Source organism: Lepidochelys kempii, chromosome 1 (genome assembly GCF_965140265.1).
Source record: "Lepidochelys kempii isolate rLepKem1 chromosome 1, rLepKem1.hap2, whole genome shotgun sequence".
NCBI lineage: Eukaryota > Metazoa > Chordata > Testudines > Cheloniidae > Lepidochelys > Lepidochelys kempii.
Window position 1 is genome coordinate 216243435 of NC_133256.1, and position 288358 is coordinate 216531792.

The 288358-nt window shown below is 46.7% G+C and overlaps 6 protein-coding genes and 1 pseudogene across 9 annotated transcripts; 2 read left to right on the top strand and 5 right to left on the bottom strand.

Annotated features, from left to right (window-relative positions):
- Nucleotides 1-4262: 4262 nt before the first annotated feature.
- Nucleotides 4263-42385, bottom strand: A2ML1 (alpha-2-macroglobulin like 1). The gene is made up of 36 exons (XM_073313270.1): nt 42317-42385; nt 40626-40809; nt 36568-36730; nt 34989-35041; nt 31345-31365; nt 30282-30441; nt 29916-30000; nt 29340-29463; nt 28851-28965; nt 28182-28291; nt 27688-27855; nt 23824-24054; nt 22884-22947; nt 22559-22704; nt 22138-22287; nt 21750-21935; nt 20306-20402; nt 19958-20102; nt 19274-19502; nt 18696-18822; nt 18125-18246; nt 16965-17016; nt 16330-16413; nt 15609-15785; nt 15291-15372; nt 14947-15103; nt 12847-12921; nt 12456-12618; nt 10883-11097; nt 10351-10566; nt 9936-10063; nt 9701-9791; nt 9205-9273; nt 6753-6855; nt 5491-5532; nt 4263-4821 (listed from the first exon to the last, which is right to left on the bottom strand). Exons 1-35 carry the CDS (start codon nt 42382-42384, stop codon nt 5492-5494), a joined length of 4401 nt encoding a protein of 1466 aa, XP_073169371.1. The 5' UTR covers nt 42385; the 3' UTR covers nt 4263-4821; nt 5491.
- A 50987-nt stretch (nt 42386-93372) lies between these two features.
- On the bottom strand, nt 93373-159827 carry RIMKLB (ribosomal modification protein rimK like family member B). Of its 3 annotated transcripts, XM_073313651.1 has the most exons (8): nt 159687-159827; nt 158925-159047; nt 157463-157980; nt 150858-151080; nt 105323-105553; nt 103259-103345; nt 100423-100626; nt 93373-94035 (listed from the first exon to the last, which is right to left on the bottom strand). In XM_073313651.1, exons 4-8 carry the CDS (start codon nt 151030-151032, stop codon nt 93572-93574), a joined length of 1161 nt encoding a protein of 386 aa, XP_073169752.1. In that variant the 5' UTR covers nt 151033-151080; nt 157463-157980; nt 158925-159047; nt 159687-159827; the 3' UTR covers nt 93373-93571. The 3 variants fall into 3 exon arrangements, with proteins under 3 accessions (XP_073169752.1, XP_073169743.1, XP_073169762.1); XM_073313642.1 differs by lacking the exon at nt 159687-159827 and having other exon boundaries at nt 158925-159664; XM_073313661.1 differs by lacking the exons at nt 158925-159047; nt 159687-159827 and adding an exon at nt 158707-158839.
- A 7466-nt stretch (nt 159828-167293) lies between these two features.
- On the top strand, nt 167294-211681 carry MFAP5 (microfibril associated protein 5). 2 transcript variants are annotated; one of them, XM_073313684.1, is made up of 10 exons: nt 167294-167309; nt 193297-193423; nt 193903-193965; nt 197399-197446; nt 202207-202242; nt 202427-202465; nt 202837-202872; nt 203650-203737; nt 204201-204274; nt 208505-211681. In XM_073313684.1, exons 3-10 carry the CDS (start codon nt 193905-193907, stop codon nt 208624-208626), a joined length of 504 nt encoding a protein of 167 aa, XP_073169785.1. In that variant the 5' UTR covers nt 167294-167309; nt 193297-193423; nt 193903-193904; the 3' UTR covers nt 208627-211681. The 2 variants fall into 2 exon arrangements, with proteins under 2 accessions (XP_073169785.1, XP_073169776.1); XM_073313675.1 differs by lacking the exon at nt 167294-167309 and adding an exon at nt 167771-167819.
- A 13630-nt stretch (nt 211682-225311) lies between these two features.
- Nucleotides 225312-230748, top strand: AICDA (activation induced cytidine deaminase). Its single transcript, XM_073329348.1, has 5 exons — nt 225312-225325; nt 229365-229512; nt 229807-230077; nt 230282-230397; nt 230695-230748. The coding sequence occupies exons 1-5, from the start codon at nt 225312-225314 to the stop codon at nt 230746-230748; spliced, it is 603 nt and encodes a 200-aa protein (XP_073185449.1).
- Nucleotides 230749-237982: 7234 nt separating this feature from the next.
- LOC140905863 (C->U-editing enzyme APOBEC-1-like) lies at nt 237983-244258 on the bottom strand. The gene is made up of 5 exons (XM_073329360.1): nt 244179-244258; nt 240839-240869; nt 239949-240349; nt 238741-238862; nt 237983-238198 (listed from the first exon to the last, which is right to left on the bottom strand). Exons 1-5 carry the CDS (start codon nt 244198-244200, stop codon nt 237983-237985), a joined length of 792 nt encoding a protein of 263 aa, XP_073185461.1. The 5' UTR covers nt 244201-244258.
- Nucleotides 244259-245890: 1632 nt separating this feature from the next.
- LOC140905872 (C->U-editing enzyme APOBEC-1-like) lies at nt 245891-264053 on the bottom strand. Its single transcript, XM_073329369.1, has 5 exons — nt 263983-264053; nt 262642-262669; nt 259134-259534; nt 255632-255753; nt 245891-247303 (listed from the first exon to the last, which is right to left on the bottom strand). The coding sequence occupies exons 1-5, from the start codon at nt 264002-264004 to the stop codon at nt 247265-247267; spliced, it is 612 nt and encodes a 203-aa protein (XP_073185470.1). The 5' UTR covers nt 264005-264053; the 3' UTR covers nt 245891-247264.
- A 13178-nt stretch (nt 264054-277231) lies between these two features.
- LOC140907521 (C->U-editing enzyme APOBEC-1-like) lies at nt 277232-287939 on the bottom strand (annotated as a pseudogene).
- Between the last annotated feature and the right edge of the window lie 419 nt (nt 287940-288358).

The following is a 288358-nucleotide window of genomic DNA, read 5'->3' on the forward strand; positions in this document are numbered from 1 at the left end:
ATCAGGCAACACTCTGAACCCTTCAACTGGAACTGCCCAAATCCCAGACAGGAAGCCCCAAATCTTCTGCCTAACTCAGCTGAAGTTTGGAAACCTTCACCCAAAAACTCAAAGCAAAGTCGAAAACCAGCCACCCAATCCCTGGAATCTTTGTCCCAAGCTTGAATGTGAATACCTAAACTTTAAACCCAAACCTTTGCTACCAACCCCACTTTGTCATACTGTTGTGATCCCAAACCCTGTCCACCACATTACGTTCCCATTTCCACAGCTGCCTCTGCACTGCCCGGAACTGGAAATCCAAAAACATCAGAATGAAAAAGCCTATTCCTCAAGGGCCTCCCCCCTGCAGCTGGAGCATATCTTGTGAGGAAGAATCCTTGTTCCGGTTGAGATTTCCAGAACTTGAACTTGCTGATCTGAGAGATTCTGACCAACACCTCAACAGCTGCAGGCTTCTCTGAACCAAGCCTCCCAGCTGTGAGCCACAAGATTCAGAGCTGGATATTAAACAGCTGAAGGCTCTGCAGAAGTTCAGATCTAGATCCAGCCTGTGAAACTGGTATAACAGGCTAACTCAAAAACACCGGATCTGGACACCCCTGAACTTGGGGATGCTGAAGACCTACATCCAAATCTGAATGTTCTGCCTTGGGACCAACCCTAGTACTAACGAAGAGGAACTGGAACCAGGTCCAGAAATCCATGGGAGAAGCAAAGCTTCTGCCCACATGCAGAGCACGTGGCACAAGGATAGTGGGGGCTCAGCTGTCAGTGGATGCATCGGTGAATTGATCAAGTGCACTGGGCTGTGTCCTATGTGAGATCTGTGGTTCTGGGGAAGCCATGTGTGCAGATCAATCAAATAAGTTACAGCTAGGAGTGGCTTCCACACAGGTGGCACCATTTACCAGGGAAAGCATATATGTGGGGAACAGACTGAGCCTGGCTCTGCTCCCAAGCCTGTTCCTGCTCCTTTGTGTGTCTAGGTGCATTCTCCTCATGCCACTGTTGATCCAGAGGCTGAGATTCTGATAGACGTAGGTCTTAGGAGAACCAGCTGAACTGGGGCAGATGCAACCATTGTGGCTACCCATCAGCACTGGGGAAGAAACCATTCTAGAGGGTGCCAGTTCAACCAGATCTAAGCTGAAGACCTGATCCCAGGCACTAAAACCAATTGGTAGAACCAACACTTGTAAAAAGCCTGGGATGGCTGATGTGTGTGGACACAAGGCGATGTACAGGCTTTACAAAGTCAAGACATTCCTAGCAACAGCTTGTTGCAATGCTTTTTCAGCTGGTATAGACAGTGCCGGGAGATGAGAGAGGAGTCCAGTTCATGGTGCCCATTCCACCATTGGTTTCTTTCCGAAGGACTGCCAACAAAGGGGCCTACTTGAACCACTAGGAATTCGATCAAAACCCACACATTCACAAAGGCAAGAGAACTGTGGTAAGAAAAGGGAAACATTTAGTTACTGCTGTGAGGAGTTTGACTAGACCCTCGCTCCTATAGGTGACCCCTACCCCATTCCCCAGGATCCAGGAGCCATCCAGTCCCTGCACTAAATTGCGTGACATATCTGCCATCTTTATCCCAAGCACTCACAGCAGGGGACACAAGGGGCAATTCATCAGCAGCCAGAACGAAGGGACAAGTCACCACTGGTGGGGACCAGGCCTGGGTCACTGAGCAGCAAAGGGCTAGAAGTTGTTTAAGAAAAGCCAGCTTGGCCATTGTAGCAGGGTGCTGGTGCAGAAGCACCTAATTAGCCCTTGCCCGGTCAGCTCCAGTCAAGGGAAACAGATTGGGGCTGATGGAAAAGGCCTGATGCCGGCCTGAGGATTGGCAACACCTGCTGGCCTGACAAGCCACAGGCAATAAAGGCTGAGAGGGAGCCAGAAAGAGGGAGGGCAGCAAGGGAGAAGTCAGTCAGGGAGGGAGCTGAAGGCTGATACTGCCTGTAAGGGAAGTAACCAAACCTGTAAAGCTTATATATAGATGGACACTGGTGGTGGGACAACCTTAAGTAAATAAAGACTCGGGTTTTGCACAACCCTGAGGCCTCTCTGAGCCTGCTTGTGGAAGACAAATGGGGTGGAACCCTGTTATACCATTTATAGGACTGTTGCAAGTCAATTGGTGGATGGAATCCAGGACAGCTGTCATTGGCTAATTCTGCAGGATATGCCCTCTCCCCCACCCCCCAGCAAACATGAGGAGATGGATGAGGAGAGAGACCAAGGGGATTCTCTCCCAGAAAAGGCAGCACATAGGAGTTACAGGTGTCAAAGGAACTAGAGTGATCACCCCTCCTTTCTCACCCTCCCTTCCTCAGACCCTCCACCAGTAAGCTGCTCCCTCTGCTGAGCTGTAGGGGTAGACATCTGGCCCCAATAAAGCGAACAGGCTCAGGAGAGGGGAATCAAGATTCCCCAGCAGTTGAAGGGGGAGTAACTGTCAGTCAGGGTAGCCTCCGGGCCAGGGCAGGAGCTGAAGAGTAGCACGCTTGACAAGGGCTCTAGCATGTGTTGTTTTTAAAGAAACCCATTTCTCTGAGTTCAACGTTTATCCATTTAAGAGTTTGTTTTTCATTTTGGCTCCTCACTGTATTGAGCTCCGAGGGTGTGCTCCTCAGCTGAGGCACTCGCTAGTCCAGATAGCATTTGAATCTGGGGGGATTGTGCACACGAGCATGCAGCTCCATTAAACAATAGCTCGTCTGTGAGGACATGATCCCAACATTGAGCAGATGGGGTGAGACTCCAATCAAATTGAAATCAACACCCCCAGTTCCCCATCCTAGGCATGTTGTGCCCACCTGGAGCTCTGCCACCTCCTGACACCACTTATGGGATTGAATTAATGTCTCACTCAGGGATATTTATTGGTAGCCCATCTAGCTGTCTTGGTGGGTACCCAGCAATATGTATGACTCCTGGGTATTTATACAGTAAGCTGTGGCATTGCCTAGAATAGGTGAAGCTATGAGAGTTTTACTGAGTAACATGGGTGGTTCTGGCCATTTCCCTAACGGTTTGATATTTGCCGTTCAACCCTACTCCCCACCCTACACCCTCGACGAGCCGAGTTGTGGGCCCGCTCGTCAGGAAGCAGAAGGCAAGTCGATCAGGCTCCTGTGGTACATCATCCCCAGTTGGCACCCTCCTGTCCAGCTCTTTTCCGTTTGCCTACAGGAATCGCAGTGCAGCAGGCAGTCCTCCTCCTCCTCCCCTCTAGTCAAAAGACCCAGGAGAAGATGAAGAACAAGGAGAAGAAAAAGGGAGACCTAGATAGGAGCCTTTAGGGAGAGGAGAAATAGGGAGGAAAACAACATGGGCACAGGGAGAGCTACTTCTTCCCATTCCTACTCCTCCTGAGCCCCAGCAACCCAGAGACAGCAGGCCACTATCTGCCATTGCAGGCCTCGGCTTTCATCCTGGGGACGATGATGGGTATTTGTGCCCCTGCCCTTTCGCTAAGGGGCCTCTCCCACCCCACAGGCAAGACTTAGCCCCTTGTCAAGTCTCCCAACCCTGCCTCAGCAGCAGTAATGTCCAGCCTTCAGGAAGTGTCCAACTCCCAGCTGGAGCTGGCTCAGTTGTCCAGTTCTAGGCCTGCGTGGCAACCAACCTACTCTCCCATCTGAAGACAGCAGGGCCCGTCATTACTCCAACCTTGGGATTGGTGCTTCATTTGCTCCCCCTGGGGATGGGTGCTGGACAGAAGTGAACAATAGCAGTGAGGAAGAGTCTGCCCTCTTGGTATCACTGGTCCAACTGAGAACACCAGAAGTCACACCTCGTTCTCAGCATAGAATTCCCAGCAGACTCCAGAGAAGCACCATCACCACCTGCAGGGATTCCACAGCTGCAGCCCAACCAGCCCAGCCGTGTCCTGCGGGGGACCCCGCTCCGCATCCCTGAACAGGACTGTGGAGCAACCTTAGAAGAGGTTGCCCTGGGCAAACCACCACAGGCTTTACACGGAGGGCAGTGCAGGCTGGACCAGGATTTGGTCAGTCCTGTAGGCATACCCACACTGCGGACATAATCCACAATGCTCACAGCCATATACTTCATTGAGTCTCAGTGCCTTGATTTGAGGAGGCAACAAAGTTGCTGCCAGTTCTGGGGAGACTGCAGACAAGGGGGTAACAAGTGAGCACAGACATATCCCAACCCTGGCTGCCCTCACAGGAACAACAGGATTAGGGTCAGCACCAGACATATATGCCAAAAGACATCCAAAACTGCAATTTATTAACAACTCTCAATATGTAAATCGATTATATGAATATAGTCCCATGATGTGAGATTGACCCCTCCTAGCAAACTAACCCTACATCCATCACACTGTAATTCTCAGTAGGTATTTCCTAGCCCTCCCAGTAGCTCCATCAACCCAGTACCCAAACATTAACTGCCCTGCATTCTCCCTTTGGGTGCATCCCCCAGATTCCTCTTTTTGTAGCTTCCCACCCCTCTCTCTAGGAGAATGTTAAAGGGGGTTACCTAGCTCTCAACTGGCCCAGGCCCCCTGTGTATTCCCTTGAGATTGCCTTCTGTGTGGCACTCAGCCCTTCTCCTTTTCCTTCTATACAGAGAGGAATGAAGGTTTCTTCTATTCACCCTATAACCTCTTCCTTCCCCACCCCCTTACTGGATCGATGAGAGGTTTAATTGATGCATTCTGGAGCTGCATGTGAGCAGTGTAGATAGAGATTCTCTTCCCCCTTGGCTCAGAAGTTAAGTGCAATGGAAGAACCAGGAATTCCTGTTAATTACACCGGGGACAAGGTGTGTCTATCTCATCCCCTGAAAAAGAGGGGGGAAAAGTAAGTTTACACACATTTCCCTAGTGCCTTTCATTCTGAAGGGTCTTAAAGCACTTTACACTCAGGGGCTGGAAGCAGCCACTTCTGGGGTGGAATGTGGCAGCTGTTTAGTAAAACTGCACAACAGTTTAGGAGATGAAAGGAGTTGCCTGTTCTTGTACATAGTACCATGGGATCTTTTATTGACCACAGCCAGTCAGTTTTTCATCTTATCTCACAGACAGCACTTCCATCAGCACAGCTGCCCTTGGCATCATGCTGGGGCACCAGGGTAGGTACAGACTCGGGAGGAGACCACCCTCTACTACATCCCACACACCACTCCCTGTAGCACAGCGCCCTTAGCATCACATCGGGGCATCGGGCTAGGTTCTAACTCAGAGGGGAGAGCGCCCCTCCTGAGCCACCCACAGCACCCCCTGCAGCACTGTGCCCCCTATCACACACTGGAGCCCTCGGGTCAGTAGTGACTCAGATGGGAGAGGACCTCCCTACTGAGACATCCATACCGCTGCCTGCAGCACAGAGCCCCCCGGGATTGGGATCAGCACTGACTCAGAGAGAAGTGCTTCTTTTCTTCACCTTATGCCTGTGCTTGTATTAGGTTGCACAATAATGGTGCATACTACTCCATGAAAGCCATGCTCACCTCACTGGCATGGATCTGCGTATTCCACCGTCGCCTGCTCGTCTGTAACCGAAGAAAAGAGACAATTACTTTCAGCACCAGACACAAGCTGGGGGAAAAGAAGAGAAGCCCGATTCCCAGATGAACTACAACCCTCCCCCAGGTCACCGAAGGTACAGCCATGCTCTGGATGGCTGAACTTTCCAACATCTTCAGACTGTACCATTGGTTGAGCAAAGTAAGGAACAGGGGGAGGAGACTCAATAATAGTTTAAAATTAATCTGAGCAAATAAATGTTCGTGTGGTGGGGAGATTTTACTGGCATGCATTTGGGATGGATGCATCACGCAGGTTGTCTCAAAAGACTGTCAATTATATCTTTATTCCTAACATCACCATGAGGTATTGTCTACGTGCCAGATGTGAGAAAAATCTACTTTTGAAATGGTCCGAGAATTTCTGAAAGTATGACTGGCTGTAAATCAAAGTGTCTTAGATATCTTGAGTCACAATGGGGTGGGGTGGGGGTGGGGGAGAGAGACTGACTAAAAACCAAACAGGACCTAAAAGAGCTTTTCTGTAGGAGATCTCAGGACCTCCTAGAGCCAAGGGTGTACTAGGTTCCACTGAGAAACTGTGAATCTTTGTGAGGCTCCCATTTTTAGTGCTGCTCAGCTGTGACATCCTGGACTTTAAAGTGATGACATTTTTATAGCCAAAAACCTGCCCCTGGGCAAGGACTGAATTTGACTCTCCAAGTTTTCTGCAATTTACTTGTATTTGTATTTTGGAGGGGAATTAATTCCACATGTTGCAGGGGGAGGAGGAGAAGGAAGCAGCATTTTGATGGCAAAGTTATTTTATGTTAAAGGGGGCTCTACAGTGCATATGGAACAAATAAATAATAATCCCTAGAGGTGCATGAAATATTCACAGTAGAGGTGAAACTACTTCGTTTGTGAGACTTTTTGCATTTTGTCACCCATTCAAAACTGGGCCCATTCTGCTGAGAAATACATTGTGATTTTCTGAATACTTTTGCCCTGAAACGGGTCTTTTTCACAATGTAAAAGAGCTCCTTTCAAGCAAAAGGGAATTTACATTTTCCGGTTTTGTTTTTTCATTTTGGGGGGAAATAGTTGTTTTACTGAATTTCACACACACACAAAATCTGAAAATCAAAAGGGTGTGAAATCACCTGAAATGAAATAGCTAAAATCTGCAAGCAACGTTTCCTCGGCAAAATTGCCAGTAATTTGACACAAATCATATCCTAACCCACCTGGCTGGTAGTAATCATAGACTTTGACTGCAGCTGGCTTCAGATCCTTCACTGGAATGTATTGGCTCATGGTGAAGGAGTATGTCTGAGTCTCCTTATTCAGCTGTGAGAGAGAGAAAGAAAATAAGAGACAGAGGGACAAACAAGGTCTGGTTTGAGCATGCACTAAGGAAGCTCCCCCACACCCCAACTCTGCCAATGTCACTCAGTCCTGCACTGTAGCCCCCGGCCCCCCCTGCCATTCCAGTCCTGGGCTCCCCACACAGCTCTGCCAATGCCCCTTTGTCCTGCCCTAGAGCCCCACCCCTGCTGTTCAAATCCTGGGCTCCCCACACAGCTTTTGCAGATGAACTTCCTATTGATGCACCTGGAGGGCCCCCTGCTGTTACATTACCAACAAGACATCAGCAGAGACGTGTGTGCTGAATATCAGGGATGTTCTGGTTTTTTAATGATAGACGGAACTGGCTATTGAGGCAGTGGTAAGATTTTAACTCAGGATTTCAATAATGTTTATCTAGCTATCTATGAATGTTTGTTAGATACCATGGTATTTATCTGAGCCCAGAGTATGGACTGTAGAAAGAGCAGGATCTGTCCTGAAGTGACAGGCACATTCTCTGCCTTGCTCTTTTATCTAAACATTGCTACTATGTTGGAGCCCATTGCTCTTGTTTATTAGCTCTTTCAGGGATGTTTTCCAAGAAAAGTGAGTCTTCTAGCATGATCTGAAAGCAGAGCTTTTCTGATCCCTGTGGGAGGGTGTTCCAAAGCCTGGAGGTTATTCTTGAAAAGGCTCTTTCTGATTCTCGATTATACACATTGATTCAGTTAGCGGTCATGTCGAGGAGCGTAGCTGCCATGGTCATTCCCTGAAGAATGGAAGGATCTTGATGTAACAAAGCTATTAAGGGGACAAGACCAGGTCAAGTCAGCATTAGAAGCTTGAAATGGATCCTGTACCAAACAGACTGCCAGCATAACAGACTTCTCAGTTCATCCTGCTCAGAGACGGGCTTGCTGTGTTACGCACCAGCTCTGGCTTCCTTGAGAAATGTCTGTCTAGATTCACACACGAGTGACCTTTTGAAGATGGGCTGGATTATTGCATGCTTCTGAGTGATAGGTAAAGTGCCTTCTCTGAAGGAGGCTCAGCAGTGGGCCAAGCATTTCCCCACCAGCTTTGACCAGATGAGAGACAAAGGAGGAGATCACAGGTGATAGCATAGTTCTCTCTCAGGTGCCTTCTAGTGTCCTAGACAGAGACACGAACTCAGTTCTGACACAGTGAGAAGGATGCTGTACTTGCTGCTCCAGCATATATAATGCTTGGCCCCCCGCAGGCTGTCATGGCCTCAACTCCATCTTCTCAGCAAAGCAGGAAGAGGATTCTTCAGAGCTAGAGGCACAATCCCCATGCTTGCACCCTGAGGTGTGCGGTTTGAAGCAGTGGTGAAGAGGAGCCAGCCTGTGTTTACGAAGCAGCTCTGAATCAGCACACTTACCTCAGATGGGATCTGATGAAGGTGATGGTTCCGGAGAACAATTTTGTTTACTGCAGTCACCACTGTGGCATCAATACAAGTGTTTTCATTAGACTGCAACTGGTAATTCGGTATGATTTGGAGCAGGTACCCTCCCTCCCCGCACTGGCACTGCAGCCACCAGCCCTTGGTGTCAATTCATCTAAGAACCATGATGGCCAATGTGGGCAGCATGGTAGTGGCAGGGAACATTTGGATGCCAGTGGGTCAACTGTCACAGCTGGTAGGTAGTCATAGTGTTCTGTCAGATCACTGACGGTTGCTGCTGGCGCGCGGGGGTGGTGGGGGGGACAATGCTGTTCCTTGAGGGAGGGGGCGGGGTGTTCGAAATATACAGTGTGTGACCAACTGAATATGTGGAATTGGGGAGTGCTTGGAGAATGAGGTTCTGAACAAAATTATTGAGGAGAAGGGATGAAATCCCAGAGTTTAGGAGACTCCAGCAGCTGGCATGACACTCAGTCTCTCTCATACAGTAGGTAGCTGTCAGGGGGTCTGTAGACCGTACTGGAGTTATCCCAGATTAGCATGCTAAGGGAATGCACACAAAAACTTTTGTTTTAGGGGGTGAACCTTGCTTGAGTCAGAGGCTTGATGCAGTTAGTACAGTCATTCCTCCTGCTCCTCGTTTGCCATCCTGGGAATATAATGAGCTGGGTAGCCAGCTGGGTGAGCTGAGAGAGTAAAGGGTTGGCAGTGTCTCAGAGATGCACAGGAGGATGGGACTCTTGTCGGAGATCAGGTCACATCCTCCAGTTTAAACTCCCATATAAACTGCCTGGGACCCTCAAAACTAACTCAGGTCCACTGGGACCCAACACTCTCACCTGCTGGTATGAGACCTACAATGTAGGTGTTAATTAGTTTGTGTAGACGCAACAAAGCTACTACCTTGTTCCAGCACTGACCTGGTCCAGATAGATGGTGAGATCCTCAGGCCCAGTCTCCACTCTCTTCACAAATGGCTGCTGCTGGAGCTGGGGACGGGGAACTGCAGCATTAGAGTCTCACCCCAAAACACCCCAGCTCATTCTCCCAAGAGTCTCACCCATGGAAGACACGTTCTAGGGATTGGGGTGTGTGAAAAGTGTCCCCTACCTCTTGACCAGCATCTCCTCCAATAGCCCAGCTCATTCCCAGGGAGTCTCACCCACACAGGAGTGAATGGGAAACAACCCATAGAGTCGGGGGGGGGGGGGGGGAGTGTTTAAAGTTTTATGGGGTCAGGGAGCAGTAGAAAGTACCCCCAGGAACCGACTTTCACCCCAGTGACAGAGCCAATGGTAAGTGCCCGCATTGAGACCATCGTCTGCGCTCCCTGGCTGTTGGTTGAGCTGGCTTCCATGCAACACATGTATCTGGTCACCAGGGACAACAGGCCAATGGTTATGGGAAGCGACTTACAAAGTAGTTGGTGCCCCGGACAGGCGTGAATCCAGACAGGTTCTTCACCTTGATAATGACCATGTTGGAGGTGCCACGGCTCCCCACATAACTGGAGGTGAAAGGCAGGAGGTCATGTAGGTTACATCCACCTTAACTTTGCCCTTTCCCCGATCTTGCTGCCTCTTTTCCTTCTGCCCTCCTCCATGTCACCCTGCCCCCTCCATTCCCTTCCTCTCTAGCTCCTCACTCTCACCTGACGCTGATGTTGAGGGACAGGAAGCGAGGGAGTGTTTGCTTCTCACACTTGTTCTCTCCTACTCCCACGCTCAGGGTGAAGGTCTCTGCATTCTTTGAGGGAGGCACATTATACCTCAGAACTGTCTGATGGGAGAGACACAGAAAAGTACTCAACAAATAGAGTCACGCAAGCCTGCAAGAGACTATATCCTTGCCACTGCCTCCAAGAGGATCCTGAGCTAGCCAGTGCTGACCTGATTCCCTAGAGGTGAAAGGATCCATACCCCATTCTGCAATCCCTCCAGCCCTCCGATCTGAGGCTCCATTACAAGTGAAAGGCTGCATATCCCATTCCCTCATGACCCTGAGCCAGGCAGTGCCCCCTTCCATGACATCCTCCTGGCCTCTCTCATAAGAGAGCCACCACTCACCTGCACATACACACAGCCTGTGCCAGCTGCTTGTATGGTGTAATTTCCAGGAATGTCAGGGAGAGGCTGCTGCTGCAGCACCAGTCGGTTGGTGGCCTCCACATGGAAGGACTGCTGGAAGTTCTTTCCTGATTTCACTGTCACAGAGACGTTTCCGGATTTGATGAATGTCACTGCTCCATATCTAGCAAGAGCTTGGAGAGCAACCACAGTGTCCTGGGAAAGGAAAGGCAATCTCATCACTGAGTGCAGATCCACTCCTCAGGGCGCTGGCACATGGATCCCCACCCCCTCCATCAGAGCTCAAGAACCATGGGATCCTTTCCCCGGGATATTAACAGTGGGATTCAAGCTCCCAGCCCCACAGTGCAGTGGGATCTGTTCCTCGGGGCACCAGAAGCTGGATTCTCACAGACAGCCTCTGAGCATAGTAAGAGTCTAGCACAGAGATTCAGGCCTCAGTGGACATCCCAGCCTGTTGCTCTCCCTGACTAGACATGGTGTCTGGCTCTGAGAGAAGCTGGTTTGTTACCTGGGTAGAGGCAAAGCCCCCATAGGCATTCTGCTGCCTGGCCAGCCATGCCACAATGCCAGTGGCAGAAGCAATCTCTTCCTTGGACGCTTTTTCTGTAGCGAGCAGAGCCAGTAACACATAGGCGGTTAACTCCACATCCACAGACTTGGGCTGGGACCAGCTGTACTCAGTGGGAGGCTGGGCTGGTTTCCTGCTCCAGTGTATCTGCCCTCCTGGAGGAGGATAAACAAGAACCTGAGGCTCAGAACAGGACTTGCTTGGGTCCAGGACTGCAATCCAGGCTGAATTTCATGGTTACATCCCACCTCATGTGCGACATTGAAAAAAGCCCATACCCGAAATCTGGGTGGGGAAATCCTCACGGGAATGCTATTGTGTCAGTGTACTGAGTGATTAAGTAGTATTCATGATAGAGATGCCACATCACATCACTGCCATGATCAAAATAGAGGGATCACCCATGCCTTCCAGCAGGGAGTGTGATGCAAACAGGTCCCATCATGATGCAACATCAGTAAAGCCAGTTGATGGATGGGAACGAGCAGAATTTAACACAATAAGACTAAACTGGGATAAATCAACAAGGGGGAATCATCCCAAATACAGATACTCTCTGGGGACAAAACCAGTCTGGCAGGGACAATAGACAGCAAATTAGATACGAGTTTGCAGAGTGACAGGCTTAATAAAGCTAAGGGGGGGAGGGATAGCTCAATGGTTTGAGCATTGGCCTGCTAAGCCCAGGGTTGTGGGTTCAATCCTTGAGGGGGCCATTTAGGGATCTAGGGCAAAAATTGGGGATTGGTCCTGCTTTGAGCAGGGGGTGGGACTAGATGACCTCCTGAGGTCCCTTCCAACCCTGATATTCTATGATTCTATGAAAAAGGCCAGTACAGTGTTGGATAGCACATTCACATTCCGGAGCAGAGCAGAAAAATGATAGTTCCCCTACACAGGGGGGACTGAATCTAGACTATTCCTGCTTTGGGCACCACTTTATAGGAGAACTATATTGACAAACAAACAACAGATTATCAGGGGGCTGGAGGGAGGGATTGATGAGGAAAGAGCCAAGACCTACATTTTCAAGAGCAGCCACTGATTTTGGCTGTCTCAACGTTTTGATGCCTGACTTGAGACACCTGAAACTTAGAGGCCACTTTTGAAAATGTAGGAGTAAGCCTGTATCACTTCGCTAAGAAATGATGAAGGGGATGCAGGGACTTGGTACTAGTTGCAGTGCACTTAGGAGGAGAGGAATTACTTAGTGTGGTGCAAGGGGATATGACTGAGGAGGATGAAATGGAAAGAAGAAAGAAAAACTGTATTGTAACGGAGGCAGGAAAAAGCACATCAGTCGCTCAAGGGAAGGGGCAAAAGCCCCAGGGACAGGACAAAATGCTAGAACATGTGCTGCAAGGACCAATCTTGCCTGAGCTCATAGGGCTTTTCCACCAATAATGTTCTTGGTTCTGTGGAAAGCATCCTGGCCCTAAGCATTGGTGGAATTTTTGTTATAGTCATGGGCGTCCTAGTGCTTTGAGTCAGGCAGCTTCTTGCCCCATGGTACCTGACTTGATGGCCTGCTGGTCCAGCTTAGTGAGCAGTAATTGCCTTGTCACAGTGTCTCCAGCCAGTGAGTAGACATACGCCAGCAGTGCCTGGGTGTAGAGATCAGTGGCTTTGGAGGAAGCATTTCTGAGGCACTGCAAACTGTTCTTCACCATTGGGTCCTGGAACAGGAAGAAACATGGAGTTCACCTAACATAGGAGATGGAGCAGAGAAAAATGGAGACAGCTCCATAGTGACCAAATCCTGACATGGTCATGAAGATTGGGTACGTTTCGGCTATAACTATCCGCTGTGCATGACAGAGGAACAGGTGGGCCCATGGAAGCACTAGAACTAAGACAAGAGGAGAGGAGTGAGCGAGGCCGTGTGTAGGCAGCACTGTACTCACATTGAGTGGCTTTCCTGCCTCCAGCAGTGCACCAGTGATGTAAGCAGCCAGAGAGATGTCGTCATTTATCCCACCCTGCAGATCAGTGAGAGAAAGAGGTTGGTGGGGAAATGAACCTCCCAAATGGTAGCTGCTATGTGGCACCTTGTGATAGAAGGTACCCATGACCACATTCCACACACTATTGTAATAATCTTTGTACGATGTATGCCTTGTGAGGTACCATTTGAAAACTCATAATTCGCAGCTCATTATTGCCCTAGTAAAATACATATGGCAACATTGTATGTGAAGTTAGAAGATTTCCCTAGATGACATTATTAACCCATGTGCCAAACCCACAGCCCTACCGAAGCTGAAGTTGGGCGGGGGGAGGGGGGAGGGAACGGTCTGTCCTAAACAAAGGAATGTGTGATCTGCTTAATTTGCATTTAAGCAGTAAACAGAGTCATCAAGCAGGAAGGGGAGAAAGGAAGCTCAAGCAGGTGACAAAAAAGCAGCATGGAATATCTTTCCTCATAGACTTTTTATCTCCTGGTACCCAGCTGGAAATGTTTTTCAAAAGGTGGGCTGAAACTATAAAAAGGAAGGGCAAACACCCCAAGACACACCCGCTCTTTCTGTCCATTGCGTTCATGGCACCTGAAGCGACAAAGCAAGCATTTGTTGGTTTCTGGGAGAAGGGATTCTGACCTCAGAAGTTTGGTCAGTGAGACTGGTGAGAAAACTTTGCTTTGAATTTAACGTAATTTGTTACGTTAAGCACCAGTTGTGTTTCATCTTTATTTTCTTGTAACCATTTCTGACCTATGCCTCATTACTTGTAACTTACTTAAAATCCGTCTCTATGTAATTAATGAACTTGATTATTGTTTTGTCTAATCCAGTGTGTTTAAATTGAAGTGTTTGGGAATCATAGAATCATAGAATATCAGGGTTGGAAGGGACCCCAGAAGGTCATCTAGTCCAATCCCCTGCTCGAAGCAGGACCAATTCCCAGTTAAATCATCCCAGCCAGGGCTTTGTCAAGCCTGACCTTAAAAACCTCTAAGGAAGGAGATTCTACCACCTCCCTAGGTAATGCATTCCAGTGTTTCACCACTGCCAATTTCACCCCAATGCCATTTGGGGTGGCAAGTTGTGTGCTATTATTTCTATTAAAGAAATAAACGGACTTTATATAAACTTGTATTGTCCAGAAGAGGACTGGGCAGTACAGGACATAGACTTCTGACGGGGGAGGGAGAGGGGGGGAAATCTAGGACGGGGGTGAGCTGGGGTCACCCTGCAATATAACCTAGTGTGGTAAGAGCAAGGTGTGGCTGGCTGAAGCACGCACGCATGCACACACACCTGGGATGCTGGAGGCTGTTGGTGAGCAGTCTAGGCTGGAGGCTACAGCAGCAAGCTTAGGTGCTGGAACTAGGGGTGCAGAAGCACTTCCTGGCAATGAAGTGGTTTCCATCAGACACAGGGTTTACAGTTTGGTTCAATGGCTCTCCGCTCCCCCACTATACAAATTGTTCCAGCCCCCTTGGCAGCAAGGCACTGTAAAGGGCACCCCAAGTTACAGGGCTGGCGGTCACACAGTTACTTATTAGTCTGGATTGTACCTTTGGTATGTCACACAGCTAATGTGGGGTTACCAGAGGGTAAGGTGGGACAGAACATTCTCCTCCATCTGTGAGAGTGAGCCTCAAACATGGGAGAGATCATTAAAGTGCTGGGGGAAGGGGAGTTTATTGGAGAGCCCTAGATGGAATAACCCATTCTCCTCCGTGGTGGGGGAGGAGGTGCTGGGGAAGTGGACTAGGAGAAGGTGGGAACAGTTGTGGGGAGGGGCTTCTGGTTATTTAGGATCACACCGCTAGCACTAAAAAGGGGATTATCTGGACACAACAGCCATATCCTTCCCACCTAACTCTGAAGAGGTGAGAACAAAAGAGGAGTCACGCCAGTAGGCCCTACATTAGAGTCAAGGGTAGGACCATTGGCCTTCCATCAGGGTCCAGGTAGTGTCACCGGGCCACTCCCTTAGAGTTAATGACAGCCCCACTAGGAGGGATTACTGAATGAGGGCCAGGCCTTGCTGGCTGTTACCTTCATTGCCGTGTGGAGGAGTTTCCCCACGTTGGCGTAGCAGCCATTGGCCTGCTGGTTCCCTGCTATCCACTTCAGAGCATCCTCAACGTTCTTGTCATCTAGGAAGATGTGCTGCTTGGCTTGAATGAAGCATTTGGTCACGAATGCGGTCAGCCTGGGGGAGAGGAGGAGTAGAAGTCAGTGAGAGGAGGGAGAGTCAGTGCCAGGGCGGGTGGGTATGCGTAGTGGGATACTGACAGAGTGAGGGCTGCGGTGGGGGGGGGGGGGGTGTCGACAAAGGTAGTACCAGCATTGTGGGAGGCAATTCATTACTGTACTATTGAGAAAGGCTAAGTATTCACCATGTGTTGCCTTCTCCATCGCTCTCTCCAAAGGCACTGTAGGAACCATCTCTGTGTTTGTATTGAAGTTGCCTCTGGTACCCTGAGCAGGAGAGAAAGACAACTGGAGACATCTGAGTCAAAAATCACCCAGGCCTGCCCCTTCCACAGAAACTGACCAGCCATGGAACTGGCTCACTCAGAACCAGGGGAAAGCCACAGAGTTCACAGTACCTCTCCTGCCCCAATCCATCTGCCCACTGTTTGGGGACATCTACTGAGCACAGAGGCTGAGATGGACACCATGCATTAGGGAGAGGAGCAAGAAAACTAACTGACCTGTTTGCAGGAAACCCACAGCTCTTGTCTTCAACTCCTCACTCAGCTGCCCTGTCTTCTCCAAATACTGCAGCACGTAGATGATGGGGGCGAACAGCACCATGTTCTGCTCTCCGCAGCCGCTGGGCATCTGCACCAGCTGGTCCAGGTTCTGCAGCGCCGTCCCCATGATGTCACCTGGATAAACAAACATATGTGCACAATGGTGATCCCCCTGAACTGTGCATCTATGTCTGATTAAATATAGTCCCGTCCCCCCCCCACATATCAGGCTGCTCCACACATTATACCATTACTCAACCCATAACACTGCCGGCCTGACACCTCTCCAACCCCACACTTGCAGCCACCCAACCATTCACACCTCTCCTGCGCCACCCTGTCTGCATCCTCCTACTCCATGCTTCCTTCTGCATCTATCTACACCCACTCACCCCGTACGTCCCTTCCCACTGCTTACACCCATCCCACCATCAGCCTGTCCACTTATGAACCCTCCCATCCAAAGGCACAAATTGTACATACCTACCTGTGTACAAGCCCTCATTCCTCCACACACTCCTGCTACATCATTTGCCCTTCATCAGCACTCTATCCCCCTTTTCCCCCCACACATGCCATCAACCCATGCAGCCACCAAAACACGTCCAGTCTGCTTACACCCTCATACATGCCCCCCACCCTGCTCTACACTAAATCACTCGCCAGACTGATTCCTTACCCAGCACGGACACTTGGGCCCTGGCTGAATCCGGCACCATGTCCTCAGGGAGCTGCAGGGAGACTGAGTCTGAGGCAGAATTCCCTGACAATTATAACAAAGAAAGGAGTGAGCCAACACAGGAGAGGGTGTAAGAGAGACCCCCACAGCTAGAAACACAATAAGCCACTCTCAGCAGTAATGGATCTCCAAGACACTGAGAGCTCCTGGCATATGGACCAACAACTCCAGCAGCAGCAGGAAGAGAGGAAGGAGGGCAAGTCCTTATGGGCACATACTGACTTTCAAGTGTCCATTCCAAGAAGAATGAGGACAAGACACAAGAATCGTTTTTTCACCTCCTCTCAGGGTCTTTGCATCCAGAATCCACTGCAGGAGGCAGCAATTGCAGGGGGTAGACACACATTCAGGAAGTACAGGTCCTCATGCATATATTCCAACGGGAAAAATCCCACCTTTCTATTCCCTGCTGGAATCACAGGGCTCAGTGAGCCAAAGACCTACCCTCTTGGTAAGTGCTGTCCAGCCAGTGCTCTCCCTCCCCATATGTCTATGCATAGGTGACACTCTCTTTCCCCAAACCCAAGAGAACGTGGCCACTGTGATCCCTTCTCATGGTCCAATGCAACCCATACCTTCTGGGCAGAGCAGGGAACTGTGAGACTTCTCCATCAGGACGCCCTCCGGCTGTCAGTAGAAACACAGAGAAACTGATTAAAGACAACACATGTCCAGTCTTCAGATTCATGTGACCTCATGACTTTGGGCTGCATGCTCTGGGGCATCAAGTCACAGAGCAAGAAGTGATACAAGGGTGAAGAGAGAGGGGCAGAGGCCACTCCTGGACTCCTTAAGTCAACTCTGGGCACTTTGGGACCACAGTGGTCACATCTTGGAACAAGGAAGGGATATGCTATATGGTATATGGCTCTGCCTTGGAATAATGGGTTCAGTCCTTGTCCCAGACACCTCAGAGCCAGAAAGAGGCCAATCAACTGGAGGGAATTCAGAAGAGGGCTACAAATGATTAAGGAGCTCTAGATTGACTGATTTAAGAGGGAAGATTAAATGAACTGGATCTATATAACTCAGCCAAATGGCAGCTGAGGATGGATAGCCACTTGTCAATGGTTGTGAGAGATATAAACTCCAACACAGAAGAGGAACTGGGGATGAGAGGACAAATAAGAATATAGAATAACATTGAGCACAAGGTGCATGTTTCTGGCTGGATGCTGAGGAAACATTTCCTAACAGGGAGAGATCTAGTGAGATGTGGAAGGGTCTCCCCAAGGGATGGGGTGGAACAGCCACAGAATTGCTCAGGACATGTAAAACTAGACTGGGCAAAACCCTGGAGAACAGACTGTAGGAAACCATCCTGCACTGGTCCCAGGGGAACGGAAATGGGACCTAGTAGAGCTTTCTCCAACTCTGAGGCTGTGTCTATACTGGATGTACTACAGCGGAGAGCTCTCCCGTCGGCTTAATTACTCCACCTTCTATGAGAGGCAGTAGCTGTGCTGGAGAAAGAAGCTCGCCTGCCGACATAGCGCAGTCTATGCCGGCACTTAGGTGGGTAGAACCTATGTCATTTGGGGGTGTGGATTATTCACACCTTGAGCGACATAAATTACACCAAAGTTCTAGAATTCAGACCTCGTCTACACTAGAAGTCTATGAAATTCAGGACAGCAGATGGATGGAACTGCTGGCAAAAGCATTGGTGATAACAGTGTGGTATCGTCTTGTTCCGCCCCCCCCCCCCCCCCGTTCTCTGGATCGGCAGGCTTACCCGGACGAGGAGAGGCTTGATCAAGGTGTCACTGCGGCCCTTATTTGGCACCGTCACTTTCCTACCACCACAGAGCTCTCTGCTGGGCAGTGCCACTGTGGTGACGGTGAAGTTCACCTCACCTGGCAAAGAAAAAAAAAGAAAAAAATAATAAGCTCTTCAGAGCTTCCATTTTAAACCTGCCCATCCAGGCAAAATGGTTCAGTGCACAGAAAACTGATGACATCTGTAGTTCTGTGCAAGCCAAGACAATTATGTGAGAGGAACGCGCTCTCACACCTAAGGGTTCAAAGTGATCTGTATTTCCCAACTCCAGGCACGGTTTTGCACTAACAGTCCTGTGCACTATGAGAACCGGGGTATTGGACCATCATATTCTGAAATATCAGGGATAACAATGGAGTTCTACAGGTGGGACAGTGGTTTCATCCAGTATGGCAGGAGGATACTGGGTTAATTAGATGTCTGGTCTAGGTACAACAGCAAGGCGGGAATCTGATTATTTGGAGCAATGGTCTGAGCTGGTACAGCAATTCCTGTGTTCTCTCCCCTTCTTCTCTGCTCTCCTTACCCAGTTTGGTGGCTGTTACGTTCCAGTAATAGGTCCTGGCTTCATCAGCACACAGACAGCTGGTGTATTCACAGCCCTTATATGACTTCACCTGGTACTCCTCTGACTTGGCCAGCATAATCTGGATCTGCACAAGAGATAGGGAAAGGGTTGAGCAGTCAGGGACATGAGTGGAAAATTAGACAGAGAAGCAGCACAGGGGCAAGGGAGAAAATGGGGGACAGACTTGAGCTTACTAAAATTCCCTATAAAAGAAACTGAGTAACAGGTGAAAAGTACTGGATCAGCAGAGCAAGCTTCACACACACACACCCACCCACAAACAAACAAACACAGAGCAAGCAATCCAATCCCATGGATGTATCTAAGCATCATTCTGGCTTCCTGGTAATGGAGGTAAAACCTGCTCTGGATCTCATGGGATTAGCTCCCATTCCCTGGGGAATATGTAAGGGTAAAATCCACGTGGCTCTCTTGATACTGATTCGGGATCCATTGTGGGCAGGGGGAAGGATTTACAGGCACGCAGGTAAAGCCTGACCCAGATGAGGCTAACCGGAGTGTGAGTGCTTCCTCACCCTTATGCACTGTTTCAGGTAGTTGAAGACAGTGGCAGTCAGTGTAAATGATTCCCCGCGGATCACAGAGTAGGGTAAGGTCAGGTCCACGAAGAAAGGTTTGAAGGCCATCAGCCCCACTGTAGGTGAGATCCCAAAGCCACTGCTCTCCGAGGTACAGAACATGCTGGCTTTCCATTCCGTGATGGTGTCAGGGAGAGTGACTGGGACCTGCTTGTTACCTGAACTTCTGCAGAGAAATCAGATCATGATATCGGGGAAGGGAGATCCCCAAGGGACAGGAAAAATTCTGACAATAACTAATGATACTATGATTATCTCCAGTATCTCTCATCCCAGAATCTTATAGAGCTTTCCAGGCATTAATCCACCCAACACGCCCTGGGAGGCAGTGTAGGTCATTATCCCCACATTACAAATGCAGAAACTGATGCACAGGGAGGGGAAGCGACTCACCCAAGGTCACCCAGTGAGTCAGTACCAGGAAAAGAACCCACAGATCCCTTCTTCTAACCCCTAGATCCCACAGCCTTTCCTAAAACCCAGCAGATTTGTTCTCTAGAATATGAAACATAGCCCAGTCTCAAAGGCCTGTGAGGTTTGGTTCAGAGAAGCACCTCCAAACACTGCCCGCACAAAGCCTTGCATTTCTCCCCACCATCCCTGGGATTAAACATCACTTACTCAATGGGATACAGCTCCCAGATCCAGGTCTCAGGGAAAAACTCACGGACTTGGGACTCACTGGATTTCTCCACTGATGGCGGCTGAAACTCCGCTGTAGGGACACGTCCTGAATCCTCCATAATAGGGGGTGGCCTGGGTGCCCCTAGAAGTCAGACAATACCTGCTCTTTGGCTGCTTACTCACAGAAAAGGCTGGCACTGGGATAATAGAGTCCAGTAGGGGCAGTGGAGGAACTCAGGTGGAGATTAACCCTTTATTCCCAGACAGTAATTACATGGATTAAGAGAGCAGAAAGGAAATTTAATAGACCAGGACAATCAAATAAAAAGATAAGGAATTCCTTACCCATTATATTATGTTCCGTGTCATACCAGATGGGATAGGGACGACAATCCAGGGGTCTCTTTATTTTGCCATTTGATAAAATTTTCAGTCCCATCTCCTGTGTTAAATCAGAGATGAAAGAAACAAAATGTGAAAAAGGAAGGGTTTAACGTTTGCTTAGTGTCTCTGCCTGTGTGTCAATATAACTAGTCAACTGCATCACATTGTCCCCCCTGCTTGTCTCTGATCCCCATCTCTCCCCTCTTCCCTTGTCTCTCTCTGCACTGCTCTACAATAAGCTAGGACACCTTGGCAGGCATAGGCGCCAACTCTATGGGTGCTCCAGGGATCGAGCACCCACGGGGAAAAATTTGTGGGTGCTCTGCACCCACCGGCAGCCAAGCTCCCCTCAGCCCCCACCCCACTTCCTCCTCCCCCCCGCCCCAAGTGCACCATGTCCCCACTCCTCTGCCTACCTCACAGCGTTTTCCACCCAGTCGCCGCCAAACAGTTGTTTGGCAGCGTTAGCACGCTCCAGGGAGGGAGGGAGGAGCGGGAACGTGGCACGCTCAGGGGAGGATGTGGGGAAGAGGCGGGGCCAGGGCAGGGATTTGGGGAAGGAGTTGGAATAGGGTCAGGGAGGGGGCGGAGACTTTGGGGAAGGGGTTGGAATGGGGCGAGGAAGAGGTGGAATGGGGGCGGGGGGGCGCGTCAAGCACCCACAGGAAAGGGGGGAAGTCGGCGCCTATGTTGGCAGGCACACTGATTTTGTGAGCTCCTCGGTCATCTCGCTCGTCCCTGCCTGGGTCAGCAGCAGCAGCAGAATTGCTGTTAACCAGTTTGGCTGACCAAGACACAGTAGTGCCTTTACCCTAGCACAGCCATGATTGTATTGTGGAACTCATGAGGTAACAATTCTATTCCACCCAGCTATAAATCTGGTGATTTTCAAGAGTTCAGCTTCAACAGCTCTTGTTTAATCTAGCTCTGAGTTCAGGGAGAGTGAAAAACTCCACACACATACTCATCTCTTTTTGCAACTGAATGACTCAAAACTCACCACATACCGATCCCACCTGCTTTTACTCAGAGACTTTTAGATTCAAACACAACCCTAAGTGTCACTCCACTAACTTCAAGAGCAATGTGCCAGGGATTAATTTGACGCATACACCTAGGACAAAATGTGGCCCCTGCAGATCTTTATTACTGCTGATGATGCATGAGAAGGAAAGAACCAGCCTGACTCTGCTTTTATTTCTACATAGAGTAAAACTGTTTTGGAGTCACAGAGATGGAACGACAGGGTGAAATTTTAATAGAGACAACACACAGAGCAGACCTGCACTTCCGGGTACATTGCTGTATCTAATATAGTTCTCTTGAGCCCAGTCTCTCAGAATGGAGGCTATGCATCTTCTCCTCACAGTAAGGAGAGGCTGGTGATGAGCATAAAGGCACGCACCTTTAGGAAGCTAAAGAAGTCAGCCCCTTGGTCAAACCAAGGTCTCGGTATGATGGAACGTCTTCTGCGGTCTACTGGCACAGGGTTGAGGACAGGCACTGGAAATGGCCTTGTTATATAGCAGTCATCGTACTCATCAACTTGATAGGGGTAACCTCCATTTGAGAAATCGAGCATCCCATACACCTGCAGAACCACACATGGGCCCAAGGAAACAAACAAAGGGCTGATAGCAAAGACAGAGACACAGACACCTGCCATTCATCCCTCACCCCAGCTCCTACCGCCAACCCCCTCCCACACACAGATGCCCCCCTTTCACCTCAGAGCCCCAGCTTCCACCATTTCTCCATCATTCTGCCCCATTCCGTCACAGTGAGCCACTCACACTGCTGTTGGAGAGCTCCCTCTCTGGCCTCAGGAGTAGGACGCTCTGGTCCACAGCTCGGATGGCACACAGCGAGTTGGGAGCTGCCCTCAGCTGGAGATTCACAGTTGCCCCTGGCAGGTCCTGCTGCTGCGAGAACTCCAGGTTGACCTGGACAGATGGATCCCAAGATGGGGAGAGCCCGTAACATGGGAGCAAAGAGGCAGGAAAGAGGAAGGGCAAGAAAAGGGCTGAATTAGAGAAAAATGATTCCTCTGTTCAAGGGGAAAGATAAGGGTTTAGTCGTGGCTCCCCTCAGCACCTAAGCTGCATTTTCTGTTGGCGCACATGCCATGCACTGAAATGGCTTAATCTCTATGGTACCCACCACCCCTCTTCCTGCACCTGTGCCAACCCCAGCCTCCTCAAGCCGGAGCCTCACCTCGTTCTTGAAGCACATGGAGACTGTGAACTGGACTTTGTCAGCAACGACTCCCCCATCAGGGAACATGGCATAAACCACCAAAGAGGGGTTAGGAGCAAAGTGGGAGGTGAAGGTGAGAGGGATGGAGAAAGAGCCCATCAGCCCTGGGAGGAGAGAGAAGGAGGAGAGATTCTGTCAGTAGATCTAATATGGTCTCCTCCTGCCCATCTCAGCCCCTCCCACCCCTCTCCATGCTGCCTCCTTCAGGGCTAGATTTGTCACTAGAGCCCATCACTGGAGGGGTTTTACTCCCCCATTTTAGGAGAGGAGGCTGTGGATTTACCACCATTCTTCTTGATGTCGACACGTTTCTGACCATCCCCGATGAGCTTCTGCTTCCCCACCACCTAGGGAAGGAGAAGGAGAGAGATCTTAGAAGGTGTTCAGGTCAGGTACCTTCTCCCATCTCCTCTCATGTCCCCCCCAAACACCACAGATCAAAGGTTACCAGCCATAGGACGGGTGAAGTCACATGGGGGACACTAGACCTGAGAGAGGGAGGGTTTCAGACAGGAAAGGAGGCAGGTTGTCGGAGGGTTTTGACAGCAGGGAAGGGGCTTGCATGTCCAGGGAACAGAGAGAAGAGGCCTGTCCTATGGGGACTGCACATTTTGTAGGGCGAGGGAGACTGGGGATGGTTTCTAGCAGTGGGGAGGTGAGCTGCACTGGGCATGCTGGTTCAGGAACTAACAGGAGGGAAAGACAGATCATGGGGAAGTGTCCTAGGAGATTGGGAAAGGGGGTTCATATGGGAGGGCATGTCCAGACACAGGGAAGGGAATCCAGCACTGCAAGAGGCATATCAGGTAGCAACAGCATATCTGGGGAGATTGGGATGGCTTCTAGAAGGAAGGAAGGTGGGTCCACCAGGAGCAGATGTTTGTGAGGGTGAGGGCAAGATTTGGTGGGGAGCAGGCAAAGAGGAGTGAACGTGAGTAGAGAATTGCAAAGAAGGTATGAGGGGGGTTCGCTGTCCTGTTGCAAGGGAGAGGGAGGGATCAGCAGCTAGGAGGGGCTGGGCTGTCTGGAGGAGCTGTGAGAGGGGAGGGCAGAACAGGAGAAGAGGAGTTGAAGGAAAAGCATGTGCCTCTTGGTGTTTCAAGGGTTAAGTCACAACTGATGAGAGCTACAGCCATGCATATCTTCCCCCTGCTCCCCAAGACCCTTCCTTGGAACGTTCCACAAGATCTGTCCCTCGTCCCCTAGCCTGCCTGGGCACTCACATAGAAGGAGAAGAGGATTTCTCTGGCTTTGCCTCCCAGATCTATTCGATCAATGCTGTAATCCACCCAGACCACCTGCTTCTGGCCGCAGGGCAGCACCCCTGGCAGCCGCTGGATTTTGAGGTAGCTCTTGGTGGTGCTGTAGTATGGCTTCAGGTGGAGGAAAGCATTCAGGTAATACTGACTGATCCTTGTAGAGTCAGATACCAGATCCGGAAGCCTGAACCTTCCCTGGAAGAGAAATAAAGATAATAATTATGACTGCATTTCTCCAGAGTGCTGTAAATGTTCTGGCCAGAACATGTGTATATACACTGCTCTCTGCTGGATGGAATCAGTACAGCTCAATCAGAAGCTGTAATACTTGTACATCTAAACAGGATTTTCCTAGAGGCCAGTGCTTTAAGAGCAGAAGGGCCCCCGTTCTGTTCTGGGGCCTTCACGCATCTGTTACAATCCCACAGTGCTTTACACCAAGTGGACTGGATTCCAAAAGACATGATTGTATTAGACATGAAAAGGGACCATACGCATCTAAAATGGCATGTATTATCATTACACATTATAATATAGCAGGGGTGGCCAACCTGTGGCTCCGGAGCCGCATGCGGCTCTTCAGAGGTTAATATTCGACTCCTTACCTAGGCACCGATTCCAGGGCTGAAGCTATAGATGCTAACTTTCCAGTGTGCTGGGGGGTGCTCACTGCTCAACCCCCTGCTCTGCTCCAAGCCCTGCCCCCACTCCACCCCTTCCCCCAAGGCCCCTGCCCCTTCCCCTGAGCCTGCCATACCCTCGCTCCTCTCCCCTCCCCGCCATAGCCTCCTGCACAGGTGAAACAGCTGACTGTGGTGGGTGGGGGGGAGGGGGCAGTAGGTGCTGATTGGTGGGGGCTGCCAGCAGGCAGGAGGCACTGGGGAGCAGATGGGGGGCTGCTGATGTATTATTGTGGCTCTGGCTCTTAGGCTCAGGTTGGCCACCCCTGTAATATATAATTGTTATCTATGTAAGGGGACTGTTGCCCCCTTACTAACATTCAGTGGGGGTGTTTTAGTTGCTAGCTCCCAGTACTAAAAAGGGGGAAGGGTCGATGGGGAATCAGGACCCTGAGACTGACAGCCCCCAGGAACAATGGGGAGAGGCCAGTGCTCCAGGTCAGCCTGAATGACAGGGCGGGCAGGCTAATCAGGGAGTCAGGAGGCCAGGGAGGTCCTATCCTCCCTGTGAGCTGGATTTGCCTGGGTCAGACAGAGTTGGGCCAAGCTAAGGAGAAAGCAGGGGCCTGAGCTGAGCTGGGGAACGGAACTGTGCCAGACCCAGAGGGACCAGAAAAGCAGGCCAGAGAGAGCAGACCCTGTCCTGGGAGCAGAGCTGCAGCCCCAAAGCCAGAGGCACAGCACAGACAGAGCAGACTTGCCCTGGGAGCAGAGCTGCAGCAACCGGAGCCAGAGGGGCCAGAAAAGCAGCCCACGAAGCACGTCAGTGCTGGGAGCAGAGTCACAGAAGCAGCCTGCAGAGCAGACCTGTCCTGGGAGCAGAGCTGCAGCAACCAGAGCCAGAGGGGCCAGAAAAGCAGCCCACGAAGCAGGTCAGTGCTGGGAGCAGAGTCACAGAAGCAGCCTGCAGAGCAGACCTGTCCTGGGAGCAGAGCTGCAGCAACCAGAGGCAGAGGGGCCAAAGAAGCAGCCCAGGGAGCTGGAGGCAGCAGCAGTGCAGAGACCGAGTGGTGCTGCTGGGGCTGGAGCAGTCCAGAGCTGGGTGCAGTGAGCAGCTGGGGAGAGTGAGGGGGACCCTGGGCAGCAGGCTCAGCACAGGGAGATGCCTCAGCCAAGGGGCTCTGCAGGCCAGGCTTGGATCGTAACCCCGACAGGGCGGGGGCGACACTGGGAAGAAGGGTCCTACCACTTAGAGCCTGAGAGCGTGTGGCCACCACCAGAGCAAGTGTCCAATCCACTGCATCCCTGCAGCACAGCCAGGGCCTGAGAAGAAGGCCTGGGACTTACAAGAAACAGTCTGTGAACTGCCCTGACTTTCCAGAGACACTGTTTGTGATGTTCCCTGCCACAGAGCGGGTTGATGTGTTTCCTTTCACCTTTCCCATTTTTCCATATTCTTTTTAAAATTAATTGTTGATTAAATAACTTGCATTTGCTTTAACTTGTATGTAATGGTCAGTGGGTCAGAGAAGTGCCCAGTACAGAGTACACCGTACAGAGTACACCTAGCCCCTGTCCTAGGTGACTGCAGCAGGGTTGGGGGTTGAGCCCCCCAGGAATCCTGGGCCCAGCCTTGTTGGGGTTACGAGGACTCTGCCAGACAGGAGAGTGGAAGGGGAGTCCTCAAGGGCAGAGAAGCCACTGGGTAAAGGAAGAGGGAGCGAGGACTCAGATCCTTTCACTAGCCCACTTCACCGGGGTAGTGCAGAAGCCAGGAAAGTTCCCCACAAAAGCGGGACTATTCCCCCGCTTACATCTATAACAAATGTATGTAATTTATAGATACAAAATGGCTTATAGCCTGAAGCCAATCAACTGCCTGGAATTATGAAGAAACCTCCACAGTGGACAGTTAGTGCATAGCTGTCTGTTACTGAGTAGCAGCCGTGTTAGTCTGTATTCGCAAAAAGAAAAGGAGGACTTGTGGCACCTTAGAGACTAACCAATTTATTTGAGCATAAGCTTTCATGAGCTACAGCTCACTTCATCGGATGCATAAAGTGGAAAATACAGTGAGGAGATTTATATACGCACAGACCATGAAAAAATGGGTGTTTATCATACACATTGTAAGGAGAGTGATCACTTAAGATGAGCTATTACCAGCAGGAGGGTGGGGTGGGCGCACTCTCCTGCTGGTAATAGCTCATCTTAAGTGATCACTCTCCTTACAATGTGTATGATAAACACCCATTTTTTCATGGTCTGTGCGTATATAAATCTCCTCACTGTATTTTCCACTTTATGCATCCGATGAAGTGAGCTGTAGCTCATGAAAGCTCATGCTCAAATAAATTGGTTAGTCTCTAAGGTGCCACAAGTACTCCTTTTCTGTCTGTTACTGGATTTCTTGCTTCCACTCAAGTGTGTGATGTTAGCCACTGTCGCAAACAGGATACTGGACTAGATGGTGAATCACAGCACTGATCTGGTTTGGAAAGTCCCCTGTCCTCCATGTATCCACTTAGGCACTTATCAGATGTGTGAGATATGCCAATAAGAAAATTTAGCAGGGAGCAGACTAGCTTATTGGATGTCTAAAAACATGGATATCTATCAACAGACAACTGGCTTCAACAGGAGCCATTAATCCTCACTGCTGGCATTTGTTTATCTGTAGATGGGGGGAGAGACCTAACAAGGCCAGTTTTCAGTGCACAGAGGTAGTTCTTATCTGAGGAAAATTCAGCAGTATCTTTGATTACACTTAGAGCAGGTCCTTAGGCTGGATGTTAGATGACCAGACAGGAATCTTTGAAAAACTGGGCTTTTTATATCCTAGAGTCACTCACCCACTATTGAAATGTAGCTGCCTGTGGGAAGGAGGGAGCCATTCTGCACCAGCAGCACTATACAACATGACCACAGGAGGGGAAGGGAATAAAGTCTCCTCCACTTGAAACAGCAGACTTTAGGATGGCAGAATGTACAGAGTTAAGGGATTCACACCTACCTCAGATAAACTCTGTATTATATGGCAACAGCCCTAGTGATGAGAATTACTCTCAGATCAAGGGCCTGAGAGATACAGAGAAGAGAATCTCTAGGGCCTATACAAAGGGGAATTGTGTGGAGCCTTGCTGGTGCCCGATGTCTTTGTCAGCTCCTGGATGCAGCACTGGAATGCACTGTTCTTAATTTGACTCACCTCCAGAGAGACCTCACTTCTATTCCACGTAGCTGTGTCCAAAGTGAAAGTAGCCACCCCGGTGCTATCGGTGGTGAGATTTTGGTGGGACTGGTTGTTCCCAGCATTAATAACCAAGAAAACGGGCTGCTTCTTCAGTATGGAGCCTTCTCGGTCCAGGGCTTTGATCTGCAGGGAGAAGCAGGGAGAGAATCATGCACACATTCAACCAGCAAAATCTGCTCTTGAGGAGAGACTGACCAGAATGGGGAATCTCTATGAGAGACACTCAGTGGGGCCGAGAAAGCTCAGAGCAGGCTGGCCCCTTCTAAAGAGAGGGGTAGGGCTGAGAACTAGACAGAGGTAATCTCTAGGGAAAATTAAAAATGGGAATTTCTCTGAGACGATGCCACAGGCGCCCGTGTTTTTTTCACCTGCTAGAGGCATTATGTAAAGCACTGTACTTCGGCTGCCCTGGAAGACCACTCAGCAGCTCCACCCCATATTGATTTTACCTTCCCGCTGTAGGGGTACCCCGGGTGGTAGTAATTGTCTGAATCCTCAAAGCTCATTGACCCAGCTTTCTCAGACATAAACGCAACATGGGTAGCGTTTGCCTCCACGCCTATGGGAGAAAGACAAGATGCACAGTGAGCCAATGAACACTCGCAGTGGTTTGCCATACTCTGCCACATCAGGTTACAACAGAAACGTTTTGGGACCACCCCTCCCATCTAGCCATAAAGCAAGGGAGGAAGGCCATGACCCCCCCCCACCCCGACCTGTTTGCGATCCCCATGTTGACAACCTGTGAATGAGCACCATGGCTAAAGACTCCACTCTGATTGGCAGAACAGTCTCCTGCCTGCTGGTGACCAACCCACTTGTTACAAAAGACAGTTTCAGGGTCCATTAGTGGCCAGTGGAACAGTACACAATCCGAACAGCGTATACGTAGTGGGAAATGGCCCAAGCTGTAGTGGACAATGGGGCAGGCCAAGCATGTGCCCACACACACCACAAAAACACTAAGTGTTGGGGTCATTCAGTCCATTTCAGAGATCACTCTGGGTCAACATTTCCTTCTTTCAGCCCCACGAGAGCTATATTATAAGGAAGAGAGAAGCAATAAACACCCTCACTCTCACGCGCACACACACTACTTTGCAGATGCTAGGGTTTACCTGTTCCAGCTTCCACCAAAGTGGCTACCACATTTATACTGTGGCTGTACCGAGAGCTGACAATGCTGAAGAATGCCAAGTCCACGGAGGCTGAGAAACAACCGGTTTTATCAGTCTGGAAAAGAGGCAATGAGAATTGCTGACACTTGCTGACCACATACTCAAGGAACAAGAGGAAAGGAACAGCCACCCTGTGATCTCGTCAGAGATCAGAAGCGAAGCAGTGGCAGGCTCTGTCAGAGCACAGAGGGGAGACATGCAAACACCGCAGGGAGTAGAGAAGCGTATGAGTCATCAGGAGGCACTACTGTCCCCAAGTCAGCAGTACTAAGCTAAATGCTCCAGTGCGGTGCGAGGGATACTGTGCAGAAGTGCCCACTGCTCCTGGTTAGAATTTCTCCCTCTCTACCTCGTTCTTTTGCCCTGCCGTTCCTCTTTCCCTAGAGGCTCCTACATCTCCATTAGATCATTTCCCAGTTCCCTCCTCACCTGGCCTGTGACATTCTGGCAGATGTCTGTGGGCTCTGACTCTGTCCTGTCCATGTACCAGGTATATGCTGTCCGACACAAAGAGACTTGGACTGTACCCTGGACAGGCTTTCCGTAAGTGTACCTGGCAGAGAAGGGGAACAGGGGAAAAAAACCATCTGCCACTGATGTTCTTAGTCCACTTCTGCCTTCTTCCTTTGCACCATGGTGTATGTGCCTGCTATTCCAGTCCTTGGTTCCCCACACAGCTCTGCTGATAATACTCCTATTTCACACACACACACAAAAACACCCCCCCTTCCTACTCCATCCCTGCACTTTAACTGGGCGGGACACTTCATGGTTAATTTTTAAAAAAAAAAGTGTTCTGGGGAAGCTGCAGAATGCATAGACTTCCACATGGAAGAAGAGTTGAGAGCCACTGTAAATGCTTTCACCTTTTCCCTGAAAATCCTTACTACAACTCAGACCCCCTGAGAAACCCAAAGCTAATCCCTTACATCCACTGAGCAAGATGAGCCAATACATTTGCCCGTTAACTGTGCCCTCCCATCGCAAGAGCCCTGTGAAACATACTTGCCACAAACTTTCAGTGGAAAAGATGTATCCGATGTGAAGATCCAAGTTGGCTCAGTCACAACCACTTTGAATTTGGGCAGCACTGGGGAGGGAGAAATTGGATGCAAGAAGTTAAGAAAGGAACATGGTTGGCTCACTGTCACCCAGCTCAGGGAGCAGTGTGTATCTGCGTGTTGTGGGGGTGCAGCATGCCCAGAGACAGAATTCCCCTGGAGAGAAGGGCGGGGGGCGTCTTCTCTAAGGCAAGCGTTCACTTGCAGAGTCAGAATCAGGGTTGGATAGGGAGAGGGCTTCCCCTGGGACTGTCAGAGAGTGGAGTGATACTGCTGCCTCCTGGACTGCATGCTGCGCTCCCCTCCGTACCGTACTCCTCCACGCTGAAGGTGCTGTAGGCCTTCCCACTGTCCACAGTGATGGTGTACGTTCCCAGGGGCGGTTCGGCTGCCAGCTGGAAGGACAACTGCACGATGCCTCGCACTGGTTTCACATTAAGCCACTGGCCAATCCGGTTATTCTCAGGATCCTGATGCCATGGGCAGAAACAGGATTAAAATGGAGCCCGTTTTCCCTGTTTTACTCCCCATGCAGCCCAGCCCTTGGGTGGACAGGGGCTCGGAGTGCTACAGAGGCTGGGCCCAGCACCCCCTGTAGCTTGGTGGTGCTCTGCATGACCATGCAGGAGACCAGGGTTCCAGGCCCGGTCTCTTGCTCTTCAGGGGCCAGCACAGGCTGCGAGCGCTCCAGAGGCTGAACTCTGTGCCCTAGGGGTAGTGCCCTGCACTGCTGGGCGGGAGACCTGGCTCCCATTCCCTGGCTTGGGCTCACGCTCCTGGAGCTGGCAGGGGCTAGACTTGCTGCTGACAGTTGGCTCGGGGCGCCCTAGAGTTCGCACTGTTCTTCGCTGTTGGTGACCTGAGGCTCTCCAAGGGCTGGTAGGGACTGAGGACGGTGCGGAGGCTGGGCTAGACAACCCCAGCAGATTAGCGCTCTGCACTGCAGGGTGGGAGAGGGAGGCCGGATTGTCAGCCCCCAGTTTGGGAATTCCCCCTGGGCAGCAGGAGCCGCTGCTGGAGAAGCCAGGATCCCCCAGGAGCCGTTTCCCTAGAGATTAGCAATCTCTGCCACTGTGCGGGAGACCCGGTTTCTAGTCTGTCGGCACTGGTGGGAAGATTGGAATAGAGAGGGGGGTCCAGTCTGGCACCCCCTGCAGGTTGCTACTGTGTATTGCCGCACAGAAAACCACAGTTCCAATGGTTGCTTCTCACAGCCGAGAGCTGCAGGAACAGGGCCAGCTGCCCTCCAGGGGTGGGTGCTTACGGCTGCCATGCAGGAGACCTGAGTGAGTCACAGTCTTGCTTGTGTGTGAGTGTGAAGGGAAAGGAATGGAAAACAGAGGCATCTCAGTATGCATATGGGGGCCACTGACCTTCAGCTCCACCAGCAGATACTGAAAGAGAAAACCAGAGAGAATTTCCATTAGCGATCTCTGTACTATTGCAGGGAACAGAACCTGCTGCATGGGCTGGGCCCTCCTCCACCCTGAGAGCTGAGGCCAGATCCAGCCCTACTCTTAACTCCATCAGATTGTGCCCAGGGGCCTGGGCATTCACAGCAGGAGCATCCGAGTTCTAGCCCTGCTGTTGCCATGAACTTCTGAGTTACCACAGTGTGCAACGGTGTTATAGTAACAATAGGACCCTCCAAGCATAGGCACTAACTATGTGGGTGCTCCGGGGTGGAGCACCCATGGGAAAAAAAACAACAGTGGGTGCTCAGCACCCACCGGCAGCCCCCCGATCAGCTCCTCCCTGCTGGTGGCCCTGCCAATCAGTGCCTCCCCCACCCCTCCCCCCAGCACCTCTCTCACGCCACTGATCAGCTGTTCAGCGGCATGCAGGAGGCACTGGGGCCGGGGAGGAGAAAAGAGCAAGGGCGGGACACGCTCAGTGGAGGGGTGGAACAGGGCAGGAAGAGGCAGGGCTGGGGTGGGAAGAAGCCTGGGGCAGTGTGGGGTGCTGGCACATTAGAAAGCGAGTGGCTGTGCCTCCCAGCAATGTAAGCTCAGATCAACCCTTCTTGTTCCTTACAAGGCTTGAAAATATGCAGCTAATGATCCCCACCCACTTTTCAAAACTTCCAAAGTTGCCTCAACACCTCCCACAGCAGAGGCTGCAGGTGGAAGAGTCCCATTTGGCAGCAGCAGAGGAGCCTCGTGTGCCTTCCTCAGCTTGGTTGGGCGCTTTTCTCTGTTTTAGTTTAATGCTAATAGCTCTTTAACAATTTCCTAGGCAGCTTCAGGGAAAGTGGTTGGGTCACAGCTCAGAGCAGCTTCCCCTGTTCCCCCTCTGTGGTCCAGCAAGGGCACCTACCCTAGGCTTCCGGCTCCCTGGCTGTCACCTCTCTTGGGTGGAGACACTTCTTTCTCTCTTGCTCCTGACCAGGTTGTTTCCAGGATGAACAGTTCCCTTCCTACACTGTGATATCTCCAGCAAAATCAGACTGCCTAACCAGGCCTGTTTTACCTTCTCTTTAGAGCAGAGGTGGGCAAACTATGGCCTGCGGGACCGTCCTGCCCGGCCCCTGAGCTCCCGGCCGGGGAGGCTAGTCCCCAGCCCTCCCCTGCTGTTCCCCCTCCTCCACAGCCTCAGCGTGCTGTGCCACCGGTGCTCAGGCCTGCTGCTCCTGCTGGGCAGTGCGGTGACGTGGCTGGCTCAGGCGTGGTAAGGGGGCAGGGAGTGGGAGGTCCCAGGGGGGCAGTCAGGGGACAGGGAGCAAGGGGAAGTTGGATGGGGCACGGGTTCTGTGGAGGGCGGTCAGGGAACGGGGGGCCTGGATAGGGAGCGGGGGTGTGGATAGGGGTGTTGGAGAAGTCAGGGGACAGAGAGAAGGGGCGGGGTTCCGGGGGGGGCAATTAGGGGTGGGGCTCCGGGAGGGGGCGGTCAGGGGATAAGGAGCAGGGGGGGTTGGATGCGTCGGGAATTCTGAGGGGGGCAGTCAGGGGGCGGGAAGTGGGAGGGGGCAGATAGGGGGTGGGGGTCAGGCTGTTTGGGGGAGCACAGCCTTCCGTACCTGGCCCTCCATATAGTTTTGCAACCCCGATGTGGCCCTCAGGCCAAAGAGTTTGCCCACCCCTGCTTTAGGGTGTAATTACTACAGTTAATCTACTACACAGTTTTTGCTAAGCAAGCACATTTTATACTGAATGCATTACAGAGAAAACATATTGAAAACCACGGAAAACCCTACCTGCATGTTAATAAACTAACCAGAGTTCACCCCCAACTCCAACAAGGGCTCTGGCAGGAGACCAGTAGCTTTTCCTGTCGTTTCAAGTTCCTAACACCCTTTGCTCAGCACAAGAACCCAGTCCTATGGGGGAGTTAGGGGACAAGAGCTGAGGAAGCATTGCTCTAATGCCCCTACTCTACTTGTGCTACAATGATGACATCTTCATCATCTGGATCCATGGGAAGGAGGCCTTTGAGGAATTCCACCAGGATTTCAACGATTTCCACCCCACTACCAATCTCAGCATGGACCAGTCCACACAAGAGATCCACTTCCTGGACACTACAGTGCAAATAAGCGATGGTCACATAACCACCACCCTATACTGGAAACTTACTGATTGCTATACTTACCTACATGCCTCCAGCTTTTATCCAGACCACATCACATGATCCATTGGCTACAGCCAAGCTCTAAGATACAACCGCATTTTCTCCAATCTCTCAGATGGAGGCAAACACCTACAGAATCTCTATCAAGCATTCTTAAAACTACAATACCCACCTGGTGAAGTGAAGAAACAGATTGACAGAGCCAGAAGGGTACCCAAAAGTCACCTACTGCAGGACAGGCCCAACAAAGAAAGTAACAGACCACCACTAGCTGTCACCTACAGCCCCCAACTAAAACCTCTCCAGTGCATCATCAAGGATCTACAACCTATCCTGAAGGACGATCCCTCACTCTCACAGACCTTGGGAGACAGGCCAGTCCTCGCTTACAGACAGCCCCCCAACCTGAAGCAAATACTCACCAGCAACCACACACCACACAACAGAAACACTAACCCAGGAACCAAACCCTGCAACAAACCCCGTTGCCAACTCTGTCCACATATCTATTCAAGGGACACCATCATAGGACCTAACCACATCAGCCACACCATCAGGGGATCATTCACCTGCACATTTACCAATGCGATATATGAGCTCATGTGCCAGCAATGGTCCTCTGCCACGTACACTGGCCAAACCGGACAGTCTCTACGCAAAAGAATAAATGGACACAAATCTGACATCAAGAATTATAACATTTAAAACCAGTAGGAGAACACTTCAATCTCCCTGGACACTCAATAACAGACTTAAAAGTGGCAGTTCTTCAAAAAACTTCAAAAACAGACTCCAACGAGAAACTGCGGAACAGGAATTAATTTGCAAACTGGACACCATCAAATTAGGCCTGAATAAAGACTGGAAGTGGATGGGTCACTACAAAATCTAATTTTCCCCTGCTGATACTCACACCTTCTTGTTAACTGTTTGAAATGGGCCACCTTGATTACATTGGCCTCATTAGCATTACAAAAGTGATTTCTACCCCTTCTTGTCAACTGTTGAGAATAACCCACTTCCACCTTAATTGAATTGGCTCACTAGCACCGACTCCCCACTTGGTAAGGCAACTCCCATCTTTTCATATGCTGTGTATTTATACCTCTCTACTGTATGTCCCACTCCATGCATCTGATGAAGTGGGTTTTAGCCCACGAAAGCTTATGCCCAAATAAATTTGTTAGTCTCTAAGGTGCCACAAGGACTCCTCGTTGTTTTTGCTGATACAGACTAACACAGCTACCACTCTGAAACAGGAAGGGAGTTTGCAGAAGGGAGCTGGGATTTCCCCTTTGGTTAAATTCAAACTCTTGCAGCTGCTGAGAGATCCCAGATTGGTACTCTGGAGGTATAAAGCCCTCTGCCCCCAGGTCAGAAGCAAAGAAAGGCTCTCCCCACGCGCTACCTTCTATCTCTATCTCTCCTCTTCCCCTGCCACATTTCTCACCTTGTCATTCAGTGGGATGAAATTGCTGTTCAGAGTGACAATTCGAAACCTCACTGCAATGGGAAAAAAGAAATAAAATGCCTTTAGACTAACCTTCATGTGACAATCTAAGCCTATTTCCACAATCCCAGCAGTATACACAGGTTCGAGGCATCATTTCAGCATGTTCCCTGAAGCCACATAGTTTCTGAGGCATTAAGTATTTGAGGGCTTGACAGGCTTTGAAGAAAGGATGGGGGGCGGGAATATGTAGCAAGGAGAAAAAGAACTCAGGAGGTATTTTGGGGAAGTGCGGTGTGGAGGTGGGTCTAGCACTGGTTCTCAACCAGGGTCTATGACCAGGTTCCAGTGAGTCCACCAAGGACCAAGCTTCAGCCTCAGGTGTCAGGGCTCAGGGTCAAGCTCCAACTTCACGCGATGGGGCTCGAGGAGGGAGTGCCACCTCCACCCCCCTGACTCACCTCAGTGGGCCACTCAGCCTGTCTGGATGGGGGGTGCAACCCAAAATTGCAGCATCACTGCAGAAGAGAGATCTCCCCCTGCCATCAGAAGGGGTTGCCTCACAACCACTGACTCCATGAGTAGGCAGCAGCTAGCCAAGGAGGCACACCACTCCTCTGCCCTGCTACATCAGCACTGCAGGGAGCACAGCCAATGGAAGGCAGAAATCGGGGGGTGACCCTCTGGGCTCCCCCCACATCACCTCTGGTTGGGGGTCTGCAGGTTTGTCTATTTAAGTTTAGGAGTCCCTGGGTTTAAAAAAAAAAAAAAAAAAAGTTGAGAACCACTGGTCTGGTGTTTCCACTTCATCTGCTTTACATGGTTCTGAAGAGATGAAGCTGAAAGGCAACAAGTGTTTTCTGCGTGAAATGGGACAAGTTTATTTTGGCTGTGTGGGTGGAACCTGTGAAACCTTTTAAGAAAAATAATCTGTTTGTCAGGGGTTGTGAAATGCGAGAGAAAAAAACCCTCTCCTTAAACAGGCCGTATCTCTGCCGATAACTGCTCAGCTTCTCAGGAAGCTCCCTGGAAAGGGAGAATGCTAGACTAGTTGCACACACCAGCAGATACATTGGCACTGGCTTACTCACACCAACATCTGTGAACGAACCCCTCTCCAGACATGTGTACACTTGCAAATTCACATATGCACACTGGTGCAGAAACACACACAGCCCTTCGGCTACCATGCACTCGCACACTTGCAGAGCTCTGCACAAGCCAACCTCTCGGCATGAATAGATCTGCAGACATGTACTCACCTGAGGATAAACACGGCTTATGTACCAGCTTGTAGCCAAATACCTCGCCATATGCACCTGAAGTGTACACATATACATCTGCAAACTCTCATGCACCAAAAACCACTTGCCTATGCACACGCACCGGCGAATATGAGTGCAAACAAACACATGCAAACACAACACAACAGTCTCATCTGCAAGTTGTGCTCATTTTCACTAATGCAAAGAAAAAACACTCACAACTGCACCTCTCTAGGAATATATGCACACACCCAATGACACATCTGCATGCATACACAGAGAAAGGAAATCCCTCAGGGCAGATCCCTTCTTACCCAATTGTCCAGGCATATAGATGGGCTTGTCAGTCTGCACAAAAGTGCTGTTGCTGGCCCTCTCGATCAGGACTTGTTTCTTCTCAACTATCTTGCTCCTGCTCCCACATCCAGACAGCTGAATGGTAGCAACTTCCTCAGTGCCCCCTGAAGGAGGTGGGACCTGGGGTACACAGGAAACAACGTTAGGAGAGTTAGGCACAATCCTTGGAGGAGGAAATTAATGATCACATTGCCCACTAGTGAGTAATCCACAGAGGAGATAAGGAACCTACTTCTGCGGCCAGCTGAGGGACTTCTCCTTTAGCTGAAGAGGTCTGTATTCTTGGAGCCCCTTCAACTCCAAGAACACACACAAGAGTGTGACTTATATGGTAGTTGTGGCTGCTAGGTACTGCAAATGGATTTGTTACTGTGGAAGGGTCAAGAAGCTGGTGAAAGTGGGCTCCAGCGCTCTCCCCCCAAGTTATTGCTGGGCGAAGAGTATTTATCAAATCAAAGATGTGCTGAGTTAGGGCTTCACCAGTGCCATTAGCTGCACAGAATTGGCCTTGGTCATCGTTCAATGGACAGGACAATTACCAGCCTGTGGCTCCTTCACCAAGCATCAAAATGAACACACACCTAGAGCAGTACCAAATACTAGGGCACGTGCTGGGAGCCACCAGGCATGAGGTGGGAAGAGGAGGAAAACACAGAGAGAATCTATGGGCACTAATAATCAACACAATACCTACTTCATTACATGACCCAGGCAGCCCAGCTCCACCCTGCCAATGACATCAACATCACGTGCTGCCTTCCTCCCAGAAACCATTACACTTCAATTACTGTGTGTTAATGAGTGGGGGGGATAAGAGATGGAGAGTAACAGCTCGCTTTTCAGTGATTGGCATAGCACAGAGCACAGTCTTGCACTACTGCAAACCAATACCATTTCTCTCTCTCTCTCTCTCATTGTATTCATGTGTGTGTGGGGGGGAGGGGGTGTTAAAACAGAGCTGGCTCAATGGGTACGTGACCACGAGCCCATTGCCCAGCTTCCTTATTTATCATGTACCACCACCCAGAGTTTGTTTATAATAAAACACTTTGCAGAACATGTGAATTGCAGTGGGAAGCGTCTAAGGGCTGTGACGTGTGTTGACATTGGCACAACACAGCTTGAGGCAGGAAGCGCTTCTTGCTACTGTGCCACAAAAACCTTTCCCAGGGGCCTTATTATTACTGGACTTGCTCATTAACCACACCTGTTAGTGCACGTGTGTGCACAGCCTGTCAGTGCACTACTCTGTGCCACTAGTGAGGATCCTGGTTTCAGGCTTCTAGGACTGAATTCTGGGGCCTGTCTTTGGGCAAAAGGAGAACATATACACACGCATAAGAAAATAATATGTTTTCATTTGCCTTTCTCACTGCCCCGCATACATGAAGTGGGTGTATATCAAGTGGGGTCCACTGGGATCAGTCCTGGGTCCGGTTCTCCTCAATATCTTCATTAATGATTTAGCTAATGGCATAGAGAGTACACTTATAGAGTTTGTGGACTATACCAATCCGGGAGGGGGTTGCAAGCGCTTTGGAGGATAGGATTAAAATTCAAAATGATCTGGACACATTGGAGAAATGGTCTGAAGTACTCCACTTAAGAAGGAACAATCAGTTGCAGACATCCGAAATGGGAAATGACTGCTTAGGAAGGAGTACTGCAGAAAGGGATCTGGTGGCCACACCGGATCACAAGCTAAATATGAGTCAACAGTAACACTGTTGCAAAAAAAAAAAAAAAAAAAAAAGCAAACATCATTCTGGGATGTATTAGCAGGAGTGTTATGAGCAAGACATGAGAAGTAATTCTTCCGCTCTACTCTGCTCTTCTTATTAGGCCTCAACTGGAGTGGCACGGGACACAATACATTTCAGGAAAAATGTGGACAAATTGGAGGAAGTCCCAAGAAGAGCAACAAAAATGATTAAACGTCTAGAAAGCATGACCTATGAGAGAAGATTGAAAATATTGGGTTTGTTCAGTGTGGAGAAAGAAGACTGAGGGGGACATGATAACAGTTTACAAGTACATAAAAGGTTATAACAAGGAGGAAGGAGAAACATTGTCCTCGTTAACCTCTGAGGATAAGACAAGAGGCAATGGACTTAAATTGCATAAAGGGTGGTTTAGGTTGGACATTAGGAAAAACTTCTTAACTGTCAGGGTGGTTAAGCACTGGAACAAATTGCCAAAGGAGATTGTGGAATCTCCGTCACTGGAGATTTTTAAGAGCAGGTTAGACAAACACCTGTCAGGGATGGTCTAGAGAATGCTTGGTCCTACCATGAGTGCAGGGGACTGGACTAGATGACCCCTCGAGTTCTCTTCAAGTCCTATGATTCTATACTTGTTACGTAAATTAAATTACCAACAAGACATGGTGTTTTCAGGATCCCTTATACCATTTTGCAGCCTAACAAACAGCTGCATACTTATGGTGGGCTTTTCAAGTTGCCACATAGCTGTGATCCAGAATCTCAGCCTTCCTTAAAAACATTAAGCCTCCAGCCCTCATGGTTGTGAAGAACACCTTCCAAACACGAACAGAGTTGCAAACAACCTTCTCATTTACCCAGCATCCCACTGCTTTTCCTCCCTCTCCTCCCTGCTTCCCCGTCACTGCAATGGAGTAAGTGAAGAATGACCAGAATTTACCTGCCTGCTCCTTTTTCTCTGGCTCCTACTCCCTCCCAGCAAACTAGACAAAGGCTCAACAGAGATGGCTTGGAGGTCTCAGCATAGGTGACATGAATGTACCCCTGTATTCACACCCTACACACTATTGTAATAATCTTTGTATAAAGTATGCCTTGTAAAGTATTGTTTAAAACCCCAAATTACTGATCAGTATTGTCCTGATAAAATATGCGTGGCAATATTGTATATTAACGCCATACAGTGGAATCTTATAACTTATTAACACATGTTCCAAACTGTGGCTGGCAAACAACTATGTCTCAGACAAAGGAATGTGTGCTCTCCTTAATTTGCATTTAAGCAGTAAACAGAGTCAAGCAGGAAGGGACACAAAGGAAGCTCTAACAGGTGAAAGAAAAAAGCAGGGAACATCCTTCCCCCATAGACTTTTTGTCTCCTGGTAACCAGCTGGAAATGTTTTTCAAGAAAGAAACTGAAATTACAAAAAGGAGGGACAACACCCCAAGGCACCCCCATCTCTTTCCATTGCTTCATTGCACCTGAAGCGATAAACAACATAGCTGTTGGACTAGGGGGAGTGGTCCTGACCTCACAAGTTTGGTCAGTAAGACTGCTGAAAGCATGTGATGAAAAAACTTTGCTTTGATTTTAACGTAATTTGTTAAGTTAGGCACCTGTTGCATTTTATCTTTCTTGTAACCATTTCTGACTTTTATGCCTCACAACTTGTACTCACTTAAAATCTCTCTCTATGTAATTAATTAACTTGTTTTATCTACTCCAGAATGTTTAAATTGAAGTGTTTTGGAAACTCCAGTTGGAGTGGCAAGTTGTGTGCATATTATTCCTTTTAAAGAAATAACAGACCTAATATAGCTTGTATAGTCCAGGAGAGAGCTGGGCAGTACACGACATACATTTCTGGGGGGAAACCTAAGACTGGGGGTGTGTTAGGGTTACCCTGCAGGGTCACCCCTTCCTGGGGATCTACAAGGCTGGTGAGAGCCAAAGTGTAACCCAAGTGTGGCTGGCAGGCTGCATACACACAGACACTCAGGGTGCAGCTTGTATGATGGAAGGCTCTTTCTGAGTGACTCAGGTGGGAGCTACTGCTGCAAAGTATTGCAAAGCACCCAAGGTTGCAGAGGGCAGGGTTACGGAGCTGCACAGAAGTCTGGATTGTACTCTGATACGTCACAACAGGTATTTGAATACCAAGGCATGCCCTTCTATACCAGTCACACCAGTAAACATCTTCACACAGGTGCTTTAGCCAAGCCAAGCAGTGAGGAAGCTCCACAAGCACACCCGCATCCAACCCCCATGATTTGAAAGTCCCGCAGACACTTACAGGGAAGCTGAAGCATTTGAGCTGTCTCCTCTCCCAGATGAACCCATCCACCAGCTTGTAGGTCTTGATCTTTGTCTCCAGGCTGATAGTGAGCAGCATGGAGCTCTTCATGTTACTCAAGTCCATGCAGACCTTCTCCATGGAGGGATAGCTCAGCCGTGCTGGCACCACAACCACGTAATTCCTTGAGCAGGGAGAGAGAAAGAACCAGAGGGAAGGATTTAACCGTGTGTGTTTCTTTTAAAACGTTCCTAGGGAATCAAGTTCTCTGACTGGCTGATAAACTGCACCAACCTAGCTGGCTGCTTGTGAACTTAAAGTTGCTTTATGCAGAAGCTTCCTTCCCTGGCAGGGGAGACAGGCTGAGTTTCTCTCCCCCACCATGCTCCCTCAGTTTTACAGGTGTCACCCCTTCCTGGGGATCTACAGGAGGTGGTGAGGTGCACCACAGCAAACACCTTCTGGCAGCCTCCACAGGGAGACACACCCATCCCTTATTGGGGGAGGCTTGGAAAATCTCTACTATCTCTAAAGGGGCGGGGGGGGTTTGAGGCTGCCTTTATGAGTCTTGGCTTTCCAATCAAAGCAGCCCTTTACCAGATTCTGTTTCCCTCTGTGACATCACAATAGTCTCCCTGACTACTGGTGGTAATGTTGCACTGCATGACAACATGCCTTATAGGGCTGCTGTACCTTGGTCAGCTATCTCTGTGCAACCATCTTCCATTATCACAGTCCTTCTTAGTGAAGAAACACGAGGACTGGACAGAGGGAGCGATATGGGAAACCAAACATGAGGAAAACGATCTCCAGCTGGGACTCACTCCCACCCCCTGCAATTCTTTGCCTAAGAAATTACTGGTCCTTTGTGACTCCCTAACTATCTCCCTAGCAACAGCCAGTGGTATCACAGAGGATATCATCATCTCTTAAAGAGACAGATGGGGAGCGAGAGGGGATGGTGTCAATATGAAAATTTCACCTCCACTTTGGAGGTGTAAAGAACAAGGGAAGGGAGAGAAATGCCAGGAATCAAGGAGAAAGAGACCCCAGACCTGGTCTTATAACTCAACTGATTTCATCAGGGAGTCTCCACCCAGCACTGACACCAGACTTCTGACAGCTTTCTCTGTCCCCCACATGCTGAACCATAAAAAAAGCTCCAGCTTCTGCTTTCTCCTGCCTTGTCCGATCTTACTCCACTTAGGGGTCTTGGAAAACCTGCCTTGATTTCCCCACTCCCTACGGACTCCCTCACAGCATTCACAGCTGCTCATGTGCACCCCCAGCCACTGGTCCCTTCCTCCAACAAGCTGTCCCTCCTCCATCTACCTGTTCCCTCTCTCCAACCAAGTACAATTCCTGGTCCCTCATACCTAACCATGTGCCTGCTTCCCTGACTGTCAATTAATATTCCCTCTTTCCCATCTGCCAACCATTATCATCACACCCACCCCTAACCATCACCCTCAAATATTTGTCCCAACCTCCTTGCTCCCACTTCTCATCCCCTCCCCAACAGTCTGCCCCCTCAATCCAGCCTGGGCATTTGTAATGCCTCTAGCCACCAAAGTGCTCTCCACTCCCCCCAACAGCAACTTGCTTCTCCCTCCCAGCCCCTTGCCCTCTTCCTCCTCCTCCTCTCCACAGTCAAAGAGCTGGAGCCAGTCCCTAACCCCACAGTGACTTACGGGACAGGGTCATCCGTGACAGCAGATTGGAGGAGTCGGGCCAGGGTGCTGAAGAGAAGGAGCCACATCTCTGTGGGGACCTGCCACAAGCGCCGCCCCAAAGTGAGCTACCTGGAAGCCTCTGAGCTAGGATTCAAGTTGGGGAGCAGGAAGAGAGAGAGAGAGAGGAGCAGAAACTAAGCTGCTTTCTCTCTGGCTCTCAGTTTCTGTGGTGCCGGTCTTATATCCTCATTCTGTCAGGGGTGTGACTCTAAAGATTACTCCTTGCCCAGTCACCTATGGGAGACAATCCACAAATCAAGGACTGTAGGAGGGAGGGTGCAGAGTTCAGATTTAACCCATGAAGGGAACTTACTCTGGAATGGAGATGAACAAGTTCTGGAAAGCTGGAAAAGCCACTTAAACTCAGGCCCTTTCTCTCTGAATTTGCCAGGACCAAAGAATATATACATTATGTGTGTAAGTACAGTATGTGTAGTGTGTGTGAGAGAGTGAAAGAGAGCTTATATGTACATAGAGCAACACTGGCTGCAGAGAACTAGCTAAGGTCCCACTCCTAATCAACATACAGAAAAGAATACGCAACTTTGTCAATGCAGCAAACACTCCCTGCACTAGGGGATTAAAAATTAAATGCAAATGAAAACATGAGCCACCCAATATAACATCACTCCCAGATTATAATTTCCTAACCAGTGATGCAAACAACCTCACCTCAAACCAAACAATGCTGAAGGTACTTAACCAACACCTAAAGCACCAATATATGAATCACCTGAAAGAACAAATTAAGAACAGTTAAAAAGCCAGATTGCTACAGAGCCCTGCAGAGAATTATCATACCAAGGCTGCATTTACATTAGCAAACTTCATAGCCAGAATTCACTTCTAGTGCAGCTCAACCAATAGGAGGAACAACAGCTGCCAAAACATGTATCATAGGCAGGACTCAGACATTTTTGCCCCGTCATCTAACACTGTTCTGAGCAGACATACAGTCGAGCTCTGTCTAGATGCCATATATCACAGTTCTGTCTGTATTACAGCTTTCATTCTATCATTGCTATTACTGGTGGAGCTGCACTGGTAGAGAGTTATGGGTATGTTTGCTAGTATAGACAAGACTGAGCAGATTGCATGTAGCTCCTGTAGGCCCCATCCAGCTGACAGCTAGGACCCACTGTTTAGGAAGTACACGGCTGGCAGAAACTAGGCAAAGATACTAGAGTGCCTAAGGGACAACAGACTGTATTAAACCACATTTGGAGTTTCTAGGCCAAACCATTTTTGAGATAAGATGGGACATAAACTCTGGTGGAAAATAGCTATACAGTGAGATCATCCCAATATTAGCAGTCTAGTACTTCCCAAACACCTTAACTGATTTCCCTCAGACTTTCAAGGGAAAAAGATCAATCCCAGCCTAAGCTCATAATTGTGGCAAGCAGATCACAATTCTGGCATGGGTGCAGTTACAAGGTTGTAGGGAGAAAGCCTAATGGAAATCTCTGCTTTATCTCTGTGGAAGCAACTAGTGTCTCTTCATAATACTGTATGGTAAGTGTGAGAAAGTGCTATGTGCCTCTTCTAAAATTAACATGCATACCTTGAGGAATAAGGAAGGGTAATATAATGGAAGACAGGATTATGTACACAGTACATTATGTACAGGATTATGTACACGGTATCTAGTTCTTGAGCAGCTGGACAGGTGACAAATCTAGCCAAGGGAAAGTACCAAGTGGAATGGCTCACGCCAAATGAGAGAAATTGCAAAAGAATTTGCATAGAGATGACATATGTACAGCTGAGAAATCCTTCCTCTGTTCTGAGTGATGTGTTTCTGCAGCTGATCTACAGAATAGAATATACGGCCTTCGTTGTTTATTTAAGTTGAGGAGATAAAAATCAAATTATATTTTTATTGCTGTATTCAGGTTAAATCTCCTGCATCCAGTGCATTGGCATGAAAGTTGGCTGCAATAGTCTGAAAATTGAAAGTTTCAGATTAACATGCTGTTGTTTGCATCCCTTAGTTTGTATACTTTCAATGTGTTTTTATATCCAGTCACACAGCTTCTCATGTTCTTTGGCCCAGGAAGCTTCTCCTTCAATACAGTTTGCTCACATCTAATGAACTCAATGAGATATGTGAATGGCTTCCAAAATTAAAATCCTACCTCTAAGCCTTGGGCATCCTCTGTCAGCAAAATCTTCTTTTCCTCCTCTCATCATGATGTAAAGGTTTTAGAGGAAGGGGAGGGAGGGGTCCTTGTGCTAAATCAAGATGTGGCAGGTTGCCAGTACTCTCACTGCATGTTCCAGCCAAGAGGAAGTCACAGTCCTCAAAGTAAAGCTGAAAATTCATGTGCCACACCTGCTGCTGAATAACACTCAGTTATAGCTGGGTTCCTGCACTCCAGAGAGGTAAAATGTGCAAGGGAGACAAGTGGATTCAGTGCATGTTAGAAAGGGTTCAGTTGTTACTGTTGTAAGGTACAACTTCTTCTGAAAGACACCAATAACTCTCATGAGGTCCTGACACACTAGCCCAGTACTTGCAATGATCTCCCCTCCTTCAGTATCTTGGCTTGTACATTCTTCTTCCTTCAGTATCCCTCTCTGTCCTTTCTTGAGCCAGAAATCAAAGGTTAACTCTCTTGACCCTTACAGCTAAAGTGCTCATCAGAAACTTGGCCTGCCTCAGTGCAACAGCCTCCCTTCTGAACCACTGCTGCAAAATGAAGGGTTTCATTTCCCCCGCTCTGAACAGCCTGAGCAATCCATCCTCCCAATCTGGGCCCCAACTCAAACTGCCTGCACTAGTGGTGAAAATCGTGCCTCTCTATGTACATTGTTTGATTTCCCCTCCCAGATTAATATCTTCTGAAATTCTTAGCACAGTCTGCAAAAATACCGGGAAGGTCTGATTTAAGTGATTTCCTTTATTTCAACTTGTGTGCATGGATTTGGCATTCAGATTCCTAGAAAATGAAAGCTGCTTATGAAGTCACACATCCTTTCTGTCCCAGGAGTCCTATGAAGGATTGTTCCCTGTTCACCAGGGCTATGTTCAGTCCTAGTTTTATAATTTAAGCAATAGTGTTTCCACTATGTCCCTTGCAAAGACTATTCCACAACGTAACAGAGGGCAGGACAGAAGGGCATTGACAGAGCTGTGTGGGGAGCCCAGGGCTGGAATAGCAGGGAGCTGCAGGGCAGGATTGAGGGGCACAGGCAGGGCTGTGTGGGGAGAATATATAAAGCAATATTCTTAGCTCTCAGTTGAGCTATCAGTATCTTACTTTCACAAGAAATGTATGTTTCTCAAGAAGGGGAGATAGGAAAATGATCAAGTATATGAAAACTGCTAGCATTGAGGAGGGAGAGGAAATGTTTAGGGTGGAGGACTAGGTGAAACTGAGGAAAGGGGAGAAATTTCAAGATGGATCTCAGGATATCCTTGCTAATAGGAAGATTGCTTAGCTGTATTAGGCAGTAGAATCCTCTCCCCAAAGGAGAAACTCCATAGTTTGGGACATTTAAAACAAGGACTAGATGAAGCCCTGGAGAACAGTGTGGGGAACAAACCTGCATTGGCCAGGAGGGAAAGAAGTGGAGGGAGGAGAAGTGGTGATCTAATTCATTGTTTCCAGCTCTATAATTACTGCGAGTGTCACTTCTACCTCTAGATAGACAAGGTGGGCGAGGTAACATCTTTTATTAGACTAACTTCTGTTGGTGAAAGAGACAAACTTTCAAGCCACACAGAGCTCCTCTTCAGTGCACAGCCTTGAGGAGGTTACGGAGAAATGGCGGATCATGAGGAGCACTTCGAGGGCCAAATCTAGAAGAGACACAATGGCACCATGGCTGCTTATGGCAGGCCTGATTCACAAAAAACAGTGATAATGGAAGATCTGACAGGTGCAAAACCGTTGGCAGCACAAGATTTGCAAACCTGTTATTTTGAATTCTGAAAGACAGGATCTAGACTGAGTTCTTGAACCATTTTTTGCTTTAACTCCTCGCCTCCTCCCAAGGGAGGTTCCCTTATAAAATATTTTCTTCCTAAATGGAAGTCTCTGCTCTACATGAGCCATCTAGAACCCCCCAAACCTGACAAAAGCTACACTGATGCAAGTGGATGCCTTCGCCATTATTCTGCCATTAGAATTTCTCTTACCCTGCTACATTTTTCACCCTCCTTTTTCCAGTAGAATTTCTCCCTCTCCCACTCTGAAGTATGAAGCAGTCTTGGCTTTCCAGACAGTTTCCCTCTCTGCTCCTTTTCTCACAGTTGCTCCTAAGCAGAACATGAGCCCAATAAAATAACAATTAAAGACAAATTTTAAAACCCAGAAAGCATGTTAGCCAATGCATTTAGGTTATATACACATTCACACAAACCATATTAATAGGTATTATGCAGATGGTACTAATATAATATGTGTGTGTGAGTGTGCTGGCTAATCATGCTGAATTGCACTATGTTTATTCTTGCTCACTTATGCTAAGGCATATCCCCCACAACACCCAGGGACAAGAATAGGTCAGCAGCTTAGCTTAGGCATGGGAATAAGTATACAAGCCCTTAGAAAAATACAGAAGCTGTCAAAGGCTAGATGGATGAGTGTTATGAAACAAAGGTACAAGGTGGTAAGGAAATAATGTAAGGTATATAAATACTTTGTTTTTAGGAGTATCTTCATGCCCTTTAACATTTCGAATTTAATATTCAAAACAAAAGATGGGAAAGTACAGGGAGGCACCAAAGACAAAACTGGCACAGAAACTGGCTAGTTAAACTAAGTCACATGAAAATTGTTCTGTTACTTGTAAATTGCCATTAGATAAAAGATGGCTAATATAATATAAGTGGCTCAAACTGCCATTTGAGAAGCACATCTTCTGTGTAAGGTGAACTAAAAACGTTGCAAAAATTCATTTCCTGGAAAGGATTGTTGACATATTGACTCCTTCTTTCCTAAACTGTATTGCTTTATCCTTCGACATTGCATTTGGCTGAGCTTGGTTATTTGGTCTCTTGAACATTCTTAACAATGAACTGCAACTGTAGTCAATTAGTTAGCTATACCTTTTCATCAATAAGTGGGTTCACAAATAGGCAAAAACTTACTTGACAAAGATACAACCAGACTAAAGATACACAAATTAAAGCTGTGCCATTAACCTTGAGGGCTGAGGTGACAGTTATAGGTAGTTTGTTTTCACACCCCAACTATTTCCTTGCTTGGGTGATGCAATGCTATATCTCTTACCTCTCTCTGGGCTGGATTACATAATAAGGTTATCAGTATCTGGAGGGAAACTCAACCTCTGTGATGAAGGAGCTAGTCAAATTAGAGGAGCCAACTGACTAACAGGTTGGTTTGGTTTTCAGAGATGGCAGCTGGAGCATCATCCTAGTTTAACTGGTTTTACTATCTCCAACAGACGAGAGCTCACACAGCCCGAGATGTTCTGAGCCTCCTAGATCTCCCCAGGAAATGCCAGAGGGAAAATGTTTTCCCTTGAGTTACCCAAAGAAATCTGAAAGTTAACCCAAGGATGGCCTAACACAGATGGGACAGAAGGGAGGTTGGTCTATGCTTCCTGTGAGAATAAATCCTTCCCCTCAGTACTGCCCTGAAGTGCCACTGTGAAGTACCCAGTGGAGATAAGCCAGAAAAGAGCTAGACTGGTGGTATTGGTTTAGGTTGTTATCTTTGACAGTCAGCTTCCTTCAAGCTAGAAGTCATTAGCCATTTGCTCAAGAAATCACATCCGCATGTCGATTATCCCATCACCCTATCACTAACTTTTTCTTTTGGAGAAGGTTATTGAGAAGTTGAGGCAAGACATCTTGAGTACTGTCTGAGGCTTCAGTCAGAATTTCATTGTGGGCATCTGTAAACCAGCAGGCAAACACCAACCTGAAAGGTAGAATAAAGTTCCCAACAACCATCTAATCCAAAGTCCTTTCTCAGGGCTGGCTTTAATTTAAAACAAGAATTCCAAAACCAAAGCAAATAAATTCCAACCAACTACCCAGGGCTTTCCCAACATTTGCCCACTGGGAGGGGTCAGGATACTCCCTTCCTGGCTAGTATAGCCGCACACTTTTCTGACCGTATGTCTCTCCTATTTGCTATCCTTGCCTAAAAGGCAGGAAGCCTTATAACTGGTTTGTTGAAGGTCACATGACTAGAAGCAAGCATTTGACCTGCAACTACAGCCCCCTATTTTAAATTGCTCAAGAGGCACACTGGGATGTGCTCATGTGCCCCAAGGTCCAGTGCTCTTTTATATGATGGCAGAGAGGTTGCAATGGTCTCTGGCTGCTAAGTTACAGATGAACAAGGAAGAACTCTCTTTGCCAATTTGATCTAATGTACCTATCTGGCCTCCACTACTGTATTTATCTGAGTGCCTCACAGTCTTTCATGTATTTATCCTTGTAACATCCCACAAAGACAGGGCAGTGCTATTACCCTTATTGCACAGATGGGGAACAGAGACAGGATCTAGGGGGTTGCAGAAATATAAGTCCTGAAAAAAATAGCCATTTAAAAAAAGAACAGTTACCTATCTTTTTGTAATTGTTGTACTTTGAGATGTGTTGCTCATGTTGATTCCATTCTAGGTGTGTGCGTGCCTACATGTACAGTTGTCTGGGATTTTTGCCTTAGCGGTATCCATAGGGCCGGCTGTGGTGCTCCCTTAAGTGCCATGCTCATGCGCTGGTATATTAGGTACCGCCAACCTTACGCCCTCTCAATTCCTTCTAGCTGGCAACTCTGACAGAGGGGCAGGAGGGCGGGTAATGGATGGGAATGAGCAACACATCTCGAAGAACAACAGTTACGAAAGGGAGGTAACTGGTTTTTCTTCTTCGAGTGCTTGCTCATGTCAATTCAGCCTCTGTCGATCCCCTGAATTGAACAGAAAATGTGGCATTTCCTGTTCTCCCTAGATGCGAACAGGTTCACCCGGGGAGTCCCCCACCTCTGGAAGATGATGCTGACCACTTCCAGATAGAGGGACCACTCGTGGCGAGATGAAAAGGTCCTGCTGAGGCGACCTGCCAAAGCGTTCCTGGCCCTGGGGAGTTGCGCGGCTATGAGATGGAAGTCATATTGCATATAGAAGTCCCAGAGCCTGAGGGCTTCTTGGCAAAGGGCAGACGATCTGACTCCACCATGCTTGTTGATATAGAACATAGCTGCTATATTGTCCGTCAGAACATGGACCACCCTGCTTCTTATGCGAGGTAGGAAGGCTTGTCAGGCCTGGCAAACTGCTCTGAGCTCCCTGACATTGATGTGTAGCGAGCGATCGTGACTTGACCAATGATCGCATGCTGAGATTGCCCAGGTGGGCTCCCCATCCCAGGTCTGAGGCACCGACAGGGATGGAGCCACAAAGGGAACTCCCTCCAACATCACTGCAGGATTCTGCCACCATGTGAGTTACAACAGTATGTGGTGCAGGACCCTGACTACATGGTCCACACTGCGGCTGTTGGAAACATAGGCTGATGCCAGCCACACCTGCATGGGCCTGAGGAGGAGCTGCGCGAGCCAGACTATGAAGTGCAGGTCACCATGTAGCCCAACAATCGCAGGCACGTGTTAGCGGTGGTGAGAGGGTGGGCTTGCGTGCCCGAGATCAGGTCCACCATGGCTTGGAACAGGGCCTTGGGGAGGAAGGCTCTGGACTGACTAGAGTCGAGGATACTCCAGTGAACTGTATGCGTTGCACTGAAATTAAGGTTGACTTTTTCTTGTTTATTACAGCCCCAGGTCGCGACAGGTGGAGCAAACCAGACTGAGATGCCACCACACCTGATCCCAGGATCGGCCCTTTATTAGCCAGTTGTCAAGGTACGAGTAAATTTCAACACCCCAGCACCTCAGGTAGGAAGCCACTGGCACTATGGACTTTGTGAACACTCCCAGGGCTGACGAGAGACCAAAGGGCAGTGCCATGAATTGGAAATGGTGGTGGCCCAGCACAAAATGGAGGAAGCACTTGTGCCCTGGGAAAATGGAAATATGGAAATAGGCGTCTTCCAAGTCGAGGGTGGCGTACCAGTCTCCTGGATCCAGGAAAGGAATGATGGAGGCCAGGGAGACCATGAGAAACTTCAACTTCTTGAGAGACTTGTTGAGGGGACGCAGTTCCAGAATGGGTCTGAGTCCTCCTTTTGCTTTCAGGATTAGGAAGTAGTGGAAGTAGAACCCTTTTTCTTTCATGTCCCAAGGGACCTTTTCCACAACCCCCAGGAGTTCTGGACCTCTTGAACGAGAAGTTGCTGGTGAGAAGGGTCCCTGAAGAGGGACGGGGAATGGGGAAGGAGGTAGGGTCAGCCACGAACTGCAGGGTCGATCCCAAAGATATTACATCGAGCACCCAATGGTCTGAGGTCAGATGTGATTGGACTGACCGGAAGGGGTGCAGGTGGTTGAGGAAAGAATGGGAAGGTAGATCCTGGGAAGTGACTGGGGTGCCACTCTCGGGCGCACCCTCAAAATGCCTGTTTTTGTCCTCCTTGGTTCCTGGAAGGGCCAGGCTGAACAGATAAACAGGAAGACGACAGGTGCCGCTGCTTAGACCACTTAGATCTGTCCTTTTTCCTGTAGGTGCTCAGCCAGGGTGTCCCACAGGACCTAGACCGGGGAGCTGGAGGACGGAAAGGCTTCCTGGCCTGCTGAGGGGTATGAAGGCCCAAGGAACAGAGGGTGGCATGGGAGTCTTTAAGGCCGTGGAGCCCTGCCCCCTCAAACAGGAGGTTCTGAATGGTGGCCTACATCTCCTGGGATAACCGGGCGGACTGTAACCAGGAGCTGCGCCTCATCACCACTGCAGAAGCGACCACTCTGGCCGTCGAGTCCGTAGCATCCCAGGCCATCTGGAGGGCCCCTCTTGCCACCGCTGCACCTTCTTCCGCTAAAGCAGCGAACTCCTGGGCTTGGTCCCATGGGAGCCTCCTTGAATTTGCTAAGGGAGTCCCACTGATTGAATTCCTTGACCAGGGGATGAAAGGCTAATATGGCAACAGTTGTACCTTGATTGAACTGATGGATAACCTGGATGTCTTCAGATCCAGCAGGTAAGCTAGGATGAGGGAGAATGGAACAGATTCCAGTTGGAGGTAACAACGTCCATGCCAGTGGGTGGATCTCTTCCATTGCTGCAGGTAAGTAGTGCAGGTTGATGTTTTTCTACTGTTTAATAATACCTGCCGCAGAGCAGGAAACCTCTTTTCCTTAGAACCCTCCTGAAGCCACGCCCTCAGGTGTTAGAACCACCAGGCTGGAGTGCAGCACATGACCTGCATCTTGAGACAAGACATGAAGAATGGACAGGAGCTTGATTGACACTTGGACACAAAGTTGAAGCAGGTCGGGATACCAAACTTCTCTTGGCCAAGTAGGTACTAAGAGGATAACTCTGGCCTTGTCCCATATGATGTTGTTCAGCACCCCTAGAATTAGGGGCATTGGGGGAAAGGCATAGAACAGAGTCTTATTCCATGGTAGAAGGAAGATGTCCCCCAGGGAGTGGTGAGCCAGACCCCCACCTTGGCCAGAAGAGAGGACACTTCCTGTTCTCAGAGGTGGTGAAAAGATCAGGCCAGTCCCCATTTGTGGGCTATGACTTGGAGAATGAGAGTGTCTGGCTCCCATTTGTAGTCATGAGAGATATGTCTTTTGAGGGCATTGACTGTGCAGTTCCAGATACCTGGAAGATAAACTACTGAAATTCGTATATGGCTGGTTATGCACCAGTTCCAGAGCTTTATAGCTTCAGTGCACAAGGAGGGGGATCTTGCTCCTCCCTGCTTGTTAATGTAAAATGTGCAGGACATGTTTTCTGTCATGAACTTGATTGTTTTGCCCCAATGAGGGGCAGAAAATGGAGGCAAGAGTTCCCGACCACACTGACCTCCAATAAGTTAATGTGGAAATTGGTTCCATAGACTGTCCATGAATCATGAGGGTGCCGAGATGGGCTCTTCATCTTAAGAGGGATGCATCATTTGTTAGAATCACTGATGGGTTTGGGCGACAGAAGGGCTGTCTGTACAGATGTGGAGTTGCTCCATTCACCAGGTTAGGGAGTTCTTTATGTGCACAGGGACCCACCTGTCCATGGTGTCCTTGGTTGGAGAATGAGCAGTTCTTAGACAACGCTGGAAGCAACGAAGGCCCAGCCTTGTACGACTGGTCACAGAGGTGCAGGCTGCCATATGGCCCAGGAGTTGAAGAGAGTTCCTTATTGTGGTCCATGGGCTTCCCTAAATTGTCCCTACCTGTCTTGACAAGGTCACGAATCTATCTAAAGGGAGGTATACTCTGGCTCTCACTGAGTCCAAGTATGTCCCTGTAAACTGTATCCTTTGTACCAGTACTAGCATGGATTTCTTTACACTGAGTTGAAGGCCCAACTCTTGGAACAGATCAAGGGTCTTCTAAGTGGACGATTACACTGCCTCAAAGGAACAGCCTTTGAGTAGCCAGTTGTCAAGGTACGGGAAGACAAGGATTGCTTCTTGTCTAAGATAAGCCACCACTACCTCTAGAACATTTGAAAATATCCTTGATACCGAGGATAGGCTGAAGGGGGCATTCAGTGCTGGAAATGATCTTGACCTACTGTGAATAGCAGATATTTCCTGTGATAGTTATATGTAGCACTCTACTAAATTCACATCCATTTTGGATAATTTCACGGTCATAGGATTTTAAAAATCATAAATTTCATGATTTCAGATATTTAAATCTGAAATTTCATGGTGTTGTAACTGTAGGGGTCCTGGCCCAAAAGGGGATTGTGGGGGTGGAGGGTGGGATTTTGCAAGGTTATTGTAGGGGGAGGGGGGGTCACAGTTTTGCCACCCTTCTTTCTGCACCGCTGCTGGTGGCGGTGCTGCCTTCAGAGCTGGATGGCTGGAGAGCGGCGACTGCTGGCTGGGAGTCCACCTCTGAAGTCAGCGCTGCCAGTGGCAGCGGAGAAGTAAGGATGGCCTGGTATGGTATTGTCATCTGTCCAGCAGCCGCCGCTCTCCGGCCATCCAGCTCTGAAGGCAGGTCAGACGTAAGGGTGGCAATACCATAACCCCCCTACAATAACCTTGCAAAAGACCAGATTTCATGGTCCATGATGCATTTTTCACAGCCGTGAATTTGGTAGGGCCCTAGTTATGTGGAAGTAGGTGACTTGTTGGCCAAGGGATGAAAAAACATTCCCTTCCTCTAGTGAAGGAATTATAGTTGCCAGAGTCTCCACCCTGAACTTTTGAGGCTTCACAAACTTGTTCAGCTGTCTTAGATCTAAGACCAGCTTCAACCTCCATCCTTCTTTGGGACTGGGGAGCATTTTGAGTAGAACTCCCTGCCCCTCGAAGGGGAAGGAACCGGTTCTATTGCTCTTAGCTGAAGGAGAGCCCACCTCTTGCATCAGTAGAAGCTTATGAGGCAGAGAAGGGGGATTGAAGGGAGGGAGTGACAGGAAATGGATATTGTAGCCTGATATTATGCCCTCCCAGACCCACTGGTCCCTGGTGATCCATTCCCACACCTGGTAGAAATGGACAAGAAGGTCCCCAAGGGGAGGGAGGTAAGCTAACAGGTGCAGCTGTAAATCCAGAGGAACAGGAGGATTCAAACCCTCATCCAACCATCAAAACTACTGTTTAGATGACACCTGAGTGAACGTGGAGGGCAGCTGAGTGGCCCTCTTCCTCTGAAACCTGTCTCTTTCTTGGGGGGTTCTGCCCGTCTATGGTACCCTGAGAACTGAGCCAGGTGTAACCTCTGAGCAGTCTGCAACCTCCTAAAATGCTTCTTGCTCATAGATGTGTAAATGTTCAAGGAGCATAGGGTAGCCCTGGAGTCCTTCAACATGTGCAGGGAGTCATTCATGTTCTCCAGGAAAAGCGTATGACCCTCAGTGAGCTGTAGCTCACGAAAGCTTATGCTCAAATAAATTTGTTAGTCTCTAAGGTGCCACAAGTACTCCTTTTCTTTTTATAGTACTTATCATCTGGCCTTTTACATGTTGGTGGAGTAGTAGCTGGCATCTTCCATATTATCTTAGCCAGATCCAGGAACATCTCATTAATAGGTAGCAACACTCTGGAGGGTGTTGCCGACTGCAAAATGTCGAGCAGCTTGTGCTGAAGATCTTTAATCTCCTTCAAAGGAATCCACAGAGTGTCAGTTACCCTTCTCATGAGGTTCTGAAACTGTCTGAAGTCATTGGTCCTGGAAGGTGGTTGAAACATAACTGCCTCAACCAGCAATGACAATGAAATGGGAGTCTCAGGGATGACTTCCTCATCTGCCCTTGCTTCCTGCTTTTGAAACATCTCCTCCTGCCATGGATGGGTAGAGGGAGGGTGTGAAACCCTAGTATCCCTAAGGGACAGTACTGGTGGTCTGTTGAATTGCTGTCAGTAGGCAGCCCATGGGACCCAATATGGCCATAAGGAAGAGGAGGTAGCATACAAGGTTGGTTCCACCATCCTTGGTGATCCACAAGGACCTCCCTGCGTGAAGGCGGATTCCCAAAGAGACACATAGAAAAACCCCTCACAGAAACTGAGCACACTGATTGGGAGTCTCTTCCTCCACATCCTCTCATATGGGGTGGGGGGGGCAGCCAATGAAGACAGAGAAGAGTCCTGTGCCACAGAATGACCACACAGAGACCAAGGTCTCAGTACTGAGAGAGCAATGGGGATTCTGGTTCATCTGACACCGAGAGGTCCCTTGAACATCAGAACTCCTGTGGTACTGGAAAGGACCACGGTACCGTCTCCATAGCTGAGGTTGCTGGAACTGGAGCTGATGGGACCAGCAATGATGGGAGTACTGGAGGCTTTACAGATGTCAGGTGCTGATGCTCGCTCAGTACTGAGGGTACTGCTGGTACTGGGACCCCCAGCTGAACTGCTTGCATTGGGTTAAGGAGCATGGTGGCATCAATGGCTAAGCAGAGTGCTTCGGTGCCGAACTTGATGGTACCCTGTACTTACCCTCCTTACTGGGGAAGGGTATAGATGCCATATTGGAGCCATACTTCCTTTCCTTAGAGCTCTGGGGCTGTCAAGGCTGAATCCCCTCTCTGGCACCGAGTGCAGAAGGTGGGGGCAAGGATGGTAAAAATTAATACTTGCCACTCCAGGCTTGTATTAAACTCCCAAGGTTACAGCTTTTCTCTGACCTTGGCTTGGTAAACGCTGCCACCACCCAGATGCAAAAAAAACCCTTGGATCCAGGAAGGAGCACTTGGGAATTCCTCCCTGTGGGGTACCCTCAAGCCCTTTCACACCCCGCCACCGGTGAAGAGCAGAGAAAGAAAACAAAGGAAATTAGCTATTACCACCAGCTAATCAAACAGCACAGGCATAAAATCTTGGGGCCCAAAAATCCAAATCCTGTTCTTAAAAAAGGTAAATTTTATTTAAAACAAAAGAAAGAAAATACATCTGGAACTTAGCTATTGCTAGATTTTAAAAGAGCAATTCCCAAAATTAAGCACCCAAAATAGCTTTCTTGGGGGTTCACCTTAAAGGTTACAAGCAAACAAAAGCAACTGGGGTTAGCACAGAGGAGATCCACAAGCCAAAATAAATAAACATGATCGTGTTTATCTAAACATTCCCTATCCAAATGATTTCTTCTAGGTATGGAAGATAATTTTTCATACCTGCTTCAAACCTTACATAGCATTCCTGCTTATAGCATTGCTGCTCCGTGTCTCTTTGAAACCCAGGGAGAACAACACACAACAGAGGGAAGTTTTTTCCCCAATTTTAAAAAGTTCTAGCCCTCCCATTGGCTCTTTTGGTCAGGTGCCCACTCCCTTTTTCTTTTTTGTACCAATCCAGGGAGGCTTTTTAACCCTTTACAAGTAAAGCAAGTAGAAAACAGCTACCAAGAGGAATTTTACAGCTAACTGGCTGGCTGGGTGTCCATAAAAGGGAGCTAACCCCCCTTCATTTATCACAGGGGCTTCACAGGCCTGCCAGCACCAGAGGAAGAGTGCTTGACCTCAACAGTACCCTTGGAGACAGAGGACCTTGACAGGGACCTGGTCTTTTTCAGATCTGGCTCCTTACAGAGATAGAATCCATGCTCCTCTTTTGGGAAGTCTTCCCAGCATGCTCCAAAGACTTCCTTTTCTTAGGGGAAGGATGCCCTGATGTTGTCTGGGCTCTGGATCTGTCCAGAGACAGATGTACATGGGAGAGGGTGTCTCCTGACCTGCTCAGAGGGTGATTGCAGGGAGCATTCCATAGCCAACAGTCTGAGCTTTATCTCCCTATTCTTCCTAGCCCTGGACTTATGGACCAAAGAGAAGGAACACTCCTGGACATGTGGCACTCCCCTCGGCAATAGACACACTTGTACTGTCTGTTGCTTACCAGTATAGCCTCCTGGCAAGAGAGGCAACATTTGAAGCCTGGCAAACCGGGTATCCCCTGCCAGGAGAAGACAAGTTTCCCAGGTGAAAAGGGAGGGGAAACAGTCCTCTCACCTATTACTAACCACTGAACAGTAACCTCCAACTACACACTAGCTTGGAAGAAAGAGAAACGGCTGAGTACGCGCTAGGCGGACACGACAGTGTTCCATCTTGGGCCAACGCGGTAGAAAAGGAACTGAGGGTGCTTTGCCTGCACACCCCTATCGAGTCTTGGCATCTGCCACGAGGAGGAAGAGAGAGCACGCAGGGGCCAGACGCTGTTAGCTAGATATCTCTGATCGAGAGTTCAAGAGGCGCATGTGCACCTGACGTGGAGCACCCATAGGGACACTACTCAAAGAAGAGCAAACCATTTGCCAATAGAACTGTAGAGTCATGGGGATAGAGGGCTGGACATCCGCATGACTGGATGCCATTCCAGACTACCACAGGGGAAGGGAGTGAATGCAGCTGGCTTCTAGGAGACACCGGCTGCTTTACCAGGATCATGGATGCATATATGTTGTAAGGATGGAACTTGGCCCATGCAGATTTCCTTATCCCTGCTGTTCCTTTTCTTTGCTTCGCATGCTTCCTGACTCGCCTGGGCTTACCTGGCCCAAACAGCCTTTTTATCCCATTGCTCTGTGGACATGCCCCTCTCATAGAGCAGGTCTTGCTCCGCTTCTTTCCATGTTCGTCTAATACTTTCCTTCTCTCCACATGCACCTATAGACTACCTGTTGTTCACAGAGTCCTCTTTGCAGTTCCCATCATCTCAGCCAGTCATCTCTGTATCTCCAGCTACTCACCTCTCTGCTCATCTAGCACGGCCCTCCTGGCCGTCCCATTGCCTTAACTCTGCCCCCTTAGAATCATAGAATATCAGGGTTGGAAGGGACCTCAGGAGATCATCTTGTCCAACCCCCTGCTCCAAAGCAGGACCAATCCCCAATTTTTGCCCCATATCCCTAAATGGCTCCCGCAAGGATTGAGCTCACAACCCTGGGTTTAGCAGGCCAATGCTCAAACCACTGAGCTATCCCTCCTTGTTCAGGTGCTTTTTGATACAGTCTTTAAATACCAGATCACATTCTATTTCTCAAGTAACACTGTATCCCAATTTTTTTTTTTTTTTTTTTTTTTTTTTACAATTAGAGATATAAATTTCTGCTTTCTACCCCAACTCATTTCAGCTGCAGGACTGTTTGGAGGAGGAGGAGGGAGTCAAAAGAATTTATTTTTTCATACTGTATGCCAGGGCCATCCTTACCCATACGCAAACTATGCAGCTGCATAGGACACCAGGAAACTTGGGGCAAATTTCCCGGTGCCCTACGCAGCTGCATGCTGCTCCAGTGGCCAGCCCGATCCCACGGTCGGCTGAGCTGGCCAGGAAAGCTGCCCCCACTCCCGCCCCACGCCCACTCTATGCCTTCCCCATAGCCCCCACCCCTGCTCTCTCCCAGCCCTGCCCCCACTCCACCCCTTCCCCTGAGCTACATCCAGGGGGACTGTAACAGGGGTCGGGCATGCCCTGCACTCACTGGGAGGCAGGAAGTGGAGCGACTGGGCCTCAGCCCGCTCCGTGCTGCTGGTGAGTGCTGGGGGGCGGTTCCCCCGTGCCTCCCAATTCCCAAGGCTGGGAGCCAGGGGAGCAGAGTAGAGCAGGCTGGGGCCGGGTCACTACACTTCCAGCCGCCCTGTGAGTGTGGGGTCGGGCATGCCCTGCAATTACCAGGCGGCAGAAAGTAGAGCGACCTGGCTCCAGCCCGTTCCACTCTGCCGGCTCGTGCTGAGGGGTGGTTTCCCACCTGCCCCTCCCCCCCAAACCTGCTCCTGCCCCCCAGAAACCTTGGGCACAGCCCCCTCCCCCTGTTGAGGGCTGGGGCTAGCCCCCCCCCTGTTGCAGGGGGGCTGCATAGGGCACCACAATGTCTAGGGGCAGCCATGCTCTATGCTCAAAGATTGCAGACCTTTGCTGTCTTTGCTTCAGTTTTCCAGGGAACAAAAAAATCATCCTTGGGCAGCGATCAAGCCTGGAAAATTTCTGCCCACAAGTAACATTTGTAAAATTCTGAGTGACTGGAAACATTCCCTTCTGTCTAACGTATTTATATGGTCTCTCCATGCCTTACTGTAGTATCTGAGCACATAAATCTTTTAATGTATTTATCCTCACAGCAGCCATGAGAGAAAGGAGAACTATGGGAAGAATTGTGGCATGGAGAGACTAAGTGACTCACCAAAGGTCACATAGGAAGTGTGCGGCAACGCAGGGAATTGAACCTGAATATCCAGTGTCCCAGCCTGGCATAGGTGCCGACTCCATGGGTTTTCCGGGGCTGGAACATCCACGGGGAAAAATTAGTGCGTGCTCTGCACCCACTGGCAGCCAAGCTGCCCTGCCCCACCTCCTCCTCCTCCTCCCCCCCTCCCCTGAGCGTGCCGTGTCCCCGCTTCTCTGCCTACCTCCCAGCATTTCCCGCCCGGCCAGCACCAAACAGCTGTTTGGCAGTGTAGCAAGCTCAGGTTGGGAGGGAGGAGCGGGAAAGTGGCATGCTCAGGGGAGGAGGCGGAGAAGAGGCGGGGGTGGGGCGGGGATTTGGGGAAGGAGTTGGAATAGGGGCAGGGAGGGGGCAGAGTTGGGGTGGGGACTTTGGGGAAGGGGTTGTAATGAGGGGAGGGCAGGGCAGGGTTGGGAGGGGGTGGGACAGGGGCAGAGGGGGGTTGAGCACACACCAGCAGGAGCAGAAGTCGGCACCTATGCAGCCTGGCACTGATTATCCTTCCTCTTGCCCTCATATGTACAAGCCAGGATGGGCTACACTAAGCCCTGAATAAGTAATTGGATTGACCTGCAACATTTTACAAGCCTACAGTGCTACAAATAGCTACTTTATTCCAACAGAAAGGGGAGAGTCCCAATTTTTCAGTGGGACACTAAGGTGAGATCTACATTAGAAACTTTTGCCAGTAAAATAATGTTGCTTAGGGGTAAGATTCTTCATGACATTTTATATTAGCAAAAAGTCTTAGTCTAGCCACAGTTGTACAGGCAAAACAGTCCTTTTGCAACATAGCTTATTTAATTCAGGGAACTGGTATAAGCTATATGGGCAAAGACACTCTTTTGGAAAAATAAGCTGTGTCTGTACTAGGGTAATTCACCAGTATTGCTATATTTTCTAGTGTAGACATACCCTAAGTACTTGCTTCTAGTGCTGGAGTCATAAGATACTGGACCTTAAAACTACAGCATTATTAGGTATATAATAATATACCTTATTTATAATAATAAAAAGAGTTGCCTACAATTTTCAGTTATAATTTTCCTCTTCTGATTGTTGTACAGTTGGATTTGAAATACATGGCTGAAAAGCACGAAATAATAGCTAAGTATTATTACTACTTGAGGGCAAAAATAAAAAAAAAACAGTAGGAGAAAAAATGTTAAACTCCCCACAAACATTTTGAAAACAGATTTTATGTAAAAAGAAAAGGAGGACTTGTGGCACCTTAGAGACTAACCAATTTATCTGAGCATAAGCTTTCGTGAGCTACAGCTCACTTCATCGGATGCATGTAGTGGAATCCACTACATGCATCCGATGAAGTGAGCTGTAGCTCACGAAAGCTTATGCTCAGATAAATTGGTTAGTCTCTAAAGTGCCACAAGTCCTCCTTTTCTTTTTGTAGATACAGACTAACACGGCTGCTCCTCTGAAACTAGATTTTATGTAGCATAACCAGAATATAAGGTCTTCAGTAGAATGCACTGGGCACCTTAACTATAGGCAGTGCTACCTGCCCCTGTAGATAAGCCAGTAAGAGAAAATACTTTAATAAAAAAAAAGTTTTAGCTCATGGTGCACATATCTAATTTTACTCACATGTGTAGTCCCAATAACTGGCTCTGTGGATGAGGGGAAAGCAGTGGACGTGTTTCCTTGACTTTAGCAAAGCTTTTGATATGGTCTCCCACAGAATTCTTGCCAACAAGTTAAAGAAGTATGGATTGGATGAATGGACTATAAGGTGGATAGAAAGCTGGCTAGATCGTTGGGCTGAACGGGTAGTGATCAATGACTCCATGTCTAGTTGGCAGCCAGTATCAAGCGGAGTGCCCCAAGGGTCAGTCCTGGGGTCAGTTTTGTTCTATATCTTCATTAATGATCTGGAGGATGGAGTGGATTGCGCCCTCAGCAAGTTTGCAGATGATACTAAACTGGGAGGAGTGGTAGATATGCTGGAGGGTAGGGATAGGATACAGAGGAACCTGGCCAAATTAGAGGATTGGGCCAAAAGAAATCTGATGCGGTTCAACAAGGACAAGTGCAGAGTCCTGCACTTAGGATGGAAGAATCCCATGCATTGCTACAGACAAGGGACCAAATGGCTAGGCAGCAGTTCTGCAGAAAAGGACCTAGGGGCTACAATGGACGAGAAGTTGGATCTGAGTCAACAGTGTGCCCTTGTTGCCAAGAAGGCTAACGGCATTTTGGGATGTATAAGTAGGGGCATTGCCAGCAGATCGAGGGATGTGATCATTCTCCTCTATTCGACATTGGTGAGGCCTCATCTGGAGTACTGTGTCCAGTTTTGGGCCCCACACTACAAGAAGGATGTGGAAAAATTGGAAAACGTCCAGCGGAGGGCAACACAAATGATTAGGGGGCTGGAGCATATGACTTATGAGGAGAGGCTGAGGGAACTGGGATTGTTTAGTCTGCAGAAGAGAAGAATGAGGGGGGATTTCATAGCTGCTTTCAACTACCTGAAGGGGGATTCCAAAGAGGATGGACCTAGACTGTTCTCAGTGGTGGCAGATGACAGAACAAGGAATAATGGTCTCAAGTTGCAGTCGGGGAGGTTTAGGTTGGATGTTAGGAAAAATGTTTGCACTAGGAGGGTGGTGAAACACTAGAATGTGTTACCTAGGGAGGTGGTTGAATCTCCTTCCTTAGCGGTTTTCAAGGTCAGGCTTGACAAAGCCCTGGCTGGGATGATTTAGTTGGGGATTGGTCCTGCTTTGAGCAGGGGGTGGGACTAGATGACCTCCTGAGGTCCCTTCCAACCCTGATATTCTATGATTCTATGAAGTTACATGTCTGCATAAGTGTTTCAAGGATCAGGACCCATATTTCCAATATATTGTTTTTTTGCATACAGCAGTTTTGTAACATTCAAATCAGACAACCTACCAGTAAGGGTATCTTTTAAAATATCCAACACTTATAATTTAGTTCATTCTACATTTTAACCTAGACTTGCAATGACATACATTTTCAAATTATGCTGAACTTGATTTACACCAATGATTCAAAACAAAATAAACAAACATCACTCCACCTTGCCTGGTTGTGATTATTGGTCACTACTAAAATATACATATTAAATGACTCTTCTTCTTGCCACCTATGTTTGCAGGGACACTGATATCAAAGTCACTTTGGAACTCATAGCATTTTAGATAATTAAAAATAAAGCACTTTACACATCTAGTTTCACTAACCCTCTCTCTCCCCTCCAGCCAACAAAAAAAAACAAAACGGATTCAATGTCACAAACCAACGTCTTTGCCATGTTATTAATATCACTCAGATTATTACAGTGAAATAATTTTAAAAAACAAATATCTTTAATGGCATTTCTCTCAGTTTGGAAAATGAAATTCAATTAAATCAGTTTCAGTTTGGTTTACAGCCAGTTTTACTTAGTGTTTCTCTGTGCTGCAATGTTTAGCTAGTCCATGCTGCTGGGGATTTTTTTTTTTTTTAATCACTAGGAAACTTTCTAATGGATTTGGACTTAGTTTTGGACTTCAAGTTGTGATTGATTTAAAGGCCTTTCTACAAAACAAAACAAAATCTGTGTTCATATGAGATACCAAAGCCGCCCCCCCTCCTTTTTTTTAATTCCATATTTAGGCCTCAAATTACAGTTTTTAAAATGTCTCCTTCACAAGAATAAGGAGGCAACAGCTTCAGAAAATGCCTGAATGAGGAAAAAGAGATTTTATTGGATACCAGCAGGAGGCGACAGAGCCTCAGAAAAACAATCATCCTTTCATTGTGGTGAAGACATTTGGACAAAATCCCCCATCGTGTAACAGCACTAGAATCAGCTGACTTACTCTAGGGATAAATTTAGCCCATTGAGATGTGGCAGTCTGAGTCTTGTTTCTATGCCATATGAAACACAATGACAATAGTACAGATGAAGACACAGGTTTTCAGAATGACCTCTGGTTTGGGGTACCTCCGCTTTTGAATGCCTAACCTGGGGCATCCTTAGGCCTGATTTTCAGAGGTGCTAAGCCTCCTCTGTTCCAACCGATATTAGTGGATACTCGGCATCTCCAACAAAATCAGGTCGTGGGTGTCTCAAGCTGGGGACCCACAATTAGAGACAACAGTCGAAAATGGGTTCACATGTTTCAGCTCTGCAGACATGGTGCAAATACTAGTTAAAGTGACAGCGAGTGCTTTTAATAGATTTTATCTGGGGGAGTAAATATGGTTCTTTCAAGACGGGGAAGATAAATGCATTGCATTACACCTCCATCCTAACCAGCAGCGATCCCTGCCTAAGTGCTGGGGAGGAAAGATTTACACAGCCATAAGGCAGCAGGTAATGGGGGGGCAGGGGAGGAGGAGGGTTTCTTTGTCTGGAAGGCAGGGGCTGGTTTTTGAACAGCAGGGAAGTTGGGTGATAAGGGGACCCCACCCTTGGTGACTAGCTGAGGGAGGTGTGGATGGGGAGAGGATTCTAAAAAGGAGGATGGAAATAATGGAAGAGTGAGACTTACTGTGGGCAGGAATTTCATCTCTTCCTGCTGATCAAAAGCTTCCCTCACTCCATATTAGCACCCTTTGCTTCCAAAACCCTCCTAACTTCACTGAGTCACTGCTTGTGGAATTGCTCTGGCTCCTAAGGGTTACATCTATTCAATGACACTTACAAAAACCTGTAATTAAAAGACAACTAAACTCCTTCAGGCAACTGAAGCAAAACACACACACAGACGCAGGCATGTCAGGGTGAAGGGAAATTACGACCGCCCCAATTCCACATGAACAAAACAATGCACCACAGTATGTTGAGTTCAAAGGGGCACAGAAGAGAGGGAGATTAAACATAAGCCACTCAGGCTAAGGGAAAGAGATGGAAATATAATTAAAAGGAGATGGCTGGGGTGATGTAATTTTGCAGAGTTTGGCTGCTTGTAAAATAGACTCAACTCTTTCTCCAGGCACACTAGAGAATCCAGGGGCATAATCCTATGAAGTGCTGAGCACTTTCTTTTCTCTTTTAAGACAGCAGGCGTTGAGGGCACACAGCATCTTGCAGGATCGACTCCCCCGTCTCGCCCAGGGCAGCATCCAGAAAATCTGTTCCCAACCCAGCTGCAAGCTCCCCTGTCCCAAACTGCTTTCCTGTCCCCACTGGGCAGGAAGAGGCTTCAATCCCTCAGGGGGAGAATAGAGCAGCAGTTCTCAACAAGGGCCCAGGACCCTCTGGGGGCCACAAGCAGGTTTCAGGGGTCCGCCAAAATAAACCAGAGAGGGGCCAGTGTTAGATTCATTGGTCCCAGGGCAGAAAGCCGAAGCATGAGCCCTATGCCTGGGGCTAAAGCCGAAACCTGAGCAATTTAGCTTCACGGGGCCCCGTGGCATGGGCCCCTGGGCAATTGCCCTGCTTGCTACCCCCTAACGCCAGCCCTGGATATGCAGAAAGACAGTTGTTATGGCACAGGTGGGCAGTGGAATTTTATGGCACAGGTGGGCAGTGGAATTTTTGGGGGGCAAGGGGGCACGCCTCAGAAAAAAGTTGAGAACCCCTGGAATAGAGAACATGTACAGAGCTGGTGTGGATGTTTGTGGGGTGAGTTAGGAGAGCAGTAAACAGAAAGTTCCCTCTTAAACAGGAAGGGAATGTGATGTGCCCCAACACACATTGGCATAAAGCAGATGGCTGCATTCCCCAGGGACTCAAGCTATCATCCCCTCAGGCTCCTTATGCTCTTAGACAGACCTGTAAAAAACTTGATCTGTAAAATGAGGATTGTGAACCCTTGGTGCCAACTGGCAGAGAGCACATGGATTTATGGGGATCCCCTAGGTCAGATATACACATAATAGCTCACCAAAGGGTGGCATGTGAGGTCTCTGCTCATCAGGAGGTGACATACCTCTGAAATGTTCCTTTCAGGCAGGAGGTAACAGACAACTATCTCCCTGTCAAGCCATTTGGGTATTGTCTGCCGCACACTGTCTGCCTGTTTGCATACAGAGCCACCAACAAACAGAGATTGCAAAATCTACAAGAAATCTACAAGATGAAACAAACAGCAGGGAGTGTCCTTTCTATGAATAAAGACAAGGGATTGTCTATCTTGGCGTGTAAGGAAATACACGGACTCCTTCACCTGGGAGGCAATCTGACAGCATACTTGCCTCATGAAACAAATATCTCAGCCAACTTGTCTGTAAAACACTGCAAGGATTTTGGGTAAGCAATATTCTACGAGATACGAGAGGATCTTGTTAATTCTAGACTCTACAATGTGCACTAGGATTTTGTTTTGCCTGTAACCATTTGTTTCCAATACTTCTAGTTGCTACTACTTGAATCTCTTTGTTAAATGAGCTCATACTTGATTTCACTGTAAAGGTATCCAAGTGCTGCATGTTAAGGAGAGCGGTGATCTGAGGCGTAATTGGAGAGCTGGGGGGTACTGTTCCTTTGGAAGCAGCAAATCAGTGAATACGGAGCGTCTAGGAGGAGATCGGGGCTGGGCACTACAGGGAAACATTCAAAGGGCTTGTGTGTTGGTGCGTGCCCATCGCTAACCTGTAGAGTAACAGTGGGGCCCATGATAACAAGAGCGGAGTGCTCGTGGCTGGTGGAGTTGGGAGCTGACCCATGGCAGGCACAGACAAGTCTTCCTCCCACTATAGGCAGGTGGTAGTAAGGTGCCTCACAACCCTGGGTGCCACCAGGAACCGTTATAGGGGTAATGCTGACCTACCTTCCAAGGTCAGAGAGTGTGAGTGACTTCATTACTTTAGAGACCCTCAGCTCAAAGGTGCTACTAAAGGTCAAATTAACATGGCTTCTTTGAGGAGGCTGGCAGGGAATAAATTCAAGCCATTTGGAAGAGTGAGATCAGTAATACAGAGCCCAGCTCTGCTCAGGGCTGGATTAAGACCACCAGAGACTAATGACAGTCATTCCCCTTAACCAGCTGTGCACCAGGGGCAGGTGTAGTGGCAGGTCTTCTTCTTGCAGCTATGCCCATTCAGTGCAAACATCAGCAAGGGCAGGGAGTTCAGGAACAGAAAAAGTGATTGATCTCACTGTGTGTGTGGCAGTCAGGGCTCCTCATAGGACTCAGCCCTAACCTGCATTTAAAATACCACTTTGTCTCTCTCCCTTGGTTTCCACTCACAGATAGCAAAGTGCTTCACAAACACTGGGGAGTTTAGGGTCACAGAACCCTAGGAGGGGCACATCCATAGTTTCTCCATCCATAAGACTGGGGCACAGGATGTCATGTGAGTTGCCTCAGCTCACACAGTAAGTCAATGGCAGGGCCAGGAAAAGAACACACTGATCCAAGTCTTGTCGCACTCCCATCTAGCCACTAGACCACCAGGCCTTTCCTAAACACGCATCTGATTTCTTCTCTAGAATATTAACAAGCAAACCCTCCAAAGGGCTGAGAGGTTTGGTTCAAATCTCCCAGGCCTATGCCTTAAACACAGGACCATTGCTTTTTCCTTGCAACAGACCGCCCTGTTAGGGTTGCTATTATAGCAACTAACATCACCGAAGGGAGAGTGGGGAAAAACTGGCAGCAGGCATCTCTCTTGGTCAAAGCTGTTTCAGAGCACTGCAAGAAAACAAACCCAGCAGAAAAATTAGTTGTAAAAAACTGAACTGCATCAAAGAGCAACAGCAGTGGAACAAAGTAGGGAATGGCCATAATTGCTTCTCCTGAAGAAAGTTCTGCTTAGCACCTTTCACAGCCCAATATGATCAACTAGACACCCACAAGGTGGGTATTATCCCCACATTACAGCAGAGGAAAACAAAGGCAGGGTGTTAAGGAACTTGACCAAGATCTCATAAGGCAGCTGCAGATCATGAAAGACAACACCGCTGTTCTGACTCCATAATCCCTGTTCTAACTAACAGACAATACTGCCTCACGGTTGCTATCAAAACAATCCAAAAATAGGGCAGCCAAGGTGTTGGGGGGAGGAGGGGAAATGACCCAGAGAAGCAGGCAAGGTGACAGAGCAAAAGGAGCTGAAGGAAAAGTGATCCAGAGAAACAAAGGGCAGTGGTCAAAGCACAACTGTCTGCTTATCTCATACACAGCTGGGAATGCAGGCCAGCCAAATCAAGAGGTTTTTCCAAAGCTTGTGCTAACAAGATCACCCACTCCACTCCATTACACTAAGAAGTTTTGTTTATAACAAGGGCTCCACTGAAGGGGAATGTGCTGTGCAGATTCAGGAGTGCAGCAGAAAAAACGGTTACTTACTTTCTCGTAACTGTTGTTCTTCGAGATGTGTTGTTCACATCCATTCCACATTAGGTGTGCGCGCACTGCGTGCACGAGCGTCGGAACCTTTTTCCCTTAGCAGCTCCCGTCGGGGCACCCCGCGTGACGCCACCGCACCGTGCATATATACCCCTGCCGGCCCGACCCCCTCCAGTTCCTTCTTGCCAGCGACTCTGACAGAGAGGTAGGAAGGTGGGTGGTGGAATGGACGTCTCGAAGAACAAGTTAGGAGAAAGTAAGTCATCGCTTTTTCTTCGAGTGCTTGTTCACGTCCACTCCATATTAGGTGAATTACAAGCTTACCTCTGGAGGAGGGTAGGAGTCATGGAACAACTGCTTGGAGGACCGCTCTGCCAACTGCCGCGTCCTCTCTGGCCTGCTGGTTGACCGCATAGTGGGTCATGAAGGTGTGCACCAAGGATCAGGTGGCTGCTCTGCAGATCTCCTGGATCGGGACCTGTGCCAGGAATGCCGTGGAAGTCGCTTGCGCCTTGGTCGAATAGGCCATGACCACCAGGGCCGGAACACCTGTGAGCTCATAGCACGCCTGGATGCAGCTTGTAATCCAAGACTAAATCTGCTGCACCGACACCGGGAGGCCTTTCATTCTCTCGGCTACAGCCACAAACACTGTGCGGATTTGCGAAAGGGCTTGGCGCGCTCCAAATAGAACACCAGCGCTCGACACACATCCAGGGTGTGCAAGCTGCGGTGACTCGGGTCAGTATGGGGTTTCGGGAAGAACACCAGCAGACAAATGCCCTGGCCCAAATGGAATTGGGAGACTACCTTAGGGAGGAACTTGGGGTGCGGACGGAGCTGCACTTTGTCCTTGTGAAATACTGTATACGGTGGCTCAGAGGTGAGGGCCCTCAGTTCGGACACCCTTCTGGCTGATGTAATGGCAACCAGAAATGCCACCTTCCAGGAAAGGTGGAGGAGAGAATAGGAAGTGAGGGGCTCAAAAGGGGGCCCCGTGAGTTTAGAGAGAACCAGGTTAAGGTTCCATGGAGGGACTGGGGGACGGGAGTACGGAAACACCCTCTCCAACCCTTTAAGGAACTGTCCCACCATTGGGTGGGAAAACACCGAGCCCTGCTGAGAACCCCAGATGGAAGACGTAGATGGCCACCAGGTGCACTCTGACTGAGGATGGGGCTAGCCCTTGCTGCTTGAGGTGCAGGAGATACTCCAAAATGGCCTGCACCAGGGCCTGGCACGGCCACACCCGATGGGGTTCACAACAACATGAGAAACTTTTCCACTTGGCCATATAGGTTGCTCTGGTAGAGGACTTTCTACTGCCAAGCAGAATCTGCTGCACGGGAAGGAAGCACAGGGCGTTTAGCCACAGAGCCTCCACGCCGTCAGGTGCAATGACTGTAGGTCGGGGTGGAGAAGCCGCCCGTCGTCCTGCGTAATGAGGTCCTTGTGAAGGGGCATGACTACTGGGGCCTCCACCAACAGCTCTAGGAGCGATGTATACCAGTGCTGGTGGGCGCAGGCTGGGGTGATGAGGATCACCGCCGCCCTGTCCCTGCGCACCTTGAGTAGGACCTTGTGTACCAAGAGGAATGGGGGGAAGGCATACATCAAGCGTCCTCTCCACGGGATTGCAAACACGTCCGCGAGAGAGCCTGGGCTGCAGCCCTGGAACGAGCAGAACCGCAGGCACTGGGCGTTGGCCCTGGTGGCAAACAGGTCTACCCGGGGAAACCCCCACCTGCGGAAGAGCGAAAGCACAACGTCTGCCCTGAGCGTCCACTCCTGCATGCGGTACGACCTGCTGAGGGAGTCCACCAGCCCATTTCGTACCCCCTGGAGATAAGACGCCTCGAGACGAATTGCATGGGCTATGCAAAGGTCCCAGAGGAGAGCCTTGTGACAGAGTGGCAAGGAATGGGCCCCACCCTGTTTGTTTATATAAAACATGGGAGTAGTTTTGTTTGTCAGAACTGTCATGCTGTGACCACTCAGAGTGGCGTGAAAGGTCTGGCAGGCAAGACGAACCGCCCTGAGCTCCTTCACACTGACATAGAGCGACCGCTCTGCTCCGGACCACAGCCCCTGTGTCATGAGGTCCCCCAGGTGAGCCACCCCTCCGTGATCTGACGCCTCCGTCACCAGCATCAGGTCCGGCTGTGGGGTGGCGAAGGGGATGCCTTCACAAACCACAGGCTGGGACTGCCACCACAGCAGGGAGTCCAGCATGTCCCTTGGGGCTGTCACTACCAAGTCCAGGGGGTCCCGAGCGAGCCACGCCTGCAGAGTCCTGAGTCTCAGTCTGGCATGCCTGACCACGTGCGTGTATGCCACCATGTGACCCAGCAGCCACAGGCAGCACCTGGCTGTTGTCATTGGAGACTGGTGCAGGGAGGTGACCACTTGCTGGATAGCCTGGAATTGGGATACTGGAAGGCTTGCTCTGGCCTGCACCGTGTCCAGGACTGCCCCTATGAATTCCACTCTCTGTGTGAGTATGAGCGTGGACTTGGGGACGTTGACCAGGAGCCCCAGCTCGCAGAACAATCTCAGGGCCACCTCCACATGGCCCCGCACTTCCGCCTTGGATCGGCCCACCAGGAGCCAGTCGTTGAGGTACGGGTACACCCGGATTCTCTGCCTCCGTGAGAAGGCCACCACCACCGCCATGCACTTCGTGAACACCCGTGGGGCCACAGCTGGACCAAATGGGAGAACCGCAAACTGGTAATGTTCTTGGCCCACAGTGAAGCATAGGAACTGCCGATGTGCTGGATGGATGACCATATCAAAGTACGCGTCCTTCATGTCGAGGGCAGCGTACCAGTCCCCCGGATTCAGGGAAGGGATGATGGTGCCCAGAGAGACCATGCAGAACCGGGCCTTGACCAGGAACTTGTTGAGCCTGCACAGGTCTAGGACTGGGCAAAGGCTCCCTTTGGCCTTGGGGATGAGGAAGTACCGGGAGTAGAACCCTTTCCCCCTTAGGCTGTGCGGCACCTCCTCTAGCGCCCCGCCTCTAGCAGTGAGCGGACTTCCTTCTCTAGGAGATGCTCGTGAGAGGGGTCCCTGAAGAGGGATGAGGAAGGATGGTGGGAGGGGAGAAGGGAGGCAAACTGCAGCGAGTACCCATTCCGCACCGTATGTAAGACCCAACGGTCTGATGTAATGTTGGACCATGCACAGGAGAAACGGGACAGGCGGTTCAGGAAACAAAGGGACGGATCCAGTGATTGGTCCGGTATGCTGTCCTCAAGCGCACCTTCAAAAGCCTGGCTTAGTGCCCAGCTGGGGTTTGTGCTGGCCTTGGTTCTGGCCCAGCACATTATTGTTACTGCTGTGTTGTGCTGTCGCCTGTTATCCCTACCTCACCTATGGTAAGGCTCATGCCTATGGCAAGGCTGTTACTGGCATTGAGGGGGAGGCTGCGGCTTAAAGGGTTTCCCCTGGGTTGCCGGGGTGTGCACACCCAGTGACTTAAGTGTAGCTTGCGAGTCCTTAAGGCTGTGCAGCTTCGTGTCTGTCTGGTCTGAGAAGAGCCCGGACCCTTTGAAGGGGAGGTCCTGGAATGTATTCTGGACCTCGGGCGGCAGGCCTGACTCCTGGAGCCACGCCGAGTGCCTCATGACCACCCTTGACGCAATTGGTCTGGCCACCGCGTCTGCCGAATCCAGGGAGGCCTGGAGAGAGGTCTTGGCTATTGCCTTGCCCTCGTCCACCAGGGCTGTGAACTCCTGTTGGGAACTTTGCGGGAGGTTGTCCTTAAAACTTCCCCACCACCGCCCAGGAGTTGAAATAATGCCTGTTGAGGATGGCCTGCTGGTTCGCAATCCTCAACTGAAGGCCCCCAGATGAGTACCCCTTTCTGCCAAAAAGGTCCAGGAATTTCACCTCCTTGGCCTTAGGGGCTGGGGCCTGCTTTCCATGGTGCTCCCTTTTGTTTACTGCTGAGACCACTAGGGAATCATAGAATATCAGGATTGAAAGGGACCTCAGGAGGTCATCTAGTCCAACCCCCTGCTCAAAGCAGGACCAATCCCCAATTTTTGCCCCAGAACCCTAAATGGCCTCCTCAAGGATTGAGCTCACAACCCTGGGTTTAGCAGGCCAATGCTCAAACCACTGAAGTATCGCTCCCCAGGGAGCATGGACTCGGGTGGCAGAACAGGAACTCATAGCCCTTAGATGGGGCAAAGTATTTATGCTCCACTCCTTTGGCCATTGGAGCGCTGGAGGCCGGGGTCTGCCGTATGGTCTTATAGTTGGACTGGATAGTCTTAATGAGTGGGAGCGCTATTCTGGACAGACCTTCGGGGCTCAAAATGTCCACCATGGGGTCCTTCTGCTCAACCGTCTCATTGCCCTGCAGCCCCAAGTTCTGGACAACTCTGCGCAGCAACTCCTGGTGGGCTCTATGGTGGAGGGCCGGACACCGCTGTACCCGCCACCGCCTCATCCAGGGGTGACGATGAAGTTAGCTGCTGCTCGACCCCCTCTGGCTGGTCCTCCTGCTCCCCTTCTCCCATGGGAGGGGCCTCTGGCTCGGGCCGGGGCGGGAGTCCATGGGACGGCACTGGACTCGGTCTCGATCTCTCTGGTTTATCCTGGGGGGATGCTGGAGGCCTGGATGCTGTAGCCTCTGGCACCGTCTGGCATCGGTGCGGGGACCAGGATCACTGCACCGAGTAACTTGCCCTGGACGAGGCCCCTTGGCGCTCCTGATAGGCCTAGGAGTCCAGAAAGGCCAATGGCCTGGCGTCCCCCATTGGCATTGCCAGCGCACATGAGGGTCCCTGCTGTCTGGGGCCCGGTCCGGGTAGCTATAGCAGCCAGTGTTGGCGCCGGACTGCGGTGACGCCAATGATCTGCGCTGGCGGGAGAACGAGCGGCTCCTGGCTGAGCGGTACTGGTATCCCTGGGACCGGTGCCGGCATTCCCTGGACCGGGACTGTCAGAGGGCTCCTGCAGATGAGGGCCATCTCGACTCCTCCCGGTGCCAGTCTTTGGGTGGTGCCGGAGAGCAGTGTGCCCTTTCCGGTGCTTCCTCACGCCGACCCGCTCCTGGTGCCGCAACCTCCTTCTGGGCTGCTGGTAACTGTGAGTCCGCGGAGTCGGAGCTTGACCGGGACCAACTCCAGGAGCGGTGCCAGGACGGTGTCCTCGAGCGGCACACCATTGCCGGCTTACCCCTCGACGGCACCCATGGCATGGATGCCAGAGGGTTCTTCCAATACGGGAGGGGGCTTGCCGTCAACAGCTCAATGAGGTCCTTTGCAGCCTCAAAGGTGCCAGGCATGGAGGGCTGATCCTTTAGGCCTTCAAGCCCACTGTCTGCACTGAGCTCACTTAAGTCTAGGCTCGGTGGGGCTTGTGCTGCTGGGACCACTGGTGTCGGCGCCGGTACCATGGACTTCCCGCTCTTCTCGGTGCCTTGGGAGGTGCCAGCCTCCTGTGCGGGGAATGACCACACCTTCCTTTCGGCTGCGCCGGGGGCCGCACTGGGGAGGACGATCAGTGCCAGGGCCTAGCCTGGCGCTCCGAGGCCGACAGTTTACGGTGCTTAGCCGGTGCCGGGTCTCTCGATGGCTCCGGGGCACTACTCACCGAGGAAGCCTGAGCCGGCATCGGGTACTCTGGGCCTGGTGGCTGCAATGAGGCCTCCATCAACAGCTGCTTTAAACAAAAGTCTCTTTCTTTCCTTGTTCTTGGCTTAAACGCCTTGCAAATCCTATACCGCTCAGTCTGATGGCAACGTAGACACGAGTCGTGGGGGTCACTAACTGGCATAGGTTTGTGGCACGTGGCGCAAGCCAAAAAGTTTCCGGCACGCGTGCACCTAATGTGGAATGGACGTGAACAAGCACTCAGAGAAGAACTGTTTATACCAGGGCTTCTCATGGGCCACAGTGTGTAGTTCCCTCACCAACCAAGGGAAGAACACAAAGGAACACAAGTAAGATGGGGCAGATGACACCCATTTATCCTAACCCAGTGTAGCTGAGTGGCCCTTGAACCACAGCTGACCAGTTCCTTGTGGGAGTTGGCAGAATGAAAATTTGAGAACCAAGTAGCAAGGAAAGGGTGGAGAGATCACAAGGGAATCTCTACCTCTTATGAAGTCATGGTCTCTCTCACTTTTCTCAGCATTGATGCAGTGTTCTGACCTCCCTTACTTCAGCTCACTCCATTTTGGCAGTGGACCTAGACAGCTCCATTTCACTTTACTAGCTGCTCACTGCTGCTGTATTCGGGCTTCACATTCCAACAAGGGAATGCTTAATGTCTAAATAACAAACCTGGTTTTCACTAGAAAAAGGACAATAGGCCTTTTGGGGGATTCATTTGAATATCAAAGAGTGGCTGTCAATAGCCACTGAATAACAAATATGAATAAGCCCCTGTGATTTGGAAAGGGTGGGGAAGCAGGCAGCTAAAACAAGATTGCAGAGAGCAAGTAAGGCTAGTGGGTAGGAGCTGGTAAAGAATGGGGGAAGTCCCAGAGAAATTCCAAGGAAGCTGCAAAGCCACTATGCTATGGGGGCAGCCATTCTTGATACTGGTATTTGAGGGTGTTGTTTTAGGTAAATGTTCCAACACAAAATAGCTGCAGATTGCTGATACTGGTATAGAGACTCTGCATAATATTAATCCCATTCCTAGCTTCCACTGACATTTAATTAACATACAAAGACCAAGAATAAGAGGCACAAATAAGCCCGGAAATCAAAGTTCTACAGCAGGTGGGTGTGATTGTCATAGTGAAGGTGTGTGCAGAAGTCACTGTCTCAAGGGAAAAAATCATCTTGACATGTATTGCAAAAGGTCTTTTGGTTAAGTTAGGGAGCTGGCTACAGATTTCACTACATGTACAAATTTGTGCACAAATCTGCTAATAATTTTTTTTTAAATTGTTTAGTTGTGTAATGCCCTGATAGTGCAAAATCCTGTGGATGGACATTCAACATATATATAATCAGCAAATGAAACAGCCTATTTTAGGGACAGAGTGATCCACAGATCTCCTTATTAAGATGATGTTTAAAAAAAGTGAATGGTACAGAGTTTAAACATGAAGTTTCTGGTTACCAGGGAATAACGTACACATTAACTAGTACATCCTGACTCATCACCTCAAGGCAAACATGAGAGAAAAGAGTCTCTTCCCTCCTCCCAAAAAGTTCATTCACTGAGTGGAGTTGAAACTGGTCAGTACTTGGAGGGCATAACTAAGGCAGTAGTTTTCAACCTTTTTTCATTTGCATACCCCTAAAAAAATTCAGATAGAAAAGCAGACCCTTTGGAAATCTTAGACCACAAGTTGAAAATCATTGATCTAAGAGATAGCCACATAATGAAGTGGGTTACTGATTTAGTAAGGGGCATTCTTCCCCAATTCTGTGTTAAGTGGTAATCCTGGCACTAGGGGCACTGTACAATTGCAGCAGCCATCGTTGGATGAATCATAAAACACAGCCCTTCACTCAGAGACCCTATGATATTTTTCTCCAGGACCTCGTCTTCACTAGAAAAACATTATATTCTTCCCACACGTTAGCTAGTACATGTTAACCTTGTGTGACCAAAGCAGGGCAGTTGTAGTCTTAAACACAGAGAAACATGATGCTATCAGTGTCAAAGGCCCAAGCATATTGATAGCACTACTGTATATAATTTAATGCTGATTCTATTTGTGCACAAATCTGCTAATAATTTTTTTAATTGTTTAGTTGAGTAATGCCCTGATAGTGCAAAATCCTGTGGATGGACATTCAATATTTATGATCAGCGAATGAAACAGCCTATTTCGGGGACAGAATGAGTGATCCACAGATCTTAAAGTACTTCACATGGGTTGTCAAGTGTAATTACTAGAGCTGTCAAATGATTAAAAAAATTAATCACGATTAATCACGCAATTAATCGTGCTGTTAAATAGAATACCATTTATTTAAATATTTTTGTATGTTTTCTAAATTTTCAAATATATTGATTTCAGTTACAATTATATTTATTTTGATTACAAATATTTGCACTGTAAAGAACAAAATAGTATTTTTCAACTCACCTACTACAAGTACTGTAGTGCAATCTCTTTATCATAAAAGTGGAACTTACAAATGTAGAATTATGTACAATAAAAACCTGCATTCAAAAATAAAACTGTAAAACTTTAGAACCTGCAAGTCCTTGTTCAGCCAACCACTCAGAAAACAAGTTTGTTTACATTTGCAGAAGGTAATATTGCCTGCTTCTTGTTTACAATGTCACTTGAAAGAAAGAACAGGTATTTGCATGGCACTGTTGTAGCTGGCATCCTAGGATATTTACATGCCAGATAGGCTAAAGATTCGTATGTCCCTTGCTGTTTCAACCACTATTCCAGAGGATGTGTGTCCATGCTGATGACAGGTTCTGCTTGATAACTATCCAAAGCAGTGCAGACCAACGCATGTTCATTTTCATCATCTCAGTCAGATGCCACCAGCAGAAGGTTCATTTTTTTTTTGGTGGTTCAGGTTCTGTAGTTTCTGCATCAGAGTGTTGCTCTTTTAAGACTTCTGAAAGCATGCCCCATGCCTCATCCCTCTCAGATTCTGGAAGACGCATCAAATTCTTAAACCTTGGGTCGAGCGCTGTAGCTATCTTTAGAAATTTCACATTGGTATCTTCTTTGCATTTTGTCAAATTCGCTGTGAAAGTGTTCTTAAAACGAACGTGTGCTGGGTCATCATCCAAGCCTTCTACAATATGAAATATATCGCAGAATGCGGATAAAACAGAGGAGGAGACATACAATTCTCTCCCAAGGAGTTCAGTCACTAATTTAATTAATGCATTATTTTTTGAATGAGCATCATCAGCATGGAAGCATGTCCTCTGGAACGATGGCCAAAGCAGGAAGAGGCATATGAATCTTTAGTGCATCTGGAATGTAAATATCTTGCAATGTCAGCTACAACAGTGCCATGCAAATGCCTGTGCTCACTTTCAGGTGATGTTGTAATTAAGTAGTGGGCAACATTATCACCTGTAAACGTAAAACAAAAAGGTGTTTCTCTTAGAGATCGTCTGAACAAGAAGTAGGACTGAGTGGATTTGTAGACGCTAGAGTTTTACACTGTTTTGTCTGAATGCAGTTATGTAAAGAAAAGTTGCATTTTCTTGATAAAGAGATTGCACTACAGTACCTGTAGGAGGTGGACTGAAAAATATTATTTCTTTTATAATGTTTACACTGCAAATATTTGTCATAAAAAATATAAAGTGACCACTGTACACTTTGTATTCTGTGTTGTCATTGAAATTGATATATTTGAAAATGAAGAAAAACATCCAGAAATATTTAATAAATTTCAATTGGTATGCTATTGTTTAACAGTGCGATTGTGATTAATTTTTTTAATTGTGATTTTTTTTTAGTTAATCGTGTGAATTAATTGCGATCAATCAACAGCCTTAGTAATTACCCCGATTTTACACAAGGGGAAACTGAAGCATGAAGGTATTAAACAATTTGCTTGAGATCACACAGCAAATCAGTGGCAGAGGTAGGAATAGAGCTTAAATGTCTTGGTTCCTTGCTGGATACCCCTTCCTTCAGACCATGCTGCTCATCATGCATGGAGTAATAGGATGGTACTTTTCCATGGTACAAACCTCATCCGGAAGAAGTCAACAAGCTGTATGAAATCACAACAGCTCATAACCACAACCGTGTAAAGCAACCCCAGATTATACACAAAACAGTCAAGTGACCTAAATGCTGATCAAACGCAGACCCCTGGAAAACACAGACCCGAGGGACCACTGTCTTTTTCAAATTTCAACACAAAGGATCCTGTGGAAAGAGAATTGTGGACCAGTTTGCAGTATAGAAAGAAGTGAAAGAATTCACATAGAATGGTGACTTACTAGTTAGCCAGTTTCAGCCACTTGGGATTTTGTTTCGGGCAGCTGATCAAATTGCTGGGGCAATGCAGTCAGCTCCCACTTCAGTGCATTTTTATGTACTGTTACTCAGCCCATAACAAAGCTCTGCAAAAGTATTTCAGTACGATCATTTCTATCAAATCACGCACACATTTGGACCTAGTAGGCTTCTGACAGTCGAGATGGCAGCAGTCTGCCTCCACCTCCCATCTATACTTGACTAGGGAACTTGCAACAATTCCTTTCAACATGTGGACCTCATCACACAGTTCGGTGTGCCTTGGTGATCCCCAGATTGAACTTGTGTAAGGTGCTTCATATGTAGGGCTACAGTTGAACTGACATACCAGGGCAGATCAGTGGTCTACCACATCCTGTGTACTGTCAGAAGTAGCTAGGACCAAATGCTTCAGAGGGAGTAAAACCCTCAGAATGGGCTATTATGGAGTAATATACCTAAGGAAAATTTGTTCTTAAACCCAGGCACTTAGGGATCGCTTATGCCCAGAACCATTAGAGTTTATATCCTTTAGATATAAAAAGGAGGACTTGTGGCACCTTAGAGATTAACAAATTTATTTGAGCATAAGCTTTCGTGAGCCTTCATCGGATGCATTCAGTGGCTCCTTTAGATATGTGTATTCTATCTAAAACAACTGTAGATGTTCTTATTCACGTAAGGCCTAATCCTTTATTGAGTCCTGTTAAGTTCTTGGCCTCAGCCTGAATTGTACTTTGAAACTAACTACTTTAACACTGCATTTTACCTGCTTACTTAGTAGTGCTTAGTTGCATGAAATATATTACATTGGTACTCCCTAAACTGCACCAGCTTCCAACCTGGTCAGATGCAAGTAGTTAGTTTTAACCTAAAAAGCCCTTTTTGTGCTTTAGGTCCTGGACAGACACTGCCTCTCTCCGTCTCGTAACATCCTAGGACAGCTGCCATCAGCTATGGCACTTGAGTTTGGCTCTAGTTTTGCATGTCCAGAAGATCTCAACAAAGGGGTATAATGTTGAATTTTGTCAATCCTTATAGTACTTCGCAAAGCCTTCTGCAGTCTTTGCCCTGGCTCTTAAAGAGGGATGTGAAACTGAAGTTCTTGGCTTCTACCAGAAGGAAAGAGTTCATTGACTTGTGTCAATTTAGATTTCTTGTAAATTTGTTTCAATCTTTATATCACACACACCTAAAACTTTCCAAAGGCAAATTATAAAGTTAGCATTAGTCAAAATTTACTTTTCTTATATATTGTATTTTATTAATATCTTGCAGTTCCCTACCATGGTGAAATGTCCAGAATATGCACGTTCTGCATCTCAGGTTCTTTTTTAACACACATTCCTAACTATCACATGAAATAGATATTGTAATAAGTATATGGCTACCTAGGACATCACTGTTATAAGTATTTCACTGTGGCCCCTTGGAACTTCATAGCAACAGTTGGGGTAAAACTCAGACCCTCCTACTCCAAAAGCACAATCTAACCACTTAAAGCATTTCCATTTGGTGTCAGCAATACATGACCTATGACACACAGCTGAGCATTTCTGACTGGTGCACACACTCTGCCGTAGGTCATTACAATATGTTTTGTATTATGGTTTTATTGATTTTTCTTTTAAAACTCTGCTGGAATAAACATTTTGTTTTGGTTTTTGGTTTCTTTTAAGTCACTTGTCTTATTATCTGGATTTATAGCGGAGATCTGATAAAACTGAAGACCTGATGTTTAGTTTCTAAAGCACTTGGGAAAGTAAATTCATCACAACTCTACACCATGCCCACTCCATAAAGCGTTTTGGCATCTTTCAGAATGAAACATGCTGGGGAAATACAAATTCTCCATCCTGTATCTTTAAAATATCTTAGAGTTAGTGACAGGTTTCTGTCTTCACTGTACCAGTGCTGTGAGGTCATCACATTTCTGATGTCAGCTGACACTTTGAGAAATTAATCACAAGACAGAGGAATACGTTTACAGAGAAACAACTACTGAAAAGAACCTCAAACTTCTGTGAGTTACAATTCACAACACTTTAATTTAGTTTTTCCACGTAACAAAGGCAGCATCACTGTGGCTGCTATCATCTCATCTCAAACTCTGTCTGTCGTCCCACACTTATGCAGTTCTGTTCTCTCATCCCTTCATCATCGAGAGTAACGGAGTGAGAAAAAGTATTCCCGTAAAGGGGAAAGAAGGATCTCTTGCCGCTTCACAATGCCTAGAGAAATAAACCACAGAAAATCAGTCTCCATCAGAATATACAATCAGAAATTCAAGCAGGCATCACAAAAACCACCACCACCAATTGGCAGTCTTAGTAGACATGCCAAGAACTAAATAGGGCATGGAGACCAAAACTCCCCTCTTGACCTTAAGGAAGGTCCCTCCAGCTCAGGGGGTGAGGAGCAGTAGAGGCTATGTGCCCTGAGGGAGAAGTTTAACCACTGATGCCTGTGTGTTACCTGTCCTGTGTATAGAAGATTTCAATCTCTGGGGCTGATAATCCAGCACCTTTCACCAGTATTACATTCCTGCAGAAATATTTCATGAGAGAAATGTGTGTAAAATGTCTATCAGAGTCAAACTGCAACCGCTCTCTCTCTTCCCAGCTCTCCCACTGACAAAGCCTTGGAATCTGCCACATGGAAGACAAACATTTCTGGCATTCAGGGAGGGGCACAAAGCCTCCTACAACAGATTGTGATGTTGGGCTACTGCTCCCATATGCTGCCCCACAGATGGGCAGGGAAGGTAATTAGAATGCTGGTGTGGGTTCTATCATCCTTGTGTTTGTCAGATGGATGGGGCCGTATGGTGTTCTCACTCCCCTGAAGAAACTTAAGCAATTCATCTTGAGTGTCTTCCTAAAGCATCTAGAGTATATTGCAAGTTGTGTGCATAACACACAACAGCAGCAAAATGCCAATACCTGGAGAGAGCGGAGACTGACTGACACACAGTATTCCACACCAAAGTGGTGACGAAGAAAAACTTTGCACAAGGATACTGGGGGAAATCCTATTCTTATAAAAATGGCAATGAAGTCTTTAAGGTATAGACAGAGCCATAGCTGTCTTCCCATCCCCCACCAAAGCCATCCTGCCATCACTAACCATCTTGGCCTCTACCCCACAACTGCATTAAGGCATTGAAAAGTGAAGCTAGTATATGTATATACCAGTACTACCCACTCCCCTCTCTCTGCTGAAGCTTTAGGTTTCTGGGCTCATGGAGCTGTGCTCCACAGCACTTCCTGTTTATTTATTTACCTATGTAATAAGAATATGAATAATATGCACTTCTACAACTCCTCCCTTCCAAGAATCGAAGTGCTTTACAGGCATTAATGAATTAAGCCTCACAACACCCCCATGAGGGAAGTCAATATGCTCAATTTCCCCCCATGCTTCCTTTGTGAATAATGGAGGAAGCCTGCGTGGTGAAACTGAATGAATTCCTCAAGGTGGCAGCAAGTTTGTGGCAAGGGCAGGATCAGAACCCAGGATTTCTAACTCCCAGTCCAAGTAATTTAACCATAATAGCATCCTTCTCCTTGTCAAACTCAAATTACCACACAATTTTCCAAAGACTCCACCATATAATACAAAGAATTCATATGATGGACTCAGAACAAAAATCCCTCGGAACAATAACTACACAAATCTTTTTATGTTACCATAAAACAGTATCTATTATTAACTAGATTCTAGTTTGCTGCCCAACCACAAAATATAGGTCCATCTCATACTGCCCTAGTTTAACCCAAGGATTTAACATTGCTACATAAATGCAGTGTATCTATAAATGAAATAACAGTACAGGACCACAGAAAAAAATCATGAAAAAAATATTTGGAGGTCAGAAAGCAGCTGCCATTTTCTGTAGCAGTTATGTACTATTCGTGCTCTGCAAATTCAAAGAAAGATTTTTGTAGTGCGCCCTAAAACAGAACTCCCCCTTACCATCATGCTGAGCATGGTATAAATATGCAGGCAGACTGAGTAAAGTCTGGACCCAACCACTACCTCTTTCCCTTTGTGGAATGACTCTGAGCGTTCACAGGGAGGAGAAGAGAGTCTAAATGACAGTATTTGAAAGGGTATGCCTAGACTAGTATAAAAGGTGTATTTTTAAAACATTAGCTAAAATATTTTAAAACTCTAGAGTAGACCAGGAAAGCTGTATTTTAATAGGTGTTAAAACCCCTCCTGGGAGTTCCCCTCAACCAGCTAACATGTTAAAATACAACTTGCTCGCTCTACAGACATTTGAAAATACGTTATTTTAAACATTTTTGCTAACGTTAAAAAAAAGAAAAACACCTTTAATCGTAGTCTAGTCAAACCCGAGAACTAAGATTCACTGGTAGGTAGGTTTTGGCTAGGTACCCGTTCAGTCTAATCCTCCCACCTCCCCGATCTCAATTCTCAACAGCAGAGGGCTTTCTGCAGCCAGCCATTCTTTTAGTAAGACATATACACAACCACACCAGGAAGCTATAAAAAGCCAGTCACAAAGGATGCAGTTATTCAAGGCAGGCAGCACTTTCAACTTCCCCCTCCTTCTGTTTCTCTTCCTCCCTTACTAAACAGCAGGTCTGATCCTCTCCCAGCAATATCAATGAGTGCATGATTGGAACCAGACTGGATGGAACCTGCCTTATATTTTACAGGCAAAATTACTGCTTACCAAAAACGCAGCTATGTTCCCCTCCCCCTTCCCACTCTGCTCCCTACAGGAGAGAAATTCCAGAGACTGGGAATGGGCAATGAAGTGACAAAACCATCCCTCTCCCACCCCCAGGCACTTTGCTCTTAGGAACAGTGCTACAGCAAAGAGAAACCTCTGCATATTCTAGTGATGCTATTTCTGTCTTTCCTATGCAGCAACTTGCCACCAAATCAGAAATGGACAATACCACAAAATAGACATAGGGGACGAAACCCACTAATATCTTTTTACGAAGCCCTCTTCTGGGCAAGTGTTCAATCTACTGAGCCTCCGCCATACTGTTCCTCTCTGTCACTTATATACTTTGGCAACACTTGCATCTCTTGTCATGCAATTAAAGAGAGTTTTGATTTGCTATCAGAAACTCCCCACTCTCTCTCTGCACCCCACCCAGCCCCTGCGTTTTTTTCTGACATGCTGTAGAGGAGAAGAAAAAAAGAGGGTTTCTGAAGAGAACAAAAGGAAAATGGAGAAATACCCTGACAATGCCCTGCCTCAGCAAAACGTAAATGCCACTCTTTGTCCCAGCCTAATCCACGCTGGCAGGGCTGGAGGGGTGGGGGAGGCTGAAGCCCCTCCCCTTTTCATTAATGCACCTCCTCTTCCACCCCCCCCCCCCTTGGACTCTCTGAAAAGAAATACAAGCCATTCCACTCCCTTCTTGGGTCTCTTTACCAGTGCAGGGTTGCAGCAAACACAGGGCACTCTGCTCTGTGCTGCATCGGACGGGGAAAGCAGACTGGATAGACGTTGACTTGCAAAAAAATGGAAAAAAACATTAATTTAATCCCCACTTTTCTTGCATCTCAGAAAACTTTGCTGAACACCTAAAATGGCTACCTCAAGCCTTGCCTTTGTGAGCAAGGCTCACATTTCTATACCCCTACCTCCCCAATTCAACTACCAAGATCAGCTGGAGATGCCTTATGAGTAGGACCCTACCAAATTCTTGGCTGTGAAAAACGTGTCATGGACCATGAAATCTGGTCTTTTGTGTACTTTTACCCTATACTATACAGATTTCACGGAGACCAGCGTTTCACAAACTGGGAGTCCTGACCCAAATGGGGGGGGGGGGCGCAGGGGAGGTCGGGTCTGATATTGCCACCCTTACTTCTGACCTGCCTTCAGAGCTGGATGGTCGGAGAGCGGCGGTTGCTGGCTAGAAGCCCAGCCATGACGGCAGTGCCCCACCAGCAGCAGTGCAGAAGTAAGGGTGGTAATACCACACCATGCCATCTTTATTTATCTGCTGCTGCTGGCTATGGCGCTGCCTTCAGAGCTGGGCTCTCAGCCAGCAGCCACTGCTCTCCACAGGCCCAGCTCTGAGGGCAGCACCGCTGCCAGCAGCAGCACAGAAATAAGGATGGCAATACGGCGACCCCCCTACAATAACCTTCCGACCCTCCCTGCAATCTCCTTTTGAGCCAGGACCCTTACAGTTACAACACAGTGAAATTTCAGATTTAAATATCTGAAATCATGAAATTTAAGATTTTTTAAATCCTATGACAGTGAAACTGACCAAAATGGACCATGAATTTGGTAGGGCCCTAGTTATGAGACTGACGAACGTTTTTGGTTAGGGGACTGACTATTACCTGCCCTCCTCACGCCTCTTGGTTTTCCTGTTTCACTCACCGCTCAGGGTAAAAAATTGTCATTTTACCACGAGAAACATAGCAGCATTTTTAACCAGAATGACCATCTGTCTCCATGGACAGGAGCTGTGCTGGTTTCTACACCATGCCCATCCCCAGGTCCACTGCTCAGTTTTTCTCCTCCATCTTGTGAAGGCTAAAAAGCCTTTTCCACAGGGGAGGAGGGTGGGTATGTTGTTTCCTATTTTCTTCCTCTCAACGGACAGATGGGGAGTGCTAAGGCTGAGAAAGTTCCATTTTAACCCTCTTGACTCCACTGCTGCTGAAACATTCACCTATGCTTTTGACTCTGCTTGCCTTGACTATCACAATCTGCTCTCTGGCATTTCAGTTTCTTAACTCTAAATACAAGAGCCTTCTTCTCTAAAGCTCCTGCTATCTAGAACAGCATTTGTGTATCACTCCACTGACCGGAACTCTCTTTACAATTCTCTACTCAAAACACCTTTCCAATTTGCATCTAGATCTTAGTTTCTTGTGCCCTCTGCAATGCCCTCGGGTCAAATCATGCTTACTTCCCACATAGTAAGTACTCCAGATGGTTTTAATGGGACTACTCAGATAAGTAAAGAAAACAGGATTTTGCCCTTACTATTTAACCAAGCGTAATATTTAAGTGCAAAGTGAACAGGGGATAGTCTTACTGAAGAAAAAAGGGACAACGGTGTATTATTCACTCTATGCATTTTAATCACATCCAAGTAACATTTCTGCCATATCAGTGTGCTATAACCACAAGAACCTTCTTTTGGACTTTAAGACATTCTGGTGGGACAAACAGCAGAACAGTCTGTCTTGCCAGTTAATAACAGAGCTATTTTAGAAGGCAGGTTGCACATTTTACAAGTTACTTCTAAGGTACTTGATTTAGAAGCCAAATACAGTGAGGTATGCTGTAGATTTACGAAGTGTTCATTATAACTAAAGGGTCATACATTTTGTTGCTTCTGAGGGCTGAGTGTATTGGACATACCAGGTTCTCCTTGTAGCCCTTTAGTCCCCATAAACTACCTGTGTGCCACCCTCTCTATTTCAGGGACTCCCTGTAACCCTCATCAGCTCCTCCCTCTATGCCAGGGGCAAAGGTGTGCCCCCCCTCATTTCTTTTCTTTCTGTCTGGGAGGAAGACAGACAGAAACATGGATGCCATCAGGCTGAGTGTTAGGCTAGGTCTACATTGCGCAACTTACAGCGGCACAGCTGTGCTGCTAAAGCCTTGCCGCTGTAAAGCATGCAATGTACCCGCTCTTTGTAGGCAGGAGAGCGCTCTCCTGGAGAGAAAACAAAACCACACCCAACAAGGGGCAGTAGCTTTGTCAGCAGGAGAGCATCTCCCACCAACAAAGCGCTGTCCACACCAGTGCTTTTCGTCGGTAAAACTTTTGTTGGTCAGGGGTGTGTTTTTTTCCCTCACTTGAGCGACAAAACTTTTACTGACGAAAGTGCAACGTAGACATAGCCTTAGACCTTGCTTTGCATAGCCAATGAATAGGTAGTTTCCAGTAAGTATCTTTCGCTTCTGTCTTCCATGAAGACCACACAATATCCTTTCCACTGTATTTCTAGGGTGTCTATCACATACGGTATTCTAAGTATCATAACATTTACATAGTTATATGGAGAGTGGATTTTATAATGGCCTCTTTACCTCTTCCTATCTCAATAGCTTTTTGCTTACCATGTTGGGTTTGTTTTTGTTGCTGTATTAACTCCTTGTATCCTGTTATTATATAAAACTTTTTGATATTCTATATAACAAGTATAATCAGACAGGTTTTCTTTTTTAAATGAATTCCATCACTGATTCTAAATATTTTGAAGCCTTTTTCACATTTCACATTGTAAGCAATTTAGCTTTTTGCACTTCACTTACCAACTTGACTTACTGAACTAGATCAAGACAAGGTGGGTGAGGCAGTATCTTTTATTGGACCAACTTCTGTTGGTGGAAGGGACAAGCTTTCAAGCTACATGGAGATCTTTCTGAGGTCTGGAGAAGGTAACCAGAATGTTCAAGTTAAATACAAGGTGGGACAAACTGTTACACATAAAGGTTTGGCAAGCATTGTAGGAGACCACTTAAAATGAAGTGGGAAATTAACATGTCTGCAGTCATAGGACAAAGGAAGGTAGTAGGCAGCAAGGTATGTTAGAAATTGTTATGAGTCATAAAATCAGTGTTTCTGTTATGTCCATGGTTTTTGTGTGTCTAGCAGAGTTACAAAGTTACCTTCCCAGGTTCATCTTTTGAAGATGCTTTGCAGGTTTCCTTTGAGGAGAGGACTCATATCCTAGGACCAACATGGCTACAACAACACTGAACCTGATGGGTTAGTTTCACTTTATATTCACATGCACCAGTACAATGGTAAATGGGACAGTATAAGTCCCAAGGAGACAACTACTACTTCTTATTTATTATTATTATTAATAAAGTATCATGGAAAATATGTCTATTCACATTAAGATTTTGAAAAATGTTTTTTCTAAGGAAATAATGTGCTGAACTGACTATACACTCACCACTGCTCTCTACTGGCTGGAATCAGAACGGCTTAACTGTGTCAACCTCTATCCTGCTAATGGCATGTCCTTCAGTTCAAGCATCTGAGCCCTGTGCATTTACTGAAGGAGGATCTCCGCTGTTGCTGTGAAATTTTGAGTGGCCATGGTGTGCAGCAAAGTGACAACTGTGGCATCCTAGGTGGCACTGACTTGGACAATAAAACTAAGATATACAGCTAGTTGCATGCTACACAATATGTAGTTAATGCTCCCCACATACAGTAAATGGATGAAAACCTGTCAGAATACTAAGATTAGAGCACTTGAGATTAAAGAGGTGACTGATTTTAACGTACAGAGGACAGTATCTTGGGGGAGGAAATGCTAAATATATTTATCAAGTGGTGTTTGTTATTATAGATTAATACACAGAAAGATTCCAGAAAGAAATATATATAAAGTGAATAGCACACAGAGTAGCTAAGCGTATTGGCTATGAGTCTTGTGGCTTCAGGGCTGACCACTGGCTCGGGGTCAGGAAGAAATTTTCTCCACATTTGACAACAAGTAGTATTATGGGGGCTTATGTCTCCCTCTGAGATATCTAAGTGTTAGCCCATGTCAGAGGCAGCTGGAAGTGGGATGCTGAATGTCAGACGACACTAGTCGAGAAGGGCCAAGGTGTCCATTCTACTATGACAATTCCTATGATGGGTAAGAATTGAGTAAAACCACACTCACCATTCAAAGTGACAGTTCAAGCACTCTGCCTCTCTCCTCTGTCCCCCTTACTTCAGTTAACATTTTGCAATCCATCTCTCCTTGAATTGTAGGTTTCGCAGGTCCCAGCCACATTAGTTCCTTCTTCTGCTACTGCCACCTACCAGTTTTATTATTCTGTTGCAGCAGAAGGGCATATAGAAGAAGTTCTTGTTCAGCACTCACATAATTACACAATAGGGATCCCTTTGTCTAAGTTGCCAAGACTTATTCAAGTTTCTCCAACATCCTCCCTTCACCCAACACCCTTTGCAAAGTACTGGACACAAGCAAGATTAGTATTAGGCTTTGAAAGCCATTCCAGCAACAAGGGAGGGGCGGGAGAGTAGAGGATTGAGACATCAGCTTCAGTGGACTGAAATAGCTTTTCTTTTCTATGCTTCCCACCAAAGACTGTTTATAAACACTATAGGGCTTAATGTTTTCTACCACCAAGAAAACTTTGAAGAAATATGTTAACTGTGGGTCTGAGCTGCAAAGTCTAGAGGCAAGTTCAGATCTGGTTAACTTATGGGTGATGGGGGTAGAAGGAGGGTTCAGACCTATCTTTAAAGAGTATTACAAATATGCAGATCTTTCCCCAAAACAGAAGACACCCAGCCACATGCTTGAAAGCCTACTGTGTCTTACAGCAGCTGATTCACAAAAATATACACAAATAAAGGAATAGGCCTGCCCAGTGGTGAGACGAGAGAAGTGGGAGTGTCTGAAAGGAAAAAGCATTGGAAATGTGAGTATAACAGGTCTGTACAATTATCTTGCATGTGAAATTAAAGGCACAAATTCTATACTCTGTTATACTAGTGAAAATCTGGTCATTTCACTGATACTTTAGATTAGCATAACAGAGCAAAATTTGGCTCTATCTAAAATACCCCCCCCCCACACACACACATTTTGTTCCGAGTATTGCTGCTCACACAAGCTGAATACACCAGCACCGTTCTTTTCTAGAGCACAGAGGAAACAAATTGAGATGGTCACAAGCAGAATTTTTTTAATGCCTACAAAGATCAGAGTTATTCACATATACAAAAGATCTTCAAAAGAAGGGCAAGAGTACCTAGAAATAAATTATACGAGGGAGCACTTGTAAGCCAGCCTGAAGTGTCATACTCGCCCTGCTTAGAAACTCCCTCTGATACCCACTTCACCTCTTTGCTTACACCTGTAGAACATGGAATCTCCTACCCCACAAGGGATTTGGGAGGCTACACTGTCAACATCTGCAAGGTGCGTTGAGATCAGTAGATGTGAGGTACCACAGAAGGGCAAATTATTTATTGATCCTTGGATATTACAGTTAGCGGGATCATTAAAAATGCCCAAAACAGATACAGTCAGCCCAGATGTGGTTCTATTTAGCAGAGGTATTCTCCCATTTGCCATGTCCCCCATATCTGCAAATTTTAACCCTAACCCAACCTTTTTAATACTAGTTTTCCATACCTTTCAACTCCTAATTGATGCTGTTAAACTTTGTGCTCACCGTGCACCTGGGAAGCACCATAACCCTGTGAAAACTTAAGCCAGAATAGCATATTGGAAGGAAAAAGTAGAGAGATACACAGAGGATGGTCAAAGTTGTGCAGTTAGACATCATCCCTCCAATCATTCTGCCACAGCAGTGGTATTTAACCCACCCTCACAGTGGCTCACCTGAGCACATTAAGGGAGAAACCCTGAAAAATTTCTTAAAATCTATCTTGTACAAGTGGGGGTGGGGAAAAGGAAAGTAGGATTTGCTTTCTAAGCCTCATTACTGAGGACATCCTTTGAGAAGCTTCATCAAACTAGTGGGTGGATGGTGGAAAATGGGAAGGAAGAAAGACAAACACGTGAGGGTTAAAAAAGAAAGAAAAGAAAAAGAGCAGAAAGAGTGAATTTACCTGCCAACAGGTCGGTTTTGGATGCCACCAAACTGCTGCGTTTACTGTTTTACCAGCTTGCATTACTGGGGAGAAAAGTTTAGGAAGGAACATTCTCAAGGACTTTTCATAAGCTCTCACTCTCGCCATCAGAAAGGGGAGAAGGGAAGTTTTTCTCTGGATTGTTTGACTTTTTTGGCTCCTGAAAAGTTTTGCAAAGAACAGTAAGAAAGTGCGAACTGTTAGAACACATCTTTTTTAAAAGAAAAAAATAATACACACAAAATAGAACAATTTCAGATAAACAAAATTACAATGCCCACCCAAAACCCACGCTTCACTTTCTGACGCTGGTTTAAACAAATGAAAAAAACCCAAACATTTCAACTGAAAATTGGAACACAAGGGGTTTGGAGATTACCAACAGTGGGCTAAGATCCGCCATCGGAACACTCTCCAAGGTCAAGAGAGACGTAAAAGAAAAAAACAAAACAAAACAAACGGAAAAGGCAAACACTTGGTTATAAATCCTGCAATGTGTTAACATTTTAAAGGAATTCCTAGAACAGTGAAAAATTAAAAATGAAGAAAAAAACAGTAGCAGCAGAGGTTACCTGTCTGAGCACCTACAATTCCATAGAGAGAACAGGAGTGGGTCGTGTGTCTCACACCAGCCATAAAGCCCATAAACCTTCTCAAAAAGAGCGAGCCATGAGAAAGATATTGTACACACGGGTTGCTTTCACAAAGTCTCTCTAAGCCCGTGAGGCCCCTTACATATTTAACCAACTAGGGCTTTTTGCATTTGAGGAAGAAGAGAGGAGATTTAGAAAGAGTTATTGATATCACATGTGGGATTTAAAAGTCCAGTGCAACATTTGAAGAAATGTCCTCTTTCTTTTTTTTTTGGCCAACATAAACAGTAGTTCCAGAGGCGTTTCCTGGGCAGATATCACACATGAAAGACTGCAAATGTGAAGCAGGAGGGGAGAAGCCATCAAAGCATGACCACATAGCTTGGAGGGGGTGGAACACCAAAAAAATAAATAGTCCATGTGTATACAGAGCGTCACTCTTCCATCACGTGTTACAGATGAGGCATTGTAGCATTCCAGAGAGGGGTGATTTTATAAAACACATCAAAAAAATTAAAAAAAATACTTAATATACAAAGCCATACAGACAATTTAGAATTAAACATGGTAAACAAAGAATTGTAAACATGTGACCAAATCACACAGCAGAAAAATTCACAACCCCGCCCCCCCAAATCACTGTTACAAACAAGATGACAAATTCCATCAGGTTTAAATTAAGAAAAAACTTATTTCTGCAAACAAAAGTTTCTGCTTGGCTCACTCAAGTTTCTCTCCCCTCCCTTAAAAAAAATATAGATATATTAACAACTCATGCATCACCATTATCTGTATCAGCCCTTTTTAAAAAAATCCTCAGGTGTTTCTTGATTACGTGTCCTTTCCAATATAAGCTTCCAAACCAGAATATGACAGGTAATGTTAGCTCTATTAAGGCACTAGACTATGGAAAGCATTCTTTAGGATGTGGAACTGAAGAGAGCATAGCACATAGTGCTGAGCTGTATAGTGTTTAGATGTAATGAGAGACATCTCTTGGTTAGCACAGGCTTGATTTTTTAGTTGTATTACAGGCATACATGTGAAACCCATTTTTTCTTCTCCACTATATACATCTCACTGACCACGGGACAATGGGTAGGTTGCAGGGAGGAACCTACAAGATTGATTCAAATAGACAAAGCTTTGAATCCTCAGCAAGGCTTTCCGTAAGCAATATCAAGAATTACTGTCTACATGAATGTGTATAAAGTTTTAACTCCTGATCCTCCCCCATAACAAGCACTACCCATAGACTTTTCTCCAATCTTGTAAAAGAAGCACCAATCGCACAAAAGGATCTCATCAGAAGGGAGCCAGCCACAACATAATACCCTTCTGTCCATTTGCTTGTGTGTTTCAGAATAAAAGTATGTGTACCACTTCACAAATCTGTATTACTCTGAAGTGTGAGTAGTAAATTCTAAAGGCGAGATGCATTAAGAAGTCCCTGCTGCCACAGCCTCTTTCCCTCAAGCAATGTGGGGACTCAAGACAGCTCAGATCATATAGCTGTTAGCAGCCTCTTTCCAATAAGTTATCTTTGCAAACTGTGACAGTAGTGCAGAGACCTTAGTTGATTACTTCCAGCTGGCATGGAGCTGACTTGTCCACCCTCCCTCACTTATATCCCCCACAGGTGCTCACAGTGTGTATATTAAAGTAGGGCTGGAAACTGCAGGCTCAATCGGGTCTCAAAGGGAATACAGAACATTATTTAAAAAACAGCTCCTTAGTAAGCATATGAGGGGACAAGAGCCTGTAAGGAGGCAGAGCTTTCCCACCCAGTAATTAGAAAGTTAGGTTGGATGTAACCTGTACTGGGGTGTACTGATTTTTTATACAAGGGAAAACCTTTGTTTTCTTTTGTTATAATCTGTGCACTTGAAGGTTCAGGAATAAAACCTCAGAGATGACCTTGACTGTTGAAACGTCTTTTGTTGCTGGATCATCTGGATCACTCCATCAGCTAACATCAACAATCAACCTTCCACTTGTTTTTAATAACAATATTTAATTCTACAAAAACCCCTCATTTTATTACATTCCTTTTTAAAATTAAAAAAACTGTACAAATAAGCATGATCAAACCTCCATGAAAGCAGGTTAATACTGTTCTGTTTATTGCCTCTTGAAGTCTCTCTCCGTAGTGTCCATGAGTTGTGTTTGTTTAAGATCCGAATGAGCGACGGTAAAGCAGCAGAGCAGCGGAGAGGTGAGGAGGGGCCACAGGGGTAGGAAGCGCAGAGCCTCAGCGGATACATGGGACATGCTCCTTTAAAGTATCCAGATAACAGCAGCATTGCACACACACAAACACCCCTCCAAACCCTCTTTTCACAAAACCATCTTTCAGTCACAAACGTTTTACTTTTTTTCCCCTAAAAAGAGGCGCATATATATATATATCTATATATATATATATATCTATATCTATAGTTCCAGTGCTTTATGAACCCAGAAGGAGGGAAGGAACAAGCAGGAGGTGAGGAGGAGGAAGGTGAGGACTTCAAAATGGACCCAACACTGCTGTTTTGGTTCTTTGTTTCCCAAAACTGCTCAAATTGAATGAGAAAATGCACAGCCAGAAGGACTGAGGAAAGAAAATCAGTCAGCCTGAAAAAAAGAAACTGAACAGCCCCAAACCAAAAAGAAATAAAGCAAAGCGCACACACATACACAGGGTCCAGGATCCATCTATTCATTGCTTGTGGCCTTTTATATTTTTATTCTAGCTGAGCCCTTTTTTTTTTTTTTTTAATCTGCTGCATAGTTTCCCAAAGCCAAGAACTGTGTATTTTTCTCCTGGATCCATGTTTTGGAGCTCAGCTGACATCAGAGTTGAGACATTTTCAGTGTGGAAAATACAAGCCTAGTAATAGTGGTAACGAACCAACTTCAGATTTATCCTAAATGTCTGAGGTTTCAACCAACCTTTTCCCTCCTCCACACCCTACCATGTTTCCCAGGGAAAAAATGACAAAAATAAAAGAATGATTTACAGGCTTCAAGTCAGTGTTTTGTTAAATAGTTTGTGGTGTTCTCACTTTGGCCACTGTTAAAGATGCAGGCATAGAGAAGGGTGTGTTGGACTAGCATGTATTAAAAAAATGGAACATTAACATAGCATCTCTCTCTCAAAAAGACTAAAACACTAACAAATACAAGTCAATGCACATTTGTTTTAAACTAGTGTAATTCTTTTTCACATTGGATTAAACATTATTTTGTACACCGAACATTACAATGCTGTTTATCTCCTCCAATCGTGCAAAAATAGTTAAAACGTGCCACTTCTGCCATGAATGAGAACATGACTGATTCCTCTACACACCTGCCCCAGGATTTAAAATGATAAAAAACACAAATTTAAAAAACATCCCCCCCTCAAAAGCTTTATAAACAAATATGGACACATTTTTGTGGACACATGCCAGTTAATACTGAGATGGCAGAAGTCGCAGGTTTGTACTGAAAGCTCGAGTTTCCTGTCCCTGCCCCATCACTCAAGGCCAGATCCTGCAAGGTCACAACGGGCTGATTTTAAGAGATGCTGAACTTTCACAGCTCCCACTTACGTAAATGGGAACTGCAGCTGCTCAGCACCTTTGAAATATCAGACCTTGAGCACCCTCAGCTCTCTTGGAAACTAAAGGCACTCAAGCAATTCACAAGATCAAGCTCTTAAAGAGGCAGGAGAGAGTTCACAGCTGCATGAGTTCACAGATGCTTTTGGAGAATTGCAAGATAGCATTCCAAAACCAGAAGCGTGAATTGCGCTGTAATATTTCCCCATCAATACACAAGTTCTGTGATAAGCTTGGGACTACAGCGGCACATAAATAAAATCCGCACGTGGGTTTGAACTGGGTATCACTGACTAGAGATTGGCTGCCAAAAAATGAAGCCAATCATATGTTCTGGAGGATTAAAAAGTAAGAGCAGCAAGCGGAGAACATGCACCTTTTAATCTCACCCTTTCGACTAATTCCCTCCCCACTCCATTCATCTCCCTGAGCTTCTCTGATAAACAGCATTGCAAGTTGGTTTAAAAAAAAATGCACAAGAGTTTTGCTGGTCAGGTATTTACACGTGGCATCATTCCACAAGGAGTTTGATCTCATTGGCTAGTAGCTGGTTCATGTTGAATAAAGCCCCCGGGAGCTTGGTGAGCAACTCTCTCTCCGTGGTCTCAGGGTCGCTGTCGACAGAGCTGGAGCTAGCGCTCATGTTGTCGACAGCGGCACTAGCTGGAGGGCCCAGCTCTGGCTCGCTCGTCTCGCTGGCCGTGGACACCACAGAGAGCAAGGACATGCGCCGCGTCAAGCGACCGGGGGGGAGGAGAGAAGCGGCGTAGTCCGCTATGATACCAGCTACATCTAGATTACAAGCCTTGTCAAAGGCAATGAAACCTACATTTGCATTGGCCTCACAGACGTAGAACGAGCCATCATCTTTCATCAGTAGGTCGATGCCACACACGTCCATCCCCAGGATGTTTGACACCTGGACTGCCAGCTGCTTGCCTTGTTCGCTCAGTGAGCACATCATCCCTACACCACCTGGCAAAAGGGAAAACAAGGGTCAGCCCTCAGGCTGCGATCTGGTCAAATGGCACCTGCTGAGCATAGTAGGGATGGCTCAGTTCTTGGATGGGAAACATCCAAGGAAAATCCAGAGTGCTGCAGGGAAGGGTGCGACCACTTTTGGTCAGGAAGGATATCAACACATTTTTTATTTGTAGGGGTGTTAAAGCTGACCTGCAAATTAAAAAAAACACGCCATGTGTCTGTTTTGCTTCTTTGTTCCGTTAGAAGGTGGTCTGACACAGTGTCATCCCTCTGCCCCCCACCTAAGAGCATTGCTTGCTTCTCCTATTAGCTACTCAGATCTTTGCTATGCTGGAAGACCATGGTAACTGAAGAATCAGTGATACGACATCAAAAAAGATAAGCCTGAAAGCTAAGCAGTTGAGGAAACAAAAACTAAAAATTCATTTAACATTTAAGACAGACTATTCTTAAAAATTAGATTGACCTAACTACATCAGTGAGGGCTGCGAAAAATTTTGCACCCTGTCCTACATATTTAGCATGACCTAACCCATTCTGTGGGCATAGGAAGCATCTACACTATGGGCTTGGCTACATTTGCGAGTTAGAGCGCATTAAAGAAGCCCTGGGCGCACTAGCTCACTACCCGTCCACACTGGCAAGGCACGTAGAGTGCTCTGACTCCATGGCTAGAGTGCTCCTGGTACTCCACCTCAGTGAGTGGAATAACGTTTGGTGCGCCCCCCACTGGAGCACTGCGGCACCAGACACCCTGGTCTGTTAGTGCACTCTGATCGGCCTCCCGAAGTGTCCCACAATGCCTGTTCTAACCACTCTGGTCATCACTTTGAACTCTACTGCCCTGCCCTCAGGTGACCAACCGTCAGACCCGCCCTTTAAATTCTCTGGGAATTTTGAAAATCCCCTTCCTGTTTGCTCAGCCAGGCATGGAGTGCTCTCAGCGAATCTTTTTAGGTGACCATGCCTCCACCCGTCAGGCAATCGCCAGTATGGAGCAATGGTAAGGTGCTGGACCTCACCAGTGTTTGTGGGGACGAAGCTGTACAGTCCCAGCTGCGCTCTAGCCGTACCTTCAGGAAGATATCAAGATACATGATGGAAAGGGGCCATGACCAGGACGCACTGCAGTGCAGGATTAAAGTGAAGGAGCTGCGGAATGCCTAACACAAAGCCCGCGAGGCAAACAGCCACTCTGGTGCTACCCCTGCGACCTGCCATTTCTACAAAGAGCTGGACGCAATATTTGGGGTGACCCCACCTCTATTCCAAGGACCACCATTGACACTTCAGAGCCCAGTGGAACAAGACAGGAGGAGGAGAAGGAACAGCAAAGCAGGAGCGAGGGTGCTGAGGCAGAGGAAGACACCCCGGAATCCCTAGATGCATGCAGCCAGAAGCTGTTCTCAAGCCAGGATTAAGGTAGCCAGTCGCGGCGGCCAGTGCTTTGGAAAGGACAAACACCAGAGGAGGCCCCCGGTAAGTGGCTTTTATTTTGGGAAAGAAATTATTTGGTGTGGGCTCTTGGGGCGAGGAGGGCTATGGCTGCATTGATGCCTAGATGCAGAATAGGGCGTTGATGTGCTCTCTCACATCGCGGTAATCGGCCTCAGTGATTTCTTCAAAGGTCTCGTCCAGAACTTGGGCAATGCGCTTGCGCAGGTTTCTCGGGAGAGCCACTGTGGTCCTTGTCCCAGTAATGCTAACTTGTCCGCGCCACTGTGCCGTGAGGGGCGAGGGGATCATTGCTGCACACAGGCAAGCTGCATATGGGCCAGGGCGGAAACCGCATTGCAGGAGAAGACCCTCCCTTGCTTCCCAGGTCACCCTCAGCAGTGAGGTATCTTCCAGGATGAACTCCTGTGGAAAATGTTGGCACAGTGTTCAGTATAGGGGCCCCTGCCACTGTTGGCTCTCCCCAAGGCACAGAAACCCAGAGGACAGTACAGCCGTGAAACAGTCAGTCACACTTGACCCTGTGCTTACTCACCATTTTGGGGCTCCCGGGAGTTATGTGCGCTCGCTTTAGGACAGGCAAATTATGCTATTGTGTAGACTGTGCTTGCTCTTAAATATGGGGGAATCATTGCTTTGTCTGGTGTGAACAATGCTGCCTCCGTTAAGTGTTGCATTTTGCCTTTACAAATGCAACCTTGAGATCTCAGCCATCCATGTTATCACCGGCTGAAAGACTCCAAAGAATCAGAAAGAGGCCACGTGGAAGCAAGGAAGACATGTTGCATGAAGTAATGCAGCATTCAAATAATGAAAATCAAAAAGTGCAGGAGTGGCGGGACAGTGAAAAGAGGATCCGCCAGCAGAATGAGGAACACCGGCACAAGAGCGCGGTGCTCCGGCAGCAAAGCACTGATCGGCTGATAAGCATAATGGGGCGCCAAGGGGACTTGAACCAGACGCTCATAGCCATGCAGGCGGAGCACTACTGCGCCCGCCCCCCCTGCAGCCCTTGTCCCAAAACTCTTTCCCTTGTGCCCCCATGCCACCTCCCACCCACTTCCCCCAACATCTGGGTTCTTACTGTCACCAGCTGCCTCCAACACCTGTAGCTTCACCACCTAGCCCTGAAAACTACGACCCTTATCCACTGCACTCAACCCCCACCACCATGCAGTATAGCCATCCTGAAGTGCAGCACTCATTGCACAGCACTCCAGACAGGAAGGCCGAGTAACGTAACAGGACATACGGAAATCTGTGCTTGTACCGTTTCCCACTCCACCCCTTGCCCTTTCTGTTTCCCAAGCAGTTGTGTTTCTTTTCAATAAATGGATTTTTTGGCTTTGAAAACATTCTTTATTATTGCATAAAGTAAAAGATACCTTAACCCAGGAAAGAAACAGGCACTGCAAGTCAGCATAGCAGACACAGAGTCCTACTAACATTGGAACCACTACACTTCGCTCCCGTGCGGGGCACCAGACATTACTGGTGGCTTTCAGCCTCAAATTGCTCCCTCAAGGCATCCCTAATCCTTGCAGCCCCACGCTGGGCCCCTCTAATAACCCTGATCTCTGGCTGTTCAAATTCAGCCTCCAGGTGTTGAACATCTGAGTTCCATGCCTGAGTGAAGCTTTCACCCTTCCCGTCACAAATGTTATGGAGGGTACAGCACATGGATATAACCGTGGGGATGCTGTCATCGGCCAGGTCCAGCTTCCCATACTGACAGCACTAGCGGCCCTTTAAATGGCCAAAAGCACACTCCACAGTCGTTCTGCACCGGCTCAGACTGTTGTTGAACTGCTCCTTGCTGCTGTCAAGGCTCCCTGTGTAGGGTTTCAAGTGCCATGGCATTAAAGAGTAAGCGGGGTCTCCAAGGATCACAATGGGCATTTCCACTTCCCCTACGGTGATCTTCTGGTCTGGGAAAAAAGTTCTGGCTTGCAGCTTCCTGAACAGGCCAGTGTTCGGAAAGATGCGTGCATCATGCACCTTTCCGGGCCAGCCTGCGTTAATGTCAATGAAATGCCCACGGTGATCCACAAGCGCTTGGAGAACCAAAGAGAAATACCCCTTCCGATTAACGTACTCAGACTAGGCGGGTTGGTGCTAGAATTGGAATGTGTGTGCCATCTATCGCTCCTCCTCAGTTAGGAAAACCCATTTGTGCAAAGTCATCCACAATGTCATGCACGTTACCCAGAGTCAAGGTTCTTCTGAGCAGGATGTGATTAATGGCCCTGCAAACTTGCATCAACACGATTTAAACGGTTGACTTTCCCACTCCAAACTGGTTAGTGACCGATTGGTAGCTGTCTGGAGTTGCCAGCTTCCAGATTGCAATAGCCACCCACTTCTCCACCGGCAGGGCAGCTCTCAATCTTGTGTCCTTGCGCAGCAGGGTGGGGGCGAGCTCCTCACATGTCCCATGAAAGTGGCTTTTCTCATCTGAAAGTTCTGCAGCCACTGCTCATCATCCCAGACTTGCATGAAGATGTGATCCCACCACTCAGTGCTTCTTTCCTGAGCCCCAAAGTGGCATTCCACGGTGGTGAACATGTCCATGAATGCCACAAGCACACTCGTGTCATATGCGTTACAAGAGTCGATATCGTCGGAGCCCTCACTGTCACCTTGGATCATAAGGAATAACTATGCTGCCAAATGTGATGTGCTGGCAAGACTCATCAGCATACTCCTCAGCAGTTCAGGCTCCATTTCCGCAGACCGAAAGGGAAGACAGCGCGCGCAGTACAAAAAATGTTGAAAGATGGCGCCAGATGTGGACTGAGGCACAGGGATTGCTGGGATGCGAACCGATGCATCACAGGGCATTGGGACAGGATCCAGAATGCCCCGCCCCCTTCCCACAAGCCACAGCGCCAGAATGGGAAGAGGTGCTCTGTGGGATAGCCACCCATAATGCACCGCTCCCAATGCCGCTGCAAGTGCTGCAAATGTGGCCACACCAGTGCGCTTGCAGCTGTCAGTGTGGACAGACTGCTGCGCTTTCCCTACTGCGCTCTCTGAAGGCGGGTTTACCTCAAAGCACTCTACATCTGCAAGTGTAGCCGTGCCCTATGACACCACAAAAAGCACAACCGCAGCACTGTAGCTGTGCCACTGTAGTGCAAACAATGCCTTACTTAATTCAAATGCCTAATGAATATTTGAAAGAAAGAGCATCTTTGTTGAAGATTTAGCACCCCGCCCTTTAAGCCAAAGTGTGGGCTCCCAATACACATCTCTAAGCACTCTTAAGAAGCCTTTGAACAAGACCAGGGAGGACCAGACATAGTATTCCAAATATTGCTAAGGTCAAAAGTAAAATAACATTTAACAAAAACCTTTTAAGGCCACCTTTACTCAGTATAAAGCAATCTTCTCCACCCCACACAAAAAAACAAAAGGGAGTACTGCTGACCCCATATTTTAAAAATCTTTTGCAGATTTCTTAACTCCAGTGTCCAGGTTGAATTCTAGCTTGGATAGCAGTTATTTTGATTCCCTACAATTCCCCTTGCAGATTCAATTGTATATATATTCATTTCCTGTACTAAAATATTATACAGCACCGCTGTTTAATGTTAAAACTTCTGCCCCAGAATGCCTGTATTTCAGTGGTGGGTGTTTAAGTGTTCAGAGGTATATCTAGATTTCAGACATGTATGCGCACGTGTTTTGCCAAGCTCTTTGGGATCTTTGCTTTAGCGTGCCATATACACTAATGGCCTGATGTTCAAAGCTCCTACTGGCTTTAATGAGAACTGTGGATGCTCAGCATCTTAGGAAGAATTAAGTTATAGAGTATTCTATCTGAAACACCTTTCCTCAAGTCATCTCTCAAAATGAGTCACGTCCCCTAGTATCTGTTACACTGAAAATTCCCCAATTATCCAAACTTTTTTGATCTCCCATAAGATTTGAAGCTGTACTGCATGTGAAGGAGGTGGTAAAAATGGGGCCCAGCTAGGGTCAACTCTCCCCCCACAGCACTCCCCAGAACTATGCAGGGGAGGACCCCTTCCCCCACACCAACTTTGAGGACACTAAGAGCCATGTGTCTTTGGGAACGAAATTGCATGGAGGAGCCAGCCAGAGACTGAAGCTGGTCCAGCAGCTGCAGAAAACACTTTAAGCAGGGGCTGACAGACACTGATGTCAGACAGCTCTCTCCAGTTTTCACTCTGAACATTCTCTCCCCTGTGCTGATTGGTTTGCTCCAACCCCTCCCATTCCCTTCTTTCCTGTGTCTTTCCATCTAGTTCAGCAGTTCTCAAACTGTGGGGTGCAACCGCATGTTATTGGGGTTGCCAGGGCTGGTTTAGACTTGCTGGGGCCCAGAGCTCAGGTTACAGGCCCCCTGCCTGGGTCTGAAGCCCTTGGGCTTCGGCTTTGATGCCCCCCGGCCTGGGAAGGTGGAGGTGGAGCTTCAGCTTTGCCTCTCCTCCTCTCCCGGGATGGCGGGACTTGGGCATGCTCAGGCTTCGGTCCCCTCTCCTTGGGTCCTCTAGTAATTTTTGTAGTCAGAAGGGGGTCACGGTGCAATGAAGTTTGAGAACCCCTGATCTAGCTTATCCCCTTCTAATATAACCCCACTGAAAGACCAAAAATACCATGGCACGACATTTGCCACCATTGCATCATTCACACTACTTGTGCGTCTCATCTTTTTCTCCCATACTGTCTTCTCTATTTAGATTATAAGCTCTTTGTTGCAGGGACTGTCTTATTCTATGTTTGTACAGATCCTAGCACAATGGGATCCTGTCCTCAGGTGGCCCCTAGACATTACTGTAATAAACATCAATAAATAAAAAATAAAATGTGCAACTTCTCATTTAAATTGGGGTTGCCACTCATCTCCCATTGGGCTCCACAAATTCCAATCAAGACCACAAACAATGCTATTCCTACCAAGTGAGCAGTTGCTCTGCATCCTCCCATCTGTTGAGCAGCGCAGCATGGTCCCCACCACGCGGCCGCCTACCACGATGACACGAACATCCTTGCCATGGGACTCCTTGACATATTTCTGGAACAGGTAAGGGGCCTCATGACGAATTAAATGGCTCAGGTCTGCCAAATGGTGCTTATCTCGTGCCAGGAATACAGCTTTGCCTGTTCCAAGAGAAAACATTGAGAGTGGGAACTGGGAACAAGGGCAAGAGCCGCTAGACTTGTCTTGTGTTATAGATTCAGCACATGAAGAATCTCCAAAAAAAAACTGCCTATCCTCATGAGCTGGATATATTTTATATCCCTTTACACATTCTCCTGTGTAGATCGGTACTCAACTGCGTCAGTGCTGCTGAATGTACCAAGTACTGAGACAGTCAGGGTGGTAAGTCAGCCAAAAAAGCTCTTTAATAGAGAAACTGGGCCTTATAACTCCCACCCCTTTTGGGACAGGTGCCTGGTAAGACAGGAGAGGAGACACAAACCACAGAGAGAAGCACACATGCAACCAACAGCACAGCCTCTCCCCCATTTAAAGCAGAAAGCTGGAACTTCAAGGTATAAAAACAAAGTTAACTTAGAACTCTACCCAGATGCACTGTAGGAAGTATGCTATGGCATTAGTCCACTGCTATAAAATCATCATAATAATACATGAGGAAAACAGCACCCCTGTACCCACCACATCCCAGTAGTGGGGTGACAGACGTCCAATGGAACATAAGGGTTTAGAGAGAAATGTAGCTGTGACTGACACTGATGGAGCTGATAAAATGAGACAACTTCAGCAGCTTATTCCACTAAAAATAATGTGGGGCATACTGACAGTTGGTGAAAGAGGGCCAGCTTGTTTCTTTAGAAATTCAATGCCCCTTGCCAGCAAACTATTCTAAAGACTTACTTCAGCCAATCTCTAATGTGTTCTTTTTACTCCTCACTTTGTTTCCTCAGCTCACCTCACAGAGACTTCCCATCCCTCCACGTAATCTCCCCAGTGTCTGTGAAAGGCACTTCTGGAACAGTCTCCACTACTCTGTAGTTCATTTCCTTTCCTTCATCAGCCTTCTCTCTTAATTGCTCTCCTCCTCTGTTGACACCTCTTGTATTATATGGCACATTAGATTTACATTTTGCAGTAAGGCACCACCAATTTATGTGGCAGAGCTTCACTGAATTATGCTGCAACATTACTGCATTACAAAATCCCTTGATAAACTGCCTCGTTTAACGAGGAAATGGGAAAAAAAAGCAGAAGGAAGAGGAGATGAAGTACTGTGTTGGGGGTACCACCTCAGCAGGCTCTGCTCCTTCAGGGCTTAGGGTCTGTGTAGCAAAAGACTCCTATGTAACATGGAGCTGCTAAAGCCAGCAGTAATGAAGCACTGCTTCGGAAGGATTTAAGATGGTACTGGTACCACCTACTCAGTCCCAGTCCACACTTAAGCTCATTCTCCTCATGCTGCTGCTTATCCCCTACTTCCCCACTCTCCTAGCTACTGTGCTCCCAAAATGGGGATGAAAACACCAAGGACTTGGAAGATGGTAGGATACTGCCCATTTCAGTGGGATTATGTGGTACCAGAGATGTGTGGCATTTTGATAAAAAACTATGTGCCCATTTGCACTGATGCAAATTGCACTGCTAATGGCCTTAAGTGTGAGTGGTTAAATTCATTCACCATATATAACATGTAAGCCACTGTTTTCTAAAATATCATTTGCTATCTGCTGTTCTGTATTTAACTTCAAAGTATTTGGGGGGAAGCTTTTCATCTAAGAATTCATGCCACTGAAACGACACTGTACAGAGACACTGGATTAAGTGTGCTTTAAAGTACCCCTTATAAACAGGGGTTTATGCAAGCCCAGATTGGGGAAGGAGAAGAAATTTGATAGCTGTAAGCTATCTAATTGATTATATTTAGTAGATCTAATCAGCAGAATACCACGTAGTGTCAAGTTAAATCCTGGGTCCCACATATTGCACAGATTCACCCTTTACTGCATAATCATGCTCCAGAGTCTAAGGCTCTGGCTACATAAGAAACTTTCATCACTAACTAAAATCAGTTTTTAAAGTTAATTTAGTTAAATTGGTGCAATCCCCTGTGCGGAAACACATCGGCTTACACCTGTCTTCATTTGATAATCTACTGATTTAACATTAAGATAAACTGATTTAACACTTAATATTTAAATTACAAAATGAGGTTCTTATTCAGTTATTTGAAGCTGCTGCTGAATCTGCACCAAAGTCACAAAATCAGAAATCCAGTTGTAGAATTTAGGTCCAGTTTGGTACTTAATGCCTTGATTAAACTGAAACCTGACTATTGGCAATGCTAAGTAGAAAGAAAAAGATATTAAGATTCACTGAACTGAGCTGTAGTCTCTTAAGCTTATTTAGAAATTTCCCCTTAATTCCACTACTATTCCAAGTCCTGGAGCCTCTCTCCACAGTTATGCCCGTGCCACTCACTCAAAAGCTGTAGAAACCTTCTGCTGTTCCAGTCCTGGCTCCTCACACGGCTCTGTGAATGCACCACATGCAGGACCCCTGTTATTTCTATTCTATGCTCCTTGAACAAGTTACCAGCTGATTTAAAAACTGCCTTCCATGTTTGAAGTCTGTTCAACGCTCGGAAGCAATTCAGAAGTTGGAAGGATTTAGAGAAGGAAATCAAAGTCTAACCCCCAACATAAAGCCTCTTCAAGCCCCTTTCCCTTCACCACACATGGAACCCTGGAATGCTGGTTACCACCACACGCCTCTTCCCCTCATCCCTGCACCCACCTCGATGACCCCGTGTGTTCTTCACCACCATGGGAAACTCCAGCACCTCCGCTTCATCAATCATTTTGGCAAAGTTCTCATGACCACCTGACAAGAAGAGAACGAAGAAACGTTACAAATTGCCAATCAGATACTACCAATCTAATCTGTGACTGCTGGATACAGACTATACCCCTTCCACCTCTGGTCTTGAAGCCAGCAGTGTAGGCCAAAGGTTAATAGAAGGCAGGTCATTCAGAAGGGCCAGCACTTCCCTGACACATGTCATCTATGAGACATTAACCCGTAGTAATTGGGAAAGGGTGTTGTTGCCCTTATCTCATCTTCCTTCCAAATATGCCCCAATACTCCCTGGAACTCCTGATCCCTACCCATGAGGATAAACCCAATCCCCAAATCTTAATTCCCCTGAACTCTATTGTTCTTTCCTGCTCCCTTTTCCTTCTCCATGTTTATCAACTCCCACCTACCTGCCTCCCATCCACCTGGCAGGGAACCAATAGGGGGATGCTCTGGAGACACAGGTCCATCCTGGCTACGTGTAGCAGGGGAACAAGATGTGATACAGGGACCAGCACCCCCCAAATCCTGTCCCATTCTACCTCCCCAGATTCCTAGATCTGAGTTCCTCACATCTCAGCCTGCCCCCCTAACTCCGGGACTAATGTTTCCACTCCTCCATCCCACTCCATCTATAAAGCCACTAGAAGAGTCGTTTTTAAATGTTGTTTACCTGATAACAGCCTAATGTTAGGCTGTTACCTGATAAGCTCAATTCACCCTTCATTCAGAGGGCTGACTGTAGTGTGGGGAACAGAAGGGAGGGGGTTAGAGGGAGAGAGAATGAAAGCCCTCAGAGGCTTGTGCAGTAAAGCAGAGGACTCAAGTCAGGGTGATAGTTTGAAAATCAGCAGCAGCTGCTGCCGCCCTGGATTTTGCTGCTCACAATGGAATATGAGCAGCTCAACATCTCCTGCTCTTCTTGGCAATGCCACCCTTTACAAGCCACCTACCACTTAAACAGAAGAGAGCGCAACCCTGAATCCAATTTGTTATATAGACAGGGCGAGCTGTGCAGGATGGGAGACACTCTCTCGTTACCCCGCATTCTTCATGTCCCCCTTTCTCAAAGGAACAACACACATCTCCCCTTCCCCAACAGTTGGGACATCTGAATCTCTAATGCAAGGACACAGTCACTTTTCAAATAAGTATCTGTTTTATTTATATCACATTAGTTTATGTAACAGGTGGACAGATTTTATTCATGGATCAGTTCTCCTGTTAACTGAGACTTTGTATGACAGATCCCATTACTAGAGCCTGTTGGTGTTTCTGCACAGAGAGACAATAAACTTCCCCCTTTCCTTAGCAGAAAAGGAGGCCGAGAGGGAATCTTCCATTCTTAAATACATTACAGTTAAAAACAAAGAAGTTCCCATACTAGATCAGAGCACAGATCTATTTAGCCTAGTATCCTGTCTCTGACAGTGGCCAGTACAACACACTTGAGGAAGGTACAATAAAACCACTTGTAGACAAGGACTGAGTAATCATCCCGTAGGGGAAATTATCTTCCTAATACCAGACAGTTTTTGATAATAAAGCATGAGGATTTGTAACCCTTATGCATTTTTTCCTATCCAATATAGCTGTGGATGTTCTTGATCATATACATTTCTAATCCTTTTTCAAATACAGCTGAATTCTTGACTTCAGTAATGCATTGAGTTCCACACATTATCTGTGTGTTGAACAAGGGACATAGCTTTTTCATCTGAAGATATCAAAGTATTTTAGATAATAATCTTCACAATACCCCACCTTACAGATGGGGAAAGTGGGGCATGGAGCCTAAATGACTTGCCCATGGTGTCACAGCAAAGCCCAATATAGAACAATCAAGCAGTCCTGACTCCCAGTCCCCAATCTAGCCACTACACACCACTCCTCTAGGGCAGTTACACACTGCAACCCAATAATAAGGGCCTTGCCGAACTTGACTAATGTCCCACCTGCTGTAAGTGCTTTTAGTATGTTGCCCTTTTAACCCAATGGGCTTACCATAGGAGAAGGTGTCTGGAAGAGGCACACCATGACCAGCCAGCTCCTGGAAGGTCCAGAACTTGTTGACGCAGTTGAGGATGGCTTGGGGCCGATTCATCAACCGGCAGCCCATCTTCTCCAAGTGGCGAAGGACCGTGATGTCACTGTCGCTCTGGACCCAGGGTGTTGGCACACGTACAACCACCACCTGTGGATAGGCAGTAATGAGCTCCCCATTCACCCGGAGACCTAGGGAAGGAAAGGAAAGCCATTCCAATCAACTCCAAGGGCTCAAGAAGATGACAGATGGATAAACAAAGCATAGAAATAATTATAATACCAGATCACACCATCGATCCATCTGTATTCTGCATCTAACAGATGTCTAACGCCTTATGTTTAAATGGCACCCCGTTACTCTTATAACAGACCTAGTCAACTGTGCCACTTTGTACACAGAGGCAAAAAATCCTTCCTGTCCCCCCCCACTGATATATTTAAAACTAGGTCTGGACAATCCTGGACTAGCCCTCAGAGTGATGAATTATTAGAGATGGGAAAATACCAATCTAATCCAACAGTCTGTGTGTCTGGAGGGATGGGGTGGGGTGGGAGGGAAAGTTGGAGTGAAACAAGTTGCAGGAAAGTAAGTATGATGGCTTTGCTTTTAGAAGATGTCAAGTCTCCTGAGGAGGACCTAGCAGATGACAGTGGGTTGGGAGCCGAGAAGTCATTTTGATCATCTTGTCAGGTCAATAAAGTGGAAACTGATGGAAACTCATCAGTCAGTGCAATTCACTGAGGTGATGACACTTGCTATTGGTACCGTAATGGTTAAAGGAGGAGAGAAGAGATAGGAAAAGAGATGATAATGCGCTTAGATTTCCATAAACAATGGAAGCCAGCTGGAACAATTCAAATCTGGTACTGTGTATTTGCTGACTATCCCCATAACAAAAAAGGGGATTTATTTTTAAAACAGGGCTGCAAATCCACAGTATACAACTGCTATATTGACAGTTTGTGTTTCATTTTGCTTTTAAGGAGCACTTGAATTAATGCTTTTTCTTGGAGACAGGTCTTTTCTGCTCCTCTTCCTCTCATATCCCTCCTCCCACCTAAGATACATTTCAGATCATGCCTTTAATAGAAAGGAGAAGCCACCTCTACCCTGCAATGCATGGAGAAAGATGCCCTCCCCACCTTCACATGCACACAGACACAGAACCTTTTCTTTTTTTTTTGGAAAGAGCAGAAACAGAGCCAATCCCAATACAGATCCCTTTCCCAAATCCCCTCTCCTACTATTGTGCGTGCGTGTGTGTGTATATATTATATATGTGTGTGTGTGTGTGTGTGTGTGTATAGACACACACACATATATATATATGTGCACGAGAGAGAGCACACACAAGAGGAAGGCTGCTCTGAAAGCTCACCTCATTAGCACCAAGCACTGCCGCATTGCAGCTGACATGACTTGCGTGTTTAAGCAAGCAGGCTTCACAACACCATTTTACAGTGCTTTCTCAAACAAGATTAGAAATAGCCACTGCAAAAAACCCAAGTGGGATGCAAACATCAGGGAGAGGGCCACCATCTCCTTCAACATGAAAAGGAACTCTGATTTGGCAAGCACGGAACTTTGACGTTGTCAGAACAATTATATAGTAGCATTCTCCATTAGACACACTCTTCCCCGCCTAAATCTCCATTCACACCCACTTTTCACTATCCTATTTACATGCATGTATTGAGACACATGGAAGTTGAGTAACAGTTTACATTAGTGAGAATTGCTTTTTCAACAGTAGCCGTTGTATATTTTTGTGTTGTGAATTGGAATTATGCAGTTTTCTGATGAAAAAAAATCTCTCTCAATCCATTTTGGCATTTTCTCTTTAAAATGGAATATACTAAATTGAGTAGGTTTTGGCTTCAGGAGTTTGCAAAAGGGGTGCAGCAATCTGAAGGAGAAGTATAAACCACCTCCAATGTCCTCCTAAATATTTTGGACCAGATTTGACTGTTACAACTGGTATAAATTCAGTCAGGCCATCAGCTCCCATGGAGTGACACTGGAATTACAATGATTTAACCAAGAGGATAATCTGGCCCTTTGTTTAGATTCAAACTGGTCTGGACACTGTTCTCTCCAGAACAAAAAGCATTTTCTCTCCCTTTAGAGAAGACAGTTTAAAAACAAAGAGGAAAAAGGCACTCAATGAAATGTATAATTTGAGTCACTGCTACTGACGCGCATCATAAAAATTAGCTGCAGTCTCCCAGCAACGGAGTACTGCAACTAGAGGCAGCTCCATTAAGGTAAACAGGAAACCCAGATCCTGCCATTTTGAAAAAATAAGCTTTTATTTAGTATTGGCCCTGAGATGCAGTCATTTGTAGTTAAATGAACATCCAGGAGAACTGAATGCCCAGATGAGTAGATTTATCAATCCACGCATTAGGCTGTGGGGCATGCAGCAACATGTTTATGTATATGACTAATTAGCTTTTCAAAGAACAGATCTATACATACAATACGAAATAAAAACCAAGATACCAGAGAGTTATAGGAAGTGACTGAATGGCTTGAGAATTTGGCAAACAGTATGCAGAGTATCTCACCTCTAAGTACTGGAACCATTCTGGCCTTTGGACAGAAGTAATAAGTTACTTCCCAGGCGATTTGGCATCCTACGTGAAATGAATTCGTTTCAGGCCAGCATTTAGCAGGCATCTGTCCATATACAAAAAAATCCTGAACATGACTAACTGGCTGCCTTGGTGGCAGTCTCAGGCTACATCCACCCTACCACGGGATCGACACTGCTGTGATCAATGCACTGGGCGTCAATTTAGCAGGTCTAGTGAGACCCACGAAAACAACAGCACAGAGCTCTCCAGTCAACTCCAGTACTCCACAAGGAACGAGAAGAGTAAAGTAAGTTGATGGGAGAGCATCTCCCATCGACCCAGCACAGTGTAGACACCGCAGTAAGTCGACCTAAACTATGTTGATTTCAGCTACGTTCTTAACTTACATTATTCAACTTACTGTGGTAGTGTAGACATAGCCTCATGAATAGGCCAAGCAGACATAGCTATCCACACATCCTCAGCCCTAGCAGGTTTAGGCACATTGGGAGGAGGGACACATGTATTGACACTTCTTGTACTTCACTGGTATCCACTTGAGGCCTTTTGCCAGCAAAAATGTTCGCTTTAATGGGGGGGGAGGGGTGGCCAATGCCTATATATGTAATGATTATAAAGCACTTTGGGATTCTTTGACACAAGTAGCTCCTAAGACTACACGAGCTTGAACAGCACCATAAAAAACAACAATCTTACATTTAAATAGGGTTTTACACTTAGTAATACAGCCATTCCTTAGCCCTCCTCTGCAAGGCAGATGTCTCCACAATAGAATGTGGCAGTTCTAACTCTACTCAGTGAATTTAATTCACTGTATCCAGATGATGCTGTAAGAGGAATTTTAGCAATGCACAATGTAATTACTTAAGATGGAATTTTGCCAGGATACTTCACTCTTGGGGGGGGGGGGGTAGGAGCTACAGAGCTTCAGTTCTCGCTCTCACATGAAGGGTGGCCTCTCAAAACAACATCTGATAACTAAGTAAGACAAGCACTCCTTGAATCACTATTACACTCATAAGAGCCAACCCTATTTCGATGGTGAGCTAGATGGGATAACAGCTTCCTCTCCACAAGCTAAACTGACTGCCATTTTATGTATTTCTCTAGGAAAAAATGCTTTCTCCCCATTTCTTCACACCAGAGGTCTCTCTAGCTGCTTTATTGTGACAATCCATCCATTAACCACCTTTTCTGCAGAAAAGGCAACTGTTCCTAAGACATGAAACATTTAAAGAGGGAAGATTACATTCTAAAGAAGTATCAGAGGGATAGCCATGTTAGTCTGTATCCACAAAAGGAGGATCCACAAAAACAACAGCATCTTAAAGCAACAGTGGCACATTAAAGACAGATTTATTTGGGCATAAGCTTTCATGGGTAAAAAAAACCCACTTCTTCAGATGCATCTGAAGAAGTGGGGGGTTTTACCCATGAAAGCTTATGCCCAAATAAATCTGTTAGTCTTGAAGATGCCACCGGACTCCTCATTATTCCAAAGAAGATGTATCAGTGTTTAAATGTTTCAACTTTTGCTGTACCCGCCTTATTTCCAAGCTCAACAACTATTATTAGTGTTTCAGCCACATAGCCATCTGTTTCTCTCATGCTTCTGAAGCTGCTAGGTTGAGACTGCAGATATACTTTTGCACTGGGGCATTATAGTTCACTGAAAAGGACCAAGCTATTTCAAGACACCACGTCCAGGTCTGACCATCATCTTAATTCATGCACCAGAAGTATTTGATAGCATCTGACATCTTTATAGCTCACTATGCCTACCTTTCTCCCCCCAACAGGTTCTTACTCCTTGTTCTGTCATCAGCTACCACTGAGAACAGTCTAGATCCATCCTCTTTGGAATCCCCTTTCAGGTAGTTGAAAGCAGCTATCAAATCCCCCCTCATTCTTCTCTTCTGCAGACTAAACAATCCCAGTTCCCTCAGATTCTCCTCATAAGCATGTGTTCCAGTCCCCTAATCATTTTTGTTACCCTCCACTAGACTCTTTCCAATTTTTCCACATCCTTCTTGTAGTGTGGGGCCCAAAACTGGACACAGTACTCCAGATGAGGCCTCACCAATGTTGAATAGAGGAAAACGATCACGTCCCTCAATCTGCTGGCAATGCCCCTACTTATACAGCCCAAAATGCCATTAGCCTTCTTGGCAACAAGGGTCAACACTGTTGACTCATATCCAGCTTCTCGTCCACTGTAACTTCTAGGTCCTTTTCTGCAGAACTGCTGCCGAGCAATTCGGTCCCTAGTCTGTAGTGGTACATGGGATTCTTCCGTCCTAGAGTGCAGGACTCTGCACTTGTCCTTGTTGAACCTCATCAGATTTCTTTTGGCCCAATCCTCTAATTTATCTAGGGCCCTCTGGGCCCTATCCCTACCCTCCAGCATATCTACCTCTCCTCCCAGTTTAGTGTCATCTGCGAACTTGCTGAGGGTGCAATCCACACCATCCTCCAGATCATTTATGAAGATATTGAACAAAACCGGCCCCAGGACCGACCCTTAGGACACTACACTTGATACTGGCTGCCAACTAGACATGGAGCCGTTGATCACTGCCCACTGAGCCCGACAATCTAGCCAACTTTCTATTCACCTTATGGTCCATTCATCCAGCCCATACTACTTTAACTTGCTGGCAAGAATACTGTGGGAGACCATGTCAAAAGCTTTGCTAAAGTCAAGGAACAACACATCCACCGCTTGCCCCTCATCCACAGAGCCAGTTATCTCGTCATAGAAGGCAATTAGATTAGTCAGGCATGACTTGCCCTTGGTGAATCCATGTTGACTCTTCCTGATCACTTTCCTCTCCTCTAAGTGCTTCAGAATTGATTCCTTGAGGACCTGCTCCATGATTTTTCCAGGGACTAAGGTGAGGCTGACTGGCCTGTAGTTCCCCGGATCCTCCTCCTTCCCTTTTTTAAAGATGGGCACTACATTAGCCTTTTTCCAGTCGTCCGGGACTTCCCCCGATCGCCACAAGTTTTCAAAGATAATGGCCAATGGATCTGCAATCACATCTGCCAACTCCTTTAGCACTCTCGGATGCCGCGCATCCGGCCCCATGGACTTGTGCTTGTCCGGCTTTTCTAAATAGTCCCAAACCACTTTTCTCTCCACAGAGGACTGGTCACCTCCTCCCCATGCTGTGCTGCCCAGTGCACCAGTCTAGGAGCTGACTTTGTTCGTGAAGACAGAGGCAAAAAAAGCATTGAGTACATTAGCTTTTTCCACATCCTTTGTCACTAGGTTGCCTCCCTCATTCAGTAAAGGGCCCACGCTTTCCTTGACTTTCCTCTTGTTGCTAACACACCTGAAGAAACCCTTCTTGTTACTCTTAACATCTCTGGCTAGCTGCAACTCCAGGTGTGATTTGGCCTTCCTGATTTCACTCCTGCATGCCCCAGCAATATTTTTATACTCTTCCCTGGTCATTTGTCCAATCTTCCACTTCTTGTAAGCTTCTTTTTTGTGTTTAAGATCAGCAAGGATTTCACTGTTAAGCCAAGCTGGTCGCCTGCCATATTTATTATTCTTTCTATGCATTGGGATGGTTTGTCCCTGTAACCTCAATAAGGATTCTTTAAAATACAGCCAGCTCTCCTGGACTCCTTTCCCCCTCATGTTATTCTCCCACGGGATCCTGCCCATCAGTTCCCTGAGGGAGTCAAAGTCTGCTTTTCTGAAGTCCAGGGTCTGTATTCTGCTGCTCTCCTTTCTTCCCTGTGTCAGGATTCTGAACTCGACCATCTCATGGTCACTGCCTCCCAGGTTCCCATCCACTTTTGCTTCCCATACTAATTCTTCCCGGTTTGTGAGCAGCAGGTCAAGAAGAGCTCTGCCCCTAGTTGGTTCCTCCAGCACTTGCACCAGGAAATTGTCCCCTACACTTTCCAAAAACTTCCTGGATTGTCTGTGCACCACTGTATTGCTCTCCCAGCAGATATCAGGGTGATTGAAGTCTCCCATGAGAACCAGGGCCTGCGATCTAGTAACTTCTGTGAGTTGCCAGAAGAAAGCCTCGTCCACCTCATCCCCCTGGTCCGGTGGTCTATAGCAGACTCCCACCACATCACCCTTGTTGCTCACACTTCTAAACTTAATCCAGAGACACTCAGGTTTTTCTGCAGTTTCATACTTGAGCTCTGAGCAGTCATACTGCTACCTTACATACAGCGCAACTCCCCCACCTTTTCTGCCCTGCCTGTCCTTCCTGAACAGTTTATATCCATCCATATATCTCCTCATAACAAATACTTGACATTTATAACAAAGCTCTTCATCTATCACTCTCAAATCTTTTTACAAATCTGGTTGCACATTATCACTCCCATATTATGGATGCGTAAACTGAGGTAGAAAGAGGTGAATTGACTTGCCAGGATATTTAAGTCTGTGGTACTCAGGAATCAAACCCAGGTTTTCTGACTCCTAGAGTTCAGTGTTTGACCACCAGAATTTTCATATAAAGTTAAACATGTAACAATTTTTAACACACAAACACAAAGGGTATTGTATGGGCATATATTTACAAATGTAGTTACATTAAACAAACATCTAGTTATGTGCAAATTCTAAACAACTTTAAATGATGTTGCTATCAGATCAGATGTAAAAGGCTGCATCTCTAGAGTATAGGAAGACATACAGGGAAGATGCATTTAGGGCGAGGAAGGAAAAACTTTATCCATGAGAAACCTTGGACTTGCATAATTGCTGCTTACTCAATGTTAAAATCTGCAGCACAAGATTTCCTGGCTTGGTATTGCCAAACTCGCTGAATTCCTGGCCCAACACCAACTGATAATAAAAATGCCTTGCTTAAAAAAAATCCAGTGTCATGTAAACAAGCCTGGAGGAGTCTATGCCATACACACCAAGTCAAAAGGAGCATAGTTGTGCAAGTTCCCTTTTCAGCATGTTGCAACTGATCCAGCAACACAGTACATTTGAGCATCTTGGACCTTCCTTTTTAAAGCTGGCTTCCAACTAGACATTTTTTCTAAATTTCATCTGTGAACATACCAATGATGAAAGGTGCCCAAATGAAAAACTGGATGATTGAAGTTCTCTATTTAACCCAGAATAGGTATAGCTGTGCAAGTTTCCCACACCATCCCACCATTGGGAGTTATCATTGCCCAGGAGAGACCATCTTTGGGAGTGAGAGCAGAGTTCAGCCTCTATGACTTGTTCTATCCTTGGAGTCTTTGCCGAGATTGCCAATAAGTGCCAATGCAATGGTGTGGGTTTTTTTTATTTATTATTATTATTATTAGGAGTATGCAGACACTTGTCCTGTTATGAACAGGATGGACTCACAAAAAAATCAAAAATGCCTTAAAGTTGTCAATTACAACAGTAAAATGATCACACCCAAAAAATGCCCCTTCCTTACTTTATACATTTGCCAACTTCACTGACCCAAACTAGACTTTTAAGCCCAGTAGATCTACAAAGCCCACAAAAGATACAGGAACACAGGCTCTTGAGCTCCATGGATAAACTCCAGTGGTGGAATCTTTACTACCAGTGAAAGCATCAGAATCAGAAAGGACAAAATTCCTGCCTCACTCAGAGCACAGGATAGTCTTGCTCTGGAGATGAATCAGGGTTGTGTAGTGAAGGAGGGTTTTGGCTATAGGACTTGTGCCTCATTTTTTGCAGAAGTTGGAAGGTATATAGTTAAAGAGGCAGGGAGAGAAAGGATGGCCTCATAGTTAAGACAGTTGAATGCTGCCCTGAAGAACTGGATTTTACCCCTGCTTTTTAGAGTTGCTATGTGAAGCTAACCAAGGCACTTTAACCAAACTTTTCACAGGTTTCCAATAATTTGAAGCGACTCAAGTGATGGAATTTTTTTTAAAAGGTCCACTTACATCATATATTTAACTGGACACAGTCAAGCACTGGGCCCTTCTTGTCAGTTTTGATGCATCAATTCAGAACCACCACAGAAAGCTCCCTCCCACATCCTGAAAATAATCTTAAACCCAAAGATATGAGAGAGAAGAGAGATTTGTGCTTAGTAAAATGAATAGTTCAAGCTGCAGTTCTCGAAGTTCTGAACCTGTGGGGTTTTTTGTTTTTCCTCTCTTCCCTTAAGAATTAGCCAAAGAACATTTCTTGCATAGATTCCTGAGCAAACCACAAAAGGCAGAGGGTGAAAAAATGTGAACCTGCTACTAGGAGCATGATGCTAACTACATATTAGTTAGAATTCAAGGGACCATAACAAGTGTATTATTTATTTAGAACTCTTCTCTGGATTTATTTCCACCTATCTGATCCTTATATATTCATCTTGTACTAGCTCCCTTTCCACCTTTTCCCAAAAATCTCATTCCTCACTGAGTGCTCAAGAACCTTCTTCTCTGCAGCTCCTCTCATCTGGAAAAGCCTCAATGTATCAACTCAAGAATAACACAATTTGTTTCAATTCTCTCCTAAAGCTCTTTTCTCCCCTGCCCATGCCTCTTTCACACCATCTATGATGACTCTAATGTACACCAAAATGGTATCTTCCAAAATACTTTAATGCTGGATGATCTAGTTTTATTTCTTTCCTTGTCAATCCACCCTTTTATTTATTAAAGCTACAGCATGGAGCAGTGTCATTTCTAGCTCACCTTGGGCATGAGATCTCCCCTCTCCATCCAAATTCCAAAAAGCTTTATAAAACACTAGGGCTATAACAGTTAACACACATTTCTTATAAATGTGTTTTTACATAATTCCATTTGAAACTATAGCAAAACAAAGATTCAAATGCCAAATTACAAATGACTAAGCCATTTTGGAAGCCATTCCATTCTGGCTACTGCTATAAATCAATTAAAATACATCATAAAAAAAACCTAACTTCTCATAACCTGACAAATCAGAAACTAGTTACAAAAGCAACAGAATCAAGAGTTCTAAAGTAGGTAAGAAAGCATATAATTTCTTGACTCAGCCTTGAACTCAAGTCTGCAAAAAGAATGCTTTTAATATTGAGATGGATTTAAATCTGTTGAATTTAATTTTTCAGATAAGTTGAAGGTATCTACTAAATCAGGAGATATTTGGATTTGTTGATTATAATTAAGCCAAGGCTTTAATAACTTACCTTAATGAGTGTCTGCATGCAGAGGGAATTTCGTTTTGATATTGTGGAGAGGTTCCTGAATTAAAAAAACCTAGTATGCTTTTACAAAGCACTTTAACCAATTATTAATCATTTTGATAAATTCTTCTTGTCTACCTTATGTCCAACTAAACACCTTAATGAATGGAAGGTTTATTCTAATTAGGAGAAATATTCATAAGTACACATGTGATTTAGGCACCCAGCTCCCATTGACTTTCAACGAGGGTTGGACACAATTGCTTTTTGTGTCCTTGAAAATCTAGCACCATTAAGAGTATTTATAGAGATTCCCCATCACCTTGTTATCTAGTAAGTGTCAAATAAACTTAAGAAAAGCACTAAAAAAAAGTCCTGAAAAATTAGAGTTTCCTCAGAATTCCAGTAAAGGGGTGTTTGTAATGTTGCTGTAGCCATGTTGGTTCCACTACAGAGGTGTATTAATTTATATTGTATGGGAGCATATTTTAAAGAAATTCTCATAATTATTTGATAGAGGCTTTATCAAAGGACTATACTTTGAGCTTCAAACGGAATACAGTTAGGCTTGGGGTGCAGATTAACTTATTCTGACTAGTTCCATAGTTTGGGTCCTGCTGATTGTCCCAGTGCCTGATAGTGCAAGTAGTCCATTCATCCAGCCCATACTACTTTAACTTGCTGGCAAGAATACTGTGGGAGACCATGTCAAAAGCTTTGCTAAAGTCAAGGAACAACACATCCACCGCTTGCCCCTCATCCACAGAGCCAGTTATCTCGTCATAGAAGGCAATTAGATTAGTCAGGCATGACTTGCCCTTGGTGAATCCATGCTGACTCTTCCTGATCACTTTCCTCTCCTCTAAGTGCTTCAGAATTGATTCCTTGAGGACCTGCTCCATGATTTTTCCAGGGACTAAGGTGAGGCTGACTGGCCTGTAGTTCCCCGGATCCTCCTCCTTCCCTTTTTTAAAGATGGGCACTACATTAGCCTTTTTCCAGTCGTCCGGGACTTCCCCCGATCGCCATGAGTTTTCAAAGATAATGGCCAATGGCTCTGCAATCACATCTGCCAACTCCTTTAGCACTCTCGGATGCCGCGCATCCGGCCCCATGGACTTGTGCTCGTTCAGCTTTTCTAAATAGTCCCAAACCACTTTTCTCTCCACAGAGGACTGGTCACCTCCTCCCCATGCTGTGCTGCATAGTGCCGTAGTCTGGAAGCTGACCTTGTTCGTGAAGACAGAAGCAAAAAAGCATTGAGTACATTAGCTTTTTCCACATCCTTTGTCACTAGGTTGCCTCCCTCATTCAGTAAAGGGCCCACGCTTTCCTTGACTTTCCTCTTGTTGCTAACATACCTGAAGAAACCCTTCTTGTTACTCTTAACATCTCTGGCTAGCTGCAACTCCAGGTGTGATTTGGCCTTCCTGATTTCACTCCTGCATGCCCCAGCAATATTTTTATACTCTTCCCTGGTCATTTGTCCAATCTTCCACTTCTTGTAAGCTTCTTTTTTGTGTTTAAGATCAGCAAGGATTTCACTGTTAAGCCAAGCTGGTCGCCTGCCATATTTACTATTCTTTCTATGCATCGGGATGGTTTGTCCCTGTAACCTCAATAAGGATTCTTTAAAATACAGCCAGCTCTCCTGGACTCCTTTCCCCCTCATGTTATTCTCCCACGGGATCCTGCCCATCAGTTCCCTGAGGGAGTCAAAGTCTGCTTTTCTGAAGTCCAGGGTCTGTATTCTGCTGCTCTCCTTTCTTCCCTGTGTCAGGATTCTGAACTCGACCATCTCATGGTCACTGCCTCCCAGGTTCCCATCCACTTTTGCTTCCCATACTAATTCTTCCCGGTTTGTGAACAGCAGGTCAAGAAGAGCTCTGCCCCTAGTTGGTTCCTCCAGCACTTGCACCAGGAAATTGTCCCCTACACTTTCCAAAAACTTCCTGGATTGTCTGTGCACCACTGTATTGCTCTCCCAGCAGATATCAGGGTGATTGAAGTCTCCCATGAGAACCAGGGCCTGCGATCTAGTAGCTTCCGTGAGTTGCTGGAAGAAAGCCTCGTCTACTTCATCCCCCTGGTCCGGTGGTCTACAGCAGACTCCCACCACATCACCCTTGTTGCTCACACTTCTAAACTTAATCCAGAGACTCTCGGGTTTTTCTGCAGTTTCATTCTTGAGCTCTGAGCAGTCATACTGCTCTCTTACATACAATGCAACTCCCTCACCTTTTCTGCCCTGCCTGTCCTTCCTGAACAGTTTATATCCATCCATGGCAGTACTCCAGTCATGTGAGTTATTCAACCAAGTCTCTATTATTCCAATCACATCATAATTCCTTGACTGTGCCAGGACTTCCAATTCTCCCTGCTGGTTTCCCAGGCTTCTTGCATTTGTGTATAGGCACTTGAGATAACTCGCTGATCGTCCCTCTTTCTCAGTATGAGGCAGGAGCCCTACCCTCTCGCACACTCCTGCTTCCTCCCGGTATCCCACTTCCCCACTTATCTCAGGGCTTTGGTCTCCTTCCCCCAGTGAACCCAGTTTAAAGCCCTCCTCACTAGGTTAGCCAGCCTGCTTGCGAAGATGCTCTTCCCTCTCTTCGTTAGATGGAGCCCATCTCTGCCTAGCACTCCTCCTTCTTGGAACACCATCCCATGGTCAAAGAATCCAAAGCCTTCTCTCCGACACCACCTGCGTAGCCATTCGTTGACTTCCACGATTCGACGACCCCTACTCAGGCCTTTTCCTTCCATGGGGAGGATGGACGAGAAGACCACATACACCTCAAACTCCTTTATCCTTCTTCCCAGAGCCACGTAGTCTGCAGTGATCTGCTCAAGGTCATTCTTGGCAGTATCATTGGTGCCCACGTGGAGAAGCAGGAAGGGGTAGCGATCCGAGGGCTTGATGAGTCTCCGCAGTCTCTCCATCACAGAGTGAATCCTAGCTTCTGGCAAGCAGCAGACTTCTCGGTTTTCCCGGTCGGGGCAGCAGATAGATGACTCAGTCCCCCTGAAGAAAGAGTCCCCAACCACCACCACCCGCCTCCTTCTCTTGGGAGCAGTGGTCATGGAACCCCCAACCCTAGGACAGTGCGGCGGAGTCTCCTTCTGTTCCCTTCCCTCAGATGTATCATCTAGTCCACTCTCCGCATGGCGGTTCTAGGGCTGGTAAGGTCGCAGGGCAGGCACAGGCCTAAAATGCCTGCACTAGGTAGCTGGCGTGTGGAGCCCCAGAGAGCACAGAGTAACCCTAGAGTGCTTCAAACTGTGAAGTCTCTTGTCAGTTTTTTCAGAAAAGAGGGAGGATCCCTCGAAGGGGAGGTCCTTTATAGTCTGCTGGACCTCGTGATGCAGTCCAGAGACTTGTACCCAGGAGCCTTGTTTTATCACCACCCCGTGGCCAAAGTGTGCGAGGCTGCATCAGCCGGTCTAAAGCCACGAGGCTGGGGAATGGTGCGGCCTTTCGGTCTGAGCGGGCAGCGCCGGGGATGGAGAGCACCGCACCATCATGCCTGGCTTGCCCCTAGAGTGGAACGGGGGGTGCGCGGTCACCGGTGACTTGTCCCTCCTCTGAGGGGAGAACAGCACTGGGAGGCGCATCATGTCTCTGGCCGCTTCAAATGCCTCCGGCATCGATGGGAGCTGTATGTCACCCTGGCGATCCGGGGACCAAAGGACAGTTCAGACTCAACTGGACCCCAGCCGGGGCAGGAGTCAACGAGACCCTGGAAGGTTGCAGGGAGAAGGCGATCTGTCCCGATGCACTCATGGAAGGCGCAGACCCCTTAGGTTTTGATTGAGGGGACCGACCTCTCTCCAGCCTCTTCTTCTTTACCAGCACCGGGGATTGAGAGTGGTGCCACGCTGAGGTCGACTTCTTATGGCCCAAGCCGTGGTGGTGCTGGGGGGCCTTAGAGTCCTTAGCTGGTGCCATTTTGCACGTTGTTGGTGCTGGAACACTGTGCACTGATGAGGATGTGCTCAGTGCCGGTTCAGCAGGTCCCGGGTCGTAGTGGGGCCCTAATGCCCCCTCCATCAACAGAAGTTTAAGTCTCTGTTCCCAGTCTTTGAGGGTTCTGGGACGGAAACCCTTACAGATACGGCACTTCTCTTTCTGGTGACTCTCTCCCTCTGCACCACAGGCAGGAAGAGTTAAGATCACTCTTAGACAAACTTGCCACAGCCCTCACAGAGCTTAAACCTTAGAGAACCAGGCATACCCCAAAAGGGGAAAATGTTGTTTTTTGGGGGGACCCCCCCAAAAAACTACTACTATAAAGAACAACTATTAAGGAATAACTATTAACTGAGAAACTAGATACATGGTATGGTATCAGACATCGCTAAAGCACTTGCTACAGGAGTGAGCAACATTCCAGCTAGCTGTCACTGGCGGTAAGAAGAAACTGGGGGGGTGGAGGGTTGGTAGAGCCCTATGTTGGGCACCATGAAGACGCCACTGCAGGGGGCGCCCAGGGTGACCCTACGGATGCTGCTAAGGGAAAATCTTCCGGATGACATGCACGCAGCGTGCACACACCTGGTTGGAATGGACATGAACAATCACTCGAAGACGAATCATGGCTACTGAATGAGAGGCTGTAAAAGCGGCCTCAACAGGCACTTGAAGAGATGTTCTGACCATGAGCTGCCCCTCAAAAAGTAGAGCCAGAAACTGTTCCTTATATTCCTCCTGCAATTTGTCAGTAAACTTAGAAACTGCACACAAATTCATAAAATATATCTAGACAAGAGAGACCAACAATTATTCCACCATTACTCTTCATACGAGGGAGGCTAAGCCTTTTAGCCACATAAATCCAGTCTCTTGAATTCCCTGTTTTTGGGAGTGGCTTTAGAATAGGATTAATGAGACCGCTCCAACTCTCACCATAGGTGGCAAGAAGGACCTGAGGGGAAGATGGGAGACACCCCTTTTTTGCCCTCATTTGAGAGCACAAAGAAAGCAGGGGTGCACATGCCATTTTGTGGTATTACTGGCAAAAGCTTCTGACTCAAGTTCATTGGGTATATGTTAATATACACACACACATATATACACATATACACACACACACACACACACACACAAACACACACCCCCCCCCACGGTGGAATGTATATGTGCACCACTCGAAGGAGAAATACTCAGTGCACCCAGATGTGCACTGCACATGGATTTGGGACTTGTCACAGGACACACATCTTAGAGAAAACAGCTCTCAGGACCATGAGCTATAAACTGATTATTGTCAACTGGCAGGATTAAGAATTTGCAATGGGAGATGAGGCAAACACAGCAAAAGGACCTCAGCTTTCTCTAGCCCAGTTAAGATGTGCTTGTTTTCCCTACACAAGTTACATGATTTACACTGCAGTGCAGCAGCAGGCACACAAAGGTCTGACACCAGAACTATAAAGAAAACACCAGTGACCTCAAGACTACTGATCTCAATCTGAGCTGGCTACAGGATCTTCCAATGCACACCAGGTACACAAAGGTCAATAATTAAGAACTTGGCACGACCCCTGATTATCTTATAAAAAAAAACATGGTATTACACTTGAATACAGCTCTTCAAACTGTGATTAGAAAAACGTTCAGAGATTACTACTACTCCATTCCAAATACAGCAAATTAAAGCAAGCATAAGGAAAGCTCTCTGCTGTCCAAACTTCTAGTTTCCAAAAATAGTTAGTTTTGGCCTTTGAAGATATCATGTTCAATACAGGAGGACACACTGCAGCCAGGCTTCAAGTTTGAAAATGTGGTTTTGATAATTTAGTTAGTGCTATGAGTTGATACTTAACACTTATATATGTTTCAGAGTGACAGCCATGTTAGTCTGTATTTGCAAACACTTATATATGCATTTTAAGCCTTACAAGCACCCTTAGCTACCTCTTGGGGGATGAAGAAGTAGTACTATCCCCATTTTATAGATGTTGAAACAGAAGCAGTGAAAGGTCACCAATTTGACCAAGGTCACACAAACAAGACAATGAGAGAATCCCAGAGATAGAAATTCTCTGTTGACACACATCAAGTCCATAAGCTTCCCCAGCCAGCATGCCTTAGTCCTGCACAGAAAAACCCAGCTCTGCAAGCAGCTCATTTTAATGTCTGACACATATATATTTTTCCAATGACTTCCCTCATTTGGCAGCATTTTGGATGCAACCCACTAACTGCCAGTTTGAATGCCTCGCAATACCAAAGCTCTTGACAGTATGTATGGAAACTATGGTATTTGACTATGTTTAGCTTCAAATTCACAGTATCTGACCCATCAAGAATCCCACCCTTGATCCATTCCCAACAGAATTGGATACACTCACTCATGCAGTGTGAGCCCACAATACTAAATATTCTTAACAAATTATGCCCCTTTCCTCTAAATGTGTTTATCAGCACTTTTTATATCTTGAAAGAGTCAAGCCAGCAAAAAGGAAGAGTGGCAGGAAGTGTACTTTAGAAATTATTTGGAAAGGATACTAAATGAATCAGACACGAGATCACAGATCTCTGCAGAGAGCTTTTACCATCCTCTTTTCCCTTATGTTTACAGACCCATGTTCACTGCACTAGCCCAGGATCCATTTTGTAAACACAGAATGGTCAGTCAAGCATCTCTCCCTCCAAAAGTCCTTTCACCCTCCTGGCCACGCAACCTTTCCCCGAGCAGAAGGCACGTTCATCAGCGTAAAGAGTGACTCATGTTTCCAGGCAGTACAGCTCTGTGCAAAGGTAACTGCTATAAAGGCCCAGGTGCTCAATTCCTTATTAGCACAGTCGGCGATCATTTGGTTAACCCATGGTAGGTCATAATTTCAGTGCCCACTGCTAATACTTTCCCCAAATTTACATAATAATTGTAAAGCCAGGTCATGCTGGTGCACCCTACACATTAAGCCATTTTCAAGCAAGTCTCTGTAGACTTCAAAGCCCTAATAGCATGTTCATTATTTAAACATGCATGTAAAATATATACAATGATATTACACACAAAAATAAGTTAAAAAAATATTAAGATTGCAAGCAAGCCCGCAACAGTTAGAAAATGGAAGAATTAAGATTGTCTGTGCAAATGAAATTCGGCCTCCTTTTGCACATGCATTATGATCGTCTTAATTACATGATCACAAACTCTTTTTCTCACAACACCTCTCATTCAGTGCATAGACGGATGTGCTCTGGGGACGAATCAGGGCTGCACAGAGAAGGAGACTTGCCCCCTGTTGCATTTGTTGCAGAACTTGGAAGATATGTAGTGAATTTCACCAGGGTGTTGTAAAGACAAATTCATTAATGTTTGTGAAACACTCAGACACTGAAGTCATCAGTGCAGTAGAAAAGACCATGAATAAATTAATAATTCTGTCTTCCAAACAGAGGTTGCAGTAAATAAACCATAGGGTCAACACAACGACCAATGAGAAGAAAACAAAAAACTGAACAACTGTTCATTAAGCATTGAGCAACGTCTAATTCTGTGCACTGAATAGGCAGTGCTTCTGTGGAAAAAAATAGTATTTGATCATATAATAAAAGTTTATTTCAATACATACTGACCAGGAAGCCGCCAAATTAAGTTGCACAAGCAACCTTTATTCCAGTGCTCTCCACTATTTTTGAAGTGAGGCCCACTTTGGCAAAAAACCTTCAATGTGAGAGCCACAACAACCCGACACACACTGTTGAACATTCCAAGTTCTTTGTTGGTTGATATGGTAATATTACCATTATTGGTAATATTGCTTGGGGTGCACGAAAGGATATGGGGGGCTGGCTCTGGGAGGGGGCTCAGGGCTGGGGCAGGGACTTCGGAGTATAGGAAGTATAGGGGGCTGGCTGCGGGTTCGGTGGTGGAAGAGCTATTCAGAACCTGCCCATTGAAGGAGGCGGCACTTACTTCTGGCAGCCCTGGCCCCACACCGCTCCTGGAAGGGGCCAACGCACCCCTGCAGCGGGTATCTGGCTCCGTGCGCTGTCCCTTTCTGCAGACACCACCCCCACAACTCCCATTGGCCACAGTTCCCTGTTCCCAGCCAATGGGAGCTGCGGGGGTGGTGCTTGCAGACAGGAGCAGTGTGCAGAGACCTCTGCTCTCCCCCTTATCCCCCAGAGGTGTGCTCGTCACTTCCGGAAGTGGCATGGGGCTGGGGTAGGCAGGGAGCCTGCCTTAGCTGCAGCCCCACTGCACCACAACAGAGCGCAATCGACAGGGAGCCGCATTTAGTGTCCATGGGAGCTGCCACTGGCTCACAGGCCTTGCAGTGAAGAACACTGCTTTATTCTGCCATTCTTAACTTCTGAGGGCTTGAGTTTGCAATCTTAATGTCCTTTTAACATTGTTTTGTGTGTAATCAAAAGAAAACTGAAAACTAACAGCTACCTAAAAACACAAAAAGAAAAAAAGTTAGTAAACATTTTCTGTAACTGTTTTTCAAAATCCATTGCCAAGTCCATTCCACTGTAGGTCCGTGCACACCTTGTGCACAGTTGCTGGAAACTTTCCCCTCAGCAATACCCAGTGAGGAGGTGTGAATGCCTTCTGTTGCCTCATGCCACTGCGTGCGGGCATAAAGGGCGGAGCTATCCTCACCCCCTCAATTCCTTCTGAACAGAAAGGCTCTGATAGAGAGGGGAAGAAGGAAAGGTTGTGGAACAGACATGTGCAACACATGCTCAAATAAATTGGTTAGTCTCCAAGGTGCCACAAGTACTCCTTTTCTTTTTGTGAATACAGACTAACACGGCTGTTACTCTGAAACACATCTTGAACAGTTACAGAAAAAGGTTAGTAAACCTTTCTTCAAATGACTGCACGTGTCCATTTCACTGTAGGTTACCCACAAGCAGTTCAAACTGGAGATGGGCTATAAGTCTTCTTGAAGCAGGATTTGTATAACCACTTGTCCAACTCTGGCACCATCTCTAGAGTGATGTGAGACGATGTAGGAAGAGGCAAACATATGGATTGATGACCAGGCTGCAGTCTTACACATGTATGAGAAGGGTGCACAAGAATTCTGCCCCTTGATATGCAAGCCAAACAGATGGCCTGAAGCTCCCTGACATTTATATTGAGCTTTAGGTCACAGATAGACCAAAGACCTTGTGTCTAAAGGAATTTAAGTGAGCTCACCAACCTAGATCTGATTCATCTGTGACTAGGGTTAGTGACTTGTGGAGGAGCAAAGGGGACTCCCATACAAACACTCAGCGGTTTTATCCACCAGGCCCGGGAAGACAAGACCTTAGTAGGCACGTGAACCACTATGTCTATATGATGATGGTCTGGTGAACACACCGCAGCCTGCCAGCTTTGTAGTTTCCTGAAGTGCAGCCTGGCATGCTGCACCCATTTAAGTGCACGCTGCCATGTGCCCTTGAAACTTAAGGCAGTTTTGTGCTGTAATGACAGGATGCATCTTTAGATTTAGAGCAAGGGGGGGAAAAATAAGGCCCACGGGCCAGATCCAACCTAACATTTCTGTCCGGCCTTCTCTGCCCCTTCACAATCTCTGAGTCCGAGCCACTAAAAGTCCTGCATTGCAGCGGGGCGCTCAGGCAGGCTGCCTGCCTGCTGTGGCCCCACACAGCTCCCGGAAGCAGCCGGCTGCTGCTGGAATGTCTCTGTGCACCCCTGGCAAGGGGGGGGGGGGGGGGGGGACGCGACAGACAGACAGACAGACTCCGTGTACTGTCCCCACAGCTCCCATTGGCCAGAAACTGGACACTGGGAGCTGTGGGGGCGGTGCTTGCAGGCACAGGCAGTGCAAGGAGACCCACTACCCCCATTCCCCAAGGGGTGTGCAGAGACATGCCAGCAGCAGCTGGCTGCGAACGCTTCCGGGAGCGGCGTGGGACTATGGCAGGCAGGCAGCCTGCCTGAGCCCTGCTGTGCCACCAGCTGGAGCCACCTGTGGTAAGCCCCTCTTGGCCAGAACCTGCACCTCAACCCCCTGTTCCAGGTCAGGACCTCTTCCTACACCCAAACTCACTCCCAGACCTTGCCCCCCCGCACCTCAACCCCCTGCCCCAGCTCAGAACCCCCTCCTGTACCCGAACTCCTTCCCAGATCCTGCACCCCAATCTTCTGCCCCAGTCCAGAGCCCCCTCCTGCACTAAACTCCCTCCCAGACCCCACACCCACTTAATACAGTTGAAATTAATATACCAAAATTCGTGAAGTGGCCCCCCTGCAAAAATTATTGCCCACCCCTGATCTAGAGCAATGACCCATATGATTTGGAATCTTAATCTTGGCAGGAAAGCCAATGGGGGAGGGATAGCTCAGCAGTTTGAGCATTGGCCTGCTAAACCCAAGGTTGTGAGCTCAATCCTTGTGGGGGCCATTTAGGGATCTGGAGCAAAAATTGGGGATTGGTCCTGCTTTGAGCAGGGGGTTGGACTAGATGCCCTCCTGAAGTCTCTTCCAACTCTGATATTCTATGATAAGCCTTGGGCTTTGTAGACTCCAGGACCACCCCAATAAATTATTTTTCTTTGTACTGGAGAAATCTATCCTGATTGATTCGGTGCCCCAATGCACTGAAGCTGGACTGTCTAGTGGCCATGCTGGACAGTACCTCGGACCTGGATCAACCTCTCATTAACCAGTCATCTAGTTAAGCGAATACATGGACTCCTGACTTTCACAGGAACTCCACTACCACAACCATGCACTTTGTGAATATGAGAGGAGCTACTAACAGGCCAAAGGGCAGCACTGTGAATTGATAGTGGGATCCGTTGACCATGAACCTGAGGAATTTTCAGGGGTTCTGGTGAATTGCCACATGAAAATAAGTATCTTTTAAGTTAAGGGCAACATATCAGTCCCTGTGATCTATGGAAGGGATAACATAAAATTGTGATTGGTCACTCTAGCTTATTTTCTTTAGGAACTTGTTTAGCTGTCTTAGATCTAAAATAGACCTGATACCCTCCCTTTGCTTAGGCAACCATGATAACAGATGGTGCTACCTGCCCCCTATAATATACAGGTGTCATGGAGTCCACTAAGGCACAAAGTGCAGAATCAGAAATAGAACCCAGGACCCCTTCGCTCAAACTAAGCAACGCTTCAGTTTAGATCAGTGTCCTCCCATATGGGGTATAGGAAGAATGCTACCCTAATCATTTTTTAGAGGCTTGGGAGGCGAAGGAAGGACTTGATCCCAATGGTCTGAACTCTTGTTAGGAAGTGAGAGAGGATGGCAGTGTTGGGCTTAGGACATTTTATGCTTTTAAATCTTGAATGACTGAAATCAGGCACCTATGTAAGTGGCCTGATTTTCATCCTGAGAAACATATGAGGCTGCCAATGCCCAGTAACTTTGAAAATTAGGTCACTTATACAGAAGTCAAAATATGAATTATATTCGTATTTAGAAGCAAAATGCCTGGAATCATGAAGGACGATGTTCTATTCTCACTCTGCCGCTTACTCACTCTGTGACCTCAGGCAAGTCCCATAACTTCTCTCAACCTCATTTTCTTCATTGAGAAAATGGGAATATGAGCAGATCTATGTTACAAGGGTATCTGGAGATTTAATCAATTAACACTGGGAAGGAGCTTTGAGACCCTGAAATGGAAATTGCTATATAAATGTGGGATATTGTGGCTATAAACCTAGAAGATCCTACGATCTTCAGTTTCCAAAAAGTCACACAGGCATCTACTACTGACAGATCACTGAGACTCTTCTGCACCTATGATATTTACACGTCTGTTCCAACATATATATTCAGCACCATCACCTACCGAGTTGGAATAGAGTTTGAACTGATTCTCCCAATTTACTCAATCTGACAGAGTGGTGTGTGTGTGTCAACTTTCTTCCGAGTGTCATTGTGAGGGGGTGAATTAGGCCCAGAGGCCCCCTGCTGGAGGCCTCATGGTCCTGTCACATTTGTCTCAGGAAAGGAGCAGTGGAGAGGTCCTCCAAGCTGCCTAGAGCAGCAGTATGGGACACAGCCAATGAGAGGGGCTGCACGGAGCAGCCAATCAGGCCCATATAAAAGGAGCTGCAGGGCCAGAGTGAGTTCAGTCTGCTTGCAAGAATCGGGGAGCAAGAGGTGCTCCTGACTGACTCCACGGGCTGCAAAGGCTAAGGCAGGTAGTTGCTGGCAGGGACCAAAAAAGTGAGGGAACAGCTTCTGGCTGGCTGCCAGGACTCAATTAAGATGGGCTACAGGGAAGTGGCCCAGGGGAATGCAGTTAGTTAAAAGGGCGTGGCACATGGCTGATACTTAGAGGGTCCCTGGGCTGGGACCTAGAGTAGTGGGAGGGCCCAGATCCCCCTAGCCTCCACCCATCAGCCATTGGGGAAGTGGCTGTGCCCTGAGAGAAGGGAGTTTAGACAGGCCCAGGGAAGGGACTGTATGTGTACCTGTTACTCCCTCTTCTCCAGAAGGAGGCTGAACTGAGACTGACGCATCTAAAGAGCTAGAATCAGAGGACTAAAGGGAAGGCAGAGAACCTCCAGGGAGGAAGCACTGGGGGTGCTGCTCCATCCCAGAGCACGAACCTTCACACACAAAAGCGGGCCAACTACAGTACTGAGATCAGTCCTCAGTCTGACCAACAGGGCCTGAGCCAGGGGAGAGCTAGAGAGACGACGTTGCCAATGGAGGGGTACTGTGATGGGCCCGGTTGGACAAAGGACTGAGCCCGGGAAGAGCTGCAGGGTGTTTTGGACTTATACCCCCAGAAAGGGTGTTTGTCTGTTTGCACATGGACTGTGAGAGTCTTGGCCAGAGGCCTGAGTAACTGAAGACCTGCCTGACAAGTGCAGCAGCCAACAGGGGGCACTATGAAATTGAGAAAAACTGCAGGCATGCACACACTCGAACAGGGGGCGCTCACAAGAGGTGAGTGCCACCCCATTACAGACAGTCTAACTGGCACTAATTCAGCCATGTTATGTTCCTTTTTATAGCCAAATCCTTAGTTTATTACTGATTATCTGTTCTGAACAGTTTTAAGGGCTAGTTGTAAATAACCAAGTTGAAGGCTATATGTTTATGTGCAGAGGTTCAATTTTCATCTGCCCAAAATTAATCAGTAACTATGAATTTCTTTTAAACCTATATTTCTTACTTAGCCAGATTTCCTGTGCTCACACAAACCATTAGGTCAGTTTGTCACATCCTCCTCCCAGTATACAGCCCAGGGAAATGCACCACAAAGATGGCAACAGATAATTCACTCTGGAGGAGGGAGCCTACCAGGCTGGTAATGCATTTGGAGCTTTGCAGGCATCAAATCTGGACAGACTGGTTTAAGAGATTACACCAGTGATTCAGCAGAAACAAGACTGGACATTACAGCTCTGCCCATGGCATTCACACCATTATCTCCATTTGTTAAATTGACTCTCAAAGTTAGATACATTTTCTTTGTTCAGAATTGAGGTTAAGTATGCAATTCAATCCAAACACTTCCTATTTCTGTGTTGTCAGTGCAAAGATATTGAAAAGAATCCTTATGCTCCAAGTCAAAAGTTCTGCGGTACTTCCCAACAAGGCAAGAAAATAGACTACTAGATGACCAATTACAGATCCTTTCCAACACAAACTCCTATAATCCTAGATGGGCATTTTCTACTCTTCTGAGGGTATGTCTACACCACAATTAAACAACTGCAGATGGCCCGTGTCAGCTCCCTGGGACTCAAACTACAAGGCTGTTTAACTGCAGTGTAGACATTCAGACTCAGACTGCAGCTTGGGCTCTGGGACCTCCTGAGCGGGGAGAGCAGACATACCTTGAATTCCCATACCCTCACTTGCTAGAATTCATCATTTTAAATGCTGCACTACAAGAAAACAGGATAGACTGAAGGATGAAGTCCTGGTGGTTCTTCAAGGTGCTGTCCCTATCTGTATTCCACTAAGAGTTATATGCATGCACCATGTGTCCAAAGCTGGAGATTTTGTAGTAGTAGTCCACTGGTCTGCACATGCGCTCTTGCTCCTCCTCATGGTTTCAACCTAGGAGATAAAGGGTGGGGCAGACCAACCGCCCCCTCAGTTCCTTCACTGCAAATCAATCAAATTCACAAATCTTGCAGAACTTCCAGTTAGAGGTAAGTAACCTCCTTTTTCGAGTGATGGTCCCTACTGTATTCTGGCTTCAAAAAGGTAGATAAGATAAGTGTATGGGTTGGTTGAGGTGAAAGCAGGAAACCACTTTTTCCAGAAACTTGGGATGCAAACACAGGAAAACTTTGTCCTTATGGAACATGGTGAAAGGAGGGTCTGCCATCATGGCCCCCAATTCACCCACCCTTCTCACCAAGATAACAGCTCTCACAAAAGCAGCCTTCATGGAAAGAAGGGAAAGGCAGCAGGAGGCCAGAGGTTCATCAATGCCATGAGGTTATGGCTGAGGTCCCACTGGGGAGCGATGGATTGAACAAGAAGATATATCCCCATTGAGCCCTTCCAGAACTGTACAGTCAATGGGTGAGTGACAATCAAGTGCCTCTCCACAGTGGGGTGGAAAAAACACTAATGATCACTACATGCACTTTGATAGAGCTGAGAGCAAGTCCCAATGCCTTCAGGATAGAAGAAAATCCAAGAAGAGAGGAATGCATATGGTCTCAGGATCAAGACCTTTGAACTGAGCCCAGGAGGTAAAGCATTTCCATTTGGCTTGGTAGGACTGCTTCATGGATTACTTCCTGCTACCAGAGAGGACTTCTATCCAAAAAACAAGTTCTCAGGTGAACCATTTGTGGATCAGGATGTCTGATCCCACTATTGTGTTGCCTGAGCAGTTCCGGGAACGTCAGTAGCGGTAGAGGAGGATCCTTCAACATGCAGAGAAGGGAAGGAAACCAGAACTGGTCAGGCCAGAAAGGGGCAATCAGAATGACCGTTGCTGTCTCCTGCCAAATCTTGAAGGATGTGGGGAAGGAGTGGTAAGGGAGGGAAGGCATAATTGTTCTGGTCCAACCAGCCAATGACTAGGGAGTGGACTCTGAGCCCGCCCTGGAACAGTACTGGATGCATCTGGTATTAGTGCGGGAGGCAAAGAGATCCCTGACCGGAGTCCCCAAATGGTGAAAAATGTCTGACCATAGAGTTGTACAGCTCCCATTCGTGGTCGGCCACAAAATTCCTGCTGAGAGCATCTGCAATCATTTTCTTAGTCCCCGGCAGATAAGCCGTTGACAACACGATACCGTGTGCAATGCACCATTTCCAGTGGCAAACCACTTACGCACGAAGTGCTGGCAACCTCCTGCCCCTTTGTTTATGTAGTACATTGTACTGATATTGTCATGATGAAAATATGGCAGGAGCATATGGACAGGAGAAGTAAGTGACGCTGTCTATACTGACCTAAGTTCTAGGTGTTTATGTGCATCCTGGATTCCCAAGCGGACAAAGTCCCTTGCATCATGTGTTCATCCATAATGATGGTCATGCTTGGGGAGGACAGATGGAACAGCATTCCAATGCAAACCTGATCTGGGTCCATCCACTGCTGTAGGGAACTCACTGAAACAATCAGTTCCAACAGGGTCAGGAACCTGTCCTGCAGTAGGTAGGCACGCACAGAGACCACATTGATGTGTGCCCTGATGAACTTGAGGGACTGTGTGGGGTCCAATGTCCATTTTCCAACATTTACACTCACCCTCAAGGAGGAGAGGAGAGGAGCAGAAGCAGCAGGGAAGTTGATGCTTGAGCCTTGCCTCTGGATCGCACTGACAGCAGCCAGTTGTTGAGATAAGGGAAAATGAGGACCCCTTGACCCCGGAGGTAGGCCACCACTACAGAGACAAGCTTGGTGAAGACCTAGAGGGAAGTGGTGTGTCTGAACGGTAAAAGCCTGTATTGGAAATGCTAATGGCCCAGGGTAAACCTCAGGAATCATGTCGGTCAGATGGATATCTATGTGAAAGTAAGCATCTTGCATACTGAGAGCCGTAAACCACATCTTTTTCTAGCGAAGGTTTGACGGCCGTGAGCATAACCATAGGAAACTTTGGCTTGTGTATGAAGCAGTTGAGATAACTGAAATCTAGGATTGGTCTCCATCGTCCCGTTTTCTTGAGTACCAGGAAGTAGGTGGAAGTAGAAACCTGCGCCTTGGATGGCCGTGGGCACAGGGTCTATCGCCCCTCTCCTCAGAAGGGAATCTACCTGTAGGACGAGGATACTGTCATGAGAGTGGTCCCGGAAGTGGGACTGGGAATGTGAATGAGATGGTATACGATCGAGTTCACGATGCTATGTTGAATGACATCCAGGCCCCACTTATCTGATATCACATGCCAGACTGGTAGAAAGAGAGCAAGGCGAGTGGGGTGCAAGAACAGTAGGGTGCAATAGGGTTGACAGTTCTCTGTTTGCACTCAAATATTGCTAATGTGAAGGTTGAGCATGTGGCATTCAGAACTCTGCTGACAGGCCAGGCAGACAGGGTCAATGAGGATTTTGACACTTGTGAGGAGGCTCACAGGGCCGCTGACAGAAAAACTGAGGGGCTCTGTACAGTTGTGCAGGAGGTGGCAGACAGAATTTACATTTGAGTGCTGGTGTATAAACGTCCAGAGATCACAGGGTGGTTCTAGTCTTTGAGTGTAGTGAATCATCAGTCTTCCAGTTGAAGAGGCGAGATTCATTAGAGGGGAGGTCCTCAATTGTGTGTTGTACCTCCCTCAGGAAACCAGAGGAACGTAACCAGGATTCCCTCTTCATAACTATACTTGTGGCCATAGCGCCCAAAGACATGTCCATTGAATCTACCGCAGCCTGGAGTGTCGTCCTGGAAACCAGTTTGCCTTCCTGTAAAACAACCTGGCACAGTCCTGCTGGAGAAGTTTGTCCGCAAATTCTGCTAACTGGCCATAATTCAAAAAATCATATTTTGCCAGTAATGCCAGGTAATTAGAGATGTGGAACTGAAAGTTCGCCAACAAACAGACCTTCCGACCCAGGAGGTCCAGCCTCTTTACCCTCGTCAGTCGGAGTGGAACGTGGGTGCTGCTGCCTGGCCCACTCTGTAGCGGCTTGAATAACCAGGGAATTGGATGGGAGGTGAAAAAACAGACACTCAGATTTCACTGGTACATAGTATTTCTTTTCTGTCCCCTTCAGAGTGGGCGCACAAGTTGTCGGGGTATGCCAGACGGTGTGGGCCTGTTGGAGAATTACACTGTTGCTTGGTAGCACCACTCTGTCCAGTACCAGTGTATGCAGAATGTACAGTAACTGATGCTGGCTGTACCCTACACCACCTCCAGTGGAATGTGGAATGCCTCAGCCACCTTTAACAACTCCTGTAAACGGCAATAGTCTTTCGGAGAGAGGAAGGAGTTGAGGACACTGCCGCATCCAGAGATGAGGGTGAGGGAACCTCTTCAGATCTGGCAGCATGACATCCGGAGATGAGGAGAGAACCGCTTTGGATCTGGCAGTCGGAGGTTGGGCTGACTGGTGCATCCTCCAACCCTGGTTCTGAATGTCTACTTGACAAAGACCAGGGAGGTGAAGAGGGGGACTCCTCCTCCTCGAGACGGTTCCAAAGGTAGAGTCTGGGGCCAAGATCCCTAGTATGACCAACCATGTGGATCCAGCAGTTGCTGTGGCGGTCCCCATGGAGCTGGGTACCACTGGCTCCTGTGCTGAGGAAAGGGAGGATACTGCCACTGGGCCAACAGAGTCTTCAGATATTCTTGCTGCCATTACAGGAGCGGTGAACCATGTGCACCTTCTGAGTCCGATGCCAAGAAGTCAGATCCTTGTTCAAATGGTGGAGCCAAGTGAGTCTCAGGGGACACAACCTGAAGGTGGCAAGTCCAAAGCTGGGGAGTGGAGTCTCTTTGGAAGCAAACACACCAGAAAACATGTGGATCTCACCTCATCTAGGGCAAACAGTTTATGAGGTCCAGGAGTTGACTTGAGTTTCTCCAGTGTCAGCGGCACGCGTTCCACAGACGGAACCAGAGCCAGAACAGGGACAGAGGATTCTCTCGGAACCGATGATTCCTGTGGCTTCAGCGGTACAGAAGAAGTGTGTGTGTGAGGCTCAGCAACCGGGACCAGTGGGTCCGGCATTCTATGTGACTTTTTGTCATGCTTGTGGGGCTTGGAACATGCTGCTTCTCTGTGGCCGGAACTCATGGAAGGTGCAGTGTCTTTCTTGGGCCTTGAGAAAGACTTACAGCCATGCTTATGCGCATGCTTCCTTGCCTCACAGCTAGGCCCTGGCAGAGGTCCATAGCACTGGTACTGGTGGAACCAAACTGGAGTTCTGTAATAGGAGGAGCACTCCTTGACTGCTCAGGCCGATGTACAGAGGGATTCTCTGGCCTGGATCCAACTGCAGCCACCTGGCGACCTCCATGAGGTGCTTCTTGAGGCAGAGAGCCTGGCGTTCCCAGGTATGAGCAGAGAACGAGAGGCAGATATTGCACCTGCATGCAACATGGGCTTCGTCCAAGCAGTAAAGGCAGCATTGGTGCTCGTCGCTGATTGAAAACAAGGGCAGGAAGCGCAGATCTTGGGCATAATCCAGTACCCAGGTGTGCATGCTGGGGGGAGGGGCTAGTAGGTGGGAAATTGCCAAAGCAGCATCCCTAAGTCCTTAAATCCTAAGAATACTACTACTAGCACTAAAACCTACTACAAAAACAATAAAACGTTAACTATATACAAGATTGAGTATTGTATGGATGGCCAACTCCTCAATCTTCGATGTCTTCAAACAAAATCTAAGCTCTTGAGAATTGGCGTCACTGACTTTCAGTATGCAGATGACTATCATTCTTGCACACAGAGGCCAACCTGTAAAGTACCCTAAATCTTTTTGCAGATGCCTATCACAGCCTGAGTCTCTCTCTCAACATCAGGAAAACCAAGGTACTCTACCTGCCCTCACCTGCACAAACTACTCTTCGTACTCCACAAATCACCATCAGCGGAGAACCCCTGGAAAATGTGGATCATTTTCCGTACCTTGGCAACCACTTCTCCCAAACAGCCAGCATTGACACAGAAATTGAATACAGGATCCACTGTGCCAGCACATCTTTTGAAAGACTACTCAAACGAGTCTTCAATTATAGGGATCTACAAACAGGTACCAAAATCCTGGTTTATAAGGCAGTTGTGATCCCCACACTTCTCTATGGGTGTGAGACCTGGGTGACCTACAGAAGACATCTCAAACAGCTGGAGTGGTTCCAGCAGCACTACCTCAGGAGCATTCTCAGGATCAGCTGGGAAAACCAATGCACTATCAGGGTTCTCACTGCAGGCAACATCAGCAGCATAAAAGCACAGGTCATGAAACACCAACTCCGCTGGGCTGGCCATTGTGTATGTAAGTCTGACACTCACCTCCCAAAGCAAGTACTCTTCTCTCAGTTAAGTCAGGGAAGAAGGGCTCACGGAGGACAACGAAAGTGCTTCAAAAGACATACCGAAATTACACCTTAAAAAGGGAGGCATCAACTCAAAAAACTAGGAGGACTTGAAGAACAGAACACAGTGGCACCACACCATACACCAAGCCACCGCTCACTTTGAGGAGAACAGACGTGCTCATGAGACAGAAATGACAAAGGAGGAAAGAAAGGGCACAACACTCCAGCCAACAATTATGTCTCCTCCAAGATTACCCCTATCCACTTTTGTGGGAAAATCTGCAGGGCAAGAATGAGGCTCCTCAGCCACTTAAAAAACATCACCAATGAATCCCCTTGGCAGACATCATCCTCGCATCGAGGCACAGACGAAGAAGACAAGAATAAAACAGCCTTTTTAGTAAAATGTGGAAAGTGCATCACAAGGGATGAGAGAACAGCAGAAGTTCCAACTTGGAGAGTAGTGAGAAGAAACTGAGGGTGCAGTCGGTCCGCCACACTATTTACTGCCTCTGTCGAAATCATGAGATGGAACAAGGACACACGCATGGACCAAAGGACACTACTACTTTCAAAATCTCCAGTTCCGGACACATGGCACATGTGTATAACCCTCAGTGGAATACAATAGGACCACCACCCACAGAACACCACTAGCTTGTTCCAGAGAGTTTGATCTAGAGAAGCATGATGCCTATGTAGTCCAGTTTCTTACCTTCTCGATGCAGCAATCAGATGAGTGCATTGGTCCATCTAGCCCTAGTATCCCACCTCCTGCTACAGCGGATCAACCACTGATTCATCTAGTCCAGTATCCACTCTCTGCTGGATACTTTTAGCAAAAGGGGGGAAAATAATCCATAATACATCTGGATATATTGTGTATTATTATATATTGTGATATATTGTGTATTATTATATATTGTGTACACTGTATAATTAGGTGATGGAGAGTGTGTATATGAAGAGGAAGGGGAGTTTCTTAATGCAAGTGACCAGCTGAAGCATGAGATTTGATTAGCTCTCATCTTGCCTTCAAAAGGAACACTCTCCTCTTATTCTCCACTCTCAGTGAACACACGGCTCTGGAATTTAGAGGCCAAATTCACTACTGGTGCAACTCCATTCAATTCAAAGGAGTTAAACCAGGGATTAATTTTGCCCTAAACCCTGGTCCACACTACGGGGTTAGGTCTATTTTAAAATGAATGTGTCCTCACAACCAACCCCGTTCTGTAGACCTAAAGGGCTCTTAAAACCAACTTCTGTACTCCTCCCCGGCGAGGGAAGTAGCACTAAAATTGACCTTGCTGGGTCAAATTTGGGGTAGTGCAGATGCAATTCGACAGTATTGGCCACCGGGAGCTATCCTACAGTGCTCCAATGTGACCGCTCTGGACAGCACTTTGAACTCTCATGCACTAGCCAGATACACAGGAAAAGCCCTGGGAAATTTTGAATTTCATTTCCTCAATGTGGCGAGCTCAGCAGCACAGGTGACCATGCAGTCCCCCCAGAATCGCAAACGAGCTCCAGCATGGACCGAAAGGGAGACACTGGATCTGATTGCTGTACGGGGAGAAGGATTTCTGCAGGCCAAACTCCGATCAAAAACAAGAAATGCTAATATATATACCAAAATCGCACAGGGCATGGTGGAGAGAGGCTACAATAGGGACACACAGCAGTGCCGCGTCAAAGTTAAGGAGCTCAGGGAAGCCTACCAAAAGACAAAGGAGGCAAATGATCGCTCCTGGTCAGAGCCCCCTACATGCCGCCTCTATAATCAGCTGCATGGCATTCTAGGGGGGAAACCCTACCACTATCACACCACTGTCTGGGGACACCTGCAAGGGGGGAGTCTTGCAACAGGAAGAAGGATTTTGTGGCTGAGGAGGAGGAGGAGGAAAATGTGCAGCAGGCAAGCAGTGAATCCATTCTCCCCGGCAGCCAGAACCTTTTTGTCACCCTGGAGCCAAATACCCTACCAAGGTGGGATCCCCAACCCTGAAGCCGGAGAAGGCAGCTCTGGTGAGTGCACATTTGTAACTACAGTATAGGGTTTAAAAGCAATAGTGTTTAATGTTTGATTTGCCCTGAAGAATTGGGATGCATTCGCGGCCAGTACGGCTACTGGAAAGGTCGTTAACATATCTGGAGATGGAGCAGGAATCCTCCAGGGACATCTCCATGAAGCTCTCCTAGAAATACTCCGAAAGCCTTTGCAGAAGGTTTTTGCGGAGGGCTGACTTATTTCATCCTCCACAGTAGGACACTTTACCACATCAAGCCAGTGGCAAGTAGTCTGGAATCACTGTAGCACAAAGCATTGCAGAGAATGGTCCTGGGTTTTGGTCGCACTCAAGCAACATTCGGTCTTTATCTTTCTGTGTTAGCCTCAGGAGAGTGATATCATTCATGGACACCTGGTTGAAATAGGGGAATTTTTGTAAGGGAACAGTAAAAGGACCCCGTTCTTGCTGGATTGCTTGCACTTGGCTAAAAGGGATCATCTCAGAGAATAGCCACGCGGCAGGGGGAGGGGTGAAGGGATCATCCCAGAAAATAGCCACACGGTGGGGTGGGGGGAGGTGTGCGCTGCACATCCACCCAAGAACCGCAGCCCCTCCTTTTAAATGTGAAACCCAACTGGCATTGCTTGCTATGGGAAAGGATGGCGCTGCAGTTTGAAACCATTCCCACATGTTATGAAGGCGTAAGAAGCCAACCCCACGTACCAAAAGGCTTACCCTGGCTGCCTGGAAACCGAATTCTGTTGCCCAGCCATTTGTGATGTGTCACCATACCAGCAGGTGCTCAATATAAAAGGCAAAATGTGACCTTGTACCTAAAGCACATGTACTGTCTGCTGTGAATTGCTTGATTCACTGTGAAAGAGTGTCCTTTTTGTTCTTAGAAATGTATCTTAAATTTTACTCTCCCTTTTTATCTACCCCCAGGTGCAAATGTTTCTATGCTCCCCCTATCATCTCTGTCCCTGAGGTTATCGCACATTAGAAGGCAGAAAAAAAAACGTACTCGCAATGACATGTTTTCTGAGCTCATGAAGTCCTCCTGCACTGATAGGGCACAGCTTAATGCATGAAGGCATTCAGTGGCAGAGGCCAGGAAAGCATTAAGTGAGCGCGAAGAGCAGAGGCAGGAAGCGATGCTGAGGCTAATGAGAGCGCAAATGGACATGATAAAGCGTCTGTTGGCACTGTAGGAAAGCCAACAAGAGTACAGACCCCCCCCCCCACTGCATCCATTGTATAACCACCTGCCCTTCTCCCCAAGTTCCATATCCCCCTCACCCAGGCGCCCAAGAACGTGGTGGGGAAGGCTCCAGGCACCCAGCCACTCCACTCCAGAGGATGGCCCAAGCAACAGAAGGCTGTCATTCAAATAGTTTTGATTTGTAGTGTGACTACAATAAGCAATGTGGCCTTGTTCTTCCCTCCTCCCGCACCCCACCCCACCCGGGCTACCTTGTCGGTTATCTTTTTTTTTTTTTTAATAAAGGAAGAATGCATGGTTTCAAAACAATAGTCACTTTATTTCCTTTGCCAGCTGTGATCCAACGGGGGAGGGTGGTTGGCTTACAGGGAATTAAAATCAACAAAGGGGGCGGGTTTGCAGTAAGGAGAAACTCACACAACTGTCACACCGTAGCCTGGCCAGTCATGAAACTGGTTTTCAAAGCCTCTCTGATGTGCAGCACGCCTAGCTGTGCTCTTCTAATTGCTCTGGTGTCTGGCTGCTCAAAATTGGCCACCAGGCGATTTGCCTCAACCTCCCACCCCACCATAAACATGTCCCCCTTACTCTCAGATATTATGGAGCACACAGCACGCAGCAATAACAATGGGAATGTTGGTTGCGCTGAGGTCTAACCTAGTCAACAAACAGTGCCAGGGAGCTTTTAAACCTCCAAAGGCACATTCTACCACCATTCTGCACTTGCTCAGCCTATAGTTGAACTGCTCCTTACTACTATCCAGGCTGCCTGCGTACGGCTTCATAAGCCATGGGAGCAAGGGGTAGGCTGGGTCCCCAAGGATACCTATTGACATTTCAACATCCCCAACGGTAATTTTCTGGTCTGGGAAGTAAGTCCCTTCTTGCAACTGCTCAAACAGTTCGGAGTTCCTAAAGATGTGAGTGCCATGCACCTTTCCTGGCCATCCCACGCTGATGTCAGTGAAACATCCCTTGTGATCCACCAGTGCTTGCAGCACCATTGAGAAGTACCCCTTGCAGTTTACGTATTGGTAGGCAAGGTGATCCGGTGCCAAGGTAGGGATATGCATTCGGTCTATTGTCCCACCACAGTTTAGGGAACCCCATTGCAGCGAAGCCATCCAGTATGACCTGCACATTTCCCAGAGTCACTACCCTTGACAGCAGAACGTCAGTGATTGCATTGGCTACTTGGATCACAGCAGTCCCCACAGTAGACTTGTCTACTCCAAATTGATTCCCAACTGACCGGTAGCAGTCAGGAGTTGAAGCTTCCACAGGGCTATCGCCACTAGCTTCTCAACTGTCAGGGCAGCTCTCATCTTGGTATTCCTGCGATTCAGGGCGGAAAGCAAGTCAAAGTTCCATGAAAGTGCCCTTATGCATGCAAAAGTTTTGCAGCCACTGTGAATCATCCCATATCTGCAACACTATGCGGTCCCACCAGTCTGTGTTTGTTTGCCAGACCCAGAATCGGCGTTCCACTGTATCAACCAGCCCCACTGCCGCCATGATGTCCCAATTGCCACAGCCCGTGCTTTCAGGAATGTCTGTGTCCATGTTCTCATCACAATAGTCCTCGTGGTGGCGTCTCTTAGCCCGGTTCTGCACATACTCCAGGATTACGTGCAAGGTGTTTACAATGCTCACAGCAACAGCGGTGAGCTGAGCGGGCTCCATGCTTGCCGTGGTATGGCATTTGCACGGGTAACCCAGGAAAAAAGGCGCGAAACGATTGTCTGCTGTTGCTTTCATGGAGGGAGGGAGGGAAGGGCAACTGACGACATGTACCCAAAACCACCCACAACAATGTTTTTGCCCCATCAGGCACTAGGAGCTTAACTCAGCATTCCAATGGGCAGCGGAGACTGCGGGAACTGTAGGATAACTTCCCACAGTGCACCACTCCAGAAGTCGATGCTAGCCATGGTATTGAGGACACACTCCGCCGACTTAATGTGCTTAGTGGGGACATACACAATCAACTGTATAAAATCGATTTCTAAAAATAGACTTCTATAAAATTGATCTAATTTTGTAGTGTAGACATACCCTAAGGATATAAAACATACAGTTACAGAGCAAGCACACACACTAGATTTCCCCATTCATTCCAATGACTTGCACATTGTAAGAATGCATGTGTCTGCCTTCTAAACCAGAGTGTGCTTTCAATCCAGTATCTGCAATATATGGCAAGAATGACTGTGTCTGTAGTGGAAGTGGTTGAATCAGAGGCCTTTTCTACATTATGGCTGAAACAATTCCAGTAATGAGGGTAATCCAGCAGAGTTTTCTTGATCATTGAGAGTAGACTATTTCTCCTCAGGTAACAGTACATTTTGCCTATCATGATGTTTAGAAAGTGGCTTCCATCCAAGCTCAACATGCTGTGGAAACATTAAAAGGGCACTGTCAAATTTAAAAAAAAAAAAAAAAATCACAACTGTCTGAAAATGGTGTACATGCTATTACCACTTGCAATACCTAGCTGAAAGAGATAAATAAAGGAAAAAAATATATATACGTTTACTTTGTGTATTTGACAGCAGACTAGTCAATTTCATGATTTCCCCCTGTATAGTCAGTTTCCCTAATTTATGACAGTTTCATACAGTAATGGGAAAATAAATTGAAGGAAAATGTTATTGTAAAAACAACAAAAATTGACAGAGTGACTCAGGAGCAGGTGCCAGATCTCAAACTATTTTTAATTCAGTCTTTGAAATTAATGAGATTAAGGTCCCTTTAAATCTCATAACAACCTTATGAGGTCAGTCAGAATTTTGGGTCCATTTTACTTATAGGGAAAACTGACACACAAAAAGGCGAAGTGACTTGTCCACAGTCAAAGAGTGAGTCGACGGAACTTCTAGGAATAGAACCTGTGTCTCCTAATGCCCAATCCTGTGCTTTAAGCACTAAATTACCTTGTTTCACCATACGCCATCTAACCAAGATATCCTAATATCCAGCGTCCTTCACACCCACAATCCCATGTAGTAATCAAATGATGTGTATTATCATGAACTGATGACCTCTAGCACTGCTCTAGGGAAAGGTGAAAGTACCCCCACTCCCTTCAGGGAATGACAATTAGAGTTGTTTTCTGATCAAATCTAGTGAGATGCTTAAATTCAACCCTCTACATGTGACATAGATAAGTGATCATGGGAGACTTTAACTTCCCAGATATAGACTGGAGGACAAGTGTTAGTAATAATAATAGGGCTCAGATTTTCCTGGATGCGATATCTGATGGATTCCTTCACCAAATAGTTGCTGAACCAACAAGAGGGGATGCCATTTTAGATTTGGTTTTGGTGAGTAGTGAGGACCTCATAGAAGAAATGGTTGTAGGGGACAACCTTGGTTCGAGCAATCATGAGCTAATTCAGTTCAAACTAAATGGAAGGATAAACAAAAATAGATCTGTGACTAGGGTTTTTGATTTCAAAAGAGCTAACTTTAATAAATTAAGGAAATTAGTTCAGGAAGTGGATTGTACTGAAGAACTTGTGGATCTAAAGGCAGAGGAGTCCTGGAATTACTTCAAGTCAAAGTTGCAGAAACTATCAGAAGCTTGCATCCCAAGAAAGGGGAAAAAATTCATAGGCAGGAGTTGTAGACCAAGCTGGATGAGCAAGCACCTTAGAGAAATGATTAAGAAAAAGCAGAAAACATACAAGGAGTGGAAGATGGGAAGGATCAGCAAGGAAAGCTATCTTACGGAGGTCAGAACATATAGCGATAAAGTGAGAAAGGCCAAAAGCCATGTAGAGTTGGACCTTGCAAAGGGAATTAAAACCAATAGTAAAAGGTCCTATAGCCATATAAATAAGAAAACAAAGAAAGAAGAAGTGGGACCGCTAATCATGGAGGATGGAGTGGAGGTTAAGGATAATCTAGGCATGGCCCAATATCTAAACAAACACTTTGCCTCAGTCTTTAATGAGGAGCTTAGGGATAAGAGTAGGACGACAAATGGGAAGGAGAATACGAAGGTAGATATTACCACATCCGAGGTAGAAGCCAAACTTGAATAGCTTAATGTGACTAAATCAGGGGGCCCAGATAATCTTCATCCAAGAATATTAAAGGAACTGGCACATGAAATTGCAATCCCATTAGCAAAAATTTGTAATGAATCTGTAAACTCAAAGGTTGTATCGTATGACTGGAGAATTGCTAACATAGTTCCTATTTTTAAGAAAGGGGGGAAAAAAGTGATCCAGGTAACTATAGGACTGTTAGTTTGACATCTGTAGTATGCAAGGTCTTGGAAAAAATTTTGAAGGAGAAAGTAGTTAAGGACATTGAGGTCAATGGTAATTGGGACCAAATACAACAAGGTTTTACAAAAGGTAGATCGTGTCAAACCAACCTGATCTCCTTCTTTGAGAAGGTAACAGATTTTTTTAGACAAAGGAAATGCAGTGGATCTAATTTACCTCGATTTCAGTAAGGCATTTGATACGGTTCCACATGGGGAATTATTAGCTAAACTGGAAAAGATGGGGATTGATATGAGGTGGATAAGGTGGATAAGGAACTGGTTAAAGGGGAGACTACAACGGGTCACACTGAAAGGTGAACCGTCAGGCTGGAAGGAGGTTACTAGTAGAGTTCCTCAGGGATCGGTTTTGGGACCAATCTTATTTAATCTTTTTATTACTGACCTTGGCACAAAAAGCGGGAATGTGCTAATAAAGTCTGCGGATGACACAAAGCTGGGAGGTACTGTCAATACAGAGAAAGACCTAAAGTTTGCTGCTGTTGCATAATCTCATGGCTATACTCAGCAGCTACTATTACAAACCCCACTACTTGTGGTCCATAGTTGTCAAGTAGTGACCCCCACCTTTAGGGTTTAACCTGAATCAATTTGGCAAGTCCTTGGAAATTCAGATTAGAGGAAGTAAGACACACAAAGTTAATGGGATACAACCTGGTTACTACTAAAAGGAAAACTGAAATGGCTTTTTTATTTGTCAAGACCCAAGTCAGTAGTTACAAGTGTCTTGCACAACTGCTGATGTAATAAGTAGCAAAGGAACCTGCTCTCCAATGCACTGCTTTACTAATTATCCAATTTTGAGATATAGTTGCTGGGAAAGCAAAGGAAAAATCAATTTTTAAATTGAATTTTTAAATGCTGGTAATGTCAGCAGAGAAACCAAGGATTGAATAAACCACAGATTAACCTTGCTTTTCCTCCTAGAGATGACCCTGATTACTCAGAGGCACACTGGGAGGAGGGCAAGAACAGAGGAATCTTGCACCTTTGCTGTTCTTGCTCATGGAATAAAGACCACAGTAGCTCTAATAGGCACCCATCTCAGCACCTTTCATGAGCACTAAATTCACCTAATTTCTAGTCACCGTTAGGTATTTTGTGCTCAGGGCAGTTTCCTCTCCAGCCTCTAGTGTGGAGTTACATCATCTACACATCATCAAGGATGATGTGATTTTGTGATGGCTGCTGCCAGCAGCAGGAGACATGCCAATTCTGCAGTGCTGGGCGAGGCTGGCCAAGGCTGCTGGCCTCTGTTCCATCATTCCCAGAGCCATTTGCTGCATATTGTAGGGAGGGCTCTCAAACAGAGCTGTATGACTAATACCAGAAAGATGCTGAAGGGAGCAGCAGCAAAGCATCTGGATATAGAGCTGACTGAAAAAGAGACAGATGAAAACACCTCTTGGTAGATTTAATGGCAGCTCTTAGAGAGCTTTAGTAAAGGGGGACTGTTTTTAAAACACAAGTAAACATCTTTCCACCAGAGATGATCCGGGTCCATCCCTTATGTTGTACTGTAAAGGATGATAGTCATTCTCTAATCCTCATTGTTCCTTCCAGGTCTCTCAACCTCCAGATATGCCCACATGTCCTGGTCTCATTATTCCCTTTAGCATCTTCATCTGCCAACACAGGAACTTGGCGAGACAGGATCTCAACAACTTGTTTCCAACTCAATGGCTGAATCAGTAACAAGGGACAGGTTGCATGAGGGGAAATGAATCAGGTCCCAGGATGTGGTGGAGAGGTAGGTTAGGATGGACTTGCACTAGACTGCATCGTTCCTGGTCGCAGCTGCCTGAGCAACCTCAGATGCTTGGATCAGCATCTTCTATTGACTGTAGGGGCAAGCCATTCTCCGCAACCCAACATCTCGGTTTTATTAATATCTCCTTTTCAAAATATAGAAATAAAACCCCCTAGCCAGGTCCCAGACATCATCCATCTGTCAACGAACAGGCCAGCTAACCACAGCGCAGGTCTTTTCATTTATGCGCATACCACTACTCTCCCTTCCTGTAATCCCTAATCCAGGTTCTCATTCATTTTTGCATCCCCAGTTGTGGGGGAGCCCAGAAGTTGCTCTAAAGACTGAAGTCTTAGTTTTATGACCAAACAGTTTTTAGAACACACCACCTCCATTCAATCCAACAGCTCTAACTGCTAAAAAGCTCATGAAAGAGCCTCTCTGTTTTACCTCACAACCTCTCTTCTCCAATATCAGAGGCAAGGAGGAGCTACTACTCTCAAACTGCTAATAATTACAGAGCAAAGTTTTCAAAGATGGATGTTCAGGTGAACAATTTTGGTGGAAAGGTTCAGAGTTCCTTAGTGATGCTCTCACCAGCATCTAGGTCCTATGCTCCATTTCTCTGATAGCCAGCTTCTTTAAAAAAACAAACAAACAAAAAAAACACATGTAAAACCTATACACAGGCAAGGGACAAAAACCTACTCAATTCTATACCAGATCAGCTCAGTAGTCCATCTACTTTAATAATGCAGTACCCTATCTCCAACAGTGGCCAGCAGCAGATGCTTCCATGTAGGGTACAAGAACCCTGAAGTTGGCAGTTATGGAATATCCTGCCCGTAGGGAAAATCACCCTCCACTTCCTTTAAGGCAGGGGTTCTCAAACTGGGGGTCGGGACCCCTCAGGGGGTCATGAGGTTATTACATGGGGGGGTAGCGAGCTGTCAGCCTCCACCCCAAACTGTGCTTTGCCTCCAGCATTTATAATGGTGTTAAATATATTAAAGAAAGTGTTTTTAATTTATTGGGGGGGGGGGTCGCACTCAGAGGCTTGCTACATGAAAGGGGTCGCCAGTATGAAACTTTGAGAACCACTGCTTTAAGGTCTGGTTTATGCCCCAACTCATGAAAGGTTTCTATCCCTTCCAAACTTTAAAAAAAAAAAAATTATTACTGTAATTCTGGATGTTCGCCATTTCCCTATAAATATACAATCCTGTTTTGAATCCTGCTAACTTTTTGACCCAAGTGGTATTTTATGGCAACGAGTTCCACTGTTAACAGTGCACTGCATAAATGGATAATGTATTTCCTTTCATCAGTTTCAACTTGCTGCCTTTCAATCTCACTTAGTGCTCCATTGCTCTTATTTTGTGAGAAACAGTGAACAGAAGGGCCCAATCTACTTCCTCTGTACCATTCATTATTTTGTATGACAACTTTTTATATCCTCTGTTATTCATCTCTTTTCTAAGGTAAACAGTCCTAGTCTTTTTAATCTTATCATAAGCAAGTTTTTTCTTGTTGCTGATCATTTTTCTCTCTGAACCTCTGCTGTTTCTGCCAGATTTTTGAAACAGGATGACTACAACTGCACACAAGCAGAGTGAAAATGTGCCATTGATTATACAAAACAACATGCTGAAAGATTTTTTTTTTTTTTTTTAAAGTTACAACCTTAATTCTAGCATTTCCTAACTTGTGGGTTCTTGACTTTTCAAACTTAAAGTTTTGGGGTTTTTTTTAAAATGTAATGTCCTAAGTTTTTAAACAAAGAAAAAAGGCAAACACAAACTCCATTATACACAATCGTAACCACCAGCTTCCCCACAGCATGTGTTAGCAGCATTTGAACCCTACACCTCCAGACCTGCAGTAGATGATTTGTGATTTGATCTATGATTTGTGCTAAAATAATATGAGCTGGCAGCAGCAATAGGTCATTATCCTCTGTGGATCAGTCACTTGAGAAGAAAGAGTGGATTATATCTGCAGGGAGTTAAAATATAAGAATGGCTATACTTGGTCCATCTAGCCCAGTATCTTTTCTTCTGACAGTGGCTGATGCTAGATGCTTCAGAGGCAATTAACAGAACCGGGCAATTATTGAGTGATCCATCCCCTGTCATCCAGGCCCAGCTTCTAACAGTCAGAGGCCTATGTACATCCAGAGCATGGGGTTGCGTCCCGGACCATCTTGGCTAATAGCCATTGAAGAACCTATCCATTAACTTTTCTCATTCTTTTTTGAACCTAGTTATACTTTTGACCTTCCCAACAACCCCTGGCAATGAGATCCACAGACTGACTGTGTGTTGTGTGAAGAAACACTTCCTTTTGTTTAGTTCTAAACCTGATGCCTATTAATTTCATTGGACAACTCCTGCTTCCTGTGTTATACAAAGGGGTAAATAACGCTTCCTTATTCCCTTTCTCCATGCCATTAATGATTTTATAGATTTCTATCACATTCCCCCTTAGTCATCACTTTTCCAAGCTGGACAGTCCTAGTCTTTTTAATCTCTCCTTGTACAGAAGCTGTTCCATATCCCTAATCATTTCTGTTACCTTCCAAAAAAGATATTACCATTGGAAAAAGTACAGAGTGGCAGGGAATACAGAACTGCACACAATGTTCAAGGTACGGCCGTACTATGGATTCATATAGTGGCATTATGCTATTTACGATCTTATTATCTATCCCTTTCCAAATGGTTCCTAACACTGTTAGTTTCACTGCCACTGCACACTGATTGGATGTTTTCAGAGAACTATCCACAACTCCTAGATCTCTTTCCTGAGTGGTAACAGATAATTTAGACCCTATCATTTCATATGTATAGTTAGGATTATGTTTTCCAATGTGCATTATTCTGTATTTATCAACATTGAATTTCATCTGTCATTTTGTCACCCAGTCTTGTGAAATCCCTTTTGAACTCTCACAGCCTGCTTTAGATTTCACTATCTTGAGTAATTTTGAATCATCTGCAAATTTTGCCACCTCATTGTTTACCCCTTTTTCCAGATCATTTATGAATATGTTGAACAGCACTGGGCCCAGTACAGATCCTTGGGGGACCCCGCTATTTACCTCTCTCCATTCTAAAATCTGACCATTTATTCCTACCCTTTGTATTCTATCTTTTAACCAGTTACTGATCCATGAACGGACCTTCCCTTTTATATCATGACTGCTCACTTTGATTAAGAGCCTTCAGTAGGGACCCTATCAAAGACATTCTGAAAATCCAAGTACCCTAATGCGACTGAATCACATTTGCCCATGTTTGTTGGACACCCTCAAAGTATTCTAATAGACTGGCAAGGCATGATTTCGATTTACAAAAGCCGTGTTGGCTCTTCCCCAACATATCAAGTTCAGCTGTGTGTCTAATAATTCTGTTCCTTACTACAGTTCCAAGCAATTTATCTGGTACTGAAGTTAGGCTTTCCAGCCTGTAATTGCTAGGATCACCACTGAACCCTTTTTAAAAAACTGTCATTACATTAGCTATCCTCCAGTCATCTGGTACAGAGGCTGATTTAAGTGATAGGTTACATACCACAGTTAGTAGTTCTACAATTTTGTGTTTCAGTTCATTCAGAACTCCTGAGTGAGTACCATCTAGCCCTGGTGACCTATTACTGTTTTATTTATTAATTTGTTCCAAAACCTCCTCTATTGACACCTCAATCTAGGACAGTTCCTCAGATCTGTCACCAAAATTGTATGGCTCCAGTGTAGGAATCTCCCTCACATCCTCTGCAGTGAAGACCAATGCAAAGAATTCATTTAGCTTCTCTGCAACTGTCTTGTCTTCCTTGAGTGCTCCTTTAGCACCTCTATCATTCAGTGGTCCCACTGATTGTTTGGCAGGCTTCCTGTTTCTGACATACTTTAAAAAAAAAAAAGTGTCTTTTGGTCTCTTCAGATTCTTGGTTGGCTTGCCTAATTATATTTTTACACTTGATTTGCCAGAGTTTATGCTCATTTCTATTTTCCTCAGTAGGTTTTTACTTCCAATTTTTAAAGAACGCCTTTTTGCCCTGACTCTTTTACTCTGTTGTTTAGTCATGGTGGCCTTATTTTGACCCTCTTTGCTTTTTTAGTTATTATTTTGGGGCATACATTTAATTTGAGCCTCTATTATGTTGTTTTTAAAAAGTTTCCCTGCAACTTGCAGGCATTTCATTCTTGTGACTGTTCCTTTTAATTTCCATTTAACTACCTTCCTCATTTTTGTGTAGTTCCCCTATTTGAAGTTAAATGCTACTTTGGTGGCCTTCTCTGGTATTTTCTCCCCCACAAGTATGTTAAATTTAATTACATTATGGTCGCAACTACTGAGCGGTTCAGTCACTCAGGACTAAATCAAGAATTGCTTCCCCCTCATGGGTTCCAGGACTAGCTGCTTCAAGAAGCAGTCATTAACAGTGTCCAGAAGTTTTATCTCTACATGCATTGTGAGGTGATATGTACCCAGTCAATACGATGACAGTTGAAATCCCCATTATTGAGTTTTCTATTTTTGTAACCTCTCTAGTCTCCCTGAGCATCTCACAATTACCATCACCATCTTGGTCAGTAGTATATGCCTAATGCTATACTCTTTATTATTAAAGCATAGAATTTCTATCCATAGAGATTCTGTGGTATAATTTGGTTCATTTAAGATTTTTATTATATTTGACTAGGCTTTCTTTCACATATAGTCCTACTCCCCCACCTGCACAACCTATTCTGTCATTCCTATACATTTTATACCCTGGTATTACCATGTCCCATTGATTATCATCATTCCACCAAGTTTCTGTGATGCTTGTCATATCAATATCCTTATTTAACACCAGGCACTCAAGTTCACCTATCCTAGTATTTGGACTTCTGGCAGTTGTATACAAGCACTTAAAAATTTGTCTATATTTCGTTGTCTGCTTTCATGTGATTTAATTGAGTAGGACTCTTTCATTTGTCTGTTTCTCTTCAGCTCCTACCTGTACACTTTATCAACTTCTCTCCTCTCCTCTTTACTAGGATATAGAGTTGTCCCATTTTACAGATAGGGTAGCCAAGCACACAGCACTAGCAGATTCTTTCTGAGAGGCAGTGAGATAAAATGAATGAGCTTGGGTTTGCCATATTAAATATGTGGATTCCATTCCCAGCTGCCAGCTTCTCAGTGGAGTATGATGCCTCAGTGGAGTATGATGCCTTCCATTCCCCCTTCTGTAGCTTCTCAGTGGAGTATGATGCCTTGTTCAATAATAGTTCTGTGCCCTTCACAACCCTGTACACAAGTTGGTATAAGAGATGAGTACAGAACACATTTCTACTGGATCTATTCCAGCACTCCTTCCCCTAAGCCAAAAGGGTATTTTGATGGGGATGGGTAGACAGTGGCGGAAGCAACAGTGGAAGATGACAGATTCATTTTGCCTATGTCCCATCTGGAGATTTGGTACTGTACATAGGTGCAACCACAGGGGGGAAAAAACCTGCAAGGCAGGGGGAAGAGATGACTAGGAGGGAGAATGTGGTTCAAGAAAAGACAAAAATGAGGAGAGAGGAAGGCTAGCCCTAAGCAAATTTCTCTTCCCACCCTTCCAGCACATTTTATATCACTCCTTTAAACAAATATAAATGTTACTTATGGTATTTTGCATCACCAAAGAGAAAAAATAAAGTAAAAATGTTAAAACGCCGGGGGACAGAACATGTTTTCCTCTCTGTCCATCCTTCCCAGCAACTGTGCCTATGGTTCTGTGCAGTTGCCTTAGCCCAGCATAGGGACAGTAGAGAAGCATGCTTGGTGCAGACAGAATCTTCTGAAATTTTAGCAGTAAGACTCTCATAAATGCTGTAGAGTACATCAACTACTTTAAACTGCCAAATCTGAACAAACTTCATGGGGAAAAACACAAAACACCTATTTGACCACAGGACCATCTCCTTGACAAATGTCACATTCCTCATACAAATCTCAGAGCATTAGAAATCTTAAAGGTTGGAAAGATTTTGATAATGGGAACTGCTAGACAACTTTACCTAAGTGTCACTATTGCTCCTCTTGTAATAGTGGCATTGTATTTTCAATATTATTTTACATTCCATTCCTTATACATCCTAACATCTTGTTTTCCTTTTGATCACTATTGAAGAGATATTCACTGATTGTTCACAGAACCACCAAGCACCTTTTCCCAAACCATTACAGATAATTCAGAACCCACTAAGGTGTAGTAGTAGTTCAAATTATTTTGATGTGCAGTACTTCACATTTGTCAACACTGAATTTCATTTTGTTTTTGTTTTTTTAAGTCCTGTCTTCAGTCTTGACTAACCTAAATAACTGTGCATTGTTGAAATTTTACTTCCTGACCGCTCACTTCTTCTTCCAGATACCTTTTCATTTTGGTGTTTACACTCATCATATTTGAAGAGGACATAACTCAGTCATCTTTTAACTAAGCTACAGATATTCAACTATTTTAATCGCAATATTAATCAATCCTTCCAACCCCATGACCACTCATATTACTCTTCTCTGAAATTTCCTTTCAGTTTGTTTGCTTGCTTGACTATCTGGGCTGAGTTCAGAACCCAACCTGCAGAGAGATATTGATGGGTTACCCTCACAGCTTCCCCTAAACATAAGTAATCAACTTACAAATGCACACAAAATTAAATGAAGTCAATTCTCTTTAACTCAGCAATCCTGGAGGTAGTTAACCTTGTATTAATTCACTATTGTCTGTTGGAGAGAACCCCCTCATACAGTAAGGCTGGGTTGCCAAAACACGACCTCGTGGCTCTAAAACAGACTTGCTCCCCTCATTCTGCAGAGGGAGAACATAGCTTATCCAACTGCAAGCCAACAATTTCTATTTGATGATCAAGTACACAAGAGCAATGCATTTATATGAAATATTAATTTAGATTAGGTGTACTGATCCTGGCATATGTGCACTTCATTGTCACGAAGTTTAGCCACCCCTGTATTACAAACTCCTTGTCAGATCCCCTCCCCAGCCCACACTCCAACCTTCACTTCATCCTCACCCAGGTTTCCATGCTCAATGGTCAGTACCACTTCATCCATCACCAAGGCCCGAAAGTCTAGTTCCTCTTCACAGCACTTGGCCTTGAGCGCCCTCAGGATCTCCTGTTGAGGGTAGTCTTCCCTGATACGACGATCTGTTAAGAACCACAGCCTGGGAGCAACTGAGCTGCACATCTTGTTTTACTAGTCTTGCAACCTCCGGGATCTCCTTTTAATGGAACTCTAAGTAAGGGAGAAGATAAGAAATCAGACTACAAAGGTTTCTGTCCACATGCTTCCCACCATCCCTCAGACCTCTTCCCTGTACACACAGCTCTGTCCTTGGTTTAGAGGGGAGAAAAAAAATGTATCTATATAGCATTTCCTATCCGAGGATCTCAAGGAAGCAATCAATGTCTTATAAATATTCATTAAGCTTCACATTTCCCTTATGCGGATATTCAGTATTATCCCAATTTATTGATGGAAAAACTGAAGCATACAGAGATGCAGTAACGTGCCTAAGACAATACACTGAGCCTATGGCAGAACCAGGACTCAGGTCTGAGTCCCAGTTCTGTTCCTTAGTCACAAGGCCATCCTTCCTCACACACAGAAAATATCAGTGGATTCCAACACACTCCCACAAGTGCTGCAAAGTACTGAATTGGAACACTGTTGGTAGAGATGATCCCACCAGGTGACCAGTGAGCCCATATGGATTTGCATTGTTGTTGCTCCCCATACTTTGGCTATATAGAAGACATCAGTCTCTAGTGACGTTTTACCATCTGCTAACATCATTAAAAACCGTAAAGCAATCAAGGCAGACTGATATGCAGACTGAAAAATCCACTCCATTGGTGTGTAAGAAACCTTCCTTGATGAATTTGAGGAAGCATGAGGTAAGCAAAAGAATTCAAGAAAACTTAAGACTTTCATTTGTTTAAATATGAAATTTCCTGTTCTGCTGGTTGCGAACAAAAGGAAAAGAAAAGAAAACTCTTCTGAATACGACCTGAAACAGGTACTATCTACTGAAGGACTTGCCTATGCTGAGATTTTCCCTGGAAACAGCCATCAGTGGCCAGTAACTGGTAGACACTCAAAGTATAGACAGGCAAAGCTGCTACTCAAGGCTTTCCCAAGCAGCAGCAGGATGAAATTAAAACTGGCCATTTTCACCTGCTATTTGGAACCCAGTGGACAGCAAGGAAACTGTCAAGAACCATATCAACATCACAATACTGTTATTGCTTTGGAAACCTAGGAGCAGCAGAAGGGCCAAGGACCAGAGCTCTTCATGCAGGAGGAAGGACAAAACCAACTGCTGGGGGACGGCAAGTAAGGAAGCAGACCTGCCCCCTGTGGCAGACAAGAAGGTCTTGCAGAAGAAGTGTGAGAGGGAGCATCTTCTCCTTCCAGCTGTGAAAAGGTGTGTGGAGTGGAGAGGGCAGGATTCAAGTTTTATACCCCCAGTAGACAGAAGTTACAATACAAAAGTCCCAAAGCAGTGTCCACAGCACCCCAGTCACAATAATTTCTCCTTCCAAGCACCAAAAGGTGGCAGGGGAAGTCTGGGCTTCTGCCTGGGCCTCACTGGCTGACAATTCCCCAGCCCTGCCCTACTTAATCTTTCATATTAGCCTCTGGGAAGTAGGTTAAAGTTTCCTTCTATGGCTAGCAGGTTACTGAAGCTCTGCTGGCAACATACTTAAATAAGCACTGGAAGAGGATATATAGTTCAGAAACAGCAGAACATAAGAACAAAGGAAAAGCCAAGTTCAGGAGGTTTCTAGTCAATTTATCCTCCTTTCTACTCCCTACAAACATCTTACTATCAATAGACAGAAACAGACCACTTACTGTCTCTCCCCTGAAAAGCATGCTATGCCCATTAGAAAGGCAGACCCACCTCATTTTAAATCCAGCCATAGAGCATTAAGTGTGTAAAGAAAACAGACAGATGTTTTGATTTTTAAGACCACGTCAATCAGAAGCCATTACAGATCTGCAGCATGTGTTTCAAGGGACTTGTCTACACAGGGAAGTTAGTGCACACTAAGCTAGGGTGTGAATTTAAAGTGCACTTGTTACTCCCACACTAATTCCTGGTGTAGATACACTTACTGCACATTAACAGTGCTCTCAGGCAATTTAGCTTAGTACACTTCCAAGGTGCATTAAGCTAACATGCACAAAGGCACTCCGTGCAGTGAGAGTGTCCGTGTAGTAAGTTAGTACAGAGTATCTAACATGCACCAGCTACTTCACTCTTTTTCCCTACATAAACAAGCCCTAGGTCTCATTCTCTGGCCCCAATATCAAAACCAGTGTCAAGTACTCTCACCTGTACTTGTTTTCTACTCCTCCTTACCACTAATGTGCCCCTCAGTTCTTCTGCCAAGAGGAATCTCTTCCCTGCACTTCCCCTTTCTCAAATCTCTTCTTCCCAACATAACACCCCTTCCATCCTTGAAAGCTGCACTCAGCCATCTCCTTCCTGAATATTTCAGCCAGAAAGCAATTCGCCAGCGGAGATAGGAAAAAAAAACAAAAAAACTTACAAATCCTAGCTCCCAGTCCTCTGCTCTGCTAGCCCTATACCACACGATCACCACCTCTTTCACATCCTAAGTAGGCCATGCTGAGGTGTAAAGACATCTTATCCCCATTACTTTAGTATTTCTGATCAAAGTCTGGACAATTCAGCTTCAAGCTCTCATTAGAACTCTTCAGTCAGTCAAAATTACTTATTAGGGACACACTGAAAATATTACAATTTGTTTTGGTAACGCCAGCATCTCAAGGGTCCTGCCCACATTCTCAAGAATATTCTGAGGAAAATGTGCCTCTCAGAGCTTGTCTACACTTAAAAGGCTGCAGCATCTCCGATGCAGCTGTGCTGCACCAATGCAGCTTCACTGCTTTAGTGATTCAGTGAAGAAGCTACCTACACCCATGGGAAGGCTTCTCCCATCAGTGTAGGAAATCCACCTCACAGAGAGGCAGCAACTATGTTGAGGGGAGAAGCCTTCTCATCAATATAGCATTGTCCACACCAGGAACTAGGTCACTATAACTGCATATAACTGAAAAGTCCACTCCTCTGAGGAATGCAATAAGACTGACATAAGTTACTAGTGTAGACCAAGCCTCAGACAGCTGCACGCAGCATCAGCTTTTAAGTATGATATGCTTTCAAGAACACCTCCCCGGAAACTAACCCCACCCACCTGGATCTAACAAACACACAGCCTGAGACAATGCTGGGTGTGTGTTAAACATTTTCCGCAGTGTCTATGGGAGTACCAAATCCAAAATATGCATGCGTGAGGGAGAAGGAAAAACAGGAAATATTTAAGTACCTTCAGAGATTAGAAGTGGCTGAAAAGCCTTTGCACTGAAAGCCACAATGGCCAAACTGGGAACAATCTCTCAGCAGGTGCTCAACCCACTTACCTGATCAAAAGTGACAACAAAAAACCCATCAAGGACAACAGCTAACTGAATGTCAGTTAGACTATCCCTGCAATCACAGATTGCATCTGCTTCAGAGATTAAATCAGTCACAAAACCTCCACTGATTTGATTATGGATGGAATCAAAGTGCTATCTCAACTTTTAGCTCTAATACTGCTGATGCTAGGTTTCACTCTAGCATCTCCACACCAGCTCCTTTTCCCTTCGTTTGCAGTCTTCCTCAGGGTACATCTCTACATGGGAATAAAAGACCTGAGGCTATGTCGCAGGCGTTTAATTGCTGTGTAAACATACCCTGGTTGTCATCTTGTTCCCTGCAACAGTCTAGTGGAACACACCTACACTGCCTCAAATCATATAAGGTTTTATTCACTAAGCATGAAGGGAGATCAGACTGGCTGTCTTTAGAGTCCTAGAAACCAGAAGTCCTCTGTTTACACTCAGAACTGGTACAGCAAAAGCTTCCTATCCCCACCAACACACCCTTGCCCTGCACATAAGGAACTACTTCCAGGAGCGAGAGGGGAGTTCAATCTCCATGGACCACTCATTGTTGGTCTCCAGACTAGTGACAGCCAACAAAAGGGACAATTGTGGTATTGTATTTTTTGTTTTTGATGTGAAGAGTTTTCCTTTAGAAGATGAGAATCCAACAATTCATTTTATATTGTGCAAACTGAATAACTGTCAAGATAGTAACTCCTTTAGGTACTACTGACAAACGGCTGAATTAGAATCAATCATCTAGTGTAGAAGTAAAATTGTTCCATAGCCCTTTTCCTCAAAGTGCCACAGTTACAAGAGCTGCTGCATTTAAAAAACAAAAAACACAAAAAAAAACCACACACACAAACAATTTCTTCTCTGCAGGAATGCTGAATGAAATTCCAGATGTTTCACAACATTAGGACTCCATGTAATTTAGCCTCAATTGTCTGGCTTGTGATCTGTGGTTGTGGTAGAGTCCTACTGTCTACAGAATGCTCTGGGGCACAAGATATCGGAGAAGATCTCTCACATTAACTCGTTTCTAGTCTTTGGATTAGATCCTGGTCTCAGTTACATCACAATGTATCCAAAGCAATTCCAGAGATAATAACTGGGGAGCAGAATAATAGATCTCCAGGTCTGTTTGATCCCTGCCAGCTCAGATTTGAGGGCTATCATGGTAATCAATAACGGAGGAAAAAATTTGATCATCCCAAGGAGGAGGTGGTGATCAGGAAAAAAAATCCCCACCCACCACCCTTTACTATGTACAGCATTGCATGCTGTTGTTTATGATTTGTAACAAAAGCACCTATGCTCTCTTTGGCACGTTATTGGGAGAGGAAGGGTATTTTACTTTCCACAAAATCATCATGAATTAGCTGATACTGGACTACACTTTAAACAGAACAAGTGCCTCTTTCACGATAGCAATTTCTGCAACCCTATTTTGGAGGCCACACCTTAAGACAGCGGGATCAATAGCTACAAGACTAGCAAAGGACCTTTGAGAGATTGTCATAAATAGAGGTAAGGAAGATGGCTAGCCCATGGTTCATCAGAATTATTATTGCAATGTCACAGATGAGATGGATGGTATTTTGCTAACTGTCCCACCCTATCATACATTGCTAGGAAAGACTCTGGCTGAATTTCACAGTTATTGTGCAAGGGGAGCGAAGTCGTAATTGACCACATTATGGAACCAGAACTGCTCTTTATGTCATGCTGAAAGAAGAACACTATCAAAAACAATTTAAATTGAAGTACAAAACTTAGCTAATTCTACCTTCTGTGCACAGTTACCAAGGCAATCAGCACCTAAGAAAAAACTTACAAATAGTTATGCATCAAGACTTTCCAATAGGAAAGATATTCACAGATAAGGACTTATTAAAAAGAAAGCTTTTGACCATTTATTATATTACTTTAAAATAAAAAACAAAACAAATGCTACCCTCTCTCTTGTCACTACAGCTAAACAGGGATGCCCAGGGACAACCACAAGTAGTAGGGTCCCTTTATTACAGAAATAAGAATTAGTTGCAGTTTTTATAAGATCGTGTACAAACATGACTGCTTCAAGGGCTACAAAAGGACCCTAGGCTACAAAAAGACTACAAAAACAATGGAATCAGAAGAAAAAAGAAGAAAAGAAAAGAAAAGAAAAGAAAAGAAAAGAAAAGAAAAGAAAAGAAAAGAAAAGAAAAGAAAAGAAAAGAAAAGAAAAGAAAAGAAAAGAACGAACAGGCCATGGTATCCTGAATAGTAGCAGTGCAATCTGTCCATCACTCCTGCATGTCATCTACCTTCCCCGTATATACATTATACAATTTAAAATCACTGCAGGCAGGTGAATCCAAAGCACACCTCTTTGAAAGCATATGCACTGTACTCACACATCCCTCCTCCTCACCCCCCTTGGATTTTTGTAGAGATCACTGCAGTCAATGGAGGAAGGAATATATTAAGCATACTGATAAACAGACTGCAGAAGGGCACAAAATAAAATCATCTTCCTTCTTCACCCCCCTCCCCCAATTCCTTCCCAGTATGCCCTCTCCTGCAGATAGGCAAATACTCAACTGGATCCTCTGACTGAATCCCATACTACTTTTATCTGTTCAATCTCTTCCCTTCAACTGAGTAATCTTAGATACCAGCAGCCCTTCTCCACAATCGCCCTCAAGACACACACATCCCCGCCCCCTTTCTTTCCTCATCTCTCCAGGCTTGTAAGTAGATGATAACATTCTTCACCCATACACCCCAGTTTCTGATGGCCAATGAGGAATCTATTCCCTTGCCTCCCTGCCTTACAAAGCTGATATTGGTCAACATTAACGCCCCCCACCACTTGACCTGTAAACATCTCCTTTCTCTCATAGCTGTCGCAGCTATTGCACTCCTCTTTAGTATGCGCATAATGTATAAATTCCCCATTGCTTTTTGAGACCAGCATGCCTCTGTCCTTACCACCACCACCACCCTGCAGAGTGGGTGTGTGATATAAACCCCCCTTTCCCGATCCATGTACATAGCCACTTCTCTCAGATCCCTTCCCCCACCCTGCTCTCAATCTCTGTGCATGCCTCTCTTGTAGCAGTGGGGGAGGGGAAAAAAGCATTGAATGAATGAATGTGGTATGACTTACCAGAGGTTTGGTGAGTAGGGGGTAGGAGATGAAGGGTTGTCAAAGATGGGTGCTTCTTTCGGTGCCCCCAATAACTGGTACTTCAGTCCTGGCTCTCTCAGTGAGGTGAAGGCTTGCTGGTACCTTTCTTTCCTTGGTGCCCCCTGAGAAGAGGGTGCTAATGAAGTCCTCTCAGGGCCTCTCTGATCTGCACTCCAGGGGAGGGAGCAGTGTCCTGCTGGAGCCCCCAAAGCCAGGAAAGGAGCGATGAGGATTATGTTCTCCTGGTACTACAATGGGTGATGCCTGGCTTGTGCCCCCAGGGACCAAGGTATGTTGGGGAAGGGGTGGGGGATATTAAAAGTGATTCCCAGCTCCTCCCCCCCTCGGGGGAGAGGAGGGTGGGGAAGAGAAGTGAAGATATTGATGTAGAGCTGTGGCAGCCTGCGCAAAAAAATAGATTCAATCCAATAAGCCCCTCGCGTCTCTGCTTCCTCAGAACTGAACCCCTAACTGTCTGAGTCTGGAATCACCAACACCTATGGAAAGAAAGACATATTAGACATAAAAAACCCAACCTACTAAACAGGAAATGAGATTGCAACCTGGAGAAAAGAGAATGAGAGACGCAAGACACTAAGAAAAAGCTGAGCAAAAATCAGACCGATATAATTTTGGGGGGAATGACTTTAAGTAAAACAAAATAATTTACATAAATATATGAAATTAGAAGTCTTAAAAGGAAACAAATGAGGTTCCACTTGGGCAATTGTGTGTTTAATGCAGATAAATCTATCTATCTTAATACAGGCAGAAAATTCTATGCTTTAAAAGAATAAAATTTTATTCTACACACTTTAAATATCACATTTTGAACCCAATCAAGACAAAAATTAGATTAACAGAACCATGTTTAAGGTCAGAAGCATACTCATGTGAATGAAATCACAACCTCCTAAAGCCCAGTGGTTTCTAAACAGAAGCAAATAACCAAAAGATAAAATTAATTTCTAAAAAGCGTTTGCTTATATGACGCAATACATTTAATTATTATAAAATTAAATACTTGTACAGCCTGTTCATCGTCCTTGGCACTATATATCGTAAGTGCCTGATCCTAGAAGTTAACGCTACACAATTATCCTTTTAAAAATCAAAAAGGCAACAAGAGAAAAAGAAACCCAGTTAAAAGGGTTTTGTTAGAAGTATGTGATTCAATGCAAACATATTAAAAGCATACAAAAAACACCCCCATATTTGCATACCTTTATGTACAAAAAGGTTTTAATATCTGTTTACACGTTGATGCATGTGAATATACACAGACGCCTGCAAGCACGAGTGCGTAAATGCAGATATTAAAGCACACAAATAAATACCACACAGATACAGAATTATCACAGCGGATATGAGTCTGAGGTGGAGGACACAGCACGATTTCAAATTCAAGCCAGAAGAAACGTGGTTTTTTAAAGACACAAACCTGGCCGCTGCTTCTGTCCTCCCGGGCAGGATTGTGTGTGATGGTTGGAAAGTTGGGGATGGAGAATTTAAAATTCTCCCCTTCTCCGCCAGGGACAGTGTAAAATACACATATGGGACCCAACTAAACCAGTGGAAACCAGGGGGGAAATGGAGAGAAAAGAGGGATAATCCCGAGAAAACCGGCCACTAATTAACCCACCCACCGAGAAAGAGGCTCCCGGCCATGCCCCCAGCAATAGCTATCCACAGCAGCCCTCCCTCCCCCCAAATTATTCATGCTACTTAGGGCAGCTAATCAACCCGCCCAAACGTCCCCCATCTGGTCCGCAGTTGAGGTCCCCGCCACACACGCCCCTGGCCTTCACACCCGCTACAACCAGGCTGGAAAGAACAACCGCCCCCCGAGGTCCCCAGCGGCCCAGCCCGCCCTCCAGGCTGGGGGCGCGGCGCGGCGCGGCGACCGGGCTGCTGGAAGGGGCCCCGTGGAGACTCGCCCCCTCCCCCCAGAGCAGGAGTCGCTCGGCGACGCTGGGTGAGGGGGTGACGGTCGCCCCTTCCCTCGGCCCCCTCCGCTCTCTCCCGCCCCCTCTGACGGGGAGCGGCGGCAGCCCGGACTCGGCTGTTCCCTGCTGCGCCCTCCTCCCCCCGCTGCTCCTGCTGCGGATGCTCCACTCGCAGAGCCGCCGCCGCCTCCTGCGCTGGCTGGGGCCCGACTGAGCCGGCCCAGCGGGAGCGCGCGAGGCCGCGAACGCTAACATACGAGAGGGGTGGCCGCTGGGCGAGCACGCGCACTGGGCAGAATCCCCCCTCGGCGCCGCAGCGGCTCGCGGCTGCCTCAGGTTGCGCGAGAGGCGCCGAGGCATCCGCCCCCGTCCTGCAGCCCGCGCTGCCTCCAGCAGCCCACGCGCCACAGCGCGCCGGGGCAACAGAGCCCGGGGCGGGAATAACCGTCACTCTGTGCAGTGCCCACTCCGGCCCCGCCCCTCTCACCAGCCTCCAACCCAGAGGTAGCCCCAGGTTATTCCTGGTCACCCCGCTTGCCTGTCACAGGCCTGTTCTGAGTGTGAGGCCCCAGGCTAAGTGCGTGTGACATGCCACCCTGCACGCCCTGCGCATGTGGGACACGCCTGACCCAACTCAGCCAAGCCACGTGTGACCCTCTTGCCCCCCCGTGACACACCCATCCCACTGCCCTGTTGGGCACTCCCAGCCCACCACCCTGCATGGCCAACACAAGTGTGAGACACCCATCCTGCTGCCCTGACGTATGACACACCCAGTCACCTCTACCCGTACCTGAGCGACACACCCACTACGCCTGCCATCACCTACCCACCATGTTTCACACAGACTGACATGAGCGTGACACACAGACACCACCCCATTTCACCCATGTGCCTGACACAGTAATACTGTTGGCAATAAATGGTTCTTCTGACACACCCAATACAGTAGCCAGCCCCTTGCCCACCAACATGTGTGACACACCTCTCATGCTTCCCCTCATACCCACACTTGTGATACACCTAATTGTCTACCCTCTATGCACTACACGTACTACACACCTAACATACTGACTGTCCTGACCCATATCCCCAAACGTCAACACACTAGACATCCTTTGCCATCACATGACACACCTAACGCATCATCTGTTGTCCCCATGCACTCCCACTCGCACCAACCTATACTCCCAACATGCTGTCCCAGGCCCATCCATACAAATGTAACATTCCTCCCTCATACCTTTTATCCCATGTGTGATGCATCCAATACACCAATGCTGCCCTTCATTCCCTCACATGCGTGACATGCCCAAAACATTAGCTGTCCTATGCTCCCCCACATCTGAAACATCCAATACACTGCACAGCATCACAATGAGTATATGATACACTTAACTGGCCACTCGTGTCTAACATCTAACACACTATCAAAACCGTGACACACACACCCATCCTGCGACCCCACATTCCCACAGAGATAAGATTCCTACCAATCTACCTCTGGACACCCTTACATGTGACACATCCAGATGGCTGACCTTCATCACCACACATCTGATATGCCCAACTTACCACCCTTTGCTCTGTCATGTGTGACATTCCCAACCCACCAGCCTGCATGTGTAATACTCTCAACCTGTGCCTTCTGAGGTATGCCCAATCACTGCCTGACTCCACCAAAGATGTGACACACATAACTTGCCATCTCTAGCATTCACAAATGTGACATACCTATCTCAATGCCTTGTCCCCAATGTGTGATACACCCAAACAGCCACACTGCCATGCATGTAACACGTCCATCCTGCTTCTCTCCACCTCCCAAGCATGTGATAGACCCATCTCAACCAAGTGCCCTGCTCTTCCACCTGAATGACTGATGCTGTCTATGTCCCCATGGATGAAAAACCCATTCCAACTACCATCAGCATACATGACACACCCAGAGCCATTCCAGCTGTGAATCCTGCAGCCGCAGGGATCGCCTGGATACGGGTGTGTCATGCATATTCCATACAAAAGACTCCATGTACTCTGTGGCATGATGGGCCCATTTTCTGCAGCATCAACCCCCAAATTATCTGGCAGAAACCCCAAAACTCTACTGCAATGCAAATTTATTTTACTACCATGTAATACTCTTTATTCCTAGCCCCTCTCCTTCTACCCTGCCTCCCCCAGCCAGATGTATGGCTCACAGTTAAAAATACTCACTGATGTAAACATTGTTGATTATTTTCAACAGTGACTTTTTTGAAGATGTTTGTTTGCTGGGCTCTCCAAAGCAACCTGGCTCCACTCCCCAGGCCTCAGTTCCCAGGCTGTTGTCCAAGCAGTCTGGCTCAGAACCTCCTTCCAAATGTGCGCCATAGAAGAGGGGAGCTCAGTTGACTTCAGTGGCCTATGTCCTTAATTGCCTAGGCCTCATCTGAAGCACTGTTCTCCAGACAGCCCAGGTTGGCTGCCTACCCTTCCAGTTTCCCTATTCCATGGCTGCAAATTGGATGCCAGTTCTGTCTCCATGGCATCCTGCTGCCTTGCTCCATTTAGCAGTACAGGAAAGATGTACTATATAATCCATTTAATTCACTGCTGTGGGGAAAGCTGAAGAGCAAGAGAAAGCTGCAGGCAAGTCCCAGCAGGGTAGGGACACAAACAACAACAAAACCAAAAATGCTGGGCACCTGGCTGCAACAAAATGGCAAATTATGCGACAAAATTGCTGAATTCTGTAGCATCTTGGGAAAACAGAGTTAATGATTGCACTGACTTACTGTTCAAAGCATGCAAGAATGCCCCAGATGTCACCCCAGCACTTTTTTGGGGAGCTGGAATAGCATTCATGCTTCTGATAAATTTTAAGTGAACTAATGATTATTGGTTATTTATTTCCCTCTGTATTTTGCAGTATGGGTGGCCAGCACCTTTGTAGTGAAATTTTGCTATCCGGCACTTCTCTTTTTAGGAATTGAACTCTGCACTGAGTTCACATGTCTCAGAGCTATCATTTCAGGCTGTCTGCAGTTTAAGGGCGTGTCAACACAGGGAAAAATAATTATAGCACTCTAGTTATACTGGTTATAGAGTAGAACCTCAGAGTTACAAACACATCACGAATGGAGGTTGTTTGTAACTCTGAAATGTTCGTAACTCTGAACAAAACATTATGGCTGTTCTTTCAAAAGTTTACAGCTGAAAATTGACTTAATACAACTTTGAAACTTTACTATGTACAAGAAAAATGCTGCTTTTAACTATCGTAATTTAAATGAAACAAGCACAGAAACAGTTTCCTTACCTTGTTAAATCTTTATTTTAAACTCTCCCTTCATTTTTTTAATAGTTTACGTTTAACATAGTACTGTACTGTATTTCCTTTTTTTTTTTTTTTTTGGTCTCTGCTGCTCTCTGATTGTGTACTTCTGGTTCCAAATGAGGTGTGTGGTTGACTGGTCAGTTTGTAACTCTGGTGTTTGTATCTCTGAAGTTCTACTGTATTGGCAGTAGTATAAATTATACTGGTAAATTTCTCCATATAGACAAGCCCTAAAGCAGGCGTCACTACATCCGTTCATGCTTGGTTCACATTTTTGAAGTTGTCTTTGCAATCCTAATGACTAAAACCATATTTGTTTTGAAATAAAAGCTGAGCTACTGGAGCAAAATTTTGTGGCAAGGGATGAATTCCACAGTGGGGAAATCATGGAATAAGTGGAATTTTGTCCGTATGTATGAAAATTTGCTTATGAGGAGTATGAAAAGGAGGAAGGAGCTCTGACTATTGGAAAGAATCTCAGTATGGTGAACACAAAGCTGCTGAGCTCCCTCTCAAGCCTGCTGGGATCTCTCAGCCTGGTCCTCTGACCTCAGGTGAGAGCCCAGGTCTGGGAGTTACTGCTGGACATCACCCACAAGCTGTGTTCTGATACTGAACTTGTGCCCATCCTTCCACCTACCTGCCTGTCTCTCTGGAATGGAAGATGTAGCCTTAAGATGGAGGTCCTTATTACCTGTTGTTTGGCTGCTGGACTTGAGGTACATTGAACTCTATCACACACATTCCTTGACTGCTGGACCGACAACCTTGTTCTGATGCTGGGCTGGGCTGAGGTAGCCTGTCCTCAGGAGAGTGTTTCACTATCTGGGAGTTAAGCCCTTGTCTGTAGACAGTCGAAGGGTCTTTCTGCTGTTTGTCGGGATGGTAGGCCAGAGGCTCCTGTCTGTCAATCTTGTTCCCTGGCACATGGCTAGGGCCCTATCAAATTCATGGCCATGAAAAACGTGTCACGGACTGTGAAATCTGTATTTTGTGTGCTTTTACCCTATACTATATAGATTTCATGGGGGAGACCAGTTTTCTCAAATTGGGAGTCCTGACCCAAAAGGGAGTTGCGGGGGTTCGTACTATCACCATCCTTATTTCTGCATTGCCTTCAGAGCTGGGCGGCCAGAGAGCAGCGGCTGTTGGCTAGGTACCCCGCTCTGAAGGCAGCACCCTGCCAACAGCAGCACAGAAGTAAGGGTGGCAATACCATACCATGTCACCCTTACTTCTGCACTGCTGCCTTCAGAGCTGGGCGGCCGGAGAGTGGTGGCTGCTGACTGAGGGCCCAGCTCTGCAGGCAGCAGCGCAGAAGTAAGGGTGGCAAAACCACCCCATGACATCCTCTCTGTGCTGCTGCTGGCTGTGGCTCTACCTTCAGCGCTGGGCTCCCAGCCAGAAGCCACTACTGTCTAGCTGCCCAGCTCTGAAGGCCGCAGCGCCGCCAGCAGCAGTGCATAAATAAGGGTAGCAGTAGCATACCGCCCCTACAATAATCTTGCAACCTTCCTCCCCCATCACAACTCCTTTTTAGGTCAGATTACCTACAATTACAACACCATGAAATTTCAGATTTAAATAGCTGAAATAATGAAATTTACAATTTTAAAAACCCTATGACTGTGAAACTGACCAAAATGGACCCTGAATTTGGTAGGGCCCTTCATATGGCAGTGGATGGAGAGACCGTGAAGAGTTCAGTCCTTGTTGCTCCTGTGCTGTTGGGCAAATGAACTCGATGGGGGTGTTGTACATTCCCTCTTGAGGAAAACAAAGCTTTTTAGGCTGATGAAGGTGAGGTCTCTCTCAGCAACTACAGGCCTGGTCCTAAGTCAAAGAAATGGGGATGATTCAAACAGAAAGTTTTATGGTAACCTTTACCCTCTGTGCTAATGCACCAGAGAACAATGTCAGCTTTACCATTAGGGCAATCAATATAATATTATTAACTCTAATTGGACAAAAGCTAATTAATGAATAATGGACCCCACTGCACAGTGAGCATCATGGTCACCTTTCTTTTTGCTTTTTCCCTTGCTCAGCTTATGTTGATAGCAAGACGTGGTATAATGCCTGATATGTATAATGTAAGGACTGTTCCAGAACCTCTGTGTATCTGGAATAAGATTTCATAGTTGCTTTCATGAAACATCTCTTGACACTAGGATCACTAAAAATGCAAGACAGCACTTTGGTCTTGAAACACAACTTAGTCCCAAATTTAGAGGGTGTTATTAGCATGTCAGAAGGCTTCATATATAAACTCTTCTGTGTGTGTATCATTGGATGTGTTGGATTTTGATAAGAAATGTGGTGGAAAACTCCTGTCTGTACATTCTGGTACTGATGGAAATGTTGGAACAGTTAATTGGAAATACATTAATGCTTCTTTTTCTGTTCACTAATCCTTTTCAAATCTATTTGGATTGTAGTGAATGCATATGTTTTTCACAAGTATTTGCCCAAAGGTTTATGCCAATACATTTCAGGCTATGAGTTCTTTCTTGTGAAATGTTTACCTTAACTATTCAGTTGGTCACCTACGTAACATAGTACTATTTCTGCCTGTTTGGATGATGCAATAAATAAATAAGAAATAGAAGGCAAGGCAAAGGCCCCTGTTCAGTACCACCCATGCATGCCCATGCCTCTTAGCTATGACACACCCTATTAGTCACCAGACATCCTCATTCAAAACCAGGGGTGGCCAACCTGTGGCTCCGGAGCCACATGCGGCTCTTCAGAAGTTAATATGCTGCTCCTTGTATAGACACAAACTCCCGGGCTGGAACTACAGGTGCCAACTTTCCAATGGGCCGGGGTGTGTGTGTGTGTGTGTGTTCATTGTGTAATGACCCATCCACTCCCAGTCTCTATTCAAGCCTAAGTTAATTGTATCCAGTTTGCAAATTAATTGCAATGGAGTCCAAGGAGAGACTGCTGAATTGGAATTAATTTGCAAACTGGATACAATTAACTTAGGCTTGAATAGAGACTGGGAGTGGATGGGTCATTACACAAAGTAAAACTATTTCCCCATGTTTATCCCACCCACCACTGTTCCTCAGACATTCTTGTCAACTGCTTGAAATGGCCCACCTTGATTATCACTACAAAAGGTCGTCCCCCCCCCCCAACTCTCCTGCTGGTAATAGCTCACCTTAAGTGATCACTCTGGTTGCAGTGTGTATGGTAACACCCATTGTTTCATGTTCTCTATGTATATAAATCTCCCCACTGTATTTTCCACAGAATGCATCCAATGAAGTGAGCTGTAGCTCATGAAAGCTTATGCTTAAATAAATTTGTTAGTCTCCCTTTTCTTTTTGCGATTACAGACTAACACAGCTGCTACTCTGTGACCTATTACTGTGGCTCTTTGGCAATGTACATTGATAAATTCTGGCACCTTCTCAGGCTCAGGTTGACCACCCCTGTTCAAGGCTATGATACTCAACTCAGTAACCTCCTCTCCAGTGCATGAGACACAACCAGCCTATTATTCTGTGCCCCCATATGTGACACACCATCCAACTCCCACCTCACCTAGGAGAAACCCAGCCCATTGCCCTACATTCCTTATGCCCATGATGGCAATCACACTCCCAACCCTGCTGTACCCCACTGTGTGACAGATGTTCCCAACCAATGTCCACACGTTTATGATAGACCCTCTCCACGCAGCAACCACATGTGTGTGACAAACCTACTTCCACCTACTGTGTTGTGCTTTTTCACATGACAGGCTAGGGTTAGGAGTGTGCCAACTGCACATCAGTATGTATAACAAATCAGTGAGGAAACCACTTGACCCTAGGGAGGGGAGGAGCAAAAAAAATCAGTGTTAGGAGGGAATGGCAGAGGGAAATTGCACGGAAGTCTGGAGACAGGAAGGTGAATGGGGAGTTGCAGAATGGGAAGAAAGGTTGAGAGCAGGCAATTCATTTCTATGATCTGCAACCCACGGATAGAGATTAATTTATTTGGCGCTCTCATGTACATGTGCATATGGGTAGGCTTGTCATGTGACCATGTGTAATCACTTGGGTGGCTATTGTGACTATGTGTGACTATGAATACAAAAACAATCTGAGAACAGTGTAGATTTTTAGAGTACTTACTAGAGTCACGCTTTAAACAGAAACCTAGTTTTAACCTTCACTATAGCCCCTGCTATAATCAGGGTGTATAAGAGGGCATTTGTCTGTGATTGAAAGGGTGGGGGTGTACTAGTGTGCAGGGGTGCATGATGTTGAGCATGTCAGTGCATGGGATGTTTCAGAGTAGCAGCCGTGTTAGTCTGTATTCGCAAAAAGAAAAGGAGCACTTGTGGCACCTTAGAGACTAACCAATTTATTTGAGCATGAGCTTTCCTGAGCTACAGCTTATGCTCAAATAAACTGGTTAGTCTCTAAGGTGCCACAAGTCCTCCTTTTCTTAGTGCATGGGATGTTAGTGTGCACGTGGCTATGTGACTGGGTGTGTTAGTGCGTGGGGGTGCACTAGCGTACGTGCCAGTATATTATTGTATAGGAGTGCTCACGAAGGAGTGCGTGTGAGTATATTACAGTGTGAGTATGCGTACATTAGCCTTGCTTAGTGTGAGTACGTGACTGCATTTGTGTCATTGCATGGTGTAGCAGCGTGTAAGCTGGTTGTTTATGTGCACTGTATTGTATGTGCGCATCTAAACCCTCCATACTTCCCCCTGCAGCAATAGCTGTGAAGCAGCAACGGCAGTAGCAACTCAGCTCCCTGCAGCCCGCACATCACCCAGTGCCAGCCGGCTAGAACCGGCCCCAGCAGCCCGGTCTCTGCAGTCAGAGTCAGAATGGCTAAACGCCCGTTTTGCCTTCCCCCTCCCGCTGCTCTCCTCCATCTCTCCCCGGAGCTCAGTGCGCGCTGGGCAGAATCACCGAGTTAGCTCACAAAATGCCTACGCGGTACTTAGAGACGCAGGCAGGACGGGTGGGGCCGCATCGGGGGGGACGGGGGGGGGGGGACGAGATCGGCTGAAGCAGGGGGGAGAAGGAGGGAGGCGGAGGAGAGAGAGGAGCTGGAAAAGGTGCTGCTAATTTATATCTATTTAAATTTTTTCTCTTTTTCGTGCCTGTTTCTTTCCCCTCCTGAATTCCAGAGCTGGAGACATTCAATCTGTACAGCTGGGTGTAGCTTAACTAATGGGCTTGGGGAGGGCACCATAACCCATCTGTTAAGCATGTGAAGGGCACAGACTCCTAGGAGGGAGAAGAATTGTGTGGTGTAAACTAGAAATAATGGGATGGAACTGAACCCAGGGATAAGGTCTGTTAGATTGTGGAACAGAGTCTCCCCAGGAAAGTTGATTTGCTCATGTCATTTAAAACTAGGACTAGTGGACAAAACCCTGGAAAGTAACTGTCGTCCTGCACTGGTCCCCGGAGAAATGGGCTAGATGTGACACAACAAGGCTTACCCTGTCTGATTATAGCCATTTGAGGGCTCAGGGTGTGGGGACTAGACAGCACATTTTGCTTGGCTGGTAACTTAAAAAGGCCAGAAGCTTGTGATACCATACTTTTGTGTACTTTAGAAAAAGGGAAAGAGATCATCAGGCAGACAGAGTTACAAATAGACACATAGGGATAGAATTGGAGAATCATGTAGATCAACGGTTCTCAAACTATGGGGGGAGCGCCTCCCAAGGGAGGTGCGGGAATGTGTCAAAGGAGGCGCCAGCTGTGTGCTTTGTGTGTGTGTGTGTGTGTGTGTGTAAGAGCTCTGGCTGTCAGCCCCAGGTGGCTGGGGCTCCTGCAGAAGGGCCATGCACACCCAGGAGGCAGGGATAAAGGGAACAGCTGGAGCCCCGCCAGCCAGGCTTGGGCTCTCCTTCTCCCCCACCCCATCCCTCACCAGAAGGCAGCCGAAGCTCTGGCTCTCCTTCCCCTAGTCCCCACAAATCCCACACCAGGAGAGGACGGAGCTCCAGCTGTCAACTCCAGGATGGCAGTAGCAGTGAGGAAGTAAGGGTGGCAATGGGGTGCAAAGTCTGCTGTGAAACGTGATACTGGTGAATATAACTTTTCACATTGCCACCCTTACTTCTGTGCTCCTGCTGGCTCAGCGCTGCCTTCAGAGTTGGGTGGTCAGCTAGCAGCTGCTGCTCTGCATTCTGCCTTCAGAGCTGGGTGGTGGTATATGTACTTGGGGAGGGGGTGGGGGAATGACTACAGATACAAAGAAGGGGGACCCAATCACATACATTTGATAACCACTGACATAGATTGATCTCAAGTCCACTGCTTAGCCAGCCAGTAGTCAGTCCCATGAGGAAGAACAGTGCAGCTGCTGCTAAAATGGCACTGCAGGGAAAGGAAATAATACTGGGGAGTTAGAGAGATGGGAGGAATATGGTGGCCTTTGAGAGCAAGTTTAATTTAGGGGGCACAGAAATGGGCTGCGATTGATGGTGGCAGTTTGAGGTGTTCAGCAGCACTTTGAGAGGGTTTTTTTGATGAGACCCCAAGATGTAGAAGGTGGACGGTGGGATGGGCTTCTATGTATCCTCTATCATCAACCTTGTCCTTTTCTTTTCAATTTTCTGCATCCCCATCTCTCTCCCTCTTTTTCTATCTCTCCATGTCTTTCTCATTTTCTTTTTCTCTATCATTCTTTCCTTCAGGCCTCTTTCCCCCCTTGCATCTTTCTGGCCCTCTCTCTTCTCTAATTCCTTCTCTCACTTTCTGTTTCTTTCTACTTTTTTCTTTCTCTATTTCAGCCTTGGGAAAGTTCCTTCTTTCTGTCTCTCCCTCTCTTGTTCTTGCCATCTATTCTCTTTTCTCTGTTTGACTGTCTTGTTCTGGGCCTCCATCTCTTTCCCACATTGTCCTTCGCTGAATGTTGATGGTATTTCAAGGGTTGGTGGGCATGGTTTGATGCAGGCGCAGAGTGCTGTGTCTTAGGGGCAGGACCGGAAAAGGGATGATAAACATTTGCCCTATGAGCCAAAGGGCTTTATAGAGCATGTTAAAGAGCCCCTGGGGTTATCCCAGTTCCCATGATGTTTTACATCTGGTATGACAATTGCACTAGACGATGAGTTAGATGGGGGTGAGGAGCTTTTGAGACTAAACTCATTGCAGGGAGTGATCACTCCATCAGATTCTCTTTAAACTGTCTCCTGGTTATATGTTCAGTGCCCTTTGCCTGCACTAAACAGAAGCAGCAAATTGTCAGGACCAGGGGGGTGTCTCTAGGATCTTCTATTCCCTGTGGGGGGAGCATTACACAAGCAATTATTAGGAGGTTGATTGGGGTGTGGAGTGACTCTGCTCCCTTTTCTTCTGCTGCAGCCAGTGAAGGTTTGGAGGAGAAAGAGATACTTTGCAGAGTGGGCAGAAGTAGGTCACTGCAGCTGGCAGCTGTAGTTGGTGCAGTGTGATGTCGGCAAAGGATGGTGGTGGGAGGGGGGAATGGCCAGAGCGGGGAGCGTGTGAGAAGCATCTGAAACAGAGGAAAGGGAATTGTGTGGGAGTCACTGGGAGGAGTTGCAGGGGCCAGGCAGCCTCCTGCAGGCTGATTGCATGAATACCAGACACACCCTCAATCTCCTTACAGTCCTTCCCCCCACCATCTGTATCTCCCATGCATGCCTGTGTGAGATCTTCTCATGTGTCTCCAACAGAAAGAAAGTAGAAGAGATTCCGGGCTTGTTTCTCCACTGCTTTGAACTCGGGGTTGTTATTTTTATCTGGGCAAAATGGTGTGTGTGTAAGATGTCACATGGTGTAGGCAGTGGAGAATCAAGCCTGAGGGGAGAGAAAGAAATTGATGGAAGAAATGAGAGTAAGATGAAGGGATAGAAAAGGATGGATGAAATAAATGACAGAGAGGCTGATGAAGAAAGGATGATGAAAGAATGTAGTGCAAGATGTTAAAAGAAGGGGAGAGGAAGCAGCCAGAAAGAAATCTGGACAGGGAGTAAGAAACAGATGGAGAAAATAGAGAAAAAAACAGAGGCAGAAAGGAAAGAAAGGAAGAGAAAAGGGAGGAAGGGAAATGTGCTAGGCAAAAATTATCCATGCTATATTCATTGTAATTGCTACTGTGTATGTGTGGGTGGGGGGTCATCTTCTATTTATAAATGCATCCAGCAAAGGGAGCATGTTCTCGTTGCCTCTGCCAGAATTCATGAGGGCATAAACTTTTTCAGCCAACTCTTCCCCCACCATCCCCACCCGCTTCAAAGAACGTCAGTAGTTCCGGCCTTACCAGCTCCACAAGGTGTTGCAGTCCTGGGAACCCCACCCAAAACTCTTCCAGTGCCCCCTCAATCCTGACCCATAGCACTCCTTGCTAGTCCAGTCCTGCCTCAAGCTACCAGTTCCTCCTATGCACCTCACTCTTTACCTGCAGCGCCTCCTGTTATTCCATCATGCTTCCTCTTACCCCACCCCCAGCAGCTCAGCTCTTTCATCTTGGTTTTAACCCGCAGCACCTCCTGCTATTCCTACACTGAGACCTATGCATAGCTCTACTGATGCACCTTGACTCTGGCCAAAGATCATATTGTCATCTTCCTCTTGAGTACAGTGAAAATATGTTTAATATACTGTTCAGTATGCATCATTTGACCTTTTGTATGTTTCTACATTTATGCCATAGCCCTGCCTGCTATAGTTTCAGCAACAGAAATAGAGAGAGCTCTAGTACTATTGTGTATTGTTATATGGTTATTGTACCACATAAGAATGCATTCATTTCTCTCTCTCTCAGCCATTCTCCTATTGCCCTTGTGGCAGCCTCCATCTGCTGCCAGAGCTCATTCTGCCTTGTGCCTCTTTTGGCTCTATCTTTCAGACCTCTGCTCTCCAAGATGCTCAGCCAAAGTCAGAATGGTGCAGTAGTCTGCAGACGCACAACACACACCCTCCCAGACATCTCCGCCCCCTCTCCTCTTGTGCTCAGTCCCCACTCTCTCCTTCCTGCCCTGATGCTGGCAGTGTGACTACTCCTCCCTTGCCTGCAGTGATCCCAGCCCTTACTGCAGTGCAATCCATCACTCCTGGCCAAGGTCTGTGTGCGAGTGGAGGGGGAGATCCTGACTCTGAATGGGATTGTGGGTGGGCATGGAATGTAAGTCTCCTTTGCTAAAAAGGGAGAAGGGGCTCTTGGAATACAGACCCTTCTAGAACAGAAACCTCCTGCCCCATTCCTAGATACTTTATTTAGTCAGTCAGTTCCTGTGTTTCTTTGAAAATAATGTCTCTGCCAACATTCCAGTGAAAGTGACAGAAAGGAAACCAAGGAGACAGACAGTGAGAGAGGTACAAAAAGATACATACAGCAAGAGAAACCATAAGAAAGAGCACAGAAAAGAGAGAAAGGGCTGGGGAAGAGGAACAGAGGAAGAAAAAACAGGGAGAGAGAAAAGACAGATACAGAACAAAACAATAAAAAAAAAACACACACAGGAAGAAACAAAGAAAGACAGTGAAGGACACAAGTGACAGAAGGAAAGAGGGAGCTGAAGAGTGATCTATAAGGAGAGGGGAATAGATTGATGAGAGGAGATCATTTGAATTTTTAAGTGTTTTTATTAAGCAAAACAAACATATTCTGAAGTGAATGTAAATATTTTCCACAGCCACATTTAGATGGGATTAACACACCTTTTAATTCTAAATGAAGGAACAACTACAGATGAGGATATTATTAGTGGACAATAAAAATGATCTTTTCTACAAAGTGCCCCCTCTCCCTCTCCTCCTCACTCTTGTGAGCTACTGGGGCACTTCAAAGATAGCTGCAGAGTTAGATAAAAGAGATGAATGATTAAAACATCAGTGAAGTCTACATTTAGGCCTTGACAACACTGGAATTGTAGCCATCTGGGAGCTGCACCAGTGCAAACATCTAATGTCGACATGGTTTATGCTGGTGCAGATCATTCTGCACTGCTGCAACTTACCCTAGTTCAAAACTGAGGTAAATTACTCCATAGCAACCCCTTAATGTGTGTGTATATATGTTTTACACCAGTACAGCTCCAGGAAGTGGCAATTCTAAAAGATGCTATACACTGAGTAAGAACATGCATTGGATTGGGGGTTGGAAAGGAAGTCCTCCTTTGGGCAGAAGAAGCTCCCAGGAAGAAAGGAGGAGGAAGCCTTCAAGCAGGGAGCTAGGGAGGAAAGGAAACACTGGAACAACTTCCTCCTATCTCACTGAGGGGGGTGGGGGGAGGTGATATGTCTGAGCTCTGAGAATTTCAACACACTTGGCCAAACATGGGGGCTTTGCATCCCATGTGACAAAGAAGGATGCTTGGCTATGGTATGTGAAGCTGCAGGAGTGAGGAGCTGAATGCATATTGGCTGAACACTCTCAGCCTCCCTTGTGGGCTCCCAGAAGGGTTTTCCAGCCCATCAGAACTGGTCTTGATGAAGCAGAGGTCCAGGTGGAGAGAGTTCTACATCCTCAAGGCCATCACAGTAAAGGTACAATCACCTGCGAAACAGAAAAGGATCAGGACCAAACTCCCCTGAACTTTGAAGATGTGAATTTCATAGCTGTCCCCATCTTTAGACTGGGGTGAACACAAGCCCCGATCTAAATACCCCAAATTTAGGAGAAGATTGGATCTGGCTTTGAACTCTGTGGCTTAGGTCCATCTCTACTGCCAGCACAGGGCACAATAGGGGAATGACTCAAAAGATGGTATCAGAGCTCAAGTAATAATCGATCCTATAAGAAACTTTCTGGCTCCCAGGAATATTCCCCTTGCCTACCCTGACTCAAATGAACACACAGTGTTACATTGAAACAGGTTACAGAAACTCATTAATTTCTCATTGCTGAGACATAGTAACCAGGCATTAAGTTACAAGTGTATGTGAAGGCCAGGGAGATGCAGAGATAGAGAGAATGAAATTAGCTGAAACTGATGGCTTCCCAAATGCATTACAGACTTTATACTCAGGGATCATTCGCCCGCTCACTGAAAAGCAGTGATCTCTGGGGTGGAAAGCATCATGAGAGTTTGAATTGCCCCAGGGCAGTTGGTTTTGTTTTGCAATGAAAATATTACATTGCCTGCATGACAACTTCCCTAGCAACATGTTATGACGTTAGGGTCAGTACTGACTCAAGAGGGAAGAACACCCCTTGCTGAGCCATTCACACTACTCCTTGACACGTGGAACCCCATCAAACCACACTAAAGCTTTGGGGATCTGAACACTCCTATGACTCAGAGGGGAGAGTTTCCCTGTGGCACAGCACCCCCTAGCATTATATTGGGTCACTGGGGTTGGCACTTTTCCCTCGAGTCACCCATATCATGACATGCATCCACCAAGGTTAACTTGGAGGTCCCCCAGATCTACTTTGCTGGGGTAAGATGCCTGCAGCCGAGTGAGAGAAAGAGGGGAGATAGGCAGAAATAGAGGGAGATTTTTGAGTTTCCTGGAGGTGATCAGATCTCCTGAAATATCAAGTTTCATGGGGAAGGACTGTGGAGAAAAATCACAGATTCTTCTTCCCCCAAAACCTCCCAACTAAAGAGGTGCAGAACCAGATCACTCAGAAGCAGAGCGAGGTTTAAAGGAGGAGCCATAAAAAATTAAATTGACTAGGGACCCTAGCTCTGAAGGTATATGAAATGTAATCATAGTGAACTAGGATATGTGGAGTGCTGTAGCTCCCTCCAGTGTCCACTAAGTGCAAGGGCACCATCCTCTATACTTTTTTCATTTACAGTTGTCCTATTTATAAAATATTGAATTGCCTCCAAGAATATTCACAATAAATAGCAATAAATTCATTGGCATTGAAGGCTAAACCAATGCTAACTAATATCACAAAGTCATTCTCCATCAACCCCCAAGCTTCCAACTCCCCTGGGTAAGCAAATGAGCCTTGCAGCCTGCCCAGAAATACAAAAACCTCAGACCCTGTTGGACCAAGTTGGAGGGGAAAGGAGAGGGTGTGTGTGGAGGAAACTGAATCCAAGTTGATGACCCCTCACTAAGAACAGCCTGCACATAGCTCCCCAGAGGTTTAAAACTGAGGGTTATTAACCCAAGTGCAATGTCTGATTTCGGCTGTTGTGGAGAACACAATGAGAAGGTAGGTGGTTTCTGAGTTATAAGAGACTCAAACCACAAAAAGATTTAGAGGTCAAAACCAACCACCTTGAATTTTTTTATGTGGCACACAGGTGTAATATGGTCCCTATGTGAAACACGTTCTGTGCTATCTGAAGTTTCTAAATGCTTTTCAGGAACTCAATCTGTATAGCACATTACAGTGATTCAACCTAGAGAGCAAAGGCCTGAATTACTGAAATGAGGTCCAGCTTCAAGAGAAAAAGTTTCCACCTCCTAGACAAGCACAGGTGGACAGAAGCACTCAGGGACATCACTGCTGGCTTGAGATCTAGAAACAGCAAAGGCTCCAAGAGACTTTTTACCCAGGTGCCAGGTATCACCTCCACTATTTCTCTTTGTTGTTTCATCACCTTATTGGCATCTCCTCTCTCTTGTCTGGATTGAGTTGATGCTAACTAGCCCTCATCTAAACCCCAGTCTTGGCCATATATAAAGAATTGCATTGGCTGGCGCCAGTGGAACAGATGGATAGCAGTGTAGCCCAGAATGCCTCATTAGCTCCCCTAATGACTGCAGGACTCCTGTAATTCCTCCCACCTTCTGCACTCCTTTCGCTGCCTCCTGGGACCAGTTGTCTCCTTCCCAGCTCTTTGGAAGGGCTGGAAGTGGGAAGGACCAGCTAGCCACTGACTTAATTTTTCATCCCCAGTGGTGGCTTGTCCGAAGGCTCTCTAAGGGTGGAAAGTGCTGGCTCACCCACTGCAGAAGCTCTGCACCAGTAGGGGAAGGTAGCGCCCCACCAGGCCTGGTGTGGTAACTAGGACACTTTGAGGATTTCCCTCGGACCTGTGCACTATGAATGATTGGGTTAGCATGCAGTTTCTAGAGAACCAGTGAGGGTTACAACTCTATGCCTCATGGGGCACTGCCTTCCCCTACAAGGTTTCCATCTCCTGCTGCCTTATTAATGAGGGACCTTGGGCTACTTCCTACCCTTCCTTCCTTGGGATTGGCTACAGGACTGTGACTATGCCTGGCAGCTCCCTTGAACCCAGGAGATGGGGGATGATTGGCCAGCTTATGCCTCCCAAGATCAAAGGAAGGAGCTGTGAGGTACAGGAGGCAGTAGTAGGGGAAGAAGGTCACTGAGCACCATCTCCAAGTGAGCAACAATAAATAGGGAGGCCTCAGGTCCTGTTAGGGGAAGGGGTAGGGAAGCTGGCCAGCTGAGAGTGGAGAGGGAGGATATTCCAGTGGTGGGAGGGGAGGTCATAGCTTTGCTCCCTCAGGCTCACAAAACATTTTGAAAATTTTAAGGCAAGGCTGTTTAAGTGGGTTCAAGTTATGATATGAATGATCACACAACTCTTTCTTTCCCTTTCTTTTTCTGTCCCTCCTATCTTCCCTCCACTCTTTTTTCTTTACCTTCACCATCTACCTAATAGCAGCCAAAATGGCAAATGCAATGCAGAAATTGCTCCTCATTCCTCCTGTAGATTCTGATTCCTGCCGTCTCTCCCCCCCCCACACAGTCCAGTTCCCTAGGGTGAGTCCCCTCCTATAGCCCATTTTGCAAAGCAGCTAGTGAAGGGAGGATGCTTAGCTTTCTAACTCCTGGCTCATGGACACGGGGTGATGTCATTACTCTCTCTGCCAGCTGATTCGCTGGTTGCCAGGCACTCCATCTGTCAGCTTTCCATGAAAATCATGCATCTTAGTTCTGGGCTTTTCTCTCCTCTCCTTTGTTTATCTGATCCTGCTTTCTCTGTTCCTGGGACATTTTTGTGCCCTCTTCTTGAAACACATATGTGGCCATCTAGGACTTCATGGTTGTCATCTTGCTCCACATGGAACATCACAGCAGCAGCAGTGATGAAACTGCATTCCTCCTGCTCCAAAAGCCCAGGAACTAACCACTTAAGCTAAAGGAGACTCCCCATTAGCTGTTACCAGTATAGGGTGTATGACACAAAGTGCAGGAGTCCTGTTTTCAGTAGAGGTCAATGGTACATGTATAAGGCATCTGATTTTAGGTTTTAACAGATAAATATTGGTAATCCCCCCCAAAAAATTATAAATTTGAGTTTACCCAATAAAAACTGGAAATGGTTACTCAGTTCATGTTGACTTCACCCTTTTCCCAGTGTAATTTGTGTATAAAGATGATATCCCTGCTCCCTGGCTTGTGGCTAAAGGCTTGTCTACATGGAGCAGTAATGCAGACTATGCAGAGATCTAATTTCTAAAATGCACTAACACATTGCACATTAGTTGGGCCATGTAGACCCTTCTTGGTGCACACTAGAATTTCCTAGTGTGCTTTAATGTAGTGCTATTTCAAACAATATTATGTGTATATACCAAGAGAAAGTTCAGAAAAACCCAGATTTTTGGACATCTATATAGAACTCAAAAATAGTTACAAAATAAACCCTGAAAATGAAATTAATAAACCCCCTAAAGCAGAAGCCCTATGTACATACATCTAGCCAGTTAATTTATATGATTTCCCTACCCATTGCTCTTGTGCTCAATTATGTTCTTTAAATGATCCTGAATTCCTCTTGTTACAGCACAGCGATGGAGCCAGGACTCAGAACCAGGATATATATCTGGAATTTGAAAGTCCTGTGGGATATTAGTGGAAAATAAACTTTAAATATAATTCCTTCTCAAACTGTAACAAATTGCATTAAAGAATGATACACTCAGGTCCCCAAATATTTCTGGAAATGGAAACAAGTGTTACATTTGGGGATATTCAGGGATGGAAAGAAAGGAGAAAGGAAAAGGAGGAGATATATGAAAAAAGTACCTAGAAAGAGTTACAGAGGGAAGGAGAGAGAAATGTAGTAAGAAAAAGATACAATGGGAGATTAACAGAGGAGGTAGGTTGTGGGGGGGAGAGCGGGAGGGGGGTAGAAATCAGATGCCTTATACATGTACCATTGACCTCTACTGAAAACAGGACTCTTGCACTTGGTTTCATACACCCTGTACTGGTAACAGCTAATGGGGAGAGAGACTTTTTGACTTTTAAAACACTTTTAGTAATATCAGTGCAGAAACACAGCAAAAACAAAAATACAAATTCAAAAACAGTTGCCAAGCCCCGAACAGTACAAAGTGCAATTCCAAGAGTCTAACTTATAAACTAATATCTTATATTATATATTATAAACTAATCACGTATACGCTATTTGGATCAATTTATTCAGTCAAATAGCTTATAAAAGTGTATAATATCTAAACTCCAGAAGAGGACGTAAAATCACTAAAAATCTAAAAAAAACCCCAAACACCAAAACAAAAAAGAACATCGGCAATCCCGGTACCAAATAATTTACATATACTTTTTAAAATGGCCATCTTTGCTTGACCCAAAATAAACTTTGCAAGGCATATCATAGATCTATTTGTGCACCTAAACTTAACAGTCAAAATAAATACAGTAGGAGAAAAATCAAGGGACAATAAACAAAAAATACCCTGAAGTAAAACAAATAATGGCTGTAACCTGGACCAAATAAGAAATGTATGAAAAATAGTCTCCTCTGTGTCACAAAAAGAACATGGACACCGACACCTGTGGAGTCAAAAGTTGCACAAACACATTCGTGGCAATAGCCCCGTGAAGAATTCTCCATTGGAGATCACCTATCTTCTTTGTGATGAGAGGCTTCTTTACAGTTCACCAGAATGGATGGGTGGAATCCACCACCAGAAATTGTTTTCCCCCATACTGTATCAGGATCATCAACAAGCATTCAAAAATGACATATCTTTACCACAAGCGTAAACAGTGACTTATGGCCTAAAATATTATAAATAAGTTCAGAAGACCCATTGAAGGCAAGCAAGCTGCTAGGCTTGTCAACATCCCAATCCACAGCAGGATCAACAGGCAGGAAAATAGAAGCATTAGTATAATCAGGACTGGTTCCCTCAAGGAGGCAACCGTCCAAACTGCAATATTACCCCTAGGAAGTGCTGATTCCACCTCTGATAAAAACCAAGCAACCCAGCAAACGGAGTGAAAACCAGGCTTGACAGCCAACATATCAGCTGAGACCCACGTAAAATGGTAAGACTAATCACATTAACCAGTTTTGTTATACCTGCTACAATAAGGGAAGAGACAAGACTCCTAGAAACAAGACTAGGAATGTGCATGGCAGGGTTATAAACAAGGAGTTCTGCAAGCAGTCCTGGGAACTCCAGCTGCCTGTCCTGTTGCCTCAGCTTAAAAACAAACACTCTAAATTGAGGCACCAGGGTTCGAAAAAATGTTCCAGATCAGAACCCAAACCCCCTACAGACCAAAGAAAAGCAAAGGCCATTTGCTTCCAAGAAACGGGCTTATCCTCAAACAACAGCTGTTACAGAGATTGTAACTAAAAAGTAGTGACTCTGCTCAAAGGATCAATGAGACCTTGAGCCCCTGGCACAACAGGCAGACACAAACCATTCTGCCTCAGCCAATGATGGCCATCCTAGCAAAAGTCCAAAAGAACCGTCTGAACTTTTTCTTAAAAGCATGGAAGGGGATCCAAAACAATACATTTGTGCCACAACATGGAGGCTGATAAATTATTAATGACTAACGTCTGCCCTCAGAAGGAAAGTTGAGGCAAACACCATCTTCACTTTTGCAAGTTCCTCTCCAGCTTTTTCATAACTCCCTGCTATTTCCAACTCAAATCATCATCAAGTCCCAGCAAAATATCAAATGCATTAAAGCCAGTTTGGCTCTACAGTAGTGCCCCCGGAAAAACTGGAAGGTTGGAGATTACTCAAATCCCCAGATGCAGTATGTCACTCTTCCAATTTACGTGAGCCAAGGAAGTCTGCTCAAAAGAATGCTGATGTTCAGTCAAAACCTGCACAACCATCAATCAGCCTTCATGTTGCCCACAGAGAGGCAGGCAGCCCCTGTACCTGCAGTGAAACCATGACCCAGAAAAACATTCCCTCTCCAATCAGCCGGCCCATCAGTTTGGTTGCCAGCCTCTGTGTGGGTCTCTTGAAAAAATAAAAAAGTGTCCACCTTTTTCTGGGACAGATACTCATAAAGAGCCAAACTTTTGTAATGTCCCTCCACCCATTCACATCAGAGAGCCACGTACAAATGTATCCATTAGACCAGTACTCATTAGAAAAAAATAAGAAAAAGGCAGAAACAAAAAAACCCCTCCTCCCTCCCAAATCTCAGACAAAACCACCATATTTTCCTATATCCATTAATCCCCAACATTTCCATTGGTCAAAGAGACATGCACTTTGATCATCAGGTTTTTTCAATCTGTAGCACTTCTGTTTGTCAAACTCAGACAGAGGCACATCTCATAGCATATGGAGCAGGCAACACAATGAGACTAAGCTCAGGAAACCAATTTCCCCTTAGCCACAGCCAGAAACCTATCAATAGCATCCAGGGTATATCCCCCATCAGGCATTCAGGGCTCAGGAATCTGAGGTCATTGAGCCTGAGAATGTGTGGGACGGAGTCACTGCTGACCTCAAGGGTTTGGAGTGTGTGTGTGTGGGGGGGGACGTCACAGAAATGGGAGGAGCTCCTGGATCCAGGGGGCAAAACTAATGCCTAAGAATTCTCCATGTCCCCAACCTCAGCAGCATCCTGAGCAGTGTGCTCCCTACCCTGCCCAAACTAGCCTGCTTCGCTGTACCCTCAGAAACTGGAGCTCCCTTCACAGTCAATGGCCATTTTTTGCTTTGGGGCTTTGCCAGGAAGCCAGATGCCACAGCCCAGGCTGTGGATTCCATAGTCTCTATTACGCAGTCAGGCTCAGGCTGGTAGGCCACTGAGTCAGGAGCCACAAACCCGGTAATGCCATCTCTCCCAGGTTGTAAAGGGGCACTAATGCCCCAGACCCAACATCTCAGAGACATCTGGAGCCTGTTGGGACCCAATCCCTGCCACAGCCACCCCACTCTGTGCTTCACTCTCAGAAACCCCACATTTCCAGGCACAGGGTCAGCATTCCTAGGGGCAGCCTGCTTCTTCTTGGGGCACTGATTAACCAAATGTGTCAGACTCTGCTGGGAGGTTCAGTGTCTGAGCCCCAGCTGTATTGCCTAGCAGCAAGAGCCTGTGGGTCCAGCAGTGGGGGAACCTGGGCCTTCCCTGCTCCACTAGGTTCCAACCCAGGGCCCTGTGGCTAGCCATTCAGACATGTGGCCTGGAGGATGGACGCCGCCAAGCCTGCTCCCTGGGTCACTTCCTATCGCATTCTCAGCCCTCTCCACAGCCTCAACAAGGGTTGGCTTCTGAACTCATGGAGAGGAGGGTGGTTCTCACTGACTGATCCGGAGGCTCTTCTCCTTCAGTTGCAGCCCTCCCCGCATATTCCCTGTCTCCACAGGGGTTTTTGGTGGCTCTTTCCACAGGGTCTGGTGTAGACAGTGTGCTGCTCCAGCAGCCTACCAGCGTAGGACTGCTCCCTTGCTCTGCTCACCCTGACTGAGCTGGGCCGTTCCCTTTTGAGCTCTGCCTCCACTGTGAGCATGCCCAGCAGGTACAGATGGGCATGACTTTCTGGGCCCAGTGCTGCTTGTTAACCCTTGGCTCCCCATTGTAGGGCTTATATATCCCATCACACTCAGGCTAAGACTGGAAGATGAGTCTTCCTCCTGCCACCTCCCCTCCATCCCGAAAAAAGAAATCAGCATTTGTGTGTGCCTGTTGGTGATGAAGTACCTGGAAGTCATAGGGCTCCAGGAAGAGGTACCACCTCATGATCTAGGTGTTGGTATCCTTCATGGAGTTTATCCAATGGAGACAGGGCATGGTCTATGATGAGTAGGAAGGAGTTCCCTAGGAGACAGACTCAGACTTTAAGATCAGAAGGGACCGTCATGATCATCTAGTCGAGTGGTTTTCAATCTGTGATTCATGCACCCATGGGAAGTGGGATCCCAGACTATGTGTAAGGGGTCTGTGAAAGGTTGTCATTACCATACATCAGTGGTTTTCAGCCTGTGGTCTGCAGATCCCTGGGGGTCCACAGACTATGGCTAAGATTTTCAAAGGGGTCCATACCTAAGATCCCTGTAAGGTGCGTGGCCACGCAGCAGCCTATTTAGCATCGTGCAGGCACTCAGGGAACCCGCCCAGCTGGGACCTGCTGCAACCAGTCCGAACCCAGCCCCAGCCCCAAACTAGCTCCCAACCTGCCATAGCTGGGGCAGGGGCACCCCTTCCCCGGCCCCAACTCAGCCATGGACCTGCCGGGGGAGGGGGGCCCTTGCCCCGGCCCAAACCCACAACCCAGACCTGGCCTGGACCTGCTGCGGCCAGGGTGCCCTCCCCTGGCCCAAATCCAGCCCCGACCCCGGCTATGTCACACATCACCTCCATATTGGTGCACAGAACAAAATTCATTCAGCATGTGTGGGAAAAATTAGAGGGAACACTGGCGTACCTCCATTTGAAATTTTTTAGGAGTCTGCAAATAATAAAAGGTTGAAAACCACTGATCTAATCTAATCTTCTGCACATTGCAGGCCACAGAACCTCATCCACCCATTCCTGTAATAGACCCCTAACCTCTGGCTGAGTTACTGAAGTCACAGAATCACAGAAATGTAGGGCTGGAAGGAACCTCAAGAGGTCATCTAGTCCAGCCCCCTGATCTGAGGCAGGACCAAGTCTACTGAGACCATCCCTGACAGGCATTTGTCCCGCCTGTTCTTAAAAACCTCCAGTGACAGGGATTCCACAACCTCCCTTGGAAGCCTATTCCAGTGCTTACCTATCCTTACTGTTAGAAAGCTTTTCCTAATTCCCTACCTGCAGATTAAGCCCAATACTTCTTGTCTTACTTTCAGTGGAGATGAAGAACAATCAATCACCATCCTCTTTATAACAGCCCTTAACATATTTGAAGACTTATGAGGTCTCCCCTCAGTTTTCTTTTCTCAGGGACTAAAAATGCCCAGTTTTTTTTTTTAAACTTTTCCTTATAGGTCAGGTTTTCTAAACATTTTTTCAGTTTTGTTGCTCTCCTCTGGACTCTCTCCAGTTTGCCCACATCTTTCCTAAAGTGTGGTGCTCAGAATTGGACATAGCACTCCAGCTGAGGCCTCCCCAAGTCCTCAAATCATCATTAGGGCTACGATTTTGTCACAGAGGTCATGGAAGTCATGGAATCTGTAACTTTCATAGACCTTCATGACTTGAGCCTCCAGCTCCTGGGAGCTGTAGGGTCCCTTGCCACCCCTGGCAGCTGGGAACTGTGGGGGCCAAGCTCGCAGCTGCCACAGAGCTCCCATGCCGTGGGGAGACCCCAAGCTCCTGGCCACCACAGGCAGTGCCCCCCGCCCCCGTGAGCTCCTGGCTACCATAGAGGTGCTTTGCAGCTCCTGGCTGCTGCGGAAGCCCTGGAGCACAGAGCTGCCATGGACGGCTGGGGTGCCGCAGAGCATGAAGCCGCCATGTGCAGCTGGGGTGCCCTGGAGCTCCAAGCCACTGCAGGCCATTGGGGTGCCCTGGAGCTCCCAGCTGCCATGGGCTGCTGGAGTGCCCTGGAGCTCTGAGCCCTGCCACGGGCAGTAGGGGGACCCTGTATCTCTGAGACAGGCTCCCCTAGGTGGTGTGGGGAGCCTGCAGCTCCCTATTTTGTCATGCATATTTTTAGTAAAAGTCACAGATGGTCACAGAAGCCTGTGACCTTTTTCTTTATTCATAGAATCATAGAACTGGAAGGGACCTTGAGAGTTCATCTAGTCCAGTCCTTGCACTCATGGCAGGACTAAGTGCCTGTGACCTGTGACTTTTACTAAAAAGATGTGACAAAATCTTAGCCTTAATCATGACTTAACTTCAAATTACAGAGAATCTACCATTTGAACAAGTTTAAACCTGCAAGTGACCCATGCACCACGCTGCAGAAGAAGGTGGGAGAATAGCTTCAGCGTATTGTGTTACATAGTCCACAATCAATAATGTGGGTTTTCTCAAGGGGCCCCACTAAATGTCCACCCATTCAAAAGGTACCCCCACCAGAGAGTGGAACCAGGGTGTCCCTTCGGGTCCTCCCAGCTGACATTCAGGGCATGAGGCACAAAAATTGCCTATTTCTTTGTGTATCCCCAGCCAGAAGAACCCGAGGGCAATTCTCTCCAGCATCTTTTCTCTCTCCAAGTGTCCCACACACAGCACCAAGTGTGCTGGGTGGAGAACCATCTGGCAGAACTTTTTGGGGACCAGGAGCTGTCTCACTGTCTCCTGCATTTGGGGGTCCCACATTACCCTGTAGAGCCATTGATTCTGGAGCTTGAAGTGGGGCCACTGCTTTAGTTGTCGAGATTTACGCTTTTCTCCATCAGAGAAGGCTATCTGCTCCCATGCCCAGCTCCGAGTCTGTTCCTGCATGAAATCTTCATTCTTAGGTAGCCATATAGGACTTACACCTTTGGGTGCCCCTGAGCTATCAGGCAACTGGGTTGACATTCCTGGCTGACAGGAGTGACCTTCCCCAGGGTCTTCCATTTTGCCCTGCCCCATAAACCCCCTCTGAGATTGGGCTGATTTCCATTTTTGGGGAAGGGGGGGTGGGTCTCCGCTCCACCATTTCAGGACCTCCTCAACCATTTAACCTCCTCAACTCAAGTTGCAGTGGGAGAGGTTTAGATTGGATATTAGGAAAAACTTTTTCACTAAGAGGGTGGTGAAACACTGGAATGCGTTACCTAGGGAGGTGGTAGAATCTCCTTCCTTAGAGGTTTTTAAGGTCAGGCTTGACAAAGCCCTGGCTGGGATGATTTAACTGGGAATTGGTCCTGCTTCGAGCAGGGGGTTGGACTGGATGACCTTCTGGGGTCCCTTCCAACCCTGATATTCTAAGATTCTATGATTCTATGATTTTCAGTCCTGCCTTAGTATTCTGGGGTAGACCAGGGTGCCCAATAGCCCTATCCAGTAGGTCTTGGTGTAGCCCCTTATCCTCAGCTGCACTTCCATTGTGGGGTAGGGTTAAATGTCCCAGTCTATGCACTGGAGATAGATGGGAGTGCTTGACATGTCGAGAGACTACTAAATTTTCTTGCACAATTGTTTGGTTGCATCCAGAGTCTACCAGGCCTGTTACCTCAGACCCAATGGCCCATGCTAGGATTAGCATCTTGGCTGGGTGCTGTCTGCAAGCCTTAATGCATGCAGTCCAGGTCTGGCTATAGCTGCAGTCCAAGGGGTATTCCTACCTAAAAATGTCCTTTCTGTCCACACTCAAAACAGTTACCCTTTGGAGCTGCGGCTGGCTGGCCCTCCTCTGGGGTTGTGGGGTTTCCCAGGGGGCATTTACTCCGCTTCCCAGGGACCTTGGTCCCCTTGCAGCTCCACCTTGGTGGCGGGGGTCAGGCCCCGTGGACAGGAGCAATCTAAAGTGGAGCATCCAATTCAGCAATCCTGGGCTCTCCATCCCAGCCCGGCCTCCACTATGTGTCGGTGTCCTGAGTTCAGGTGTCTTGGTCCTAAGTATCAGCGAGGCCGGACCCGCTGCAGCCACATAATTCTCCATTAGGGTTACAGCCTCTGCCAGTGTTGCTGGTCGATGGCGCTTCACCCATCCTCTCCCACCGGCCAGGAGAACCTGGATGAACTGCTCCAGCAGGATAGGCTCTGCTACTTGTACTCCAGTCGGCTTCTTGGTGTCCAGCCACAGCCAGCGCCAATGCTGTTCTTTCAGGCACTGTGCCACTACCCCAACCACGCTCCCGGCGGGTATTTTTCCTTCCTGAGTCATTGGTGGAATGTCTCGGGGTTGATAACCATGTAGTCTAAAATGGCTGCTTCTACGTTAACATAATCCAGTGCCTCTATGGGGTCCAGGATCCTGTAGGCGACTTGGGCAGGTCCCATCAAATACAGGGCTATGAGGATGGCCCAGTGTTTCTGTGGCCAGCACGCTGCAGCAGGCCGCTCCTCAAAGGTAGCCAAGAAGGCTTCTGGGTCACCCTCGTGACCCATTTTCGTGAGCTTGACGAGCAGCCCAGGGGGAGGGACATCACCTGAGTGTCCTGGCAACGCAGCATTAGATGCGCTCTGGGCCGTCAGGAGTTCCGCTACCGTTGCGTAGGCATTGCTGTTGCTCCTGCCGCTGGGCTGCCAGCTCTCTGAGCAGCTGCTGCTGCTGGGCTGCTTGCTGTTGCTGCTGGCAGGTATCAGTTGCAGTAGCTGCCCCTCGTTCTTGCTGTTTTTGGACTGCCTGCTGTTGTTGGCTCTCTATTATCCATTTAATCAGCTTTTCTGCATCCATGGTCTCTTTTGGGCCAGTTTTGTCGGTAGGTGCACCATCCTCTTATCGGAACTGAGTCGATGCCCATGTTCACCACCAGTTGTCCAGGTCTTTGGTGTTCAATCCCCAGCGGTAATGCCTAGTGTCGAGAGTCTAAGGCTGGTGGTAGGGGAACCCAGGCCCTCCTACTTCAGCAAGTGCAACCTAGGGCCCTGTGACTGGTCAGTTGGATCTGCAGCCTAGTGTGCAGACACCCCTCACTCATCAAGCCTGGTCCCTGGGTCGTTTCCTACCACATCCTCAGCCCCCTTCAAAGCCACAACAAGGGTTGGCTTATGAACTCACGGAAGAGGGGTGTGTTCTCATTGACTGTGATCTGGAGGCTCTTCTTCAGTTGTGGCCTCCTGGCCCTGGTCTCCATAGGGACCTTTGGTGGCTCTGCAGCAGGGCTGGTCCTGGTGGTGTGGAGCTCCTGTGGTCTCTCTGCAGGAACTACGAGCACAGGACTGCACCCCTGCTCTGCCTGAGCTGGGTCACCCCCCTTTGAGCTCTGCCTCCATCATGAGCATGCCCAGCAGGTGCGGCTGAGCATGATCTTCTGGGCCAAAGCTGCTTGTTAACTCTTGGTTCCCTGGTGTGGGGTTTATACAACCAATCACAGACTCCCCACAATGAAAACAGGTCATGTCCTCAGTGGCAACAAACACATATGTAGTCACACTTCCCAATCCTATACTTCAGGGAAACCTTTAAAACTTTGGAAGCATTTTTTAACATAGAATCATAGAACTGGAAGGGACCTGCTCTTAAAAATCTCCAATGATGGAGATTCCACAGCCTGCCTAGACAATTTATTCCAGTGCTTAACTACCCTGACAGTTAGGAAGTTTTTCCTAATGTCCAACCTAAACCTCCCTGGCTGCAATTTAAGCCCATTGCTTCTTGTCCTATCCTCAGAAGTTAACGAGAACAATTTTTCTTCCTCCTCCTTGTAACAACCTTTTATGTACTTGAAAACTATCAAACTATCTCAGTCTTCTCCAGACTAAAACCCAGATTTTTCCATCTTCCCTCATAGATCATAATTTCTAGACCTTTAATAATTTTTGTTGCTCTTCTATGGATTTTCTCCAATTTGTCCACATCTTTCCTGAAATGTGGTGCTCAGAACTGAGCACAATATTCCAGTTGAGGCCTAATCAGTACAGAGTAGAGCAGAAGAATTACTTCTTGTGTCTTGCTTACAACACTCTTGCTAATACAGCTGTGACAGGGTTGGGACTCACCCCCACAGTGCCTCCTGTTGGTAACTCTGGGAATTAGCTCAGTCCATGTGGAGCGCCTTCCACTGGCAGCATCCGGTCCATCTCTCACCCTGTTAGCACCCGGACCCGCTTTGCTCCCGTCTCTCAGTGTTCTCTTCAGGACACTGCCCTCCAGCAGTGCCCCCTAGTCCACACTCACCCCCTTCCCGGGGTGGGGTGGTTAACAGCAGTCTTTTCTCTTCACCCCAGCTGCAGTGGCCAACCACCTCCCCAAAATGTAACCCCTTCTATCAGGGGTCAGATGCAGTCTGCTGTGGCCATGCCTAATGGCCAGGTGTAGTACAAGGGGGAAGGGAGGACCCAGGCCCACCTTTTACTCTGGGTCCCAGCCCAGGGACCCTCTAACAGCAGCCTCCCTGCCCTCCTTTGCTCCCCTTGTCCACTTCTCTCTGGGCTGCTTCCCCTTCAGCCCCCTTGTGGGCCCTTCTATCAGGGCCTGCAGCCTGGCAGGTATTGGACTGCATCTCTCCTCAGCTCCCCCAAGGCTGGGCTGGGCTGGGCTGGGCTGGGCTGGGCTGGGCTGGGCTGCTTCACTCAGGAGACAGACCTTCTCCCTTGAAGGTCTGGGAAAGACTGCCTGCCTCTGCCCTGGCAGCCTTTAAATAGGGCCTAGCCTGGCCCTGATGGGCTGCCTCTTGCTCAGCCCTGATTGGCTCCCCGCAGACCCTCTCTGATTGGCTGCCTGTCTGCGCAGCTGCTCTGGCCTTCTGTAGCCCAATCTGGCCTGGGGGTGGGGCACCGCCTCACCACAACATCCCAGAATGATCTTTGCTTTTTTTGCAACAGTGGTAAACTGTTGACTCATATTTAGCTTGTGATCCACTGTAGCCCCTAGATCGTTTTCCGCAGTACTCCTTCCTAAGCAGTCATTTCCCGTTTTGTGTATGTGCAACTGATTGTTCCTTCCTAAGTGGAGTACTTTGCATTTGTCTTTATTGAATTTCATCCTGTTTACTTCAGACCATTTCTCCAATTTGTCCACATTATTTTGAATTTTAATCCTATCCTCCAAAGCTCTTGCAACCCCTCCCAGCTTGGTAGTGTCCGCAAACTTTATAAATTTGTTCTGTATGCCATTTTCTAAATCATTGATGAAGTTATTGAACAGAACCAGACCCAGAACTGATTCCTGTAGACCCCATTTGATATGCCCTTCTAGCTTGATTGTGAACCACTGATAACTACTCTCTGGGAACAGTTTTCCAACCAGTTAAGCACCCACCTTATAATAGCTCCATCTAGGTTGTACTTCCCTAGTTTGTTTATGGGAAGGTCATGCAAGACAGTATCGAAAGCCTTACTAGAGTCAAGATATACCACATCTACTACTTCCCCCCCATCCACAAGACTTGTTACCCTGTCAAAGAAAGCTGTTAGATTGATTTGACATGATTTGTTCTTGACAAATCCACGCTGACTGTTACTTATCACCTTATTATCATCTAAGTGTCTGCAAATTGATTGCTTAATTATTTGCTCTATTATCTTTCCAGATACTGAAGTTAAACTGACCGGTCTGTAATTCCCCGGATTGTCTTTATTTGCCTTTTTATAGATTAGCACTCTATTTGCCCTTTTCAAGTCCTCGGAAATCTCTCCCATCTTCCATGACTTTTCAAAGATAATAACTAATGGCTCTGATATCTCCTCAGTCAGCTCCTTCAGTATTCTAGAGAGACATGCCAAACGCGCGCGCGCAAAAAAAACCCACCATGGAAATTGAGCTTGTTTTTGGCCTAATTGGCTTGTGAGTTTCTTGTTGGCAAATTTTTGGCTTGTAGCTTGTTCCTTCTTTTTTTTTTTTTATCAGCTCCCGGCAAGCAGGGGTAAGGGGGGCAAGCGGGGCAATGGTTTAGAGAGTCAGGGGTGCACAGCGGGCCCAGCACAGTCCCAGACTGCATGCTGGGGGGGATCTAGTCACATACAGTGTTGGGGTTTTTAGAGATTGGCTTGTTTTGGCCTTGTTTTGAAATGGGATTAGCTTGATTTTTGGCTCATTGTGAGTCGGGGTGCTTATTTACCATGTGAAAGTTAGCAACTGTGATTCTAGGATATATTTCATGAGGCTCTGCCGATAAGAAGACATCTAACTTGTCTAAGTAATTTTTAATGTGTTCTTTCCTTATTTTGGCTTCTGATCCTACATCATTTTCACTGGTATTCATTAAGTTAGATGTTCAATTGCTACTAAACTGGTTGATGAAAACAGAAACAAAGAAGTCATTTAGCACTTCTGCCATTTCCACATTTTCTGTTATTGTTTTTCCCCCCTCACTGAGTAATGGTCTGTGTTATATCCTTGGGGGCAACAGTTTTAGGAAGAAATCACTGGAGACAGAGAGAGCTGTAAACCTTAAAAGCAGTCATTTATTGCCACTCACTGAACTAACCAAACACCAGCCAAAACGGGCTGGGCTATCCCCTAATAATCTAACTCAGTTGCCATAGCAACACAAGATTCTATTACCACGACAAGCAAATACACAACAGTCCGACCCTGTTCTTGGTCTTCCTTTTGCTTATAATGTATTTGTAGAATGTTTTCTTGTTACCCTTTATGTCTCCAGTGAATGTAATCTCTTTTTGTGCCTTGGCCTCTCGAATTTTGTCCCTACATGCTTGTGGGTTTTTTTATATTCATCCTATGTAATTTGACCTAGTTTCCACTTTTTGTAGGACTCTTTTTTGAGTTTCAGATCATTGAAGATCTGCTGGTTAAACCAGGGTGGTCTCTTGCCATACGTCCTATCTATTCTACGCAGTGGGATAGTTTGCTCTTTTACCTGCCTATGAAAGCACAAGACATGCCGAACCTCTGGGGCTTTTCAGCCCAAATTAATTCTCCTGATAGGGCGAGTGATCTTACCATAACTAGCCAGGTCTCTAGCCAACTGCTTATTTCCTAAAAAAGGAGGAACATTAGAGACAGTGACTTTAACAGCAGGTGTTGGGAGCAGCAAAACAGGAACAAAAACACCTCGCACAACAATCCCCTCCACAACCACCTGCTCAACAAGGCTAAGCGGGACAACAAACACAACAACCCCCTTACTCATGTGGAAGGTGTACATCACATTTTTAAACCCAATCACCTTCCCCACAGCTAGAACACATTCCCCCCCAGAGGCAGAGACTGGAGGCAAAATCCACAACCCAGGGCCATGTGTTAAACCAGGGGTGGGCATACTTTTTGGCCCGAGAGCCACATTTTGGGGTGCGAAACTGCATGGAGGGCCAGGTAGAGAAGGCTGTGCCTCCCCCTAAATAGCCTGGCCCTTCCCCCTATTCACCCTCTCCCACTTTCTGCCCCCTGACTGCCCCCCTCAGAACTTCCGACCCATCCAACCCCCACCCCCCAATCCCTGTGCCCTGACCATCCCTCGGGACCCCCTACCCCTTATTTAACCCCCTGCCCCCCTTACCATGCAGCTCACACGCTGCTGCCCGGACGGAGCCAGCCGCGCTGTCTGCAGGGCAAGCTTAGGCTGCAGGGGAGGGGGGACAGTAGGGAAGGGGCTGTGGGCTAGCCTCCCCAACCAGGAGCTCAAGGGCCAGGCAGGACGGTCCCGTGGGCCGTAGTTTGCCCACCTCTGCGTTAAACCCTCAGAATCTGCAACAAACTGAGGTCTCTGTCCCCCCAGTCCAGAGAGCAGACAAAAGCCTACTAAAACAAACGAAGTCCTGAAATTAAATCCCAAACTCCAAAACTAAAACACAAAAACCAAAGCTCCATATCCCAAGCAGAAAGAACAGCAAAGCACACCCACTCTCCAGAGGCGGATTAAGGTTTTGTGGGGCCTGGGCCAGAACAAGTGGAGGGGCCCCCCCCCAGCCCTTCTGCCTGCGGTCCCACCCCCATTCCACCCCTTCCACCTGCAGCCCCGCCCATGGCCTCACCCTGTTCCGCTCCTTCCACCTGAGGCCCCCTCCCTGTTCCACACACTCCCCCTTAAACACACACTGTGGCTGGCAATCCATTTGCTCCTTTCTGCCCATCCTAGACCGGAGAAGCTCTGTTTCCCATGCCAAGGCCCCAGGGCCGCAGCAGGAAGTGACAGCTCCCCCAGCCCTGAGGCTGTGGCAGGAAGCAAGAGTGCCTCCAGTCCCAGGGCCGCAGCTGGGGTCAGGCCGTAGGGGCTTCCCCCATGCCTCCTGGCGCTTATGCCAGGAATAGGGTCAGGGAATGGAGGCTTCCCTCTGCCCCTCCCAGTGCTGCTACCTGGGTTGAGGTGTTGGGGCTTCCCCTGCTTCACCCGCCAAGCATCTCTGCCAGGGCTTCCGGGCTTCCACCACCCGGTGGCAGATTTTTTTCCAGGGCCTCCCAATTGGCCAGGGCCCCATCGGTCCAGTGGCTAATCCGCCACTGCCACTCTCAGCCTCGCTCCAACAATCCTCTGAGAGTGACAGAGAGAGAGAGAGAGAGAGAGAGAGAGAGAGAGTAACAGGAAAATGGAGAGAGAGAGAGAGAAACAATATGCTTTCTACAGGGATTTGTTCGACACTAGTAAATCAACTCTGAGAATTTGGCAGGTGGTCGAATTATAACCCAGGGCCCTGGTGCTTCCTGTTACCTAGGAGTGCCTGGGAGCAGATAACAGCAGGTACGGTGTTGCAGCCACACCCGTGCTTTTTCATTAATTTGTCCGGTGACAGAGCAGAGCAGTTTATGGACAGGTAGTGAGAAGCGTGCATTCCTTTAGCATAGGGAGAATGACTCTTACGATTTCTAAGCTCTGGAGTTTTAATAAAAGTTAAACAGTTGTTAGGGAAATCCAGGTGAGTCTTGGCAGTGCTTCAATGCATGAGAGAATAGCAGGAAGATAGGGTGGGGGAGAAAGGGACTAAGGCTATGTTTACACTTACTGCGATATAACTTATGTCGTTTGGGGGTGTGAAAAAGCCACCCCCTTAAGCAACGTAAGTTACACCGACCTAAGGATTGGTGTAAGACAGTGCTACGTCTGCAGGAGAGCTTCTCCCGCCAACATAGCTACCTCCACTTGCAGGGCTGGAGTAGTTTAAGCTGATGGGGGAGCTCTTTCTTGTCGGCTTAGAGCGGTTACATTAGAGCAGCGGTTCTCAAACTGTAGGTCAGGACCCCAAAGTGGGTCATGCTCCCATTTTAATGGAGTCACCAGGGCTGGTGTTAGACTTGCTGGGGCCTGGGGCTGAAGCCAAAGTCTGAGCCCCAGTGCCCAGGGTTGAAGCTCAAGGGCTTCAGCCCCGGGTGCCATGGCTTGGGCTTCAGCCCTCGCACCCAGGGCTGAAACCCTTGGGAGTCAGCTTTGGCCCCCCCAAGCCTGGGGCAGTGGGGCTCAGGCTTCATCTTTGGCTCCCTGCCCAGGCCGGCGGATCGCGAGCTGATCTCAGGCTTCGGTCCCCCCACCCAGGCCATCAGATCTCAGGCTTCGGTCCCCCGTCCTGGGGTCGTGTCATAATTTTTGTTGTCAGAAAGGGGTCACAGTACAATGAAGTTTGAGAACGCCTGCATTAGAGAGCTTAAAGTGTAGCCATAACCTAAAGCAATGGGGTAAGAGCAAATGGCTGAGTGACGGGGGAAAAAGTGTGAGAGAGGAGGGAGTGAAAGAGAAGGGGGGAGACCTAGGAGAGAGAAGGTGGGAGGGAGAGAGGGTTTCTGCACTGGATGGCAGAGTGAAACAGGACACACGTGTATGACATAGATACTGGGAATCCATCCCTGGCACTGGCCCATCCAGAGGGAACGGGAGGAGCTGGCTCTCTTTGGATCATAATAAATTGGAATGAGGGTGTGGGCTGTTTCTCCTCACCCCCCCCTTCCTCTCATTCCATCCGCATTATACCACCAAATCCTGCTACTTCTCTCTGTTTTCTTCTAAAATCGTATTTTGAAGACGACCAAAAGTGGAACGTTTTCTGGGAGTGGCTGTGTGTGCCTCACACTCCAGCCAAAGTAGAGGACCAGCCAAAGGGGGAAGAGACAGCGTCTGCAGCCGAAGAGAGTGGAGATCGTGGACAACAGTGAGTGAAGGAGACTCTATCCCTTTCCCCAACACCCCAAAGAATAAGTTCCCGAGAGAAGGGGGAGGAGGGAGATAATGATGGGAAACTTTTCTAAGGGTTCCAGGCAATAACATGAGCAAATGGGTGAGAAAAAGAGAGGGAGGGGGATGAATATTTGGGGTGGATGGATGGGGAGAGAGAACGAATGGAGGGAGAGAGAAAATGAAATGAGAGGGGAGGTGGAAGGAGAAAGAAAGAAGGCAGACAGGATGCTATCTCCAATCCAAAATGTCTGGGAAAGGAGCTGGAGAATGGCAGTGACAGAGCAGGAGGGAGATAGATGGAGGGAGAGAGGATGAGGAGAAGGAGTGTGTCTGGGAGAGGGATTTGCAGTCAGTGGGTGAGGACAGTGTCTGGCCTGCAGGGGGAAGGTCTCCCTGTTCCTGGTGCCGTTTGTGCCAGACTCTCATCTGACCCCTCTCTCTTTCGCTTTGTAGGAATGATGACTTTTGGAGCCCGTGCACTGCTGTGCATCATAGCCCTCTCTGTCCTCCCAGCTGGTGAGTCACCGCCCCATGGAAGCCACATCAGGGCTCTCTCCCCTTTCTTTGCCACGTGGAGGCTCACACAGAGACCACTGTTCAGTGACAAGACGGGAAGGACACACACACACACACAGATGGAGAGTGACAGGGGAAGAAAAAGGGGAGAGAGAGTGCAGGAGAGGATGGAGAGAATGCTGGAGGGAAGTTTGAGAAGCAGTGATCAGTGCCCATATATTCTCCTTCTCCTAAGTAGCATGGATAGGAGCAGAGAGAGGTTCAGGGAGTCTGAGCAGAGGGGAAATGCATGTATGCAGATTGTTCCCCTACCAACCATAGTTGCCATTTTGCTTGGTTCTGCCTGGTTGGTGGGATGAACGGAAACAGGTTGGAGTGGCCAGACAGAGATGGAGGAGTCAGTGAACAGCTCCTCTAAATATTATGATCCTCCTCTCACACTGGTGTAAATCAAGAGGGGCTCCTTGCAGTCAATGAGTTACACAGGCGTGACATAGATGTATGTGAGAGGTGGCTTAGGACCAACGGTTAGGAAAAGGTGTAGCTGTCGTATGTGCTCAGTGGGGAGCACAATGTATTCTCAGCTGGATATGATGGGGGGCAGCAGATTGTTGGAACCCTGGTCTCCCAGACACTGCCTGGGGCAGCGTCTCAGATCGGGTATGCAGAGCATGTCCAGCTGGTCCATGGAACTTGTTCCGTCACAGTGGTGAAAAACATCTATCAGTCTTCAAGCACGGATGCTTTCTGCTGGTTGTTCCCCATTCCTGGCCTCACTGGCTTTCCAGAGGCTTTTCTGACCAATTAAGCTCAGGATTCCAAGCTTCTCTCCACCTGCTGCTTCATGTCTGTCTGTGCTCTGAGTTTCTTTGTCATAAATTCAAGTGGGATTAAATTTGCAGATGACACCAAAATTGGAGAAGGCAGCACAAAACTGAAGAGTAAGCTGGAGAGAGTGGAGAAGAGAATGAGGAATGATTCCATCTTAATGGATAGCGAGTGCTCTACCCAAGGAGAGAGAGAACCAGGGGATAGGTATCGAATAGGGGATATAGCCTGACAGTTGCACCCTTCACATTAAAGCAAGTTTATTCCATTCTCCCATCATTAGAGATCAGCCTGTGTTGAAATGTTTGGATCCAGAGAGGGACATCCCCATTATTCAGTAGCTGTTTGGATCTGGCATGTTTCTGTTCCTAATAGTACTTTTTCCCATAAGCAAGTACTTTAGCTATCACAGAGCAAATGTGAGCTGGTGACTCACAGAGCAGGGAGGAGAGGCAGCCCTGGCACAATCTTGATCTTAAAGGTGACCTACAAAGTAAAAAGAAAAAGAGGTTGTGTCCTTTTTGGTGTTTTTCTGATGCACAAACAAGGCTTGAAAGGGTTTTCTCCTCCTTGTTTTTTACCCCAGGCCAGGTCGACGCTAAGAAGTTAGGTTGACCTAGCTACATTGCTCAGAGGGGTGAAAAATCCACACCCCGAGTGGTGTAGTTAAGCTGACCCAACCCCGGTTGTAGACAGCACTAGGTTGACGGAATTCTTCCACTGACCTAGCCACTGCCTCTGAGAGAGGTGCATAACCAATGCCAGTGAGATAACCTCTCCTGTCCAGTTAGGTAGCGTTTACACTGAAGTGCTACAGCAGCACCAATACAGCAAGTGCCACTGGAGCATTTCAAGTGTAGACAGGCCCTTAGAAATATCAGGAATGTCCAGGTTGGTCATTTTGTTTTGTTGAAGGTTAGTTGGAGATTTAGATAACTGGAGTGCGGCTTTTTCACCCTCCTAAGTAAGGGGGGAGGGTGCCACATCTTTAACAATGAGTGCTTTCCTCCTAAGTGTTTGTCACGAGTTTGAATTAAGTAGGTGTTAATACAAGCAAACAAATTAAACAGCCTAAAAGAAATCCCTCTCCCTCTTGGATTTTATAATGCTTAGATTTTATAATCAGACCAATTTTCTAGTTGTCCTTAGTCTTCTGGAGAGGAAAGGCTAGACAAGAAGTGAATTTCTAATGTAGAAAATAAGCAGACTTTATAAAATGTTCAGCATGTCAGACTTTCCTTCTGCATCACAAAGAGAGAAAAAGGGGCACAAGCCCATTTCCCCCCACTTTGTATGTTACCATTAAGAGATGGGCCAGAGTAGGAACAGCTTTGAGAAGCAGTGGGTTATTGTACCTGGGTGATGTGTGTAATACCTGGCACTTCCTGGATCAATGGCCATTGAAGGTGGCCAGCTGCACAGTCATTGCTGGGGACTCCACTGGGACAGGACACAGAGGGTCCTGAGAAAACTCTTGAAATGCGGCAGAGTAGGATTATGCCCACGGGCCCAATTCTCCCTCTGCAGGATACAAGTAACTATTACTGAAGTAAGAGATAAATAGGGCTTTCAATCCCCAGTCCTGTAGTCCTTACTCACACAAAGCTCCCAGTAACTTCAGTGGTAACTCTGATGGAATGAGGGTAGAAAGCTCAAGGGCATAGTGTATAGGGCACAGTTTGACAGGGCCAGTGGGGTATACTATACAGTGGATCATTCCTACATCTGTCCTAGTTCTAATTTGTTCTGCACTACCCTGTATCACCAGCCTTTTCCTACCAGTTCTCCCCCCTCCCCCCAGTTATGCAGATGTTTTCCTCCTCCCTTGTTTAGCAGAAAACTTTTACCTGTTTCGAGCTGCCTAAAGAAGCAGCTCTCTTGCCACTGGCATTTTGAAAGTGAACGGTGTATCTCAGTTTCTATTCCTCCTCTGTTACACTGAGTGCACAGGTGGCATCCATTGCTCTCTGCCTATCCCTTTTTCTCACCTTATAATATGATCTTCTAGCCTATTGTCAGGGAATGTGTGGTGCTCCATAACAGAGGGGAAAGATAGTCTGGTGGTTACAGCTGTTGACTGGGCACCAGGAGACCTGCCTTCTGTTCCTTACTGTGCCAATGATTGGCTCTGTGACCTCAGGTAAGTCACTTCCTCGCTTAGTGCCTCAGTTCTCTCTCCTATACAATAGGGAGCGTGATACTCAACCTACCTCAGAGGGAGATTGTGAAGCTTAATTTGCTAATGTTTGTAAAATGCAACAAGGTCTGCAAAAGGTGCTGCGGAAATGCAAAGTCTGGGAACAAATCTGTGGCCCCTTACACCTCCACAGCTGTTACTCTTGTGCCCACTCCGAAATGTATGGTAGAGCTCTTGCTCTGACACTTCTTAAACTAAAGGGCAATCTCCTTTATCTATTAGCAGTATAGATCCTAAGACTAGAGTTGAGCAGTTCTCATTCCATCCCGTGGAGGGCAGTGGTATCCTCTACATACATTAGCTAGTTCATGGCAGTCTTATTATTAATTATAATTATATCGACTCCAGTTTATGGAAATCCCCCTTCTGTCTTTTCCCCACTCTCCCCTTTCCTACCTTATTTTGCAGACTGGTTTCTACCTATGGTCAACTGTCAAGTAATCTCAACCCCAACAAGTAAGTCTTGCTGTCTGCTGTGTGTGTGTGTTTGTGCGCGCACATGCGCATGGCCTGAAAGAAAACCAAGGTACTGGTTAATCAGTAAGAAGTGCTAATCCCAATGCCCCAGTATGGTGCTGGGGGTATTAAGATTTTGGAGGTGTTCTCCTTTGTATGTAGCCTAAAATAGGCACACCAATCACTCAAGGCTGTTAAAAATCTGATGGTACTTTGTGCAGGGATAGGTGTGTTGGTCCTGACGTCCTGGATAATCATATTCTATCTCACTGCTATTCAGTTCTTCACTTCCTGGCCTCAGCTGTTGTGTAGTGCAGTTATGCAATGTTAAACAGCTGTCATGTTCTGCCCCAGAAATGGTGGTTGTTATTAGAATCATAGAATATCAGGGTTGGAAGGGACCCCAGAAGGTCATCTAGTCCAACCCCCTGCTCGAAGCAGGACCAATTCCCAGTTAAATCATCCCAGCCAGGGCTTTGTCAAGCCTGACCTTAAAAACCTCTAAGGAAGGAGATTCTACCACCTCCCTAGGTAACGCATTAATCATTTGTATTATGGTAGCACTCAAAGACCCCATTCGGGATCGATATCTCATTGCATAAGGTGTATTCCCACACACATAGTAAGAGACAGTCACTGTCCCAAAGAACTTTCAATATAATTTAAGCCAAGACAAGGGACAAGGATAACAGTGATAGTGGTTACAAATTAGCAGGTTTTCAGTCACTGATTTGATATTAGGATGTGTGTAGATATGTGTGTGTGTGTGTGTATATACACACACAGAGATACAAACAAATTAATCTCAGGAATCCCCATGGACTCTCTGCCCAGTCACTACTATTTAGCAATTTACTGTAAGCATCATGATAAAAGTGGATCTCGAGGAGGAATTTGAAGGAGAACAGGGTCATGGCTTTATGGAATAGCTAGGCAAGGGCATTCCCTGCGGAGGGAGTACCCTGGAAGAAAGCTCAAAAATGTCTGTGGGAGAAGCACCTAAAATGGGTGGTTGAGGTTGGCATCACTGGCAAAGTAAGGTGAGGCAATGCAGTAAGAGACAAAGCCACATGAATAGGGGAAGGTAGAATTCTGAAGGACCTTTAAAGGTGAGGACGTGAACCTGATGTGATGGAAAAGGAGGAGCCTGTAGAGGGGTCTGAAGAGGGGACTGATGTAGTGAGAGTGACAAGCAAAGCTCTTTGCAGCTGGGATGAATGGACTGGAGAGGGCTGGTATGGATATCAGGGATCCAGAGATTGCCGAAATCAAGATGGGAGAAGATGAGGCCCTGGATGAGAACTTTAGCTGTGTGGACAGAGGGAAAAGACTAGATCGTAAGATGTTATGGAGGAAGAAACGCCAAGATATGGACATGGCATGGATGTGCAGGACAAGAGGCAGGGAAGAACCAGAGATATGGCTGTGTTTCAGTGCTGAGTAAAAAAGCTCTGTATGTACCAATCTGCAAAGCACTTTAGAGTTCTTCAATAATTCATTATTTATTATGGTTCTGAGTGCATGTATTTCTTTGTGTGCTCAGGGATTGTTTGTGAATTGATGCTTTATAGCAAAGGATTGTGAGACAAGGAGGATCCTGGGATCTGACAACTTAACACTGAGTCACTCTCTAACAGTGGGAAGTTAGAGGAACCTTACTGCTATCTCAATGGTACCCAAGTGTGGAACATTTGGTATATAAGGAGAGCATGGTCTAGTGGTGAGAACAGTGGACTATATGTCAGGAGACCTGGATTCAATTCCTGGCTTTACCACTGACTCATTGTGTACTTTTGGGCAAGTCACATGATCTCTCTGTGCCTCAGTTTTCCCATCTCTAAAGTGGGATTATGATAGTTACCTACCTCCAAGGAGAGGTGAGAGGATAAATGAGTTAATGTTTGTATAGTGCTTTGAAAACATAAGGTGCCACATGACTATGCCCTCTCCTCTCCTCTCCTCTCCTCTCAGAGGCAGACTTTGCCTTAGCCGGCCATCCCTTAGTCACCTCACAGCTACACTCCTGCAACACATTCTACTCTCAAAGGCTTCTTGGAAGCTGTGACTCTTGCAGAATGTGGCCACCAAACGTCTGCGTAGGGCACAGGATTGGGAGCACATTATACCCACACTCCACTTGCCCAGCTTTACACCTCTCTGCAGTATGGGCTAGGTTCCACCCTGTTCACCCGGAATTCCCTAGCTGTCCATCCCAAAGGTGAGTGCTGCAGGAATGAGGGGCAGGGCAGCTCCTCAACCTCCGACATCTCTCTCTCCAGTCTGGCCACCCAAGATGGGCCAGAGCTGAGAAGTTGGGATCTGGATCCAGAGTTCAGTAGGGGTTTAGATCTGGGGTTTGTTGATGACCCATCTGTGCCTTTACAATGTCCTTTACAATACAACCCTGGAGTTCCCTGCTGTTGTTGGGGTTCTCTCTGCACTCCTCACAGGTAGGTTAATTTGGGGTGGAGGTGTCCTGGTCTATAGGAAATGGCTGTTTTATACTTGAACTAGCCTGTGTACACAGGGCACCTTTATACTCTGGGGATGGGTGCATTTTAAGAAGCAGTGAAATGTGAAGCTCAGGCTCTGAGCTGAACTTCCTGGGGTGGTTGCAGGGAGGAAGAGACTTCCTGTGAAACAGCAGGGGATTTGGAGAGGTTCACTGACACATCTGGGCAGCACTGTGACTCAAATTACATGCATGTTTGCTGACAGCTAGTGGCCCTTTTAGAGTACTCCACGGGACAGATATGTGGAAAATGAGGAGGGCTAGTAATAAGCAGGCTGAAAGGGGGGTGAAGGGAAAAGAAGTAAACAGAGATGGACATATTATTAATTCTTATAGGAATATCCCCCTGATGTGGTCTCTAGCCAATCCCAGGCCAACGGAGGCAGAAAAATCAGTGCCCAGGATAGGGGATATATGGATGCCTCTCTCCCAAGATGAGTGGTCAGAGCAAGATTAGTAATAATTCAGTTTTTGCATGCAAAACACACTGCTATGAGATCCAAGGCTTACCAGTGAGAGTCCCAAGTCCCAGGAGGGGGTGGATAGAGATGGGGAGAGGTGCTGTGTGTATATTTACTGGATAGGCTCACGCTATCTTAGGGGCTCATCATGGCAGCTAGAATCATCTGGCCCACTATGGTTAACGAAGCCCAAGTGTAAACCTTCATAAGAGCCAGAGGAAAAGCCTTGAGAGCAGGCCCCAGGCTCTGGAATGCCTATTCAAAGAAGAGTCCCTCCCTGATCATCTTGGGGCCTCACTGAAGTACCCACCTCTCCCCCTGCAGCATTTCCCAAGGTACTGGAACAGAAGAAAAGCTACAGCACATTCATAGTGAAAAGCCCACAGCTGGAATAAATAATAATTATATAATAATATAATGAAGAGCAGGCTGGAGACTGATGGTCTCTTCTAGAAGGATCTCACTGTTTCTGATTATCCCCTCACACCCAGGGCTTAATTTGTACCAGGGCTGAGCCCTGGTACCTCTAGGCATGGCAGTTCATAGCCTCGGCACCCCTGGGCTTGCCATGTCAGTTATGAAAATAAAAAAAATTGCTTGAGACCCAGCGCCTCTTTCATTACAAATTAAGCACTGCTCACACCACCTAGATAGCATGGCAAAGAATGCTTTAGAAATGCTGGAGAAAGATTAGTGCCTTGCACGGTGTCAAGTATCAGGGGGCAGCCGTGTGAGTCTGTATCTACAAAAACAACAAGGAGTCTGTTGGCACCTTAAAGACTAACAGATTTATTTGAGCATAAGCTTTCGTGGGTAAAAAACCCACTTCTTCAGATGCATGGAGTGAAAATTACAGATGCAGGCATTATTATACACTATACAATATACAAATCTTATACACTATATTATATTATCTGAAGAAGTGGGTTTTTTACCTGCGAAACCTTATGCCCAAATAAATCTGTTAGTCTTCAATGTGCCATCGGACTCCTTGTTGTTTTTGTGGAGAAAGATTGAGAATCAGGCTATGTCTACACTACAGGCCAGGAGTGTGATCACCAGCTTGTGTACACGTACTTGCATGAGCTTGATGAGAGCTAGTGCAAATAGTAGCATAGGCATGGTAGTATGGGCAGGGGCCGCACAGCTTCGCCATGCCAAGTACAAACCTACCCGAAACCCCTGGACACATCCTCAGAAGGGCTACGTGCATGCCAGCTGGGAATTGTACCCCTAACTCGTAGTGTAGACACAGCCACAGAGAGAACGTCGGATAGATAGAGGGTCTATGTTGCATGTGAATTAGTGGTGATGCAGGTCAGAAGGGGAATGCAGGCTTCAGCTTTTTGCCATCAGTGAGTCAGGTTCAAATGGGACTTAAGGGCACAACTGGAAGGACTTTTACTGGGGCTAAACTTAGTCCTTTTTGGGGCTCATCATTACAAAAATCAGCATACAGAGAGACTTAAGGGCTGGAATAGCAGGGGGGCTGCAGGGCAGGACTGAGGGGCATTGGCAGAGCTGTATGGGGTGCCCAGGGCTGGAATAGCAGGGGGGCTGCAGGGCAGGACTGAGGGGCACTGGCAGAGCTGTGTGGGGAGCCCAGCACTGGAATAGCAGGGGGGCTGCAGGGCAGGACTGAGGGGCATTGGCAGAGCGGGGTGGGGAGCCCAGCACTGGAATAGCAGGGGGGCTGTAGGGCAGGACTGAGGAGCATTGGCAAAGCTGGGGTGGGAGGACCAAAAACTCAAAGCAGGATCTTTCAGATAATTCTCTCTTTTTTCCAGTTGTGCCTGACATAGAACCTGTCACTGATGACTTTGGTAAGTTCATTCTTCCGACAATAGTGGGACCACTCGGGGCCTTCCTTTCCCTACTCCCAGCTGTATCACCACTAGAGATCCCCTTCACCTCACACGCAGAGTCCAACTTTCTCCATTGCCCCTAACTCCAGCTGTAACTCTCCAGAAATTCCACTTCCTTTACACACTTGTTTTTTGTCAACAGGTCTGCCTGATACTGAGGGCATAGTAGCAGATGAACAAGGTGCGTACAACTGCTTTATTAATATAAATGATGTCTCTCTTGTGAAGGAGACATTAACCTGATCTCCCTTCTGGCCTGTCTCTGGGTCGGTACCTAAGGCTGACACCCCAAGGCAAGGTTTGATCAAGGGTGGAGAGGAACTGCACTATTAGAAGGAATGTGAGCTCCCTTTTGCCCCACCTCTGGGGGTACCAGTGCCCATACCACAGGGCATTAGTGGGGCAAAGGATACTGCTTTGTTAAAGGAGCTGCTGTCCCTTGGGTAAGACATTCCCCGTGCTCCCTCCTTTACACTTAAGGGCCCCTGTTTTTCACTGTCTATTTTAGAAAATAGCAAATAATCCAAAATTCACAAATCCTTTGTTTTCTAGTTCCGACTGCCAGTGTAAACACAACAGAGATACCAGGTATGTTGAGTTTTGAGATTCAAAGTAGGGGACATGGAGCTGTCACCTTTAGGGCATCATTTCCTATCCAGTGGGAACATAGAAATAGCCAGATTGGATCAGACCGGACCTGACCAGATTCATTTGGGCAGTACTAGATGCTTCAGAGGGAGGTGCAAGTACTGGTCACTGTCAGAAGACAGAATACTGGATTAGATGGACCATTGGTCTGACCCAGTATGGGTATTCTTATATTCAAGTAACCCCATGCTGGACAGTTATGGAATAATCTGCCCACAGGGGAAGTTTCTTCCTGACCCCACAAGAAATGTGGCTGAGTTCTAATGTGCAGCATGAGGTTTTATATCCTTTATAAATCTGTATCTTAAATAATATGGCTGCAGATGATATTATTTGCATAAATGTCCATTCAGAATTATTCTAAACTCTGAGTAATATTGTGTTAGTAAGTTCCACAGGTTAATTGTATACCGTACTGAATGTTCTCTTGTTTTTGAATTATGAGCTAAGGGGAATAGAAATGCTTTATCCTCATCTTCTAGACCATTTATTATTTAGTATGACACCTTTTTCTTGGCCTCTCTTCTCTAAACAGTCCCAGCACCTCAAGAATTTCATGAAATGGGGTATGGAGCCTTTAATCTCTTGAGCAGTAGATCCAATCCAGTTTGGAGGCTTTTGTAAAATGAATTGAGGCTTGCCGTCCAGTGCCTAGTGAACTTGTGTCCACATCACAACCACCATTGTCATTCATTTTCACCTGTGTGTGTTTCCCAGAATGCCGTGAGGAGCAGTTCCCTTGCACACGCCTGTACTCCGTCCACAAACCTGTGAAACAGTGTATCAGTTACCTGTGTGTTACCAGGTAAGAAGCCTGCAATCCCCGGGAGAAAAACCAAGTCACTATGACAAAGAGCACATCCAGCTCAGAAAGTGTGCTCTCTATGGAGACACAGGGGTTCTATCCCTAGTTCTAGTCCCTACAAGGGAAGGAAAGTGCGTGAAGTGAACCCTAAGAGTGTACTTGAGGTTCTTATCTAATGCAGTGTAATACTGAATATATTTGTAACTCTTTGAAGTTGTAAAATGTTCTGTGAGCTATTAATTATTATTTATGTATTGGGCGAAATCTTGAAGTCTCTACACAGGCAAAATGCCTTGTTGACATCAATAGGGGTTTTCCCTTAGTAGGGGCTGACTGGAACTCAGGATTTGCCTCCTTGTTTGAAGGATTATTACCTATATCACTTTTTGTTCTCATGAATCTCAGTCTCTCTCTGTTTCTCTCCCATCCTTGACATGATTCTGGTGGCCACTCACCCCCTCAGTGTGCGTCGCATGTACATAATAAACAAGGAGGTGTGCTCTCGTGTGATCTGCAAGGAGGATGAATTCATGCAAGGTGAGTGACAGCTGGGCTGGGCGGAGGAGCAGCAGAGCAGAGCTCTGTGGGGAAGGGGAGCAGTCTTGTCCAGGTGTGCTTTCCTTTATAAGAAACTACAGTGCCTGTCAAGTGACATTTCTCTCTGGGGGATCTAGTGGTTGATGGGGCAGTGGCACAAGGTGGGCTGGCCTTTAAAGAGGTTGGGGCTCAACTTCCAACCCTCCTAGGCTCCCCTCACTCCCTTCTTAGTGACAGGGGTGGCTGTACCACCTTATAAGGTGGTATCATGGGGGAACCCACACCCATCCCTACTACAGTGGCCCTGTAACCTACACTGTGCAGTCTACAAAATGGAACCTGATGCAACCTCTTCCCTTTTACCTCTCTATTTGGGGGAGATATTTCCCTGTATCCTCCAGGCTCTCCCACAACCGTGGACACAGTCTTTCCTGTGAACATAGCCCATTTCCCCAAAGTCACAGCTCTTACCAGAGCAGACCTTCCTGGTGTGTCCCACTTCTCCACACCAGAAACATTATTAGCAGACTCTTTCCTCTCCTTGTCCCTGCTTCCACAATCTGCTTCATAGTAGCCAGCTTCCAAGATTCCTGCTGCCTGTCAAACTGCCCTGGGTGTCTCTTCCCTGGGCCCTGACTACAGCTGGTCATCTTCCTTAGTTAATCAGACTTCACACTGAGAGTCTCACTAACCCTTCCCTTTTGAGAGTCTGGTTTATTAAAGTTCAAAACACCATAAGTTGTTCATCCAGGTTTCTTAGTCTTGTCACTGCTGAGGCTTTCCTCTAGCAGGTTCCTGTTCCCTGCAGGTCTCCCTCCCAGACCCACCAAGCAGATGTGTAGAGCTACACAGCCTAGGCCTTCTCCATGGACCTTTTCTAGCTGTTCAGCTCTTTAATGCAGCAGTCACTCCCAGATTTGCTCTTCCTGGAGTCTCTTTTCTGACTGAACTCAGGCTGCCCTTATATCCCCTAGCTGGCCTTGTTTTCACTCCCATGCTCCCCATCCTATGACCCTTGTATTCATTTCCTCCTCCTGCAGAGGTGGGCTAAGTCTGGCAGAGATGAGGCTGGTTCCCATCCTTGTGACAGGCCTAATTCTGCTGTTTACACACATGAGCTGCAATGTATAAATGTATAAACTGCACTTCTTGCATGCAGGGTGTAATTGATTATGCTAGCATTCACAGCCAATAATATGGTGTCTAAATTAATGTTAAAGGGACAGGGGTAGCCCTGGTGTAAAAGGGTGCAACTCCACAAAAGACAGTGTCATTGCATCAAGTTACAGCAGGTCTGGATTTGATCCTCAGGGCTTGCCTACATGGCAAGTTACTGCATGGCAGTCCAGGGTGTGAATCTACAGTGCCCCAGCTAGCTGTGCAGTAATGGCCTGTGTGTACACTGCAGAAGCTTAGTTAAAGTCCCAGATTGTGGGTTAGCATATTACTAGAGTCACACCTTGGCTTGAGCAGCAATTTGACATACAGAGAAACCTGAAGTGTGAGTTATAACCAGAAAAGTTTCAGAGTAGCAGCCGTGTTAGTCTGTATTCGTAAAAAGAAAAGGAGGACTTGTGGCACCTTAGAGACTAACCAATTTATTTGAGCATAAGCTTTCGTGAGCTACAGCTCACTTCATCGGATGCATTCAGTGGAAAATACAGTGGGGAGATTTATATACATAGAGAACATGAAACAATGGGTGTTACCATACACACTGAGACAGTTTCATGTTCTCTATGTATATAAATCTCCCCACTGTATTTTCCACTGAATGCATCCGATGAAGTGAGCTGTAGCTCACGAAAGCTCATGCTCAGATAAATTGGTTAGTCTCTAAGGTGCCACAAGTCCTCCTTTTCTTTTAACCAGAAAAGTGATTCTCCCATTCCCACTTTCTATTCTCCCATCCAGTTGCCGATTTGACTAAAACCTGTATGCACACAGTGTTTGTACCAATTTAACCATGCCAGTTTCAAAAGGCCATCCCACCCTTCTAGTGTGGATGCAGTTATAGTGGTATACAAGTACTTATGCTAGTATAGCTTATTTGGGCAAATTTACAGGAATAAGCTATAGATCTATAAACTATAGTAAAGGTACATCTACGCTGCCCATGTTTCAGCACGGCTGCTGCAGCGCCGTGACGTGGGCAATGTAGACACGCTTTATCGCCAGGGGAGAGCTCTCCCGGTGATTTAAAACACCCACCCTGAACGAGCGGTGGTAGCTTTATCGCTGGGAGCGCGGCTCCCGGCGATAAACCGCTATGTATACTGGTGCTTTTCAGCACTAAAACTTTTGTCGCTCATGGGTGTGTTTTTTCACACCCCTGAACGACTAGAGTTTTTAATGCTGAAAGTGGCAGTGTAGACACAGCCTTATATAAGCACCTTAGAGTTAGTGAGGCCCTGTGCACAGCTTCATTTTTGGGGGCCCACCCTCAGGACCCAGCCAAGAAAAAACAGTCTCTCATCTCCCCCCCCAACACACACACAAATTTTCATTCTTTTTTCTTCATCCTCCTCCTCTATTATAAGTAATGGGAAGTAAATGAAAATAAAGCGAGATACCTTGATTGGGGCAGGGGGGTGGGGTGCGCTAGGGAGGGGGGGGACGGGCTCTGGGCTGGCGCAGAAGTGTGGGAGGAAGTTTGGGTGCGGGCTCCAGGCTGGGGTGGGGGAGGCAGCGCAGCTCCCAAAGTGACCGGCACATACACCCCTCTGGCAGTGGCTCCTAGGCCGGGGGGTGGTGGGAAGAGGGGGTCTTTGCGCACCACTGTCCACACGTGTAGCCTCCGCAGCTCCCATTGGCTGCAGTTCCCAGGCAATGGGACCTCTGGAGTTGATGCTCAGGGTGGGGGCTGCGCGCAGAGACACTCCTTCCCCCCTGGGGCTGCAGGGACATGCCAGCCCCTTCTGAGAGCAAAGCTGCTGGGGGGAGGCAGAGCAGCCAGGGAGCCGCCTTAGCCCTGCTGCTGGCACATCTCTGTGTGCCCTTTGAGGGGACGGGGGCAGCGAGTCTCCATGGGCTGCCTGTAGCAGGGGTGTGGCGCACAGAGCCGCCTCCCCTCCCGTGCCAGGGGCGTGTGGAGACGTGCCAGCAGCCGGCTGCTTCAGGAGTATCATGTTGTCCATACCATGGGGTAGCACTTTTAAAAATATGTCTGTTTCTAAATGGGTATAGTAAAAGCAGTAAAAGAAGTGCCTGTAGACCAGTATCAACAGTCGTGTTTTTATTGCTGTTAGTCCTGGAGAGCCCATAAAGCTATGGGAGAGCTAGCAAGGATTTATTCTGCCTTGTGCATTATCAGTAGAATCATTAGCTGGCTTCCCATTAAGGAAACTTTATTGCTGGTTGTGATGCAAGAAGCAGAGAGAGCTTACCTGGATTTTCAGGTCCCAGTTTTGAGAATGAGACAGCAGGTTTTAGAAAACTCCTCTTGATTTGTAAACCAAGCTGAAATCAACACAAAAGGAAGAAGCTGGAATTTGAGGATTTGCAGAGTCACTTCCCTGATAGAAATTGCAACTTTAATCCCAAGTTAATATGAACTTCTAGAGATGGGCCAGAGCAGAGAGTTCTGATCTAGACTCAAACATCCCCAAAATTTGGGGACAGGGGAGACAGGCCAAACCAAACCCTTGGATCTGAACAATTAGAAAGATAGGAAGCAGCTCAGCTGCAAAATCCACATGTAGATCCAGATCTGAAGTGCCACAAAGCTCTGTATTAACACTGAGAAACACTGGGAATGGATCAAATCAGTAGCAAAATAAATAGTTTAAGCGGGCTCTAGCAGTGGGTTTTAAAGATCTTGGTTTCACCTGGAATTTACATGGTGTTCCCTAATCAATAGATTAGACTCTGCAAATCCTGGGCAAGTCTTTACTGAAAGGCAACCAGGGGAAATCTGGTGCAACTCCTCTGAGCTTAAAAGAGTGGCTTCTGACTTACACTAATGTAAATGAGAGCAGAATCTAGCCCTGTCTTTATCCAGGCAAAACTCCCAGTGACTTCAGTGTGAATGGTGCCTGCATAAGGCCAGAATGAATTCTGAGTAAAGGCTTCAGGATTCGCTTCTCTGTCCCATTTAAATCAGTGTCCACCACAAGTTTATATGGACAACATGAAGATTGTATTGCTAGTTGTTCATGTGATGAATTGAGCTTGAATGAAGCCCTAATCCTCAGTCTTGTGTCTCTCTGCAACTCTCTTCTTTGTCTCCAGATGAGATCTGCCGTCAGCTGGCTGGCCTCCCACCGCGACGCATCCGCCGCTCCGGTCAGCCCCGAGGCCCTCCCTGCCGGTTGGGCCAGAACAAGGAGCTGAATAAGCCTGATGCTCTGTGAACTACAAACAGTAGGAGAGAGAGGGGGAAAGGGAAGAAGAGAATCATTGTCAACCCGTCATCTACAACCCCAAACAAGTCCTACTAACCCTCCTGCAACACAAGCTCACTCCCTCCACCCCACCTTTCAGGTGCTGCAGTGCATCGGGTCCTCTCTCTGCTAGTAGCTGCTGTCTCTTCTAAAGGGTGCTCATGTCTTTTATCCCAAACTTGATCTCGCAGGCCGTGATCAGCCTATTTCCCAGAAGTTTTTATAACTGCACTGCTCCTTCTCTTGCTTTTCTCCCCCCCGTTCCCCCAAGAGAGAGATGAAGGTGGGGACAGAATGTAGGTCTCCTACAATGTGCAAGCCCTTTGGGAGTCCCAGACCTGGTCACCACAGCGCTCCTTGGATGGAGCGAACCTGAGTGTCCTGGCCTCCTGTGTGACTACACAACTCACTAAATCCTAGGATGCTGGGCCCAGCCCCTGTAGCTCTTCCAGCCCCCAATGGTCAAGGATCCTCAGGACCAGCACTCTGGTAACATTTCAAGAAAGTTCAAGAGTAGGAATCAAATCTGGGGTTCTTGCATGGCATCAGAGTGAAAGTCCTTAGAACATCCCAGCCCAGTCTCAGGGGACTGAGAGAGCAGTTTACTACCTGGCAGCCTAGTGTTAGTCCCCAGGAAACTCCATGCCCCGTCTCTACACTGCTCTCAGTGCCAGGGAAATGACAAGTCTGGGACTGAGAATTAAACCTTGACAACCCCGAGCTACAATCCAAGACAAGTCTCACAGGCCCTGTGGGCAGTAATTCATTTATAACCACCTCTGGGAAGCTTTGAATCCCTTTGTTACAAGCTATCTGCCTCTGTCATAGGAACAGTAGCCAATGAAGAATCTTTGCTTAGCAGAGCAATCTATTTTTCACAATACAAACATAACATTTATTGAGAAGCATACCCATCTGCCTCCTAGGCCACCCTCTCCTCTCCTCCCAGCTCTATTCCACGCCCAGGGGACCCACAGCAAAGGTATCACTGCAAACAATCCAAGAAAATGCCAGTTAGAGGCAATCTGTTTGGCAAGTTGAGCTCCTGTGCCAGGGAAGGGCAAAGTTGAAGAATTGGCACATCATGGAGGTGGGCTAGGATCTTGGTACCTCCTAGGGTGAGGGACATGGAACATTTGGGTCTTTCAGGTAAAGAACAGGTTTGTCCTGGATAATTTGGGGAAGTCTTGGCTCAACCCAGGTTTATACACACAAAATACAATGTCACACCTGCCTGAAAAGTCTCTGTGGAATTCCTCTCCCACCCCAGCACCAGGAGCTCTTGCAGGAGGCAGGAAATGCGTGTTGGGTTAGCACAGGGAAAGAGAGAGGGAATAAACTATTGGGCACTGGTAGGGTGCCTGGGATTTTCTGCTGCTTCTGTGACTGGGCCCTATTGCACACTGCAAGGGGATGAGAGCCCCATGGTCAGAGGAGTGGGCACACATGCAGAGATAAGCCAGCTGTGTGGAAAGGATTTCATCCCCCTAGCACTGGGCTGTTCCACTGTGGTCTGGGGCAGAGTGGAGGAGGTTTGTGAAATATACAGTGGTGTGGTCACTTAACTAGCACCCCATCCTGGCCAGGGGCTGCTTTGCAGGCACCCTGCCCCTTATCTCTTACAGGTCCCTTAAGCCCCCCTGTCTCTGTTGTGGCTAACCTCACTCCTTTCTCGGTCTGGCTTAATGTCAAACAAAGCTCACAGACCTCAGAGTCCTTAATCACAAAATAACCCAAACAGTCCCTAATGCATCCCCCTCTAAAGTCAAAATCACCCACACTGGCTAGCACAAAGCCCTCTAGTACAGCCCCCTCACTAACACTCTCAACCTGAGCCCTACAGCAGCCTGCTGCCTTTTATATTAGCATACCTGATTCCCCTCAGGTGAGGCTCATCTCATCATCAGGATTGTTTTAGGCCCAGGCTCTCCAGCTTCCAGGCAAGCCACCTGTTACAATACTGAAGGGTCTTAATCACTGTAGCAGTGCAACTTAACTATGGCAACAAGGTCAGCTGGGGCCACTCAGTTAGGTAGTTTATCTCACTACAGCTAGGGGTGGGGAGGAGAGTAGGCGGAGCTCAGTCTCTAACAAAGGTATTGTTCCCAACTATAAGGGAAGGCCAGTTTGTTTGGTTCCCCACCTCCTGATATATTGGGCATAATTCCACTCGGTAGGAGCAGCATTCTGCTGTATATGGCCTGGGTGACACAATAAAGAGGAGAGATGGCTAGATACAGGAAGAGTTCTGCAATATAAGGGTAAAGTTGCCCTACACAAAAGCCTCTTCATAGCAGACAAATGTCTACTTTGTACAGAGCGAAGCTGTGTTACATCCTACTTAGAGGAAGATACCCCAAGATAGGGGCAGATTTTTCCTATGCAGGGGCAGGGCTCTGCTCTACAGGGGCTGAATTTTTCTCTACAGACCCACTATACGGGGGAATGAGTTCCAAGGCAAACAGGGAGTTTACCCATCCCTGGGAACTATAGGGGCATAGTTCTCTTTCGTAGAAGGCAGAGGTCCTCTGTATAAATAGAGACTCACAACATAGGGGGCAGAGCTTTGCCCTATGTAGAGGATGAGTTCATACAGAGAGCAGATGCCTGCTACATTGGGAAGAGATGACTTAAAGCTAGGATCCTGCTCCCATTGACTTCTATGGTGCAGGATCAGGGCCTTAAAGAGACTCCTGCCAATTGGAGGAGGGTGGGTGGAGATAAAAATGTTAGAAGGAGCTCTTGGGAATGGAATTAGACCAAGTCTCCTCTCTGAATATAGAGTTGAATGTAAACATATATAGATATATAAATATATTACATAGTTACTGTACAGTATATCTAAGTCTCATGTTCACACAGTTTGGGGGAATGCATTAGAAACCTTTGCTATTGCTTAAATCTCACACTGCATGCAGGGATTGTAAGTGGAATTCCCCTGGGAGAACACTGTCAAAACATTATAGTCCATGTAATGCACATCAAAACATTAAAAGAAAACTTTATTTCTGATGAGTCTTGGCAACTCATGTGTTCTGGCTTATTTGTCTCTGCTTTTCCTTTTGTTTCATCCTGACCTGCAGCCAGTTCTGGGCCTTCAACACAACTCTGCCTATATACCTCAATGTTTCCCTGCCCTGCAGCACCTCTTGCTATTCCACTCCTGAGATCCCCGCTCAGGTCTGCTGATGTCCCTCAATACTGATGTGCAGCACTCCCAGTCCTGGACTTCCTATGCTGCTCTGCAATTGCAACTCATTCCTGATGAGCGGGGCCCTGTGCCATTTCAGTATTTTATCTAGGGATTCCTATAATTTCTTTAGGGCATTTGTTTTCCCAGCTGATTAAACCAGTTTATCCGGAGTTTTAGTTGTGGCCACTGAGGACTAGAATGACTCATGTGCCATCTAAGATTTCACTCTGAGAAAATAATTCCTTAGTAAGAAAACACCCTGCTTTGGTGATGGGAATGTACCAGTGTCCAGTTGAAGAAGGGATGGGGATGGAATATATTTTTTCACAACCCAAGCAGAACCTACTGAACCATCTAAACTCAGAAATATGGGTAACTCAGATACATTGCATCACCTAAGAATCACATTTTTATACAAGTAAACATCTCTCCAGTGCATTCCAGATGAGGTTTAAGAAGATTTCTCTCTTCTCCCTAAAATGTCTGATTGTCCCATAAACTCATCTGGGACTGACTACACCAGCCATAGAAATGTATTCTCAGGACCTGGGAGATTTCAAGCTCATGTGTTTGTTTAGACAGAACTTCTAGAAACACAGGAAAGGCCTATGGCCCAACTAGTCCAGCATCCTGTCTCCAATTCTGTGACCAATGATGCATGCTTCAGAGTATTGTGTAAGATACCCACAATGCATCTCATTGCACAAAACCTTCTTCTTCGAGTTATTGCTCATGTCAATTCCAATTAGGTGTGCGACTCGACGGATACTGCTCGGGGAAAAATCTTCCAGCTGCCGTGCACACGGCATGCGTACACTGAATTGGAATGGACATGAGCAACACATCTCGAAGAACAACACTTATGAGAAGGTCAATAACCAATATTTCCCCTTCAGCAGAAATTTCTTCCTGACTCCAGCTGATTAGTTCATACCTTGAAGCATGAGGATTGATAGCCCTGGTGATATTTACCTTCACTCGTATGACTACAGCTGCTAGTGTAAACAGGATCCTCTGACTTCATTATCATTTATTACCTGTTCCATTCACTACTCTATAGACTATCTCCTCTCCTTTATTACCTACATAGTTGTCCTTAATCTCGCTTATATAGAAGCTCCTTTGCTATGCCAGCTGCCTGTGGGTATGTCTATACTTCAAGATAGAGGTATAAATTCCAGCTCAAGAAGACATACCCATTCTAGCTCTGATTGAACTAGTACGCTAAAAATAAAGTGTAGCTTTGGTGGCGTAAGGGGCTAGCTGCCCCATATATGTACCCATCCACGATGCTAGGTCTGGAGTTGGGGTGGCTAGCCTCTCCCACCACTGCAACTACACTCTATTTTTAGCACACTACCTTGATCAGAGCTAGCACGGGTTTGTCTCCTCAAGCTAGAATTTGCACCTCCAGCTTGAAGCATAGACATACCCTGTCTCTGGGCATTCTCTGTCCCTAAGGGCCCTGTCTACAACAAACTTTCCACTGAGTTAGGGAATTATGTTTAAGCACAGCTCCAGCTAACAGGAGGTTTGATTGACCAGAGTGAATGGGGCCAGAATCACATTTAAAATGCTTTTTAGACTTGGTTGCTGATTGTTTACAGGCACTTCTAACCGGGGTTTGAACTGGGAGTATACAGCATAACCCACTTCCCATGAGTCAGCCTCCTGGTCTTGCACATCCTTCCCCTAATGTCAGTATCACTGGCTCATTAGTCCCAGGGGTATCAAATGAAAAGCGGCAGTATCATGAGCAGTGGCATACAATCCCAGCGTGAAACAGTTGCAGCACTTTTGCCAGCAGAGGGACCCAAAGTCACCACTGAGCTACTCACTGGGAGGAAGGCAGAAGGAACCAATGCTGAGACCTGTTCGCATGCCCAGTTGCGGGGGGTGGGGGGCGGGGGAGAGAGAGAGGCTCTCCTGTTCCCTAACAGGAAGGGGCTCTTACTCCTCCCCAGAAATGGTAGAGAGGGTACCAGGGAGAGGAGGTTGAGAGGAGAGGAGGGCAGGGCAGGGCAGGGCCTGGACAGGGAGCAGCGTTTAGCCAATCCCATCACCCATTTGCGTGCAATTGGAAAGGCAGTGTAACACAACTCACTGTCCCAGAGTACCCCTTGTTGCAAAACCTGGCATTACAGTCTCTCTGCCTCACTCTCCTCCTTGAGTAGGGTTGCCAGGCGTCTGGTTTTCAACTGAAATGCCTAGCCAAAAAGGGACCCTGTGCTGACGGGGACGTTAAAAGTCCGGTCGGTGGTACAGTGGGACTCAGGCAGGCTCCCTGCCTGCCCTGGCTCTGCGTGTCTCCTGGAAGCGGCCGGCATGTCCCTGCAGCCCCTAGGTGCAGGTGCAATCAGGGAGGCTCCGCGTGTTGCCCCCACCCCAAGCACCAGCTTCGCAGCTCCCATTGGCCGGGAACCTGCCTTAACCGCACCGCGGTGCTGACTGGGAGCCGCCTGAGGTAAGTGCTGCCCGGCTGGAGCCCAAACCCTCACATGTACCCCAACCTCCTGCCCCAGGTCGGAACTCCCTCCCGCACCCTAATTACCTCCCAGAGCCCGCATCCAACCCCCTGCCCCAGCCCTGAGCCCCCTCCTGGATCCCACACCCCGTCCTGCAACCCCAACCCCCTGCCCTAGCCCTGAGCCTGCTTCCACACTCCAAACCCCTCGCTCCCAGCCCGGAGCCCCCTCCTGCACCCCAAATCCCTCAGCCTTGGCCTTGCCCCAGAGCCCACACCCCCAGTCAGAGCCTTCATCCCCTCCCACACCCCAACCCCCTGCTCCAGCCCAGTGAAACTGAGTAAGGATGGGGGAGAGCGAGTGACAGAGGGAGGGGGGAATAGAGTGAGTGGGGGCAGGGCCTCGGAGATGGGGCGGGGCACGGGTGGGGTCTTGGGGAAGGGGTGGGGCAGAGGCGGGGCAAGGGTGTTCAGTTTTGTGCAATTAGAAAGTTGGCAACCCTATCCTTGGGGCTCTTGAGGTCTGGGTCACAGGCCAGGTCACATTTATGTTCTCCCCCCCTTGCAGGGTAACAGAGCCCATTAGCCCAAGTCCAAAACCAGCACCAGAAAAAAGAACCAACTCTGTTACCCAGGTATGGTTGCCAACAGTCCTATATTACAAGGGATGTCCCTTATTTAAATAGAAAATTGCCTGTCCTGTACTAAATCAGTAGGTGTCATGGACTCACAGGTCATGCCCACTCTTGGCCTCGTATGGTCTCTGGGTGGAACCCCCCTTCAGTGAGACAGCCCTTCTCGGCAGTCCACTCTCTCTTGGGGGTTAAACCCCTCCACCTCCTGGATCCGCACCTCTCTGAGCCTTAGCACACCTGTCTCTCACTGTGGGCCCCCTCAGGGAGTTCACTTGCTCTGGACCCCGGGGGTCTCCACTCCCAGAGTGAATAATGCAACCCTGTTCCCTAGACCGGAGCGACTTTCAGCCAGCGTAAACAGGAGGGGTTATTGAGCATCTGACCACAGCATAGAAAACTCTCAGAGCCCTCAGGCCTGGCCTCCCTCAGCACAGCACAGCACATCCAAGTCTCCCCTGCATCCAGGTGGGCTCTGCCTGCTCTCTCTCTCTCCAGTCCCGAACGCCCGTGCTTTCCAGCTGGGTATCTGATATCACCTCCCCCAAGTCCTGCCTCTGTCCATTGTCTTCTACCCAGGTAAACAGGGTTGCCTGGGCCTCCTCTCCTGTCTTCCATCCTCTGGCCCCCTCTGGCTGGAACCAGCTGGTCAGGTCACCAGGGCCCTCTCTTCATAGCCCATTATCCTCCCACTGGCCAGAACCGGCTGTGACTCCTGAGCTGGGTCTCCCGGTCACCAGGTCACCAGTTGCTGGGGTGGCCATTCTCCAGGCCATTGGCTGGGGTCTCAAGTTCCGTCGCCAGTCGTCTGTAACAACAAACTCCCTCTCGCATCACCTCGTTAAACCAGTAACACCCAGGGAACTGAGTCCCACCCCCTCTGCATGCAAACCATTGGAAAAACCAAGGAAAAAAAAAACCCCACTTCATCACAGTAGGGGATGCCTTTTATCCTGTATTTCAACAGCAAGGGGCCAATACTCACAGGAGCATCTATCTACTCTCCTCTCAACCCAGGTCCTTCAGTGCTGCACAGGAAAAGCACATGGGGCCATGCTCAAGGGACAGGGTTGGGAGGGGAGTGGGAAGATGCACCCTTGAATATTGGCCCCCGGCTGGACAGAGTCCTCTGCTGACTCCAGCCCTTGAGAGTGGCCCCGTCTGCTTTCCCAGTGCAGGCTCTGTCTGGCAGGGTATGAGGACAGGGCTGTGTGCCCTGGAGCTGTGCAGAAGGGCCAGGGTCAGGAAGGGGCTCTCTCTGGCAGGGGGGTCATTACTCCAGGGGTGTAACCTCCCCTCTCACAGAGTCTCTGCCCACATCCCTAGCAGTGTGCACAGTGCTGCAGCAGGCAAAGACCAGCAACTGCAGCTTCCAACTCGGCTTCAGGTACTAGGGTCACTAGATAGCAAGTGTGAAAAATCGGGATGGGAGTGAGGGGTAATAGGCACCTATCTGAGACAAAGTCCTGAATATCGGGACTGTCCCTATAAAACCAGGCATCTGGCCACTCTATCTGGTGGCTGTGCAGAACCTGAACGGGATTCACAGCGACTGCTGGCCTATCAGCAGAGGGCCTGGGTTCTCTGCAGCATCCAGAGCTGGAGAGAGAGAAACCCTCGGAAGAATGAGCGTGGCGGGAAAGGACTTGCTCCCAGAGGTTCAAGTTAAGCTTGGGGACATCTGAGGTCTGTCCTGTGTTTTTAAATACAATGTTGGCAACCCAAAACCCAGGGTCTCTACACAGTTGCTATTCCTAGCCAGGCCTCTTGCCCCAAATGGAAGCAACTTGTCTACTCTTCTCCCCAGTCAGGCCCCGACTGCTGGGCTTTCATCAGCCTAAGTCCAATACCCTATACAACGAGGTGGGGCTAATTTAAACAGGGCTGGCCGGCCTCAGGCCTTTTGGCCCTTAGAGGACCAGGCTGCCCTGTTACAGCCCTCCGGTTCTAACGGCTTGGCTGACAGCCTTGGGAACAGGACTTAGTGAGTTATCCATCGCAGGGACAAGATGTTCATAATGGCTGAGGCGGTTTCGGCATCAACTCAGCATCTTCATACATCAGCATTGTTTGGGACAGAGCCATGTTGCTGTGTCCATGCACAGCAGACCCTCCAGAGCCGAGCCCAATATGCAGCACTGTCACTGCGAGCAGTGCTTTCAGGGGCTTTCCAAACACAAACTGTGGGACAGAGTTTGGTGGAAAGGTTGAACTAGGCAGGCACCTGAAACACTGTGGCTTCTGCTCCAGTTGGAAGAAACCATTGTAGACGGCCCTGGTTCAGCTGGACCTGAGAAGTGAAGCCAGCGGCTACAACCGAGGGCTGTAAAATAGCCATAGTGACCACCTCGATGTCAAGGAATAAACAATAACTGCATGGACACCACAAAGCATGGTTGATTTGTAAGGAGCCCCCCCTGCAGTGTTTATTTGTGGCATGTCAAAGTGTTTGTTCATTTGCTTGGCTATTGTGTAATGCAGCAAAGTGCACTGGTTCATGCAGCTGAGTGGGAAGCGGGTGATCAGGGTTCCAGCCTTGGTGCTGCCACTTACTAGCTGTGTGGCATTAGACAAGTCCTCTCACCCTTTGTTTGTCTTATCTATTTAGGTGGGAGAGTCTTTGAGTCAGGGACTTTTACTATGTGTTTTGATAGCACCTAGTATAGTGAGGGCCCAGTCACGGCCGAGACCTCAAGATTCTACTATAAGAGCAATAATAGTAATAATAATAATATAATTAATAATAACTGACTAACTGTTTGTGATCATATCTCCCTCTAATGGCTGCTCCTCTCAGGATTCGAGCTAGATTGTTACAGGTACAGAACCATTCTAATAGCTGGAATGACCGGGGCTTACATGGAAGGTTCTGTGTTCTATCTCAGCAGATGCCATGTGTGTGCAGACAAAGGACCATTACAATAAACTGAAAACAGATATGCTTTTTATTGGATGCAGATCACAGGCCATCAGGCACTAAATAACGTGCACATCTTAATATACGGGAAGATGGTCACCCCAAAAAAGCCTGAGATGGCAGCTGTCCAAGAGAACAAAACCTTAGGCGTTCTATGCTCAAGGCTTTCTCTGAAAGTATTTGCTGCTCTGTTCTTTCACCTACAGCAGCGTAGACAAGGTCAGACTGTGTTAGAAAACACTAGCTGGAACAGTGTTTAAAATTCATTCCTGTCGCCGGCTGAGTGATCAGGTAGGCTTCCAAACGGCGATAGAGAAAGCAGAGCAAAAGGCGTAAGCTATCAACATGGATTAACCACAGTAGAAACAAAAAATACTTCCCCGCAAGTTCAAGCCATAGACCATCCCCGATAGTTGTTTGTCCAACCTGTTCTTACAAACCTCCAATGATGGGAATCCCACAACCTCCACAAGTCTGTGGTGATGTTACCAGCCCAGCTGATAGACCAGCATGGAGGCCCCTGGATGGCTACTCCTGGCTGAATTAATTGGGGGTGGGGGGGAGATTTGGAAACCTCAGAAAATGCCTCTCCATTTGATAGTAGGAGGCATTGTAAGATGCAGTAACACTGCCTCTGAAGAGCTCATGGCTACTCCATTCCCAGTATCTCCCAGCCAGAGCATGGAATATTGCAGGAATTATTGCTGTAGTTCTCAGCTACTCTGGTCCTAGTGGGAGGCATTATAAGGAATGTCCTAGGAATGCGGGCTGTGGAGGACTCCCAGCTACTTTAGTCCCAGCCTCTCCCAGCATGGAGCTCCTTAAGAAACAAGAAACTGAATTCAGGAATTCCAGCAGATACTGAACTTCCCTGAGTGAAGCTTCTTCTTGTGCTGTTAATAGCTTGGCGGCAGTGTAGCTACAGAACAAAGTGTGTAGGAGGCAGGTTTGGGCTGTGAAATCACAACCACAGTTGGGTTGTTATCATTCTGAAAAATAACTTCATGGTGAAATGCTGAGTTTCTTCCCAGGTCTTGTAGCTGACTGCAGAAGGCCAGCACTGGTGACCTCAGGTCTCCAGGTACTGCCAGGTCAAGGGAAATATAGCTGGCTGCAGGGCCAGGCAGAGGGGAGAGACAGATGGCTCTGAAGCACAGCAAAGCCTTTCAGGTACCTGTGATGGGGTCCTTGGGGTTCAACCTGGACTGTGGCACTGCTCAGATCTCTGTCCCATCAACCTGGCGTATCCCCCTCATAACGGGATACCGTGTCAAGCCAGAAACCTCTGGCAGGTACTGCACTTACACAGACATCCACAGGCAGGGACACACCCAATAGATAGGGCCCAACCAATTTCATGGCCATGAAAAACATGTCATAGATCATGAAATAAACCCTTCCCCATGAAATCTGATTTCTCCCTTGCTGCTGGGAGCGCCTCAGCCAGGGGGCTCCTTGCTGCAAGTCCTGGCTGGGCTGGGGAGGGACAGGACTTCTCCTTCCCCTGAACAACTATTCTCACTTTCAGGAGGAGTGCCTTCCTCTGCTGCAGGAAGCTCCAGCCCCGGAGGTTCCTGCAACTGGAGAAGACTTGTGAATGTGGGTCCGATCTCCCTCCGCTGCTGGAAGTGCTCCAGCCAGGGGGCTCCTAGCTGTGAGTCCCTGGGGAGTGACAGGACTTGTCCTTGCCTTGCATGGCAGCTCGGGGAGGGAGGGAGATCAGACCCACTTCTGGGTACCTTTTGGGTTAGGACCCCCATGGTTACAATATTTATCTGAAAATGTAAAACTGACCAATTTTAAAACCCTGAGGCCAAGAAATTGATCAAAATGAACCATGAATTTGGTAGGGCCCTACTAATAGAGTTACATAAATGATCTCCCAGACACTCATGAACCATCAATAGGGAAGCTTCAGCCAATTCCCCCCCAGCTCCCCAGCCTTGCATCCCAGAACTGTACTGTTTTGCACTGGTCAGAAGCCTGACCAGTGTAAGTTCATTACCCAGTCCTCCACCTCTCGACGTGGAGAGGGGGCACACTAGCCTTTGTAAACTGAGCTGTGATTTCCCAAGCGCTTCAACCAAAACACACTGTTTTAGGTAAAATATAAAACAGGTTTATTAACTACAGAAAGGTAGATTTTAAGTGACTATAAGTAGCAAGAATAGAGATTAAAGTTGGTTACTTTAGAAACAAAAATGAATTTGCAGTCTGAGTTCTACAAACTAAACAGGATTTGAATCAAGCAGTGTCTCACCCTGGCACTACAAACAATTCACAGATCCTCAGTACACAGGCTGGGACTCTTTTCCAGCCTGGGACCACCCTTCCCCAATTCAAAGTTTTTGTCCTTCAGATGTTCTGCCAGGTGTTGAGTTGTGGGGGGAGAGAGCCAAAGTGGTGATGTCACTTTTCCTCTTTTATATGTTCTTCCAGCTTGCTGGAAAGCTCTTTTGCTGTGACATGGGGATCAGTCAGTTCCCATTGGTCAAGCAGTCTCCACTGTATACGTGCTCCCTCTGAGAAGTCTCTGGGATGGTGGATTCTTTCCTTGATGGGTGTTGATGAGCTGTCTGGCTACTCCACTGTTATACCTGAAAGGCTGGTTGTGGGTGTTCCCAAGCTCACAACATGTTTCAGTAACACATACAAAGGAAAACTTCATAAGTTCCCCTACAATGATAGCACATACAATCCAACAATTAATGTTCAACAGATCAAGACTTTTAAAATGATACCTCACAAGGCATACTTTGTACAGAACATATCATAATTATATAACAGTGGTGAATTGTGAGGGTTCCAAGGTGATGCTTTGAGGTACCGAGTGTCACAGTATCCCTGGGTTGGGGACTATGGAGGAGCAGGGCCAGCGGAATAGGAAGGATGGGTAGAGCTGGAGACTAAGCCTGCTGTGTAGCCCCAGTTGCAGGACAGCATGGGGGAGAGGAATGACATCCCATGCTGGAGATTGAAGGCCTCTGCTTGTTCACTCTATGATGATTGGATGGCTGGTCTTGAGCTCTGGGAGGAGTGGGTGGCATGGGAGTGCAGACTGAAGCCCGCTGTGTATGAGGAAGGTGTGAGTCTGAGCAGAGAAAGGGCAAAGGTGGAGGGTGCTGGGACCAAAGTTCTCTGTGTATGTCCAGGACAGGGTTGCAGAGGCTCTGTGGGAAGGAGATGGGTGAACAGTGCTGGAGACTGAGGTCCTGTGCACAGCCCTTGGAAGTAGCACTGTAAAAACAGCACGGAATGAATTGCAGCATTTCAGCTCCCCAATCAATCATCTCAGTGCAGGGACGCTGTTTTAGCTTTGATTGCTGACTCTGCATTTTTCTTACTGTAAATGAGACGTGCTGTCAACCGCATGCTGCAGCCACGTGCTGGTAAAGACACGCAGGGTAGTCGCTGCACGCTGCTTGGGCTCTAACCACATCCTCCACACCTGTCCATGGTGGAGAAGTAACTCTCCAGCCCTCAATTCCCCCGTCCCCTTCTTCCCTCCAGCTTGGCATGTGAGCTTGGAATTCCTCAATGACAGATAATGTGTCAGCTATCAGATTTCGAGGGCCAAAACCCTTACTGTCTGAAGACACCCAGAGAAAGAAACAAGCAGGGGCAGGAGAAGAAGGACTGGGGCATTGCCAGGGCTGTGTGGGGAGCCCAGGACTGAAATAGCAGGGGGCTGCAGGGTAGGACTGAGGGGCATTGGCAGAGCTGGGTGGGGAGCCCAGGACTGGAATAGCCAGAGGCTGCACAGCAGGACTGAGGGGCATTGGCAGAGCTGTGTGGGGAAAATCTGTACATTGTCTTACTGTCCTATATTTAATTCTAGCGAGGCACTATGAGTACTGAAGAAATACACTCAATGAAGTTAGCAAGATTATCAGTGTATTTATGTATTCATCATGTTTAGTAGTGAAGAGACCTCTTTTCTCTGCTGTTCTTGGCTTGAGGTCTCAGTGCACAGACATTGCCTTGGTGGTTTCAGCTTCTGCTCCCACTGAGCAGAGAAAGTTTTTCTGCATCTCTGAGGTTTTCACTTGAGGGGAGGGGAAGCAGGTGGTGGCGTTCGTAGCTCTCAGCCAACAAAATTAGCCAAATAGAGCCACCGGCGCTTGATTTAAAATGAGATTTCTGAGCAAGGGGTGAATGGAAAAAACAAATAGATATTTATAACTATACACACAGATCACACGACTTCCTGTTGACTATACAAGCAGCCTGCTCTCTGCTTTGGGCTGGATAATTGCTTTTAAATATTTACTAAATGTTATCTCTCATTTCTCAGACTTTTGCTGTCTGAATCTTTAAAAACAAATATAAGTTTGTTATTTTTCTCTGTGACTCCTTCTCTTCTCTGCTTGTCTCATTTTATATTTTGAACGTGCCAAGCTCTGAGTTCAAGCACAGGTGCAGGTTTACATACAAGATCCCATTACAAATTGGAACGGTGCCCTTTGTTGATAAATACTCTCCCAACACAGCCTGACCCACCAAAATGCTCCCGGCTTCCTCTCTACTAGCTCTGGGGGGAATGGAAGAGTCTTACAATGAGCCCTGATGGTCAACTAGCTGTGCTGGAGAAAGAAACAGACATGGAGGAGCCTTCGCTGGAAATGACCCATTGCTAGCCCCTTCCAATTTTAATTAAATAACTATGATTGGAACACAGGGAAGAGATGCATTAGAGATATTAAATAATTGATAGTGGAAATAATCTCTTACATTTCTCAAGCATCTTCCACCCAAAAGGATCCCAAGTGTGATAAACACTCTGCAGATTACAGAAGGGGCTATAGTGGTAAGAGCACAGGTCTGCGAGTCCCTGGTTCTGCTGTTGCCTCACCCTGTGACCTTGAACAAGCCTTGTCATCTCCTTGTGACTCAGTATCCCCATCTATAAAAGGGGCAAGATACTGCCCATACTGAGAAGAGGGAGTGAAAAATAATTAAATGTTTATAAAGGGCTTTAGACTCTCCGATGGAAGATGCAATAGAAATATTCTTTCTTTCTTTCTTTTGTTCTTTCTTTCTCCCACTGTGCTTCTCTCTGTTCCATATAGAGCAGGTAGAATCTGCCATGCTTTTAGGTAGTAGGGATAATGTGTTAAATCTCTGAGAACATGTCCCCTTTGGGGGCGGAGGGGGTGTTAGGTGAAGAATCTGGTTAAATATCATATGAAATGTGATATTTGTTAAACCTTCAGGCAAATACGTGCACTGAGCCTTTGTTTAAACACATGGCTAGGCTAACAGATAACATGCTTGGACTTCTTTCAGTGTGGAAAATTTGATGTAAGCACTTGGCTATGGAAATTAAGAACCAGAAAAGGAATGGAACTGCAGCTTCCTTAATTTAGCTGATGAAATACTGGCAGGTGTGTTCTTGAGAAGGAGCAATTTCTGTGGGGTATATGGTCTTTTTTAACGTCCTCTGAAATGATTTTCCTGTCTTTATCTCCTTCCCAGTTAAAAGGCACCAAACTGAAAAGGGAAAAAAAAGTATTTTTAGTGCACCTGTTGAATTCACTAACACAAGATACTATAGGGGCCAAGAGTTTAGAAAGATTCAAAATGGTCATATATATAAATAATAAGAATGTCCTCTGCAATTCTATTAGCTAGGGTACATATTTAAAAGGCATATAAACCATCATGCTTTGGGACATCAATCAAACACTAGGGGATAGGGGATCGGCTGGTATGAATTGTCATAACTCCTGAAATCAATGGAATGTACGACAATTTACACTAGCTCTGGATCTGCCCCTATTCGCTTGCAGTCAGGAAGAAAGGTCCCCAGTATGGGATTTCTTGCACCTTCCTCTGAAGCATCTGGTATTAGCCACTATCAGAGACAGGGCACTGGACCAGATGGACCTCAGGTCTGTTCCAGTACATCAATTCCTACGTTCCTTATATTTTCGCATGTCCTGGTTTCATATGACTCCATCAGTCATTCTGAAAGTCAGCTAAATAAATACAGAAAATAAATCAAGTACAGAAAAGTGGAGCACTTCCTCCAATACTATAAAAACAACCGCAGCCTTGTCCCAGCAGCCCCTCCCTATCTCCTCTTGCCCTAGAGCTAATAATGCACAGTCCATGTTCGTGTGGCTGTTCGTACAAGGAACACGGTTGCCAGGGAGAGAAGAAAGAGGGAGAGATGTTGTGGAAAATCTCCCCATCACCCCTTTGGCACCCATCCTGAGCTGATTCTGGCTTATCATAATGAATGGCTTAATACCTCTTCTGCATAAGACATAAACCTGGGGCTCTTCGGCTCTGATCCGGCAATTTACAACCTGCGGGCAGACTGCTACCGCTGCAGCAACTGCACCCACACGTTGTAAACAGGAGAATCATTAAAGATCCCATGTGGCTTTCTGCAAGAGGCTGCCTGATTCTCAGTCTCTCTCATTATATCTCTCTCATATTTGCTCAGCACCTGTCACCATAATATTTAGGTGTCAAGTTGGAGACTAAATTCCATCACTGAGCATTACAATTTGCCTCTTTAAATTCTCCCTGCATTTTCAGCTGGAGACAGTTTTCTTCTCCATTTCCTGTACTGAGCTGTTGTGTGGTGTTGCAGTGTGCTTTTAAACAGCTGCTGTGTCCCACCCCAGAGGTGGCTGCTGTTCTGCAGTGAGTGATGCAACTCCTTTGTACAGTCTGCAAAGCCCTGCAGGATGAAACTGACAACAGCAATGTAGATGACAGTAATAATCTGATGTTTTCTATGTTCCTTCTATCCAAGGATTCCAGACACTTTACAGACATTGATGAAAAAAGCTTTGCAATCCACCTGTGAAGTTGGTCAGCATTATTACTCCCATTGTACAGATGGAGAAACCGAGACACAGAGAGATTAAGGTCCAGATTATCAAAGGTATTTGGGTGCCTAATGCCCACTGAAATCAATAAGTTAGGTGCCTAAATACCTTTGAGGACATGTGCCTAAGTGACTTTGCCTAAGGTCAAACAATGAATCAGTGGCAAAGCTAGGAAAAGAACCCAGGAGTCCTAGCTCACAGTTCCCTGCTCTAACCATTAGGCAACATTTCCTGTCTAGTTGAATTTTATTATTGATATTAATTTAGAAATATATCTTAGAGCTAAGAGGGGACCAATGAAAGGTGCAGGGGCTAAAGGGGAGTAGCCAATCAGGGCTAAGCATCTTTTAGAACTGAAGTCCCTTTACATTTTAACCCTTTCTTCTCTGGTGCCTGTGGCCCCAAAGAGCTCTCTAACTCCTCCCCTACCTAAACCAGACTGAAACCTGGAGGGAGATGATGGGTGGAGGCAACAAATGGGGGAGGGGAGTACAGGGCAGTTCTCATTTCTGTACATCAAGTCAGAGGACCATTCATACGGAGCAAGTGAGCAGGGTGACTCAGAGGACCTCCCTGTAACCCCCGCCACCACAAAGGAGACTCCGGCATGGCCATGGACAGGTACCCCTCTCCCTCCTACCAGAACTCAGGGCTTCTCTCTTGGTATGAATCTGTTCTGCACAGCTGCTCGCCGTCCCTCTCCATTTCTCCATCTGACTCAGTTCCACAGCTCTCCCTCCCATCTCGTTCTCTCTCTGACTGTCTCTCACTACAAATTTCTCTCTCTCTATCTCTTTCTGTCATTTCCCCCATCTCTGTCTAGCCCATTCTTGTTCAGATCTTTCTTTCTTTCTTTCTTTCTTTCTTTCTTTCTTTCTTTCTTTCTTTCTTTCTTTCTTTCTTTCTTTCTTTCTTTCTTTCTTTCTTTCTTGAACTAGGATAGGTACAGAGAGCTGAGGGGTAAACATTCAAGTGCTTCTGTGATCTATCTATCTATCTATCTATCTATCTATCTATCTATCTATCTATCTATCTATCTATCTATCTATCTATCTATCTATCTATCTATCTATCTATCTATCTATCAATTTCTGTCTCTCATTTTCTCTCTGGCGTTCATATACTTGCTCCTAGGTACAGATCATTCCAGATTACAGTAGCTCTACTTGCATTGCAGTTACACGGTGTCCAAATGATCACCTAATCACTCTTATGCAATTGCATGCCATTCTCCCATGCAAGGACCTGCCCTGTGATTTGAACATTTGGGGAGTGTATCTATATTAGAGGAGATGCTCCACACCTAACCACTTTCTTTAATGACTGGACAGAATCATGACTCAAACAGCATCCCCTCGAATTATGCAGGAGCTATATGGGGTGCAAACACCCAGTCATTGGTAACTAGCTATACAGTGTGAACCTGCTCAGTCGCTTTAACCTCCTCGTATCTGCCCAGGGTTGACTTGTTGATACTCACCTACCAAACATGTTTTGAAGTCCTTACTATAGCAGAACTCCCAGCAGAGTCAAAGCCAGAGAAAGCACGCAGCCAGAAGTGGAGTTAGCATTAGAGCGGGTTGAAATGTTTTGAGTGACAGATTCTCAGTCAAAAAATGACCTGTTTTTGACATCGTAAGTTTGCATGAAAATGGCTTTGTTTGTTTTTTTCTGTATTTTCCGTTTTTTTTCTGGTGACATTGGAAAATGCTAAGTTGAGCGTCGTTTTGCTTGTTGGGTTTATGGTTGTTCCTTTTCTCCCAATGCCCTTTTCCAGTGGCAAAACTGTTAAAAAAGACTTTTAAAAAGAGGGGAAGGAGGGAGAAAAAATGAAAAATGAAACATTTGAAGGTGAAAATGTTCACAAAAATTTCCAAATAAACGAACAATTCTCCCTGTTCCAATCCCTTGGAATGAAAACGCTTCAAAGTGGTCACATCTGTCATGATTTTTCCCTCCTGTTTCTCCAGCTAAGGTCTCAGTATTTGGCCCTAAATGTTACACTTGCTCCTTAGCCCGTAACAGGGCAGGTAGTGCTACTGTAACTCCCTGAGGTCAGTCATACTGAAGGCAAGAGCAAAAGGGGCGCCCCCTTTCTGTCCCCTTTTCAAGGGGGATAATGCCACACCTCCCTTCCCCGCCCCCTGCAGCGGTAAGCCACATTGGAAAGTGAGAGTGGACCATTGGCCAGGAGATACGTGCTTTGTGGACTAGAGCCAGAGCCACTTCTGTGGGTCGGTGGACGGGTGGGGTGGTTCAAGGGCGGGTTGGAGTTGGAATAAAGCGGTACGAGCCCATTAGGGACCCTAAGCAGGACTATTTTTGCCCCCCCAACACATAATAAAAAGCGAATAGGGGGGTCCCTTGAGCAGCTCGGGGCCCTAAGCAATTGTTTAGTCTGGTTATGCCCAGCGCCGGCTCTGGATGTGACTGTTCCGAGTGCACAAGGTACAAGTGTGAAAAAAAGCAAGCGTGATAAGGAAGGATAGATGAGGAGAGAGAGAAATGAAAAGTCAGAAAGACCCACTAAGAAGTGGAGTGAGACAAACAGAGAAATCGAAACAGGGAGACGTGTGTGGTCAGCTCATTTGTATGGTACTTCTGGCCAACCTTGTATGCTAAGCAGGGTTGGACTGCAGCCGTGCTCAGGTGGGAGACCTCCAAGAAATTCCCAGATGCTGCAGGGAGTGGCAGGAGTACTTCAGTCGGGGAGCTTTCTCCCCTCTGAGTCAGTACAGAGTCCAATGCCACAGTGGATGCTATGTTGGGGGGAGAAGTGTAGGTTATTCAGAAAGGGTGCTCTGCCCTTTGGGTCAACACTAATGCTCCAGCATGGGAAGGAATGCTGTGGCATCAAAAGCAGAGGACTGCCATTTGAACTAAAGGAATAACTCCATTAACTGGTAGCAGTAGTAGGCTCTTGACCCTTATGTGGACCATCCGCAAGGAGAAGACATGACACAACTTAGTCAGATGTTACATGTCTATGAGTTTAAGTTTATAATGTAGACATTGGGAGGAAATATGATATGCATATAATGTTCTTTAGGTACACTTAAGTTGTGGGTTTGGAACAAAGGATGTGTGTGAGTGAGGGATGTGTGTATCTTGTGTGAAAATGAGAGTTCTGTCTCTGTATCTCTGTGTGAATGTGCATGAGGGAGGCATATGTGTGTATGGTAGAAAGCTTTACATATGTGAAGGCGGGTGTGCTGTGGGTATATAAAGGTATGTGACAGACGGATATGTGAGTGTGAATGTGCAGATGTGGGTGACAGCTGGAGGTGTCTATGAATGGGGGGTGGGGTGTATGCATGTGTGTGAATGTGTCTGAATGAGTGCATGTGTGTGTGTGTGTGCAAATCAAGGTTGTGTAAAGTATGTATGTGTACGAAGCTGTGTGACAGGGAGGAGTGTATGTGTGTGTAGCGAGAATGTGATTGTAATTTCCATCTTAAATACCGAGTTACTCAGATACTGTGGTGATAGGTAGCTAGACCTGTGAGGGAGCAATGTGTGTGTGTCACACAGAGGGTGTGTGTGTGCAAGTGTGTGTGTGTGTGTTGAAGAGATGTGTGTTTTCCTGAAACTCTCAGACCTCAGACTGAAGTCAGAAAAACCTGCTACAATAAATCAACAGACACAAGCTCCCCTCTCCCAACCTTTACTCCACTCTCATCCCCCTATAGACCCAGACCCTATATCAACTGACCTGCTATGAGTCCCTCCATCACACATCAGCCCTTCAGAGCGAGGAGGTGACATGCCAGGATTATTTTTAACCCATTCACTTCTGTTTTGCATTGCTGTGGAGGTGGCTAGCGTCTCACCTCAGTGAGCACAGCTGTTCACAGCTCCTGCTGCAACCCCGCATTGAGGTGAAGCCTGTTAGAAAAAGGTCTATGACTTCTGCATTCCCCTGGGCCAGAGTAGGATCCTATGCAGAGTAATGGGCCCCATGTGTGAATTTGTTTGACTTAGGGCTCGTATCCATAAAGGTCTCCATCCAGAAATGTCCTTCCATTACACTGAATGGAATTTTTTAGCTAGATTGCTGGTCTCTCCCCTCTCCCATTCTGTCCTCCCTGTGTGGTTTATTCCAGCATTCCACTGATGTTTGTAATTCCACCATGTTTATCTCTTGGAGGCCAAGGCAAAGTTCTTCCATACAGCCTGCTCTCCAGAGCTTTGTCCAATCCTAGTTTTAAATCTCCCTAGTGATGGGGCTGCCACCCCTTCCCTTGGAGACTCTGCCACAGTCTCACACTGTGAGGAAACATTCCTTGATTGCCCAGCCCAAAATGTCCCATCTTCTCAATCACACCCCAGGTCTCCTCCTTCAGACTCCCAACCAACTGCTCTGCCTCCTTGCTTTTATGCCCTTCCCACAGTTTCATCCTCTCCCACCTTAGTTGTTGTTTAACCAAACTCTGTAGATTAAGTTCTTTCCATTTCCACTTGTAGAGTCCCATCCTGCAGCCCCGTTGTCCTGTCTGTGTCCCTTTTCTGAACACTGTGCAGTTCTGGTATGGATGGGCCTAGGAATGAAGAGGATGTTCTAAGTTCAGAAACACCAGAGCCCTGTACAGAGACGCTGTTGCTTCCCTGCTCTGGGATGTGCTATTATAGTTTAATCTTCCCCTAAAATGTTCCCCTGCAGCCTCCTGATGAAGCAGAAGAAATTCCTCTACAACTTCAAGAACCTACGCTGGGCCCGGGGCCGCCATGAGACCTACCTCTGCTATGTGGTGAAACGTCGGGACAGCGCCACCTCCTGCTCCTTGGACTTCGGATATCTACGCAACAAAGTATGGGCATGACTTGGGCACCTATCAATACAGCCAAGCGCCTATCAGCTCACTTACTCAACTATCAGGCCATCTGTGTACCCAACTACTCACCCCACTATGCATCCATGCACCCACCAGCTCATCCCCTAGCTATCCATGCATCCATCAGCTCATCCCCATATCCATTTGTCCATCCATCCACCAGTTCAACCCTATATCTGCCCATACACTCCTCCACTCCTCCACATATCCATCCATGCATGTCTCCATCCTCTCTCCCATTGTCTCCCTCTCTGTCTCTCTCTTGCTCAGTCGGGTTGCCATGTGGAGATGCTCTTCCTGCGTTACATCTCCGCCTGGGACCTGGACCCTGGACGCTGCTACCGAGTCACCTGGTTCACCTCATGGAGCCCCTGCTATGACTGCGCTAGGCATGTGGCTGACTTCCTGCGTGCCTATCCCAACCTGACACTGCGCATCTTCGCTGCCCGGCTATACTTCTGTGAGGACCGCAATGCTGAGCCCGAGGGGCTGAGACGCCTGCACCGGGCTGGGGTCCAGATTGCCATCATGACTTTCAAAGGTGAGATGAGGAGATGGAGACATATCTCAGACATGAGGAGACAGAGGCCTGGAGAGAGGGGATGGGGGCGAGATGGTGACAGAGTCATGGGGGAGAAATATAGAGGGATATGGAGCCCTAATGATTCTTGGGGACAGTTGAGTCCTGTTCTGGGAAACCCTGACTCTGCTCCATGTCTTCATCCTGTCTCCTGCTCCTTGGCAGATTACTTCTACTGCTGGAACACCTTCGTGGAGAACCGGGAGAGGACCTTTAAAGCCTGGGAGGGGCTGCATGAAAACTCTGTCCGTCTGTCCAGGAGACTCCGACGGATCCTCTTGGTGAGGGACATTTCTTCTCCCCTGTTCATCCAGTGCCTCCTCTCCCTCCACTTCTGCACTTCTCCTCTGCTCCTGTGTGTCCCTTCTCTCCCATCTATCTTCCCTTCTTGACTGTCCTCTGTCCACTTTCCTCACCTCTGCTCTCCTCCATTCCATCTCCCTTTCATTTTCACCCCACCCTTCTTCGGTTCCCCCCTTCACCAACCCTCCTCTCCTCTTGTCCCCTTCCTCTTCTCCTCCCCTCTCAGCATTTCCGTTATTCAGCATAACTCATCTTGTCTCTCCTGCTCTGCACAGCCCCTGGATGAGGTGGAAGACTTACGAGATGCCTTCAAAATCCTGGGACTTTGAGGTGGGCAGGAGTGAAGGTCACAGACAATCAGAAGACTCTGGAAACACATTGGTCCTACAATGTCTCTCTTTTTCTCCTACTCACACTTTCTCCCCTTCCTTCTTTCCCTCCCTCCCTCCCTCCAGCCTTAAATCCTCACGTCCTGAGAAAAGACCTTTCTTACTTCCGTTCCAAGGAAAATTAGGATGACCCACTAAAGACAGAATTCCCCTGCACTCCCACTCCCACTCCATCCAGCACTACTGCCTTGCTTGGGGAAGCCAGGACTGGAGTGAAAGCCCTCACTGCCCTGCATTGACGCCTGTAGGGTGTGTTTTCACTACAGAGTTAATTCGAGTGATCAATACCCAGGTCTGAGCATCCAGGTTGGCCTAGCCCAGGTGTGGGTGGCCACACTACAAAGTCCCATCTGTGCTACTATACGCTCACTGGTGCTGCACTCACCCATGTGTGCCTCTAGGACTCCTGGGGCACATCCCAGGATTCTTTATGCTCCAGTGAGCCGAACTGCCTCCTGATTCTCTGCCAGTGAATCGTGGGACAATTGCTCTGTCCTTCTGGGCACATGGGGGGAATTGTGGGAAGGCACTGGAGGATGAATAGTGATTTAATCTGTGCCCTCACTGCAGAGTGGGAGTGTTATCAATCAAGCGCAAGCCTCTCTCGGCCTTTAGCCTATAGCCCCAGCTGTGCCAGCCAGGTCAGGTGTAAAGCAGCACCAACCTTGAGAGGGTTTGCCAGGAGTTGGGTTAGGGGCAATACATGAATAAAAGCCTGAGTTAACTCTGCAGTGAAGACAGACCTCTAACATTTCCTGCTGAGAGAGGACAGGACTGGATTAATTATGAGTCACCCATCCTATCTCCTTATGCTGCCTCCTGCTGGGAGAGGCATCAACTGGAGTTCATGTGAGACTGCCATGAAGCCAGCTGTCCTGCATTGATCCCCATTGTGCCCCTGCTATGAAAAGGTGGAGGCTGCAGTAGCTGAGAGACTCCCATTAGCCAGCCCTTTTGTCCAGCTCTCTGCACTGCCTCCCACTTGGAGAGGTTGAGACTGGGAGACAGAACCCTAGAAATTTGAGGTGGAGCCGCTCTGGCCGAAAGTTTCAAGGGTGTCCACCTCAAGATACTTTGGACCGAATTTGCAGAAGTGCTGAGCACCCATAGCTCTCATTGACTTCATTGGTCCTTGACTTCTCAAACTGGGCAGTGAAAACCAGACATCTAGATTTAGTGGAGACTTTTGAAAATGCTGGCCTAAATCTATTTCATCTTCTTCACACAGCTCCCTCAGTCAGGGCAGGATTGTCCCCTGTGGTCTAACCTCCAGGCCTTCATCAAATATAACACTCCTAAGCAATAGAGCTTCCATTATTTCCTTTTTGGGAGGGACTATTCCATAGCCAATTAGCAGCTGTACGTTCCCGATAACCAGTGTCCCTGCACGATGCCATACAACACCTCCTTCTGGGAAGGGCTGACACTGCACTATCTGAGATCTCCTTAAGCAGTTAGAGGTCCTGCACCATTCCCAGTAGTGCTTCCTTTTGGGAGAAGCTCGAACTAGAGTGGTTGAGAGCTGTCCTACTGTTACATTGCCCACCCCATTCTCTACAGTGCCTCCTGATGGGAGAGGTAGGAAGAGGACTAATTATGTGCTTTCCACACCCAAGTCTCCTGCACTGTTTCCTATGGCACCTCCTGCTTGAGGAAACTGGAACTGGAATACCTATGAAAATTCTCTGCAAAGCATTAATTTCCATGCATGGTGCTGTAGAAGTGCTTGATGTGATGCCTGTTAATGTTTGTACATATATATATATATATATATATATATAAAAAAAATAAATACATATATATCGATAAATAAAGTTCTTGTGTATGAGTAAGCTTGGCAGAATATGGTTTTTTAAAAATAATTTCAATGGATACAGTTGATGTTTATTTTGAAGCACTTTTTAAAGTTGTATTGATTTAAATTGTCACAGTTGCACAAAATTATGGGGAAGGGTCCTCATCACATGTCAAAATATAGCCTTAAATAAAAGTCTAATGAGTTCTCAAGCAGCATTTCCCTTACTTTGCCTAGCTGCAAATTTTGATTATTATCACTGGAGATATTTTCTTGCGGGGTTTGTGAGTGTACAGTGAAATCAATATTTACTGATAAAAAGCGAATCCTTCCAAACCTACGTATGAGCCCTAGCTTTTGGCTGGGTCTGTTCCAGAGATGAGCCATATAAAGGATATGAAGATGGGAGAAAGGCTTGGAGCATAATCCAGATGTTGAAGCTGAATCCTAGACATGCTGGTTATTTTAGGGGTAAACTAATGGCATCCCCTCAAATTGTCCTTTAAATCATTACAGCGTCACACATCAAACACAGAGCGTTAGAGTGGTCAGGCAACTTACATTTTGGAAATATCAGTGGAAAGAGGCAAAGTGATGATACTTAACATGCAGGCAAGGCTTATAATAAATAGACCACAACCCTTCCCCATACAAGGAGGTAAACCTCACTGTCCACAATTTACAGAGGAGGAAACTGAGATGCTGATTTGCACAAGGTCACAAAACAAGGAAGTAGCAGAGCTGGGAAGCGAACCCAGTCTCCTATTTTGAGCATAGGTCAGGGCCTTGGTCAGCAGAGAGCACTCTCTCATAGACTCAGAGACTTTAAGGTCAGAAGGGACCATTATGATCATCTAGTCTGATCTCCTGCACAACGCAGGCCACGGAATTTCACCCACCCCCTCCGGTAATAAACCCCTGACCTATGTCTGAGCTATTGAAGCCCTCAACTCGTGGTTTAAAGCACTGCCTCGCATAACGCCACTACCCTTTTTGGAAGATGGACTCCTCTGTAGAGTGATGAGCTATAGAAGTATTCCTAAAGCAACACTTTCTAAAAGTTGGGACACTGGATTTTATTCCAAGTAGCATTCACTAGTAATCCGGGGGGAATGAAAAGAGAGGAAATCTTACAGTAGACAACAAAGGCTCCTCTATGTGCACTGAATGTTCAAACCCCATCACAGGTCATTTCCTTTCAATAGTATTGACAGTAGCTTTGGTCATTTATCTAACCTAGTTGATCAAGCTATAGTAATCTATCTGATCTAGTTCACACATTTCCAACATGTGCTGTAGTAGGTAGGCACCAAACAACCTGGGTCTCATACAAGCAATCCATCAGTAAGGTGATTTATCACAAAGGCACTGGCTGCACTAAATTTGCTATATAAGCTCATCCAAGCAAGATGACACAGGGTGACTCCATCCAGAGTAGAAACAGAGGTGAATATAATGTAATAACTTTGCATTTAATCCCCAAGGATCCCAAACTCTTTTATAGACTGTAAATACACAACAAAGCCTGTGTCTTGGCAGGGGGTTAGACTAGATGACCCTTGCAGTCCCTTCTAACCCTATGATTCTAATATGGGTGTCACTTCACTGATGATATTCCCTATGGAGATAGCGGGGAATTGATCCTAGGCTTCCTTCCTTATTTATAACTTGGATCAAGCATTAATTCTCAATGGAAATTCCAGGGGATCTACCCCAGGCCTTGTTTGTGAGTTAAGGAAGATGCTGGTGTTGTGTAGGTGAATCCCAGAGGTATGCTCCCTATGGAGATCCCCAGGGAAAGCCAGAGCACTGAACCTGTAATGTCAGATCAAGTCCTCATTCCACCTCGTCTGGTAGCCGTCATGCTGCAGTGGCCAACATCACGCAAAAGTGCCCATGTTGCACCTGAAAAACTCTACAATGCTGTAAGTAGGAGAAAAATTCCTTCCTGACACCCCTTCATCCCACTCTCTGCTATGCATGACAGCTGATGAGTGATACTGTCATTTTAGCTGGCTTAGGCATAATTATCGATCATGGTCAATAAAGTATCCAGTCCTTTTTCAAATCCAGCATATGTATGCTGTCAGTGCCACCCTGAAATACACACGTGTGCTCCTATTGGGCTTGGCTTCCAGAAAATCTGTCATACAATTATGTATACAAAATTTTACACACATTTCCATGCTTAAATTGCATATTCCATTACCACAAATGCACATGTGAAAGGCTAGACGCATCTCTTGTCATTTGTAGGTGTAATTAGCCAGCCTGCCTGCACAATCATGGTAATTACTCATGTGTTACTTACACAAGTGTGCCTGCATTTTTGTGCATGCAATTTTGGTACTGACATTTTGCAAATCAGGCCTTTTGGGCACATTGACATCATTTTCATAGCTGACGTGCTTTATTACATTTCCAACTGAGACGTAACTCCTCCAAGAAATAGCTAAATCTAAAAGGATGTTTAGGAAACACCTCAGGAAAGAAAAAAGGAAAAGAACAACTATTTGGGGAGTGCTATATAAAGGATATACCTAGCAGTATATATATGTGTATAGCTACCTAATAGAAAGAGTGCCATCTACTGTCTGGCCCATAAAAAAATCTAGCATTGTTCATACATTTGTAGGTTAAATAAAGTTGTTATTTAAATAGCTGCAAATAGCTTCCTGACTTAAGACAACAGTAGGGTGACCAGAAGTCCCAATTTTATAGGGACAGTCCTGTTGGGGGCTTTTTCTTATATAGGCTCCTATTACCCCCTACCCCCATCCCGTTTTTTTTTTACACTTGTTATCTGGTCAGACAAGAGTAATCAAAGCACAGTCATCAAAAAGCAGGGAATTCACATCTTTTCAAGAGCTGCACACATATTACTCCTCCTGGTCATTGTTGTCAAGGCTGATTCCCCACTCTGGCACTTTGAGTGCAGAAGGTGAGGGCCCGCAAGGATTCTAAAAATTAATACTGGCCACTCCAGGCTTGTACTAAACTCCCAAGGTCACAGCTTCTCTCTGACCTTTGATGCGTAGATGCTGCCACCATCCAAATGCAAAAAAACCCCTTTGAACCCAGGAAGGCGCACCTGGGAATTCCTCCCTGTGGGGTACCCTCAAGCCCTTTCACCCCCACTCTGGGGAAGAGCTGAGAAAAAAAAGAAAGGAAATCAGCTGTTGCCACCAGCTAATTAAACAACATGTGCACAAACCTCTTAGGACACAAAAACACAATCCTGTTCTTAAAAAAGGTAAATTTTATTAAAAACAAACAAAAAAAGAAAATACATCTGAAATTTACGCTATTGCTAGATTTAAAAAGAGCAAATATAATAATTAAGCATCAAGATTGGTTTTCTTGAGGTCCAGCTTAATGGTTACAAGCAAAACAAAAACATTTGGTGGTTAGCACAGAGGAGTCCACAAGCCATAAAGAAATAAAAGAAATAAACCTAATCACGTTTTCCTAGACATTTCCTGATCTACTTACATATTTAGGGTTTTAAATGAGTAGCTTCTAGGTATGATCTGATGATTTTTCATACCTGGCTTAAAGCTTTTTACAGCATAGTTTCAGCCCTGCCCCTGCTCTCCAGGAGAACAACACAGACCGACCAAAGGGGAGTCTTGTTTCAATTTTAAAAAGTTCTAGCCTTCCTGTCGGCTCTTTTGGCCAGGTGCCCACTCACTTCCTTTTACCTATGCATAGCAGTGAGACTTTTTAACCCTTTACAGGTAAAGCAAGTAGAGAACAGCTACCAAGAGGGATTTTATAGCTAACTGGCTGGCTGGATCCATGAAAGGGAGCTCTCCCCCCCTTCATTTATCACAATTGTGGAATATCATTAGGGATCATATTGAAGCAATATGAGCTGAATTACAGCTAAACATTGAAAACACACATTCAAAGCTCTGAGAAATAATGTTTTCGGAATGTGTCATTCTCGTCACCATTAGTCATATGCTCTTCACCTCCTTGTTCTCTGCAAGTGAAGATCTAGTCTAATAAGGCCCTGCCTAAATTACAACTACAACCCTCCTGGGGACTCTGTTTGCAACACCATTGCCCCTAACCTGGTTGCCCCTTAACATTGGGCCCAGTTTTCCAACCACTTACCATGTGAATAAATATACTCAGATCCCATTGGCTTCAACAGTTACTCAACAACAGTTACTTGTGTATGTGGGATTGGGCTTCTGGTCCTACTTATAGAGGGGAAGTTAACTGTGTCAGAGTTGTAACATGGTTATGAAAGTTCTGGCCTTCCCTACAAATTGGAGCAATGATTGTGACTGGTTCAGGGGTCAACTGAGCATGTAGCCAGTTCCCTGGCATGGCTGAATGTTTAGTGCAGATGGGGGCTAAAAATTCATCATAGTCTAAAAGACTAATATTTAGATGTCACCCAAAGCCACTTGCAATTCTGCAGGCTGTTACTCCAATTCACAAATGCACTCATTTTAAAATCTCCACTTTGCATCTCCAGCTTGAAATCATTACTAATTAGGGATCGTTGATAAGGCACTAGGCCCACCTGAGCTGTATCTATAGTAATGTAATTTACTAAAGCACTCTTCCCTAAATGTACCTAGTACAAGGATTGCTCCTTAGGAAATACACACCTCTTCCTCCTCCCGTGATCTCATTTGCATTGGTAGAAATCTAGAGTGACTCCACTGAATTCAGTGGAGTTACTCAGGATTTACCCCAGTGTAGATGAAAACAGAATCTAGCCCATTTCAGTTAATTGAATTGAAGACATTAGGGTCATCTATCCATGAGACTGGACCATGGTCCAGGTCAGTATAACGATGATGCCTGTTGACTGGTTGATGGCCAAGTCTTGTAGCTTGGTGTGTAGTTGTAATTGGATGCTTGTAGATAGGTGGTTACTTTTTGGAATGTCTACACTGCAAGTGAAGGTGTGATTGTAGCATGGCAAAGCATATCCATGTTAGCTTTAAACTAGTGAGTACAGGTAACAATAGTAGGGTAGATGTCATGGCATGGGCTTCAGCATGGGCTAGCAACCAGAGTACAAGTGCTTCAGGGAGCCTGTGTATATACTGTGGTTGCTAACCTGCACTGAAGCCCATGTCACCACATCTACACTACTATTGGTACCTGTTCTCACCAGTTTAGAGATAACACAGGCATGCCTACCTTTGCTACAATCACAATCTTCACTTGCACTGTGAGATATTCCAAAAAAATAACTACCTGTATACAAGCAGCCAATCATAGCTACACACCAAGGTACAAGACTGGGCCAACCCTTTGCCTTGTTGATGGTTCAGGCTTGAACAATGGTTGGTGCTCCAGGCTAGTATGTTGGTGTAGGCTGTTGATTGACTTGTGTCTAGGCTTGAGCACAGGTCACTGCTTGTGACTGACCGGTGGTCCAGTAAAATACATTGATGGGTACCAGTGTTCAGCTGATGGCCTGGGCCTGAAAATCAGTGGCTGCTGGTGACTGTTTGCTGTGTGGAGACTTTGCCAGAGTATTTTTCTATGAGATTCTTGTAAAACGAGTCGGAAAAAAGGTAAGCCAGTGTAATTCTTCAGCCAAATCTGTAAACAAGGAGGTAGGCCCTGGTACAAACAGAGAAAATGATATTAAAAGAACTTTAGAAGCTAACAGTCCAATGGCATCATGATAGGGTCACTTGGGCATTTCAAGGGAAGCAGCAACAATAAAGAACCTCTCCCTTGAGCTGTAGTTACTGGCCACTTTTCAACAGTGTTACTGAGAAGAAATTTGAAAGGAAACTGACAAAATACTCAATGGCCCCATGAACCCAGATGGCACTCTCCATGTATTAGAGCTGAGCCATGAAAATGGGTCATCAGAGCCAGAGGAGATGTTGAAGGAGAGACATGAAATGCCACTGATGGGACATAGTTCTCCTTAGGCTAAAGTCCACCCTCCTAGTTTAATCTGGTGCAACCTCACTTCAGTAGAGTTCTGCCCATTTACTCCATGGCTGAATTTGATTCCCTCTGGGAAGAGCCAGGAAGAGAGCTCTGGTCTCTTGACTACCAGTTCTATGCTTCAACCACAGGACCATCTCCTTTTACCTACATGTGACGCTGGATCAATTCTCTCCCCACCCCAGCATTAAGCACCTACCAACCTGTAGGATACACTGGAGTTCAAGCATATAGAATATCATCCATGGAGTGAAGTAGCAGGGCCAGTAAATATCATCTTTTCTGACTCGGTGGTCGACAAATGTTCTCCAACAGTAGTTGTAAGCTGAGTGAATAACAAGATCACTAGTCATGCGGTGAAGGACACAACAAGGTGACTGATACACCAATCATCACCCACCCTGACTTTGATCAAGGCAAGGGAGGAGAAGCCTTAATAGAAGGGACACTTGAACTGCTGGTGTAACCCACACATCTCCTGGGTGTGGTGTTCTGTCCCATCTAGTGGCACCGAGACCACTTAGAGAGAGAGATAAAATGAGTCTGCTCCACAGCCTTAGCTAACAGCCAGTTGGATTTTAGCTCATGCAGTAGAGGCTTGTGCACTAAGCTCCAGAGACCCCAGGTTTGATTCTGCCTGCCCATGACTGCGGTTTGTTGGCGTTACACTGGCACCTGGAGATGCCTGATGTGCTGTGCTGCCCTGCATGAAGCTCCAATCTCAGGCTGAAGGGGGATGTCCTCATTATTGCTCAGGATACAGTGACCCAGGAAGGAGAAAAGAAAGACATGCCCACATGCTCAAAGGTGGAGGGGACGCCTATATACCAAAGACTTCCTGAAACTGGGACAGTGTGGAGATGACACCGAGCTCCTAACGGGATTTGTTTGAGGCATAAGTGATGTAGCCTACAGCGCTGTACCCTAAGAGGGTGCCTCATGAGGGTGGCTCTTGTACCTGTGATGGTTAGGGATCTATCTGACTCCACATAGCCTTAGTGGGGGAACAGTTCTCTCCAAGAGCTTCTCCACCCTCTGCGAAGGGAACAGGCAGAACCAGCAGGGAGAGATGCGGGGAGAGAAAGAAAAAGCAGGGGGCAAGAGAAGCTGCTAAAACTCCATTCTCTCTGCAGGGAGCAGGGAATAGCATGTGGAAATATTTGAACCAACCCATTGACCCCCCCATCCCAACTGCATTTCCCTAGAAATGAATCAATGTTTGGCCAATATGGCAGTGTTTGATTGTGGATTGACTCTCACCAGCTCATTTCACATGGCCATCAAACCAGAATAACTTTCACTCACTACTAGCCTGGGACCTAACTGGCACCAGTGGCCTAGAAGTGAAAGGCTTCATGTCCCATTCCCCAGAGTCCAGAACTGAGGTACCTGTAACCTTGGGAAGTGTTACCTGGCAGGCTCATGATGTAAACGTTCACTCCACTGCTCACCAGGTCCCTGAGGCCTTGTCGGTTCCGTTCATCTCTGTGCCTGAAGAGCCGCCCTATGTAGATTTGCAGGGTCACTTTGGGGTGGGCCTGTAGGAAGTGAACGATCAGTCTGCAACACAGCCCACAGGGGCTCCAGGACAGGAACCAGATGATGGAGCAGTGCACTGAAGGCCTGTGGCGTATCTCCCTGAAGTCATTTTCCAGGCAGTTGATTTCGGCATGCTGGGTGGGGGTGTTCGGGCACCACTTCCTCCAGAACTTGGTGCTGCTGCCCCACTTAATTTCATAGAGTAGGTAGGTCACCTTGGGAAATGCGCTGGGGTCAAAGATCGCCCTAAATTCCTTTGGCTGTATCTTCCACCTGAAACCCAGATTCCATCACTGGCACCAACCAACATCTTTAATGACTCCCCCTTGTCTCACATATACCAAAAGAGACAGAGACGGTGGTAAGGATGGGAGAGGCACAGTATGTATGATCTTAGTACCACCGCTTTGCAGATGGTCAGACAAGCTGCCTGTATGACTGTGTGTCCCCAGGTCCTGTCTCTAATGACCCCTGGGATATATGATACCTGAGACTTCTGGGATCAGGGGTTCAGTCTGAGCTGCAGCTTTATTGTAAAGGAAGGCAAGAATTCTGTCTACAATAAAGCAAGGCACCATGGCTGCAGTGTACTGCACCAGGACCTACATTGTTATGAAAAGGACAGAGAGAGAGGAGAATGGAAAGGAAAATAGCAAGATGCTTTTGAGATAGCAGAAGTTTGAGGGGAAGAAAATCCCCCCCGCTCCCTCTGAAATTCTCTGTGGCATCAGGCACGTACCAGACTAGAGCTGTCATTCTTACCTGTGGCTAGCACTTCTGGATGGATGACCTACTGGAAGAGAGAACGGAGAGTCACCTATGAGCTGGTACAAATACAGGGTGGGTTGGGGGTGGAGGTGATTTTTAGGATCCCAGTTCTCACCCCAGGGATCCAGGACAGCATTTTAGGAAATCAGTGACCATTCACACCCACCTATTCCTTACAGTGGAAGTCCAGAGAAATGTGACCCTGTTCCTTCCTAATTGCACCAGCTTTCTGCCATGTATTGTCATTCTTACCTCAGGGGTGCCACCTGGGGTATATGCTCCTTACACCTAGATAAGGAGTTTAACTGGGTTGGAAATTGGATGGGAGACTACCACAGGCAGCGTTAATATATCAGGAAGCAGTGACTTTGTAGGGGTGCTCTTCTCTCAGAATTAGCAGTGGGGTAGGTGGCTCAGTAGGGGGTGCTCTTCCCTCTGAGTCAGCACTGACTCTAGCATAGCACTAGGGGGCGCTGTGCTGCAGGGAGTGGGGTGGCTGGTTCAGTAGGGGATGCTCTCCCTTGTGAGTCACCACTACCCTGTAACCCTAGTGTGGTACTGGGCATGGCTCTAGACGAGATATAAAACCAAGGATGGGGTGCTTAGAATCCCTTGACACTCTTTGTAGGAGTAGGAGTGTTAACCCTGGTGTCCTGGCTAAATTCTCATTTGTGTTACGGCACTTTGCCTCCCAACACTTCTCTCTGTAGTTTCAGCTGGCTACTAGATTTTTCTTCACTCGCAGTCAGCTGTGTGGCATTGCTGTGCCCTGCTAAACAGTGGCCAGAGGTTCTCCTCTGACACCATTTGTACATCAGTGCAACTCCGTTGATTTCAGTGGAGTCCCTCCTCATTTACAGTGGTATAAGAGGAGAATCAGGCCCTTTGCATCAGCTTGTGAAACATTTTGGAAGGGCTCAGCCTGGAAGACATTAGGGAAAATGTTTGTTCTTTGTAAAAAGAAAAGGAGGACTTGTGGCACCTTAGAGACTAACCAATTTATTTGAGCATGAGCTTTCGTGAGCTACAGCTCACTTCATCAGATGCATACCGTGGAAACTGCAGCAGACTTTATATACACACAGAGAATATGAAACAATACCTCCTCCCACCCCACTGTCCTGCTGGTAATAGCTTATCTAAAGTGATCATCAAGTTGGGCCATTTCCAGCACAAATCCAGGTTTTCTCACCCTCCACACAAACTCACTCTCTTGCTGGTAATAGCCCATCCAAAGTGACAACAAATCAGATGTCAAGAATTATAACATTCATAAACCAGTCGGAGAACACTTCAATCTCTCTGGTCACGCAATTACAGACATGAAGGTCGCTATCTTAAAACAAAAAAACTTCAAATCCAGACTCCAGCGAGAAACTGCTGAATTGGAATTCATTTGCAAATTGGATACTATTAATTTAGGCGTAAATAGAGACTGCGACTGGCTAAGTCATTATGCAAGGTAGCCTATTTCCCCTTGTTTTTTCCTACCCGCCCCCCAGACGTTCTGGTTAAACTTGGATTTAAACTTGGAGAGTGGTCAGTTTGGATGAGCTATTGCCAGCAGGAGAGTGAGTTTGTGTGTGTGTGTGTGTGTCCCCTGGGAGGGGGGAAGGGGGGGGTGAGAGAGCCTGGCTTTGTGCTGGACATGGCCCACCTTGATTACCATGCACATTGTAGGGAGAGTGGTCAGTTTGGATGAGCTATTACCAGCAGGAGAGTGAGTTTGTGTGTGTGGTTTTTGGAGGGGGGTGAGGGGGTGAGAGAACCTGGATTTGTGCAGGAAATGGCCCACCTTGATTATCATGCACATTGTGAAGAGAGTTGTCACTTTGGATGGGCTATTACCAGCAGGAGAGTGAGTTTGTGTGTAGGGGGGTGGAGGGTGAGAAAACCTGGATTTGTGCTGGAAATGGCCCAACTTGATGATCACTTTAGATAAGCTATTACCAGCAGGACAGTGGGGTGGGAGGAGGTATTGTTTCATGATCTCTGTTTGTATATAATATCTGCTGCAGTTTCCACAGTATGCATCCGATGAAGTGAGCTGTAGCTCACGAAAGCTCATGCTCAAATAAATTGGTTAGTCTCTAAGGTGCCACAAGTCCTCCTTTTCTTTTTGCAAATACAGACTAACACGGCTGTTACTCTGAAACCTGTCTTTGTTCTTTGTGATATTAGGTCCTACCAAATTGCCCCACGTTGCTGACACGGCTCCTCCTCCCCGTGCTCTCAGTCTCTCCTTGCTGTCTGTAATTTTTCTGTGAGTCCCTTTCTCCAGGACCTCTCACGCATCTCTGAGCTCCCAGAATGGAGCTGCCATCCTGCTCTTGTGCAACTAGTTTGGTTCGTAGGAACCTTGAAGGCGATAGCTGAAAGAATGAAAATATAGACCTAGTGACCTTGGTTCCCAGGCCTGGGATGAAACATCTTGGCGCCTTTGCAAGGGGATTAGATAAAGTTCAAAGGGAGTTTAGGAAAGCTCTTGGTGTGTCAGATTTTAACCCTTTTTATCCCGGACCAAAGTCAGTTTTCCCTACCCTACTTGCAAGAGGGACACTTAATAGCAGTGCTCCCAATGATGTGGGTACATGACTGCTAGGAGCTGGACCAGCTAATTCACAGATGTAGAACTATGTTCACTCTTGTACAGGAATACAAAAATAAATACCTTTCTTTCAACACTGGCTGCCACGTAGCCATGACATGGTTATAACCAGCCTGGGGCTGCATCAGAAGCAATGCCCTAGGAATGAAAGTCTTTGTATCCCAGCCCCCAATCCCCAGGCCGTCCAATCTTCTTCACCTAGTGCTGGCTCAGGCCCAATGCTCCAGACAGGCCTGCTATCCCATTCCTTGACCCTCTTGGATCAGCTGGTAACCCTGCCACCTCCCACTACTACCTGGAGCTGGCTTGCATTTCATACCCCAGAGATGATCTCTGCACTATTCCAATCTCAGTTCCCCTGAGTCAGCCACTCTGCCACCCTCCCCTTGAGACTTGTGTTTTCAATAATTTGCATCCTTTAGGGACAAATCTTATCACACATTTTATACCTAGGCATGCAAGCATAGATACATACATACACCCCTGCACCCAGAAACACATACACAGAGATAAAAATACACACCGATAAAATGTTTGCATTATACAAAGAACCCCACATCCAAACATCCACTCCTACACATCCCTGCGTGATCACAAGTGCTCACAAACACATGTAAACATACAACATGCACACACATACACAATCACTCACCTCAAACAATCACATAACACGGGTACACATAGACAGACACACACATACATTCTCTCTTTCACCTACACACATACCTGTCTCTGTGGAAGCAGTCATGGCTTCCTCTCCCTTTTTTCTAGCCTCCTAGTCTCTGGGATGGTCTTTTTCTCTCTTAACTGAGACCCTTTATCTCTTTCAGTTCCTGTTCATGAGAGCTGGCCTTGCTCAGAGCGAAGGGACGGTAACCACTCAGTGCCCTGGAGACTAGACTGCAGGGAACAATCTTTCCCTAGCAGCGGAGGGGCTGGGGGCTAGTGGGAGGAGCATGGGAGGGAGTGGGAAAAGGGAATGGATAGGTGACCTGAGAAGTCTTCCCCATTTCTAACCTCTTTGGCTGTCCTGGAGGGTGGGGAGTTTTGCCAAGTGATGAAGGACAGGGCAGGGCCACAGAAGGCTTTCTTTATACAAGCAGAGAAGTATTTGTCAGCCTGTTCTCTTTCTTTGCCCCCTTTCCAGTGAAGGCAGCCTGGGACCAGATCCATTCACAAGCACCTGCCTTCCCTCCTGAACACAGAGGTTGCTGTGGCCACACAAAGGGTACCTGCCATCTGGTCTTGGTGCCTTTATGGCTTGTGCATTGGGGAGAACTGCTCCAGCAAAGCTGTAGGGAGGCTTTACTCCCTGAGAGAGAAGAGCAGTGATTTATTTGGCAAGGAGGGGAGTCTCTCCCACCCTTTCTAAATCAGTCGTTCGCTGGCTCTAGACATTCCAGAGCTCCCCAGCTCTGGGTGCTGCATCTGCCCTCCCCTCCTGCCTGGGGGTTTGCTGGTTTCCAGGGTCATTTGGTCAACATACAGTGATACATTATCGACCTTGGTCTGCAGATTGGAGACCTTGGTGTGGCTCTCTCTCCCACACAGTGCCAGGAATGCCACAACCATAAATCACTGGGGTAGAGGAGGGGAGGAAGGAATAGTCACTGGAAACTCCCCCCGCCCCACATTTTTCAGCCAAAGCTTTGTATTTCCTGCTACTGCTGTCTGCAGACCCAGAAGAACAAGTGAATTTTCCATGTTATACAGTCGCAGTGCTAGACAGGGCCCCCGGCCCAGAATGGCTGGGAATCACATAGGTTGGTGCTCCCATCGACTCCCAGTCAGCAGTCTTTCCCCATTGCCAACAGCAAGAGGCTGGGAGTGGAATAGCTGGAAGCTCCCAAAACAGCCGGCACTCCTGTGCCTTCCCTTCCTGTTGAGAGAGGCTGGGAGCAGGTAGCTAGGAGCTGCCCACTGCCTCTATTCCTGCATCATTCCCTTCTGTGCCTCCTCCGGGGAAAGCATGAGACTTCAGTAGCACTGAGGTCTTTAGAGTTCTTACACTGTTTGCTGTGGTGCCTCTCGCAGGACAAACCAGGCTGTCAAGGTTCCTTCCCCACTCTGAACTCTTGGGTACAGATGTGGGGACCTGCATGAAAGACCCCCTAAGCTTATTCTTACCAGCTTAGGTTAAAAACTTCCCCAAGGTACAAACTTTGCCTTGTCCTTGAACCGTATGCTGCCACCACCAAGCGTTTTAAACAAAGAACAGGGAAAGAGCCCACTTAGAGACGTCTTTCCCCCAAATCCCAACCAAGCCCTACACCCCCTTTCCTGGGGAAGGCTTGATAAGAATCCTCACCACACAGACCCAAACCCTTGGATCTTAAGAACAATGAAAAATCAATCAGGTTTTTAAAAGAAGAATTTTAATTAAAGAAAAGGTAAAAGAATCACCTCTGTAAAATCAGGATGGTAAATACCTTACAGGGTAATCAGATTCAAAACAGAGAGAATTCCTCTAGGCAAAACCTTAAGTTACAAAAAGACACAAAAACAGGAATATATATTCCCTCCAGCACAGCTTATTTTACCAGCCATTAAACAAAAGGAAATCCTAACGCATTTCTAGCTAGATTACTTATTAACTTAACAGGAGTTGTGAGGCTGCATTCCTGATCTGTTCCCGGCAAAAGCATCACACAGACAGACCAACCCTTTGTTCCCCCCCTCCATATTTGGAAGTATCTTGTCCTCTCATTGGTCATTTTGGGTCAGGTGCTAGCGAGGTTACCGTAGCTTTTTAACCCTTTTCAGGTGAAAGGGTTTTGCCTCTGGCCAGGAGGGATTTTATAGCACTGTATGCAGCAGGTGGTTACCCTTCCCTTTATACTTGTGACACAGGCCTACACAGGACAGGATTACATTGGGATGAAGGCAAACGACACATTAACACGTCGGTAAAATCTAAGCACGAAAAGCAGCGCTTCCTTTGAAGGAACATTTTCTGTTTCATTCTGTTCTTTTTTTAATGGTCAGAAATAATACAGAAAATAAAACCAAGAAATTCAATGATAGACAAATAAACTCAAGTAATAAAATAGCAGGAAAAATTCTCTCCAACATACAACTCCATATAAAAATGATCTGCTTGTGAATTCCTGATGCAAACAGTTCATTGCTTTGACTTGATAATGGTAGTTTCTCAAGGTGCAATAAATATGATTGCGACAAGGTGGGTGAGGTAATCTCTTTTATTGAACCCAACTTCTGTTGGTTAGAGAGACCAGCTTTTGAGCTACACAGAGCTCTTCTTCAGGTCACAGAGCTCTGTGTAGCCTGAAAGCTTGTCCCTTCTACCAACATAAATTGGTCCAATAAAAGATATTAACTCACCCACCTCGTCTCAATCATATCCTGTGACCAACATGGCTGCAACAACACTGCAAACATAAGTACTGTTCGATTGTCCTGCTCACCAAGGTGGAAGGCACAGAGACATGTCCAACTGCAGGTACAAAGGGATCTGCTCCAGTCCCTGCTTCCCTAGGGCATGCAGAGCTGATGAGGAGACTCGATCCTCCAGGGTGTGTTGCATATGGAGACCCAAGGTCCGGTTAAATATTGATTGGCTGCTTTTTCAGAACTTCTTGCTGGCTGTTTCTGAGTGGCTCCTTTGCAGCCCTGTTGCCTGGCGATGGTTGGCTGGTGCTTCAGGTTAGTAGGTCAATAGATGTGGGTGTGGGACTGGCGAGTCGGGATTCTAATGTAAAGGCTGCCAGTCTTTGGCTGCTGCACAGTACTCTTGTAAAAGCATTTGGCACTAGCTGTCTTGCAGGACGAGATTGAAGGTGTGCTGCTGATACTCATGGGTGTGCATGTCTTGCTAACAATGAAGGGAGACCCTGGTGGGAAAAGAGAAAGCTGGGTGTTAAAAATGAAAGGCCAAAAGCCAATTGTTTTATCTTTAGCATCAATCAGAGGTTTAAAATGAAGTGTCTTTCACAGGAAATCATTCTTAACTCCTTCCCGCAGGAAGTGTGAGCAGCCCTGTGAGATTGTAAGGGAGATCAGTGGTCACCTGCAATCATTGGGCTTACTGTGCATTATAACTCAGCTGTGGAAACAGACAGGCCTCTCAGAAGCAGGGATGATTTCAAGGCAGGAAAACTCCCAGTTGTCTCCAAGGAAAGCAGGATACGGCCTCATATTTTGCACTTCTATCTGGGACATATTTTCAACAGATGTGTTCAGAATTTCTTACTTCCTTAATAACTTATATGCACCCAGGTGGACACATACTGCACTGAGAATGACGTGAGGTGACTAAGATTTTCAAACTAAGACGCTTTCAAGTCCTAAACAGGATCTCGGAGCCTCACTTTAGGGCCCCGTTTTTGGATATCTTGGCTCCTGTGTTAATTTTCCATTTTCTTAGGCCCCTGACTCTGCAAAACACTTAAGCACATGCTTAACATTAAGCACATGAGTAGTCCCACTGTAGGCAAAACCTCATGGTCCCAATTTACACTCCATGGAGGAGAATAGGTTTGTATGGGGAGGAGGGGAATTGAGATATGGTGATTTATTATTCACACTTGCTTGTTAGCCAGACACTTGGGGCCAAGGCCTGAAATTCTTACTTAGTCTTTAGAGTTGTCTAGGGAAGGCATAAATGTGAATGTGTGTGTGTGTGTGTGTCCCCAAAATCTTTTCCCCAGACAACTCTTTCTCTGTATATACATACACACATAACGTATATGTGTGTGTGTGTGTATAATAACTCTTTTTTAATGCTGTCCAATGACTTTCATACTATATATTTTGCAGCGATTGATCTAATACATTATTTAATACCAGGCATTAGCAAGTCTCAGCTAGTCGAAAAGCAAGGTGAGACTGTTGAACCAAAATGGTATGTTAGATTAACTGGTCGGTTTGGACAACTGATACTGCAATTCTCTTCATGGAATTCACATTCACATAGAATTAGCAAGCTGGGATTTTGAGACCTGACATCCTATATTCAAGATCCATTCTGAGTCTATCATACAGGCCTAGATAAACATGGAGGTAACTGGGACTGAAATGGAAGGTCCTGCATTTACCTGTTCGTTGATCAGAAATTAAACAAATCAATTACAAAGTCCCCTCAAATGTACTCTTATTCTCCTTGTTTATATGTGGTTTCTATCTGTCTAGGTGCATATATGCCCTCCCCCATCCTGACTGCATCTGACAGCTGTAGTAGGAAGCAAGCCTGAGACATAAGCCCTTGTATCAGAGGCCTGGTATGAGGCAGGACCCTGCTCACAGAATCTGGCAAGAACAAGGCGGGTATTGCAGAAATACACATTCCTAAGAAGTGCTAGGCACAGAGTGCGCATGCAAACACATCCTGATATTAAGTGGTACCAAAACATCCCAATATCAAGGATGGTACAAAAACATTCCCCAAGGATAACAGGAACACATTGACCCCTCCTAAAAGATAAGGTCAGGATGACAGTATGTAATAGAGATTTTTTGATCAAATCAACATGTACAAGGTGATGGGTAATAACTAGCCACATCAGGGGGCAGTAACTAATTATATCAGAGGCAGTACTAACTGGTTTCTATCAGGATATAAAGATGTATCTTAGAGGGAGTATTTTTGTCTGGCTTAGGGAGGAACGGAAAGTCCCGCCATTCACTGAGCTGGTCCATTGTTACAGGCATACATGTATTAGTGGTCCGGTAGAGTCTGTGGGATACTAGTACCGTGCTTTGTTGACAATAAACCTGGCTGGGTGCCTTTGTCCCTTGTGGTCATTGGGTGGTTTGCTCAAGGTCTGCTGTGCCAGCCGTCTGTGCAGGGCTGGGGTGGCACACAAAGGGAACATGCACAAACAGCCAAACATCCATCAACATCTAACCATACCGGTGACCTCCAACTCCTAATCTGGTAAGTAAGTGAGCTGTCCTCTGTAGAAATAGCGATCTAATATGACAGAAAACCGTAAGCTAGGGAACCACCTTAGCCCTTCCCTGCAAATCCACACAGAGTATAATAAGGTATGAACATGCTGGGTTGCTAGCAAAATAATAATAATATAATTTTTATCAATTTTTAATAAAAGTTTTAAATAAAAAGGTAATAACTTGTTTATTTAAATGTTTAACCCTTTTTCATTATTTATTTTTGTTTACCTTATTTTGTACAGTCATAAATATAATTCTTGCGCCATTTGTTTTTAATTGTAAGTTTGTCCTGTATGTCATGTATGTTGTCCTGTGTTGTATGTTGTGTGTGTCACATGATTATTTTTAAATTATTTTTATTTTTTAGCATCAAAAGTCAGTTTTATACCTTTGTTAAAAAAATATACATGATGTACAGGACAAATTTACAGTTAAAAACAAATGGCGCAAGAATTATATTTATACCTATCAAACCAACATGTACAAGGTGTGGTAAACCCAGGACAAACAGTTACAAAAGGGGGGGTAATAATTAGTCCCAGGGGATTAAAAGGCCCCTCCCTATCCACTGAGGACAGATAACCACGGGGCAATAAGGTTCAGCTGGAAAAGGGGTTGCTTGGGAATCAGTTAGGTTCAGCTGACTCCAACTACTTGGGACCTTTTTAAACCCTCCCCTGGGTAGAAGAAGGAGAAGAGTGAGGGAGTAGGGAAGCTGCCAGTATGCTGTTTTCAGCAAGACACCAAACCTTCCCAGTAGGGTGGCTGCCCTCGCTCCCCAGAAGGGAAGGAAAACAAACACAAGGAACTGACTGAGGAGAGGAGTAGCAGGAACCTGTGCCACCTATAAGGATTCATCTTGCCCCAAACCTGAGTCTCCAAGGCTAAAAAGGACAGAGCCTGCTGAGGCGAACAAGGTATTTTGCCACAAAGGTGATAGGTGATAACTAGCCACGCCAGGGGGCAGTAACTAACCATGCCAGAGGCAGTACGTAACATGTTTGTATCAGGGTATAAAGATGTATCTCAGAGGGAGTATCTTTGTCTGGCCTAGGGAGGATCGGAAAGTCCCGCCGTTCACTGAGCTGGTCCATTGTTATGGGCATACATGTATTAATGGTCTGGTAGAGTCTGTGGGATACTAGTACCTTACTGTGTCGACAATAAACCTGGCTGGGTGCCTTCATCCCTTAACGGATCTTGTGGTCATTGGGCGCTTTGCTTGAGGCCTGCTGTGCCAGCTCTCTGCACAGGGCTGGGGCAGCACACAGAGGGCACACACACTTAGACAAACATCTATCAACATCTAACCACAAGAGCTTCATAATCATTAATGGGATTTTATCCTTGGAACACCCTTGTCAGTTAGGGAAGCACTACCCCCATCTTACAGATGGGGAGCTGCATCACACTAAGGATTAGGAAACTTGTCCAAGGTGACCCATGCAGTCTGGCTGTGTCAGGAACCAAACCCTGGTCTCCTGAGCTGCACTCTGCTCTCCTATTCACTTTACACCCTCCCTTACACTTACCGAGGGCAAACAGAATAAGAACAGAGCATCAAGAGACTCACTGTGATTTGCCCAGAACGTGTGAAACAATCAATTATTAGGGCAGGTAAGTTTTAAGTCTTGTATCCTTAGGGCATGATTGTGCAACTGGATGTGCCCAGCTGAACTTAGCCAAATGCTCAGAGCCCCACTGAAGTCAATGGCCCTGTTGTGAGGGGCAATAAGGGTGCTTTTCTCCATTGTGCTAGCTTGGTGGAGTTACCTTAATATGACTGGAAAGCCCCAGTAAGCTGTAGACTAACACACTTGAAGCTGTATTCCTCAGGCTACACCAGAGCCAATTAATACAGCTTCATATGTGTTAGCCTGCAGTTGAACAGGGCTTGTCAATCATGCTAAGCTACCATGAATGAGCTAACACAATTGCAAAACACCCCTTTCAGCCTTTCAAGAGAGGGGACAAGGGGCTACCTGCAGGCATAGGGGTCTGCCCATGCTGATTGAGTTGTAGGGTCTGGCCCTTAAAGGAAAAGGGACTAAGAGCACGTTTTCACAGCAGACAGATTAATGCAGTAGGTGCCGTTTGTCTCCACACACAAAGTTTGGTTAATTCAGTTAATGTTCCTAGTCTGCACATCCCACCAGCGCAGACCCCAAAGAGCAAAGGAATAAGCAGTTAAGTCATTTAATATCCCATCTCCACTCCCGTGACATTCTATACCTTGTGGGAGCGCGCTGTAATCCCCATATTCCTCATTTTCATATAATTGTGATCTTATGTATAAAGCATGCCTTGTAAAGTAACAGGGGAAAGGTTATGATCGGCTGAAAGTCATTTCTCTATTCATATATGTGTATCATTAATGCATGTGAAGTTATGACAATTGTGTAGTATGGTTGTCACTAAAACATGATGTAAGTTGCGGGCATCAGCCAGATATTAGCTCCCCAGAGGCAACTGCAAGGAAAGTAACCAGCGACCGGGCGGGGTGTCAAACAACCCATCAACAGCCATTGTCCAGCAAGGGAGCTACAATGCAATGACTCACCTGCATGAGGCCACACCAGGGGAATTGCTCAACCTTGCTTGGAGAGATTCAGTAATGCTCACCTGACTCTGAAGGGCGTGGGGGGGGAGCCAAGAGGGAGGAAAGGGCACGATAAAAGGGAGAGACGTTTGCCATGCTCTTTGTCTCTCTTCCACCTACATCTCCAGACACCACACACCAAGCAACTGAAGCGCTGATCAAAGGGGAGAGCCTGACTGAAGAGCAACCAGCCAGCCTGTGGTGAGAAGCATCTAAGTTTGTAAGGGCAGTGAAAGTGTTAAGATCAGCTTACAATGCGTTTTGCTTTTATTTCATTTGACCAAATCTGACTTGTGATGTTTTGACTTATAATCACTTAAAATCTATCTTTATAGTTATTAAATCTGTCTGTTTATTCTACCTGAAGCAGTGTGTTTCGTTTGAAGCGTGTCAGAGACTCCCCTTTGGAGAACAAGCCTGGTACATATCAATTTCTTTGTTAAATTGACGAACTTATATAAGTTTGCAGCATCCAGCAGGCATAGCTGGACACTGCAAGACGGAGGTTCCCAGGGTTGCGTCTGGGACCGGAGATATTGGCTAGTGTCATTCGGTTGCAAGTAGCTGGGAGCAGCTTACATGCCAGAGGCTGTGCGTGAACAGCCCAGGAGTGGGGGTTCTCACAGCAGAGCAGGGTAAGGCTGGCTCCCAGAGTCAAGGATCGGAGTGACCTAGCAGATCACCAGTCCAAATAACACCAGAGGGGAAAGTCACAACTCCACTCATCAGTTACCTGTATCAAACTCCACTTCCTCCCACCCTCCATAGTGCACATATCCCCACCCTCATCCTGAATAGGCCACTCTCTGAGCACTTCCTGTGAACAATCTTGGGGAGGGGGACACAGTTACGTTATTCTGATAAGGGCTAGAAAAAGGCTCTCATATAATACTTGATGTTTATATCACCCACAGTTAATTCTGAAGAGTTATATGCATGCCAGATGTTATAGTGATGAGCACAGCATAAGTACCGATATGGAATAGAGCAGAATTCAGCCAGCCAAAAGTATAGTGAACACAAAATCATAGAAAGAAAAGGAAAAATCTGAACAGATTCCTGATGGGAGTAAATTGCCATTTATAGCGCTTCTTGTCTAAAAGGAAATTAAAAATCTACTCTGGTTACATTTTACCCATAGTGTTCTTTTGAAACTCCATTAGAAAATCTTATGGAGGAGCGTCTGATTGACAAAAAATGCACAATTCAGTGATTAGAAAGGCATCTAGACAAAATCTAGACTAAATAAATATTCTCTGTGGGTATCACCCTCTACAACGTATTAGTGGGATAGCAGAGCAGTCCAATATATAGATATACATGACATACGTAATGAATCCATTGAAATGTACATTTAAATTGCCTGATCTTACCAGGTCTTGTGCGTTTTATGAAATGTAGTCAATAAAGTGGGAAAATCCATGAACTTTCTATAGACCCTACATTTTCGGTATTGTTGTGAACATTTCAGAAACACAAATCAAAAGTTTTGGTTGTCATCATCACTCTGTAAAACATATGCAGCTGAATCCTGTGACCTTTGTTCATGTGAATAGCCCGACTGGAGTTTGTCCTTGATCATTCATAACAAAACTGAGCCAGATCTTGAGGCTTTCACTCAGTCCTTAGTCAGGCAAAATTACCATTGACTTGATAAATACCTTAGGATTTTGCCCAGTGTTTCTACCTAACAAATATTTATGTTACCAACAGAAGCAATAGGTTTACAATGTATGAAATCCTAGCCCGCATCAAAGCCAATGGGAAAACTTGGCCATTGACTTCCATCGGGCCAGGATTTCATCCAGTATTAAGTTATCCACAGTGGCCCCCTGAGTTTTGGGGGGTTAAGCAGTGACTGTTACAAATATTCTTGACAAAGATATAATAAGTAGGAAAAAATGAATAGGTAACAAGTCAGCTATTGGGTTTCACCATTCTACAGCAAAGGCTTGTCAGGTATTGATTTCAAATGCGTGCAGAGGACAGCCATTTCTTAGTGCCACATTCATAAGTGGCCACACAGACTGTAATAAACCATTGGAAGATAAGGCTGGGGGGGCTTATCCTTTGACCCATTTGAGACTGCCCATAAATATATTCAGCTTGAATTATACGAACATGCCACAACAATGATGCTATCCTTTGTTGCGCCCCGGAACAGCACTCCCAAAACACAAGGAAACCGAAGCAGGCCATGCAGGTAGGTGGTCAATCAAAGCATGTAATAACCATGGACCGACTAAGTCAGTAACAGTCTGAACAAAACATAACAACAGTCCAAATGGCAGGTATGTAGCAGCAGGCCCTGAATAACTACGCACACCCAACCCTGTGCACACATACACAAAAACACAGAGGAACTGGAACCCTGAGTTCAGGGAGCAGGAACCAAAAGCATCTCTCTCACACACACACGCACATACGTTGCTGTAAATTGGTTTAGTTCCACTGAAGCCAGTAGAGTTATTTGGGTGTAAATCAGAATTATATTACTTATATTACTTAACAGAAACCCTAAAACATTATCCCCAGTTGAATTCTCAACTATTGTTTTACCTAGACATGGTCAGTCACCACCCTGACCTCTTTTATGCTGTACTTCTTTCTCTTACCTTTCATTGGTTTGCATGTCTAGTCTCTTTTGCTTGCCTGTCGGACAAGAACCCTGTCTTCTTACATTTTGTGCAGTGCCTAGCACGCTGTGGGTGCGACTGGGAGCAAATAAGTGAACAGAATAATAATAGAACAAATGGTCTAGAGGGAGACTTTAACCTACGGGATGGGGTGAAGTTTGCTGTGACTATGGCATGATCAGGGGATGCTAAGTGACAGTATCTCCTTTAACTCTGCACTTTCTCGGTTCTTTGGTTGTGTACAGACCATGTGCCACATCCACGGCGGATGTAGATTATCACAGTCTGTACTCCCCTGCTCAGATTGTGTCTCCAGCTATATGGCATAGGGGGAGAGCTCGCTCCTGATACTCCCTCCTGCCAGCAAGTGGGTGGAGACAGACCAGGGGGCAAGGAGTGAGAGGCAGGGTGATTGGATAGAGTGGCAGGCTGGGCACATGGGCCAGTAAGCTCTTCCATGAGAATGGGTGAGATAACTTACTCCCTCCCTAGAGTGAGGTGGGACCGCAATTAATTCTCTGGGCTGCCCCTGCACTGCTCAGAGCAGAGTGGGACATTCCAGTTCTACTGGACTGCCCTGCCTCTCGTGTTTTGAAATTGACCTTGTACAATGGAGGCCCCAATCCTGACTGGAGCCCTGCCTGGTACTGCTGCTAATATCAGGCTATGTGCACACTACAGCTTACGTCAGTATAAGTTATGTCGCCCAGGAGTATGAATAGCCCACCCCCCGCGACATTACACTGACCTAAGCGCCGCTGTGGACAGCGTTAAGTCTGCGGGACAGCTTCTCCTGCTAACATAGTACTGCCGCTCGCGGGGACTGGAGTAATTAAATTGACAGGAGAGCTCTCTCCCATCAGCTTAAAGTGTCTGCATTAGCAGGGCCACAGAGGCGCAGCTGCATTGCTGTAAGCTCTGTAGTGTAGCCATAGGCTAAGTGGAGATGACACAGCTGGGTCACTCGAAACCTAACTCTCATATGATTTAGGTTTGTTCTTGGATCCAACATTTTCTCCAAAATGTCTACTCACCCAAAGGACACGCTGGAGTTCTTGACAATAGAAAATGATCCACAGAGAGCGCAACAAGGGGCAATAGTCATCTTCTTCTTCATCTTGATGGGCAACAAATGTTCTCCAGCAGTATCTGTAATCTGATGAAATAAATAGCCCGTCACGCCTGTTGAGGGACGCGTCCAAGGGATCAGTGAGCCCCTCCTTGCTCAGTCAGAGGTCAGTAAAGATCGTGGCAGAGTCTGAGTTTTACACTGAACTCAGTGTTGGCCAAAGGGTCCAAGCTGTCAATCAGTAATCAGTTAGTGACATTGTTCATGTAAGCTGTGATCTCGTCTAAGCTCACATGTCTAAGCTCACATGTCTGGAAGGCGTAATCACCATACAGCAAGAGTGGAATTGATGCATCAGGGTTCTGCACTCTGTCTGAAGGAAAGGCTAGTTTCAGCAAAGAACTGTGCAAGCCCCTCATTCATTATCAGCCTGAGAGAATAGCAGTTACATCCTGGGAAAGGCCCAGTTTGGGTTGTTCCACTTACTCCTCCGTCATTCTGCCGCTTACAAGATGGGGAGGGAATGGGGAGAGGACGGATATGCTTGGGGTTTTTTGCTGGAGCCAAAGAGGCTGTATGTAAGGGGACTGTTGTCCTATTATTAACACTCAGTGGGGGTGTTTTGGTTGGCTAGCTCGCAGTACTAAAAGGGGAAGGGTTCATGGGAAATCAGGACCCTGAGACTGACAGACCCCAGGAACAATGGGGAGAGAGGCCAATGCTCCAGGTCAGCCTAACTGACAGGGTGGGCAGGGTAATCAGGGAGTCAGGAGGCCAGCGGGGTCCCGTCCTCCATGTGAGCTAAGGAGAAAGCAGGGGACTCTGAGATAGCGCGGAGCAGAGCTGTGCCAGCCACAGGGGCCAGAAAAACATCCCAAGAAGTAAGTCAGTGCTGGGAGCAGAGTCACAGAAGCAGCCTGCAGAGCAGACCTGTCTTGGGAGCAGAGCTGCAGCAACCAGCGCCAGAGAAGCAGCCCAGGGAGCTGGAGGCAGAGCAGCAGCAGCAGTGCTGAGGCAGAGAGGAGCTGGAGCTGAGGCAGAGTGGTGGAGCTGGGGCTGGACCAATCCAGAGAGCGAGGGGGACCCTGGGCAGCAGGCCCAATGCAGGGAAACACCCCCAGCCAAGACACGTTGCAGGCCAGACTTGGAGGGGGATTGTAACCTCGACGGGGCGGGGGCGACGCTGGGAAGAAGGGTCCTGCCACCTAAAGCCTGAGAGCGTGTGGCCACCGCCAGAGCAAGTGTCTGACCGTCGGCATCCTTGCAGCACAGCCAGGGCCTGAGAAGGGGCCTGGGACTTGTGAGGAACAGACTGAACTTCCCTTACAGTGCAGAGACGTTGGCTGTGATGTCCCCGTGCCACAGAGTGGGGTGTCGTGTTTTCCTTTAACCTTTCCCATTTTTCCCTTATTTTTTTAAATTGATTGCTGTTTAATAAATTGTATTTGCTTGGAACTGTATGTAATGATCAGTGGGTCAGGGAAGCGTCCAGTGGGGGCACCCTAGCCCCTGCCCTAAGTGACCACGGCAAGGTTGGGGGTCGAGCCCCCCAGGAATCCTGGGCCCAGCCTTGTTGGGGTTACGAGGACTCTGCCAGACAGGAGAGTGGAAGGGGAGCCCTTGAGGTCAGGCAGGCCTCTGGGTAAAGGAAGTGGGAGCGAGGACTCAGATCCTTTCACTAGCCCCTTTCACCAGGGTAGTGTATAAGCGGGACCATTCCCCCACTTACATGTAGATGGGAGGGGCCCGGCTTTAGAGAGAGGTTGCTCCTCTGAGCACATGCTGCCCCACTGCCCTGCGGAGCGGACAGAAGGAGCTGGGATGATAGGCAGCTGCGCTGCTCTTGTGGCTCGGTTAGGGGGAGGAAAGGAAAGCAGACAGAGGGGAGCTTTGCTGGTGCAGCTCCCAACGCCTCCCCACTCCCTGCTATCAGCTTGCCAATGAGCCCTTCTGCTGCAGGGAGGGGGTTGCTTGGGGGCTAACGTTGTCACTCCCCAGGCCTTCACTGCACACCTCACCCCTCCCACAGGAATGTGGTAGGCCAGGTATCCACCACACTGGTGTTGGCCAGTTTACTTGCTTGCCCCCTGCAGCAATGCAGCTTGATGCAGCAGGGGATACAGTAGAGAGGTGCAGAGGCTGTCGGCCTGGCACCGTGCCATGCCACTACAGCTGGCATCTTGGGCAAGGGGGGAGAGATTCTCTGTGCTCCTGCCAAGCTTAGGCCTCTTCAGTCAGATTGCCAATAAGGGCGTGACACTGGATACTTGTCCTGTCCACACCCAACCACCAGCTCATGTCACACAACCCACCCACAGAGAGTGGCTATTGCTGGTAACACTAGGAACTCAGCAGTGTCTGTGATTGGTTAGTTTTCAGTTCTGTTAACAAGTGGCTGCTGCTGACTTGCTGGTTTTTCAACCCAGTTCATAGAACTGTTCTGATTGGCTCCTTGCTGACGTGAACTTTTGGTCACTACAGCCAGGAATTGAACTGGAACTGCTGCCCTATAGATTAAAGGCTCCATGTTCCATTCCCTGATTCCCTCCACTCAGCCAGCCTCCCTGGCCTGGAATTAGTTTGGAAATCGTGCCCTGTAAGTTACAGGCTGCATATGCCATTCTCTGACACCCGTGAGCCATGCAGTCCCCAGCTATAGCAAAGGCCTTGTCTATAGGGTTGCCAACTTTCTAATCACACAAAAACCGAACACCCCTGCCCCACCCCTTCTCTGAGGCCCCAACCCCACTCGCTCCATCCCCACTCCCTCTGTCACTTGCTCTCCCCCCACCCTCACTCACTTTCACTGGGCTGGGGCAGGAGGTTGTGGTACAGGAGGGGGTTCAGGATGTGGGGCATGCTGCCCTTGTGCCTGCAGGCACTGTCCGCACAGCTCCCATTGGTCATGGTTCCCAGCCAATAGAAGCTGTGGAGCCGGTACTCGGGCGGGGGCAGCACAAGGAGCCTCCCTGGCCGCCCATGCGCCTAGGAGCCACAGGGACCTGGAGTCCGTTTCTGGGAACTATGCGGAACCAGGGCAGGTATGGAGCCTGCCTTAGCCCCAGACCCCTGCTGTGCCGCCAAATGGACTTTTAATGGCCCAATTGGCACTGCCGCCAGGTCCCTTTTTGACCGGGTGTTCTGGTTAAACACTGGACACCTGGCAACCCTACTTGTCTAGACTGGGATAAAAGTTGTGACGATGTAATGTCTCTGCTAATATGTGCTCAGTAACATGTTCTAGAAGTCTAGTGTAGCCACAGCAATGTACACTTTAACACGTGGAAAACTGGTCAAGTTAATGCCTTGGCTCCCTCCGAGACCTCATCTGGACCAGATTAGCACATGTTAAAGGCTTGTCTTTTCTGCACTAGGCTTTTCAAATGTGTTAGCATCCATCTGCTAACCTATTCTAGCATCACACCTTTGATTCTAGCCTAGGCAGGGCCAAAAAGTGGTTAGGATACCTGGCAGGTTCATGATGTATAGGGCTACTCCATTCTCCATCAGGTCCCTGAGGCCTTGTCGGTTGCGTTCATCCATATGCCTGAAGAGCCACGCTGCTTTTATTTTCAGAGTCACACTGGGGTGTGCCCTCAGGAATTCCACTATACGCCGGCAACATTTCCCACAGGGGCTCCAGGACAGGAACCAGGTGATGGAGCAGCGCACTGATGGCCTGAAGTTTAACTTCTTGAAGTCATGTTCCAGGCAGGCGATTTCGGTGTGCTGGGTTGGGGTGTTTCGACACCAGTGCCTCCAGAACTTGGTACTTCTGCCCCACCTGATTTCGTAGAGCAGGTACGTCACTCTTGGACATGTACCTGGGATGTAATTCACCTTAAAATCGTTTGGTTGTATCTTCCACCTGAAACACAAATGTCATGATGGGCACAGATGCCTTTTACTGCCCCCTTTTCATCCTGTGTATCATATGCAAAGTCCTCACAATTCACAAGTGCTCCTCATCCCAGAGGAACCCAAAATGCTCTCCAGGCTGCATATACAGGTATCACTCTCTGGAAAGAAATAATAGGTACAAAATCCAGTTGAAACTCTGGAAGGAATTTTAGCAGAGTTGGAATCTAATGAGCTCAGTCTGGAATTAGACAAAGACACCTGAGCGATCCTTGTCATGTACTTCTATACCAACTATGGACTGGCTGCAGAGCTCGCTTATACACACCAGGTGTGATCATCATAGGATCCTTTAATGCTCTGCCAGGGATGGCTGAGGTTCATTTAAATAAGGCATTTTCACACACAGTGTCACCTGGTGGATGAATAGTAAATGAACAACAATATTGAGGAAGCTGTCAAGTCTTGACACTGTAAGTCTATTCTGTATTCTGTTGAGAATTTCCCTGTCCCCTGGAAGACATCCTCAAACTCTTTCTCAATTATTTTGGTCCCCTGCCCTCCAATGAGTGCACCGCTTGATGAAACCCAGAACTAGACATGTTTTTGACCCAAGATCAGGGGCTCTTTATTACAAAATGTACCTTTCCCCGTGTATTATTTACCTGTACATCTAGTTCACATATGCCTTTACAGTAAATGAAGCTGTCAAGTCTTGACACATATTTAAGAATACAGACCAAGTCAAGCAAAAGAGCCCATGTTGGTGGCACAGGAAAAATTGCCCCTTCCCATCCCCTCTGCCCCGGGGAGCAATATTTACATTGTCTGGAAAAACTTGTGTACTCTAACTTCCCTGAGATAGCCTTTCTAGAAGATACTACTGCTAAACAGCTGATTGTGAATTTCAAATCTATTTTTGCTAGGCACGGTGTACCTGCCATAGTAATGTCTGACAATGGGCCACAGTTTATTAAGCATGAGTTTAAGCAGGTTGCAGTGGGATTTGGGTTGAGACATGTAACCGTCAGCTCCTATTATCCCAAATCATAGAATCTGGAGGTCATCTAGTCCAACCCCCTGCTCAAAGCAGGAGCAACCCCAACTAAATCATCCCAGCCAGCGCTTTGTCAAGCTGGGCCTTATCCAATGGGTTGGTGGAAAACGGCATTGAAATAATGGAGTGGTTATTGGAAGAGGCTGCAGAGTCAGACTCTGATCCGTACTTAGCACTGTTAAACTACAGAACTCCACCAGTGACTCACGCGTGGCCACCTGCAGACACTTTGTTTAACAGAAAGCTGAGAACTAAAATGCCTGGAATGAGAGAAGCTGATGTCAGAAGAACTGGGGATTTGCAAAAAACATATAAAGAGACAGGTAACGCTAAACAAAAATCAATATGATTTGGGGTCCCAGGAGCTGCCACCACTTCAGGAACACGATGCATCTCTGATGGGAATCAGTGGTCACAAACAGCAACGATGTCACAAGAGGTTGCCCTGCAGTCGTATGAGGAGACAGACACATACGGAGGCGGAATAGGTGACACTTTCTCCAACTTGCAGAAGGAAGGGAGATACGGGGCCCTGAGTTTGCTATGGTGAAGGCCTCAGTTAGGCAACAACCAGAAGAGGTTAAGACAACTGAACCCCAGACATAACACCGCCAGAACAGATGGACTCATTGCCTCCTGACAGCAGCAGCACTGGTATTTCACAGCAATGGTGCAGGGAACATCAGAGGTTAATTGAGCACTTTTTAAGTTCAGTTAGTAGGTTGATTATAAGTTTTTGGAGTTGTGTGTTATTGCAATGTGGTTTGTTAAGTGTTGTTGTTGTTATTATTATTATTAAATTAGTTTGGGAAAAGAAGCCATGCTATTGGGAATTGTACCTAGAAGAGTTTTAGCTTCCCAGACAGGCAGTCTGGAAGAGGGATGCTGCAGAAGTCCATGACCTGTCATGCAGAGGAGCCTGAATTCAGTGGATTTCCCTCAAGCATGTTGGGCTCCGAGTGATTGCTGAACGCCACACTCCTTAATGAGTCACCCATCCCTCCAGCACAGCATTCCCTAGCACAGAGGTGGGTAAACTATGGCCTGCGGGCCACATCCGGCCCACGGGACCCTCCTGCCCAGCCCCTGAGCTCCTGGCCCGGGAGGCTAGGTTCCACCGTCTCCCCCCTATTCCTCCTCCCCGCAGCCTCAGCTCACTGCACCGCCAGCTCAATGCTCTGGGTGGTGCAACTGTAGTGCTGCCAGCCACCGGTGCTCCAGGCAGCGCGGAAAGGGGGCAGGGAGCGGGGGGGTTGGATAGAGGGCAGGGGAGTTCAGGGTGGTGGTCAGGGGGCGGGGGTGTGGTTAGGGGTCAGGGAAGTCAGAGGGCAGGGAACAGGGGGGTTGAATGGGGGCAGGGGTCCTGGGGGAGGCAGTCAGGAAGGAGAGGGGGGTTGGATGGGGCAGTGGGGGGCAGTGAGGGGCAGGGGTTCCGGGGGCGGTCAGGGGACAGGGAGAAGGGGTGGTTGGATGGGGCAGGGGTCCTGGGGGGGGGCAGTCAGGAATGAGAGGAGGGGTTGGATGGCGTGGCGGGGGGCAGTCAGGGGTGGGAGGTCTGGGGGGGTCAGGGGACAGGGAGAAGGGGTGGTTGGATGGGGCAGGGGTCCTGGGGGGGTGGCAGTCAGGGGGCAAGAAGCGGAGGGGGTCAGATGGGAGTGGGGGCCGGGCCACGCCTGGCTGTTTGGGGAGGCACAGCCTCCCCTAACCTGCCCTCCATACAATTTCGGAAACCCAGTGTGGCCCTTAGGCCAAAAAGTTTTCCCGCTCCTGTCCTAGCACCACACTACGGCATTAGGGGTCAGCACTGACTCAGAGGGGAGAGTCCCTCCCACTGAGTCACCCACCCCACTCTCTGTAGCACAGTGTCCCCGGCACCACGCTGTGGCACTGAGGTCCGTACTGATTAAAGCAATGAAACTGGGCAACAGAGAAAGAGAGAGAGACAGATCTAGGGTAGAAATGCTGAAAGGGAAAGGAGCTTCAAAACTTCCCAGCTCCGACTGTCTCTGGAAATCATTGGGAGGTCAGCCAGTGCGGGGTTATGGAACTGTCATTCTCACCCTGGGTTGGTGCCTCTGGCTGAGTCACCTGTTGGGAAAAATGAGATAGTCACCTCTCATCGGGTAGAGCCAGAAACTCAGAACAAGACAGGAACCCACCTACTTCTCATTTTTAACCCTTTTGATCTCAGGAGCGCATCACACCAAATCTATTTATTAATCATCCACATGGTCCTAACAGATGATCCTTGTTCAGGCCTGGAAAGAATGGAGCTTCCAGGTCCCTGTTAATACCCAGAATCCCTTGGGGGAGAAATACCTTGCTGAGCTTAAAATTGATTATCAGTTTAACTATGTGTGAGTTTAATCTCAGCTACTTATACGCATTGACATGGTTTTGATCTAAGACCAGTTTTGTATCTATGGACCTTCATTGACTTCAGTGGCATTATTTCTGATTTACACTAGCATATTGGAAAGCAGAATCTGGTCTTCAACCCCTGTTTATAGTCGAAGAGACAAATGGTAGCCAGGGATTGGTCTGTCTTTTCCTTGGTCGCAGTAATAAGGAGACAGACAGAAGTAGAATTGAGAATCAAGCCTTTTGTTTTCTCCATTGATTTTTTGTTTGTTTTTTTTTCAACCGAGTTTGACCATTCACAACTTTTTAAAAATTGTTGGTATCAATTTAGTGCTGACAAAAAGCTCCGGACTCATGGCCCTTTAATGACTGACATGTTCACGTTGGGCAGACCCCCCCAAATTACTCCACCAATAGGCCTTAACCCTGACTTGGGGGGCCAACCTCTATGGTTGAGACAGGAGTTGTCTCACATTCCCCAATTCACTTCACAGAGAAAAATTCTATTTATTTATTTAGAATTAAAATTAGAAAACTGGCTGTCCAAGGTCCTAGGCATCCTAACATAATGAATTATATACCAAACATATAATTAAAATACATTTCCGCAGCTGCGAAATCATCTGTTCCACCAGAAGTCAGCCAGACAGCCACCTACCCCCTCATCCTCTCAAATTAACAAATTAAATAAAACACATTTAGATTTCTTGATGGATCAAAGATAAATCAAATCCTTGTTCTGTTTTTATAGAAATCTCTGAGAAGATCTTGGGAAGCTGAATGTGTCCTGAATATTTCTAAATAATGTTTAACACCTCCCTCACCTTCCCGAAAGCCATTACCTACCATTTTTTAATTTAATATCGTAAGTTAAAAACAGTATGGGAAATCTCAAAATATATTAACTGATAGATAATGAAAAACCCCACAGAAATACACACAGCTATACCCACACAAAGATACATGCATATATACACAGCTGCACACACATATAATAATATGTGCATAGAAATATACACAAACTAATCTTGTCTGTTTACCTTTCTCTGTGCCAGCAGCCATGGCTTCTTCTTCTTACACTTCCAGCATCTGGGGCTGTCTTCTTTTATTAAGATGCTTTCCCTCTTTCAGTTTCTATTCCTGAGCATTGAAACTTTTAGACCATGCTTACTCATGCTGAGTAGCACCTTACTCTGAGCAATTAGTCCAGAAATTCCCAAACTCTGGGGCATAGCCCCCTGGGAGGGTGTGATAAGGTTATGGGGGGCACATAGCCCTGATGGGACCATGCTGAAAGGCTGGAATCAGCAGGGGGCCCTGTTCAGCAGGAGGCCAGTGCACCTTTTCACTTCCCTGCACATCCTGGCCCTTCAGTGATGCCCTGTTCAGATAGGGAGCGAGATGGGTAGGGAGCTAGGTCCAAGCACCCAAGACTGCCTGACTGCTGCAGGGAGTGGAAGGTTTCCTCAACTGCCCCATGATTAGTACCTTCCACCCCCTGGGGTACTGGGCACCCCACCCCTGTTCCCTGTGAGTACATAACCCTGTCAAAAAGAGGGGTGTGATTGGGACATGAAGCTCTGAAGTGGGGCTCAGCAAAAAATGTTTGTGAACCTCTGGATTACAAGTAAAATAACCACCCCCCCTGACAGACACAAGTGACACCGACACTGGTGTGGACAGCGCTGTGGGGGCGGGTGAGTGGGACAAATTCCATGACCGGTAAAGGGGGGGGCGTGACTTGAAAGGTTTGCGCACCACTGAATTAGTCCCATTGATTTAGGTGGGGCTACGGTGTCTCGGGGCAAGTCTACACTTAAAGCGCCGCTAGAGTGCTTTAATGAAGATGCTCCAAGGTGAGGTCTACACTGGGGAGCCTACCGCAGCACGGCTGTACTGATGCAAGTGTGCCGCTGTAAGGTCTGTCGTGTAGCCGCTCTATGCGGCAGGAGAGAGCTTTCCTGTCAACATCATAAAACCAGATCCAGGAGCGGCAGTAGCCTCGTCGGCGGGAGAAGCTCTTCCACCCACACCAGAGCTTCTGTCGGTGAAACTTATGTCACTGGGGGTGGAGGGTCACTCTGCTGAGCGACATAGGTTTTGTCGACATAAGTGGTAGTGTAGACATGACCTAAGCAAACAAGAGAGAGCTCTCCCGTCAGTGTAGTTAATCCACCTCCCCAAGAGGCGGTAGCTATGACGATGGGAGAAACTCTCCCGCTGACATAGTTTTGTCTATACCGGGGGGGGGGGGGTTAGGTCAGTATAACTACGTTACTCAGGGGTATGGATTTTTCACACCTCTGTGCGAGGTGGTTATACCCATATAGGTCTGTAGTGTACACCAGACCTTACTCTGAGCAATTAGTCCAATTGTCCAAGGGCTGATCTACACTGGGAACTTACCTCAGCATAGCTATGTCTCTCAGGGGATGAAAAATCCACAGCCCCTGAATTCTTCCATCGACCTAGCTACTGCCTCTCGGGGAGGTGGATTAACTACGCTGATGGGAGAACCCATCCTGTCAGTGTAGGGAGTGCCTACACTGACGTGTTACAGCGGTGCAGTTGTGCTGCTATAGCGGTTTAAGTGTAGACATACCTTTAGGTGGGACTACTCACAGGGTACAGTACTACTCATTGTAAACAAGGTGGCAGAATTACGCTCTCAGAGCAGAGTAACGTGGTTCTGGCCCTCAGAGATTACAGTCGCTACTCTGCAGTGAGTGACTAAACCCTTGAGTCTAGGCTCTGGCAGGGTTAGATATACAGCTCTTGCTACCTTGTTAACATTCTTCCCTGCTTGCAGAGAACCGCCCAGCACCAGAAATGCTCATGCAATCCTTCTCCACCCATCAGAACAAGCAGCATATGTCTTCACAGGGGAAAAAAAAAGAGCACGTTCTTAACTCACGCCTGGCCCACACTATGAAATTAGGTTGGTATAACTATGTCACTGAGGGGTGTGAAAAATCCACCACCACCCCCGAGTGACGCAGGTAAACTGACCTAACCCCTGAAGAAGACACCACTACACTGACAGGAGAATTCTCCTGTCGACCTAACTACCATCTCTCTGGGAGGCAGATTATTTACGCCGACAGGAAAACTTCTCCTGCCGGTGCAGGTAGCATCTTCACTGAAGCGCATAGCTCCAGCAGTGCTAGTGTCGTGGTTTATGTGTAGACAAGCCCTTAAGCAAAGAGGAGGAAAAGCATCCCAGTAAAAGAAGACACAACCCCAGAAACTGGTGCTAACTCAGGTTAGCTAACTTGGGTCAAAATAGCGTTCAAGACCCGGCAACTCTGGTTTTAACTTGCGTTCGCAGCTCCAGTTCAACCCCAAGCTGCCCTGTAGGTTTTAACGTGAGCTGCTAAAGTGAGCTAAAACCCAGGATGCTGTGTCTTCACTGCTATTTTAACCTACGTTAGCTAACCCAGGTAGGGACATGCACCCAGCCACAGAGAGGAACCTCTCCAGGGGAACCATACAGAGCGCTCATTCAGACAGCGCCATGCACAGGGCCCTGCACTCACAGTCTTGGCAAATGAGCAGAGATTAAGCAATTATAACCGGGAAGTTAATCCTCCAGTGGCTTCCAAAGAGGATTCGTCTTGTGGGGCAGACTGGGGAGGAGAGACAGAGAATTGAAACTTGCGTTTTATTTCTCAGCCACAAATTTGTCATCTGGAAAATACCTTTTTCTCTGTGGATCTCAGAGAGTGATGACGGGTGTTGTCATTTCCAGATCAAGTCATATTGAAAAGGGAGTGCTTGGAGGACAGCACCCAGTTCCTTGTTCTAGGTGGCACAAGCACCCTGTCCCTGTTCACAAGTCCCTGATCTCCAGTCCCTCCAGTGACAAGACAGATTTGTATACCCCTGTAACACGCGGCTGGGGTTCTCTGCCTCAGCAACAGGGAGTATTGCTGGCAATTAGGCTGTGTAAGATCCCTGTCACACCACTCTGTCCACCTCCTTCACTCTCTCCCAGCCCAAACCTTGCCTTGCTGTAACAATCAGTGAACTGCAGCCCCCAAGCGCTTCAGAGAGGTTTCCTTATCTGTATTTCCATACGCTACTAGTGTTGGGGTGCCCTTCTATAGGTTACTAGTCTGTTTACCTCAAGCTTATTAGTATATATGCCAGTTAGTTACTATGCACTCTTGTGGTCAGACATCAGCTGACATTCCTAACTTAAAATACCCCAGGCTGGTATAAACTAGCATCTTGTGATTCACTGCCAGCAGTTTAGTCATTACAGCATTCTATCTTGTCATATGTTATGATCTAGGGTTACTCCTGGTTAGCCAATGAAGTGAGCTGTAGCTCACGAAAGCTTATGCTCAAATAAATTGGTTAGTCTCTAAGGTGTCACAAGTCCTCCTTTTCTTTTTGCGGATACAGACTAACACGGCTGCTACTCTGAATCCTGGTTAGTTGATTATGCCAAGGCTTTTGAGGTCTTATGCCTTGTTTAGCTAAGCTATTGTCTTACAGACCGTGTAGCCATGTTGGCTCATTACATTACTGCCTTAACTTGTCTTATACCTATGCCACACCTAGCAAATACCTATACCTATAGACTACAGGCCCCTCCCACACCTGTAAGCACTTTGCTTTTTCCTTCTGAGCTGGGGCTGTCCTCTCCCCCCACAACTCCCTTTTTGTCTGCACCGTTCTCTCCTGAGATCACAGCACAGTATTCTGTTTTGGTGTGAGTTACTCCACTCACCGCTTTAAACAAAGACAAAATATCATTTCCCACAAGAATTGCTGGAATATAATGCAGCACCCCAACTTTTAAGGTACCCACTAAAACCTTCCCATTCCAACTGTACCTTAACCAAAGGTAGAGGAATTTTATGATCTTTCCAATGTCAGGAGTTTTACCTCCTAGCCAGGTAACATCTTTGACCATGCTTTCCCTGACCAGAGAGATCTGGGGACCAGTATCTCTGCATCTTAGACATTCTTTGCCATCCACATTGGCAACTTTAATAAATTCGGTGTCTTTCTCCAATGGGTCAGACCTCACAGAATTAATCAGGGTCCCAGAGGTACTTTGTGCTAATGACAGGTCCATTGTATTGTGGGGGGTGGGCTTAACTTCCCTTATTGTAGGGCAATTATTCCTCAGGTGTTCAGTGGAATCACACATGAAACACCTTCTTGGACCATTCTCCTGTACAGGGGGGTCTGTGAGCATGATTTCTAGGATGGGATTCCATTCTGGAGAAGTAGGTGCCTGGGCTCTCAACTACCCTTTCTCTTCCCAGGGACAAACCAGAACTCTCCCGCCTTCTTATGCTGGGCTTCTTCCCTCCCCTCCATGGCTTGTGCCCACGGTATGCACTGGAATCAGTCACATCTGCTGCTTTTTGGAGAGAGCCTAGGGATGCATCCCAAATAGCGTGTTTGACTTCTTCAGAAGATATGCTCAGGAACCACTCCAGTGCAAAAAGATAAAACAACTGTTCATAACTCTCTGTCCCCTTCCCCTTGACCCATTTTTTCATCACACAATGTATACACATTTTCTCCATGACTCATTTTGTCATTCAGTTTGAAGGTTCTAAATTTTGTTCTATGGACCTCCAGGGCAATCTGGAACCTTGGCAATATAGCCTTTGTAAGTTCACCATATGTCAACGCTTGTTCAATTTCCATTTCATTAAATAAATGTAAAGTTTTTCCTGAGAGCTTAGTCTCCAAAGTTGAGAATTTCTTATCCTCTGGATCTTTCTGCACCTCACATAACCTTTCAAAAGGGGTGTGTATTCTTCAGTACAGTCTGCTTCTTTTTATGCAGGGCCCAGCTTGTGAATCCAGCTGGGAGTCCCTTGGGGAAATAGAGCACCAGTGGGGTCTATCCACAGCTTTGCATCATGTCCAGGTTATATAGATTCATAGATTCATAGATATTAAGGTCAGAAGGGACCATTAGGATCATCTAGTCTGACCTCCTGCACAATGCAGGCCACAGAATCTCACCCACCCACTCCTGCGATAAACCTCTCACCTATGTCTAAGCTATTGAAGTCCTCAAATCATGGTTTAAAGATTTCAAGGAGCAGAGAATCCTCCAGCAAGTGACCCGTGCCCCATGCTACAGAGGAAGGTGAAAAACCTCCAGGGCCTCTTCCAATCTGCCCTGAAGGAAAATTCCTTCCTGACCCCAAATATGGCGATCAGCTGAACCCTGAGCATATGGGCAAGATTCACCAGCCAGATACCCAGGAAAGAATTCTCTGTAGTAACTCATATCCCACCCCATCTAACATCCCATCACATAGCCTCTCCTTCTCTTTTTCAAGAGCTTCTTTGTCTTTCAGCTCCATGGCGCATTGGTGGGCAGTTGCTTTTACTTCTAGGGTCCACTTGTGTGCTTCTTCTTGCTCTTTGGGTTGTCTCTCCATTCCCTATTTTTGGTATTCACGATCTCTCTCTCATTAGGTTCTGCTTCCCATTTGTGCTGCTTTCTCGGACTCTTTTTAGGGCTTTTTACTCCTTATCCAATTTAGCCAGTTCTAATTTAGTGATTGCCATTCATTTTAAATGTCTTTTGTTCTATTTCCCTTGCCCAAAATAAACAAACAAAATAATAAAACGGTAACCTTTCTTTGATTGTTCCCAGCCTTATCACTTGAGAATCATTTAAATCTATTTTACCCAGGCTTATAGTGTGAACCTCAGTCAAAAAAACAATCTGTGTGTAAATACCATGAGATTACACCACTGTAACACACTGCTGGGGATACCCAGAGCTCTGAACCACTGTGTTACCCCTTTGTCTCAGCAAGCGACAGCTCCCTGCCACACCAGTCTGTCTGCCTCAACAGCAAACTCCTCAAGGCTCTCCCGGCCCAAACCTTGCCACGAAGTAACAATCTGTGAGCTCCAGCCCCGAGCTACTTGGAGATGTTTCTCTGCAATGCACAGCCTCTACTCCTGTACATTCACAAAAAATAATAAGTTCACGGCTCTGTTAAAGAGTCAGTACATCACAGCTCATTAATGTAACCGGGGTAACTTAACTGGGGTAACTGGAGCTAGCGAACAGGAGCAGCTAACAGGGGAGTTTTGTGAGGGAGTTTGGAGGGGGAGTGCAAGGGGGACTAGATACACTTAACATTCTTTAAACTTCAGGCCAAAACCACCCTCCAATAAAAACAAAACATCAACAAAGGAATGAGCTGCAGGAGTAAAAAGAGAATACAGGCAGAAGTCCAGCAACAGAGTGGGGGTTATCCAGTTTATTGCACTCAATGCACCATGTATGATTACCTGCCCTATTGGTGGATGACCTATGTGTGCATTCAGTGCAAGTAGCTCCTGGCCCTCAGTCACCATGTACGGGCTTTGGAGACCAGAGTGGCTAAACTGGAGGAGCTGAGGGAGACAGAGAGGTACATAGATGAGACTTTCTGGGACACAGTAGAATGGTTCCACCTGCAGTCTAACAGCCTCTGTGCTGTTGAGGAGGATGAAAGTCTCAGGGAAGGAGAGCATCTAACTGGAGCAGAGGGGAATGATCCCATAGTTGGGATCCTACTTCCAGATGATGTTGTGGTATCCTCTCGCACTGAGGATACCTCTTCAGGTAAGGGAACTCCAGTTTTTAGGAAGAGACAGGTATTAGTAATGGATGATTTGATCATTAGAAACATAGACAGCTGGGTTTGTGATGACTGGGAGAACCTCATGGTGACTTGCCTGCCTGATGCGAAGGTTACGGATCTCTTGAGACACCTAGATAGACTTATGTGTAGTGCTGGGGAAGAGCCAGTGGTCATGGTACATGTAGATACCCATGACATAGGGAATGATAAGAGAGAGGTCCTGAAGGCCAAATTTAGGCTGCTAGGTAGGAGATTGAAGTCCAGGACATCCACAGTAGCATTCTCTGAAATGCTTCCAGTTCCATGTGCAGGGCCAGTTAGACAAACAGAACTGCAGGGTCTCAATGCGTGGATGAGACAATGGTGTAGGGAGAAGAGGTTTAGATTGATTAGGAACTGGGGAAACTTTTGGGAAAGCGGGAACCTATACAGGTAGGATGGGCTCCACTTAAACCAAAATGGAACCAGATTGCTGGCACTTAAAATTAAAAAGGTCGTAGAGCAGTTTTAAAACTAAGGGCTGGGGGGAAAGCTGACAGGTGCGGAGGAGCACATGGTTTGACAGAGATATCCCTTAGGGGAGGATCTATTAATGGAGATTATCTATGTCCTAGTAAGAAGGAGAGGATGGAAGATGATAAAATACAGGTAGGATCTGATGAGAAACAGTCAAATGACATCATGCAGACAGCTAAAAAGTGACAATTTTTTAAAGTGCTTATATATAAATGCTAGAAGTCTCAATAATAAGATGGGTGAACTGGAGTGCCTCGTATTAAATGAGGATATTGATATAACAGAAATCACAGAAACTTGGTAGAATTGAGGATAATCAATGGGACACAGTAATACCAGGGTACAAAATATATCGGAAGGACAGAACATGTTGTGCTGGTGGAGGAGTGGCAATATATGTGAAAGAAAGCGTAGAATCAAATGAAGTAAAAATCTTAAAGGAACAAAACTGTACCATAGAATCTCTATGGCTAGAAATTCCATGCTTGAATAATAAGAATATAGCAGTAGGGATATATTACTGACCACCTGACCAGGATCGTGATACTGACTGTGAAATGCTGAGAGAGATTAGAGAGGCTATAAAAATAAAAAAACCTCAATAATAATGGGGGATTTCAACTATCTCCATATTGATTGGGTACGTGTCACCTCAGGATGGGATGCAGAGATAAATTTTCTTGACACCTTAAATGACTGCTTCTTGGAGCAGCTAGTCCTGGAATCCACCTGAGGAGAGGCAATTCTTCATTTAGTCCTAAGTGGAACACAGGATCTGGTCCAAGAGGTGATTATAGCTGGACCACTAGGTAATAGTGACCATAATATAATTAAATTTAATATCCGTGTGGCGGGGGAAACACCATAGCGGCCCAACACTGTAGCATTTAATTACAGAAAGGGGGACTACACAAAAATGAAGAAGTTAATTAAACAGAAATTAAAAGCGCCAAAAGTGAAAACCTTGCAAGCTGCATGGAAACTTTTTAAAGACACCATATTAGAGGCTAAATTTAAATGTAAAAAATTAAAAAACAGTGAGAGAATCAAAAAAGTGCCACCATGGCTAAACAACAAAGTAGAAGATGCAGTCAGAGGCAAAAAGGCATCCTTTAAAAAGTGCAAGTTAAATCCTAATGAAGAAAACAGAAAGGAGCATAAACTCTGGCAAATGAAGTGTAAAAATATAATTAGGAAGGCCAAAAAAGAATTTGAAGAACAGCTAGCCAAAGTCTCAAAAAATAATAGCAAAAAATTATTTAACTACATCAGAAGCAGGAAGCCTGCTAAACAACCAATGGGGCCACTGGATGATCGAGGATGCTAAAGGAGAACTCAAGGACGATAAGGCCATTGCAGAGAAACTAAATGAATTCTTTGCATCTGTCTTCATGGCCGAGGATGTGAGGGAGATTTCCAAACCTGAGCCATTCTTTTTAGGTGACAAATCTGAGGAACTGTCCCACATTGAGGTGTGATTAGAGGAGGTTTTGGAACAAACTGATAAATTAAACAGCAATAAGTCACCAGGACCAGTTGGTATTCACCCAAGAGTTCTGAAGGAACTCAAATATGAAACTGCAGAACTACCAACTGTGGTTTGTAACCTATCATTTAAATCAGCTTCTGTACCAAATGACTGGAGGATAGCTAATGTGATGCTAATTTTTAAAAAGGGCTCCAGTGGTGATCCCGGCAATTACAGGCTGGTAAGCCTGACTTCAGTACCGGGCAAACTGGCTGAAACTATAGCAAAGAACAGAATTATCAGACAAATAGATGAACATAATTTGTTGGGGAAGAGTCAACATGTTTTTTGTAAAGGGAAATCATGCCTCACCAATCTACTTGAATTCTTTGAGGGGGTCAACAAGCATGTGGACAAGGGGGATCCCGTGGATATAGTGTACTTAGATTTTCAGAAAGCCTTTGACAAGGTCCCTCACCAAAAGCTCTTAAGTACTGTAATCAGTCATGGGATAAGAGGGAAGGTCCTCTCATGGATTGGTAACTGATGGGAAACAAAGGGTCGGCATAAATGGTCAGTTTTCAGAATGGAAAGAGGTAAATAGTGCTGTCCCCAGGGGTCTGTACTGGGACCAGTCCTATTCAACATATTCATAAAGGAACTGGAAAAAGGGTAAACAGTGAGGCAGCAAAATTTGCAGATGATACAAAACTACTCAATGTAGTTAAGTCCAAAGCAGACTGCAAAGAGCTACAAAAGGATCTCAGAAAACTGGGTGACTGGGCAACAAAATGGCAGATAAAATTCAGTGTTGATAAATGCAAAATAATGCACATTGGAAAGCATAATCCCAACTATACATATAAAATGATGGGGTCTAAATTAGCTGTTACCACTCAAGAAAGAGATCTTGGAGTCATTGTGGATGGTTCTCTGAAAACATCCACTCAATGTACAGCGGCAGTCAAGAAAACGAACAGAATGTTGGGAATCATTAAGAAAGGGATAGATAATAGGACAGAAAATATCTTATTGCCTCTATATATATCCATGGTACGCCTACATCTTGAATACTGTGTGCAGATCTGGTCACCCCATCTCAAAAAACATATATTGGAATTGAAAAAGGTTCAGAGAAAGGCAACAAAAATTATTAGGAATATGGAACGGCTTCCATATGAGGAGTCATTAATAAGATTGGGAGTTTTTAGCTTTGAAAATTACTAAGCTTTGAAGATGACTAAGGGGGGATATGATAGAGGTCTATAAAATCATGACTGGTGTGGAGAAAGTAAATAAGGAAGTGTTATTTATTCCTTCTCATAACACAAGAACTAGGGGTCACCAAATAAAATTAATAGGCATCAGGTTTAAAACAAACAAAAGGAAGCATTTCTTCACACAATGCACAGTCAACCTGTGGAACTCTTTGCCAGGGGATGTTGTGAAGGCCAAGATAATAACAGGGTTCAAAAAAGAACTAGCTAAGTTCATGGAGGATAGGTCCATCAGTTGCTATTAGCCAGGATGGGCAGGGATGGTGTCCCTAGCCTCTGTTTGCCAGAAGCTGGGAATAGGCGACAGAGGATGGATAACTTGATGAGTGCCTGTTCTGTTCATTCCCTGGCATTGACTACTGTTGGCAGACAGGATACTAGGCTAGATGGACCTTTGGTCTGACCTAGTATGTCCGTTCTTATGTTCTTCCCTTGAAATGCAGCACTGAGTTGGTTAATACTAGTAAAAGTAAAACAAATTTATTAATAAATGAGCAGGGATTGAGGGATAACAAGTAAAAAACATAAAGGTAGAAGTGGTTGCAAGCAAATAAAAATGAAAACACGCATATAAAAGTCTAAAACAATCTAACCAGATACAGTACTTGTTCAAATGGTTTATTTTACCCACAGTCTTCTTTTCAGCTATTTACCTCTCAGCCTGGCCAGGGCTCATCATAGAGATCAAAGAGCTTGGTTTCTTTGTCTAGTGAAGGTGAAGGATAAAGATGAAGTCTCTCACTGGTCCTTATATTCTCAAAGGGATGTCTTTGTCTTACAAGTCAGGAAGACCTCCTGTGGAATCAGTCTCATGTGTCTCTCTGGGGTGTTGGAGCCATGTTAATTCTCTGTCTTTCCAGTTCAGGATCAGGATAACCCTAGATAGTTTAGCTCAATGGCTTTATTTATTGCTAACATGTAAATTGAGGTAAACCCACATTCGCATGTTTACCACCTTTACCTAGGCTACTCTGTCTGGTCTTACACATGTTTTCGTAACACCATACAGAGGAAATTCATAATGTCACATATAACATTAACACATGCATTTTACAATGATATTAATAACCAGCATGTTATTAGCTTTCATATGATACCTCACAAGGCATATTATGTACACATATTATTGCAGTAGCATATAGGGCAGTGGTCCCCAAACTTTTGAGGGTCAAAACCCCCTTTCCCCCTCTCTATGCCCCTCCCAGAGCCAGGGCCAGGATTGGGGATGGACAGCTGTAATGGGGGCCAAAACTGGTGGCAGGGCAAAGCCGGGTGTGGAGGCAGGGCCAGCAGTCGGTCCCCTGGCCACTTGCAGAGCCATGCCGAGGCTGAGGGCTGCAGCTGGGGGTGGGGCTGGAGCAGAAATGAGGGCAGGGTGGGGCAGGGCTGGAGCTCCTTCCCCGCCTCCTGTCGGGGCTGGCCCAGCCCACCACGCCCCCACCCCCAATGTTCTTCGGCACCCCCCCTTGGGGGTCATGCCCCACAGTTTGAGGACCACTACACTATGGTAATACAAAGAATAAATAATAATACAAATGCAGCAGCCACTCATATATATAGGCACCTGACACTTGGGAGCCAGCACGGAAAACACCAGGCCCTCCGTTAATATTATTTTGGCCACTAACTGTGGTCCTGGAAGCATGCCTGTCAATCTGTGTGCTGCTGTGGTGTAAAGATAGGAACACTTCAGTGCGCATGCTACAGTGATGCACAACCAGTCTGTCAACAAGAGCAAAGTCCTGCCGATAGGTCTCTTCTCACTTTCTGGAGACACTGCTGTGATCAGCATGTGTGTTATTTGAGGATGGCATTGTCCACCAGTTTTTGGCTGTGGAGGGACCATGACCCACTAATCCCACTGAGGTTTTAAAGCCCCTGGGGAAATTCTGTGGGATTAGTGGGCCATTCAGGACATCAGTGGAGATATGCCCCATCTGGGAAGAGGGATAACCTCTCTGCAGTACTTCACTGGCTTCCCTTCCATTCTTAGGTTCAAGCCTCATCGGGAGGATTGTTGGAGAAGGAACGGTGTAGAAATCCCATGATTTACATTAGCATTCAGAGTCTGCTCCTGATATGTACTGAGTACCTCCTGAAAGGTGCAGTGTTAGCACCCTCAGCTCTACTGTAGTTAGTGCAGTGGAGGGTGCTCAGCACTCCATTGGGATCAGGCCCTAATTTATGCAGGAAGGACCCTGAGAAGTGGGAAGAAAGTGGTAACAGGGCCTGCTTCTGCTCCCATTGAGGTCTATCAGGCCTTCTGACTTGGGTTTTCTCCTCACTACGTCCTCTCCATGGCTAAAATTAGAAGGGATGACATGGCCTGTAGCATTCCGTATTTAATGACAAAGACTTGGGATTGCTGGTAATTAACATATTAGCCAGAAGCTTCTTCCCAGATCAAAACACCACTTAGCAGCATGGAAGACAAGAGGATTATGAAACGATTTGTTGGGTGGTTTAACAGAGGGATGGATTTGCTGATCTCGTCTCTATGGTTCACCAAGTGGGAGTTTTAGGAGGTCTCCACTTTCATTAAACCATTGTGTACCGTGATATACTATGAATGAATGAAAACCTGTTCAGCCCTAGCATAAATATGTATACTCCTTCTGAGATCAGTGGGAGTTCCATGCACTCACATCAGGGCCAAGTTTGGCTCACAGTATTGAAAAATAACAGGGGAATTCACTCCACCTGTATGTATTTGAGAGCAAGGTTTTTTTAGGAAAAAAGAAAAGGATGACTTGTGGCACCTTCTAGACTAACAAATTTATTTGAGCATAAGCTTTTGTTGGCTACAGCCCACTTCATCGGATGCATGCAGTGGAAAATACGGTAGGATGATTTTATGTACACAGAGAACATGAAACAATGGGTGTTACCATGCACACTATAATGACAGTTTATTGTTTCATGTTCTCTGTGTATATAAAATCATCCTACTGTATTTTCCACTGCTTGCATCCAATGAAGTGAGCTGTAGCCCACGAAAGCTTATGCTCAAATAAATTTATTAGTCTCTAAGGTGTCATAAGTACTCTTGTTCTTTTTGCGGATACAGACTAACATGGCTGCTACTCTGAAGAACCAGTTTTTTTAGGGTGTGTCTATTCTGCAATTAGACACCCACAGCTGGCCTGTGCCAGCTGACTTGGGCTTGTGGGGCTCAGGCTAAGGGGATGTTTAATTGCAGTGTAGATCTCCAGGCTCAGGCTCGGGTCTGGTCTCTAGGACCCTGCAAGGTGGGAGGGTCCCAGAGGTCAGGCTGGAGCCCAAGCCCAGAAATCTATGCTGCAATGAAACAGTCCCGCAGCCCAAGTCAGCTGACATGGGTCAGTGGCAGGTTTTTCTTTACAATGTAGATGCACCCTCAGTGTTTTATTCTTCCTGAGATGATAGGTTACCTGCAAGGACAAAACACATGCAGGTGATTCACAAGCCATAGGGTGTAGAAGCCCTTAGGAAGGGTTTCTTTTGGAGGTAGAAGACAGAGCCCTTAGCAACTTACCTAACTTTGCAGTTACAACAGTGGAGAGGAACTGGGAGTGGGAGGAGGACAAAGGTACCTTCAGAGGGATGGGAGAGGCTGGTCCAACAGAGACTATAACAGAGCTTATCCTTCAGGTTAGTAGATCTTTGGGAAGAAAATTTGATCCAGAAGTTATCCAGAGTCTAGGTTGAGGGAAGGTAGATCTGGGCATGATATAGGAGTATTATTGCATACTTGATCAGGATTTATAGTCCCTAAATGTTGTTCCATGGGGCTGAGGGTCCCTGGGCAGCACAGTGCCAATATTTAATCAGTCCTCTAGAAAGGAATTAAACTCTCCCTGTGTAGTCCACTAGGTGTCAGTGTATGGAAAAACAACAAGGTGTCTTTGTGGCACCTTAGAGACTAACAAATTTATTTGGGCATTAGCTTTCGTGGGCTAAGACCCACTTCATCAAATGCATGGAGTGGAACATACAGTAGGGAGTTATAAATACACAGCATCTGAAAAGATGGGAGTTGCCTTACCAAGTGGGGGGGTCAGTGCTAATGAACCAATTCAGTTAAGGTGGAAGTGGGCTATTCTCAACAGTTGACAAGAAGGGGTGGAAATCTCTTTTGTAGTGCTAATGAAGCCAATGTAAACAAGGTGGCCCATTTCAAACAGTTGACAAGAAGGTGTGAGTATCAGCAGGGGAAAATTAGTTTTTGTAGTGACCCTTCCACTTCCAGTCTTTATTCAGGCCTAATTTCATAGAATCATAGAATCATAGAATATCAGGGTTGGAAGGGACCCCAGAAGGTCATCTAGTCCAACCCCCTGCTCAAAGCAGGACCAATTCCCAGTTAAATCATCCCAGCCAGGGCTTTGTCAAGCCTGACCTTAAAAACCTCTAAGGAAGGAGATTCTACCACCTCCCTAGGTAACGCATTCCAGTGTTTCACCACCCTCTTAGTGAAAAAGTTTTTCCTAATATCCAATCTAAACCTCCCCCACTGCAACTTGAGACCATTACTCCTCGTTCTGTCATCTGCTACCATTGAGAACAGTCTAGAGCCATCCTCTTTGGAACCCCCTTTCAGGTAGTTGAAAGCAGCTATCAAATCCCCCCTCATTCTTCTCTTCTGCAGGCTAAACAATCCCAGCTCCCTCAGCCTCTCCTCATAACTCATGTGTTCCAGTCCCCTAATCATTTTTGTTGCCCTTCGCTGGACTCTCTCCAATTTATCCACATCCTTCTTGAAGTGTGGGGCCCAAAACTGGACACAGTACTCCAGATGAGGCCTCACCAATGTCGAATAGAGGGGAACGATCACGTCCCTCGATCTGCTCGCTATGCCCCTACTTATACATCCCAAAATGCCATTGGCCTTCTTGGCAACAAGGGCACACTGCTGACTCATATCCAGCTTCTCGTCCACTGTCACCCCTAGGTCCTTCTCTGCAGAACTGCTGCCTAGCCATTCGGTCCCTAGTCTGTAGCTGTGCATTGGGTTCTTCCGTCCTAAGTGCAGGACCCTGCACTTATCCTTATTGAACCTCATCAGATTCCTTTTGGCCCAATCTTCCAATTGGTCTAGGTCCTTCTGTATCCTATCCCTCCCCTCCAGCGTATCTACCACTCCTCCCAGTTTAGTATCATCCGCAAATTTGCTGAGAGTGCAATCCACACCATCCTCCAGATCATTTATGAAGATATTGAATAAAACCGGCCCCAGGACCGACCCTTGGGGCACTCCACTTGATACCGGCTGCCAACTAGACATGGAGCCATTGATCACTACCCGTTGAGCCCGACAATTTAGCCAGCTTTCTACCCACCTTATAGTGCATTCATCCAGCCCATACTTCCTTAACTTGCTGACAAGAATACTATGGGAGACCGTGTCAAAAGCTTTGCTAAAGTCAAGAAACAATACATCCACTGCTTTCCCTTCATCCACAGAACCAGTAATCTCATCATAAAAGGCGATTAGATTAGTCAGGCATGACCTTCCCTTGGTGAATCCATGCTGGCTGTTCCTGATCACTTTCCTCTCATGCAAGTGCTTCAGGATTGATTCTTTGAGGACCTGCTCCATGATTTTTCCAGGGACTGAGGTGAGGCTGACTGGCCTGTAGTTCCCAGGATCTTCCTTCTTCCCTTTTTTAAAAGATTTGATGGTGTCCAGTTTGCAAATTAATTCCAGTTCTGCAGTTTCTTGTTGGAGTCTGTTTTTGAAGGTTTTTTTTTTTTGTTGAAGAATTGCCACTTTTAAGTCTGTTATTGAGTGTCCAGGGAGACGGAAGTGTTCTCCTACTGGTTTTTGAATGTTATAATTCTTGATGTCAGATTGGTGTCCATTTATTCTTTTGCGTAGAGACTGTCCGGTTTGGCCAATGTACATGGCAGATGGGCATTGCTGGCACATGATGGCATATATCACAATGGTAGACATGCAGGTATGGAAAGAATGGATCCACGGAAACAGATTATGTTCTCAGTTACACCTGGGAGGCTCCAGAGTAACTCCCTTGACTTCACAGGAGTTACTCCAGGCTTAGACTGCTATAACTGAGATAAGATCTGACCCATTACTTCTCTCTTGGATTTTCTATTCTAACCTTAACTGAGTGTGAATGAAATTCATCCCTGAGCAGAAGCCTAAACACCATGTAAGACTCCCTTAAGATCTGTTTTGAGTGCTTAAGTGGGACTGCAGTGGGGCATAGATCTCATGACGGCCCTCTCGACTAGGGTGAATTACCTCTTGTAACAAGAGGCTTGTTGGACCAAATTCAGTTAGTGGAGTTCCATCTGCTGGGCTTGCAGTTCTAAGTGGTACTGAACACCTGTGCTGGAGTCAATGAGAGCTAGAGGTGCTCAGCATGTCTTGGGGCCTGGCCCATAGATTGTATCTAGACTGTAAACTCTTCAGAGTAGGGACTTTGGGCCAAATCCTGCTCTTGATTGCACTCGTTTAAATCCACTGATTTCAATTGTTTGACACTGGTGTAGCAGAGAGCCTGATCCAAAGCCCACTGAAAATCAGTGGAAGGGCTTCCACTGAGTTCAGTGTGATTTGGGTCAGGCTCAGAGAGAAGAATTTGGCTGTAGCCAACGTTAGCGCTGTACAAATAAAAATTAAAAAATGTACTAATAATTAATGAATATGTTTAAAAAAATCCAAGTACTGGGCCTCTATCTATAGTTTCAATTCCACCCATATGATACTTTTGTCACACATTAGGTCATTAGCTAGTTATCACTGCCAGGGTCATTATGAGGGCTCAGAAAAATGCACACTCTTAAAAATAACAGCAAAATTAGACAACAAGAGCAGCAGCTCATTAAAATAAATGTTTGATTTATTTTATTCAAAAGGTAACTTTACAAATAAAATGGACAATAAAATCTAGGACACCCCAACTGAAAAATAACACTAAGAAATAAGTTTGGAAGAGTAAAGAATCTTCCAGGCCTTGGAATATCAATATGCATCAGTGACATTCCTCTTTGGTGTTGTCTGGATCAGTGATCTGCTAGGTCACCCCAATCCTTGACTCTGGGAGCCAGCCTTTCCCTGCTCTGCTGTGAGAACCCCCACTCCTGGGCTGTTCACGCACAGCCTCTGGCATGTAAGCTGCTCCCAGCTTCTTGCAACCGAATGACACTAGCCAATATCTCCACTTCCAGATGCAACCCTGGGAACCTCTAGCTTGCAGTGTCCAATTATGCCTGCTGGACACTGCAAGCTTATATAAGTTTGTCAATTTAACAAAGAAATTGATATGTACCAGGCTTGTTCTTCCAAAGGGAGCCTCTGACACACTTCAGACTGAACACACTGCTTCAGGTAGAATAAACAAACAGATTTATTAGCTATAAAGATAGATTTTAAGTGATTATAAGTTAAAGCATTACAAGTCAGATTTGGTCAAATGAAATAAAAGCAAAACACATTGTAAGCTGATCTTAACACTTTCAATGCCCTTAAAAACTTAAATGCTTCTCACCACAGGCTGGCTGGTTACTTTTCAGTCATGTTCTCCCCTTTGATCAGTGTTTCAATCGCTTGGTGGTGGTGGTGTCTGTAGATGTAGGTGGAAGAGAGAGAGCATGGCAAAATATCTCTCCCCTTTATTACGTCCTTTCTTTCCTCTTGGCTTTGCCACCCCACTTCCCCCCTTCAGAGTCAGGTGAGCATTACCTCATCACAGTTCCAAAGTGACCAAAGGATGGGGGTGACTCCCTCGAGGGTCTAACAGATTCTTTTGTTGTTGCCTAAGCCAGTGTCCATTGTTCCTGTGAGGCTGGGCTGGGTTTGTCCCAACCGTGCCCTGACGAGGTGTGAACTGCCTCTCTGTTCTTGGAGAGTTTTTGCATGGGCTTGCTTTAAGCCATGAGGATACATTTTCATCCTCATAACTATATACATGAAATTATAACCTATAAACTTACTATAACATTACTGTAACAATTACTATAACATCACTATAACAACCATGCTTAGTGCATTATGAGCCTTCCGAAGACATCCAACATGACAAACTTTGCATTGGATACCACACAATCATTTTATAAAGATGAACATGGGGGTGTAGGGTGTTCCCCCGAGGTACAGAGCGTCACAGTATCACCAATTATTTCCTCACAAAACTGTTCATAGGAGCAATAAATGTTTAGGGTTATTCATAACAAGGGTATTGCCTGAAGTATGTTAAAATGTGTTTCCCCTTGTTTACGTAAGTGCAAACTATGAGGGGGCTCCCAGAGGTTTATTTCCTATGGAGATCCAAGGGGATCTATTCCAGAACCTGTTACTTTGTTGTTGCTGTTGATTGGCTAATGGTCTAGGCCTGAATCCTGTTGCTGTCGCTGATTGGCTGGTAGTTCTGGCCTAAACACAGGTTGCAGATGGCAACTAGTCGATAGTCCTGGCCCAAACACTAGTGGCTGATGATGACTGACTGCTGGTCCAGGCCTAAACATTGGCTGTTGCAGGTGATTGGCTACTGGTCCAGGTCCAAACACTAGTGACTGATGATGACTGACTGCTGGTCCAGGCCTAAATATTGGCTGTTGCAGATGATTGGCTACTGGTCCACGTCCAAACATTAGTGGCTGATGATTACTGACTGCTGGTCCAGGCCTAAACATTGGCTGTTGCTGGTGACTGGCGGATAGTCCAGGCCCAAACACTAGCAGTTGCTGGTGATTGGCTGTTTGATTCAGGCCAGTAATGTGATGACTTCACATGACTAGCTTCTGTGCCAACCCTTTGCAGAGGCATTAGATGACAATATTCTGGTCGAATAAGACTGAAACTCGGAATCTGATTGCTACTTGCCGGCCAGATCTGTAAACTGGCTGCGGAGCCCTGGTGGGAGAGGCGAAATATGAATTTAAAAAATATGTGGAGGTTAACAACTAAACATAATGACTTTAGAATCATTCAGATATTTAATGGGTAGGGTCCACAATAGGAAATTTCTTTATAAACATACAAACACCTGCAACATTTCAACAAACGTATGTCAGGTCCATGAGCATTTCACATGTAACACAGACCCAGCATGTCCAAAGGAACCATAAACACATCTGGCACTGCCCACAAGTTATAGCCCAGCCATGGAACCGTGTCACTCAGAACCAGGGAGAATTCAGGGGAGACCCATGGAATATTAATAGCCCTATGAACTCATCAGTCACTGACTGATGTAGAAAGAAAAGGGGTACTCGTGGCACCTTAGAGACTAACCAATTTATTTGAGCATAAGCTTTCGTGAGCTACAGCTCACTTCATCGGATGCTTATGCTCAAATAAATTGGTTAGTCTCTAAGGTTCCACTAGTACTCCTTTTCTTTTTGTGAATACAGACTAACATGGCTGCTACTCTGAAACCTGACTGATGTAGCTCAGCCATGGAACTTGGCCATTCAGAACCAGGAAAGATTTCAAGGGCTTCAGAGGAGATCCATGAAATATCACAGTGGTGCACTCTGGATACCTCATCTGTACATGACTCTGGATAACTTCTGGATCAAATTTTCCTCCCAAAGATCTACTAACTTGAAGGATAAGCTGGAGTTAAAAAAAAAAGAACATTATCCATGGGGTGAGGTGTCAAGGCAAGTAGTCTTTTCCATTTTGATGGCTGACAAATGTTCTCCAACAATAGTTGTAAGCTGAGGAAATAGAAATATCCAGTCACATAAATTAAAAGATACGTCAAGAGGCTGTCTGTGCAACTATGAGAGATCAGTATGGTTCAAGAAAGATTAAGTTGTTATGTAACTGCTATTAAGACAGAGCATTTTTTTTTCCTTTTTATTTACTGAGGAAGTTTTAACAGGTAAATATCAGAGACAAAATAATACGCATTGTAACAGTGAGCTTTTGTTTAGAGAAATGTTATACAGTATTGGAATCACCAGATCTCTTTATTGAACAGAGTGCTACCATATTACAGAGTCAGCAACTTTACAGCACATACACCATGTGGCTAACAAACCGGGCACATCTGTTCAATGTTCATATTCTAAAAAATTGGACAAGTGCGCTGCGGGGTTATGCAGGTGAATATACTTTGTCAGACTATTGTAAAGCTACAGTTTAGAGCTGAGATAAATGTTGATATTGATAAAAGATGCTGAATTGATGGCACCTGAGAATGAAATTTGCAATTTATCCTCAGAACAGGAACAGGACGGGCCACAGTGAGTGTGTAAGTAAGCCTCTCATGCCCTCCCCATTAGTGTGATTTACCAGGAGACCACAAATAATAGTGAAAGAAGTTCAATCTCCATGTTGCAGTCAGCCCTTGCCATCTCAGCTGAGCCTGACAAAGGAGACAATTAATGTTCAATGGAGGGCTGGTGTCTGTGATGAAAATGACTTTTGGTCACTACATACCAGTGTCCCTGCTAAAATCAATGACATAGAAATGAAAAGCTCCATAGCTCAGTCCTCCAAACCTGTTGATTCTTCCACCTTCTTTGAAATCAAATGAATAATTACCTGAGAGGTCCATGACTCTAAGGGTGACTCCATTCATCACCAGGTCACGCAGGCCTAGTTGGTTGCGTCTGTCTTTATGCCTAAAGAGCCGCGCTACATAAATTTCTAGGTTCACTTTGGGGTATGTCTTCAGGAACTATACCACAGATTGGGAGAATTTCCAGCAAGGACTCCAGGAGAGGAACCAGGTGATGGAGCAATGGGTCAAATGATTGAGAGATCTTTCCTTGAAGGAATTTTCCAGGAAGTTGATTTCAGCATGCTGGGTCCTGTTGTTTCGGCACCAGTTTCTCCAAATCTTGGTGCTGTTGCCCCATTTAATTTCATAGAGCAGATAAATCACTCTGGGAAGTACACTCGGATCATAAATGTCCTTGAACTGCTTTGGTTGTATCTTCCACCTGAAACCAGATCAAGTCACTGTGAAAATGTAATGTCCACTGATGGCACTTTCTCTAGCCCTGTTCCACATAGCTAAATCCTGGGGCCAAAGAGAGACACATAGACCCACAGAGACATAGACAGGGGGACAATGAGAGAGAGAGAGGGAGAGAGAGAGAGAGAGAGAGAGAGGAGATTTGGAATAAAAGTGAATGAGAAAGACTATCTGGAGTTCTCCATCCCCCTTTCTGGAACCCTTGATGGAAGTGGTCAGGTTTGGGGATATAGAATGGTCATTCTCACCTTTCAATGGTATAGTCAGTCAAGTGACCTATTAGAAAAGATAATTATAAATCATCTATCTTCTGGCAGCGGAAATACAGAGGAAGACAGGAATAACCAAAATCCCGCAACTCTGCTTTTTTGTGTTCACAGAAATCAATTGCATGAGTCTCATAACCACCTGGTCCTAACAGATGACCCACGTTCAATGTTGCTGAATAGGATGTAACTCTGACATGCCACCTGTTATACTGCTTAGGGAAGGGGAAATCTTTCTGAACCCCATTTCCGGTGATCTGTTTAACTTTGCATGTTAAGCCTCTAGTGAAGCATCAAATCCTCTTTATTACCCAAGATACAGTCAGGCCCAGATCCTCAAAGGTATTCAGGCATCTCACTCCAATGGAAATCAGTGGAAGTGAGATGGCCACTGTCAAGGTCCAACTTTCTTAGGTAAACATGTCTAGTTCCCCGAAAATCTAAGAGGGTGATTGTTAGGCCATTTATCTATGCCAAAGATAGCCGACTTAACAATACTATGCTAACTTGCTTAAGCTAATCATACAGGACACAGGCCTGTAGGTTCCTTGCATTACAGCCAAACATAAAGTAATCTAATACAAAATACAATAAATCAAACAAGCATACCAGCAAATAAAGGCAGAATAATAATAAAACAAGTCAGCAGGCTGGCCCTATGGGCTACAATTGAAATCAGTGAAAATACTTCACTTGACTTCAAAGGACTTCCAGACACAGGAGTGGGGTTTTTGCACCAATATACCTACTTAGTTACACGGGTGCAAATTTTTTAAGCCCAGACAGACAGGCACAAACCCATACGCATAGACACACACAAAAATCGGAACTGTCTGAGGAAAGATGGGCCCAATGGGATGTACTAAGTAAAATAATTGTTGCTTTAACTTTCATAAAACCAATATGTCTATCTACTATAACTTGTAACCTAGACTGCCTCAGCTTTGCTGTATTCTCTCACCTTTTTCTTTGTAAGTTGTACTCGTTTAGTACTGATGTAAGAAAATCATTTACTGTCAGTGATTTTGTTTGTCTTTACTGAAAAGATAGTAACTAAAAACACTGTAGATGTATGAAAACACACAGAGCGATAGACTGGATTTATCTACCAAATAGACACATCTTACATACATAGATCCACAACAGTCATACAGATGCACATACATGTATACACTCATCAATTCATATAGCCATGAAGACACATAAATGCACACTTATATGTATATATTTCAAATGTGCACACACACACTTGCACTAATGCTGAATCTTTACCTCCCTTCCAGCCAGAAGCCATGGTTTTCCCTAACTACAGCATCCAGTGCTACCTTCTTTTAGTAGGGTGCTTTTCTCCCTTTCAGTTTCTATTCGTGATGACAGAAATTTAGGAGATTACAGAAACAAGTAGCACCAGCCAGCGACTGATTATTCAGCTCTTTGCTGACGTTAGGCTCTGAGTGATGTGGGGGATGGACCTCAGCACTGATGCAAAATTGTTCTTAATAAAACTATTTTACTGTATTCTGATAACATTAGGTTGTTACAAATTTGGCTGCACCTTTACTATATTTGAAAAACTACATAAAAGTTATTTGATATACATGGGGCTTGGAGAATAATAGCTTCTCTGTTGATATTTTAATTGCTTGTTTTATTAAATGAAGTGTTCAGGCTAATCCAAGAAACTCCTAGGCTATTTCTGCTGGAAGGGAACATCACTTCTCCCCCCCTGCCGCCCCGCCCCCCCCCGTTAAGGAATGTGAAGAAATTCTTTTTCTGGGCTGAGCCAGGAGCCTCTTCTTTTAACCCTTCTCCCTTTCTGGAGCAAAACGTCAGTTCTAAGCTCACACAAGGAATTCCAGCAGTATTCCTATCAAAAACTGATTCCGCGGTTAAACACTCTGAAGTCTTTGTGTCATTAAGAATCCATGTGACGAACACAGTGGGAGTCACATTTCTGAATGGGCATCAAGAGAGACAGTTATTAAGATGTGGCCCCTCCATTTCTTGTTTCTCTAGACTATAAAATGTAGTAATTTTGGAAATACATGTGCTTGTTGCTCACGACTTGAAACAGCCCTTTCAGCTCGCAGTGACAACTTGGAGTTACCACAGGCACCCAGAGGTGTGGCAGAAATGGAAGGGAGATGGGCAATATTTAGTGCAGGGGAATCATATATCCTTTGCCACAATACTGGCATTGCTCCCTGCGTGGTAAGGCAGTGTAGGCCCAGAACTGCCCTTGAAATTCTCCCCCACCCCCAGAACACACAGAAAGGAGGCACCATGGAGGGCATTTGTGTAGAGAGCAACCTGCAGAGGGCACTTGTCAGTTGGCCTAGGCAACTGGGCAGAGACTCTGTCATCTATAATTGGGACAGGGATCCTCCAGCAGCCTCTAGGGAGGTTTCTTTGTGTGACAGAAGGATACTCATGGGTGGGAGAAGCGAAAGAATTTACTTGAAACCTGTGGTTTGTTTTTTCAGGCACAGCCTTGTTTCCTTTGACACTCTTCTCTGAGGATCATGGAGGATGACAATGGGTATGGGAACAATATCCAGGAAAAAACCCAGTTCCTTGTCCCTGATGTCAGCACGGTCACTGGTCACTGATTCCTGGTCGCTGTGCTACCAGAGGGAAATATTCCAGAACCATGCTTAGAGAAACACCTTTCCCAACATCCCCACGTGGGTCTGAGTGATCTGTTGCCACGGCTGATCTACAATACAGTCTGTGCCTGAGGAGTTCATGACACTGTTGAACATTTCCTGGAGTGTCCCCTAAATTGTCCCTGTGTTCTGAGTGACTCAGTTCCATGGCTGAGCTAGAGCAAACAGGCAGTGTCCATTAGAGATATACTTGAATAGCAAGGTTAACTGCTGAAAATATGTAACCAACACCTACTGTACTGTACCATAGTTTTCATGTGCAGTTCCTGTGTAGTTAGGAAAATGTAACAGGGAGATGCTGTGTACATTACTGATAGAAACTGTCAATGCCCCACTGTGGGAGGGAGGGCAGAATGACAGTAACTCTCTGTCTCTCTCTTTCTCTCTCTCACTCCATCTCTAGTATTTGTAGGATTCTTAAAAAGCGATAGTTAGGCCCCTGCTCTTGAAGCTCATCATTGCATCAGTTACTACCATCTCTCTCACCATCCTATTTTTGGGGAAGATTAATGATAAATCATAATGAGGATTCATTATTATTATGCTGGTTCCATAGCACCTCGTTGTCTCAGATATGCTATCGGACCCCATTGTGCTAGGTGCTGAATTCATAGGCATTTGTGTGGATCCCATCAACATAGGACCTGAGCACCTCTCATGCGTTAAT

What these genes read in the sequence shown, in the direction of transcription:
- A2ML1 (XM_073313270.1), bottom strand. Translation starts at nt 42,384, where the DNA reads ATGTGGCTCCTTCTCTTCAGCACCCTGGCCCGACTCCTCCAATCTGCT. An exon ending in AGGCAGGAAAGCCACTCAAT is followed by an intron (nt 12,619 to 12,846) that starts GTGAGTACAGTG and finishes TTCCTGTTCCAG; the next exon opens with GACCCAATGGTGAAGAACAG. An exon ending in CTATGATTACTACCAGCCAG is followed by an intron (nt 5,533 to 6,752) that starts GTGGGTTAGGAT and finishes CTTCGGTTACAG; the next exon opens with ACGAGCAGGCGACGGTGGAA.
- RIMKLB (XM_073313651.1), bottom strand. Translation starts at nt 151,032, where the DNA reads ATGTGCAGCTCAGTTGCTCCCAGGCTGTGGTTCTTAACAGATCGTCGT. An exon ending in CATTGAGCATGGAAACCTGG is followed by an intron (nt 105,554 to 150,857) that starts GTGAGGATGAAG and finishes TTCCTTCCCTAG; the next exon opens with GTCTCCGGGTGAATGGGGAG. An exon ending in TCCAGACACCTTCTCCTATG is followed by an intron (nt 103,346 to 105,322) that starts GTAAGCCCATTG and finishes TCTTCTTGTCAG; the next exon opens with GTGGTCATGAGAACTTTGCC.
- MFAP5 (XM_073313684.1), top strand. Translation starts at nt 193,905, where the DNA reads ATGATGACTTTTGGAGCCCGTGCACTGCTGTGCATCATAGCCCTCTCT. An exon ending in CATAGTAGCAGATGAACAAG is followed by an intron (nt 202,466 to 202,836) that starts GTGCGTACAACT and finishes TTTGTTTTCTAG; the next exon opens with TTCCGACTGCCAGTGTAAAC. An exon ending in GGAGGATGAATTCATGCAAG is followed by an intron (nt 204,275 to 208,504) that starts GTGAGTGACAGC and finishes CTTTGTCTCCAG; the next exon opens with ATGAGATCTGCCGTCAGCTG.
- AICDA (XM_073329348.1), top strand. An exon ending in TCGGATATCTACGCAACAAA is followed by an intron (nt 229,513 to 229,806) that starts GTATGGGCATGA and finishes TCTCTTGCTCAG; the next exon opens with TCGGGTTGCCATGTGGAGAT. An exon ending in GACTCCGACGGATCCTCTTG is followed by an intron (nt 230,398 to 230,694) that starts GTGAGGGACATT and finishes TGCTCTGCACAG; the next exon opens with CCCCTGGATGAGGTGGAAGA.
- LOC140905863 (XM_073329360.1), bottom strand. Translation starts at nt 244,200, where the DNA reads ATGACTGCTTCCACAGAGACAG. An exon ending in TCCAGAAGTGCTAGCCACAG is followed by an intron (nt 240,350 to 240,838) that starts GTAAGAATGACA and finishes TCTGGGTTTCAG; the next exon opens with GTGGAAGATACAGCCAAAGG. An exon ending in AACTCCAGTGTATCCTACAG is followed by an intron (nt 238,199 to 238,740) that starts GTTGGTAGGTGC and finishes TGTTTGTACCAG; the next exon opens with GGCCTACCTCCTTGTTTACA.
- LOC140905872 (XM_073329369.1), bottom strand. Translation starts at nt 264,004, where the DNA reads ATGGCTGCTGGCACAGAGAAAG. An exon ending in GCCAGAGGCACCAACCCAGG is followed by an intron (nt 259,535 to 262,641) that starts GTGAGAATGACA and finishes TTTGTGTTTCAG; the next exon opens with GTGGAAGATACAACCAAACG. An exon ending in AACTCCAGCGTGTCCTTTGG is followed by an intron (nt 247,304 to 255,631) that starts GTGAGTAGACAT and finishes TTTTCCCACCAG; the next exon opens with GGTCTCCCTTCATTGTTAGC.